Consider the following 258182-nt stretch of genomic DNA (forward strand, 5'->3'; position numbering starts at 1 on the left):
ATGTGTTGGCTTTAATTCCAGCCTAGTAGCTATGAACACACCTGATTTAAATGAATCAGCATGCCCTTGATTAGTTGAATCAGGTGTGTTGGTAGGCCTAGGCCACTGGCCTGGAACAAAACCCTGCATGCCTTAGGGGTCCCAAAGATCAGGATGGTAGAAAACTTCTCTAGACAACATCCGTCTGAAATTATCTCACATTTCAGTAGCAAAATTAAAATGTGATCCCTTAGGGCCGGAGTAGTGTCAAACCTTTTCACCATCCCTAGCAAACACAGCTGATTTAAACTAATTGTAAACTGAAGATCATGATTAGTTGATTATTAGAGTCGGGAGAGTCAGCTGGGGCTGGGGCGAAAGTGTGATACCAATCAGGCCCCCGAGGACTGGAGTTGCCCGGCCCTGCCCTCTTATATTATTAAAGCATCATTACAGCACCACTACTATATTAGAACCACTTACTCCAACTGTAGTTTCTCATCTGTTTCATCCTAAAATCTCTTAGTCGGATGTGACATAGACATTATATCAGCAGTGCTGCTTGGAAAGCAGCTAAAGCAACTGACTGAGGGGGCTGTTTTCAATGCATTATTTGCACCTTTCTAAAGTGATTATTCCTAAAGCTACATTAATTTCACTCTAAATGCCTGACACGTGTTGCTCAGGTATCCATCAGAAGCAAGTTATCTGTGTGAAGGCTATAAGGCAGCGGTATTCAACTCTCACCCTACGAGGTCTGGAGCCTGGCTGGTTTTCTGTTCTACCGGATAATTAATTGCACCCACCTGGTGTCCCAGGTCTAAATCAGTCCCTGATTAGAGGGGAACAATGAAAAACACAGTGGAACTGGCTTCGGTGTCCAGAGTTGAGTTTGAGGCCTATAGGGTGTATATTTACGTAGCTCTAATATATTTGTTTTTCATACCCTTTATAAAATCAAATTAAAAATAAGATCTTGGCTTGCCAGATCAACAGCTGTGTTGTGAGGGGGAAATCATGGCTTTGGGTTGACAGTACAATGTAAACATGATATTGCTTTGAAAAATCCAGCTTCTCTCAACATACAGTATTCAGACCCCTTCCCTTTTTCCACATTTTGTTACGTTACAGCCTTATTCTAAAATGGATTTTAAAAAATGTTCCTCATCAATCTACACACAATACCACATAATGACAAAGCGTAGTATTCAGACTCTTTGCTATGAGACTCGAAATTGAGCTCAGGTACCTCCTGTTTCCATTGATCATCCTTGAGATGTTTCTACAACCTGATTGGAGTCCACCTATGGTAAATTCAATTGATTGGACATGATTTGGAAAGGCACACACCAGTCTATATAAGGTCCCACAGTTGACAGTACATGTCAGAGCAAAAACCAACCCATGAGGTCGAAGGAATTGTCCGTAAAGCTCTGAGACAGGATTGTGTCGAGGCCAGATCTGGGGAAGGGTACCAACACATTTCTGCAGCATTGAAGGTCCCCAAGAACACTGTGGCCTCCATAGTTCTTAAATGGAAGAGGTTTGGAACCACCAAGACTCTTCCTAGAGCTGGCCGCCCGGCCAAACTGAGCAATCGGGGGAGAAGGGTCTTGGTCAGGGAGGTGACCAGAACCCAATGGTCACTCTGACAGAGCTCCAGAGTTCCTCTTTGGAGATGAGAGAACCTTCCAGAAGGACAACCATCTCTGCAGCACTCCACCAATTAGGCCTTTATGGTAGAGTGGCCAGACAGAAGCCACTACTCAGTAAAAGGCACATGACAGCCCACTTGGAGTTTGCCAAAAGGCACCTAAAGGACTCTCAGACCATGAGAAACAAGATTCTCTGGTCTGATGAAACCAAGATTGAACTCTTTGGCCTGAATGCCAAGCGTCACGTCTGGAGGAAACCTGGCACCATCTCTACGGTGAAGCATGGTGGTGGCAGCATCATGCTGTGGGGATGTATTTCAGCGGCTGGGACTGGGAGACTAGTCAGGATCGAGGGAAAGATGAACAGAGCAAAGTACAGAGATCCTTGATGAAAACCTGCTCCAGACTTCAGACTGGGGCGACGGTTTATCTTCCAACAGGACAACGACCCTAAGCACACATTTACATTTACATTTACGTCATTTAGCAGACGCTCTTATCCAGAGCGACTTACAAATTGGTGCATTCACCCTATAGCCAGTGGGATAACCACTTTACAATATGTTTATTTTTTTTATTTTGTATTTTTAGGGGGGGGCGGGGGGGTAGAAGGATTACTTTATCCTATCCCAGGTATTCCTTAAAGAGGTGGGGTTTCAAATGTCTCCGGAAGGTGGTGAGTGACTCCGCTGTCCTGGCGTCGTAGGGAGCTTGTTCCACCATTGGGGTGCCAGAGCAGCGAACAGTTTTGACTGGGCTGAGCGGGAACTATGCTTCCGCAGAGGAAGGGGAGCCAGCAGGCCAGAGGTGGATGAACGCAATGCCCTCGTTTGGGTGTAGGGACTGATCAGAGCCTGAAGGTACAGAGGTGCCGATCCCCTCACAGCACCATAGGCAGGCACCATGGTCTTGTAACAGATGCGAGCTTCAACTGGAAGCCAGTGGAGTGTGCGGAGGAGCGGGGTGACGTGAGAGAACTTGGGAAGGTTGAACACCAGACGGGCTGCGGCATTCTGGATGAGTTGTAGGGGTTTAATAGCACAGGCAGGGAGCCCAGCCAACAGCGAGTTGCAGTAATCCAGACGGGAGATGACAAGTGCCTGGATTAGGACCTGTGCCGCTTCCTGTGTAAGGCAGGGTCGTACTCTCCGAATGTTGTAGAGCATGAACCTGCAGGATCGGGTCACCGCCTTGATGTTAGCGGAGAACGACAGGGTGTTGTCCAGGGTCACGCCAAGGCTCTTCGCACTCTGGGAGGAGGACACAACGGAGTTGTCAACCGTGATGGCGAGATCATGGAACGGGCAGTCCTTCCCCGGGAGGAAGAGCAGCTCCGTCTTGCCAAGGTTCAGCTTGAGGTGGTGATCCGTCATCCATACTGATATGTCTGCCAGACATGCAGAGATGCGATTCGCCACCTGGTTATCAGAAGGGGGAAAGGAGAAGATTAGTTGTGTATCGTCAGTGTAGCAATGATAGGAGAGGCCATAGGGAGAATAGGAGAGGGCCTAGAACTGAGCCCTGGGGGACACCAGTGGTGAGAGCACGTGGTGCGGAGACAGCTTCTCGCCACGCCACTTGGTAGGAGCGACCGGTCAGGTAGGACGCAATCCAGGAGTGAGCCGCGCCGGAGATGCCCAGCTCGGAGAGGGTGGAGAGGAGGATCTGATGGTTCACAGTATCAAAGGCAGCAGACAGGTCTAGAAGGACAAGAGCAGAGGAGAGAGAGTTAGCTTTAGCAGTGCGGAGAGCCTCCGTGACACAGAGAAGAGCAGTCTCAGTTGAATGACCAGTCCTGAAACCTGACTGGTTTGGATCAAGAAGGTCATTCTGAGAGAGATAGCAAGAGAGTTGGCTAAAGACGGCACGCTCAATAGTTTTGGAAAGAAAAGAAAGAAGGGATACTGGTCTGTAGTTGTTGACATCAGTGGGATCGAGTGTTGGTTTTTTGAGAAGGGGTGCAACTCTCGCTCTCTTGAAGACGGAAGGGACATAGCCAGCGGTCAAGGATGAGTTGATCAGCGAGGTGAGGTAGGGGAGAAGGTCACCGGAGATGGTCTGGAGAAGAGAGGAGGGGATGGGGTCAAGTGGGCAGGTTGTTGGGCGGCCTGCAGTCACAAGTCGCAGGATTTTATCTGGAGAGAGAGGGGAGAAAGAAGTCAAAGCATAGGGTAGGGCAGTGTGAGCAGGACCAGCAGTGTCATTAGACTTAACAAACGAGGATCGGATGTCGTCAACCTTCTTTTCAAAGTGGTTGACAAAGTCATCCACAGAGAGAGAGGAGGGGGGGGGGGGGATTCAGCAGGGAGGAGAATGTGGCAAAGAGCTTCCTAGGGTTAGAGGCAGATGCTTGGAATTTAGAGTGGTAGAAAGTGGCCTTAGCAGCAGAAACAGATGAAGAAAATGTAGAGAGGAGGGAGTGAAAAGATGCCAGGTCGGCAGGGAGTTTAGTTTTCTTCCATTTCCGCTCCGCTGCCCGGAGCTCTGTTCTGTGAGCTCGCAATGAGTCATCAAGCCACGGAGCTGGAGGGGAGGACCGAGCCGGCCGGGAGGATAGGGGACACAGAGAGTCAAAGGATGCAGAAAGGGAGGAGAGGAGGGTTGAGGAGGCAGAATCAGGAGATTGGAGGGAGAAGGATTGAGCAGAGGGAAGAGATGATAGGATGGAAGAGGAGAGAGTAGTGGGAGAGAGAGAGCGAAGGTTGCGGCGGCGCATTACCATCTGTGTAGGGGCAGAGTGAGTAGTGTTGGAGGAGAGCGAGAGAGAAAAGGATACAAAGTAGTGGTCGGAGACATGGAGGGGAGTTGCAGTGAGATTAGTAGAAGAGCAGCATCTAGTAAAGATGAGGTCAAGCGTATTGCCTGCCTTGTGAGTAGGGAGGGACGGTGAGAGGGTGAGGTCAAAAGAGGAGAGGAGTGGAAAGAAGGAGGCAGAGAGAAATGAGTCAAATGTAGACGTAGGGAGGTTGAAATCCCCCAAAACTGTGAGGGGTGAGCCATCCTCAGGAAAGGAACTTATCAAGGCGTCAAGCTCATTGATGAACTCTCCAAGGGAACCTGGAGGGCGATAGATGACAAGGATATTAAGCTTAAATGGGCTAGTGACTGTGACAGCATGGAATTCAAATGAGGAGATAGACAGATGGGTTAGGGGAAAAATTGAGAATGTCCACTTGGGAGAGATGAGGATTCCTGTGCCACCACCCCTCTGACCAGATGCTCTCGGGGTATGCGAGAACACATGGTCAGACGAGGAGAGAGCAGTAGGAGTAGCAGTGTTTTCAGTGGTAATCCATGTTTCCGTCAGCGCCAGGAAGTCGAGGGACTGGAGGGTAGCATAGGCTGGGATGAAGTCAGCCTTGTTGGCAGCAGAATGGCAGTTCCAGAGGCTGCCTGAGACCTGGAACTCCAGGTGTGGGGTGCGTGCAGGGACCACCAGGTTAGAGAGGCAGCAGCCATGCGGTGTGAGGCGTTTGTGTAGCCTGTGCGGAGAGGAGAGAACAGGGATAGGCAGAGGCATAGTTGACAGGCTGTAGCAAATGGCTACAATAATGCAGAGGAGATCGGAATGAAATGAACTAAATATCTGGGAAAGGAGAGAGTAGGGCCTCCCTCACCAAAACTCCCAAATATAACTCACCCAACTTCCACCTCAGAAACTATAATTGTTTCACTGAACCACCCGAATAAAAACTCTCCCAACTTCCACTTTAGAAATTAGAATTGTTGTGAACTACAGCGGTTCAATGTTTCAAGGAATAGACTCAACTTACTTTATTCAGCTAGCTAACTATGACGCCATAGCTAACTAGCATGCTAGCATCCAATAACACACAGTTTAGCACCAATACTTGGTTACAACAAACTACCAATAGTGTGTTAACACACTAAACAGATAATTCGTGTCCGTGTCTAGTTCCTTTCATAACGCAGCAATAATTAAACGTTGGCTAGCTAGCACAAATATATTGTATTTAGCTGCTACAGTACAGCTAGCTGGTCATGTTGGCTAGCTAGCAATGGCTGCTGTGTTGACTTTGTTTGAAAAACGGCGGCGCTGCGAACAAATGTAGCTGGCTAAAAGGATATTGTATCTAGTTGCTACCGTTGCTAATAGCTACTCGCCAGCTAGTCCAGGAGGTGAGTTAGCTAGCTAGCTAGCTAGCTTCGTGCTACACCCGGCACCGCCGAATACAATGCTAACCTACAATAACTACCCACAACAGCCCACGATGCCTACCTACAATACCTAACTACAATCTAAATACATAGTTTAAGCCTTACTCGACAAAGCCCAAGCTATGTATAAAGCCAAACTTACCCGACGCCAGCTGTCTGGGTGGTAGACAAGAAGACATTTGTCTTCTGCAATCAGTAGCTGTAATTAAGTACAGTAGCTACTAACTACCTAACGTTAATGCCTCAGATAATGAGGTTAGAAAAACAGCTGAATGGTAGGTAGCTAGCTGGCTTAATTACAGGTACTCTTAAGCGTGAAATAACATTGGAAACAACTATCCACAGTTGCTAAAAGTTACCAGTAGCTACCCGCTAGCTAGTTAGCTTTATTGGTCCAGGTAGTGGGTTAGCTAGCCTCGTGCTTCGCCGGGCTCCGCCGTATACAATACTTACCTACAATAATTACCTACAATCACCTACAATAACTACCTAAATAAACTACCTACAATACCTAACTACAACTACCTACCTACAATCGAAATACATGGTTTAAGCTTTACTCAACACCATATAAGAAGCCAAGCTTACCTCCTGCTAGAGAAAACACAACCTCTCCCGACCACTCCCGACGCAACCATGCCAAGACACACAACCAAGACAACGCAGAAGTGGCTTCGGGACAAGTCTCTGAATGTCCTTGAGTGACCCAGCCAGAGCCCGGACTTGAACCCGATCTAACGTCTCTGGAGAGACCTGAAAATAGCTGTGCAGCGATGCTCCCTATCAAACCTGACAGAGCTTGAGAGGATCTGCAGAGAAGAATGGGAGAAACTCCCCAAAATACAGGTGTGCCACGCTTGTAGCGTCATACCCAAGAAGACTCAAGGCTGTAATCGCTGCCAAAGGTGCTTCAACAAAGTACTGAATAAAGGGTCTGAATACTTATGTAAATGTGATTTTTCTGTTTTTTATTTGTTATACATTTGCACACATTTCTAAAGATCTGTTTTTGCTTTGTAATTATGGGGTATTGTGTGTAGATTGATGAGGGGGAAAAAACCATTTAATCAATTTTAGAATAAGGCTGTAACGTAACAAATGTGGAAAAAGTCAAGGGGTCTGAATACTTTCTGTGAATGCACTGTATATTTATAAAACATTGAGATGAAGGACTTCCAAAATCAGTTTCTCACATAATGAGCCCAGTTGTAATGATTTGTATTAGTGTTTTTTTTGCAGACAATTGCAATTTGAGTGCATTTTGGTAATTGGTCTTTCTTTGGTATATTGTCTGGAGGGGGTGTGTCCATTTTCATTCTGAATTCCTGTTATCTTCCTCACACTTATCAGTCCAATTCATATGTCTGTCAAGCATTCATTGTTTAGGTCACAGCAGCTCTCAAGTGGCACAGATGGACTGAATGACTATATACTGTTGATGTCCAATTCTTTTCTGTTCTGTTTCATTTCTGTTTTGACAGAATCTGTCAGCCAAATCAGTAGACCTTTTGTTATGAATAGCAACAGCTTTTGTTTTGTAAAAGAAAGGCGTTATTGTGTGAATGGCGCTGTGCTTCCTGGAATATCGAGACTACCTTGAGGTGCACTAACAAGTGGTGAAAGAAGCTCTTGGTGGGGTGTTAAAGGGGGCACAGCTGGTGTGAAAACTGGTGCTAGCCCTCAGCGAACAACCCAAGTCTCAGATATGCTACGAAAGCATAGCTGTCACATTGGATGAAGGAAAACAAAGCTACACTGAACAAAAATATAAATGCAACGTGAAATGTTGGTCCCATGTTGCATGAGAATAAACGATCCCAGAAATGAAATAAACGATCCCAGAAATGTTCCATACTTTAAAGAAAACGTATTTCTCTCAAATTGTGTGCACAAATTTGTTTACATCCTTGTTAGTGAGCATTTCTCCTTTTCCAAAATAATCCATCCACCTGACAGGTGTGGCATATCAAGAACCTGATTAAACAGCATGATCATTACACGGCTGCACCTTGTGCTGGGGACAATAAAAGGCCACTCTAAAATGTGCAGTTCTGTCACACAACACAATGCCACAGATGTCTCAAGTTTTGAGGGAGTGTGCAATTGTCATGCTGATCGCAGGAATGTCCACCAGAGCTGTTGCCAGATAATTTAATGTTAATTTCTCTACTCTAAGCCGCCTCCAATGTCGTTTTAGTGAATTTGGCAGTACGTCCAACCGGCCTCACAACCGCAGACCACGTGTATGGTGGCATGTGGGCGAGCGGTTTGCTGAGGTCAACGTTGTGAACAGAGTGCCCCATGGTGGCGGTGGAGTTATGGTATGGGCAGCCATAAGCTACGGACAATGAACACAATTGCATTTTATCAATGGCAATTTGAATGCACAGAAATACCGTATCTGTGACCAAAAGATGCATATCTGAATTTCCAGTCATGTGAAATTCATAGATTAGGGCCTAATGAATTTATTTAAATTGACTGAATTTATTTAAATTGACTGATATAAATAAGGATGTATTTTTGTTCAGTATACATGTACACTGTGAACCATTCCCAGGGAGGGAGTAACTGATGCCAGCTAATGTTATCACCTTTCCCCCAAATGCCCAAGGAAATGGTGAAAAACAAGAAAGCTTCTCTGCAGAAAATTATTTTATGCACTCACATTCAAGTGACTTTACCATGTGACTCCCAACCACGTACTGCTTTAATCGGAATGTGGATTGGAACAGACCATTATGATATCATAATCTGATTGCCTGTCAGTTGCCTAAGAGAAGTGGACAATGCCACCACTGTGTTGCACTCGCTTTACCCTTTTACTCATGTTTACTATTTGAATAACTGTAAACCATGTCTGGCTGCCTGACTTCATCTCCACTTCATGGGTTTGTGAAGATAAGAAAGCTCATGCCACACACTGGGAACAATTATCCCACATATATATTTTATTTTACTAAGGCTATACATTCCCTTCGTTAGACAACATCCCTCTGTTTTGTCAGAAGTGCTACTCAAATGACTTTTCCACTTGTGACTCAATAGAGATTTTACATGTACATTTTAGTCGTTTAGCAGACACTCTTATACAGAGCGACTTACAGTAGTGAGTGCGTACATTTTCATACTTTTCTCCAAACAGAGATATCTGTTTTCGGTTCCAAATACAGATACAATTTGTCAGCGAATGCCTGACATCTGAATAGTGTTAGAGAGTCGGTCCAGGGTCAAAAAGAAGAGGTTTAAATGTGAACAAGCACCACTCTCCTGCTTCACAGTTCTCATTCAAGAAATAAGAAGCCTCTACAGACAGTGGAATGCTCATTCATCTTAACTGTGGGATTTGACTAATGGCAGATGAGATCAGAATATCGTACCTGCAGTTTCTGCCCAGATGTGTCCTTTTTTAGATGGTTTATTGTCTTTGGTGCCTGTGAGCGTTAGATCACGGAACAGAAGGGGGGTTGGGAAACATTCTGTGACATATCCTCCACCCAGCCTGAACCAGATCCACAGGAAACAGAATCTTAATCCCCATGGTGCGAAAACACCAATGGATGAGAGACAGTGAAAAGGCGCCTTTTGACACCGCCTATTCTGGAATGCCACTAAAGCAATGTGTGCCGCCGACCCAGCTCAGCCCGTAGGCTGTGCCCATCCAGGAATGTGACAAGAGGGGAGTGTTTCCATGATGGCTGCTGGTGGAGCCTGAAGACTCCCAGCTCTGCCAGGGGTTCCTCCTCTCAACCTGAACAGCCACAGGGCACTAAAAGCCCCCAGCCAAGCTCGTCTCTCAGTGTGTTCTCCATGCCTGCCTTCCACACAATGCTAACAGCCCACCCCTACGGTCTGGCACAGAGACAGTGTGTCTGTTACTCCCCACCACTAATGATCTCCTAATCGCACTCGGGTCAGGGTCGTCAGCTTACTGAAGCATAACTGTGCTTGTCAGGAATGCAGGGGGCTTAGCGCCATTAAACTACTCATGTAGGCACCCCTCTCTCCCTTTCGACTGTCCTCACTGTACACATATACACATACCCTCAGTGCCTCCCATACAGCCCTCCACAGTGCACTGAATAAACATATGGCTTGTATCAATCAAAGCGCTAAAGGGATTTCCAGGATATGTGGAATTTGAAGTAATTCATGCGTGCTTGGTTTTGTGTTATTAGCAAAGACTGCATGCAATTTTCTAAATTAATGTATGCATCTGATGCGTTGCACCACATTCAGTGCAAGCTTAATATTTAGTGTAAGCTTATTTATCTACAGTCCCTTGTTACAAAATACAAGGTGGTAACCCCTAGCCGTGTGTTTGTTTGTGTGGATGGTGTTGGCAGATGTGAAGATTTGATGGAGCGTTTGTGTAACATGATGTTGGCTCATAGACATGGCATTGAGTCTGTTTATAATGCATGATGTGGGACAGTGACTAGAGATTTGTGCTGATATGGCAGAACTGTTGCATGAAGGATAATGCCAGTCAGTGACCTACTAGGTCTTGACAAAAAATATATATTTTAACCTCTTCCTTTGTACATGCTAATAGCATGTAATAAAGCATTAAAGCATTAGGTCCTATATCTGCAGGCTTTAAGTCGAGTATTACCGAAATGTCCACAAATATAGATTTTCACACTGACAAAAAATGTCTTGATATACAAAAAAGCTACACACAGTAACTTGCCATTTCTGGTTGTATTTCAAAGTATAGCTGGCTTGCTTGCCGCTAGGGTACCAGTCCAGAACAGAATGCGAAAACATTGATATAGGTTGATATGACTATATGCTCTGAGGAGGCGGCAGCATGGTGTAAGGGAGAGTCCCATTTAAATGTCTTCCCTCCAAGTTGTAAATGTTACGTAACAAGGATTAACCCACTTAGAGGCTATAAATATAAGTGTACACTGTGTACACTACAGACAGATATGTTAAGATCAGTGCATCTGTGACGGCTGAGAGATTACATCCATACAGTCCTAAAGCTTTATGGGATTCAAATTAAAATATGAATCGCTTCAGCTCTGGTTAGAATCAACAGTTTATGGATCAGAGTCTGGTCCAGTAGGTAACACCTCTTTCTAAAGATATAATTTAACTGTACTGTATATAAGAATATGTACAGCATACACTACCGGTCAAAAGTTTTATAACACCTACTCATTCAAGGGTTTTTCTTTATTTTTACTATTTTCTACCATGTAGAATCATAGTGAAGACATCAATACTATGATATAACACATATGAAATCATGTAGTAACCCAGAAAATGTTAAACAAATCAAAATATATTTTATATTTGAGATTCTTCAAATAGCCACCCGACAGTCCATCATTACTTTAAGACATGAAGGTCAGTCAATACGGAAAATGTCAAGAACTTGTCGCAGTTGCAAAAACCATCAAGCGCTATGATGAAACTGGCTCTCATGAGGACCGCCACAGGAATGGAAGACCCAGAGTTACCTCTGCTGCAGAGGATAAGTTCATTAGAGTTAGCAGCCTCAGAAATTGCAGCCCAAATAAATGCTTCACAGAGTTCAAGTAACAGACACATCTCAACATCAACTGTTCAGAGGAGACTGTGTGAATCAGGCCTTTATAGTCGAATTGCTGCAAAGAAATCACTACTAAAGGACACAAATAAGAAGAAGAGACTTGCTTGGGCCAAGAAACACGAGCAATGGGCATTAGACCGGTGGAAATGTGTCCTTTGGTCTGGAGTCCAAATTTGAGATTTTGGGGTCTTTGTGAGATGCGGTGTGGGTGAACGGATGATCTCTGCATGTGTATTTCCCACCGTAAAGCATGGAGGAGGAGGTGTTATGGTGTGGGGGTGCTTTGCTGGTGACACTGTCTGTGATTTATTTAGAATTCAAGGCACACTTAACCAGCATGGCTACAACAGCATTCTGCAGCGATACGCCATCCCATCTGGTTTGGGCTTAGTGGGACTATCATTTGTTTTTCAACAGGACAATGACCCAACACACCTCCAGGCTGTGTAAGGGCTATTTTACCAAGAAGGAGAGTGATGGCGTGCTGAATCAGATGACCTGGCCTCCACAAACCCTCAACGTCAATTGAGATGGTTTGGGATGAGTCGGACCGCAGAGTGAAGGAAAAGCAGCCAACAAGTGCTCAGCATATGTGGGAACTCCTTCAAGACCGTTGGAAAAGCATTCCAGGTGAAGCTGGTTGAGAGAATGCCAAGAGTGTGCAAAGCAGTCATCAAGGCAAAGGGTGGCTATTTGAAGAATCTCAAATATAAAATATATTTTGATTTGTTTAACCCTTTTTTTTTACTACATGATTCCATATATGTTATTTCATGGTTTTGATGTCTTCACTATTTTCTACAATGTAGAAAATAGTAAAAATAGAGAAAAACCCTTGAATGAGTAGGTGTTCGAAAACTTTTGACCGGTAGTGTATATGATAGTGTGTAAATAGTTTTTTTTTTGTCTCTTGGTTTCTTTCCTATACAGTATATCAATTTTTTTCTCTTTAAAAAAAAAGAAGTAATTTCTTATGTTGTTCTTGTCTATTACTGCTCTGTACTTTGTCATGTATTTGTATGTTTTATGTGGACTCCAGGAAGAGTAGCTCCTGGGGATCCTAATAAACTAAACTAAACCTTTGGAACACCAGAACAATATACTCCCCCCTGCTGCGGGGATCCCGGTTCGATCCCCGCATGAGGCCTAGTCGTTTCTTCTCCTTTTACGACTCTGTCTCCCTGCTCCCATCCTGTCATTAGAATAATACCAATACATAGGGAGTTAGGAATTGTGTTTTCCTAAAAAAAAAAAAAGAGGGGAAAAAGAATCAAGAGTTTGATCCAGACAGGACTTGACATGCTACTGTTAAGGTCACCGAGGGTCAAATGCTGAGTGGCTTTCTCATTAAGAATACATTGCGTATTGACAGATAAACGCCTCAATGGGGCATTTACTATCTCCTCATTGCAGTTTCCTCACATTGGGATGCTTTTATAATCCATGATTTAATAGGAAGAAATTATCCGTAAATTATGATATTCTTTGGATTTGAACCATTTCATCTTGAGTCACTACAGTAGGGCTCATTCCAAAACTTGACATACTAACCACAGGGGACTCTTTCTTGAATTATGAAAAGGGGGGATGTGAGGTTGTCGTCCTCTCCTTTGGAACTCCAGTGCCTCTCCTCTCTGTCTGGATGACTGGGCGGGTGAGTCTCATGCTCTGTGTCAGAATGGAGCCACCAGGTCGCCCAGTGGGACGCTACAGGACCCAGGTCAACCCTGTCTGACTGACTGACTGACTGACAGTGTAGTGGGCTGCTCTGTTGGGCTGTGCCTCTTTCCCCTAAACCAGCTGAGACCACACCACCAGACAGTAGATAACTCATCAGCTAGACTCTCCCCACTTTTGTGCCTATGGCAGTTGCTGGGATGAGAGGTGCTCTTGGTGCCGTCCATTACCAACAGAGAAGGAATTATGTGACATCATATTGGATTGGCTGACGTGTGAAATCCAGGGCCTCATCGCTATTCTGAGGCAGCGTCATGACGACACAGGCTTTAGTGTGACGAGCCTGAACCTTGTGAGTACAGTTCACATACTTTCCCATAGGTTGGTTCCTCTTGTTTCACTTCGGATGTTGGCTTATATCAGTCACCTGTTTAAATCCTTGGTATGGACATGAACAAGTTAATGTACACATTTGATAATGTACTTTCTTGCTGCCAGACACATAATTATTCTTCTCTCCTCACTGTTTGCAATGAATCTGTGTGTGGAAGCTGTAAGTTGGTTATGTTAGAGAGGATCATCTGTTGAAACAATCATTAAAATGCCCTGTAGAACTTAATAGGATTCCCCTGTAATTGTAAGTAGCCCGCTGATTACATGTTTGCTGGGAACATTAGTGTCTGGTTTGGAGAGTTATCCAACATGCTACTGTTGTATGAGTATTGTCTGTGGGGTGTGATTAGTACGATGCAATTTAGGGATTGCCCTCCTAAGCATGGAGGACCTAAACGTGTGAAGGTGTGGGGTGTCCTTTCAACCGAGCATTTGGCAAATCTCCCCTTAATCTTCAAAACCTCTCAGTAGCCTACTATATAGCTATTTTCTAAATGATTAGTAGAACAGACCGACCCATTGTTCACCACAAGTAGACAGAATGATACACACAAACACAGGCTGAGATGACAGAGAATGATCAAAGAAACGTTTTAAATCAAATGTTTTGAAACACACCTGAGCAGATTGTAGTGGTGTGGGGTCAGTAGAGGACACCATTAGAAGACCTAATGGCCCAGTACATTTACAGCCACAACACTGTGTTTAACTATGTTGAGTGTCAATGAGTTTCCAGGCCTGATATAGATGTTGTATATTAATGGTTTGGGTGGGGAAAATCTCTAAATATATAGCCTGCAGTGGTCTGGTGAGCCTATCCAATAGACTGACATTACTGAACCTCAGGAGTAATCAATAGGCCAGTCCTCTGAGGATGTTATCATTTATGGATGAACTGACTCCCACCACCTACTGTAAAGTGCTCAACAAGATTCATAGATTGAGGCTGCTGCTGACATTGCAGTACCTTTTGCCTCCACTGTTGGCACAATACTCAACTTCTTTATCCTGTAGAATGACTGGGCGAGCTTCAACAATCATAGAGGTTAGGGAATAGGGAATAGGGGATAGTGAATAGGGGATGGGGATAGGGGATAGGGAATAGGGGATAGGGAATAGGGGATAGTGAATAGTGAATAGGGGATGGGGATAGGGAATAGGGGATAGGGCAGGGTTCTTCAATTCCGGTCCTGGAGGGCCGAAACACCTCTGTTTTTCATCCTCTCCTTCTAATCAGGGGCTAATTCAGACCTGGGACACCAGGTGAGTGCAATTAACTACCAGGTAGAAATAAAAAACAGAAGTGTTTTGGCCCTCCAGGACCGGAATTGAAGAACCCTGGGATAGGGAATAGGGAATAGGGGATAGGGGATGGGGATAGGGAATAGGGGATAGTGAATAGGGGATGGGGATAGGGAATAGTGGATAGGGAATAGGGGATAGGGAATAGGGAATAGGGAATAGGGAATAAGGGATAGAGGATAGGGAATAGGGGATAGTGATAAGGGGATAGTGAATATGGGATGGGAATAGGGGACAGGGAATAGTGGATAGGGAATAGTGGATAGGGAATATGGGGATAGGGAATAGGGGATGTGGATAGGGAATAGTGGATAGGGAATAGTGGATAGGGAATAGGGGATAGGGAATATGGGGATAGTGGATAGGGAATAGTGGATAGGGAATAGGGGATAGGGAATATGGGGATAGCAGTGATGGGGCTGTAGAGATTCTAAAGCATGAGTCAAACTCATTCCTCAGAGGGCTGAGTGTCTGCTGGTTTTCGCTCCTCCCTTGTACTTGATTGATTAATTAAGGTCACTAATTAGTAAATAACTCCCCTTACCTGGTTGTCAAGGTCTTAATTGAAAGGAAAAACCAAAAACCCCGCAGACACTAGGCCATCCATGGACTGAGTTTGACACCCCTGGTCTAAAGGGTACATTCAGATACTTGCACACACCTGAAGAACACGGTTTGTCTTTTCACACTATTTGACCACATTCATCAGTGTTCTATTGTTGTCCTGAACATCTTTTCTGGCCGATTCCGTATGCGTTTGTTACATGGAAAACATGCATTCAGATTATCCTGTAATCTCTGTTTGTGTCTGTGAGCTGATTGAGACTGTTCTTTCCAGCCCATTTCATTGTATTGTATTGTTACCGTAACATGGGATAACAAAACCATGTCTGTTCTGATTACAAAATTGTCCTGTGCTGGGGACATAAAAGGCCACTCTAAAATGTGCAGCTTTGTCACACAACACAATGCCACAGATGTCTCAAGTTTTGAGGGAGTGTGCAATTGACATGCTGACTGCAGGAATGCCCAACAGAGCTGTTACCAGAGAATTGAATGTCGTTATAGAGAATTTGGCAGTACGTCCAACCGGCCTTACAACCACAGACCAGGACCACCACATCCGGCTTCCTCACCTGCAGGATCGTATTTCTGTCTGTAATGAAGCCCTTTTGTGCAGAAAAGCTCATTTTGATTGGCTGTGCCTGGCTCCCAAGTGGGTTGGCCTATGCGCTCCCAGGCCCACCCATGGCTGCGCCCCTGCCCAGTCATGTGAAATCCATAGATTAGGGCCTAATGAATTTATTTCAATAGACTGATTTCCTTATATGAACTGTAACTCAGCAAAATTGTTAAAATTGTTCCATGTTGCGTTTATATTTTTGTTCAGTATACATCACTCAACCTGCTTTTGTTTCAAATCAACAGGCCAGTACAAAACCTGCTCTTCTTATTTGTCGGCAGGATGTAAGTCTAAGTGTATAAGGAGTGTGTGTGTGTGTGTTTGTGTGTGTGTGCTCTGCCGAGTCCGACAAAATATAATTTGTCCATGAAACCACTACTTACTGTATAAAAACATTCCTGTCCTTCCATTGGTGAATGCAGAGTTGTGTCTCTGTGGTGGAGGTCACGACCCGTCGGCACGTCATGCTACTGTGCAACACGCTGTCATGCTCAGTGTTAGATCTCTCAACAAGCAAGGCGACGCTCATTAGACAGCTCAGATATCGAGAGTTCTGTGTTTTTCCTGTTATGAGTTAATGTGTGTTCATCCTGTATGGTGGAAGGCACAGCTGTGTGTGTAAGTGTGTGTATGTGTGCGCTTATGTGGGCAGTACTGTTTACTTCTGTAGTGTGTGTGTGTGTTTGTGTTTACAGTTTGTTTCTGTGAAACGGCATAATGTTGAGGTTCAGTGGTGTGTGTGTGCGTGTGTATGCGAGGAAACATGTTTGCATGTGTTCAGTCAGTGTGTACTGGGCAACTCCAAGGTAACAGGGTGACGCTGAGACTCAGATGTTCAATTTAAAATGTATGTCAAACAAAAATCAATGATTGAAAAGTCAAACAAACCATACAACTCCATGCACAAGGATTACTTTTTTTTATTACTTAAAAAAACAAATTGCTAAGTTTATTAACAGAATGACGGTTTGTGCTGTTTGTGACGTCATTCTGTTACCGAACTTTGCATCAGCACTGTTCTTCAAGTAAATGTGTTTTTGTACAATTGTAAGAGGAAATTGTTAAAAGTCGTCCTTGTGCATTGAGTTGTATGGTTTGAACACTTTGAAATCAATGGGTTTTTGTTTGCCATACATTTTAAAGTGAAAAATATGAGTCTCAGCATCATTCTGTTAGTCTGGAATTGCCCTACTCTGACATGTGTTCACCTCTGTTCTGCAGTCTGTTAGACAGGGCTGTTTGCTGTTCCCTAAGCAGAGAGACTTCCATTAGCTCTGATGATCACATGTATGATCACTGATTGAGGTATTTCCTTCCTTTGATTGTCATGGGTTGCAGATGTCCCAGAAAACGGACTTATGGTGATTTGATGGTGATTGTAAATAATAGTAGTCCACTTGATCTTCAGTGTACTTTTCTGTCATACTGTTTAGGGAAAATGTAAGGGCAGTGTACTGTCTCCCGCCTTCTACTGGGTTGTAGTCTGAGAGGCTCACAAGAAATAAGACTACAACTTCTACATTATAACCACTGTCAAATGTCAAACTTGACCCGTTTGACCTAGAGTCAAGATGTTCAGTGACAAGTAATCTAGGCCTAAAGGGACACTGTATATCAGGAACAGTGATGTAGTGGAGGGTAAACGCATGTCAATGCCGTTTACACCTTTTACATTTTATTTATGTGTTTACCCACCTTTTGCGGAAAAATGCATTGAAAGAATGGGGAGCGTTACTTTTTTCACCGCGATCGGCGATCAGAGTTTACCCACCTACTTTATTTTACCATTACATCACTGATCAGTAACCCCTTGCCAAACTACTGGTATGAAGATATTTTACATTTGTTATCAAAAACAAATGGTAAAATCTTATTGTAATTCGGGTGTCTTTTACACTGCTGTTTAACAGTATAGTGCTGGTTTGCAGCAGTATATTTTTCCTGATTGGAATCAAGTTAACAAAATTGGATAAAGGATACTGCAATTGTGGAAGTCAATAGTAATCACAGTACTTTCAAGGTTTGCATAGGGTATTTCCATTCATGCATAAGCCAGAGGGATTTCCTGTGGGATTGAACTCTGGGGCAGCAGTTCATGTATGTGCTGGAGGGAACATGTTCTATAATGACCAGAGTGCCGGTACAAGCTGCTAAAGGATTTTTAAGAAATGTTTATTTGGATTCCAGAAAAACAGAAAACAGAATAACCCCAGTATTTATTATATTTTTCACCACTGTTTTTAAAGACGGGGTTTAGCCAAAGAAGAGCTTGATTTGAATTGCTTCTTTAGTAGTTGTTTTTCTTTTTCTATTTTGAAGTGACGTAGGCCTACCTGGCTTTTTCTTGATGGAACAAAAACAAAAACAGCTTAATGTTTTCATATTTAACTAAATAATTTCAAATCCCAATGTCACAATTTTGTTATTTAGTGTTTGCCCATATGAGTACAACAGACATAAACAACAATATTTTCTGTAATGCATTTTGTTGCAACATGTTTAAATCCTAATGTAGTAGACTGCAGACTCTTCCAATAGGGGTTGAACTATGGAGAGACACTAGGAGTGCCTTCACTGTCTCAGAGGCAGATGGAATAGGTTACAGATATGATAATACACTGATCACAGGATCCTGAATGGTCCCCGCACAAGGTTTGAAAACATTGAGAGAATGAAAGATTATATTTTACAAACAGACCATCAACGAACAGTAAAAGGTGAAGACACTTTCATGGAAATGGGTATGAATGAATGTATGTCGTTAGACGGGGGATAATGTTGCTGTTGAATGCAAAAGGAGCAAAAAGGCTAAACTAGTTTCAGGCCTTGATGTACTGTATCTGTATCATTATGTGATGGTCTGTAGCTAGTCATGCTAAATGGGAAGTTTCAATTTAAAATATAAGGCAGTTATTCAGGAGAAATGGCTTGAGAGTGTTGCATTGGTGACTAATAATAATAATAATAATTTGGTGGGTGAGCCCTATTTCACACATGTACAAGTGTATATTAATACCCATGTGTGAATTAGTAATGTGTTTTTTTTGCATATCCCAACTCTCCCTGAGACACCCCCGGAGAGTGGGGTTACGGCCAGGGTCTGCCATTGTCAACTGCGACCCTGGAGCAATTAAGGTTGTGTCTTGCTCAAGGGCACATGTTGGCTCGAGGATTCAAACTAGCAACCTTTCAGTAACTGGCCCAACGCTCTAAACGCTAGCAGTTGTGTGGGGGTGGAATCTAATCTGATCCAGTAAGATTGCAAAACTGTTTAGTCTTGAATTTCATCTTGACTTTAAGGTGGCTTTAAACTATGTCAAAACAATTTTTGAGTGTTTTTTTACAACAAACAAAAAACATGTCTTTGTGACCTTGTCCTTAGGGACAGATCGACATTTTTGTTTTCGCTTTGGGGAGGGTTGTGTAGGTTTTTGGGGGCACAGGGGAGGATAGTGCATTTTTTACCTGGTTTACATTTGCTCTTCTGCTCGTATTTTCCCTATAAACAATGGCTTGACTTACTTTTGATTTTACCCTAATAAAGTTTAGAAACGTTTGTGAAGGTTTGGTATGGTGTGGCTATTATTAAGCTTTAGCTAATGCAGGCCTGTGATATGAAGGCAGTGCGACCCGACACTCCAACTCCAACAGTTGAACTAGAGGTGAGGAAGACCAGTTACTCCTATAATCTAACAATATAATGCTTATCTTTACACAAAATATTCTGATTGAAAATTAACGAATTAGCCTCCTTCTGTACGTCTATATCTGTATAGCAGACGCAATAGCCATCTGACATAAAGAAATGCATGTCGGTGTCGTAGCATGCCACCGGCATATCTCTATCTCTCTCTATCTCTCTGGGGTTAGGCATAAGCGTATCTTCCTTTTATATAGCCTATATACAGTTGAAGTCGGAAGTTTGCATACACCTTAGCCAAATACATTTAAACTCAGTTTTTCACAATCCCTGACATTTAATCCTAATAAAAATTCCCTGTCTTAGGTCAGTTAGGATCACCACTTTATTTTAAGAATGTGAAATGTCAGAATAATAGTAGAGAGAATGATTTATTTCAGCTTTTATTTCTTTCATCACATTCCCAGTGGGTCAGAAGTTTACATACACTCAATTAGTATTTGGTAGCATTGCCTTTAAATTGTTTAACTTGGGTCAAACGTTTCGGCTAGCCTTCCACAAGCTTCCCACAATAAATTGGGTGAATTTTGGCCCATTCCTCCTGACAGAGCTGGTGTAACTGAGTCAGGTTTGTAGGCCTCCTTGCTCGCACACGCTTTTTCAGTTCTGCCCACACATTTTCTGTAGGATTGAGGTCAGGGCTTTGTGATGGCCACTCCAATACCTTGACTTTGTTGTCCTTAAGCCATTTTGCCACAACTTTGGAAGTATGCTTGGGGTCATTGTCCATTTGGAAGACCCATTTGCGACCAAGCTTTAACTTCCTGACTGATGTCTTGAGATGTTGCTTCAATATATCCACATAATTTTCCTTCCACATGATGCCATCTATTTTGTGAAGTGCACCAGTCCCTCCTGCAGCAAAGCACCCCCACAGCATGATGCTGCCACCTCTGTGCTTCACGGTTGGGATGGTGTTCTTCGGCTTGCAAGCAACCCCCTTTTTCCTCCAAACATAACGATGGTCATTATGGCCAAACAGTTCTATTTTTGTTTCATCAGACCAGAGGACATTTCTCCAAACAGTACGATCTTTGTCCCCATGTGCAGTTGCAAACCGTAGTGTGGCTTTTTTATGGCGGTTTTGGAGCAGTGGCTTCTTCCTTGCTGAGCGGCCTTTCAGGTTATGTCGATATAGGACTCGTTTTTACTGTGGATATAGACACTTTTGTACCCGTTTCCTCCAGCATCTTCACAAGGTCCTTTGCTGTTGTTCTGGGATTGATTTGCACTTTTCGCACCAATGTACATTAATCTCTAGGAGACAGAACGCGTCTCCTTCCTGAGCGGTATGACAGCTGTGTGGTCCCATGGTGTTCATACTTGCATACTATTGTTTGTACAGATGAGCGTGGTACCTTCAGGCATTTGGAAATTGCTCCCAAGGATGAACCAGACTTGTGGAGGTATACAATTATTTTTCTGAGGTCTTGGCTGATTGCTTTTGATTTTCCCATGATGTCAAGCAACGAGGCATTGAGTTTGAAGGTAGGCCTTGAAATACATCCACAGGTACACCTACAATTGACTCAAATGATATCAATTAGCCTATCAGAAGCTTCTAAAGCCATGACATCATTTTCTGGAATTTTCCAAGCTGTTTAAAGGCACAGTCAACTTAGTGTATGTAAACTTCTGACCCACTGGAATTGTGATACAAATTGGATGTAGTCTATCACAGTGCCATCTGTTTTGTCAACAAAGCCCCATATACTACCCACCATTGTGACCTGTACGCTCTTGTTGGCTGGCCCTCACTACATATTCGTCGCCAAACCCACTGGCTCCAGGTCATCTATAAATCACTGTTAGGCAAATCCCCGTCTTATCTTAGCTCACTGTTCACCATAGCAACACCCACCCGTAGTCTGCGATCCAGCAGGTATTTCTCACTGGTCATCCCCAAAGCCAACACCTCCTTTGGCCGCCATTCCTTCCAGTTATCTGCTGCCAATGACTGGAACGAACTGCAAAAATCTCTGAAGCTGGAGACTCTTATCTCCCTCACTAACTTTAAGCGTCAGTTGTCAGAGCAGCTTACCGATCACTGCACCTGTACACAGCCATTCTGAAATTAGTTTTTTGTTTACCCCATATGTAACTCTGTGTTGTTGTTTTTATCGCACTGCTTTGCTTTATCTTGGCCAGGTCGCAGTTGTAAATGAGAACTTGTTCTCAACTGGCTTACCTGGTTAAATAAAGGTTAAATAAAAATTTTTTAATACAGTGAATTATAAGTGAAATAATCTGTCTGTAAACAATTGTTGGAAAAATTACTTGTGTCATGCACAAAGTAGATGTTCTAACCGACTTGCCAAAACTATAGTTTGTTAACAAGAAATTTGTGGAGTGGTTGAAAAACTAGTTTTAATGACTCCAACCTAAGTGTATGTAAACTTCCAACTTCAACTGTATATATTTATTAAAATGTTAATATCATACAGTTGACACCTAAGGTCTATGCATATAGTGCCCTGATACATGTAGTACTGAAATCTCTGACAGCTGAACCGTGAGGTGGACAATTATTGTTTTAGGAAAGTAGCCTAAAAAATATATAAAAAATTGGCTATAAAGTTTAGCATATGCTACACATCGAAGTACAAGGAATAGTGTTTTTGTAATTTGTTATAGGCTGTTTTAAAGGACCTGTCGGATCTGAATGCATATGGATGTCCGGTAAATTTATCAAATGTCCGGTAAATTATAATCTTCCCTGTCATGTTGTCTGGTGAAAAAAAAATAAAAAAAAGCCTACAAGGTAGGGAGGGATGTATTTTCTGTTTGTTGAGATTGACATAGTCAATTTATTGTGGTGTTGAAAACGCAAACCATGATATTGAAGTGCCCGAAGTATGTATGCTTTGTTTATTGGTTGTGTGGTGCATTGGCACAGAAACCTGTTGGTGGAAAATCCATTGCATATATTTTATACAATTATAAATATGGCATCAAAATGTTGAAAATCTGATTTCCACCTAGCTGATCATTGTCTGCAGCCGGCTCTGATCGTAGGGTAATGAAACAGGCAGGGAGAGTGAGCTTGTCTGTGGTGGTCAGCGAACCCCCAACCTTCTGGCCCATAGGTGGTCATGCTGAGGTGGTCAAGTCGATATCCTCTTTTATAAAAACGGGGTAAATTTCGATCTGTCCCTTACCTCTGTTGCAACAGTGCGTTTCTTAGTTCTGAGTGTGAGGAGTAAACAAAAGAGGTTATCCTGAAGAGATCACACATAACCTTAATCAGACTTGGTTGTGTTTACAAAATCCTTAAACTACGGATCGATGGAGTATTATAAAAAGTTGTTTTTTTAAAGTGTGTTTTTCATTGTAATATATTTGCCCTAGACTTTATGTCTTACAAATCCCACATAGGCAATGTTCCCTCTAAACTGCGCACGTTCACGGGCACGCAGCTCCCCGGGACTGCTGTGCAGAATAAATATTAGCCCACAGAGAGAAGCACGAGTTTGAACTTCACTCAACTTTCTAGAGCAGTGGTCACCAACGGGTCGATCGCGAGGCATTCCTAGTCGATTGACAAACATTTCTTTAAAAAACCCAACGTGTTCTTTAAAAAAAGCCTTGTGTTTCTATTGTTTTCATTCATCTCGGGGTGTTGGCGATTTAGCTGCCCTGCGCGCCGGGTAGATAACTGTTGCCATTTTGAACCATTTTATGTGTCTGAAGGTACAAACTCTGCCTTCCAGGCGGGCCTGGAAAAGTGAACTAGAGGTCTACGGCTGGCCAATCGAATGGCTCAGACTACCGTGTCTGCAGTTACGTAGCACGCATAAAAGAAAGCTACAGCAAAATTGATACTGTGAGATTTCAAAACGTTTAAAACCATGACTAGGGAGGACTGTCAACGAAAACAGCAAAGAGCTGCTGTTTTTATGAGTGAGTTCATGTTTAAGTTATTGAGTAGGACAGTGTATCGAAAGGCTTGCGTTGTTGTTATTATTAGCAGCTTGGGTCTTTTTTAATATCGAGGAATATTTGACTTTCTCTGGGCATAGGAGTAACAACATGAATTTGTGCATGAGGCGGAAATAATGCGGTGCGACTCGAGTTTCGACATCAACTGGAAGATCCTTTTTGGTCAGTGTCAGTGGAGGAAAGGGAGAGCAGAGGGATGTTGAGAGGCGGTTCCTCAGTCTGCTGCGCTCTCCCTCCGCTGAGACTGACCATCAGATGCAGGCACCATCAGCCCAGTAAAATAAAAAATAATTTAAATGTATGCTCACACAGCTGTGCCTCACAAGTAATACAACAAATGATCTATTACTGGTGTGATCATATAGCCTACCCCACATTTTTAAATATCCAAACCACAATGCATTGGCAATTCAAGCAAAGTAAAAATGCAGTGATAATGTATTGGGACTATATCTTACTGCACAAACCTCATTGCTACAGTACTGTTTTTAATTGGTTAATGTTGCATAGGTTTACATTTTTTAAGTCATGCATTTTGACTCAGAAAGTGATCTTGACTCAGAAAAGGTTGGTGACCACTGTTCTAGAGTTTTCCTAGTTAACACTATCAATGTTTCTCTTTACTGTGGCAATTGTGATCTAATCAACGCAATATTAGCCACTTTCAATGCAACATACCGAAACAAAAACTATGCAAGAGATTTTGTTGTAGGCAGAACGCATTGGAGTAGGATTCTATGCATTGACACACACGACTCAGCCCGTACTTTACTCAGACCGGTGAGGCATAAACAATCAGAGCTGCAGTAGGCCTATATGCAAATAGACCATTGCCATATATGGATCTGTGCCATTTACTTTGAACTGGACTGTGTTTACAGCATGAGCGGTCGTGAGTAGATGTGCTTGTTTTGAGATTAAAGCGAGAGCTACGTGTAGCCACCTGTGCACATTTTGTTCATATCCTTTGCTAGTTAGTGAGTTATTAGCCCAGTTATAGATCATTTGTAGTCAGCAATAGGGGAGTGATTGCTTCCTACAACAGCACAAAATGTGTACATTTCTAGACATCTTTGAAAATCGAGTTTTTTTGTCTTAAATGGGCATTGTTGTATTTTGAGACAGGCTTAAATAAGCTAAGTACCCAATAGGCAGAGGGTAGCATAATTTGTCTGATTCTCTGTAATAATGGTATGGGATGAATAATTGTATTTTGTAAAGTGGTTTCTTGCATCAAATAACACAACAACATTTTCAGTCACCTCCTTGTCTGAAGGACAAGTGGATAAACAGGTTAATGTCCATTCCTGCATGTTTTTTTCAAAAGTCTCATGGAATGTAGGCCTACATTGAACACCACACATTGGCTGCTACTGTAGGCTGAATAATAGAACAGCTATGTCCATGTTAAAATGTTATGGGATGCATTTTCTTCATTGTTTTTTATGGTAGGCCACTCTGGTAGGCCTACATTATTATCAAATAGCCACAGTAGCCTACTTGGCCACTGTTAAAACTGTAACTTAAAGCGGGTACAGCCTCAGTGTTCACAGTAAACGCGCGCTGGAAGTTGCACACAATTTTCACAACGTTCAAGTTTGCGCTCAGCAGACCTGAAATTTGTTTAGTGCCTAAAATGTTTTTGAGGGAACATTGCATATAGGGTGTCTGAATATTACATGGTTGAAACATTATTTTATAAGGGCTTGACATTAGTTATTTTAAACCGGTGTGCCCTACTTAGATTTCTATTGTCACAGTTCTTAAACGATGAACATCAGATTCTCTTTGTCAAAGACCAGACCTATAGTAATCAGACTGACACGCCTGATCGAACATCTATGGATCTCTTCCTCAGGAGCCATTGGGGGTTGGGATGGCATTTCCCTGTAATTATATCCCATTTATGGCCACTTTTGTGTCTCTGAAAAGCACCAGGGAGTCTTAATCCAGGAAGACCAGGCTTTTCCTCTCTTTACAAATGGAGGATATCAGAACAGACACCAATTAGGAATGAGAGAGGGAGCTAACTCCTGTGCAAAACAGAATGCAACACTTAAAAAATGTCTCTCAAGGAATAGGGTAACTGGATAATACATTGTGCTCATGTTGAGAAGTTTGTTGGGACGTTTGTGTTCAAATTTAGTTACAGATTTATAGGCCTGTGGTATATAATCTAATGGACATACGATTTACCTATATTTTGTTTCAGTGTGTGATGGCATTAAACTGTCACATAGCCAACCATGCAGCACAGGCATGGCTAGACAAACTCTCAGTATCCTTAGAAAAACAATTATTCTTTGATCAGTGTAAGTTGACTTATTTAATGGTGATTAAGTGCTGATGAATAGCATTATGGTTGCACCCTGACACCCTATTTGGCTGACAGGACAGGCGGATTGTCACAGCCCAGGGCTGTTTGCTTAACCTGCCCACCCACACCCAGCTGAGGTCAAAGTGCCCAGCCATGCCCCGTCGTTACCACGATTAGATCACAAGTCATCAAGCACACCAGGGGAGCTCTCCATGATGGAGAGGTTGTGTCACTCTGAACCGGGGAAATTATTATTTCTACCTGTGATCAAGGAGCTATGTGAAGCCCGGGCCCATTTGGTAAAGGCTATGTCTGCTCTTGCAAAGTATTCATTTTTAACAATTACGGCCTTCAGCAGAGCTAATGAAGCTGTAAGTAAGCATTTCGTTGGATGTGTATGCCATGTGTATCCCGTACATATATGGCTAATAAAACTTGAAACTTGATTAAGGCCGTGAGGCCAAAACGGTAGCGATTAATGAAAGTGTTAGTGAGTGGGAGCTTCTTTTCTTTAAATATAATTTCATCATGTCCGAGGCACCTGCTGAATCATCTCTCAGATGTGCTAGTGTATTTTAATTGCAAAGGGTTATGTCACCATGCATGGTCTTCCCAGATTTTTTTGTTGTCTGTGCTAGTTTAGGAGTGCTAGTCTCACGATACCAGACCTCAACATTGTATTGTCATTTGAGAATTGAGGAAACCTAGAACAGCTGGAGTCGAGGAGGCGAACATGGCTCTCTGAAAACCTGGCAATAATGTGATCTAGCTCAGTAAGATTGGACCATCTCTTCTTGTCTCTTCTCTTCTTGTTGTTTTCAATAATTGGGTCAAGTATTTGACATCTGCATGAGGTGGCACCCCCAAAATCCAATATTAGTGGCTTTGGCTGCTAAAGTAATCCTCAGTATTTGTCCTAGCGTTGGCCAAACTATTAACCCTAGGTTTAGGCATCAAAGTAAGAATCCTGTTTTAGCACACTAAATATAGCTATGAAATTTAAGAGCTTCACATTTGCCCTTTTTTTCAGCAAATAAATATCTGAACCCCATATTAGCCACTAGATGCAACTCCAAATGTATCCATTGGCCATATGAAATGTTGATACTTACCCATCAGTCAGCGTCTAACATCACATCCCAGGTTTAGTCAAAAGGTTGGGAGTCTAGTGTTGCCTCTGTTATTGTCCACTGGGATATTTGGCCAACTGTAATCCTTAGTTTTGGCACACATGATAATCCACATAATTAAAGCCTCCTGTTATCTCCAAGCATTATCTCTTCACGTGTGCCTAACATTAGTGACCTATGTAAGCCCCTATAGTGGCACAAAGTATTACTTCAAGTGAATGAGTTGTGTTTAAGTAAGCAGAATGTAGCTATGACGAGAAGCTGCTGTGTGGGTATCTTATGTGCCATGGCAAAAGTAGACCCTTAGCTGAAGTATTAACTGTAAACAGTTACTTTATCCTTTACAATCTGAACACCTGTCTTTTTTTGTTAGCTTTGAGGTATCTGATTCCAGAAGCAAGTATCCATTTTTGTTTTTTAGGTTAAAATAGACGATTTCATTGTTTTTTAAGGTGATGATAATCAAAGTCCCCTACAACCTCAGAGTGTAGAGATTTATCCCAGACACAATTTGACTTGTTTTCTTATAGACATAAATAAATAAATAAATAAATAGCATTGGGTTCAATTCACTCCCATTGTTTTTCAACCTGGACTAGACCGTAACATAGTAAATGTAAACTTGTCTCCATCCATTTAGTGTGATATGTTACGTTTCATATGGTATGTATTAATTTGTGGATGTCCATCATCCATTTAATATGATAAGTTGCAAATTACAATACGTATGATATGTTACGAATTGCAATTCGTACAATATGTTACGAATTTGCGATACCAATGATATGTTACGAATTCCAATTTGTTGTGGCTAACGTTAGCTAGGTGGCTAACATTAGCAAGGCTAGTGGTTATGGTAAGGGTTAGGAGTTAGGTTAAAGGGTTAAGGTTAGGGTTAAGTAGTTGTCAGTGATGAGATTGAACACGCTACCTTTGGGTTGCTAGACATTAACGTTATACGCCCACCCATCCACTCCGACCAACCACCTTCCTTTCAATTTTGCCTTAAATAACCTTCTGTCTTAGGATTTACATTTACTATGTTATATCTATGAGACCAGGCTGTGTTCTTTGGGGGAAAAAATGTTGATGGCAGTTGATAGCATTGGCAAGTATACAAATGGACGTACTACCAAATTCTCTAAAACAACGTTGGAGGTGGCTTATGGTAGAGTAATTAACATTCAATTATCTGGAAATAGCTCTGGTGGACATTCCTGCAGTCAGCATCCCAATTGCACGCTCCCAGTTGTGTGCCAAAACTGCACATTTTAGAGTGGCCTTTTATTGTTCCCAGCACAAGGTGCTCATGTGTAATGATCATGCTGTTTAATCAGCTTCTTCATATGCCACACCTGTCAAGTGGATGGATCATCTTGGCAAAAGAGAAATGCTCACTAACAGGAATATAAACAAATTTGTGCACAAAATTTGAGAGAAATAAGCTTTGTGCGTATGGAACATTTCTGGGATCTTTTATTTCACATCATGAAATATGGGACCAACACTTTACATTGTTCAGTGTGTGTGTGTGTGTGTGTGTATATATATATATATATATATATATATATATATATATATATATATACAGTGGGGAAAACAAGTATTTGATACACTGCCGATTTTGCAGGTTTACCTACTTACAAAGCATGTAGAGGTCTGTAATTTTTATCATATCATCATTTTTCAGGTCTGCTGAGCGCAAACTTAAACGTTGTGAAAATTGTGTGCAACTTCCGTTTACTGTGAACAATGAGGCTGTACCCGCTTTAAGTTACAGTTTTAACAGTGGCCAAGTAGGCTACTGTGGCTATTTGATAATAATGTAGGCCTACCAGAGTGGGCTACCATAACAAAAATCCAGAAAATCACATTGTATGATTTTTAAGTAATTCATTAGCATTTTATTGCATGACATAAGTATTTGAAACATCAGAAAAGCAGAACTTAATATTTGGTACAGAAACCTTTGTTTGGAATTACAGAGATCATACGTTTCCTGTAGGTCTTGACCAGGTTTGCACACACTGCAGCAGGGATTTTGGCCCACTCCTCCATACAGACCTTCTCCAGATCCTTCAGGTTTCGGGGCTGTTGCTGGGCAATACGGACTTTCAGCTCCCTCCAAAGATTTTCTATTGGGTTCAGGTCTGGAGACTGGCTAGGTCACTCCAGGACCTTGAGATGCTTCTTACGGAGCCACTCCTTAGTTGCCCTGGCTGTGTGTTTCGGGTCGTTGTCATGCTGGAAGACCCAGCCACGACCCATCTTCAATGCTCTTACTGAGGGAAGGAGGTTGTTGGCCAAGATCTCACGATACATGGTCCCATCCATCCTCCCCTCAATACGGTGCAGTCGTCCTGTCCCCTTTGCAGAAATGCATTCCCAAAGAATGATGTTTCCACCTCCATGCTTCACGGTTGGAATGGTGTTCTTGGGGTTGTACTCATCCTTCTTCTTCCTCCAAACACGGCAAGTGGAGTTTAGACCAAAAAGCTCTATTTTTGTCTCATCAAACCACATGACCTTCTCCCATTCCTCCTCTGGATCATCCAGATGGTAATTGGCAAACTTCAGACGGGCCTGGACATGCGCTGGCTTGAGCAGGGGGACCTTGCATGCGCTGCAGGATTTTAATCCATGACGGCGTAGTGTGTTACTAATGGTTTTCTTTGAGACTGTGGTCCCAGATCTCTTCAGGTCATTGACCAGGTCCTGCCGTGTAGTTCTGGGCTGATCCCTCACCTTCCTCATGATCATTGATGCCCCACGAGGTGAGATCTTGCATGGAGCCCCAGACCGAGGGTGATAGACCGTCATCTTGAACTTCTTACATTTTCTAATAATTGCGCCAACAGTTGTTGCCTTCTCACCAAGCTGCTTGCCTATTGTCCTGTAGCCCATCCCAGCCTTGTGTAGGTCTACAATTTTATCCCTGATGTCCTTACACATCTCTCTGGTCTTGGCCATTGTGGAGAGGTTGGAGTCTGTTTGATTGAGTGTGTGGACAGGTGTCTTTTATACAGGTAACGAGTTCAAACAGGTGCAGTTAATACAGGTAATGAGTGGAGAACAGGAGGGCTTCTTAAAGAAAAACTAACAGGTCTGTGAGAGCCGGAATTCTTACTGGTTGGTAGGTGATCAAATACTTATGTCATGCAATAAAATGCAAATTATTTACTTAAAATTCATACAATGTGATTTTCTGGATTTTTGTTTTAGATTCCGTCTCTCACAGTTGAAGTGTACCTATGATAAAAATTACAGACCTCTACATGCTTTGTAAGTAGGAAAACCTGCAAAATCAGCAGTGTATCAAATACTTGTTCTCCCCACTGTATATATATATATATATATATATATATATATATATATACAGTTCCAGTCAAAAGTTTGGACACACCTACTCATTCAAAGTTTTTTCTTTATTTTTACTATTTCCTACATTGTAGAATAAAAGTGAAGACATCAAACCTATGAAATAACACATTTGGAATCATGTAGTAAACAAAAAAGTGTTAAACAAATCAAAATATATGTTATATTTGAGATTCTTCAAAGTAGCCACCCTTTGCCTTGATGACAGCTTTGCACACTCTTGGCATTCTCTGAACCAGCTTCATGAGGTAGTCACCTGGAATGCATTGTTAAAAGTTAATTTGTGGAATTTCTTTCCTTCTTAATGCGTTTGAGCCAATCAGTTGTGTTGTGACAAGGTAGGGGTTGTATACAGAAGATAGCCCTATTTGGTAACAGACCAAGTCCATATTATGGCAAGAACAGCTCAAATAAGCAAAGAGAAATTACATGAAGGTCAGTCACTCCAGAAATGTTCAAGAACTTACCTCTGCTGCAGAGGATAAGTTCATTAGAGTTAACTGCACCTCAGAAATTGCAGCCCAAATAAATGCTTCACAGAGTTCAAGTAATAGACACATCTCAACATCAACTGTTCAGAGGAGACTGCATGAATCAGGCCTTCATGGTCGAATTGCTGCAAAGAAACCACTACTAAAGGACACCAATAAGATGATCTCCGCATGTGTGGTTCCCACCGTGAAGCATGGAGGAGGTGGTGTGATGGTGTGGGGGTGCTTTGCTGGTGACACTGTCAGTGATTTATTTAGAATTGAAGGCACACTTAACCAGCATTTTTACCACAGTATTCTGCAGCGATACGCCATCCCATCTGGTTTGCGCTTACTGGGACTATCATTCATCAGTTTTTCAACAGGACAACGACTCAAAACACACCTCCAGGCTGTGTAAGGGCTATTTGACCAAGAAGGAGAGTGATGGAGTGCTGCATCAGATGACCTGGCCTCCACAATCACCCGACCTCAACCCAATTGAGATGGTTTGGGATGAGTTGGACCGCAGAGTGAAGGAAAAGCAGCCAACAAGTTTCCAAGACTGTTGGAAAAGCATTCCAGGTGAAGCTGGTTGAGAGAATGCCAAGAGTGTGCAAAGATGTCATCAAGGCAAAGGGTGGCTACTTTGAAGAATCTGAAATGTAACATATATTTGGATTTGTTTAACATTTTTTGGTTACTTCATGATTCCATATGTGTTATTTCATAGTTTTGATGTCTTCACTATTATTCTACAATGTAGAAAATAGTTTTTTTTTAAATAAATAAATGGAATGAGTAGATGTGTCCAAACTTTTGACTGGTACTGTATATATACATACAGTGCATTCGGAAAGTATTCAGACTCCTTCACTTTTCCCACATTTTGTTATTCTAAAATTGATTAAATAAAAAAATGTCCTCATCAATCTACACACAAAACCCCATAATGACAAAGCGAAAACAGGTTTTTAGAATTTTTTTGCAAATGTATTAAACATAAAAAACAGATACCTTATGTACATAAGTATTCAGACCCTTTGCTATGAGACTCGAAATTGAGCTCAGGTGCATCCTGTTTCCATTGATCATCCTTGAGATGTTTCTACAACTTGATTGTAATCCACCTGTGTTGAATTCAATTGATTGGACATGATTTGGAAAGGCACACACCTGTCTATATAAGTTCCCACAGTTGACAGTGCATGTCAGAGCAAAAACTAAGCCATGAGGTCAAAGGAATTGTCTGTAGAGCTCCGAGACAGGATTGTGTCGAAGCACAGATCTGGGGAAGGGTACCAAAAAATGTCTGCAGCACTGAAGGTCCCCAAGAGTGGCCTCCATCATTCTTAAATGGAAGAAGTTTGGAACCACCAAGACTCTTCCTAGACCTGGCCACCCGGCCAAACTGAGCAATCGGGGGAGAAGGGCCTTGGTCAGGGAGGTGACCAAGAACCCGATGGTCACTCTGACAGAGCTCCAGAGTTCCTCTGTGGAGATGGGAGAACCGTCCAGAATGACAACCATCTCTGCAGCACTCCACCAATCAGGCCGTTATGGTAGAGTGGCCAGACAGAAGTTTTTTATTTTTAATAAATTTGCTAACATTTCTAAACACCTGTTTTCGCTTTGTCATTATTTGGTATTGTGTGTAGATTGATGAGGATTTATTTATTTTTAATCCATTTTTAGAATAAGGCTGTAACATAACAAAATGTGGAAAAAGGGAAGGGGTCTGAATTATTTCCGAATGCACTGTATATGTATATATATGTTTTTATTTATTTATTATTTGAGATCTGGCCGCTTACCCCCTGCAGTACCTCTGTGGACCCCACTTTGAGAATCCCTGGTCTAGGCTTCACCTGAATGAATAAGATTCCGATGATGGCACTTGATTTGCCTGCTGGGGGCAAGGAGCTGTGTCCCCTAAAACCGTTGACAACTGCATGTTGTTTGCAAGGGATTGTTAAACAAATGTTAACTATTTTGGTTGTAATATCATCACCTCTTGGAGAGCATAGTCAGACCTACACATTTCCGATTATTCCATGCAAAACAATTGCGCACATTTAGCTCTATCATCAGAGTTAAACAGCAAGTAACTGCATGCTTTTCATAAATTGATCATGTAATTTCAGATATGTTGTATAATTTCCCATCTTTGTGGGCTCTGCCTGTCAAACAGCAGAAGGGTGCATTTGCAGTGGTACTGTTAGCTGATAATGTTTACTTTGCAAGCTACTGGTAGAAACGTTGTACAGTTGCAGGGACGGTGTGTTCAATAGGGCGATATGGGCGACGCACTGCCAAACGGGAAAAGGAAGGGATTTTTTTTCTAATCAATTATATCACGGCAACAGTAGTTATCAGTGTTGTAATCTAGACGCCTGATCTGCCACAGTGCCACTAAATGTCCACTCAGGGTGTAACACTCTGGCTCTATGGACGTTTATATTGAGCCAGGGTTGTTCATTTTCTTGTGTTTGGGTGTATTTCATTTGGTGGTGTTGGGGATGGGTGAGTTTCATTTTGTTTGTGTCATGTGGTGATTGGTCGATGACTCCCAATCAGAGGTAACGAGTGTCAGCTGTCGGCTCGTTATCTCTGATTGGGAGCCATATATATTCTGTGTGTTTTCTCCTTTGTGTGGTGGGTTATTGTTTCTTTGTTGCTGTTAGTCGTATTTCAGTATAGAACTTCACGTATCGTATTTTGTTGTTTTTCGTGGTTTCTTTGATTAATAAAGTCATCATGTTCACTCGCAACGCTGCGCATTGGTCCAATCCTTCAGACGATCGTGACAGAATAACCCACCACAAAAGGACCAAGCAGCGTAACAAGCGGCAACAGGACCTACCTACACAGGAGCCGAGGGTCTGGACATGGGAAGAGCTTTTGGACGGAAAAGGGTCCTGGACGTGGGAAGAAATCCTGGACGGCATGGATCGCCGTCCATGGAGCGAGACAGAGGAGAGGCGACGGAAAGAGGAAGCGCGGAGTCGAGGCTGGAAGCCCGTGGTTACTCCCCAAAAAATTTTTGGGGGGGGGCACATGGCTTGGGCGCCTGGGCAGCAGGAGGCTGCCACAGGGAGAGCTGGAGAGAAGGCTATCGGATTACGGGAGCCATTGGCGAGTAGAGGGAGGGAAGTTGTTGTGGCACGGCATGAGAGACTGAAGTGTGTTCCCAGTCTGGTCCGGTCCGTTCTTGATCCCCAGTTAAGGCCAGTGGTGGGTGTTCCCGGTACGGACCGGTCTGTTCCTACTCCACGCACCAGGTCCACGATGTGCGTCGCCAGCCGGCCAGAGTCTGCCGTCTGCCCTAGGGCGTCTGAACTGCCCGTCTGCCAAGCGCTGCATAAGCCGCCCGTCTGTACTGAGCCTGCAAAGCCGTCCGTCTGCCATGAGACTTCAGAGCCGTCCGCCAGATCGGAGCCGCTAGTGCCTTCCGCCAGACAGGAGCCGCTAGAGCCTTCCGCCAGACAGAATCATACACCTGCTATGGAATCAGCAGGAGCCGACGCAGCCCATACTAGACTGGAAGCTCAGGTTCGGAACCAGAAAGAGCAGATCCTGCAGATGGGAGCCGCCCTGCTGGAGGTGATGACTGCAATCCGAGGCTGGGGTCCGCCTCCACCGCCAGCCTCCCAGCCAGCACCATCAGCCAGCCATGAGCAGCCAGATCTGTCAACCAGCCATGAGCAGCCAGACCCGTCAGCCAGCCATGAGCAGCCAGATCCGTCAGCCAGCCATGAGCAGCCAGACCCGTCAGCCAGCCATGAGCAGCCAGGTCCGTCAGCCAGCCATGAGCAGCCAGATCCGTCAGCCAGCCATGAGCAGCCAGATCCGTCAGCCAGCCATGAGCAGCCAGACCCGTCAGCCAGCCATGAGCAGCCAGATCCGTCAGCCAGCCATGAGCAGCCAGACCCGTCAGCCAGCCATGAGCAGCCAGATCCGTCAGCCAGCCATGAGCAGCCAGATCCGTCAGCCAGCCATGAGCAGCCAGATCCGTCAGCCAGCCATGAGCAGCCAGATCCGTCAGCCAGCCATGAGCAGCCAGACCCGTCAGCCAGCCATGAGCAGCCAGACCCGTCAGCCAGCCATGAGCAGCCAGATCCGTCAGCCAGCCATGAGCAGCCAGATCCGTCAGCCAGCCATGAGCAGCCAGATCCGTCAGCCAGCCATGAGCAGCCAGATCCGTCAGCCAGCCATGAGCAGCCAGATCCGTCAGCCAGCCATGAGCAGCCAGATCCGTCAGCCAGCCATGAGCAGCCAGATCCGTCAGCCAGCCATGAGCAGCCAGAGCCGTCCAGCCAGGATCCGCCAGAGCCGTCCAGCCAGGATCCGCCAGAGCTGTCCAGCCAGGATCCGCCAGAACCGTCTAGCCAGGATCCGCCAGAGCCGTCCAGCCAGGATCCGCCAGAGCCGTCCAGCCAGGATCCGCCAGAGCCGTCCAGCCAGGATCCGCCAGAGCCGTCTAGCCAGGATCCGCCAGAGCCGTCCAGCAAGGATCCGCCAGAGCCGTCCAGCCAGGATCCGCCAGAGCCGTCCAGCCGGGATCCGCCAGAGCCGTCCAGCCGGGATCCGCCAGAGCCGTCCAGCCAGGATCCGCCAGAGCCGTCCAGCCAGGATCCGCCAGAGCCGTCCAGCCTGGATCCGCCAGAGCCGTCCCGCCGGGATCCGCCAGAGCCGTCCAGCCGGGATCCGCCAGAGCCGTCCAACCGGGATCCGCCAGAGCCGTCCAGCCGGGATCCGCCAGAGCCGTCCAGCCGGGATCCGCCAGAGCCGTCCAGCCGGGATCCGCCAGAGCCGTCCAGCCGGGATCCGCCAGAGCCGTCCAGCCGGGATCCGCCAGAGCCGTCCAGCCGGGATCCGCCAGAGCCGTCCAGCCGGGATCCGCCAGAGCCGTCCAGCCGGGATCCGCCAGAGCCGACCAGCCGGGATCCGCCATTCAGTCAGGTACTGTCCCTTAGCCCGGTGCTGCCCCGTGTCCCGGTGCTGCCCCTTAGTCCGGTGCTGCCCTTTAGCCCGGTGCTGCCCCTTAGTCCGGTGCTGCCCCTGAGTCCGGTGCCGCCCCTTAGCCCGGTGCTGCCCCTGAGTCCGGTGCCGCCCCTTAGCCCGGTGCTGCCCCGTAGTCTGGTACTGCCCCTTAGCCCGGTGCTGCCCCTTAGTCCTGTACTGCCCTTTAGTCCGGTACTGCCCCGTAGTCCGGTGCTGCCCCTTGTCCCGGTGCTGCCCCTTGTCCCGGTGCTGCCCCTTATCCCGGTGCTGCCCCTTAGGCCGATGCTGCCCCTTAGTCCGGGGTTGCCCCTTTGTCCAGGTGGGGTTAGGTGGAGGGTGGTCATTGGGAGGAGGCTACCGAAGCAGGTTGTGACTGTGGTGGGGTGGGGATCACGACCGGGGCCAGAGCCGCCACCATGGACAGACGCCCACCCAGACCCTCCCCTAGTCCTGATGTTGGTGCGCCCGGAGTTCGCACCTTTAGGGGGGGGTACTGTAACACTCTGGCTCTATGGACGTTTATATTGAGCCAGGGTTGTTCATTTTCTTGTGTTTGGGTGTATTTCATTTGGTGGTGTTGGGGATGGGTGAGTTTCATTTTGTTTGTGTCATGTGGTGATTGGTCGATGACTCCCAATCAGAGGTAACGAGTGTCAGCTGTCGGCTCGTTATCTCTGATTGGGAGCCATATATATTCTGTGTGTTTTCTCCTTTGTGTGGTGGGTTATTGTTTCTTTGTTGCTGTTAGTCGTATTTCAGTATAGAACTTCACGTATCGTATTTTGTTGTTTTTCGTGGTTTCTTTGATTAATAAAGTCATCATGTTCACTCGCAACGCTGCGCATTGGTCCAATCCTTCAGACGATCGTGACACAGGGACAGGGTAAAGTCATGCTTCAAATGGCCCTCCCCCCTTTTGGGGCGATTTCAGTCAGGTTGAAAATCGCCCAGAAGTCTGTCATAGACTCCCATGTAAAATCTATTTTTTTCAAATATCCGAGCTTTCAATACAATCTCTATGGGTGTCTGAGGGCTTGCACTTACGCGCTTTCGTCATACGTGACGTAACCATGAACGTAACTAAGAAAATAGCGGGTAGCAGACATACCCGCTACGAACGGACTAAATAATGAAAACGCTGCTGGCAGCGGAATCCAATACAGCAGGGAGTTTTTTACTACAATGCAACTCAAATACGAACGCGATGGATATCCCAATGGCCCATCTAATACCTGATTGTCTGCGAGTGGATTACAAACCCAAATGCAAACGTGGAAAACGCGGGGGAATCAGACAACGACTTTTAAAAAATTAAGAACAAACTTCCCTTACCCACCACCACCTTGCTGATTAATGCCCAGTCACAGAGGGGGAAAGCGGATGAGTTGTCAGCGAATCTGCGCTTCCAACACGAATATCGGGAGGCCTGTTTGCTGGCATTTACTGAGACTTGGCTGGATGACAGAGTCCCGGACAGAGAAGTGGAGCCGGCCGGCTTCACCCTGGTCAGAGCGGACCGCGATCTGACAGTCACAGGGAAAATCGATCCTGGTAAGAGAGCGACTCTGTACCCCCGACATTGAACTGCTTTCTGTGTCACTGCGACCTTACTATCTGCCCCGTGAGTTCCCCCAATTGTTTGTTACCGTTGTGTACTGTTGATAATCACAAGTTTACTGGAGAACTGAGACCAAGTAGAGACTTTGGACAGGGTGGATATGGTATAATAAAGGCAGTTTATTCAGAGGTAAAGATATCTGGAATCGCGTGCACGGACTCGTTCGTCAAACTCTTAGGGAGCTATCTGAAGAGAGCCCCGAAAACATTGTGTGCAGACATTTTATACAATAAATGATGTAGGTTGAATCTAGTAGTTCTGATCTTCTGATTGGTCCTGATGAGTTGGGCGAGGTCCCCTCCACTGTTGCATTGGCTCTGAGTCGGGTTCTCTGTCTTCAAATGTTCAGCCTAAAGAGAGGGGATTTTTGTGTGTGTGTGTGTGTGTGTGTGTTTAACAGTGATGATGTGTGTGTGTGTGTGTGTGTTATCAGTGATGATGTGTGTGTGTGTGTGTGTGTGTGTGTCCTCAGAGCAAGAACTCGTGAGTTGGAAGAACTGAGAGACCTATGGCGTGGGTGTTGTCCTTGGCCACCTGCTGACAAGGCTGACAAGATAGGACTATTTTGTCCATTGTTATAGGATAGGAACAGCATTGATTGAAAACAAACGCCCAACACAAAATGGGTCATGCACAAGATTTTAGTCAGACCAAGCAATAACATTACATATTTACTAAGACAGTACATTCAACCAAAAGCTAATATAACAAAGGCATCAGAGATTATTTATAATCTGTCACAGAAACTGGAATCCATCTCCCCAGATCAGTCAATAAATGCTTCTGGTATTGACTTATATGCTGCCCCTGTCTTCATGTTGTTGCTGGACATATCTTTTTTAAAATGTGTGTAGGTCACCTAAATCATCAGAAAAATTGCCCCCCCTGAGAATTTTTTCAGGAGCCGCCACTGTACAGTTGGCTAAACATATCTAGTGGTAAGTAGACCTACTGTACTTTTTCCCCAACCAAAGTAGGCCTACCTAGCAAAGTTAGCAAACATTGTTTTTAAGAGTATTTAAATATGATTGCTGCTGACGGTCGATCAACTAGGACTGCTCAAGGCATTCCTAGTTGATCACCAAACATTTCTGTAGAAAAGCCAACGATAAAGTCTTGCGCCCCCTTTTTCCCCGTGTTGCGCTGTTGACGGTAGGTGCGCTTGATTTAGAAGTCCTGCGCACCTGGTAGGCAAAATGTTCTCATTTTGAACCATTTATTTTGTCTGAATAGACAAACTCTGCTTACCAGTGCAGACCGGGAGATCGAGTGGGCCTACTGAGCCTGCCAATCAGATAGCTGAAATCACCGTACTACCTACAGCTTCCAGGACGCTGGCCACAGCTAAGTTTGATAATAGCCTACGTGAGATTTCATAACTTTTAAAACCATTACCAGAGAGAGACTGTCAATGAATACAGCAAAGAGCTGCTGTTTTTATGAGTGAGTTCATGTCTAAGTTTTATTCAGCACTGTCAACACTGTTTTTATTCAACACTATTACAAAACATAAAACGCACTTCTCTCTACTTCCACTCGCGCTGCAGCTGAATGAATGAGTAGCCAAGTGTATTGATAGCCCTGCGTTTGTATTATTATTAGCAGCTCGACGTGTCTATTTTAATATCGAGGAGTATTTCACTTTCTCTGGTCATAGGAACAACATGCATTTGTGCCTGAGGCAGATGCGGTGCGACTCGAGTTTCGCCATCAGGTGGAAGAATGTGTCCCTTGTCTCTGGTCAGTCTCACCGGAGGAAAGGAAGGAGAGGGCGTTTCCATGCTTTATTGGCATGGAAACGTGTTAACATTGCCAAAGCAAGTGAAGTAGATAGTAAACAAAAGTGAAATAAACAATAAATATTAACAGTAAACATTACACTCAGAAGTTTCAAAATAATAAAGACATTTCAAATGTCATATTATGTATATATACAGTGTTGTAACAATGTGCAAATAGTTAAAGTACAAATGGGAAAATAAATAAACATGAATATGGGTTGTATTTACAATGGTGTTTGTTCTTCACTGGTTGCCCTTTTCTTGTGGCAACAGGTCACAAATCTTGCAGCTGTGATGGCACACTGTGGTTTTTCACCCAATAGATAAGGGAGTTTATCAAAGTTAGGTTTGTTTTCGAATTCTTTGTGGGTCGCTGTAATCTGAGGGAAATATGTGTCTCTAATATGGTCATACATTTGGCAGGAGGTTGGGAAGTGCAGATCAGTTTCCACCTCATTTTGTGGGCAGTGTGCACATAGCCTGTCTTCTCTTGAGAGCCAGGTCTGCCTACGGCGGCCTTTCTCAATAGCAAGGCTATGCTCAGTGAGTTTGTACATAGTCAAAGCTTTCCTTAAGTTTGGGTCAGTCACAGTGGTCAGGTATTCTGCCACTGTGTACTCTCTGTTTAGGGCCAAATAGCATTCTAGTTTGCTCTGTTTTTTTGTTTGTTCTTTCCAATGTATCAAGTAATTCTCTTTTTGTTTTCTCATGATTTGGTTGGGTCTAATTGTGTTGTTGTTGTTGTTGTTGTTGTTGTTGTCCTGGGATTGTGTGGGTCTGTTTGTGTTTGTGAACAGAGCCCCAGGACAAGCTTACTTAGGGGACTCTTCTCCAAGTTCATCTCTCTGTAGGTGATGAATGGGAATCGCTTCCTTTTAAGTGGTTATAGAATTTAACGTCTCTTTTCTGGATTTTGATAATTAGCGGGTATTGGCCTAATTCTGCTCTGCATGCATTATTTGGTGTTTTACGTTGTACACAGGGGATGTTTTTGCAGAATTCTGCATGCAGAGTCTCAATTTAGTGTTTGTCCCATTTTGTGAATTATTGGTTGGTGAGCGGACCCCAGACCTCAGAACCATAAAGGGCAATGGGTTCTATAACTGATTCAAGTATTTTTAGCCAGATCCTAATTGGTATGTCAAATTTTATGTTCCTTTTGATGGCATAGAAGGCCCTTCTTGCCTTGTCTCTCAGATCGTTCACAGCTTTGTGGAAGTTACCTGTGGCGCTGATGTTTAGGCCGAGGTATGTATAGTTTTTTGTGTGCTCTAGGGCAACGGTGTCTAGATGGAATTTGTATTTGTGGTGCTGGCAACTGGACCTTTTTTGGAACACCATTATTTTTGTCTTACTGAGATTTACTGTCAGGGCCCAATCTCTCTCTCCCTCCCTCCCTCTGCTGAGACTAATGCCGTGTACAACACAACTGGGAACTCGGAAATCTCCAACTTCCGTCCTCAGTGTGTTCAAGACAACTGGGAACTCGAAAAAACACGAGATCCGACTGTGGAAAATCTTTTGAACCGTCATCCAACTCGGAAATTCGGGCATCTTTCTAGAGCTCCGATTTTCCGACCTGAAGTTCACTGACGTCATGATTTGACCTCGTTTATTCCGAGTTCCCAGTTGTCTTGAAAGCACCATGACCATCAGATGCAGGTACGGTCAGTCCAGTAAAATAAAAAAGCAAATTATTTCAATTTATGGTCAGCTGTGCCTCGCAAGTGCTACACCAATTGATCTATTTTGTTATCAAAGCTCGAGTTTGGAAATATAATATGGTCTGAGAGAATAACATTATTGTCAGGCCAGGCATATAACCAATATGCTGTAATACTGTATTAGACTACTGCACAAACCTCATTCCTACAGAACTGTTTTTATTAGGTTACTGTTAAACATGTTTAAAAACAATTCTGAGCGGTAGATCTCGGCTTGCTTTTTGACTGCGAAAGTAATCTTGACTCAGAAAAGGTTGGTGACCACTGGACTACATTGATTGATGAACCACTTCAAATTGGCTAGCTAGCTAATAACAGATCACGTCGATATGACTAGTTAACAAGTGAACTTTCAGGGGATAAACTATCTAGATTACTATATCCAAATATTGCTTGATTTGCTTTCCATCTATAATGGTGATGACAGCAGTCCGACTGACAAGTTTTTTCAAAAACCAAATCTCTGATGAAGCAAGCTAAATGATATTTGCTTAGCTAGCTACATTCCAAATGGATAGGTACCTTCACGTATCTGAAATGACATGATCATTGATGTTTACTGATCATGAATAGCATGCAGTTACTTGCTGTATAACATTGATAGAGCTAAATGTGCGCAATTGCATGCAATAATCTGAAATGTGTAGTTCTGACTATGCTCAATAGGTGATGATATTAAAACCAAATAGTAATAACATTTATTTAACAATCCCTTAAACTGCAAGTAGTTGTCAATGGTTTTAGCGGAGCCGGGTTCTCCTTGCCCCCCAGAAGCCAAATCGAATGTATTGTGACGTTTTATTGAAAACTACCTATATTGGACACAGCCCTGGGGTCCACAAAATGTAGTCAAGGGAGGCTGCTCAACAGTGTGTTCTACATGATAGGCCTATACTTGTTTGGTTACAGGACTCAGATAGACTATGAAACCTGCACTCGTGGAGATATACTAACTCTGTCTCCTAAAACCAATTCGATTTTTGAAAACTATTTCCATTTTGTTCCATCGTTCATAGGTCCATGCCAATGACATCGCAGCTGCTATTACTTTTTCCAAATTATTCCAGCAATTCGAAATTATTGCCTGCTGCATGCATCTTTCCCACTGGGCACACACAGGTTGAATCAATGTTGTTTTCACTTCATTTCAATGAAATTACATTGAACCAATGTCGAATAGACGTTGAATTGACGTCTTTGCCCAGTGGGCTATTTCTCCTCTAAAATTAATGGGATATCCCACCGTTAGATAGTGTCAGACCTACAGTAGGTCATGGTATGTTGTCATTTTCTAAAGGTTTTAACATCTTTTCGATATCAGCAAATTAAAATTCCAATAGCCAAATTCCAGGAGGAAGACAAAGTTGTTCCGTATTGGCAGTATGAAAAAAATATATGCACTCGCTCTGGATAAGAGCGTCTACTAAAATTACTAAAATGTAAAATGTGTAATAAAAAACGCTCTTAATGGGCCGTTTAACGGGCCACCATCATTATCATTAGAAACGAAAATATACAGTTAGAATGCCAATAGAACAAATAATCAACGTTTGAGTAGCAAAAGTATTTTTGGAAAACATGTTATATTTAATATATTATTCACTTAAGTCCTATTCCGTTTTCATTTCCAAAACGTTGTTCAAAGAAGCCTTAAATATGTTTTTAAATAGTCAAGACAGTGTTACATAATAATTTAGAATATTTGGAAATACTACTAAAGAAAAAAGTTTAGATACCAGTTATTTTTACACACTTACTTCCCATTTTTTAAATTATTTAGGGAAAGTATTTATTGACTATGTAGAAGGCTACTCTGTAGGAAGTTTTTGAAAAGTTAGTTTTTGTAACAGAGAAATCAATAATGAATTTAAAGCGATGGTGGTGGCCCTGAGACAAAATTATTATTTTTAATGAAATTAATTATAATCAAACCATTTTAGACGTCAACTTAATACATGTTTTATATAAAGTAAAATGTCTTGCCAATGGCTTAACGCAGACAGAAAATCACTATCTGTGTTTCTGTATTTTAGTTAGTATTTTTCTCAATGTATATATTTTTATTAACATAGAACACTATTTCCTTTATTTGGGAAGATGAAATTCCTACTTCAAGAATAGGCTATAAATGCAGTTAGAGTTATGATTTTGATTCCCACACGATATATGCAATATAATATTGAATGTGTATACGCTGAAAGTAACTTTGGATAAAAGTTTCTGCTAAACAATCCCACTGGGCACACCACGTGATTTCAACGTGGATATTTGGGTAATATTTGGTTGAGAAGTTGATCAATTAGATTTCAACCTTTATTCACCGACTCAAAGAGAGCCAGAAGTTTGTTGAATTGTCTATGTGTTATCATTATGTTCAGCCAAATTCCAATGGAAAAACATTATCTGATTATCGGTTTAGTTGTGTTCAGTGTTGAAGAGAAGTGAACTACATGTAGTTCAACTAGTAGTAGTAATTTAACTACATTTGGCAGTAGCTTGGTGGTAGTTGAACCAAATTCAAATCTTTGCCATTGTAGTGGTGTAGCGAACTACTGGAACTACACAACTTTTTTAGGCAAGAATTTACTTTCTTTTTCGGCATCAGACCTGCCTAATTCTCACTTAAAACATCGTTTTTGTGCTTACTGCGTTAAATTACACATTCTGTTAAAATTTGAGTCCAGAGTGGTCTGTTCTTGCAATTTGTAGTCCGTGACATTTCAGATTTAAGTCTAATAATTTTTCACAAGGTAGATGTTGACGTGAGGAGATATGAATCCAACATATACATTATTAATTTGTAGACAAACTGGAATTAAAGCCAGACTAAGTCAGTGGCACAGATGGAACTATCCAAGCAGAATATACATCTCCTTCAACCAACCACAATTCAATATCCAGTTTGTCTACAAATTAATAATTGATATGTTGGATTCACATCTTCATCTCAACCAAACATCTAAGTTAAAGAATATGACTAAATTAAATAAAGTTTGATTTGATTTGATCCTATTCTTTAACTTTGACATTTGGTTGAGATGGAGATGTGAATCCAATATATTAATTATTAACTTGTAGATACAATTTGAAATCAACCAACATTTGAAACCATAGGCCTATATGTATTCTATATTTTTATTTTAACCCTGGGTTGAATTGAAACAATAGCTGTTGATGACTTCGCAAATGCTAAATAGGCCTACTATCATTGCTGATACAGTATATGACTTATAAAGTATGCTTACATTTAATTTGCTCTGTTAAACCTACTCTTTGGAATGACTTCGATAATAACAGTGAATCTATTTAGTTATTAAGTGGCGATCTCTCAACAATCATTCTCATGATAGCACACTGGTAGTAGTCAGTGACAAATATCAAAGCTAAGCACAGGTTGTTTAAATTAAAGGTCCAATGCAGCCGTTTTTATCTCAATATCAAATCATTTCTGGGTAACAATTAAGTACCTTACTGTGATTGTTTTCAATTAAAATTGTCAAAAAGAAACAAAAATAGCTTCTTAGCAAATAGCAATTTCTCAAGCAAGAATTTTGCTAGGACTGTCTGGGAGGGGTCTGAGTGGGGAGGGGAAAACTAGCTGTAATTGCTCTCTTTCTTATTGGTCTATTACCTAAGTTACCACCTGGTGATGTCACCAGGAAGGCCAAAACTTAATCCCACCAAAACAGGCAGACATTTCAGGCTTTTCAAACAGCTCGTACACTAAAAGGCATTATCATCATTTTCACAATTTCACAGTATATTCCAACCTCATAGTGTGGAAATATATATACAGCACAGGAAAATCACGTTTTTGACTGAACTGGACCTTTAAAACCCTGAATGGGAGACCAAAGGGATAGTCTTATAGACTCAACTCTCCAGTCGGTGGTGCTGCCCAGCCTATTGTTTTTTTCTGATAATGGATATAATGTTGAAAATCTGATGTTGTTTCAAAGGTACAAATTCAACATATTGTATACAAGGTTTGTCTATGATGAAAATTGGTTACCATGACAATATAATTCTGTGGTTGAAATTTCACCCTCAAAACAACAGTGACTTTTTTCTAATCCAATGTGTTTTCCACGTAGATTCCACGTCACAATACGTTGAAACAACGTTGATTAAACCAGTTTGTGCCCAGTGGGATGTTATTATTATCATTATTACTACCATTAAAGCCATATTTGTAATATTTCCAGCAATGATGTAAATTCCCTATATATTTGTACTTACTTATATGTAGATTGTCTGCATGAATAGCAAACGGCGTATACAGTAGCTATGTAAATTGAGAAAGATGTAGTAAATGAAATGTGGTCCTCCGTAGCTCAGTTGGTAGAGCATGGCGCTTCCTACGCAGGATAGTGGGTTTCATTCCTGAGACCACCCGTACTTAAAATGCATGACTGTAAGTCACTTTTTTTATCAGTATATACACACTTTAACAGTTCAGCAACCCACTTAAAAACGACATTGCAGTGCTTAGTTACTCAACTATCAACTAAAGGATTTAGATGCTAAAACAGTACGTAAGGTTATCAATAAACTAATCAATATTAAATATACCTTAGGCCGGCGCTTCAAAGCTATTGGGAAAACTATATGGAAAAAATTCAGGAAATGTGATGGTACGATAAAATAGACATGTTTGTGGTATTTTGAAGTTATAACCAAATGAACATTTCATTGACAGTATCTTTCCCAACACTATGAAGTTAATATTAAAGATTAAGAACTAAAGGCACTGAAAATGGCGTCCGCCAAAGAGTAGAAATTGTAATTTGCGTACTTTAAAGCAGATGGCATTTGTGAAAAGAGAAGGAAATGAAAGCATGCATACATAATAAACTGCAACGATGGGAAAAAGTGGAGTGTATCAGCCGCCCTTTGTTTTTGTAAACGCAGAACCCTAAACGAAGAAAGCTCAAATGGAGGAACAGGGAGGGTTGAGTCAGGAGATTGTAGGCATCTCTGAAAACCAAGATTGAAGCTCTGAAAATAAAGCCAGTGGAAGATTGAAATAATTCTAATTAGAAGTGACTGCGTGCCAGTGATCCATGCAGACTATTAGTGTTGTCACGGAACCCTGCGGATGCTACTGCGCATGCACACTGGCGCCCTCGCATCACTGCCAGTTTGGGGAAGGTCATCTTGCCTGGGTGTGCATGCTACCAGAGCCAACCGTAGGTCTGTGATTATGCACGCAATCTTTACCAGGGGCGGGGGCGAAATGTGGCCATGGAGGTTTAAGCACATCGATCTGCTTGTTTGTTTCAAAATAATGCAGAAATGCCCCAGAAAATCCAAGCAAATGTTGCAGGGTCACTGATGTTGTTAGTGATTTAGATTGCGGGTTCAAGATGTCGACCTCAGCCAAAGCGCATTGAGTTTGTGCTAAAATGGCCGACAACTACTAGTGATCTGAGATTTTGACTTTGCTTTATGTGTTATTTGGTATCCCTCAAAGCTCATCTTTTATAGAAAATGGACAGTGAAATAGATTAGAAAGATTATGGTGCTACTATTCTCGCTACCAAATTTTTTAGTCTTTCAAATGCAAGAATGTATATGATTTATGTAAATGTTAAAGTAATTTAAACAATTATATAACAGTTGTACCACACTGGTTCTCAATTAAAGAGGCAATCTGCAGTTGCGGCATCCATTTTTTGACTTATAAATGATTGATATATATACCCATTGATTCTTGAAGAATATATCTTAAATCCCTCATCAGCTTAGTTTAACTGCCGTACCCCATCAGAACCCAAAATATAAACTTGTTTTACTCCAATATTTGTAAACAAAGTAAATGTAAACAAACTGTATAGCCTCAAAACATGGTTAAAACTATCATTTTAATATCATGGATGGTCAGTCCTTGCATCCATAGCTCTATCTATGAATTTTAGTGGTTACATTTCTCCAGCCGCATCCCTCAGCTTTTTACAGAAACAGTGGCGGGGAAACACTTTGTTATTGTTTCAACTACTGATTGCCGCTTTAAGCTAAATGTTTTGACACAGTTTAAGGAACCCTAGTAAAAGAATCCTATAGTATTAGTCATTTTTCCAATAGCATCCTATAGGATTCTTGCAGTCCTATAGGAGTTTGTGTCACCTGTATCAGAATCCTATTCGAATTCTATTGGACTACTTTTTTCCCGATTGGAAATCAAAAGTAATCCTACTGGATCCTATATGATTCTCGCAATCCTATAGGATTTTGTATCACCTCTATTAGAATCCTATTGGACAACTTTTTTTCCTATTGGAAATCACAAGTAAAACTGCACCATTTTGTTTCTCTCTGTCGCCAACGCACTTTCACCATTTAGATAAAGCGTTTGTCCATTGTGTTAACGATGGAGGATTGGTTGACTTCCAATTTTTAAGAATGTTTTCTCAAGATGATTGACGAGAAAAGTATTGTCCAATCCATTGGGTATCTCACTGCATCCTAATATGCCATGTCTTGAAATATGCAGAATTAAAATAAAATGTATCCTATAGTTTTTTGACAAGTCTTGTAGGATTTTTTCACCCCAATCAGAATCCTATTAGGGCGGCAGGTAGCTTAGTGGTTAGTGCCAGTAACCGAAAGGTCGCTGGTTCTAATCCCTGAGCCGACTAGGTGAAAAATCTGTTGATGTGCCCTTGAGCAAGGCACTTAACCCTAATTGCTCCTGTAAGTCGCTCTGGATAAGAGCGTCTGCTAAAAATGTAAATTATAACTTTTTTCTTCTTAATTTAACCCATTCAATTATGGTTTGTTGTCATTAGTTCTAGTACAATAAAACATTAATTTCAACATTTTTGTTGATCGGAAATAACAGTTCTATATTCATTTTTGTTTTATTCACCTGTAAGAAAGCCTGTCCCTTTAAGAGTGACTGATGAAGTCACAGCTAGCATGAGCTTGCAGTGTTAATTAGCCTAAATCCCAAATTCAGCTCGCCACCTGTGGCTGTGCAGAGAATCTCCGGGTTTCTAACATTATTATTCTAACTGTTTTATCCTTCACTGTTTGTGAATTCAAGAACTGTGAGTGCAGTATTTGTTTCTTTATGTTTCCTGACGAAGTTGCCATATTTTCGTCATTGTACAGCATTTTATGCACTCATTTTTATGCTAGCTAAGAAACTATTGTTAGCCACATTTTGCCTGTCAGCTGACTAGCTAGCTAGCTAGCTAGCTGTCTAAGTTGTAGCCATTTGTATGTCGTTTTTTGAGTCATTGTATTGTTATAGAAGATTATAAATATTTTTTCTTGTTTGTTATTGTTAAATATATGTGCCTTATAATAGGCAAGTCAACCCCATTTCTTTATGATTTCTGGTAGATCCCTAGTAGAAAAATCCTATCAGATCAGAACCAGTCTTATTGGAGTCCTATGGGATTCTATCCTATAGCATCCTATAGGATTCCGATACAAGAATCCAATAGAAAAATCCTGTCAGATTTTGGAACCAGTCCTATTGGACTCCTATAGGATAGGTTCCAAAATCAGATTTTTTTATTGGAATCCTATAGGATTTTTTGACTAGGGAATGTGGATCTTTTAAGACTATCAAACATCACCCCCGTCCAATACATTTTAATAAAGTTGAAGTTCATTTACTGCATTTCTATACAATTTAAAAACTTTAAAATGCTATTTGGAGAACAGCAAAAACAAGCAAAAATGATCTCAGCCTCTATCACATTGGTTGCTCTAGCGTCATTCACCTCAGTCGACCTACAAACATGTCACCTATTAGCTATACAATTAGCAGCTACAAATTAACTCACATTAACTCAGCACCAGGATTAAAAACTATATTTTAATACGTACAGAGGGATCTGTTAGCAAAAAAGTATTTTATTAACAAAAGGTAAACAAAATATGTTTGCTTTACAGAACTTTTTGTTGTTGTTATTTTTACAGCTAATTTCCTGCAATTCTACACATTTTGCCATGGGGTAGGGTGAAATGATTGCAGTTTTAAAAGCTTATGCCATGTTAATATGATATCTGAGTGAGAGTGACTAACCAAATCAATGGGGGCCCCCTGGAGGTAAGGGCCACTGGCCATGTGCCCTGCGTGCCCTATCAGTAATTCGGCAATGATACCTACAAGTTGAGATAGCTGGCTAGAGTAACTTGACTAATTTACCAATCTAAAAAATGACATGGGCTAATTGATTGACTGTCCGTTAGTGAAATACTGTATAACGAGGAAAACTACTGATGTACAACCACATTTCCAAATGTCACCCTGTGTATTCTACTATTCTAACTCTCAACAGTACATTGAGACCCAGACTGAGTTCCTACATTTTTTTATTTTTCTGAGTTTCAGTTTCAAGAGTTTCAAGTTTTAATGTCACATGCACAAGTACAGTGAAATGCCTTTTTTGCAAGCTCTAAACCCAACAGTGCTGTAATAAATAACAATGTAATACTAAAAATAACACAAGGTAGTACAAAAACACACGAGAAATAGAAATAAGAAGAACACGATAAATAAGTAAGCATACTATATACAGGGTCAGTCAGTTCCACTACCATATTTACAATGTGCAGGGATACTGGAGTGATAGAGGTAGATATAGGGTTAAGGTGGCTAGGCATCAGGATATATGATAAATAGAGTAGCAGCAGCGTATATGATGATTGTATGTGAGTGGGTGTGCGTGTGTATAGAGTCAGTATAAATGTATGTGTGTGTGAGAAAATGATGGAGTGAGTGTTTGAGTGTGTGTTGGTGGCAGTGTGCATGAGTGTGTAGGGCCCTGTGAGTTTGCTTAGAGAAAAAAATAAACAATAAAATACAAGGGTCAACTTAGATAGTCCTTGTAGCCATTTAGTTAGCTATTTAGCAGTCTTATGGCTTGGGGATAGATGCTGCTTTCCGTAATGTGATATAGCTCTGGATAATATTGACCGAAATATGCTGGATAACATATTGCACAGGATAAACAGGATTTAAAAAAAGAATAGTTTACAGTATGGCTATGAATATCACAGATAGTCAATATTGATCTTGTAGAAATGTTATTACTGACTAAATTAAGTTACTATTTTCTGACTCATCTTCTTGAAATCAATTTGATCAATAATGTTATGATGTTTTGTGTGTCTATATGTAGTGAGCTATTTTATGTGTCTATTTTTCATTTATAAAATGTACAAATAATGAAAATAATTGTTCACCTAGATAGCTACTGTATATTTCTTCTTCAAAACATACCCTATTCTGATAATTTTTCTCTGTAATTTCTGCAGATGTTTTAGAAGAAATGTGAAGTATGTATTGTTATGGGAGTTAGCTTCCTACAAAAAGTATTTTCCTTTTCCTTATTCATTGATTGATTCTCATTCTACTATGGGAAGTAGATTTGTTTTTACAATTCAACTAACTAATGTTGGTGGGTGTTTTTGGGTGATGAAGAAAGTGGTATTAAGCAATTTCAGGTATCTCTAACTTGTATATAGCCACAAGTATATACCCAAATGCATTACACCAAATGAGTGGGGATTGACTATTGTGTAACCACACATAATGCATATAAACTAATGCTGTTGAAATGTTGCATGATTAAAATAATATCCAATGTTTTGAAAGTATAGGCTATATTTATGGTATTAACATTAATCCCATATCTTTCCTCATGTTTGTCTTTTAAATTACTTCAGTAACGCACCCTAACTTCCATGTGTCTTAACAAGCACGCTCAAATGAAATGGACATGAATTGGACATGGACTTCACATGAGTTCATGAAGAACTCAGAGTCAGCAAGTTCATGTATCAACACATTTATTTTGAGTTTTTGTTTTAATTCAGGTATGCCCGTCCATCCTAAAAATGCTAGATGTAGTCAATGTGTATTTATTTTGGAATGTATTGATGGATATCTGATGTGTCGGTTGCCTACAATTTCAGAGCAATACAAATAGACTCACAGATTTGTCCTGTAAATCTGTATGTCTGTCAAGAGAAGACAAAAGATGATCTGTCTAAAGAATGAAATGGAAGAATAGCAACTTTATATTTGTTGGTGAACTTTACAAGTGTATTTAAGTGTTTGTGTACTACCAGAAGGGGGGCCCGGGGTGGCACCAGCCCCCCCTGAAATATGATTGGCCACACTTGTTGCCCCCCCATTCTCATTGGGTTAGAGCGCTGTCAATCTGGCTCAGATTGGCGAGGGAAAACATTTTTTCCGCAAAAGAGACAAACATGAAAGGTAACTATTTTTCTTCCTATAAATTTCGCTGTCACGTTTGAACGGTTGGAGCTATTCGCTATTATGACCACATTCCTGAAAGGTAAGACTCAGGAACACGTATGTGTTCAAAACCGTGTAATAACACACACTCTTAACGGGCCATTTAACAGGCCACCATCATTATACATTAGATATTATTGTCTTGATTAGATATCTTGAACCTGGTGCCGATGAAGATGGTGGCCTCCCGACTAGCTCTTAGGAAACTTTGCGGTATTTTTTTTTTTAATGTATTTTTTTAAAAACATTATTAGCTCAGAAAGTGTTTTGTATCATTACATACAGCCCAGAAAAACTATTGGATATCAGAGCGGTGGTAACTCACCAGAACTACTAGCATTAAGACCAGGAATATGACTTTCCTGAAGCAGATCCTTTGTTTGCTCTCCCCAGGGCAATTGAACTGATTCCAGCGGCTGACCCAAAACATCGCCGGCGGAGGAGAGGCACTTGGAGCGGCCTGCTAGAATCGCACACCACCCACCGCTTCAAGTATATTACTCGCTAATGTTCAGTCTTTGGATAACAAAGTCGACGAGCTCAGGGCAAGGATTTCTTTCCAGAGAGACATCAGGGCCTGTAACATACTTTGTTTCATGGAAACATGGCTCTCTCGGGATATTCTGTCGAAATCGCTCCAGCCAGATGGGTTCTCAGTTCATCGCGCAGACAGAAATAAATATCTCTCCGGGAAGCAGAAGGGCAGAGGTGTGTGTTTCATGATTAACAACTCATGTTGTAATTGTAGTAACATACAGGAACTCAAGTCCTTTTGTTCACCCGACCTAGAATACCTCACAATCAAATGCCGACCATATTATCTCCCAAGAGAGTTTTCTTCGGTTATAGTCACGGCCGTGTATATCCCCCCTCAAGCCGAAACCATGACGGCCCTCAAATAACTTCACTGGACTTTATGCAAACTGGAAACCACATATCCTTTGGCTGTATTTATTGTAGCTGGGGATTTTAACAAAGCAAATTTGAGGACTAGGCTGCCGAAGTTCTATCAACATATCGACTGTTGTATTCGGGCTGCTAAAATTCTCGACCATTGCTATTCGATCTTCCGGGATGTTTATAAGGCCCTCCCCCGCCCTCCTTTCGGCAAATCTGACCACGACTCCATTTTGCTCCTCTCTTCCTATAGGCAGAAACTCAAACAGGAAGTACCCATGCTAAGGACTATTCAACGCTGGTCTGACCAATCGGAATCCACGCTTCAAGATTGTTTTGATCACGAGGACTGGAATATGTTCCGGGTAGCCTACGAAAATAATTTAGACGAATACACTGAAACAGTGACTGAGTTTATCAGGAAGTGTATAGGAGATGTTGTGCCCACTATGACTATTAAAACCTACCCTAACCAGAAACCGTGGATAGATGGCAGCATTCACGGAAAACTGAAAGCGCGAACCACCGCATTTAACCATGGCAAGGTGACTGGGAATATGGCAGAATACAAACAGTGTAGCTACTCACTCCGCAAGGCAATTAAATAGGCAAAACATCAGTATAGAGAAAAAGTGGAGTTGCAATTCAACGGCTCAGACACGAGACATATGTGGCAGGGTCTACAGACAATTGTAACACCCTGGCTCTGGGACTCTATATGTTGAGCCAGGGTGTGTTCTTTCTATGTGGTGTATTTCTATGTTGGGAGTTCTAGGTTGTTTATTTCTATGTTGGCCTGAGTGACTCCCAATCAGAGGTAACGAGTGTCAGCTTTTGGCTGGTTGTCTCTGATTGGGAGCCATATTTAAACTGTCTGTTTTTCCCTTTGTGTTTGTGGGTTCTTGTTCCGTGTTGGTCTATGTTACCTAGGACGTTACGAGTCGTTTGTTGTTTTGTTCATTGTCAGTATTTATCACTAAAGGTAAATAAACATGTTCGTTCATCACGCTGCGCCTTGGTCCTCCTCTCTTAACGACGGTCGTGACAGAAGAACCCACCATACAAGGACCAAGCAGCGTGTCCAGGAGCAGGCAGACTGGACATGGGAGGAAGCGCCGGGAAAGGAGATGGAGAGGTTGGCGATGGCCCAGGTGGGCAAATCGTGGTCCTGGGAGGACATGCTCGGGGGCAAAGGGCCATGGGCTAGGATTAAGGCCCTGGCGAGAGAGGAGCAGCGGCGTCAGCAGTGTCATCGTCGGACGGACGAGAGGCAACCCCAAAAAAAATTTAGGGGGGGCACACGGCATGGGCGGCTGGGCAGCAGGAGGCTGCCACAGGGCGATTTGGAGAGGAGGCCACCGGGTTTGGGGGGCCAGAAGGCAGGTTGGCGGAGCCTGGATGGAGAGCGGAACCAACTTCCCGTACTCAGGCATGGCAGCATGGGACTGGGCAGGTTCCGCGGTATGCGGAGCGGCGTTCTGTGCCACGAGTGGTCCGGCATAGTCCTGTACGTCCTGTGCGAGCACCCCGCACGTGTTGTGCGAAGGTGGGCATGCAGCCAGGACGGAGTGTGCCGGCTCAGCGCTCGTGGCCTCCAGTGCCTCTCCTCGGTCCCGGATATCCTGCGCCAGTGTCACGTGCTGTTATGCCAGTACGGGTACACAGCCCTGTACGTCCTGTGCTGATGCCTCACACAGAGTGTGTGAGGGTAGGCATTCAGCCAGGACGGGTTGTGGCAGCTCTTCACTCCAGGTCTCCTATCCGTCTCCACAGCCTGGTCCGGCCTGTCCCTGCTCCACGCACCAAGCCTACGGTGTGCGTCGCCAGCCCGGTCCGGCCTGTCCCTGCTCCTCGCACCAAGCCTACGGTGTGCGTCGCCAGCCCGGTCCGGCCTGTCCCTGCTCCTCGCACCAAGCCTACGGTGTGCGTCGCCAGCCCGGTCCGGCCTGTCCCTGCTCCACACACCAAGCCTACGGTGTGCGTCGCCAGCCCGGTCCGGCCTGTCCCTGCTCCACGCACCAAGCCTACGGTGTGCGTCGCCAGCCCGGTCTGTCCCTGCTCCTCGCACCAAGCCTATGGTGTGCGTCGCCAGCCCGGTCCGGCCTGTTCCTACTCCACGCACCAAGCCAGGGGTGCGCATCGTCAGCCCGGTCCGGCCCGTTCCTACTCCACGCACCAAGCCAGGGGTGCGCATCGTCAGCCCGGTCCGGCCCGTTCCTACTCCACGCACCAAGCCAGGGGTGCGAGTCGTCAGCCCGGTTCGGCCCGTTCCTACTCCACGCACCAAGCCAGGGGTGCGAGTCGTCAGCCCGGTCCGGCCCGTTCCGGCTCCACGCACCAAGCCAGGGGTGCGCGTCGTCAGTCCAGCACAACCCGTGCCTGGGTCACCGGTGCCTGGTAAGGTACCGGTCAACTGCTCCACTACGGAGCTGAAGCTAACCGCTCCTGCTACGTCCAGTTCAGCTCCAGCCAGCGGGGCCAGACCGGACCAGGGGCGCTATGGGGGGTTTATTGGAGGGTGGTGGGCAAGGCCGGAGCCAGAACCGCCGCCGAGGAGGAATGCCCACCCAGCCCTCCCCTGTTTTGCTCTAGTTGAGGCGCGGTCGCAGTCCGCGCCTTTAGGGGGGGGTACTGTAACACCCTGGCTCTGGGACTCTATATGTTGAGCCAGGGTGTGTTCTTTCTATGTGGTGTATTTCTATGTTGGGAGTTCTAGGTTGTTTATTTCTATGTTGGCCTGAGTGACTCCCAATCAGAGGCAACGAGTGTCAGCTTTTGGCTGGTTGTCTCTGATTGGGAGCCATATTTAAACTGTCTGTTTTTCCCTTTGTGTTTGTGGGTTCTTGTTCCGTGTTGGTCTATGTTACCTAGGACGTTACGAGTCGTTTGTTGTTTTGTTCATTGTCAGTATTTATCACTAAAGGTAAATAAACATGTTCGTTCATCACGCTGCGCCTTGGTCCTCCTCTCTTAACGACGGTCGTGACAACAATCACGGACTGCAAAAGGAAAACAAGCCACGTCGCCAACACCGATGTCTTGCTTCCGGACAAGCTAAACCCCTTCTTCGCCCGCTTTGAGGATAACAGTGCCACCGACGCAGCCCACTACCAAGGACTGTGGGCTCTCCTTCTCCGTGGCCGACGTGAGTAAGACATTTAAGCATGTTGCAACACCCGCAAGGCTGCCGGCCCAAACGGCATCCCTAGCCACGTCCTCAGAGCATGCGCAGACCAGCTGGCTGGTGTGTTTACGGACATATTCAATCTCTCCCTATCCCAGTCTGCTGTCCCCACATGCTTCAAGATGGCCACCATTGTTCCTGTACCCAAGGAAGCAAAGGTAACTGAACTAAATGACTATCGCCCCGTAGCACTCACCTCTGTCATCATGAAGTACTTTGAGAGACTAGTCAAGGATCATATCACCTCTACCTTACCTGTCACCCTAGACCCACTTCAATTTGCTTACCACCCCTAATAGATCCACAGACGATGCAATCGCCATCACACTGCACATTGCCCTATCCCATCTGGACAAGAGGAATACCTATGTAAGAATGCTGTTCATTGACTATAGCTCAGCATTCAACACCAAGCACGCCTCCAACTCAATCATCAAGTTTGCAGACGACACAACAGTAGTAGGCTTGATTACCAACAATGACGAGACAGCCTACAGGGAGGAGGTGAGGGCTCTGGGAGTGTGTTACCAGGAAAATAACCTCTCACTCAACGTCAACAAAACAAAGGAGATGATCGTGGACTTCAGGAAACAGCTGAGGGTGCATCCCCCTATCCACATCGACGGGACCGCAGTGGAGAAGGTGGAAAGCTTCAAGTTCCTTGGCGTACACATCACTGACAAACTGAAATGGTCCACCCATGCAGACAGTGTGGTGAAGAAGGCGCAACAGAGCCTCTTCAACCTCAGGAGGCTGAAGAAATTTAGCTTGGCACCTAAAACCCTCACAAACTTTTACAGATGCACAATTGAGAGCATCCTGTCGGGCTGTATCACCGCCATGTATCTACGGCAACTGCACCGCTCGCAACCGCAGGGCTCTCCAGAGGGTGGTGCGGTCTGCCGAATGCACTACCGGGGGCAAACTACCCGCCCTCCAGGACACTTACAGCACCCGATGTCACAGGAAGGCCAAAAAGATCATCAAGGACATCAACCACCTGAGCCACTGCCTGTTCACCCCGCTATCATCCAGAAGGCGAGGTCAGTACAGCGGGGGCGATGACATCACGATTCCCCATCAGACCCACTGGTGTGTGTGGTCAAAGAGCTCTATTTTCATGTCATCTGACCAAAGTACCGGTTCCAATCCATGTGCCAATGCCGTTTAGCAAACTCCAGGCGTTTACATTTGTTGGATGACATGAAAATAGAGCTCTTTGGCCACACACACCAGTGGTGGGTTTGGCGTTGAAATGAGAATGCAGAAGCAGAAAATAACCCCATACCAACTGTATAATATGGTGGTGGATCTTTTGATGTTATTGGGCTATTTTGCTTCCACTGGTCCTGGGGCCTTTCTTAAGGTCAATGGCATGAACTTTACCCAGTACCAGGACATTTAAGCCAACAACCTGGTTGCCTCTGCCAGGAGGCTGAAACTTGGCCGGAAGTTGATCTTCCAGCAAGACAATAACCCCAAGCACACATCATAATTAGCATTTTGCAATGGCCATCTCAGTCTCCAGACTTGAAACCCATTGAAAACCTGTGGTTTGAATTGAAGAGGGCAGTCCATAAGCTAAGACGAAGGATATTAAGGATCTGGAAGGATTCTGTATGGAGGAATGGTCTAATATCCCTCCCATTGTGTCTCAGTGCCGTCATCCTTGCAAGGTGAGGTATTGAAAACAGGGGTGTCAATCATTTTGACCCCTACCTTTTTGAGAGAAAAAAAGTATTACTTGTAAAGAAAATATCGTTCTCTGAGCAATTTTATTTGAATTATTTATTTTATTCAGTCATTTTTGCCCATCTTTATAAGGGGGGGCAATAATTTCGGACAACACTGTATATGCCAGGTCACAATCGAAACAATGAAGTCATTACTGAAACGCCTGTTATTTTGCCAGAATAATTTAAACATCTAACAACATGAGTAATTAGATGCATAAGTAATTCCGTCAATAAAGAAGTTTCAGATTCATACAATCAACATTAAACATTTTACAGAGATCAATAGAGATTTTATTTCTCTAAATTCAATTTAAAAGTTTTGAAAATCAGGTTAAAAATCATGTTTGTACTATTTTGTAAATGTTTTATTCAAATACATTTAATAAAATGTATCTGTAATAGAAATTCAATACTGTGCATGGTCTCCCTTTATTGCAACTTTTTCACTATGTTTCAGTAGTGACAAATTTAGTGCCTGGTAAGGAATTCAGGAAAATATGTAAAATATGCAACACAAACAATGTGTGTGAGTAGTATATACTGTGCCTATAGAACGTCTACCCCTTTAGCTTTTTTTTTCACATTTTGCCTTAAAATGTAATCTAAAAAGGGATTACAATTGATTTTGATTTATTTTTTTACAGATCTACACAACCTACTCCACATTTTCAAAGTGAAAGAAAGTTATAGAACATTGTCCAAATTAAGAAAAAAATCTGAATTGAATAAGTCTCCACCCCACTGAGTTAATACTTGGTGGAAGCACCTTTGGCAGCCATTACAGCTGTGAATAATTTTCATTAAGATTCTACCAACTTTGCACAACTCTTAGAGCAACATATATCCATTGTTTTTGTCAAGATTGCTCAGGCTCAGTAAATTTCGTTGGGGATCATTGATGGACAACGATATTTAAACCTTGTCTCTGATTTTCAAGAAATGTCAAGACTAAAGTCAGGACTAAGACTAGACAACTCAGGAACACTCAACACCTCTTGGAAAGCCATTCTGGTGTTTCTTTGGCATTCAAATGTGTGTAATTGTCTCGCTGAAAAATACAACTCTATCCCAGGGTTAGGTTTTCAGATGACTGGGGTGGGTTTTCCTCTAACTTTTTACCTGGGCTTTGCTCCTTTCATATTTCTCTTGATCCTGACAAGCTCCACAGTCCCTGCCGATGACAAGCATACCCATAACATGATGCTGCCACCACAATATTTGAAAATACAGAGGGTTTCACTCTTTGTTCTGTTGTATTGTATTTGACCCAAACCTGTAGTTTTTAATTTAGGCCAAAAAGTTAATTTGTTTACTGTGTTGTCTTGCAATATTACTTAACAGCCTTGTTGCAAACAGAATGGATGATTTGGAGTGGATCTTTTAACACAGGCTTCTTTCTTTTCACTTTGTCATATGCAGGGAATGCAATGTTGTTGATCCCTTTGTATTTTAGAGTATTGTGGTGGCAGCATCATGTTATGGGTGTGCCTTCTGCTCTTAGAGGTAATGGATAGCCATGGTTGGGACCTAGTAGCATATACGCGATTTGACTTATTTTTTATATTGTGGCTATAGGCCTACTTCTGATGTCATTATTAGATAAAACATGCATCTTGTTATGAAACGATCTACTTCCTATTAACAACCTCACGATATCACTGTAGCCATTGTTTATTTGTTCTTATAATATTCAATTAAATGAATGTACACTTAACATGATCCATACCTGCTTGTTGGGTTTAGGCTATTTGTTTTCTTCTTTAACGCTACTGTAGCAACCAAGTTTAAGCTATGTCAAATTAATATCGGATGAATGATTTCAACTTATCCATAATAACAATGTATCTAAAGTGTTTTATGTGAAAATGTTTGACCGTTCTCGAGATTATAGATTCTTGAAAGAGTTCAATTTTGATATCGTTAGCCTATGCTCTAGTTGAAATGCAATAATGCATCTAAATTGTGGAGGATCATGACCAAAGTAACCTTATACAACAACAATACTAGATGTCCAATGTGCTAGCCTATATGACCAACAAACATAAGGATGATCACCCCAAGATAGATAGGTATATTCCCGCTCACTCGGAGTAATCTTGCACGCGTTGTAAAATTTAAACAATACTATCCATATCTTGTGGAAACATATTTGTATTGCTAAGGTTTACGTGAATAAATCCTCAAAAGAAGTAGCATAGTATTATTTCTACTTTTTATATTCACCAGTTCACACATGTTCGTATAGCCATGTTCAGACAGCTCACACCGCCAGCAGCATTGTTTGACGCCAGAACAATTCATGCCTCTCTTGGTCCAACTTGTTTATGTTTTGAAAAGTGCCAACGCCATGGCTATAAAATAATCCTGAACAAAGGGAGAATATTATTGTTGCTACCCCTTTTCTATAGCATATAAGACATGGGGCATATAGGCTACCCTTTGTGAGATGTCTTGCGGTTCTCTTCACATCAAAGTTCATTCTGATGTTTTATTTCATTTTTATTTCCTAATATGGTTTCACTTTCTCTACGTTTTTGTCTTCTTCTAAACATTAGAGTGAGATGAGCGCCCCCAAAAACTCGGCCAACTAGCAATCTTTTGTCTCAACCTGAGAGGCCTCCTCTGCCACATAGCTTCTGGCTACTCTTGAAGTAGCATTTACCATTAGGCCTATTATTTTGTATTTAAATATTTGGGACGTATCAATGAAATTAATGATTCAACGGGAATGTTAGTTTTGAATGGTGTATGAAAGGTAGGCCTATATGCGGCCCCTATCACTCAAATAATTTTGATCTACACATATTAACCCAAAACTTTCTGACTACTTTTGAGTCCATTAGTACACTTTTATTTAGTACCCTATATGTTAATTGTTACTGTGTGAGGCTTGGGTTAGTTACAGACCTATTCGGTCCTTAAACATGACATTAATCGTAACTCTTACCCCAAACCCTGCAGAAAGGGTGGAATCATTGTAATATAGCCCGAATTGAATTATGAAATCATGAATAAGTCGCTTCTGTCCAAATGGTTGTATAACAAAGTAGGCCTATAGTTCTACACTGTAGACATATTGTGAGCGCTTCAATTCATTTGGTCAATTTTTATAAATTTGGCATGAGTGGCATGCCTTTGTATTTTAAGTGGAATTGGGCTTAACCATTTTGTAGCCTACCATTTTGTACTGACAAAAGACAATCAATGTATGTTTATGTGAATATTTTAAAATGACAAATTAATAGGAATATATATATATATATATATATAATACATTGTAGACTATTGCTTTGAAATAAAGAATGACAGTATACGCCGCCTCTCATGAAAACTGTAGGCCATGTCACCCCACGGCATTGTTGTTTATGAACAGGAAAAGCGGACATCGATTGTTTCACTGCAGTTGTATCAAATGCCATGCCTATCGAACATTCCCCACACATTACACATTTCAATTGGATTTACAAATGTTTTGACTATTTGATTAAACTATTTTTATTAATTTCTTATCCACAGACATATATATATTATGACAAAGTAGCCTAATTGCACCCAGAACAAATTACCCTATCCTGCCTATTTCAATAATTATAAATTAATGAATTACTTGGGCTGATGGTCTTCACAGAAAAAAACATTGTACTGTGGTTCGCATTGAAAGGGGAGTTTTTGTTTTACAAAATATAACCTATCATCTATATTTAGATTGTCCCTTCACCTTGTGGGATTCAGCAGCAGACTAGTATGGGATGAGATGCTTTTAGGGTGAAGACTTTAAGCCCAATTTTATGTGAATTTGCTATTATTTTCCAGCCATAACAAATGTGCGTATTTGTTTCTGTTGATGAAACAAAAATGTTGGTATGCTAGCTACATAGGCTGCATATTTTTCCTCTGACTATATAGCGTGTCTGAATGTATAACCCGTACATTAGGTTTGTGTTGTTCTTCTTTCATTCATGCTACACATCGCAAACCTATAGCAAAAGTGTCATGTCTTATACTTTAATCAAGTTTATTTTTTTCAAAACATACAGCAACAAAACAGACAATTCTCATACATTAGGCCTATTCTAACAACAAAAAGTGCAAAACTTTGAAAGAACATTTACAAAAGAATCGTCAACATCCAAAATACAATGTTGTGAAATAAATAAACCTATATATAGTCTTCCCAATAAAGGAAAGACATCTGTCAAATGTTAGGCCAAAATGTGTGTGAATCAGCGCATTACTCTCCTGTATATGCTACTATTTTGCTAGTAAATAGGCCTATTGGATAATGAAATCTTAATTAACTGGTTATTACAATAACAATGCAGACTGTTATTTATTTGGATCAGCGTTCGCCAAACTGTGGTACTGTAGGCCTAACCCCATTGTTACGCAAGCCAGATTCAGGAAGTATCAGTGATGAATGTTGTATTTATTTGAATAGGCCTAGGCTATATCAAACCATTATTCTCAGAATGTGAGGTTGGATATAGCCTAGTACTGAAAGCATAAGGCAATTTACAGCTGAGAGTATAGTCCTAATTTACAGGATAAATTAGCATATGGGCAATATGACATTTACTTGTTTTTAAAAAACATTTTAGTCATTTAGCAGACGCTCTTATCCAGAGCGACTTACAGGAGCAATTAGGGTTAAGTTTCTTGCTCAGGGGAACATCGACAGATTTTTCACCTAGTCGGCTCGGGGATTCGAACCAGCGTCCTTTCGTTTACTGGCCCAACGCTCTTAACCTCTAGCCTACCTGCCGCCCCACACGTGAGCATATTACATTTTTGTCATTTTGTCAGGGTTATATCTATATAGGAAGTTGTTAGGAGTTATCGTATTGTGTTTAATTATAAAGGGTAGATGTGACTAAGAAAAAAATTGGAACCACTGATTTAGATGATAAATGCTATATTGGTGTGGATATTATATGCCGGTTTGCCAAATTTGTGTTTGATGTAATAGGACTAAATGATCAGACACTTAACTTGAAGACCTGAATAGGTAGTAGCCTATAACACCTTTATCAAACATGGGTCAAGACAACCGGAACTGGTTTTAACGAGAAACTGAAACCTCAAGTGCTTTATATGAAAGATGGAAACGAGGAGGCCTGCACTGTCATGCACTGTTGTGTCTTTTAATCTACATGTGCTCATTACGGCCTCATAAACAAAACAGAGGACAAAACAGGCTATAATTAATTTAAGAGTACACAAAAAAACTCTACTTCTCTCAAAAATGTGTTGCATACATTACAGATAGGACTACAGCAGTAGCCTACATTGGAGTCTCTGGACGGAGAACCTGAGAAGATATGACTTTTGTAGGCTTTTATTTTCTCCCGCGTGTCTTAACCCTGATCTGTATGACGTTTTCCCCCAAAACGATTTCTAAATTAATTCTCATATAAATAATGAATAAAGCTGTATGTTTTTTTCTTCAATATGCCTATTGATGAATATACTGACAATAAAATGTAAATACATTGTACAATAAATACAAAACATAAATAAATGATTCAAATAATGAACATCTGTACGATATAAATAGCCCGAAATAAAGTTACCTTTGGCAAGTCTATAGTATACATTTTACAACCCACAGGTAACAAAGTTTGTCCCTTAAACGCAAAATAATACATCGTTGCACTTCAGGATACATAGGCCTATGGCCATATTTGTTTTGAGGAATTCTCGTTTCTGACCTAATTTGTGATCACTGTTTGTTTACCCTATAATTGCCATTTCTATGGTGCTTTTATATGTCCTCCCCATGTTGTAGTTGTGCAATCAGTTTAAGAAAGCATTTGGAGTGACCCTCTTTTGATGGGACAACACTCCTGGAAACCCGCTAGAAACGCCTGGTGAAAAAGACGGTAGGGACGTTCTTAGAGAGTTCGAGATCAGTGTTTGTGGCGAGCTCGTGGGCACACCGTAGCCCTGCGCGCTCTGCTGGAGATGCTGCGGCGGGTGCTGGCTCCCTGAGACAAAGTAGCCACTCTGTCCGGATAGTAATCCAGACGTGCTTACACCGTAACTGTTTGACAAACACAGAGCACCGACTGATCCACCTAGATGGCGCGTAAGGTCCCCGTTACTCAGCTGGTCCACCCCGGGGAGTAGAGACCCATACGCGTGCCCTTGGTTCAGAAATCCTGCAGATGATCCATTGTAATGGGGATGGTGCAATGATAAAAACGGCGAGATTTGCCAATACAGAGGGTTGTTCGCCCTGTCGTTTATTCCCAAACTGAGAGGCGCGAAGCGTAGTCCCCGTTTCATCGCCAGCTTGCCCCTGGAGGTAGCAGAGCGTCTCCGAAGTTTTCCCGTAGTTCCACCAATAAACACATCATCGCTCGAAGGGTCCAACATCCAGTAGTTCCCTTTGCCCGGGTCGTCGTAATGCCTTGGCACTTTCACAAAACACTTATTGAGGCTCAGGTTGTGGCGGATAGAGTTTTGCCAGCCTTGCTTATGCTCCCGGTAATATGGAAAGTTCTTCATGATAAACTCATAGATACCGTTCAGAGTCAGTCTCTTCTCAGGACTCTGTCTGATAGCCATCATAATCAAGGCGTTGTAGCTGAATGGCGGTTTATCATATTTCCCATTTTTGCTAGGCTCAGTCTCCCGCTCGGTACCCTCGTCCTCCTCCTTTGGTTTCTCTGGGTCCAAAGGTGCAGATTCCATATCAGGATCCAGGGATTTTTCCGAATCAGAACCCGAAGAACCAGTGTTTTTTTCTGGGATCACCGAGTCCTGTTTGTTACATTTTGAGGGAAGCAGCAGACTCTTGATACTAAATGAAGTAGATCGGTGCACCATCGGCGGCTCTTTCTGATCTCCCATGCCGGACACTGACAAAAATCTCGGGTTTTGTGTTTAAAAACGAAAAGGTCAGACTCGATCGGATCAGGACATTGCATGCATGAAGGAACTTGTAGGATAGAGAGAAGCAGGGGCTGGGATGGAGAAATTAGTCATTAAGAAGGTTGCGTCTTATCACTAGGCTACATCACCAAAGGGGAGGAGCCTGTGGATTGCAGATTTTTTTAAACTGTCAACAAATCCCTATTCCCCATTCGATATTGTTGAAACAAAATAGACTTTCAGTGTACTATATTGATTTGTCTGGACCGCTCAGTTTCCGTATCTGTTTACCATCACTTCATATGTGTGTTTGTGTGTGCACCCGTGCTATCGGTGCGTGCGTACGTGACTGTTTCTGTCAATGTGTGGTTTGCGCGTAAAAGTGTTCGTCGTCTGTCATAGAGAGTCCCCCCCTCTCTGTTTAATGAGGACAATGGTGGTTTGAAAATGCTACATGTTTAGGCAAACAATGTATTTAATGGGGGATTTGAGCATTGTGGGTGCGCTCCAATCATACTATTGTGCTGGAGTACTGGACACGTCAGAGGCACATCAGAGAGCCTATTCAGGCTGAACGCTGCTACTTGAGCGCCTCTAGTGTAGCGTACTGTGATATGCCTGCGTTGAGAGCGCACTATTTGGGGAGTATGCATGGTGTGTTCTGTGACTAAAAATAATTGACTACAAACAACATTTGGTGCTACTAACGAGCTGTGTATAGCCCTACGAGTAACAACTTTGTGTAAAGCTATTATTATTAGCAACAGCCTATTTATTTTTCGAGCTCAGAAACATTGTTTAGGACTGTGCGTAACGAAGCCGATAGCGCCTACAACCAGGGTTTAAATGATACTTTTAGGGTTTTGTTAATGTTTACTTAGGTTACATTTTTGCTGTTATCTAACAGAAATGCTGAAGGTAATAATAGGTAAGCCTTCACTCCAGGTTGGTCATTGAGTTACTGTGCTATTGCAACCCTGCATACAAGAATACTGTTTTATACGTAAGCTACGTATAATTCCGAGTTAAGCACATTGATCTTTTATTCTGGTGTTTTACGTTTCCCTTTTTCTACAGAAGCAAAAAGCTCAACCATGTTTCCAGGTTAAATTGAATAGGGATGAAAGTCCCCTTATTCCTCTCTAGTATTGTGCTGCTTATTCACTCTGTTAAATCGAGCAGTTCATTGGAGCTGGTAGATAGGCGATGTGGTCCTGCCAAGTCTTTAATGGTCTACATATGCAAACTAGTGTGTAATGGCACGTTTCCACTCTAAGGCCTGGGGGGCAAATTGAAGCTATCCGCCTGGGCCTGGCACTGGTGAATTTCCCCTGTATAGTGACACTGTAGAGTTGCTGCTTTCAAAACATGCAGATGTATAGTACATTATCTCCATTTAGCTATAATCACACTGGTATTAAATAGAGGTAGGGCTATTGTAGAAATGGTTTATTGTATGACATCAACCTCTCAGTCAAGTCACAACATTGCCATTGTTCCGTAGGGAAACAATATAGAGAACAGTATAGGGAAACACTATACACCGTACATCAGTGTGTTACCACAGACAGTCAGTTGATTTACCATGGTCACTGACTCTCTGATCCCATGGCACTTATTGTAAGAGTAGGGGTGTTAACACCCGGTGTCCTGGCTACATTGCCAATCTTACCTGGTAAAATAAGGGTTAAATAAAATAAAGGTGTGTATTTGCTCTAAAATTAGATAATAGTATCTTTCCATTTCCCCCAGCAATCCATTCTTCCACAGCTGCACAGATTAAAGCAGTGTTGCCACAATATTAACTATGAACTATTTAAGAGCGAGTTTCAAGTGCAAGATTATGATTTTCTGGTGTCACTAAACATGAACTTGGCTGACACCCCTCTCATCCACTTGAAATCATGGAGCGTGAGGACTTTGGAATGAAGTCATAAGAGAGTCCTTTTAGAGAGGTTCTCTTTTCTTCAAGCTTATTGTCTATAATCAATTAGATGTTAGTTTTGGGTGCTATTTCATTTATTGCTTCCAATTTCCCCTTTTCAAACCCTGGGATTTCTGCCCTTTTTGTGTGGAAAAATGGGTAGTAACAGGGTTTTACAGGTCTTTAGATTTGATTGTTTTGAGTGAATAAAAACCACCATTGCATGCTCTACCTTTTGAAGTGGCTTCACAAATCAGTCACACACAACCTTTTAAAGGGAATATGACAATGTCCTATCATAATGTCACATTCAATACCTAGAAACAGATTCTGGCATTGTCTGTCGTTAAAATTCAAAGTTCAAACGCAGCTTTACTAGAGTACAAAGATAGTCTTGATCGACAATAAAGAAATATACCTCTGTCAAAACATTAGTCAGGCGCCTAAAACAGTACATCTGAGTGCCAGAGCGCCCCCTAGGGATTCTTCCAGGATCTCACATACACATACTGTTAAATACTCTTAAAGCCAAACCTTACACACAAACCCCAAACTAAATCAGTCAGATTCGGCAGCAGCTTCGGGGTCATCCCAAGTTTACTGCTATTTATAGAGCGGCAGTCAGGAGCTCCCTCCAGGGCTACGATGGCAACTCCCCCCACACAGCGTCCTGGGACGCAGGGTGATTACTTCAGCTCCGTCAAGGGGTGGAAGAGACACTGCAATGAACCAGGATGTTCCCACAGGTAAATTATAGCTACCCTACACAGACAGAACATCCTATTGTGGGCTTTCTGCTGCTCTAAATCTGGTCTGTGTGGTCACACATGCTCACATGAATGGGTTTTGTGTGTGTGCGCCCTCGGAATTCTCAGTCACAAACACACACACACACACACACACACACACACACACACACACAGACAGACAGAAGAAGATGTGCAAGTTTATATTGGTAATCAGATCATGTTGAATTGTGTCTCAGCAGTAATAAGGCTTAGTTCTTAGGTTAATTGTCTGGAACGCCTTCAATAGAACATGAGGCTCATGAGGCTAAATCTGTCATGTTAGGTCGGAAGCTAATGTTTAATCATTGCTGATGGAGGTTGGTTTTAGGGCTGCCACAGTGCTGCTCTTCTTTAAAGTGGAACGGACAGCGTTTTAACTACTTTGCACATATGAAACAAACAGACAATCATAATATCAGTCAAAAATATCAAATTCCAAGTTTATGCTTCAAAACCAACTTTATAAGAGGTTTTATAAATATGTTATATTTGGCTCGAAATGCCATGACGTACAGTAAGGCATTGTTGGCAGAATAGATGGACACAGTTCAATGCATGATTAATATAATTCACCAATTCATTTCTTGGTAGTCCAAAAATTATTGCGATCAGGTTGTAAATCACAGCTGCCTTGGTACATTGTTTGCTGCTTCCACCCATTCGGGATGCACTGTTTCAGTTTCAATTACTCAGTATTTTGAACAAAAACGGACGACTGTAACTAAGGCTGGAAATGTCAATACAATCAAACTAGCAAGGGCAATGATCACAAGTCAGTCATAACATGGCTAATAGGCTAGCGCACGTGTCAAACACAAGGCCCGCGGGCCGATTAGGATACACAAGCCAGTATAAATGAGTCAACAGTTGAATCATCTACTTTATGAAATTGCAGCCTGATGCGCTCGCATCAGTGAATTCAACTTCAATTGTGCTACTTTTGCGTGTCCCGTTTACAGCGCGCAGTGGAAGAGAAGTGTACAGACACATGCCACAGTCCTAGCTAGGCTACTAAAATGTTGCAGTCTGGCTTCGGTTTTTAAAGCTTGACAATGAATAACCAAAAAACTAAACCTGCAACAAAACACCATGCAAAGGAGAAAAATTTAGGCGGCAGGTGGCTTAGTGGTTAAGAGCCTTGTGCCAGTAACCGAAAGGTCGCTGGTTCTAATCCCGAGCCGACTATGTGAAAAATCTGTAGATGTGCCCTTGAGCAAGGCACTTAACCCTAATTGCTCCTGTAAGTAGCACTGGATAAGAGCATCTGCTAAATGACAAATAAATAAAATAAATAAATATTACAGCAACATTTGAGTAGTCTTTGCATAAGCATTCAGCTCCCTGAGTCAATACATGTTAGAAAAACCTTTGGCATCGATTACAGCTGTTAGTCTTCTTGGGTAAGTCTATAAGAGCTTTGCACACCTTGATTGTGCAATATTTGCCCATTATTCTTTTCAAAATTCTTCAAGCTCTGTCAAGATGTTGGGGATCATGGCTAGACAGCAGTTTTCATGTCTTGGCATAGATTGCCAAGCAGATTTACATCAAAACTGTAACTTGGCCTCAGAAACGTTCACTGTCTTCTTGGTACGTTGTGTTGTAGGTTATTAATATAATATTATTGTCCTGCTGAAAGGTGAATTCCTCACCCAGTCTCTGGTGGAAAGCAGACTGAAGCAGGTTTTCCTCTAGGATTTTGCTTGTGCTTAGCTCCATCCTGTTTATTTTTTATCAACAACCAAAAATCCCAAGTCCTTGCCAATGTCATGATGCAGCCACCACCATGCTTGAAAATAAGGAGGCAGTTAGTGATGTGCTGTGTTGGATTGGCCCCAAACGTCATTTCAAAATGTTTTTGTTGCTCCTGCTGCTCTGTATCGTTCCCTTTCTCCAAACGTCAAATTTAGAAGTTTAGGCACAAAGATGGTTAAGGTTAGAGATAAGGTTAGGGATAGGGTTAAAACATTACGTTTAGGCACACCGAATGGTTAAGGTAAGGGTTAAGGTTAGGGATAGGGTTAAAACATTACGTTTAGGCACACCGAATGGTTAAGGTAAGGGTTAAGGTTAGGGATAGGGTTAAAACATTATGTTTAGGCACACCGAATGGTTAAGGTAAGGGTTAAGGTTAGGGATAGGGTTAAAACATTACGTTTAGGCACACCGAATGGTTAAGGTAAGGGTTAAGGTTAGGGATAGGGTTAAAACATTACGTTTAGGCACACCAAATGGTTAAGGTAAGGGTTAAGGTTAGGGATAGGGTTAAAACATTATGTTTAGGCACTCATTCCAAATGTTTATAGCAAGGGTTAAGGTTTGGGATAGGCAGTGGTGGAAAAAGTACCCAATTGTCATACCTGAGTAAAAGTAAAGATACCTTAATAGAAAATTACTCAAGTAAAAGTGAAAGTCACCCAGTAAAATATTACTAGAGTAAAAGTCAAAAAGTATTTGGTTTTAAATATACTTAAGTATCAAAAGTACATGTAAGTGCTAAAATATACTTAAGTATCAAAAGTAAAATAATACATCATTTCAAATTCCTTATATTAAGTAAACCACACGGCACAATTATTATTATTATTTTTAATTTACGGATAGCCAGGGGCACACTCCAACACTAAGACATAATTTTCAAACAAAGCATTTGTGTTCAGTGATTCCGCCAGATCAGAGGCAGTAGAGATGACCAGGGATGTTCTCCTGATAAGTGGGTGAATTGGACCATTTTCCTGTCCTGCTAAGCATTCAAAGTGTAACGAGTACTTTTAGGTGTCAGGGAAAATGTATGGAGTAAAAAGTATATTATTTTCTTTAGGAATGTAGTGAAGTAAAAGTAAAAGTTGTCAAAAATATAAATAAAAAAGGCAAGTTTTAAAGATTTTTCTGACATCCTCAAGACATGGATGGACATCCAATTTTGATATCAATCTTGAATGACCTGGCTGGTAGTAAACTACCCAATATCTTTTTAACTGTTTTTCACACTGTGTATTCATATACTGTATTATTCAGATAGCTCATTCTAATATATCTATTACTACTGTACATTGTATTTTGTTACACTGTTTATATATACACTGAATTCTCGACATAACTCACTGTAATATACATGCATTTGCTGCACTGTAATGAGCTAGTACCACAAGCATTTCGCTGCACCCGCTATAACATCTGCTAAACTGTGTACGCGACCAATCAACTTTGATTTGATTTGAATATAAGTAATTTAACATAGGGTCGTATAAGTTCCTCCCTTTAATAGGCTACATCAACACATTTCAACCAAAATATAACTGAGAGGTGTCATAAAGGCATAAACATAACAACTTTCAATCAATCAATAAAATGTTAATGTCACATGCTTCGTAAACAACAGGTGTAGACTAACAGTGAAATGCGTACTTACCGGCCCTTCCCAACAATGCAGAATACAATAAAAAATTATAAACAATAATAGAAAAAGAAATAGTAACAAAAGGAATAAATACACAATGAGCAATGATAGCTTGGTTATAAACACGGGGTACCAGTACCAAGTCCATGTGCAGAGGTATGATCAAATTGAGGTAGATATGTACATATAGAGTGCATTTGGAAAGTAATCAGACATCTTGAATTTTTCCACATTTTGTTAAATTACAGCCTTATTCTAAAATGGATTAAATAAAAAAAAATCCTCAACAATCTACACACAATACCCCATAATGACAAAGCGAAAAAGTATTTAAATTTATTTATTTATACAAAATTAAAAACAGAAATACCTTATGTACATAAGTATTCAGACCCTTTGCTATGAGACTCGAAATTGAGCTCAGGTGCATCCTGTTTCCATTGATCATCCTTGCGATGTTTCTGCAACTTGATTGGAGTCCACCTGTGGTAAATTAAATTGATTGGACATGATTTGGAAAGGTACACACCTGTCTATAGAAGGTCCCACAGTTGACAGTGCATGTCAGAGCAAAAACCAAGCCATGAGGTCAAAGGAATTGTCCGTAGAGCTCCAAGACAGGATTGTGTCGAGGCACAGATCTGGGGAAGGGTACCAAAACATTTCTGCAGCATTGAAGGTCCCGAAGAACACAGTGGCCTCCATCATTCTTAAATGGAAGAAGTTTGGAACCACCAAGACTCTTCCTAGACCTGGCCGCCCGGCCAAACTGAGCAATTGGGGGAGAAAGGCCTTGGTCAGGGATGTGACCAAGAACCCGATGGTCACTCTGACAGAGCTCCAGAGTTCCACTGTGGAGATGGGAGAACCTTCCAGAAGGACAACCATCTCTGCAGCACTCCACCAATCAGGTCTTTATGGTAGAGTGGCCAGACGGAAGCCACTCCTCAGTAAAAGGCACATGACAGCCCGCTTGAAGTTTGCCAAAATGCACCTAAAGAACTCTCAGATCATGACAAACAAGATCTGGTCTGATGAAACCAAGATTGAACTCTTTGGCCTGAATGCCAAGCGTCACGTCTGGAGGCAACCTGGCACCATCCCTACGGTGAAGCATGGTGGTGGCAGCATCATGCTGTGGGGGTGTTTTTCAGTGTCTGGGACTGGGAGACTAGTCAGGATCGAGGGAAAGATGAACGGAGCAAAGTACAGAGAGATCTTTGATGAAAAGCTGCTCCAGAGTGCTCAGGACCTCAGACTGAGGTGAAGGTTCACCTTCCAACAGGACAACCCCCTAAGCACACAGCCAAGACAACGCAGGAGTGGCTTCGGGACAAGTCTCTGAATGTCCTTGAGCGGCCCAGCCAGAGCCCGGACTTGAACCCGATCTAACATCTCTGGAGAGACCTGAAAATAACTGTGCAGCGACGCTCCCCATCCAACCTGACAGAGCTTGAGAGGATCTGTAGAGAAAAATGGGAGAAACTCCCCAAATACAGGTGTGCCAAGCTTGTAGCGTCATACCCAAGACTCAAGGCTGTAATCGCTGCCAAAGGTGCTTCAACAAAGTACTGAGTAAAGGCTCTGAATACTTATGTAAATGTGATATTTCAGTTGTTTATTTTTCATAAATTTGCAAAAAGTTCTAAAAACCTGTTTTTGCTTTGTGATTATGGGGTATTGTGTGTAGATGGATGAGGGGGAAAAACAATTGAATCCATTTTAGAATAAGGCTGTAACATAACAAAATCTGGAAAAAGTGAAGGGGTCTGAATACTTTCCGAATGCACTGTAGGTAGGGATAAAGTCACTAGGCAACAGGATAGATAAGACAGTAGCAGCAGCGTAGGTGAATAGTGTGGAAGTGTGTGTGTGGAGAATATGTGCCTGTGTGTACGTGTCATGTGTGAGTGAGTGTGTGTGTGTTGGAGTGTCAGTGTACATACATGTGAGTAAGTGTGTGTGTAGAGTCCAGTGTGTGTGCATCAAGTCAAAAAGAGTTAGTGCAAAAAGGATTGATGCAGATAGTCCGGGTAGCTATTTGGTTAACTATTTAGCAGTCTTAAGGCTTGGTGGTGAAAGCTGTTCAGGAGCCTTTTGGTCCCCAGACTTAGCATTCCGGTACCGCTTGCCGTGCGGTAGCAGAGAGAACAGTCTATGACTTGGATGGCTGGAGTCTTTGACAATTTTTAGGGCCTTCCTATGACACCGCCTGGTTTAGAGGTCCTGGATGGCAGGGAGTTCGGCCCCAGTGATGTACTGGGTCGTACACACTACCCTCTGTAGCACCTTGCGGTCAGATGCCTAGCAGTTGCCATACCAAGCAAGTCAAGTCAAGATGCTCTCAATGGTGCAGCTGTAGATCTTCTTGAGGATCTGAGGGCCCATGTCAAACCTTTTCAGCCACCTGAGGGGGAAGAGGGGTTGTCGTGCCCTCTTCACGACTGTGTTGGTGTGTTTGGACCATGGTAGGTCCTTAGCGATGAGGACACAGAGGAACTTGAAGCTCTCGACCCGCTCCACTATAGCCCCGTCGATGTGAATGGGGGCGTATTCGGCCCTCCGTTTCCTGTAGTCCACAATAAGCTCCTTTGTCTTGCCGACATTGAGGGAGGTTGTTTCCTGGCACCACACCGCCAGGTCTTTGACCTCCTCCCTATAGGCTGTCTCATCGTCGTTGGTGATCAGGCCCACCACCGTCGTGTCATTGACAAACTTGATGATGGTGTTGCAATCGTGCGTGGCCACGCAGTCGAGGGTGAACAGGGAGTACAGGAGGGGACTAAGCACGCACCCCTGAGGGGCCCCCGTGTTGAGGGTCTCTGTGGCGGATGTGTTGTTGCCTACCCTCTCCACCTTGAGGCGGCCTGTCAGGATGTCCAGGATCCAGTTATAGAGGGAGGTGTTCAGTCCCAGGGACCTTAGATTAGTGATGAGCTTGGAGAGCACTATGGTGTTGAACGCTGAGTTGTAGTCTATGAACAACATTCTCACGTAGGTGTTCCTTTTGTCCAGGTGGGAAGGGCAGTGTGGAGTGCATAGATTGTGTCATCTGTGGATCTGTTTGGGTGGTATGTGAATTGAAGTGGGTCCAGGGTTTCTGGGATGATGGTGTTGATGTGAGCCATGACCACCCTTTCAAAGCATTTTACCTTGGCGTTCTTGGGCACAGGGACTATGGTGGTCTGTTTGAAACATGTAAGTATTACAGACTGGGTCAGGGAGAGGTTGAAAATGTCGGTGAAGACATTTGCCAGCTGGTCAGCGCATGCTCTGAGTGCACATCCAGGTAATCCATCTGGCCCTGTGGCCTTGTGAATGTTAACCTGTTTAAAAGGTCTTACTCACATTGGCTACGCAGAGCGTGATCACACACTCGTCTGGAAAAGCTGGTGCTCTCACGCATAGTTCAGTGTTGCTTGCCTCGAAGCGAGCATAGAAGGCATTTAGCTCATCTGGTAGGCTCACATCACTGGGCAGCTCTCGGCTGGGTTTCCCTTTGTAATCCGTGATAGTTTTCAAGCCTTGCCACATCCGACAAGCGTCAGAGCCGGTGTAGTAGGATTCGATCTTAGACCTGTATTGACGCTTTGCCTGTTTGATCATTCGTCGGAGGGTGTAGTGGGATTTCTTATAAGCGTCCGGATTAGTATCCCTCTCCTTGAAAGCGGAAGCTGTAGCCTTTAACTCAGTGCGGATGTTGTCTGTAATCCATGGCTGCTGGTTGGGATATGTACGTACTGTTACTGTGGGGATGACGTCGTCAATGCACTTATTAATGAAGCCGGTGACTGATGTGGTAAACTCCTCAATGCCAACGGATGAATCCCACAACATATTCCAGTCTGCGCTAGAGAAACAGTCATGTAGCTTAGCATCCGCTTCATCGGACCATTTCCGTATTGAGCGTGTCACTGGTACTTCCTGTTTGAGTTTTTGCTTATAAGCAGGAACAGGAGGATATAATTATGGTCAGGCTTGCCAAATGGAGGGCGAGGGAGCGCTTTGTATGCATCTCTGTGTGTGGAGTAAAGGTGATCTAGAGTTTTTCCCCCTCTGGTTGCACAGGTGACATGCTGGTAGAAATAAGTTCAAACGGATTTCAGTTTTCCTGCATTAAAATCACCGGCCACTAGGAGCGCTGCCTCTGGATGAGCATTTACTTGTTTTCTTATGGCCCTATACAGCTCGTTGAGGGCGGTATTAGTGTCAGCATCGGTTTATGGTTGTAAATAGACAGCTACGAAAAATATAGATGGAAACTCTCTTGGTAAATAGTATGGTCTACAGTTTATCATGAGGTATTCTAACTCAGGCGAGCAGAACCTTGAGACTTCCTTAATATTAGAGATCACGCACCAGTCTTTATTGACAAAGAGACACACCCCAACCCCCACTGATCTTAACGGACGCTGCTGTTCTGTCCTGCTGATACATGGAAAACCTAGCTAACTGTATATTATCCATGTCCTTGTTCACCCATGACTCCGAAAAGCATAGTATATTACAGTTCTTAATGTCCTGTTGATAGGATAGTCTCGAACGGAGCTTGTCCAGGTTGTTCTCCAGCGATTGCTCATTCGCCAATAGAATAGAGGGTAAGGGCAGTTTATTCACTGGTCGCCGTAGTCTCATCAATGTGCCCTCATGGCGACCTCTATAGAAACATATTTTCCTCTTCGTAGTGTCAGGGATTAGGGCCTGGTCCAAGGTGAGCATATGTCCTGTGCCGAAGACTCATTGAATTAGAAGTCTTCCTCCAGATTGAGGTGAGTGATTGCTGTTCTCCAAAAGCTTTTTTCGGTCATAGGAAATGATGGCGGAAAATATATGTACAAAAAAAGTTACCATCAGTGCAAAAGAACACACACAAAATAGCAGAATTGGTCAGGAGCCTGTAAAACGGATGATATGCATCCCAGCGCCATATTTCAGTTCATTATAAATGCTTTAGAAATTATTACATGTAATAAATGCTTATCAATTGTAATGCTTATAGCTGTTTTTAAATGTTACAAATTATGAAATACTTAATGTATTAATTGTTTATAAATCATATCTGCTTATTTATTAAAGTTATTATAAAGTAGTACGTAACAATTCATTCACAAATTACCTATTTTAACCCAATTGCAGCATGTTTACATTGAAGTCCAGCTGATCCAATTGTGCCTGTTCTGTTTGTTGATGGAAAGTTATCTTAGATTCCTCTTGATTATGCAGACACGTAGCTGGGACTGGTGTGGATGGGGAAGCGCCTCTGAAGCCAGCGGGCAGTTAGTCAATGCCAATGGCTACATACAAGTCTTCATTAAAGACCATATGCAGTGTATTACCAAAATGAATCATGCAACTATGCCAACTATTAGGCCTATAGCTAATTTACATAATTACTGTAATGGATTTAATTGAATTAATGTATTGTTTATTTAACTAGGATAGTCCACTCAACAACAATCACAAGTGTATTTTTAATGGAGTCCTTGGATCCAGTTGACCTGTATCTCTCTCTACATTAGTCAAGGCAAACAAGACTGAGGATAAGATATGCGTACTCCAATGCTGGACCATTCACATTAGTTATTCACTGAGTGCTTTAAAACAGAATCCCATATGATCCAGACTAATCCAAATAGAACTCAATATACTTTAAAATGACTAAAACCATTCTCTGGTCTGATGAAACCAAGATTGAACTCTTTGTCCTGAATGCCAAGCGTCACGTCTGGAGGAACTTGGCACCATCCCTATGGTGAAGCATGGTGGTGGCAGCATCATGCTGTGGGGATGTTTTTTAAGTGCAGGGACTGGGAGACTAGTCAGGATCGAGGGAAAGCTGAACGGAGCAAAGTACAGAGAGATCCTTGATGAAAACCTGCTCCAGAGCGCTCAGGACCTCAGACTGGGTTGAAGGTTCACCTTCCAACAGGACAACAACCCTAAACACACAGCCAAGACAACGCAGGAGTGGCTTTGGGACAAGTCTCTGAATGTCCTTGAGCGGCCCAGCCAGAGCCCGGACTTGAACCCGATCTAACATCTCTGGAGAGACCTGAAAATAGCTGTAGAACGACGCTCCCCATCCAACCTGACAGAACTTGAGAGGATCTGTAGAGAAGAATGGGAAAAACTCCCCAAATACAGGTGTGCCAAGCTTGTAGCGTTATACCCAAGAAGACTCGAGGCAGTAATCGCTGGCAAAGGTGCTTCAACAAAGTACTGAGTAAAGGGTCTGAATACTTATGTAAATGTAATATTTCAGGAGTTTTTTTTTATACATTTGCAAACATTTCTAAAAAACTATTTTTGTTTTGTCATTATGGGGTATTGAGTGCAGATTGATGAGGGGGGGAAAAAACAATTTAAATCAATTTTAGAATAAGGCTGTAACGTAACAGAATGTGGAAAAAGTCAAGGGGTCTGAATACTTTCCGAATGCTAGGAGCATGTTAAAATATCGGATTTAGCGACCAAATTGAGGAATCTAATTGAAGGGAGGAAATCCAAAAGAAAACATCTGAAACTGATCAAATGGCTGCATAAGAAAAAAATTACTCAAAATAGTAATTTAATGCAACTCATGTCACTGCAAAGAAAGTGATTGCATGGACGACTATAAATGGTAGGTATTTTCCGTGCTAGTCTATGCTAGGCCTCTCACTAAAACTAGGATGCATGTTAATGGCTGCAGTTATGAAGCTTATGAAATATGTAACTTAAATCTCTGAACTCTCGCGCTCTCTCTTGCTCTCTCACGCTCTCTCTCTCTCTCTGGTCTCCCTAATTTTCTCTCTGTGAGTCACTGGGAAGATCGCAATTGTATACTCCTAGTCTCCTTCTCAAAACCCATTGGAGGAGGTCAGAGGAGAAGACACTGGCTTTCTCGTCCAATGGGTTTTGAAAAGGAGAGAGGAGAGAGAATGCAAGGAGTATGCAATTCAGATCTTCACACTGTCCTTAAAGCCAGACTCTAGAATATTCAAAGTGGTTGGAAGATCAATGGATGTTCAAAGCATCCACCTTAGGGTGACCCTTTTGAACAAACAGATAGTGTGGGTCAGACCTGGGTTAAGAAATGTGTGTGTTAGTTGACTTTATGTGCATATTTTTAGCTGGGATTATGGAGATGCTCTGTTTTTCATTCAAACATGTTATTATACTTCCTTGTCAGGTGTACTCCTTTTACCATTGCATGTTTTAGGATATTTTTAGCCATTTGTGGAGCATCAGGTACTGTCTACTAATGTGGCCAGCTTTTGGGGAGTAACAAGTCATTTATTAATGTTTATAAAGTATATTTAGTCCACACTTTAGATTAGGGGCTGCAAAATAGTTTATTAATAATTAGTTAATGGGTTATAAGGATCTACACATCATCAACTGAGGTATTAGTAAGTGCATGTACTCACATTTATAAATGCACTCATAAACAATTAATAAATATACAATTTCATGACCTATATAAATACATTTATAAATATGGATATAAATGGTGAGTCAAACCATTAATTAACCATTAATAAATACCTTATAAATGAGCTTACGAGTTGACAATAACTTATAACTGGTTTATAAGTACGTTTGTAGTACATTAGTAATAATTTACAAATTGTGAACATACTATGATCAAACACATGAATGACCTTGTAAATCATAAAAAAATCATTTTTATTTATAAATGTGTAATTGACTATTTATAGACTGCTTATTGATATTTACAAATGTCGGAATAATGATGAATAAATGTTAAATAAACTCTTTACACACTCTTTATAAATGGTTTATTAAGAGACCTTAAAATAAAGTGTTAAGTGTTTTTTTTAATGGAGTCCTTGGATCCAGTTGACCTGTATCTCTCTCTACATTAGTCAAGGCAAACAAGACTGAGGATAAGACATGCGTACTCCAATGCTGGACCATTCACATGAGTTATTCACTGAGTGCTTTAAAACAGAATCCCATATGATCCAGACTAATCCACATAGACAGAGCCAAAGTTCAGAAGCATGATTCTCAGAGCACTTCGGCAGCTATTGTGCATAGTAAATCCTGCTTTACTGTATGTCAGGGGTGTCAAACATACGGCCCACGAGGGGGTCTAATCCGGGCAGCGGGTGGTTTGAGTAAGGGGGGGAATGAACTCAATATACTTAAAAAATGAAAAGGAAATATAACCAACTTTCAGTGCGGCCCTCCGGACCTAATTGAAGACCGAATGCGGCCCCCGGGGCAAAATGAGTTTGACACTCCTGTATGGGTTCAGAGTGTCTGACAGTGAGGAAACACAAAGAATCCTCAAAACAGCCGCGTAGGCACAGGTCGGCCACACAATCAGAAAGAGGAAATAGTTTTTTGTTTTATGCTCTCTTCTTGTCAGTGTTCCTAACGGGATATTATTTGTCTTTTTACCTAAACATGCAAACACCATCAGATAAAATTAATAGCAAGCAGTGCACTGGAATGACATTCAGATTAACTGGAATGACATTCACTCTCATGGGATGGGTGGCCAAAAATAACGAACTGAAAGCCACACCCCCAATAAGCCACGAATATGACCGTACTGAGACATATGCACCATGCCACTGCCTATTTCATTTGTTCATTTAGCAAACAAGACATCTCATAATCCAGTGCCTCTATCACAGTCAACACACCTTTATTTTAGCTTTAATTAGCTTTAAAAATGCTATATTTTCTCTCAGCCTCATGGCAAAATGTGTAGAAAAGCATGAGATTAGCTATAAAACTGAACATTTTCCTCTGCCCCATGGCAAAATGTGTAGAATTGCAGGAAGTTACACTACATTACACCAGTTTAGCTTCATATCATTGCAGAGGACCTAAGATGGATGAGAACATGGATAAGAATACTTTCCCATGTATGAGTGTGTTTGAAACATTGTTGCATTTTACTGGTGCTCCAAACAAACAGTGTATGACATATTATTGCACAATTTATATTTCATCATGTGGAAACATAAATGTTCTCGGTTTGTGTCCAGTTGAGTTTATTCAAGCGGACAACGCAGTACAATGCAATCAGTATGATTTCAATCATCAAAGGGTTCATAGAAACACTTGGGAGTATTGAGAGTTGTTAAATATAGATTATGGTTCTGAATAATATATGATCTATACATTTGGTGTCCAGCTGGAAGTGGTTTTATTTTTTTGCCTACACAATCCACCCACAATTCCCTCCAGCCCAAACCCAGCGACAGCAATATTTCATTGTGACCAACGTAGCATAATGTCCTAGTCTGAACAGTCAGTACCATGTAAAGACTGAACTGCTGCAGCCAGGTGTCTTTTGACAACTCCGTTGCTGTTCATGGATGTGTCTAATTCTCTTCTCCCCCTTGGGTTTGTGTACACTAGCGCCTAGTGTTCCCATGTTCTTTACAAAGGTCAATTTTGCTCCTTTGGTTGGCCACACACCACCTCCCTAACCAACCTCAACCCCAGCCTGAGCCCCACACTTATCATCACACACGGCAGGGAACAGGCGCCATGCAGGCCAGGGCCAACAGCCTATAATGTATTTAATGTAGCGCATTTGCTGCCCTTTTGTTACGTAAAATCATTGATGTGTGTGTGTGAGTGTCGATGCGTCAGTGTGCATGTTTTGTTTCTTTGTGTGTGTATGTATGAGAAGGTTTGTGTGTGTGCACAGGGAGGGGGACGGACTCTGGCCACGGGTGCATTCTGTTGGATGATATTGCTAAAAGGAGCCGACATGTTACACAGCAGACATGGCGTAGCTTTGCCTTTCAGCTCAGCTCTCTGCCCCCGCGCCTGACAAGGCCTCAGGGATCACCCCAGTCCACAGCGCGGCGCAGAATAGCACTCGACATCTTTCACAGACACTGCAAAGAACACTGCGACCTAAAAACCCAGCTCACAGAAAACCCTGCATTCCAAACAGAAGAGTCATCCATGTGTGAACACAGTGAACACACAGGGAAATTAGATTATATCACCACTCTCCAATAATTTAGCAAGTTTGTATAATTGTTCCCTGTCACCCTCCCAATGAGATGAAGAGGGGGGGGTGGGGGGGTTCTTATGGAACAATAGAGTAAATATTTCCATAGGAGCGATCATCGTTGTTTCAAGTGAGGATCCTCAGCTGTCAGCTCTGCTGCTCTTCTCTGTCTCTCTGTCTGTGAGTGTTTGTGATGTCTGTGTCTATATGCCTGTGCATTGGCGTGTGCGCCACTGTGTGTGTGTGTGTGTGTTTGTGTGTGTTTGTGCGCTGTCCGAAATCACACAGAGGCGCAGCGTCAAAATTTGCGCGCGAGGGTAGAGGGCGTCAATTCACATTGATAGGGGAAAATAGGGGTAGGGTTGTAGAGAATCGAAGGACCTTGAATGTAATAAGAAACCTTAGGTGCTGGCTTAAGGCCGGTAGCAATCACTACAGAATGTCCGGTCAGAACAAGGATGAGGCGGATGTCCAGGTTAAGGGGAGTTTAATGGAAGAAGATGTCCACATTTACATACACATCACACACACATCTGACCACTCATGGTTCAGATAACTGAGAATCATGTCCAGTGAGAACTGACATTAACTATGTGCTTCTGAAAGGAAAGAGGAGAAGAAAAACTTAGGTTATAGCACTGCTATAATATGAATGACATGGCTGTATAAGCTAGCACAGGTAAGTATATAACAGCAAGGGCTATACACTACAGCAGGCATAAGGCCTAGTCACAGGGCAATAGACTAAACAGCCTTTGGGACTTGTACACATGAAACTCAGGCAAATGTGCTCAAGTAAACATTACAGTAATGTTGAAATGTATATATAATTACAAGGAGCATGAGTGATATATTTTGAATAGAAAATAAATTAGCAATGCTAATAAACAGCTAATCGCTAACAGTCATGCTAAAATGCTTATGCAATTCAACGGCTCAGACACGAGACGTATGTGGCAGGGTCTATAGACAATCATGGGCTACAAAAGGAAAACAAGCCACGTCGCCGACACCGACGTCTCGCTTCCGGACAAGCTAAACACCTTCTTCGCCCGCTTTGAGGATAACACAGTGCCACTGACGCGGCCCACTACCAAGGACTGTGGGCTCTCCTTCTCCATGGCTGACGTGAGTAAGACATTTAAGCAGGTTAACCCCTGCAAGGCTGCCAGCCCAGACAGCATCCCTAGCCGCGTCCTCAGAGCATGCGCATACCAGCTGGCTGATGTGTTTACGGACATATTCAATCTCTCCCTATCCCAGTCTGCTGTCCCCACATGCTTCAAGATGGCCACCATTGTTCCTGTACCCAAGAAAGCAAAGGTAACTGAACTAAATGACTATCGCCCCGTAGCACTCACTTCTGTCATCATGAAGTGCTTTGAGAGACTAGTCAAGGATCATATCACCTCTACCTAATCTGCCATCCAAGACCCACTTAAATTTGCTTACCGCCCCAATAGATCTACAGACGATGCAATCGCCATCACTCTGCACACTGCCATATCCCATCTGGACAAGAGGAATACCTATGTAAGAATGCTGTTCATTGACTATAGCTCAGCATTCAACACCATAGTACCCTCCAAGCTCATCATTAAGCTCGAGGCCCTGGGTCTGAACCCCGCCCTGTGCAACTGGGTCCTGGACTTCAACTTCGCTGATCCTCAACACTGGGGCCCCACAAGGGTGCATGCTCAGCCCACTCCTGTACTCCCTGTTCACCCATGACTGCGTGGCTAAGCACGCCTCCAACTCAATCATCAAGTTTGCAGACGACACAACAGTAAAAAGCTTGATTACCAACAATGACGAGACAGCCTACAGGGAGGAGGTGAGGGCTCTGGGAGTGTGGTGCTAGGAAAATAACCTCTCACTCAACGTCAACAAAACAAAGGAGATGATCGTGGACTTCAGGAAACAGCAGAGGGTGCACCCCCCTATCCACATCGACGGCACCGCAGTGGAGAAGGTAAAAGCTTCAAGTTCCTTGGCGTAGACATCACTGACAAACTGAAATGGTCCATCTATCTCAAAGCCATCAGACTGTTAAATAGCCATCACTAGCACATTAGAGGCTGCTGCTGCCTATTGAAATCACTGGCCACTTTAAGAAATGGAACACTAGTCACTTTAATAATGTTTACATATCTTACATTACTCATCTCATATGTATATACTGTATTCTATAATATCTCTGTCATTGCTTGTCCATATACAGTTGAAGTCGGAAGTTTACACTTAGGTTGGAGTCATTAAAACTCGTTTTTCAACCACTCCACAAATTTCTTGTTAACAAACTATAGTTTTGGCAAGTCGGTTAGGACATCTACTTTGTGCATGACACAAGTAATTTTTCCAACAATTGCTTACAGACAGATTATTTCACTTATAATTCACTGTATCACAATTCCAGTGGGTCAGAAGTTAACATACACTAAGTTGACTGTGCCTTAAAACAGCTTGTAAAATTCCAGAAAATAATGTCATGGCTTTAGAAGCTTCTGGTAGGCTAATTGACATAATTTGAGTCAATTGGAAGTGTACCTGTTGATGTATTTCAAGGCCTACCTTCAAACTCAGTGCCTCTTTGCTTGACATCATGGGAAAATCAAAAGAAATCAACCAAGACCTCCGGAAAAAAAATGTAGACCTCCGCAAGTCTGGTTCATCCTTGGGAGCAATTTCCAAATGCCTGAAGGTACCACGTTCATCTGTACAAACAATAGCACGGAAGTATAAACACCATGGGACCACGCAGCCGTCACACCACTCAGGAAGGAGACGCGTTCTGTCTGCCTAGAGATGAACGTACTTTGGTGCGAAAAGTGCAAATGAATCGCAGAAGAACAGCAAAGGACCTTGTGAAGATGCTGGAGGAAACAGGTACAAAAGTATCTATATCCACAGTAAAACGAGTCCTATATCGACATAACCTGAAAGGCCGCTCAGCAAGGAAGAAGCCACTGCTCCAAAATCGCCATAAAAAAGTGGCCAGACTACGGTTTGCAACTGCACATGGGGACAAAGATCATACTTTTTGGAGAAATGTCCTCTGGTCTGATTAAACAAAAATAGAACTGTTTGGTCATAATGACTATTGTTATGTTTGGAGGAAAAAGGGGGGACGCTTGCAAGCCGAAGAACACCATCCCAACTATGAAGCACAGGGGTGGCAGCATCATGCTGTGGGGGTGCTTTGCTGCAGGAGGGACTGGTGCACTTCACAAAATAGATGGCATCATGAGGAAGGAAAATTATGTGGATATATTGAAGCAACATCTCAAGACATCAGTCAGGAAGTTAAAGCTTGGTCACAAATGGGTCTTCCAAATGGACAATGACCCCAAGCATACTTCCAAAGTTGTGGCAAAATGGCTTAAGGACAACAAAGTCAAGGTATTGGAGTGGCCATCACAAAGCCCTGACCTCAATCCTATAGAAAATGTGTGGGCAGAACTGAAAAAGTGTGTGCGAGCAAGGAGGCCTACAAACCTGACTCAGTTACACCAGCTCTGTCAGGAGGAATGGGACAAAATTTACCCAACTTATTGTGGGAAGCTTGTGGAAGGCTACCTGAAACGTTTGACCCAAGTTAAACAATTTAAAGGAAATGCTACCAAATACTAATTGAGTGTATGTAAACTTCTGACCCACTGGGAATGTGATGAAAGAAATAAAAGCTGAAATAAATCATTCTCTCTACTATTATTCTGACATTTCACATTCTTAAAATAAAGTGGTGATCCTAACTGACCTAAAACAGGTAATTTTTACTAAGATTAAATGTCAGGAATTGTGAAAAATTGAGTTTAAATGTATTTGGCTAAGGTGTATGTAAACTTCCGACTTCAACTGTATGTATATATTCTTAATTCCATTCCTTACTTAGATATGTGTGTACTGGATATATGTTGTGAAATTGTTAGATATTACTTGTTAGATATTACTGCACTGTCGGAGCTAGAAGCACAAGCATTTTGCTACACCTGCAATAACATCTGCTAAACACGTGTATGTGACAAATAACATTTGATTTGATTTGATGCATTCCAATGCAAAATGCTAACGGTAGTGCTAGCGGGAGCACGAGCTAGCTAACAAGCTCAGCACACGGTAATTGTACACAATAAACCACAAAACTTAGCTCCACTTAATATGACACAGATCTCAAGGCACTTACATTTAGATGCACGCACAATTAAACATCAGACTTACAGGGATTCAGTCTACAGGAGGGAAACTGTGGAAGTGCTCATCAGGATGGGGAAAGCACGTTTCTGACCACACAGTGTGCTGGAGTCATAGACTAACTGAAACTGAAGTCCCAGGAATCAAGGCCACTGATAGGCTGAAGGAGATGTGGTGATAAGTATTTGGCATGACCATGACCAATAAGACACTAACAATGGTGTGGGTCCTCTGAATGGGAGACTAAGCTGCCAGACTAAAACTAACCAGAAGGGATGGCTAGAATCAGCTGACTGAAGCTGGCTGTTTAACACACATACAATGTGTAGTATATGCTAACTTAATTGCCATAAGAATCCATAATAAACATTTGTATTTGTTATGTTCGCTATGTAGCCATTGTGAATTATTGTTGGGTGTTCCTTTTGACTCACCTTATATGTCCTACGGGAGCCACCATACCTGCCTGCGCTAGTTGGTTTATGAAGGTGAGGAGAGTTGTAGTTAGTACACCCGAGCAGTTTATAAAGAATTTAGCTAGTCTTGTTCGTATACATAACAGTATTCTCGAGTTCCTCGAGTTTCCCAGTCTAGCCTGCCTAGGCTATAGATATCAACACCGGTAGGCGGAAGAATCCCTACAGTTGACCAATCACCAATGAAGGGGTGTAGACTTCGGCTACCGACTTCGGCTTGCCTCAAGAAAAAATGTCAAATGTCATGTGCCCAACAAAACCCTTACCGAAATCCAAAACGAACAAAAACTTCACAAAATGTCATCATAATATATGCACGAACTCTTCCGAACTGTTTCGGTTGGGAAGCATGTAGACACCTTAATAGCAGTGAGTCCAGGCTCCTTCACGCACGTAAAAAAAATCACTTTTCGTTTGATTTGGGCTTTAAAGTGTGTGCCTGTGTGCAGTTCTGTTAATGACGGTGAGGGCAAGCGTTAGAGAAGGACACTGGGTGCTAGTTAGCTAGGACTCCGGTACACAGCAGGCGGTATAGGTAGTGAGCTAACGATAGCTAGGACACTGGTAGACAGTGTATTTCTTGAGAAGGGTGCAATTGCAGCCACAATTCGGCGCGTTCCTGCAGGAACCCCTCTTTATACTTCTATTGGTACATTTTTAAGCTAGGACTCCGGGTCCACAGGCGGGAGCACTCCAGTACAGTAGGTTGCGGTAATGCACCATAACATTGGATGCCAACTGCTGATAAACCCCAAAGAAGAAGATGCGGGGGTGACAACAATAGCTAGCTAGCTAGGACAACACCAACGGTAGACAGTGTCCTTCGCCCCCGCCTGTCGGGCATTGTTTTCCCACAGTTCTGTTAACGACTGCAAGGGCAGGTTTTCGACAAAAGGGAGCAAAGGACACTGTGTGCTAGCCAGGTAGGACTCCGGTACACAGCAGGTGGGATAGGTAGCTAGCTAGTACACCGGTAGACAGTGTACTTCGCCCCCACCTGTTGGACACTGTTTTCATGCAGTTCTGTTAATGACGGTGAGGGCAAGCGTTAGAGAAGGACACTGGGTGCTAGTTAGCTAGGACTCCGGTACACAGCAGGCGGTATAGGTAGTGAGCTAACGATAGCTAGGACACTGGTAGACAGTGTATTTCGCCCCCGCCTGTCGGGCACTACTTTCCCACAGTTCTGTTAATGGCGAGGGCAAGTGTTCGGCAGGCGGGGCCGCGGGAGTGAAAGACTTGTTAGCTAGCTAGGACTCTGGTACACAGCAGGCAGGGGTGAAATAATTGTTTCCCCTTTGACCCACATTTTAAATCGCATAGACAATAAGGGGAAAAGATGGCGTGCTTGAGGGGGGGCGTTCATGCAGGAAACAATGGGATGCTCTTGAAGATGCAGGAATGCCCACATGCAGGAACGCCCTGAATTGCGGGCTGCAATCACACACTATTGTGCGCGCCTGTATGTGAAAATAGCTTGTTTGTAGAGGCTAATTAGATGAATGTCACATTACAATCTGGGTAGCTAACCACCACAACCCTGCAGCTGTTTTCTATCTTTAAGCTTCATATAGACCTGCAGCTAACTTCATACAGACTACCTGACATTCCAGCTAACATGAGGCTACCTATCTGAGCTACCGGTAACTACAATACAGTGTTAACCTGGAGCTAAATGTTACTACAGATGTAGGATCTTAATTTCAGCCAGTTTGCTACAGCAGGAAAATGATCTTGCAGCAACAGGAAATGTGAATTAATATTTTGTGGATTATAATTAATGGACATTTTTGTAGGGGTTGATATACATTTTTAATAAGGGATAATCAAGTCTGAAATGTCAAAGTGTAAATTACAAACTTCAGCCTTTTTAAACCTCAAATACACTACAGGTTTAAAATATCCTGCATTGCAGGAAAGTTCTCCTGCAACAGGGTGATCAAATTAAGATCCTACATCTGTAGAGCTCTCTGCCAACCTGAGGTCCCTTAGCTATGACCTGCAGCTACCTGCTGACTCAGAAACATGAGCTGAACTGGACTCCTGACGGAACTTTGCCTGCAGCATCAACACCACAATGACTTTGAGGGCAAAAGTATAAATAGCACAAATGTGCCATTCCTAACCCTTTGAAATAATTTCCACTCCAGATCCTAGAAAAGAAATACTCCCACCCACATTGACTCACATTTCCAAACCCAGGCAATACTTTCAAATTCAAATGCAGCTTATCTAACATTTACATAAATATTACCTCATTTCTAAACTACAACTGATATTTTCCGGTTTAGAAAAGTGAACCTTCATGCTCAAACCCACAACATCCATTTGCTTCCCCCTATAGCAAATACCATCATTAGGTTCACAGTCCACAATGTTCTATTTTATTCAGTACTGCATTGCCAACGGCTACAGTAGTGTCACGCCCTGACCTGGAGAGACTGTTATTCTCTAGGTAGTTTGGTCAGGGTGTGAGAGTCTAGGTTTTGTATTTCTATGTTTGGCCGGGTGTGGTTCCCAATCAGAGGCAGCTGTCGCTCGTTGTCTCTGATTGGGGATCATACTTATTAGGCAGCCAGTTTTCCTGCCTGGGTTGTGGGATCTTGTTTGTGTTCCGTGTCTAGGCTTGGATGTGTATAGCCTGAGGACTTCATGTTATGTTGTTTCTTGTTTTGTTTTGTTTAGTTTATGTTTATTGAGTTGAATAAATATGTACGCTTTTCACGCTGCACCTTGGTCTGACCCATCTCTCAACGATCGTGACAGAAGATCCCACCAAAAACGGACCAAGCAGCGTGCCCAGGAGCAGCAGACACCCTGGACACAGGTGGGGAAGAGTTTTTGGACATGGGAGGAGATTTTGGAAGGTAAAGGACCCTGGGCGAAGGAGGAAGCCCAGGCAGGAGAGGAACACAGAAGGCGCCGGCCGAGGAGGAAGCCCGAGAGACAGCCCCAATAATTTTTTGGGGCGGGGCTAAAAGGGTGTTCGGGGATCGATAGAGAAGAGCCCCAACCACTGCACTCGTGGGGGCTCAAGGAGGAGTCCTCACTGGAGGAGGACTGGGCATGGAGAGTAAAAGACTGGTACAGTTGGAGATCTCTAACGACAGTTCCCAGTCCAGTACGGCCCGTCCCTGCTCCTCGCACCAAACCAGTGGTGCGTGTCGCCAGCCCGGTACGCCTCGTACCTGCTCCCAGCACCAAGCCAGTGGTGCGTATCTCCAGTCCGGCCCGGCCCGTTCCTGCTCCTCGCACCAGACCTGTGGTGCGTGTCTCCAGTCCGGCCCGGCCCGTTCCTGCTCCTCGCACCAGACCAGTGGTGCGTGTTCCCAGTCCGGCCCGGCCCGTGCCTGCTCCTTGCACCAAGCCAGTGGTGCGTGTTCCCAGTCCGGCACGGCCCGTTCCACCAGTGCCTGGTTCAGCTCCGGTCAGCGGATCCACTCCGGAGCCAGAGCAGTCCGCTCCACCGGTGCCCAGCCTAGCTCCGGTCAGCGGATCCACTCCGGAGCCAGAGCAGTCCGCTCCACTGGTGCCCAGTCCAGCTCCGGTTAGCGGTTCTACTCCGGAGCCAGAGCTGTCCGCTCCACCGGGGTCCAGTTCTGCTCCGGTCAGCGGCTCCACTCCGGAGCCAGAGCAGTCTGCTCCACCGGTGCCTAGTCCAGCTCCGGTCAGTGGCTCCACTCCGGAGCAAGAGCAGTCCTCTCCACTGGGGTCCAGTTCAGCTCCGGTCAGCGGCTCCACTCTGGAGCCAGCACAGTCCGCTCCACCGGTGCCCAGTCCAGCTCCGGTCAGCGGCTCCACTCCAGGCCCAGACGTCAGCCCTTCTCCAGGTTCGGGGTCTCCCACACTAGGGTCCAGACAGGGCTTGGTGCATCGTGGGAGGAAGGAGAGGGGAAGCATCGCGCCGAGGTCCAGACCAGACCAGGGGCGCAACGGGGAGGCAGAGAGGGAGAGGTCGTCACGCCCGGAGCCGGATCCGCCTCCGAGGCGGAATGCCCACCCGGACCCTACCCTAATGAGTCAGGTTGGTGCGGCCGGAGTACGCACCTTTGGGGGGGGGGGGGGGGGGGGTACTGTCACGCCCTGACCTGGAGAGACTGTTATTCTCTAGGTAGTTTGGTCAGGGTGTGAGAGTCTAGGTTTTGGATTTCAATGTTTGGCCGGGTGTGGTTCCCAATCAGAGGCAGCTGTCGCTCGTTGTCTCTGATTGGGGATCATACTTAGGCAGCCAGTTTTCCTGCCTGGGTTGTGGGATCTTGTTTGTGTTCCGTGTCTAGGCTTGGATGTGTTTAGCCTGAGGACTTCACGTTACGTTGTTTTGTTTATTGAGTTGAATAAATATGTATGCTTTTCACGCTGCACCTTGGTCTGACCCGTCTCTCAACGATTGTGACAAGTAGCCTACTTAGGTCATTTGCTCTTACTCTGTGTTAATGTGTTTACATTTCTCCTGTCACTTTGTATCAGATGGGCATTGTGCCAAAAATGTGCTGGATAAAATAACAAAAAAACTGGGACACTTTATCTGAGGATTTGGTAAAGCCCTCTATCTAAATCACGTTATGTTTCCACCCTCATACAAACAGATCACAATTTTGGGTAAAAAATCGTTATTACATCAGTGGGATACTACATTACTGACTGATCCAGGACCTGTCTGGCTAATTGCCACCACACTGGGCTTATTGTGTGTGTGTCTCACAGGAGGTTGGTGGCACCTTAATTGGAGAGGACGGGCTCGTGGTAATGGCTGGAGCGGAATACGTGGAACGGTATCAAACACATGGTTTCTATGTGTTTGATGCAATTCCATTCGCTCCGATCCAGCCATTATTATGAGCCTCCACTGGTGTGTGTGTGTGTGTGTGGGGGGGGGAGTCTGGTGACCTGCCAGCTGTGTGTATATGTGTGTGTGTGTGTGTTGATAGCATGAGCTCTCTGTGGATTACTGTGTGTTCTGGACTGGCATTTGAAGCTTAGGGGACATCATCTACTGATCGCCTGGTATTTTCCTAGATTGTCTGTACACATTGGCTCACTGAAACGCATCTTGGACCCTGTCACTCTGAATTCACTAAAGTCTGCCCTGTTGAAATCCCCACAGCTTAACATTTTCAGTGGGCCAAATGACGCAAAAGCAGACAAGCTCACCCAGATGTAGATGTAGAGTGGCTGGTCGACAGAGGGAGCAGAGACGACAATGCTCCAAAGCCCTTCACTGCCTGGCTTTAAAGGAAAACTCCAACTAAAAACTATATTTTGGTATTTGTTTCATTAGTCCAATGTTGATATAGTCCCTAAATGTTTTGCATGTCAGCAATCAAGTTTTCAAGATATATAACTTTCAAAATACAGAAATACAGCCGGTAGGATGCATTTTGCATCATACGATGCAAAACGCAGTATCATATGATGCAAAATGCATCATACCGGCTGTATTTCTGTACATCATATGATGTCAAATGCATCACACTGGCTGTATTTCAGTATTTTTAAAGTTATATATCTTAAACTTGATTGCTGACATGCAAAACATTTTGGGACTATATCAACAGTGTACTAATGAAACAAATACCAAAATATAGTTTTTGGGTGGAGTTTTCCTTTAACTGATCCCACATTATTGATGAGTGTGTGTGGCTGGGGGTGAGTCTGGTGACCTGCCAGCTGTGTGTATATGTGTGTGTGCACGTGTGTGTTTGTGTGTACATGTGTGTGTGACATTGACTCACTTTTCCAAACCCAGGCAATGGTCATGTTACATATCAGTATGAAAAATGTATGCACTCACTAACTGTAAGTCGCTCTGGATAAGAGCATCTGCTAAATTACAAAAAAAAATAAAAAATAGCCACACTTTGCTTTGATGACAGCTTTGCACACTCTTGGCATTCTCTCAACCAGCTTCATGAGGTAGTCACCTGGAATATATTTCAATTAACAGGTGTGCCTTCTTAAAAGTTAATTTGTGGAATTTATTTCCTTCTTAATGCGTTTAAGCCAATCAGTTGTGTTGTGACAAGGTGGGGGGGGGGGGGGGGGGGGTATACAGAAGATAGCCCTATTTGGTAAAAGACCAAGTCCATATCATGTCAAGAACAGCTCAAATAAGCAAAGAGAAACGACAGTCCATCATTACTTTAAGACATGAAGGTCAGTCAATTCGGAAAATGTCAAGAACTTTGAAAGTTTCTTCAAGTGCAGTCGCAAAAACCATCAAGTGCTATGATGAAACTGGCTCTCATGAGGACCACCACAGGAATGGAAGACCCAGAGTTACCTCTGCTGCAGAAGATACGTTCATTAGAGTTAGCAGCCTCAGAAATTGTAGCCCAAATAAATGCTTCACAGAGTTCAAGTAACAGACACATCTCAACATCAACTGTTCAGAGAAGACTGTGTGAATCAAGCCTTCATGGTCGAATTGCTGCAAAGAAACCACTACTAAAGGACACCAATGAAAAGAAGAGACTTGCTTGGGCCAAGAAACACGAGCAATGGACATTGGACCAGTGGAAATGTGTCCTTTGGTCTGGAGTCCGAATTTGAGATTTTTGGTTCCAACCGCCGAGTCTTTGTGAGACGCGGTGTGGGTGAACGGATGATCTCCGCATGTGTATTTCCCACCATAAAGCATGGAGGAGGAGGTGTGATGGTGTGGGGGTGCTTTGCTGGTGACACTGTCTGTGATTTATTTAGAATTCAAGGCACATTTAACCAGCATGGCTACCACAGCATTCTGCAGCGATATGCCATCCCATCTGTTTTGGGCTTAGTGGGACTATCATTTGTTTTTCAACAGGACAACGACCCAAAACACACCTCCAGGCTGTGTAGGGGCTATTTTACCAAGAAGGTGAGTGATGGAGTGCTGCATCAGATGACCTGGCCTCCACAATCCCCCGACCTCATCCAAATTGAGATGGTTTGGGATGAGTCGGACCACAGAGTGAAGGAAAAGCAGCCAACAAGTGCTCAGCATATGTGGGAACTCCTTCAAGACTGTTGGAAAAGCATTCCAGGTGAAGCTGGTTGAGAGAATGCCAAGAGTGTTCAAAGCTGTCATCAAGGCAAAGGGTGACTATTTGAAGAATCTCAAATATAAAATATATTTTTATTTGGTTACTACATGATTCCATATGTGTTATTTCATTGTTTTGTTGTCTTCACTATTATTCTACAATGTTGAAAATAGTACAAATAAAGAAAAACCCTTGAATGTGTAGGTGTTCTAAAACTTTTGACTGGTAGTGTATTTACATTCAAATATATTAATGTTTACTACCACTTCAAATTCAAATACAGCATCTCCAGTAGAAAAAATGCATTTGCATAAATATTACCTCATTATATTCTAAATTAGAACTGATACTTTCCGGTTTAGAAAAGTGAACGTTCATGCTCCAACCCAGAACATCCATTTGCTTCCCCCTAAGGCAAATCCCATCCTTAGGTTCACAGTCCACAATGATCTATTTTATTCAGTACTGCATTGCCAACGGCTACAGTAGCCTACTTAGGTCATTTGCTCTCACTCTGTGTTAATGTGTTTACATTTCTCCTGTCACTTTGTATCAGATGGGCGTTGTGCCAAAAAATGCTGGATAAAATAACAAAAAAACTGGGACACTTTATCTGAGGATTTGATAAAGCCCTCTATCTAAATCACGTTATATTTCCACCCTCATAAAAACAGACCACAATTCTGGGTTAAAAAAAACAACATCAATCTTTATTGCATCACTGGAATATGGGACTGTATTAATGACTGATCCAGGACCTGTACTGGGCATATACGGTGTGGTGTGTTGATGATTATGTTTTCTACACAAAAATGTATGCACGCATGACTGTAAGTCGCTTTGGATAAAAGCGTCTGCTAAATGGCATATTATTTATATTTATTATTATTTTCTGAAAATAATATTACTCCTAAGAGTTTTACTGCTGTGCTGTTTGATGTGCATCAGTATCTCTCTCTCTGTGTGTGTGCATGCGTTCGTGCGTGACGTGTGTGCATCTGATTTACACGTGTGTGTAATTGTCTGTGTGTGTTGGGTATATATCCACTCTGCACTGTATTTTACAGGTTAAGTAGGTTATGTTTGTTTGTATGTCATCCCTGGGGGGGATCTAGCAAATCAACTGTTGTTTCTATCTGATAGAGCCAGTCATTTACTGAACCTTCACCTAAATGCTATTTTCCAGCACTAATGCACTCACTACCATAGACTTTGACAATTGACTGTCCGCGTTTTGCTTGTGCACTTTTTTCAACAGCTGGCATTTACTATAGCTATCCATTATATTGTTTGAGGACATGCATGTAAAACAGCAGAGCTGTGGGCCAAATTAGACAGCATGGTTTGTCTGACATCTAGTGGACAAAGTGGCACATTGCCGAAGCTTTCTGTTGCAAGTTACTCCTGACATTATTCTGGACAACTGTTGAGTTCACCATGTCCAATGGCGCAGCTGGTGCCAAATTGTGTTCCGCAGATTTTGAGATATTTGGACATGTCCAAAGTTGCTGTCTTCAAGTTCCTTGTAGTTCTAAATTGCACACTATTTCCGCCGTGAGTGAGCATACTGTAAAATGACCTGCGTTTCTTAATTTAGGTTCTTGCAAGTGTCCATTGCTATGTGTTTTTTTTAAGCGTAGTGCACTTCACTAAATAAGCAAAGTACCACTTTCTTGCTAAAAGTCTCAGATTTATACTTGCCTTCAATGACACAGCCTACAGGTTCTAACAACATAAGAGCTTGCAGCTGCATAATTACACCCACTTTATGCCCCACAGGTGGGGTCTTCTTTACAACACTGCACTTAGTTCTTTGTTTACACCCAAAGAACTCTTAGTACAGTCAATGGAACCTATAATCATCATCATAAGTGAATACCCAGTCAACTGTATGAGCTAAAGGGGAATACGTGATATACAGTGCATTCAGAAAGTATTCAGACCCCTGTACTTTTTCCACATTTTGTTACATTACAGCCTTATTCTAAAATGGATTAGATACATATTTTTCCTCCTCAATCTACACACAATACCCCATAATGACAAAGTGAAAAACAATAAAGAAATACCTTATTTACATAAATATTCAGACCCTTTGCTATGAGACTCGAAATTGAGCTCAGGTACATCCATGAGATGATTCTACAACTTGATTGAAGTCCACCTGTGGTAAATTCAATTGATTGGACATGATTTGGAAAGGCACACACCTGTTTATATAAGGTCCCACAGTTGACAGTGCATGTCAGAGCAAAAACCAACCCATGAGGTTGAAGGAATTGTCCATAGAGCTCTGAGACAGGATTGTGTCGAGGCAAAGATCTGGGGAAGGACACCAAAAAAATATCTGCAGCATTGAAGGTCCCCAATAACACAGTGGCCTCTATCATTTTTAAATCGAAGAAGTTTGGAACCACCAAGACTCTTCCTAGAGCTGGCCTCCCGGTCAAACTGAGCAATCGGGGGAGAAAGGCCTTGGTCAGGGAGGTGACCAAGAACCCGATGGTCACTCTGAAGGAGCTCCAGAGTTCCTCTGTGGAGATGGGAGAATCTTCCAGAAGGACAACCATCTCTGCAGCACTCCACCAATCAGGCCTATATGGTAGAGTGGCCAGACGGAAGCCACTCCTCAGTAAAAGGCACATGACAGCCCTCTTGGAGTTTGCCAAAAGGCACCTAAAGACTATCAGACCATGAGAAACAAGATTCTCTGGTCTGATGAAACCAAGATTGAACTCTTTGGCCTGAATGCCAAGCGTTACGTCTGGAGGAAACCCGGCACCATCCCTACGGTGAAGCATGGTGGTGGCAGCATCATGCTGTGGGGGTGTTTTTCAGATGTAGGGACTGGGAGACTAGTCAGGATCGAGGGAAAGATGAACAGAGCAAAGTACAGAGAGATCCTGCTCCAGAGCGCTCAGGACCTCAGACTGGCGTGAAGATTCACCTTCCAACAGGACAACGACCCTAAGCACACAGCCAAGACAACGCAGGAGTGGCTTCAGGACAAGTCTCTGAATGTCCTTGAGTGGCCCAGCCAGAGCCCGGACTTGAACCCGATCTAACATCTCTGGAGAGACCTGAAAATAGCTGTGACGCGATGCTCCCCATCCAACCTGACAGAGCTTGAGAGGATCTGCAGAGAAGAATGGGAGAAACAGGTGTGCCAAGCTTGTAGCGTCATACCCAAGAAGACTTGAGGCTGTAATCGCTGCTAAAGGTGCTTCAACAAAGGACTGATTAAAGGGTCTGAATACTTATATAAATGTGATATCAGTTTTTTTATTTTTTATAACTTTGCAAACATTTCTAAAAACCTGTTTTTGTTTTGTCATTATGGGGTATTGTGTGTTGATTAACGAGGAACATAAGCAATTTAATCAATTTTAGAATAAGGCTGTAATGTAACAAAATGTGGAAAAAGTCAAAGGGTCTGAATACTTTCCGAATGCACTGTAGGCTAGAAATGTTTTAACAATTAACATTTAAAAAAAAGATTGCATTCAATTTCCCCTCCCTGTTGCACACAACAAGCTTACATTCCCCCTGTCATAAGGAGATTTATAGCTGATTTAAGATGAAAACCCAGTTCCTTTAATGGCATTTTTTTAATTTAACCCCTTTATTTTTGTATTAAGTTGAACATGTGCTCTTTATGACAGAATGTTAAAATGAGGTGAAATTATTATTATTATTTACTAAATTACACTACCCAAAATGTACTCTATTCGTGGAAATACCCTTCTATGAATGATACAGAATAGTGTACCACAGTATGAGTCATAATACCCATAAAACCTAGCGATCAAACAGGGAAATGGTTCCAATAGTTTTTCCACCACTCATTTTTCCCATTGGGGATTTTAGAAACACTTAAAATAAGGGCTGTGTTTCGTGTAGGCTTACCCTGGCGTGATGTTTTGATAACAGTGTAAATCTCTCTAGGACACAAGGTGACTTTTATCAATATATTCGCCTGTATGTACCCCCCAAAAAATTTAATGCTAATTCTCTGCTAATGTGGCTATCATAAAGAACTACAAATGCCATGATGATCTGGACGAGACTGCTGAATCGAGGCAAAGATTAGCTAAATGTAGTAATTAATAAATTGGCTACATTTATTTAAATTGACAATTCTGTGAACTGTCTTGTGCAAGTTTTAAATTGACACAATACCTGTTAGCAAAGGTGGCAGCTAGAGATGACGTGTAGGATCTTGCAGGAATTTGTAGTCTTGCATGATGTCTACTTTGATGCTAATTAGTATTTTCGAATCTGAGAGTAAATAGAGCCGATTATCTTGATAAAAGTCACCTTGCCATAGAGAGAGTGATGCAGTGGTCTAAGGCACTGCATCTCAGTGCTTGAGGTGTCACTACAGACCCCCTGGTTCGATTCCAGGCTGTATCACAACCGGCCGTGATTGGGAGTCCCATAGGGCGGCGCACAATTGGCCCAGCGGCGTCCGGGTTTGGCCGGTGTAGGCCGTCATTGTAAATAAGAATTTGTTCTTAACTGACTTGCCTAGTTAAATAAAGGTAAAATAAAAATTTAAAAATAATTTAAAAAATTACACGGTTATCAAAACGTCACGCTAGGGTAAGCCTACATGAAACACAGCCCTTATTTTAAGTGTTTCTAAAATCCCCTATAGGAAAAATGAATGGTGGAAAAACTATTGGAACCATTTCCCTGTTTGACCGCTGTGGGGCTCTATCCTCCCCTCCCCTCCCATCTCTGATCTGTCTTAATGCTTTTATTTTATTACACCAGCAGGTGGCTCTCTTTACCTATATTGACCAGTTCCAGCATTCCATAGTCCCTTACTGTTTCATTGGTCAGATTTAGGGTTATAGAACTGAACTTAGAATTTAAACTGGACTTTGGAGTCAAAGTTGACTCTGTGGTCATTGTTTTTATAATCCTCACAATCCTCGAGTCTGTCTAGCCCCATAGATCTGATTGGCTTTATTTTCCTCTCTTCTGATTTGGGCAGGGCAATCACAGACCACTGCCTGCACATTCTATAGTCATTCTATAGTGATGAAATAGTGTTTTGAGGTAGTTGTCCGCTAGAACGCCTGAATACAATCAGTTTCTCTGGCAGGGAAATATGGCAAGATTCATACTGCATTTTCCTTCCAAGTTAAATGCTATTACCTAGCACTATAATTTTTTACTGATATTTGTTAGTTATTGTGATATTAACCGTTTTTTGTATTACTGTTGTTGGTGTTGGCTTTAACACAAGTTAGCTGATTACTATAGCTAATGTGTTTCTTATTATCAGAGAGTTTGTCAGAAATTCTCCATTTGAGAATCCGTTTGGGGAGGTGATGGAAACCTGCACAGTCTGTAGGGGACTGTCTGCTCTCTTTTTCCCCCTCTTTCCTTCCTTCGTTCTCTCGCTCTCATTTGTTCCTCTCCCTCCCTGTTGAATGTCCAGGGAGTGAGTGTCTTGGTAAAGATGATCTCACCAGCAGGTCCAGGGGTAGGTCTCTCATCCAGATGTGAATCTGATGTCATCAGGGTGGAGGCAGGTCACAGAGATGACATCATAATCTCAAGAGTGTTCCACAGAGATCTGTGAGAGGCTGCTTCACACACCCACTCTAATGCTTACTGTACCTCATCACTACACACAGAAATTCTTGTAACTAAGCACACACACATACACACACATTGTTGATACGCTGTAGGAGACAGCGTTTTCACAGATCAGTTTATTTAATTTTGCCCTGTGTGCAGCTTGGACTGAATGAACAGTCTCCCAAGTCTACCTGCCAAATAGTTAACTTCAGTCTTTCAAGATTTCTCTCAATGCGTGCCAAGTACTGAGCTTTAAATATTTTCTCACTCTAAAGGGTTCTTTGATGTAGAGCCCGCTCTTTGGAAATGCCAAGCCTTCACAGATCACGTCTCCCCTTTCATGAGGGATACACTTTGTTATGTGTGTGCTTGTGTGGTTTTCTTTTACGACACATGTACAATAGTGTAAGGGCTGATCCTGTTTCTCCACAGACAGTTGAAGCAGAAAAACAGAAAAGTGACTTTGGGACTCAGCAGGGGACTCTTCCCGAGCTCAGCTCTGTTGAGTGTTCTGGAGACCTCATTCTGCAGACATGGGATCATTGACAGTGCAAACTAAACCCTGGTGCCTAGTCACAAAGCACAGCTGTGTAGGCTGCTATGGTAACATTGCCATTCCTGGGCCATAAAACCTCTATTTAAAGAGCCCTAATGGAATTATCCCCAATTTGTGCCAATGTCTGGTGAGGAGAGAGAGAGTGGTTTGGTCAGTGTCAGTCAGCTTTTGTGTTTCCTGATATGACATGATTTCCTTCCTAATTGTTATTTCAGGCCACAGTCATTCTGGGTGGATGGATGAACTCGTCCTAAACCATTAGACCCATACAGTAAATCTCCATGGCTGCTGCATCCATATACCTCTTGAGATAATTCAATTAGCCATACGGCTACAATTGATTCTACTCAGATCATTAACAAGATTATTGCTTTAACAAATAAGTTGACAAATACTGTAATAATGTCTAAAGCTATTGGACAGTATGCAGCTGAGCTGCTGCCTTGTAGCAGAGGGTTTTTGTCTGGTTTCATATTCTACTACCCTTTCCCTATCCTACTCTGTTCTGTGTTGGGATCATATTGCGTATTGGTATGTCAAAATAACTTATATGTATGGAACAGCAAAGCCAACACTACAATCAAGCTAAATGTCCCCATCTGTTCAATCAGTTGCCAGCAAGATTTAGGCTAGCAGGCTGCATCAGACAGGGAGTGGCAGATAGTTTTTATGTGTGGGTTCTCTCATCCCTAAAATCAGTGAAAGTAATCACAGAAAGCACACGTGTTCCTTGGTGTATTTTGTAGACTGGTAGAAAGTGGATGGTGTTTTAGCTCTCTGTATCTGTAGTACCATGTATGCAGCACTGTGGGACTGACCTGCTGCCTGCTATAACTAATATAGCTCTCTTCTCCCCTGAGTCCTGTGGCCCAAATCAGAACAACTTCTATGTAGGAAGAGATCTACAATCCACCACTAGGCGAGGGAGGGAGGGATGGAAAGAGGGAGTGAGAGAGGGAGAGAGGTTGGAAATGATAAGAAGAGAGGGAGAAGCAGAAGGTGATCCGCGAGTGAGTGATGAGGGAGGAAGATAAAGTAGTAAGGTGGAGGAACAGGGCGGTGGAGGGGAATGGAGGAGCTTGGTGGCTAAGACCGCTGGTCAGCGAGTGGCGCGGCAGGGACACAGATGGTCTGGAGTCTGGCCCATGTAATCCCTCTTAGCCCTGTTCTGATGAAGCCCAAACTAAAGTCAGTCATCTCTAAAGCGCTCTCTATGTGAATCCTCTATTCACTGCGGCTCTGTCTAATGCACTGCATGCAGCTGTTTGGCTGGGCTGATGATGATGTTTGGGGAAGGGGGTTTTCAGCCTATTAGAGAGCTCAGATTCGCCCAGAGATTTCATTTTGACCCCCTCCCTCCACTGGTAAGATTTCCTCTGGAAAGTTTTTGGATAACGCTGCTTGTTAGGATGCTTTATCTCTTAGTGGACAAACAACAGCCATCAGTAAGGAATCCATGTTGGTATCATCCTGGAACTGGCACTGCTCATCTCATATGCCCTCCACATTTCATATAGCTCACAGAACACTCACCTTCCTTAGAAAACACACATACACACACACACACACACACACATACACATACACATACACATACACATACACATACACACACACACACACACACACACACACACACACACACACACACACACACACACACACACACACACACACACACACACACACACACACACACACACACACACACACACACACACACACACACACACACACACACACACCCTCCCATACCTAAGCTCTCACACATAAGGAATTCCCTTGTGTATGAATTCAGAAATGACAGAGGGGTGATATTGTGTGAGTTTGTATAGTACATATGAAGTCACAATATCCCCCTCCTGCCACAGCCCCCTCCCCCTGTGCTCTCCTCCCAAAAGATCAGGGACTTTCAAGCGTTCATGCTGGGAGCATGTTGTGTTGACATCATGGATGTGGCTGTGTTGAAAGTATCAGCCACTCCCACAGATGGTTAACTCTCTCACTTACATAGATCAAAGGCACATTCCATAAGATTTCCTGCTGCAGAATTTTACCAATTGGAAGGCTACATTTGAAAGCTACAGTTAGAATAAGACATCACGTATTATAATCCATACATATACAGTGCCTTCGGAAAGTATTCAGACCCTTTGACTTTTTCCACATTTTGTTATGTTACAGCCTTATTCTTAAAATGATTAAATGTTTTTTTTCCCTCATCAATCTACACACAATACCCCATAATGACAAAGCAAAAACAGGTTTTTAGACATTTTTGCTAATAATAATAATACAAAAAAAAAGGAAATATAACATTTACATAAGTATTCAAACCCTTTACTCAGTACTTTGTTGAAGCACCTTTGGCAGCGATTACAGCATTGAGTCTTCTTGGGTATGACGCTACAAGCTTGGCACACTTGTATTTGGGGAGTTTCTCCCATTCTTCTCTGCAAATCCTCTCAAGCTCTGTCAGGTTGGATGGGGAGCGTTGCTGCACAGCTATTTTCAGGTCTCTCCAGAGATGTTAGATTGGGTTCAAGTCCGGGCTCTGGCTGGGCCACTCAAGGACATTCAGAGACTTGTCCCGAAGCCACTCCTGCGTTGTCTTGGCTGTGTGCTTAGGGTCGTTGTCCTGTTGGAAGGTGAACCTTCGCCCCCAGTCTGAGGTACTGAGTGCTCTGGAGCAGGTTTTCATCAAGGATCTCTCTGTACTTTGTTCTGTTCATCTTTTCCTCGATCCTGACTAGTCTCCCAGTCCCTGCCGCTGAATAATATCTCCACAGCATGATGCTGCCACCACCATGCTTCACCGTAGGGATGGTGCCAGGTTTCCTCCAGACGTGATGCTTGGCACTCAGGCCAAAGAGTTCCATCTTGGTTTCATCAGACCAGAGAATCTTGTTTCTCATGGTCTGAGAGTCCTTTAGGTGCCTTTTGGCATGTGCCTTTTACAGAGGAGTGGCTTCTGTCTGGCCACTCTACCATAAAGGCCTGATTGGTGGAGTGCTGCAGAGATGGCTGTCCTTCTGGAAGGTTCTCCCATCTCCACAGAGGAACTCTAGAGCTCTGTCAGAGTGGCCATTGGGTTCTTGGTCACCTCCCTGACCAAGGCCCTTCTCCCCGATTGCTCAGTTTGGCCGGGTGGCCAGCTCTAGGAAGAGTCTTGGTGGTTCCAAAGTTCTTCCATTTAAGAATGATGGAGGCCACTGTGTTCTTGGGGACTTTCAATGCTGCAGAAATGTTTTGGTACCCTTCCCTAGATCTGTGCCTCGACACAATCCTGTCTCAGAGCTCTACAAACAATTCCTTCGACCTCATGGCTTGGTTTTTTCTCTGACATGCACTGTCAACTGTGGGACCTTATATAGACAGGTGTGTGCCTTTACAAATCATGTCCAATCAATTGAATTTACCACAGTTGGACTCCAATCCAGTTGTAGAAACATCTCAAGGATGAGCAATGGAAACAGGATGCACCTGAGCTCAATTTCGAGTCTCATAGCAAAGGGTCTGAATACGTATGTAGATGAGGTATTTGTGTTTTACATTTTCATTGCAAACATTTCTAAAAACCTGTTTTCACTTTGTCATTATAGGCTATTGTGTGTAGATTGCTGAGGATTTTATTTTATTTTAATCAATTTTAGAATAAGGCTGTGACGTAACAAAATGTGGAAAGAGTCAAGGGGTCTGAATTCTTTCCAACGGCACTGTACATGTAAATGTAACATTGTTTCCCTGCTGGAAAAAACAGCATAGACCAGCCTAAATTTCAAGCTGGTCCAGCATGGTCTAGCTGGTTAGGCTGGCCAACTAGCTGTTGATGCTGATATGCTGGTGACCAGTTTATGCTGGTATGCTGGTGATGCTGGTGACCAAGCTGGTCCATGCTGGTCTGTCTAGCTGGCAAATCCATCCCCATCATTATCATATTCCCCAGCATGCTCTATTGTGATTTTTAGAATTGTTTATTTCAATATCTGTGTTTTTTTGCATGTACATTGATTAATTAATCAATGAGTGTATCTTATGCTACACAAAGATAAATAACATACATTTTTCTAAACGAATTAAATCTGTTAGTTGGACTTATTGTACCCGTTACTGAAATGGTTGTTCCAGTTTAGATGCTTAAGGTAGTCTCATTTATTCATCTTTCTAACCCTGGAAGTCATTCTGAATGCAGGTTGCGGGAGAATAAACGTTCAATTTGTTGGATATCCCCACTCTGGCTGGATTCCAATGGGAATTAAACATCACTTTGCAATCCAGCATAATGTGACTTGCAGGCCTGATGTGGCCACTGTATTAGGTAAAAACTAGTCTCCTTATGGTATATGTAATGTATTGTCTTAAATAATTAAGCACTTTGATGCTGGCTGGTGTCCAAAACACAGCGAAGGTTGGTCACCAGCAAAAACACAGCGAAGGTTGGTCATCAGCAAAAACACAGCGAAGGTTGCTGACCAGCAAAAACACAGCGAAGGCTGGTCACCAGTGTCTAAAACACAGCCTATGCTGGTCTATGCTGTTTTTTTTTCAGCAGGGTTATGTTTTATTTTACCGTCAACCTGGTTCTTTTAAGCAGGAAATGTTGTAGCTGACCTGGCGCCCATTAACCTTGGCAGAGTATTAATATGAGTATTGGAAGGCTCATTTGATTATACACCATACAGAGCCATTAGCTAGCCATGCCCTGTTTAGATTGCTCTCCAGGAACAATGCAATATCTTCCGCTAGCTGGACTCATTAGTTAGAGCCATAGTTATTTCTGCAGCAGAACATTTCTGAAAACACATTGAATTCCTTCCCATACGCTGGTTTATGTTATCTCATTTCCTCAAGTGTGTGGGAAAAGAGGCCTGGCCAGTCAGTAAGTCAGTCAGTCAGCAGGCAGGCATGAAGGCAGAGAGTGGTGGACACATTGGGTGGCGCTCGGAGACCAGGCCAGTGTTATCAACCCACCATCACGTCACACTGTGTACTCAGCTGCCTCTGACGTTGTTGGTCCATTACTTAATGAATCTGTCTATCCATACAGTGCTGCTTGACATTAGCTATTGTAAATACAGTCATCGCTCTCTCTCAGTATCATTGCGCTCTCTCTCTTTCTCTCTCTCTCTCTGTGACACACACCACATGTTTTTTTTCTTCTCATGTGCTTATTAGATCAGTTCACGCAGTCTTCTAAATGGAGGTAATTCAATTAGTAGGGGGTGGACTAGCTTTGCTCGAGATGTTCAACCTAAGAGTCAAAAATATCAATGCCGCTCTATTACTACGACAAATAGAGCACATGCTTCAACAAGGAAAATAGCCACAGACACATCATATATGACAGTATGCATATATATATATACAGACACATCATATATGACAGTATGCATATATATATACAGACACATCATATATGACAGTATGCATATATATATACAGACACATCATATATGACAGTATACATATATATATACAGACACATCATATATGACAGTATGCATATATATATACAGACACATCATATATGACAGTATACATATATATATACAGACACATCATATATGACAGTATGCATATATATATACAGACACATCATATATGACAGTATGCATACATATACACAGACACATCATATATGACAGTATACATATATACAGACACATCATATATGACAGTATACATATATATATACAGACACATCATATATGACAGTATGCATATATATACACAGACACATCATATATGACAGTATACATATATACAGACACATCATATATGACAGTATACATATATATATATACAGACACATCATATATGACAGTATGCATATATATACACAGACACATCATATATGACAGTATACATATATACAGACACATCATATATGACAGTATACATATATACAGTGGGGAAAAAAAGTATTTAGTCAGCCACCAATTGTGCAAGTTCTCCCACTTAAAAAGATGAGAGAGGCCTGTAATTTTCATCATAGGTACACGACAACTATGACAGACAAAATGAGAAAACAAAATCCAGAACATCACATTGTAGGATTTGTAATGAATTTATTTGCAAATTATGGTGGAAAATAAGTATTTGGTCAATAACAAAAGTTTCTCAATACTTTGTTATATACCCTTTGTTGGCAATGACACAGGTCAAACGTTTTCTGTAAGTCTTCACAAGGTTTTCACACACTGTTGCTGGTATTTTGGCCCATTCCTCCATGCAGATCTCCTCTAGAGCAGTGATGTTTTGGGGCTGTCGCTGGGCAACACAGACTTTCACCTCCCTCCAAAGATTTTCTATGGGGTTGAGATCTGGAGACTGGCTAGGCCACTCCAGGACCTTGAAATGCTTCTTACGAAGCCACTCCTTCGTTGCCCGGGCGGTGTGTTTTGGATCATTGTCATGATGAAAGACCCAGCCACGTTTCATCTTCAATGCCCTTGCTGATGGAAGGAGGTTTTCACTCAAAATCTCACAATACATGGCCCCATTCATTCTTTCCTTTACACGGATCAGTCGTCCTGGTCCCTTTGCAGAAAAACAGCCCCAAAGCATGATGTTTCCACCCCCATGCTTCACAGTAGGTATGGTGTTCTTTGGATGCAACTCAGCATTCTTTGTCCTCCAAACACGACGAGTTGAGTTTTTACCAAAAAGTTATATTTTGGTTTCATCTGACCATATGACATTCTCCCAATCCTCTTCTGGATCATCCAAATGAACTCTAGCAAACTTCAGACGGGCCTGGACATGTACTGGCTTAAGCAGGGGGACACGTCTGGCACTGCAGGATTTGAGTCCCTGGCGGTGTAGTGTGTTACTGATGGTAGGCTTTGTTACTTTGGTCCCAGCTCTCTGCAGGTCATTTGGAGTGTGACTGTTTGAGGTTGTGGACAGGTGTCTTTTATACTGATAACAAGTTCAAACAGGTGCCATTAATACAGGTAACGAGTGGAGGACAGAGGAGCCTCTTAAAGAAGAAGTTACAGGTCTGTGAGAGCCAGAAATCTTGCTTGTTTGTAGGTGACCAAATACTTATTTTCCACCATAATTTGCAAATAAATTCATTAAAAATCCTACAATGTGATTTTCTAGATTTTTTTTCCTCATTTTGTCTGTCATAGTTGATGTGTACCTATGATGAAAAGTACAGACCTCTCTCATCTTTTTAAGAGGGAGAACTTGCACAATTGGTGGCTGACTAAATACTTTTTTCCCCCACTGTATATATATATATATATATATATATACAGACACATCATATATGACAGTATACATATATATACAGACACATCATATATGACAGTTCTTATGCTCACACTGTTTTGGGTTCAATCCTCCATTTTATTTTGCAGAGGGAAGTCAGTGGAGATTAGCACTTCCCTGATGCAGTGGGAGTCTTAGAGCTAACGTCTGTGGGCTGGCTGTGTGCGACACTAGAGCAGAGCAGAGCAGGCAGTAGATGGAGATGTTGCCTCATCCCTCTCTCTCTCTCTTTCTCTCCATCTGTCTCTCTCTGTCATCCAAGCATCTGTCAGTCAGCTCTCTGGCACGCTATGGGTAGCCCCTATGGCATTATGTCTCTGTGGTCTGATCTCCCATCGCACCAGAACGTGCTTTAGAACGTGACCACATGTGGAGCATTGATCCTCTACAATCTCTCCACTAATCTACACAGCCTAGAAAATAATGTAGCCCATAATAAACGGCCATGCAGCAACATGAGTGACAGGTTCTCAGTCACCAGGGCTTGATCTATTTGCTGTGAATAAGCATGTTCCTGTTGCTCATCACTGAGGCAGGCCCCATGGCAAACTGAGGTTTACATTTAAGACTGAGCTGAGTCATTCAATTCAGTTCAATTCACTTGATTATGTTTGTGTTGTGCTTTTCTCAAAGTCATTTGTCATAGAGAACACTAGAGATGGTGCCAAGGAAAACTGCCTGCCATGCACTGTACCCAGGCTGGCTGGGGCTGGGACTCAGGCTACAGCTGAATCATTTGTCCTTGCTGACAGAGGTTAGGATCATGTTGCTGAAACATTTTTACCAGTCAGCTGAAACAGAGGTTGAAGTTTTAATGTATGCCCACAGCTGTTTGACATGACAAAAATTGCATGTGATTGAGGGACTATACTATAGGGGACACCGTCAATCTAGTGTCGGCCCCATGGATTGGCCATCTGCCTTAGAAAGCCTGCCTTCCCTGTGTCCATCTGAAACGTCTGAAGCCTTATTTGGCCTAGGCACTGTTTGCTGAACAGAGGGGTCTCTAGGGAACCTCAGATTTCCGGCTGTCTAGAGCATGCTCAAACTCTCAAAGTTAATTTTAGCAATGGAATGTATGTTCCCAAGCTCCAGATTCACTGGTTATATTGGAGAATATAGAAAACATGGTTAGCTGTTGAGATAAACAGGATTTAAACCGATCATGTTGTAGCTTAGAGAAAACAGCCAACAGGAGAACAGAGCGGAGTGATATTTCTTTGTGGGAATCACAAGCAGTGTGTTGCCTAAAAAAATGACCTTCATTGACACAAGAGAGTGGTGGCTAACAGAGTACCCCCCCCCCTCCCTCTCTCCCCTTCTCTCTTCACAGGAAGGTGTGGCTGAGTAAGGAGGGGAGTCCCAGCTGTCGCATCACCCGACCCTCGTTCTCCAATGAGATATCCATCGGCAAGGTGGAGCTCTCTGGCTTCAAGAAGCGCTTCCATTTCACTAATGCTCTCTAACCACATCCTCTCCAGTGCTTCTACCACATCACTGTTACCTACTGTCTCTGTGGGTATTATCCCCCCGCTACCATCTGTAACATTGTGTTTCTGAATTGATTCTTTCCTTCCCAACCTTTCTGAAAAATACATTTAAAAAATACAATGCTGTAAAGTCCTTAGTTGCTACATCCAATATATACCCAATGATTCTTGAAGAATATAACTTATACACTAGTGTACAAAACATTAAGAACACCGTCCTTTGATTGAGTTGGTGGTGGACCATTCCTGATACACACAGGAAACTGTTGAGTGTGAAAAACCTAGCAGCGTTGCAGTTCTGGACACAAACTGGTGCGCCTGACACCTACTACCATACCCCGTTCAAACGCACTTAAATATTTTGCCCATTTACCCTCTGAATGGCACACATACACAATCCATGTCTCAATTGTCTCAAGGCTTAAAAATCCATCAGAACACAAAATATAAGCTTGTTTTACTCCAATGGTTGTAAACAATGTAAATATAAACAAACAGTATATAGCCTCAAAACATGGTTAAAACTATACTTTTGATGTCATGGATGGTCAGTCCTTGCACCTATTGCTCTGTCCGTGCATTTTTAGAGTGGTTACATTTCTCCAGGCCCATCCCTCAGCTTTTTATCAAAGCAGAGGCGAGGTGACCGTTTTGTTATTGTTTTAATTAAGGATTCTAGCTTTAAGAGATATCTCAATCTATTATGTAGACAGTTTGAAATTGCATGACATTTTTTTATGTAAAAGCTCATCCAAATAGTACTTTATTTTTCTCATAAATGCATTCCGCATCTGAACATTTTGAATGTTACTTTCAGGCTGGCAGAGCAGCATCTATTCTTAGGCAACTTTGTGCTTAGCAGATTCTCAAAGCTTTTCTTCTCAAAATTCAATGCAATGAATAAAACCATTAAATCCCTATGATATTAGAATTCAATTCAAATTCACTATTCAGGATAGCGCCTCTTAATGCGTCTCTTTCCTCTCTGTCTCCTCTGGTTCTCTGGTCCTGGATAATGTTGTGTAAGGTCATGTGATCTGGCTAATGTTGTGTAAGGTCACATGATCTGGATAATGTTGTGTAAGGTCACATGATTGTTTACCTCATTTTCCCTGATCCAATTAAACACAGAGAAATGCAGCCAGAGTCAAACTGCACCATCACACTGAGTCGCCAAGACACAACTGGCCAAGGAGTATTGAATAACCCATTAGCGAGTGTGTGTGTGTTCAGTTCATTAGACCCAGCCTACAGTGTATGTGTGTTCAGTTCATTAGACCCAGCCTACAGTATGTGTGTGTTCAGTTCATTAGACCCAGCCTACAGTATGTGTGTGTTTATCTCCTTATCTCCATCCATGGCTCTCTCTTAAAAAGCCTTTATTGTTTACAGATTATGCATGTTGCTGCTATAACAGCCTTCCAGCCGCAATGCGTCAGTGCGTTTTTTTATTATTGCTATGCATAAGCCATAAACAATAAATGCTTTTACTACATGAGTGACTTGATTACTTTCTCTAAATTATTATCATGCTTTCTCTTTTTATCCAGCACCTCTCTCTCTCTCTCTCTCTCTCTCTCTCTCTCTCTCTCTCTCTCTCTCTCTCTCTCTCTCTCTCTCTCTCTCTCTCTCTCTCTCTCTCTCTCTCTCTCTCTCTCTCTCTCTCTCTCTCTCTCTCTCTCTCTCTCTCTCTCTCTCTCTCTCTCTCTCTCTCTCTCTCTCTCTCTCTCTCTCTCTCTCTCTCTCTCTCTCTCTCTCTCTCTCTCTCTCTCACCTCATTATCTCTCCTGTATCCTCTCCCTCTGTGGCATTCTGCTCAGGCCATATTCTAACTCTGACCTGTGACTCTGTCTTGACACTATGTTGTTGACTTCCAGCTTCCCCTGGCCTGACCCCTCTCTACCTTGCCTTGTGCCAACACCATCTCATCATCACCCAGTCAAGTCTACCTGAGTAACAACATTCACTCAGGCCTGCTTTTTACCCAGCACGCAGTGCAGTGGTAAATCCCAATTGTGAGCAGGAGCAGGGCAGAATCCTCTTAGCTGACAGAGAGACCTGATTAAACTCAAGGGCTTATGCTCCAGTAGTGCTATTTAATGTTTATGGTACATGATTTATTGTTGTATTTATTAGAGGACTCTATATTTCTATGATATAAACCGTTCCCAGGTTTGACAGACAGAGAGACAGACAGACAGACAGATGTAATAAGCGGGGAGTTCTTGCTCCATGACAAATAGTTTAAGTGCCCCTTGAAGCCTTGTGAATGTTTTTCCTGGTCTCAGATTATTGGATAAAAGCCTTTAGTCCCCCCCATCCCCCCACCACCAGTATCTTATAAAGATCAGTGGCACACTTAAAGTGATCAGGTAGTCTAAGTAATCCCATTTCCTCCCATCCATTACTGCACTTGGGGGGGTTGATCAACAGGATGGAATGGCGAGACCAACCAAGGTTAGTTCTTGATAAAGTAGTATGATAACCCCACCATGAATTTACACATTACACCCACACAAGTCTCACTTATGCAATTTTCAGTCACAAGATGCTCTCCTCCCACACATACTCCTTTTATAACTCATCAGTCTAAAGATTTGGTTGTCCGTTGTTTTCTATAGTACAGTGTTTGTCCCTGATATATTGCAGTGCTCAGTATATCATTCCTAACTGTGTCCAGTCCCAAACGCATCACCCTGATGAGTTCTCAGTGCCCTCTCTCTCCCAGCATGAGTAGGAGGGGTGCAATGCAGAGTGTGTTGCCATGCCACCAAGCCCGAGGGCCTTCCTCACTGGAGCCTCTCTGCAGGGACAAAGGAGGAGGCCCTCTGATTGGAGGTGGCCAAAAGCAGTGGATTTACAGTATGTCCCCATGTGAATAAGACATGCACCACTAGATACCCACTCATTTAGGCCCCAATCCGCTACAGTTACATAACCTGGGCAATCCCCCATTGATCACGGCCTTCAGCCTTTGTCTATGTGTTGTGCTATTTATCCCAGTCCTGGCGTTTCCATGACAACAAGTCAGTGGGATATCATTGATTCACAGGCTGTGTATTGTAACTGTATGTTATTGTGCTGTAATGGTCAATGCTGTGCTGTAATGGAATTATAGCCACCAGTGGTGCTCCCAGAGGCAACTCTCCTCTCTGGACAGAGCTATCCATCAGCAATGGGGAGAAAAGGGCACATTGCTGCTTGGTGTCATGGCTACAGTGTTGGAGTACACACTTCCCATCCACACACACAAATGCACACACACACACACATACACACACACACACACTTAAAGATCCACACTAAATAGGACTGTCAACATAACCACTCTCACATTCAGTACATGCAGAAAAAACAAGCCCACACATACTTCCACTCACATACAGTACTATAAAAAGCCCTATGTATCTGTGACAAAACACTTTTATATACAGTTGAAGTCGGAAGTTTACATACACTTAGGTTGGAGTCATTCAAACTCGTTTTTCAACCACTCTACAAATTTCTTGTTAACAAACTATAGTTTTGGCAAGTCGGTTAGGACATCGCAGATTATTTCACTTATAATTCACTGTATCACAATTCCAGTGGGTCAGAAGTTTACATACACTATGTTGACTGTGCCTTTAAACAGCTTGGAAAATTCCAGAAAATGATGTCATGGCTTTAGAAGCTTCTGATAGGCTAATTGATATCATTTGAGTCAATTGTAGGTGTACCTGTGGATGTATTTCAATGCCTACCTTCAAACTCAATGCCTCTTTGCTTGACATCATGGGAAAATCAAAAGCAATCAGCCAAGACCTCAGTAAAAAAAATGGTAGACCTCCACAAGTCTGGTTCATCCTTGGGAGCAATTTCCAAATGCCTGAAGGTACCACGTTAATCTGTACAAACAATAGTACGCAAGTATAAACACCATGGGACCACGCAGCCGTCATACCGCTCAGGAAGGAGACGCGTTCTGTCTCCTAGAGATGAACGTACTTTGGTGCGAAAAGTGCAAATCAATCCCAGAACAACAGCAAAGGACCTTGTGAAGATGCTGGAGGAAACGGGTACAAAAGTATCTATATCCACAGTAAAACGAGTCCTATATCGACATAACCTGAAAGGCTGCTCAGCAAGGAAGAAGCCACTGCTCCAAAACCGCCATAAAAAAGCTAGACTACGGTTTGCAACTGCATATGGGGACAAAGAACGTACTTTTTGGAGAAATGTCCTCTAGTCTGATTAAACAAAAATAGAACTGTTCGGCCATAATGACCATCGTTATGTTTGGAGGAAAATGGGGGTGGCTTGCAAGCCGAAGAACACCATCCCAACCGTGAAGCACGGGGGTGGCAGCATCATGCTGTGGGGGTGCTTTGCTGCAGGAGGGACTGGTGCACTTCACAAAATAGATGGCATCATGAGGAAGGAAAAGTATGTGGATATATTGAAGCAACATCTCAAGACATCAGTCAGGAAGTTAAAGCTTGGTCGCAAATGGGTCTTCCAAATGGACAATGACCCCAAGCATACTTCCAAAGCTGTGGCAAAATGGCTTAAGGACAACAAAGTCAAGGTATTGGAGTGGCCATCACAAAGCCCTGACCTCAATCCTATAGAAAATGTGTGGGCAGAACTGAAAAAGTGCGTGCGAGCAAGGAGGCCTACAAACCTGACTCAGTTACACCAGCTCTGTCAGGAGGAATGGGACAAAATTCACCCAACTTATTGTGGGAAGCTTGTGGAAGGCTACCCGAAACGTTTGACCCAAGTTAAACAATTTAAAGGCAATGCTACCAAATACTAATTGAGTGTATGTAAACTTCTGACCCACTGGGAATGTGATGAAATAAATAAAAGCTGAAATAAATCATTCTCTCAACTATTATTCTGACATTTCACATTTTTAAAATAAAGTGGTGATCCTAACTGACCTAAGACAGGGAATTTTTACTAGGATTAAATGTCAGGAATTGTGAAAAACTGAGTTTAAATGTATTTGGCTAAGGTGTATGTAAAGTTCCGACTTCAACTGTAAGTAAAGCTATACAAGTGACTAGTGGCCATTTTTCAGCCCATCAGGCAGGAGATCAACCTGTTGCAGATGTTAATAGTAACAGGCCTATATCCCCTCACCATGGAGAAACCCTCTGTAGTTCAGTAGTTTCTGACAGTGTGCATTGTTCAGTGTCCGGCATTCATGCTTATTCGTCTCCCACAGTCTATGCCATCACTGACACAAAGCCTTCCCACCAGGCACAGGCGTCAATTAAACTTCTATTCCACGTTGGTTCAATGTAATTTCATTGAAATGACATGGAAACAACGTTGATTCAACCAGTGTGAGCCCAGTTGGATGCCGCCTGAGGGCCAGCATTTCATTACCAGTCATTCTGTTAAAGGTCCTCACTGAAAGCCCCATCTGATTGCATCAACATAGAACCAGCTCCAATTGAGTGAGGAGGCAGAGGAGAGCAGGTTGATATTTATTGTCATGAGTCTTGTCCTGGAGGCAGAACTGAGCGAGTTCCGCTAGATGGGCCAGCTGCAAAGTCAAAATTGGCTATATCGTAAAAATTAATGAAAACAAGCTTTTAGGTCTTAATTCAAGGTTAGGCATTACAGTTAACAGTGTGGTTAGGGTAAGGTTTAAAATCACATTTTGTAGCTGTGCCAGCACTCTACAGAGCTGCCTCCAGGCCAGGGCAAGATTCATGACAACTTGCTAGAGAAGAGGCCCCTGACAACTTGCTAGAGAAGAGGCCCCTGACCATTCCTTGTAAGTGGAAGTATGTGTATGTGACCAATAAAATGTGATTTGATTTAAAGGAGAGGATAAAGTGTTGAACATAAGCAGCTCTTAGAGAGCTTACTGACTGGCCTACTGAGCATGCTCTTAGAGAGCTTACTGACTGGCCTACTGAGCGTGCTTAGCGACCGCAAACGCATAGCAATATATTCTCAGTCACCCTTGGGAGTGATATTATGTTATATTCAGTCAAATATTGTAGTTATATCGTAAGAACTGTAAATGTACTGACCATCTTATTTTAATTTTTAGTAATGCAGTGATATTCCGCTCAGATGCCCTCTGGTTTGATGCCAAGAGGAGGCGGGTGGAGGCAGAGAGAGAGAAAGACAGGAGAGGAGAGAAAGACAGGAGAGGAGAGAAAGACAGGAGCAGAGAGAAAGACAGGAGAGGAGAGAAAGACAGGAGCAGAGAGAAAGACAGGAGAGGAGAGAAAGACAGGAGAGGAGAGAAAGACAGGAGCAGAGAGAAAGACAGGAGAGGAGAGAAAGACAGGAAAGGAGAGAAAGACAGGAGAGGAGAGAAAGACAGGAGTGGAGAGAGGAAAAAGGAGAGGAGTGATCAGAGCAGAGTGGCACCATGCACCCAGCCCACCCACTCTTCACTCAGCGGTGCACAGCGTCTGAAATCAGGCGTAGAATCTCTGCCCCCTCAACCTCTTGTCTCTGCTCTTCTCTCCTCCACCTCTTTCTCCTCCTCCTCTTTCACACACAGGCCACTTCCACGGCAACCAACAGAGCCAACTCGCACCAGTGGCCATGGTAACCACACTATGTGGGAAGGGTTTCAGAGAAACTAGGCTGCGTTTACACAGGCAGCCCAACATTGTAGTCATTTAGCAGACGCTCTTATCCAGAACGACTTATAGTTAGTGCAATCATCTTACGATAGCTAGGTGGGACAACTACATATCACAGGCATAGAAAGTAAATGTTTCCTCAATAAAGTAGCTATCAGTAGAGTCAGCGCTAGAAGGAGGAGGAGGATTATTTAAGATACTGTTTGAAGAGGTAGGGTTTCAGATGTTTTTGGAAGATGGGCAATTATTATCCCATCTCTGTGTTCACCTTTCTCTCTACATTACCATACGGGGGGGACATCACCAACACGTCACTTCACCTGTTGTTGAGTATGTGCTGAGAGGAAACGGTTGCTAAGCAACCCGCACAAGTTTCTCGTAACAGTTCAAATTTACAGTGATTTCATAGTGGGGGCAGTGTTAATAAAGCTGAGAATATATATTGTGTCACCTTGCTCAAGCTATCATTTGAATATATTTTGCTTAATAAAGTCTACTGTGCGAAAAAAAGATTCCCACAAGTTTCCTGTGCTGGAAAATATGTGGAATATTGACAAGTCCTTTGTTCTTTCTCAAGTGTGACCTAATGCAAACAAATGTTCTAGTAATGCGGTTCAGACTACAGAAAGGCATAACCAACCCTATGTTAGGTTGATCGATTGCTTTGAGAGAGGTGATGATTAATTCCTATTCGCTGTTGAACATGGCTGTGCCTGTTCACTATGGTGTCTGGTGTCTGAATGGAAATACCCTATGTCATCATGAACACTGCTGCCTCCTTAAGCTGACCAGATCCAATTCTGCCAGAGAGAATTCTGGGACCCCCTCAAGGTCATCCAGAAAAGTTCCTTTGAGAAGTAGCTTAACATGGTTTTAACTAAGTAGAAACAGTGGTGGTCTTTTCAAATAAGATATCTATCTATACAAGAAGTGTTTTAGAGCACATCAACACACTTTTCATCTAGTCGGCTTGGGGATTCGAACCAGTGACCTGACAGTTACTGGCCCAACGCTCTTAACCGTTAGACTACCTGCTTCCCTTTCTGTCTTAACCAAGTGGTAAGGTATGGTAACAACATCAATGCAGTGGTCCTCAATTGGACTTAATCATGGACTTCATTGTTTTGTGATACAGCTGTGGGACCACTGTATCACTAGGATTGCATGGTCAGCCCCCTCCTGTATTCCCTGTTCACCCATGACTGCGTGGCCATGCACGCCTCTAACTCAATCATCAAGTTTGCAAACGTGGTAGGCCTGATTACCAACAATGACGACACAGCCTACAGGGAGGGGGTGAGGGCCCTGGCGGAGTGGTGCCAGGAAAATAACCTCTCAATCAACGTCAACAAAATGAAGGAGCTGATCATGGACTTCAGGAGAGGGAGCACGCCCCCATCCACATCGACATGGCCTCAGTGGAGAGGGTGAAAAGCTTCAAGTTCCCCGGCGTGAAGATCACTGACAATCTGAAATGGTCCATCCACAACAGCGCCTCTTCAACCTCAGGAGGCAGAAGAAATTCAGCTTGGCCCCTAAGATCCTCACAAACTTCTACAGATGCACCATTGAGAGCATCCTGTCGGGCTGTATCACCGCATCATACAGCAACTGTACCGTCCGCAACCGCAGGGCTCTCCAGAGGGAGGTGCGGTTAGCCCAACCCATCACCGGGGACACACTGCCTGCCGTCCAGGACATCTACAGCACCTGGTGTCACAGGAAGGCCAAGAAGATCATCAAGGACCTCAACCATCCGAGCCATGGCCTGTTCACCCCACTACCATCTAGAAGGCGGAGACAGTACAGGTGCATCAAAGCTGGGACCAAGAGACTGAAAACAGCTTCTATCTCCAGGCCTGTTAAACAGTCACCACTAGCCGGCCTCCGCCCAGTACCCTGCCCTGAACTTTAGTCACTGTTACTAGCCGGCTACCACCCGGTACTCAACCCTGCAGAGACTGTTGCCATATGTACATAGTCATTTGAATAATGTTTACATACTGTTTTACTGTCCATATGTATATACTGTACTCTAGTTAAGGCCTCTCCTATATAACTACTGCTGTACACACCTTTTCTATTCATATACTGTCCATAATGTCTATACACACCAACATATACATATATATTTATATTCTGGACTCTGACATTTCTCGTTGTAATATTTCTATATTTCTTAATTCCTTTCTTTATATTTTGGGGATTTGTATGTATTGTTTTGTATTGTTAAGTATTACTGCAATGTTAGAGCTAGGAACATTAGCATTTCGCTGCACCCGCAATAACATCTGCCACCAATTACATTTGATTTGATTTGAGAGCAACATCCACCATAGAGCGCAACAGTGGCTTGTCTGAGTCCTCCTGTCACTGACTCCACAGCAGGGAGGAAGATCTACTGCCTGCTGGACAGTTTCAGGACTACAGCCAAGATTGCTTTCCCTGTAAACACACTATCATGAGAACCGTACCTCGATCCAGCACAGATGTGAGTTACAAACGTTCCCTTTCCCTCCATATTTGTTAAAAGTATAGACGGCCTACTGTAAATTCTGTGAAAATACAAAAAATGATGAGCATGACAATGTCTGAATAAGTTACTAATGAGAAGGGAAGGCGCCTTCAGACTCCATATAATTCACTACATATGATGAGGTTGGCCCTGTCTATTCAGACCCTTCAGTGCGCACACGCACACATGCCCCATGGGAGGAAACGGGATGTCCTGACCCGAGCTTGTCTGACTCTCTCAACTCCAGATGTTGGAAGCAGAGCCTGCTTATCAGAACCAGAGAAAATGTGAAAATTGTGTTTTAAACCAAATTGCCATGGTTCTGATCCTCTGTCCAGAGCTATGCCCCATAGCACTGAGCATGAACAAATACCTGACTCTCCTGCACTAACAATGACTCCCACCAGGCACAGACGTCAATTCAACGTCTATTCCACGTTGGTTCAACGTAATTTAATTGAAATGACGTGGAAACAATGTTGATTCAACCAGTGCTGGGCTACAGACAGTGTACTCTTCTAGTGGACTCATTTGTTGAGTTGTTATACTACTGTATTTTTAACAGTTTTCTACTATATTTGTGCCATACAAAACAAGTATGGTGGGAAGCTTGAAAACTTATTGTGACCCTGTCAGGGAGTTGCTTTGTGTACATGGTGTTTTCTGTTATTAAACAGGCTCTAAGAGACAGTCCATTACTTTACAGTACTTGTGCCTCATAGGAAGTTGGTGGCACCTTAATTGGGGAGAACGGGCTCATCTTAATGGCTGGAACGGAATTAATGGAATAGTATCGAACTCATCAAACACATGGTGTTTCATGCCATTCTATTCATTCCATTCCAGCCATTATTATAAGCCGTCCTCCCCTCAGCAGCCTCCTGTGCTGTACCTCATTCACATGTTTAGGATTTCAGTGTTCTCTCTATGACTATTTACTTCACTAAAATGATGGGTATACATTCTCTAATATCTTCAATGTCTCTCTCTATTTTGATAGAGAATAGATAATAAACAAAAAGGCTAATTAAGACATATTTTAATTTTATTTTATGTTGTATTCTAGGCTGCCTGTATTGCCTTGTCGGTTGTTATATACAGTAACACAGTATTTTATTGGGGGAGGCAGGTAGCTTAGCTGTTAAGAGCTTTGGGCCAGTAACTGAAAGGTTGCTGGCCCCGTGTAGCTCAGTTGGTAGAGCATGGCGCTTGCAATGCCAGGGTTGTGGGTTTGATTCCCACGGGGGGCCAGGGGGGGCCAGTATGAAAATGTATGCACTCACTAACTGTAAGTCGCTCTGGATAAGAGCATCTGCTAAATGACTAAAATGTAAAATGGTTCGAATCCCCGACCTGACTAGGTAAAAAATCTATTGATGTGCCCTTGAGCAAGGCATGTAACCCTAATTGCTCCTGTAAGTCGAGTGTCTGCGAAAATGTAATGTAAATGAATAATTTCTCTATAAAACAATCTCTATTTGACTTTATGATGAAACAATCTAGTCTTCCAAGAATTTCCACAAAGCATTTCCAATGTGTCTACACCAATGTGTTTAGGACACACGATTTTCTTCGGCTTGAGCTTTCACCAGTCTTGATTTAATTTAATTTATTAATTCTCAGCTGGTTGATACAAGTGCAAATGTTTGTAAAATGCTACATTTAATTAAATAGCTATGCTGACACTGCATAGTATACAGTGGCAGCATAGAGATATAGACCGCAATAACGTCCCACTTCTAATTTCAAACGGCTCTGTGGAGATGTTGGACGCATTCCTCTGCTCAGACGTTGTTGACGTCTGCAAGATCTTACAACGCCTGGACAGGGATTTTAAGTATCAGTTAACAATATGTTATAGCAATCTGTCAGTCGATGACACAGTACATGACGTGGCACGCAACCATTGGTTGATGCAAGCAACGTCTGAGCAGGGGAACGCGACCACTGATGAGGTAGCCCTGCGCAGAACCCACTTCGTGCATGAGACCTTGCGGACGAAATCTCCGCCCATTATCGAGATTGTGCTGCAGTTGGCGGTGCTGTTGCAGCAAGGAAGGAGGAGAGGAGGACTCCATCAGGATTCTGCGTTTTTCTCGTCCAGTGACTGGCTACGTGCTGTTTGCAGGCTTCTCCGCAGTGAAGTTCATTGCGAAATTGTTGATTGGTAAGTTTGTGCAATTCTTTTATTGAGATAGGATATTGGCTTGGTGCTCTTCTCGGTGATCGAGACTACGCTCCGGAACGCTGTAGACAGATTACCCTGCGATAAGAATGGTTTAATTGTATCTAGTTAGAATCAATTACTGTTGCAAAAATTATGTGGAACCGGACGGATCTTTTTCTATCAACGTTGCTAGGGATGCAATCAGATTTTGAAGCTAGTTCATGTTTCTATTTGACCCTGTTGAAGTTGTTTTTGCTTGGAACACTATCAGATTTATATTGTATGTTTGAAGCATTGTGTTTTTCCAAAGGCCATTCATTCAGAGAGCTTCTAATCTGTAGGCTACTTAGTTCGCAGTTACACATTGCGCCATGTTAATATGGAGGTTTGAGAATGTATATAACGGTATACACACAGGAGCCTACTGCTCTTTGAAGAGATGCAGGCGAGGCCGCCCTTGTTTGTAGACACATTGCTATGATGATTTCAAACCAAACACTGATAACTTGCGACAGTCAAAGCAAAATTCTGGAATTTATTGTATTAAATGTGCGTAATGATATTGACTTACAATTACATCTAGGTGCCGTCTGTATAACTTGAAGCCATTATGTAATCAGATAGGAGATGCATGTATCCCTCGCTGTAGGCCAATGTCACGCGGAGTCTGTGCTCCCCGCTACATGTGGCTCGAGGCTACTCTTTAATGTTTACGGCGAGTTGAAAACATTCAGTGACGTCATGTCATTGGCACAATTTAAATCACACCCTAACTGCTGAAACGAGCGTTTGGTGGCTAAATCCCCATTTGCCTCACATCTTCACATGTTTATGCCAAACGGGGTTGTCACTATATTGAGCAAGGTGGGCTTTGAAGCCTTTTAATTAGTTACGAACGCCTTGTGATTGAGATATCCATGGCATGGGCTTTGCTGGCCCGAGTGGCACTAACAGTCGTGATGCAGGAGAGTTTGGTGATAAATCATTGCTCTGCTGCAGCGTCTACATTGAGTGTACAAAACATTAGGAACACCTGCTATTTCCATGACATAGACTGACCAGGTGAAAGCTATGATCCCTTATTGATGTTACTTCAATCCGTGTAGATGAAGGGGAGGAGACTGGTTAAAGAAGGATTTTTAAGCCTTGAGACATGGATTGTGTATGTGTGCCATTCAGAGGGTGAATGGGCAAGACAAAATATATACACAATGTGGCCAAAAGTATGTTGAACATCTCATAAAAAAAATCATGAGCATTAATATGGAGTTGTTACCCCTTTGCTGCTGGAACAGCCTCCACTCTTCTGGCTTTCCACTATATGTTGGAACATTAGTGAGGTCGGGCACTGATGTTGGGCGATTAAGCCTGGCTCGCAGTCGGCGTTCCAATTCATGTTAAGGTGTTTGATGGGGTTGAGGACAGGGCTCTGTGCAGGCCAGTCAAGTTCTTCCACACCGATCTCGACAAACCATTTTTGTATTGACCTCGCTTTGAGCATGGGGACATTGTCATGCTGAAACAGGAAAGGGCCTTCCCCAAACTGTTGCCACAAAGTTGGAAGCACAGAATCGTCTAGAATGTCATTGTATGCTGTACAGTTAAGATTTCACTTCACTGGAATTAAGGGGCCTAGCCCGAACCATGAAAAATGGCCCCAGACCATTATTCCTCCTCCACCAAACTTTACAGTTGGCACTATGCATTTGGGCAGGTAGCGTTCTCCTGGCATCCGCCAAACCCAGATTTGTCTGTTGGACTGCCAAATGGTGAAGCGTGATTCATCACTCCAGAGAACGCATTTCCACTGCTCCAGAGTCCAATGGTGGCGAGCTTTACACCACTCCAGCCGACACTTGGCATTGCACATGGTGACCTTAGGCTTGTGTGCGGCTGCTCGGCAATGGAAACCCATTTCATGAAGCTCCCGACAAACAGTTATTGTGCTGACGTTGCTTCCAGAGGCAGTTGAAAGTCACTGAGCTCTTCAGTACGGGCCATTCTACTGCCAATGTTTGTCTCTGGAGATTGCATGGCTGTGTGCTCGATTTTATACACGTCAGCAACGGGTATGGCTGAAATTGCGGAATCCACTAATTTGAAGGGATGTCCACATACTTTTGGGTTACTTTTGTGCCTTTGAACGGGGTATGGTATTAGGTACCAGGCGCACCGGTTTGTGTGAAGAACTGCAACGCTGCTGGGTTTTTCACTCTCAACAGTTTCCCGTGTGTATCAAGAATGGTCCACCACCCAAAGGCATCCAGCCAACTTGACAGAACTGTGGGAAACATTGGAGTCAACATGGGCCAGCATCCCTGTGGAATGCTTCCGACACTTTGTAGAGTCCATGCCCTGATGAATTGAGGCTGTTCAGAGGGCAAAAGGAGGTGCAACTTAATATTAGGAAGGTGTTCCTAATGTTTTGTACACTCAGTGTATATTTGCCTCTTGCTATTGAATATTAATGTCAATATTTACCACATCATTTCACAAACCCTCGTGCCCTTTTAGAGTTTTGGATACTGCTCTATTCAGCAATCCAAGAGGAAACGGTGACACACACATACTGTACAAGTCCATAGCCTAGTCACGTTCTTTGCTCAGTTTTTAGGACGACTGGCATCGCAGGCCATTAGGTTTGTGTGCTGGTTCGGATTGTGCTCTAGCATGAGTGTGACTGTGGTTAGAATGATCAAAGAGTCTCTCTCCATTTTCAATTAAAAGGGCTTTATTGGTATGGGAAACCTATGTTTACATTCCCAAAGGAAGTGAAATAGATCATGGACAAAAGTGAAATAAACAATAACAAATGAACAGTAAACATTACTCACAAAAGTTCCAAAGGAATAAAGACATTTCAAATGTCATATTATGGCTATATACAGTGTTGTAACAATGTGCAAATAGTTAAAGTAGAAAAGGGAAAATACATTTACAATGGTGTTTGTTCTTCACTGGTTGCCCTTCCTTCACTGGTTGCCCTGTGATGGTACACTGTGGCATTTCACCCAATATATATATGGGAGTTTATCAAATTTGGATTTGTTTTCGAATTCTTTGTAAGTCTGTGTAATCTGAGGGAAATATGTGTCTCTAATATGGTCATACATTTGGCAGGAGGTTAGGAAGTGCAGCTCAGTTTCCACCTCATTTTGTTGGCAGTGTGCACATAGCCTGTCTTCTCTTGAGAGCCAGGTCTGCCTACGGCGGCCTTTCTCAATAGCAAGGCTATGCTCAGTGAGTCTGTACATAGTCAAAGTTTTCCTTAATTTTGGGTCAGTCACAGTGGTCAGGTATTCTGCCACTGTGTACTCTCTGTTTAGGGCCAAATAGCATTCTAGTCTGCTTTGTTTTTTTATTAATTATTTCCAATGTGTCAAGTAATTATCTTTTGTTTTCTCATGATTTGGTTGGGTCTAATTGTGTTGCTGTCCTGGGGCTCTGTTTGTGTTTGTGAACAGAGCCCCAGGACCAGCTTGCTTAGGTGACTCTTCTCCAGGTTCATCTCTCAGTAGGTGATGGCTTTGTTATGGAAGGTTTGGGAATCGCTTCCTTTTAGGTGGTTGTAGAATTTAACATCTCTCTTCTGGATTTTGATAATTAGCAGGTATCGGTCTAATTATGCTGCATGCATTATTTGGTGTTTTACGTTATACACTGAGGATATTTTTGCAGCATGCAGTCTCAATTGGGTGTTTGTCCCATTTTGTGAATTCTTGGTTGGTGAGCGGACCCCAGACCTCACAACCATAAAGGGCAACGGGTTCTATAACTGATTCAAGTATTTGTAACCAGATCCTAATTGGTATGTCAAATTGTATGTTCCTTTTGATGGTGTAGAAGGCCCTTCTTGCCTTTTCTCTCAGATCGTTCACAGCTTTGTGGAAGTTACCTGTGGCGTTGATGTTTAGGCCAAGGGCTCACAACAGTGTCTAGATGGAATTTGTATTTGTGGTCCTGGCAACTGGACCTTTTTTGGAAAACCATTAGTTTTGTCTTACTGAGATATACTGTCAGGGCCCAGGTCTGACAGAATCTGTGCAGAAGATCTAGGTGCTGCTGTAGGCCCTCCTTGGTTGGTGACAGAAGCACCAGATCATCAGCAAACAGTAGACATTTGACTTCATGTTCTAGTAGTGTGAGGCCGGGTGCTGCAGACTGTTCTAGCGCCCTCGCCAATTTGTTGATATATATGTGTTGAAGAGGGTGGGGCTCAAGCTGCATCCCTGTCTCACCCCACGGCCCTGTGGAATGAAGTATTTTTTTTCTCTCTCTCTCTCTCTTTCTCTCTATTCTCTCTCTTTCTCTTTCTCTCTCTCTATCCTCTCTCTTGTTTTCTGCCTATGTACCAGGCCAGTATCTGTGGGAAAGTTCATTTTGCATGGCCCAGGGCCCCGGGTGGGTGGTGATTTCACTTAAGGACCAATGGAATGGTCTAAAATGTTCAAACTTCGCCCACCCGGGGCACCGGGCCATGCAAAACGAACTCGCCCTGTGTCGTCACAGTAATTAGTGCAGAGTAGTGTTCACACATTTTCCCCTGGGGGAATCCTGTTAACCTCTCACAGAGGCTTATTGTCTTGTGAAGTGATGGGTGTTTGTTTACTGAAGGAGGAACACTTATTTTCTAGCTCTCTGGGAGGACTGAGGAATGCTCATTGTACTGAAAGAGAACTTGAACTTCGTGGCAGACAAGCAGGCAGGTGATGTCTATTTTCAGGAATGAGGCCAGCCTGCCCTGCAGTGAGAACCTGTTCTCTGTCCTCTCCCTTCTCTCCCTCTCTGCAATCCAGGGAATGAGATTCTACTTTTGGTTGGGTCTGTTCTGGGTCTGTCCTTTTTAAAGGGGCAATCTGTAGTTACTACATCCATTTTTAGACTTATAAATTAATGATATGTACCCATTGATTCTTGAAGAATATAACTTATAAATGCCTCATAAGCTTAGGTCAACTGTCGTACACCATCAGAACTCAACATATACGCTTTTTTTACTCCAATGTTTGTAAACAAAGTAAATGTAAATTAACACTAATATAGCCTGAAAACAACATGATTAAAACTATAGTTTTGATATCATGGATGGTCAGTCCTTGCATCCATAGCTCTGTCTATGAATCTGAGTGGTTACATTGCTCCAGACCTTCCCTCAGCTTCTTACCCAAACGGGGGTAGGTAGAACCCTTTGTTTTAACTGCTGATTCCCCTTTAGATCTTTGCTCTTGTTAACTTTTGGTTCCTGTTTTTGTTTTATGACACAGATCAAAAGAAAAATATGTCACAGGATCTGAAATAGACTCTGTTTCATGGAATAGTTATTGTTGTCTTACACAGGTTTATATACATCTTCAATGTCACAGTGCTCCTTTCAAGTCAATTCAACACAGAATTTCCCTGTGAGAGGGTTAGGCCTGACCTGTATATCCCCACTGTAGCGCCTCCATCTCTGGGACCCCTGGTCTGCTGAGCTGATTGCTCTCCTATGGGTGAGAATGGCTGTGGAGGCTGGGGTCACCTTGCCTGGTGGAAACCTCTCTGGCTCTTCATCCACAAGGCTGTAAGTGGGTTGGAGTCCCATCAGGGAGGGGAAAGGAGGCAGGGGCAGAAAGCTGCCAGCAGGAAATGGAACGGTGCGACAGAGAACTGCTGCGTTTTCCCAGCACAGCCCTGGCTAAATATAGACCACTCTGTTTCATCCAGAAACATATTCTCTCTGTCTCTGTCTCTGTCTGTCTCTGTCTCTCTCTGTCTCTCTCTGTCTCTCTGTCTCTGTCTCTGTCTGTCTCTGTCTGTCTCTGTCTCTCTCTGTCTCTGTCGCTCTCTCGCTCTCTCAACTTGAGATATCTGTGGCATTGTTGTGTGACAAAACTGCACATTTTAGAGTGGCCTTTTATTGTCCCAGCACAAGGTGCACCTGTGTATTGATCATGCTGTTTAATCATCTTCTTGATATGCCACACCTGTCAGGTGGATGGCTTATCTTGGCAAAGGAAAAATGCTCACTAACAGGGATGTAAACACATTTTGCACAACATTTGAGAGAACATTTCTGGGATCTGGGAACTAAATGTATGACCTCCAAGGCATTGGTAATGTGTGTGTCTTTGAGAGAATGTAATGTACGTTTTTTGGGGCTTTTGAGTTCTGCCTTTTGCTAATGGGGAAACTCGAGAGGGGGAGAGAGAAGGGGGAGTCTGCGAAATGACCTTCTCTGGGATTACTTTAATTTGATTTGCATGTGGCCAAAGGCGTGTCTGTTACTCACACTGTTAGCTGTGACACTACACACAGGCTGTGAGCATGTGGTGTTTTATGCACAGAAAGTGGTGGATGCTCGCATTCCAAATAAATGAAAAGTTCTGTTAAAAACTCCCAGATGTCTCTGTCTCTCTCTGTCTCTCGCTCTCTCGCTCTTTCCCCCCCCCCCATTGGACGTTTTAGTTTAAGAGATGGATAGTTTCTCTCTCTCTACCTCGTCTCTGGTGGACATGTCTGTATAAATGGAGAGATCGGAGTTCATTGTTGAAAGTTGTACCTCTGTGTCTTCTCCTGTCCTTTACCTCAAGGTCTTTGGCATCCATTTATTTTATTGCCAAGAGCAGTTAAGCCTAGTAGACTCCCGAGTGGCGCAGTGGTCTAAGGCACTGCATCGCAGTGCTAGCTGTGTCACTAGAGATCCTGGTTCGAGTCCAGGCTCTGTCGCAGCCGGCCACGACCGGGAGACCCATGGGCGGCGCACAATTGGTCCAGCGTCGTCCAAGGTAGGGGAGGTTTTGGCCGGCAGGGATGTGGGTTCGTTTCCCACGGGGGGCCAGTATGAAAAAAAAAAAAAAAAACAGTTGTCTGGATAAAAACGTCTGCTAAATGACTAAAATGTAAAATGTAGTTTATTTCCCACCACCACCATTTTTATCATACCATTCTTCGCAGTACAGAGATGACGTTTTCCCCTTTCTGTTTACACTCTGCCGTACACAGAACCTGTGTGAGGCTTGTTAAAAATCTCCAGTGCTGATCCTGGTTTGCCTCACGTTGTGTGTACAGCCACGGTGATCTTTGTGAGGCCCAGGGATGACCTCAGCTGGGTTCAGTGTGACTACTACAGTTGTACCCATGGTGTCATCTATTCTAAACAACCGTTTAGGAGTGGGAGATTGTGCAGCACTGTTGAAGTGGTAGAGAGGTGTGTGTGTGTGAGAGATTCATGGGTTCTTTGGTATAAGGATGGAGTGGAATCATGCTTATGGTGTTGTGGGTAAGTAGAGTAAGCTGACTGGTGGTGTTTTAGTGGGCAGTGGGGGAGTGTGTAGAGTGAATGTGTGATGTTTGACTTGACAGGGGGAGTGTGTTTACCAGGTGCTGGACCTCAGGGGTTTGGCAACAAATCTGTCTCTACTGCTCAACTGATAACAGCTACAGTTCATCGATGGGTTTGAGTCTGAATGTAAAAAACCAGAGTCATGTGTATTCACTCATGGACCCAGGCAGTTTGTGAGTTCTGTATTGTGTGCACACCCAAGAGCCCATGTGTGCCTGGCCCCAGGCCTAGGAGCTATGGACGTATGAACAAAAATATAAATGCTACATGCAACCATTTCAGATTTGACTGAGTTACAGTTCAAAGAAGGAAATCAGCCAATTGAAATAAATAAATAATGCCCTATGGATTTCACATGACTGGGCAGGGGCGCAGCTGTGGGTGGGCCTGGGAGCCACCCATTTGGGAGCCAGGCCTAACAAAATGGCTTTACTACAGACAAATACTCCTTAGCACCCTCTCCATCCCCTCCTCAGACGATCCCGCAGGTGAAGATGCCGGATGTGGAGGTCCTGGGCTGGCATGGTTACACATGGTCTGAGGTTGTGAGGCCGGTTGGACGTACTGCCAAATTCTCTGACGTTGGAGGAGGCTTATGGTAGAGAAATTAACATTCAATTAAAGGGAAACATCTCTTTTGGACATTCCTGCAGTCAGCATGCCAATTGCACGCCCCCTCAACTTGAGATATCTGTGGCATTGTTGTGTGACAAAACTGCACATTTTAGAGTGGCCTTTTATTGTCCCAGCACAAGGTGCACCTGTGTAATGATCATGCTGTTTAATCATCTTCTTGATATGCCACACCTGTCAGGTGGATGGCTTATCTCGGCAAAGGAAAAATGCTCACTAACAGGGATGTAAACAAATTTTTGCACAACATTTGAGAGAACATTTCTGGGATCTTTTATTTCAGCTCATGAAACATGTGACCAACACTTTACATGTTGTGCTTATATTTTTGTTCTGTAAATGTATGAACTCCAAGGCATTGGTAATGTGTGTGTCTTTGAGAGAATGTAATGTACGTTTTTTGGGCTTTTGAGTTCTGCCTTTTGCTAATGGGAAAACTCGAGAGGTGGAGAGAGAAGGGGGAGTCTGCGAAATGACCTTCTCTGGGATTACTTTAATTTGATTTGCATGTGGCCAAAGGCGTGTCTGTTACTCACACTGTTAGCTGTGACACTACACACAGGCTGTGAGCATGTGGTGTTTTATGCACAGAAAGTGGTGGATGCTCGCATTCCAAATAAATGAAAAGTTCTGTTAAAAACTCCCAGATGTGGCAGCTCCGTGATAATGGTGGGTGTAAAACACTAGCCAAGGAGAGATACAATGTTTGTTAATCTGTTCTCTGAAGAATCATTCTGCAAACACCCCCACATAATGTCAACATAAGGAAATGAAAATTAAGCACTTTTGAATTTTTGAGCCCATGAGATATTTCGACACAGCTCTATTTAAACACAGTGCAGACCCCTCTGGTAGAAGTCAGAGGCTGTGAAAACGGGTGACATGAAGAGTTAATAATGATAGTCTGTGTGAAACCCAGTGTTTGCTCTGTGCTTCTAGACAGAGGAGGCTCAGGAGTTTGTTGTGGATATTGGCTATACAGGCGGAACCCCAGAATAAATCTGCCAGAATGAGCGATTAGACATCCCCCTGGGACATGGCAAGGGGCTTTAAATGCTCCTTTCCGCGCGTACGTCTACTTCGGTGGATCTGTTATCATTAAGATTCTGTGGGCTGTGATGTCTTGCCAGTCTCACCCTCAGGATCACAGGATCAGTACCTGTTGGGACTCACTGTCAGTAATATTATGGTTATAATGACAAAGCCTCAACACACGCTGTCTGGATCCTGTAATGTCTGTATCCTCTCCAGCCTTAGGGCCAGAGGTCCCTGGAATAACTGCATATGTTAACCAGCATAATGGCAGAAGCTTTTCCAAAATAATACTGTACTGTAATATCCTACTACAGTGCTGTGTCCAGATTCTCCTTCATTTGACGTTTGCTTGTTTTTCAATGTGCCTGTGTGTGTGTGGATGCTTGTGAGCCTTGTCAGTAAGTGTGTCTGTCTCTACAATACACTGCTGTGGGAGTTTCATTTTTACCAAGGCTGGGGGCTGTGTGGAAGGGGGGTTGGGGGGGTTGAGCTGTGCCGCAGGGGTATTAAGGAGATTTGCTCTGGAGTATTATTTTTCCTTAAATACACACTGTCCCGCACACGGCATGCTGGGAATAGAGTGGGGTCCACAGGCAAGGCCCTGGGAGAGTGTCCTTGAACACATCATTCAGCCCCATGGCTCCCAGTCGCCACCCAGAATTGATTCCCCAGTGGACAGGGGATCGTTTGCTCGTCTGACCTGCCGATAATGTCACCCAGCTGCAGGAGATTGGTGTCTGACATCAGAGCTGAGAGTAACAACAACTGGGGACGTCCAATGGCTGGCCTTTTCCTGGCCAGGTCACATGGTCAGGAACAACTCCTGTCCTTATTGATGCACAGTAACTACGTGATAGAGTCGATCCTCGTCTGCCCAAGGCGAGATTCGATCTCGCGTCAACAACAGCATCTTGTACTTCAGAAGCTTGCGTGCTGTGCTAACCATTACCCTGCCAAAATAAGTGACTGACCAATGGGTGACCCAGCTGAGCTCCCGTGCAGCTCTGCTCTAATACCAGGGCGATGTGAGCATGTCCAGAGACTCGCGTATATAATCTAAATAGATTAACATGACATCCCACAATGCTCTGGGGGAGGAGCAGCAGTATGGTCCGAGATGCCGTGGAAATCATCCAAGGTGAGATACGATGATTCACAGAGGCTCTCTAATCTGGCCGGGGCTTTGCGTGCCGCCAGTTGAACTGCATAGGGCTGCGCTGACGGAACGCACTGAGGATGTTGGAGTCTGTGCGTGCGTTTGCTCAGGGCTCAGCCCTAGCCCTCCTCCTAGAGGTATGGAGGAGTTACAGCACATACTGTAGGGAGGGTGAAGTGCAGGCGAGTGTTCTTCCTGTGCCTTTGTACGGGGTATGGTAGTAGGTGCCAGGTGTAGCGGTTTGTGTCAAGAACTGCAACACTGATGGATTTTTCATGTTCAACCGTTTCTCATGTGTATCTGTAATGGTCCACCACCCAGTGCTGTAAAGTACATAAGTAAAAATAGTTTAAAGTACTACTTAAGTAGTTTTTTGGGGGGTATATGTACTTTACTATTTACACTACCGGTCAAAAGGTTTAGAACACCTACTCATTCAAGGGTTTTATTTTATTTTGACTATTTTCTACGTTGTAGGGGGGGCGCGCAACTCAATATTAGGAAGGTGTTCTTAATGTTTTGTACAGTCGGTGTACAGTCGGAGTTTTAGAATGTGCTGGCTCCCACTGGTGCTGCCAAAACCTGTACTTGAATATAGTCCCAATATACTAAGCACATTCGATAATTGCTGTTTTTATATTACTGAGTTAAGCGGCTTTATTCAGCATTATTGATTACTGACAAAAGCCCATTTGTTTTTTTCTAGACCATTTTCCATCTGTTTTATACAATCATTGGAATGCATTACTGTATGAACAGTATTCCTATACCTCCTGAACAATAACAGCCTAGACTTTAACACAACATAAATATCTTACAAATGGATGGCTACAAAAAGCTTGTGTACAGCCTTCGGGATGCTAGAAATGGAAGCTCAAAGAGTGAACAGTTTCCGTGGGTTGGCAGTATAGATTTTAGTAAAGGACTAGTGATGAGAGTTCAGCATTGTGCTCTCTGCTGATACAGATGCTGAATGTTCTTAAAGCCACACTAAGCAGGTAATCAATAATGGGATGTTGGCCCTCCTCCCCTCTCCTTGCCTCCTCACCAATACTGTGCCACCCTGGGCCGAGATGGGAACAACCTGTGCTGTCTGCAGTGCAAATGTCTGAGATGAGACACGAAAATTGAATCAAATCTGCTTGATAGATGCAGCTGAGAGTGTTATTAAATCCTGAGGTCTAATCCAAAACATGGCCTCCCAGTGACCGGTCAAACTCGGGTGAAGTCCAGCACTACTAGGTAATATTTGTTTTCCCTAAAAGGAGGACTTGTAGTTAATGGGGACAGTGGGTGAGTGTTATTACTGCTCATAAGAAACCAAAAGATGAAAGAGAACTCTACCTGTGATTCCAAATGTGAATATTTGTCAGCCTTGACTTGCAAGCCTCCATGTAATTAACGGTTGTCCTGCTATATATTGGCTTATGTTTAGAATGTCTTGGCCAAAGTTTGAATTGATGCATGCGTATCAGCTTGCATTGGTTGAAGTTAGCCATTCCTCATTCGAGCAGGGAGGGAGAGATCTTGAGCTCTGAAGGGTCCTCTTGACCCTGTTTGTTTAAGTCCATCCTGCCCGTCTCAGATGAATGGCGATTTGCACCCTTCATTTGCTTACTAAAGTGATGAGAAATGTAAAAATCCCTTTTCCAAGCAAGACAGCGAGTGTTATTTCAGTGTCGTTATGGATAGAATTGCTGACAGTTTGTGATTTACAGAGGGTTTGGACAGACGTAGCTTCACCACAACGTTGTTTGTCTCCCCAGATATAGCTCCCAGGAGTCCTTTCCCTTGCTCCTGTCCCAACCGGTCTCTCAGCAGAGCTCTCGGTCAGCGGGGTGCCCTGTTTTGCCTCAGTTGAACCAGATGAAGCGGCATCCCAAACACAATTCAGATGATCATTAGGAGCTTCCTGTCAACGTTTTTTCACTTTCCACATTCAGCAGCTCCTTATGCAATGTGCTGAGAGCTCCCGTGGGCTATCAGAGCCCAGATTTAAGGTGTGAAGTATATTTTGCTGTTGAGGGTTCACTGTTTATTTACATTGTTGATGTCCTCTTGCTGTGTGCTTGTGGTTCATCTACAACGTTAAGCTGACGAAAAAAAGAGAATATTCAAAACAAGACCACCCCATACTAAGTCCTCCATTTAAACATCCCATCACTGGGCCTTACTCCCACTAACCACAAAATGTCCGCCCCACTTTAGGGTGGGCGTGGCTGGTCCTCAAGGACTCCCAAAGAGCAGATTGTGAGTTTCCATGGTGACATAGTGGCCATAAAATGCTGGGCAGTCTCCAGTCCTCTGGGTCTGTACTGGCTGAACTGTCTGGATGCCTTATTAATAAGAGATTAGTTGATGTATAGTTTTGATTTCTGCCTGTCCCTAGTACCCATCAACTGTTACAGTTTTGTCAGGCTGCTTGTTTGTTAGTAAGGCTTGATGATGATGATGATGATATCAGTGTAGTTTTAACGGTACAAACTGTCTTGTGTTTTTTACTACTTTTGTATGTCAGTGACATCATGCTATTGTTTGTTCGTAGTCGCCATTCTGACTGGACTGACGGGTCGCACCCACGGAGAGACGTTGGGCCTTATTTTCTCCCAAAGTATTGTTTCTTTCAGTCCAAGCCCATGAGCAGCAGATTAGCTTAATTCGGGCTATGCTACACAGCCTTGTGAAATTTGTTGTTCCCAGTTGAAGCGTCTGTGCTGTGAATTGGGCCATCTGTTTAGCGCAAAACTGTCAATGGGTCTATTCTCATGTGCTAGGAAATGGGAATTATTTTGAGGACCATTTCTCTATCAGATTTGTGCAAATTTGTATATCTGGAAAGCCTCAACTAGATTTGTCTGCATTAGCTGGCTGGAGGGTTATCAGGGTCATCTTGGTCATGTCAGATCTCATTCACTAGGGATTTTGTCCCGGCCTTAATGGCTTTTAGTTAAAAATATATATATTGGACCAGGGAACTGCTGTAGAATATTTCCTCTCTTTGTTTGATCAGATGAACAACTGATTGATTTTTGTGGTTGACGTAACCTAGTTCATCTTATAAAACGTATTTGGCATCAGCTTCTTTAAACAGGCTTTTTATTATTCAGGACAGGGAAGCGCTCCTCTGAAATGAAATATCCACAGTGCAGTTGGCAGAGTCTGTTACCCAGCTGTTCATCTTGCCTGATGTGGACCAGAAGCCAACTGGAAGACGTGTGGTCACTTAATGCCTGGTTTATTTACAGTACCACGAGGCTTGTCTGTTAAAGGGATTATCCTCTCATTTGTAAAACCTGGGTTAATGGCATACCAGGCGTGACGTGAAAGTGGCAGAGATCCAACAAAAATCCAACAAGTTGTTGAGTGATATGAGAGGTGATGGAGGGGTGGGCTGGAAGATTGGTCGAGCATCCCTGTCTCTCTCTCCCTCTCGTGCAATGAGAAACTTCTGCTTCACCTCCAAAACAGACTCCTGAAGGGTAGGTTTTAAGGCTAGTGCAATCCGGATCCTTGGGACATCCCTACCCCTAACCCCACCCTTACCTTAACCATTTTAATATTGATATCATATCTGTCTGTCTCTCTCTTTTGTTTGCTTGGCAATTCTCTGTTCTTCTACCCTTCCTCTATCCTCCTCTCAGCTGCCACTCTGCCCCCTGCGCCTGTGGACATGAATCGCTAATGACTTTGCCCTCTAAGCACAGATCATAACTGTCTGGTTCTATTACTTACGCTCTAGGTTTAAAGTCCCCCGATCCCTAAAGCCTGTGGCCCGCTGCTGGCCTCCCACCCCAACCTTCTCTCCCTTAGCCCCCATATCCAACCCCCCGTCCCTGTCCCCCACTCCCCCCCACCCATGCATGGAGAGTAGTGGCTGTTTTGGTGTCTGAGGGAGAATAGTTTTTTGGCAGCAGGGCTGGCGGAGTTGCGTAAGCGCAGGAAATCTGTGGGAGTGAACGTTTGAGTGTTTATACTCTCTGAGCAGAGTGGGAGGGAGAGTCATGTTATCCAGACCACAGTATGCCTGGAAAATGCACTGTTTCTGCCAGTGCCCTGGCTAGGGATATGCAGTTTTTGGCTTTCAATAGAGATGCATCAATATATTGGCAACGTTTCAGTTTAATGCCTCTTTTTAAATGTGGTGATAACTATTGTTGCCCTCATGCATAATCACATAAGGTACCAAAATGCCCCTCAGCTTGGATAATGGTACTGTAAATAGCTTCTATGGTTTGGAAAGTATTGTTTTGATACTGCTGTACTTAGAAAATCCACTGGCCTATGTGTTTCTGCCTATGTGAAGAGTCCTTTGTTGGCCTTCTATTCATGTTGAGCAGTATTAATGGAACTAATAGTGAGTATAAGGGGCCTGGTCACTTAAAATGCATGGCTGTCTCTCTAGCTGCCTGACACTAACATTGCAGCATAGCTCACTAACTCCTTTACTAAAGTCCTTTACAGTTATATAAATACAAGCACTTAGGACTTCTCACTTTCCCCAAATGTTTAGAGAACCAGATATTGAAGTGTTTTGCGAAGGAAGACATCAAATTTTGCGGTGAGCTGGCCAGATATATTTATAATGGTCTTGAACGCCAAGAGTGTGCAAAGCTGTCATCAAGGCAAAGGGTGGCTACTTTGAAGAATCTCAAATATAAAATATATTTTGATTTGTTTAACACTTTTTTGGTTACTACATGATTCCATATGTGTTATTTCATAGTTTTGATGTATTCACTATTATTAGACAATGTAGAAAATAGTAAAAATAAAGAAAACCCCTTGAATGAGTAGGTGTGTCCAAACTTTTGACTGGTACTGTATATTACCACAAGCCTCCATTAAGGCTAGCCTATATATCGTTGACTGCTTTTATAGTTTCTAGTGTTCCTGTAGATGTTGGTTTGTTGTGTAGACGTTCCATATAGATTGTAGTTTCTGAGTCTTTTGTTGCCGCTCAGTGCAGCCATTATAGCTTGTTTCCCTGCCCTGTTGGTGTTCTTGTCAATGTGTTTACTGTAGGTGCCATGGTTCCTGTCCTTTCATCAGGTCTGTCTGTGTGTAATGGGATGCAGTTCAGTGAGATGTCTGTTTTCTGGACTGTTGTTGCTGGCAGGGAGGGGAGTCTAAGGAGCTGCAGCAGTCAAGGGAAATGGAGGACTGTTACATAACAGCTTCTCAGCCACTCTCAGTGCATAGAACGCAGCACAACAATGCCTAGAACTCACCACTTGCTATATACCACCATTGGTAGGCAATTTGATTTTGAGTCCACCACGATAATGTTGGAATTGCGTATCATGAAGAAGGGGTGTCAGATGTCAATCAGAATTAAGCCATATACTCTCTCAACCTTACTTAACCCATTTGATTTAACTGGCTCGGTGACATCATTAAAGTGACTAGCATCTATGATCATTGGCTCTTGCACTATAAGCTAGCATAATAATGGTCCTTTTATTTTCTAGAAGTGAGAATAAGATAGGTTCCCAACCACATCACCTCCACAGTGAAGCCCTGCGAGCTGGGGCTGGAGGATGTGTCTGACGCAACAGTGACATCTCTATTCCTCTGAACAAAGCCTACTGCATTACTATGGGGGGAAGGGAGGTCAGAGATGGGCTTTCCTCAGTGCGCGCTTACTATTGATCATGAGAGACACAAAACCCCACCCACACAACACATTCAGGCCTTCATTCATAATTCATCCTCACAGCAGGAGTGTATTTACCAGGAGACTACTGTGATGTTGCTAGTGCTGTTGGCCACCATGCACAGTCGAACTCTATCTGAACTGAACCTGCATGAACGTGATGGAGACCGGCACAACTGAATACTCTCTGTGCGCTCTGATTCGCATGAACACACTAACGTCAGCGTATTTTATTAATGTTAACACACTTCGGGTTCATGTGATTGGCTGAGCCATCGCCAGGCAATAATCTCCCTTCCGCTTACGTCAGTAAGACCGCAGCCTTTGTTCGTTAAGAGGCTTCTCCAGGCTGAGTGTCACAGTTGGCATTATAATCATCTGGGCACCAGCCTTTGAAGTATGTACAGTGCCTTGCAAAAGTATTCATCCCCCTTGGCGTTTTTCCTATTTTGTTGCATTATTTGGATTTCATGTAATGGACATACACAAAATAGTCCAAGTTGGTGAAGTGAAATGGAAAAAATTCAAAAAAATAAATAACGGAAAAGTGGTGCGTGCATATGTATTCACCCCCTTTGCTATGAAGCCCCTAAATAAGATCTGGTGCAACCAATTACCTTCAGAAGTCACATAATTAGTTAGATTGCACACAGGCTGACTTTATTTAAGTGTCACATGATCTGTTACATGATCTCAATATATATGCACCTGTTCTGAGAGGCCCCAGAGTCTGCAACACCACTAAGCAAGGGGCACCACCAAGCAAGTGGCACCATGAAGACCAAGGAGCTCTCCAAACAGGTCAGGGACAAAGTTGTGGAGAAGTACAGATCAGGGTTGGGTTATAAAAAAAATATCAGAAACTTTGAACATCCCAAGGAGCACCATTTAAATCCATTATTAAAAAATGGAAAGAATATGGCACCACAACAAACCTGCCAAGAGAGGGCCGTCTATCAAAACTCACGGACCAGGCAAGAAGGGCATTAATCAGAGAGGCAACAAAGAGACCAAAGCTCCACAGCAGAGATTGGAGTATCTGTCCATAGGACCACTTTAAGCCGTACACTCCACAGAGCTGGGCTTTACGGAAGAGTGGCCAGAAAAAAGCCATTGCTTGAAGAAAAAAATAAGCAAACACGTTTGGTGTTCGCCAAAACGCATGTGGGAGACTCCCCAAACATATGGAAGAAGGTACTCTGGTCAGATGAGACTAAAATTGAGCTTCTTGGCCATCAAGGAAAACGCTATGTCTGGCGCAAACCCAACACCCCGAGAACACCATCCCCACAGTGAAACATGATGGTGGTAGCATCATGCTGTGGGGATGTTTTTAATCGGCAGGGACTGGGAAACTGGACAGAATTGAAGGAATGATGGATGGCGCTAAATACAGGAAAATTCTTGAGGGAAACTTGTTTCAGTCTTCCAGAGATTTGAGACTGGGACGGAGGTTCACCTTCCAGCAGGACAATGACCCTAAGCATACTGCTAAAGCAACACTTGAGTGGTTTAAGGAGAAACATTTAAATGTCTTGGAATGGCCTAGTCAAAGCCCAGACCTCAATCCAATTGGGAATCTGTGGTATGACTTAAAAATTGCTGTATACCAGTGGAACCCATCCAACTTGAAGGAGCTGGAGCAGTTTTGCCTTGAAGAATGGGCAAAAATCCTAGTGGCTAGATGTGCCAAGCTTATAGAGACATACCCCAAGAGACTTAGAGCTGTAATTGCTGCAAAAGGTGTCTCTACAAAGTATTGACTTTGGGGGGGGGGGTGAATAGTTATGCACACTCAAGTTTTTTTCTGTTTTTTTGTCTTATTTCTTGTTTGTTTCACAATAACAAATATTTTGCATCGTCAAAATGGTAGGCATGTTGTGTAAATCAAATGATACAAACCCCCAAAAAATCCATTTTAATTCCAGGTTGTAAGGCAACAAAATAGGAAAAATGTCAAGGGGGTAAATACTTACGCAAGCCACTGTACGTATGCACATACCCAGCCATTTTAAAATACAGACCCACTCGTCATATTTGGCATGCCAGAGAACTCCATTGAGTAGGTTTATCACGGCTCCAACACACATCTCATCCATCACTGGATCATTAGACACAGCCCCGTAGGCTCCTCAAGGCCCTCAGTCTAATGAGGTGGTGACTTGTGGCCCCCTCCATTCCACTGGTCCCACTCTGGCCATCGCTGCACTCTCTCTCTGTTGGAATCCTCATATGAAGAGTGGAGTGGAGGCAGTAGGGAGGGTGGAAAACAGTCTCCATATTTCAGTTTACTAGCAGAAGGAAAGACTGATTAAGGTATTTAATGAGGACGTTGTGCAATTTGATGTTAATTTTGTCCAGAAAGACTAGATTTTGTTTGAGTGTCACTGACGGCGAATACTGCAGCAGAGTTTGTCTGGTCAATGATGTCATCTTCAGACTGACAATACTTCACTTTACACTCCCAATGATTGGCCCCTGGAACTATTGAGAGGAGTGCACTTTCTCTTATTGGCTGTTGGATGTATTTAGGATTACCTCTTAGTTTCCAAAGGCATGGCCACACCCCTCCCCTCTCCCTCCTCCCCTCACGGACCGGGACAGTCACTGCGGTGTGTGTGTGTGTGTGTGTGTGACATTCTTTTACGGCACATGACATTGCAGTCCGGAAGCCAGTGAATGGCTGACTTGATTCCAGCCAGGCTGTGGTTTATCTCTGTGGGGCCACAAAGAGAGGTTGTTATCCGGCCCCTGATGCCAGCACCATGGGAGCTGTGGAGAGTGAATAATCACCATGGAGAGCCATGCTAGGTCACTGAAGGACTGGTCTGGGCGACTGGACAAGTGCCTGTTCAGAATTCCTAATCACTCTTAGTGGCTGTGACGATGCCTGTTGAGAATCATGAGGATGAGTGTCCTCTGGGTGTTCTTAGTTTGACACATTTATTGGCTCGTAAATAAAGTTTCAACATTGCTCTGCTTTCAGATTTTTCTTATGTAAACTGTATATGACACATTAACATGCTATGTGAATGTCATTTTCTTATCTCATCTCCATCTTGCTTATAGAAACAGTATATATAAGTGACTGTTATTCCTTGGTGAATTATGTTATTGTGCATACTGAAGCCTCAGCTCTCAGACAGAAACACTCATGTATTTCTTACTTTATCACAGAAAAAACATTACAACCGCTTAAGTCATTAGCTGTCAATTTCTTGGATAACCTAATAAACAGGCTGGAATGTTTTGAGACGGGGAAAAACACAGAAAGATGTTGTGACCGACGTTTTTGATCTTTTAGTGGTCTGTATGTGTTATTCTCATCAGGCGCTGGTGTATTTCTCCTTATCACTATAGTCCTATATCCCAGATGGTATTGTGGCCATGCAAACAATGTCTCTTCATAGTACAGATCCCTGTTTTCACAGGTTCAGGCTGTAATGAGGTCACCAGGTTGGACCTGTCCTTATATGTGGTGTAAATGTATTATCAAAGGATGCCTGTTATGGTCTGGATAGATTTTGAGTAATTCAACTAGAGGCATTCCGCAGTGGATCCTGGAACTTGACCAGAATAGGTCATGTCCTAAAGTTAGCCTCCCTTATCTGGGCACTGGTGTAGGCGTCACCTTAAAAGAGTACAGGAGTGGCTTATAGCTTGGATGGAGTAGTGGAGAGGATTTGGCCTGGACCAAAGCCTTTCTGGCCCCACAAGTCTGAATGATGTGTCCACATTAATGACTTGAGCAATTCCCTGTTTCTTATACCATGAAGTAAAAGGATAGAATGCTGTGCTAAGAATGTTGAAACTCTGTTCTAGAGACTTTGTCACTTCAAAGTGCTGTTTGTGTACCTTGGGGATGGTCTTTCTCCAAGCAACATCGACCGAAACTCAACGGCTGTTCAACATAGCCCAGATGCTGTAGATGCAGTATAACCCCTCACTGTATCGTTCTGAAAAGCTCTGTACAGAATGAATGGGGAAATCTCGATTGACCAGATTGTGCCAGAGCAGATTACGCATATGCCCCACATCCCACAAATACCCCTCATCGTCAGTATTTTACTGTACTAGCGATGTAGCGCCGGGGAGTGAGGCTAAATTGGTTGTATGATCTACAGCTTGAAGGAGTGGACAATTACTTTTTTATTTTGTGTAGGAGATATGTGCTTACGAATTTATTTGCATATGCTTCTTTCTAATTATGCATTTTCACACACATGTGGGTGTCTCCCCTAGGAATGGGAGTAAAAATTATTGAATAACCCAAAAGCTAAATCCTGTGTGCGTGAATATGAAAATTAGAAATGTATCCATGTAGAGCTGTGATAACCTATAGTACAATTCAGTGTACAGTGGAGATATGAGAGTTTGCGTAGTGAATGATCCATCCAGCTGTGTCCCTCAGGGTAGGGAATAATGTATGTCAAGGCAAACTGCAGGTTGTGTGGGTGCAGAATACTATCCTGTGCCTGGCTTTTATAAAGCATCAGGAATACTCAAATGTAAGTGAGGTTGACTCTGTGTGGATGACGCAAGGGAGGTTGCAGTGAGAGTTTCAGAGCCTGCTATTGGGTTCGACAGAAAAGCAATTTGAGAAATTCCGGAAACTGCAAACAATGTCTCTTCATAGTATAGAACCCTGTTTTCACAGGTTCAGGCTGTAATGATGAGATATTTACACATTTATAGCAAACTAAGTGAATGTAAGTGATCTAGTCTAGGGTGTAGTATAAAACTACAAAGCATCTGCTGTTTTTTACCATATTTGACAAAACCCTTTGACTGAAAATGTTTCTTCATTGTTTGCTTCAGTGGTTTTCAATTCCTATGTGAACTATCACGGTTGCTTTTCTTATCTCTTGATCAAGTGAATTGTAAAATATGAATGTTTTGGACTTGCCTTTGTGTTATGCTTGGCAGCCTTGTGGAGTAGGCTGAGAAGGAACACTGCCATTTCAGTTTGCAGCAAAGACTCTTGCTGTTTGGTATCCATGGAGATCTTTAGTACAATCTTGATAAAGGCCCTTTTCAATACAGTCGGAGAGGGAGAGGGAGAGGGAGAGGGAGAGGGAGAGGGAGAGGGAGAGGGAGGGAGGGAGAGAGAATAAAGTGCTGGATAAAAAGAGAAAGCATGATAATAATTTAGAGAAAGTAATCAAGTCTCTCATGTAGTGAAAACATTTAAAAGCATTTATTGTTTATGGCTTATGCATAGCAATAATAAAAAACGCACTGACGCATTGCGGCTGGAAGGCTGTTATAGCAGCAACACGTCGGTGAGTTAAAAAATAATCATCTTGCTATGCATAATCTGTAAACAATAAAGGCTTTTTAAGATGACAGATCGGTCTTTGACATGCAGCTTTAAGAAAATATTGAGAAAGCCGGCCCTTTTTTCCCCATTATTAAATAGCATTGGGGTCATTGTAAACAATACAAAATGCTAATCATATTCTGATGAGCCAATCATCTATTTACATTCCCCAGGATTTAAGAGCATCCCATGCCAGCGTTCTACGTTCTAGGCTTATATTGACACAATGTTGACCTCTGTGTTATAGATGTGCCGGCCTGCAAATCAGTGTGTTATTTCACCCCTGATGTCCTCATTTTGAGCTTAAAGAGGAAAATTATAAGATTACCTCCATCAAGAAGAAAGGCTTTTATTGTGAAAGTAGTCAGCAGTTGGTATGGCTTAGTCCAGATTTAAAGGATGTCATCTTGTGAATGTTAGTTTTCGTGTACGAGGTTGTCTCTGCCTGTCAGTGTCTGTGTGCACTGTACTGTCATGGATAGTGAATACATCCTCTGTAGACCTGTCAGATGGGTGATATGTGTAGTCTGTAATAGGGTGACCAGAGAGCTAGATGGACGGATGGATGGATACAAGCTGAGGTACAATGTGTTGAAGGTCATCCGTAGATGGGTATTGAGAGGACTCTAATTTATTGCATTCTCGTCTCTCCTCTATCCTCTCCTCCCGCTTTGTGAGGTTTTCACGCTCCTCCACCACACAGGCTAAAAATATCTCTTAGACCTGTTGTCCATCTACTTTCCTACGTGCGTACACACACACATCTAGATTAGATGATGATGGTGGTGGGAGGATGATGCATTGGTGGGACTGAGCCACTTGGATGAAGCAGGTTTAGGATTCTATGCTGGACAAAACTATAAACGCAACATGCAACAATTTCAAAGATTTTAAGAGTTACAGTACATATAAGGAACTCAGTCAATTGAAATAAATTCATTAGGCCCTAATCTATGGATTTCACATGACTGGGAATACAGATATGCATCAGTTGGTCACAGATATCTTAAAGAAAAGGTAGGCGTGTGGATCAGGAAACCAGTCAGTATCTGGTGTGACCACTATTTGCCTCATGCAGCGTGACATCTCCTTCGCATAGAGTTGATCAGGCTGTTGATTGTGGCCTGTGGAATGTTGTCCCACTCCTCTTCAATGGCTGTGCGAAGTTGCTGGATATTGGTGGGAACTGGAACACGCAGTCGTACACGTCGATCCAGATCATCCCAAACATGCTCAATGGATGACATGTCTGGTGAGTATGCAGGCATACGCGTTGTCTGCGGTTGTGAGGCCGGCTGGATGTACTGCCATATTCTCTAAAACGACGTTGGAGGTGGCTTATGGTAGAGAAATGAACATTCAATTCTCTGGCAACAGCTCTGGTGGACATTCCTGCAGTCATCATGCCAATTACACGCTCCCTCAAAACTTGAGACATCTGTGGCATTGTGTTGTGACAAAACTGCACATTTTACAGTGGCCTTTTATTGTCCCCAGCACAATTATGCACCTGTGTAATGATCATGCTGTTTAATCAGCTTCTTGATATGCATCACCTGTCAGGTGGATGGATTATCTTGGCAAAGGAGAAATGCTCACTAACAGGGATGTAAAGAACTTTGTGCCCAAAATTTGAGAGAAATAAGCTTTTTGTGTGTATGAAACATTTCTGGGATCTTTTATTTTAGCTCATGAAACATGGGACCAACACTTTACATGTTGCATTTTATATGTAGTATCCAGCCATACTACTCCTAAGCCAAACCCTTTACATACTGAAAACACCCATGCAATCTAGAGTATCTTTTTGAATTTTTTGGAATTTTTAGTCATTTAGCAGACGCTCTTATCCAGAGCGACTTACAGTTAGTGAGCGCATAATTTTTTTTTTCTTTTTTTCTTTTTCATACCGTGGGAATCGAACCCACAACCCTGGCATTGCAAACACCATGCTCTACCAACTGAGATACATCCCTGCCGGCCATTCCCTCCCCTACCCTGGACGACGCTGGGCCAATTGTGCGCCGCCCCATGGGTCTTCCGGTCGCGGCCGGCTACGACAGAGCCTGGATTCGAACCAGGATCTCTAGTGGCACAGCTAGCACTGCGATGCAGTGCCTTAGACCACTGCGTCACTCGTAGAGAACAATGTTAGCCTCACAAAGCGGGCTGATCTCACAAGCTTACATTAAACATTGCACCGTGCAGCGTTGAATGTAAGCTTGCGAGGTCAGACGGCTTTTCGAGGCTAGAACAACATTGTTCACAGTACGGAAGAATGGCTGGTAAAATCCGTAGCCCTTATTTCACACCAGTGATCCTGGTCATGGTTCGATAGTTATCAACCATCGATAGTGGTTGGTTCCTCTGGTCTGGTTAAGTACTGCGCTGTGAGACCGGTGCTGTTGGTGTTGAGCATCGTTTACGGTGCGCTGATGGTGTTCAGCATCGTTTGCAGTTCGTGTTCAGCATCGTTTACAATGCGCTGATGGTGTTCAGCATCGCTTACAGTGCGCTGTTGGTGTTCAGCATCGTTTACAGTGCGCTGTTGGTGTTCAGCATCGTTTACAGTGCGCTGATGGTGTTCAGCATCGTTTGCAGTGCACTGTTGGTGTTCAGCATCGCTTACATTGTGCTGATGGTGTTCAGCGTCGTTTAGTGTGCGCTGATAGTGTTCAGCATCGTTTTACAGTGTGCTGATGGTGTTCAGCATTGTTTAGTGTGCGCTGATTGTGTTCAGCATTGTTTAGTGTGAGCTGATGGTGTTCAGCATTGTTTAGTGTGCGCTGATGGTGTTCAGCATTGTTTAGTGTGCGCTGATGGTGTTCAGCATTGTTTAGTGTGCGCTGATGGTGTTCAGCATTGTTTAGTGTGCGCTGATGGTGTTCAGCATTGTTTAGTGTGCGCTGATGGTGTTCAGTATCGTTTAGTGTGCGCTGATGGTGTTCAGCATCGTTTAGTGTGCGCTGATGGTGTTCAGCATCGTTTAGTGTGCGCTGATGGTGTTCAGCATCGTTTAGTGTGCGCTGATGGTGTTCAGCATCGTTTAGTGTGCGCTGATGGTGTTCAGCATCGTTTAGTGTGCGCTGATGGTGTTCAGCATCATTTACAGTGCGCTGTTTTCATCACTAGATACCCTTCTGCTGTGTTGTCTTTGAGTCTTGGTGTTAATCTCTTCTACTGCCACTGCTGCTCCTCACCATGCAGACTCCTCCCCTCCTAACCTAGTCTATGTCCTGACACACTTTAAGACGTGTGTGCGCGCTGTATGTATATCTTCTGCATGGGTGCACAGGCTGTGTTAACCCACTCCAGCAGCACACTCTATCCCAGAGGCAGTGTATTTTTAGCCAATCAACATAAACTCTAGTTTTAGTGGTTGTTAAGCATGGAGGCGGGTGGTACAGCACACATCTCTCCATCTTGTCCTAACTTCTTATAGACCGTACGCTGTCCTCCCTTTCACACTGTCCTGTGGCACATCTGCGAAGGGACCGGGGTGAAAAACACTTACTGTTATGTCTCTGTGTGATAAGTGCTGATGTTTAACTTAAATTATAAAAAGGCAAAAACATGCATAATGCAAACGTTAATGTAAAGATGTACGTTTTTCGTGTGGGCAGCATGCATGTTTTAGCCATGTGTCGTGTGAATGTGTTAGCCGTGTGTGTCTCTCCTATGACTGCGACTCTGTTGGCCCTCAGAAAGGAGACACTAGTCAGAGCGCCATTGTCCAGTGCTTGCTGACTGTTCAGATGGAGTTCTCTTCTGGAGGGATTTGCTGAGCTCATCAGGCTAACACTGGCCTGTCCCATTTGAAACCAGCTGAGCTGATTCACTGAGTTTGGCCAATGACTGTCAGGCTGTAGCAGAACACAGGGCCTAGGTTTGGGAGTGGGGCCCACTGCTAAGGCTGTAATGAACTTATGGTGGTGTGTACAGGTTACTAGAGTGGAGAGGCTTTTAGATGTGGTGTGTATACTATTTGCAATAATTATGTTTTTGTGGTGATTTGTTTTTTGTCATACTCTGCTTTGATCTGTATGAAATGTAAAATGAAATGTTGCTGAGAAATAAACCAGCAAAGTTTAGAAAATGCTGTGTGTGATGTTATGGGTGGTCCTACAATACAATAAAACATATTTATTTATTTATTTAGTATTGTTGGCCAGATTGTGTAAGAAGATTTTGTCTAACTTTGTTTTATAGGTGCTCTGAAAGCCAGCTTATTGAGTTTAATGAGCCCTCTCAGTTTCTCCCATTTGCCAACAGATGTAGAATTAAGCTTTTTACAATACATTGGAGTAGCTACATTTAATCACCAGGAGGTGGTACTGTAAACAAGCTTTACAAATTCACACAACTTGTCTGAAACATTAGGGGGAGACAACTTACTTTCTGATTGGTCAGAATCTACATAACCAAAGCCATATCAGCATTGAAACGTACAATACCAGGCTTTGAGATTAAAGACTAATGTTAGGATGCAATGTAAATATGCTTGACTTAACACACCATTGGCTGATTATGTAAAACCATCAAACGCCTGATAATTTCCCTAAACACATCATCTCTTGTGTGTCCACAGGGCTTAATGTGAAGCGGCTGACGTGTGCCAGTTGAAGGGTCAGGATGACGTCTGTAGCCGCCGATTACGACCACATGGAGATCCAGCAGCAGCAGTACAGTAGCGACACGGTCAACAACCGCTGGGATGTGGACGAGTGGGACAACGAAAACAGCTCGGCCAGGCTGTTTGAACGCTCCCGCATCAAGGCCCTGGCAGGTAGGAACCACAACTACAACACTACTGGGTCCCAGGACCGTCTTACACATGGATATACTGTTTACATTGTCCTTTCCAGCACTGCTCCAGCAACTACTGTGAATACGAAACCAGACCAATTTAGTACAGCTTGGCTCGGCTCAGTTTGGCTCGGCTCAGTAGTGTGAAAATAAACTCTGTCCCCTGCTCCAATCCTACTGTCTGGACATAGACTAACTAAACACTAGGGGACAGCACTGGCCCCAACTGACACCCCACAAGCTTCTTCTATTACATACAATGGGTTACAAATGTCACAGATATATACTACTTTATCATGGGGTCAGGCTGGACTAAGGCTATCCTCTGGCTACTGTTGAACCAATTGAACTCTCTGGCTACTCTCTTGAACCAATCCGATTAAGTTGCTGTGCAACATAGGATTAAGCTGTATTCCTGCTTGTTAATTGGGATCGTTACTCTTTAATGTCATTGTGGTGAGTATGACCACTGACTTTGGACCACATAATGTGCTTCTTTGAGGATTGGTGGATAAAGAGTTACAGAATAGCCGCTAAGGAGGAATAATTAATTACGGAAAATTAGGATTAACTCTGGGTTCAGGTTCTCTATCTATCGTATCTGAGATGTGGAGAAAATGAATATAATAACGTACAGGAAGTGACCAAAGCCCTGTGTTATTGTTGGACATAAATTATACACACACAGGCTGCTACCGCCTCCTTTAAGATGAAGCGTTGTAGCTAAAATGGCCATTGTAAAGCCATATCTTCCTGTCCTAGGCACTGTTGTTGTTCCAGTATGCCGTTATCTCTTAATGCTAACCAGTATTTTGGCTGACCCAGACTATGAAGAGAGTCCACCTACTGTACCTCCCTACAGTATGTGTCCCTGCTGAGGTGTTCCCCTCTGACCCCCCAGTAGCTGTAGGCCTGTTTTTGGGCTCCATGACTCACTGGTTTCTAGGCTAATATGCTAGTGTTCCACTTAACTAAATAATTCACCTGCCTCTTAAATATGCAGTAGGTGGTGGGGACAGCAGCACCACAACATGGCTTCTCCGGCTCTTCGTCTGTTGCCATTGTTGTGGGACTTTGTCATTTGGTCTTTCGTTCATGATAATGGCTGTCTTATTGGGCCATATATCCTGCTTTTCTCTTCTCCCCATAGAGAAGCTTCTGTCACTGTCTGCGTTGTCTTTCCTAGACTATATAGAATAATGTATAGCATCATTTGTATTATCAGGTCTGAGGTGTATTGTTAATATCACTGGTTATCATGTTATGTGAGGTGTTTTGGTAGTATTACTGTCCCCTGTGTGTTTTGGTAGTATTACTGTCCCCTGTGTGCTGTGGTAGTATTACTGTCCCCTGTGTGTTGGGGTAGTATTACTGTCCCCTGTGTGTTGGGGTAGTATTACTGTCCCCTGTGTGTTGGGGTAGTATTACTGTCCCCTGTGTGCTGTGGTGTTATTACTGTCCCCTGTGTGGTTTGGTAGTATTACTGTCCCCTGTGTGCTGGGGTAGTATTACTGTCCCCTGTGTGCTGGGGTAGTATTACTGTCCCCTGTGTGCTGGGGTAGTATTACTGTCCCCTGTGCTGTGGTGGAATTACTGTCCCCTGTGTGCTGGGGTAGTATTACTGTCCCATGTGTGCTGGGGTAGTATTACTGTCCCCTGTGTGCTGGGGTAGTATTACTGTCCCCTGTGTGCTGGGGTAGTATTACTGTCCCCTGTGTGCTGGGGTAGTATTACTGTCCCCTGTGTGCTGGGGTAGTATTACTGTCCCCTGTGTGTTGGGGTAGTATTACTGTCCCCTGTGTGTTGGGGTAGTATTACTGTCCCCTGTGTGTTGGGGTAGTATTACTGTCCCCTGTGTGTTGGGGTAGTATTACTGTCCCCTGTGTGTTGGGGTAGTATTACTGTCCCCTGTGTGTTGGGGTAGTATTACTGTCCCCTGTGTGTTGGGGTAGTATTACTGTCCCCTGTGTGTTGGGGTAGTATTACTGTCCCCTGTGTGTTGGGGTAGTATTACTGTCCCCTGTGTGCTGGGGTAGTATTACTGTCCCCTGTGTGTTGGGGTAGTATTACTGTCCCCTGTGCTGTGGTGGAATTACTGTCCCCTGTGTGTTGGGGTAGTATTACTGTCCCCTGTGCTGTGGTGGAATTACTGTCCCCTGTGTGCTGGGGTAGTATTACTGTCCCATGTGTGCTGGGGTAGTATTACTGTCCCCTGTGTGCTGGGGTAGTATTACTGTCCCCTGTGTGCTGTGGTAGTATTACTGTCCCCTGTGTGCTGTGGTGTTATTACTGTCCCCTGTGTGGTTTGGTAGTATTACTGTCCCCTGTGTGCTGGGGTAGTATTACTGTCCCCTGTGTGCTGGGGTAGTATTACTGTCCCCTGTGTGCTGGGGTAGTATTACTGTCCCCTGTGCTGTGGTGGAATTACTGTCCCCTGTGTGCTGGGGTAGTATTACTGTCCCCTGTGTGCTGGGGTAGTATTACTGTCCCCTGTGTGTTGGGGTAGTATTACTGTCCCCTGTGTGTTGGGGTAGTATTACTGTCCCCTGTGCTGTGGTGGAATTACTGTCCCCTGTGTGCTGGGGTAGTATTACTGTCCCATGTGTGCTGGGGTAGTATTACTGTCCCCTGTGTGCTGGGGTAGTATTACTGTCCCCTGTGTGCTGGGGTAGTATTACTGTCCCCTGTGTGCTGGGGTAGTATTACTGTCCCCTGTGTGCTGGGGTAGTATTACTGTCCCCTGTGTGTTGGGGTAGTATTACTGTCCCCTGTGTGTTGGGGTAGTATTACTGTCCCCTGTGTGTTGGGGTAGTATTACTGTCCCCTGTGTGTTGGGGTAGTATTACTGTCCCCTGTGTGTTGGGGTAGTATTACTGTCCCCTGTGTGTTGGGGTAGTATTACTGTCCCCTGTGTGTTGGGGTAGTATTACTGTCCCCTGTGTGTTGGGGTAGTATTACTGTCCCCTGTGTGTTGGGGTAGTATTACTGTCCCCTGTGTGTTGGGGTAGTATTACTGTCCCCTGTGTGCTGGGGTAGTATTACTGTCCCCTGTGCTGGGGTAGTATTACTGTCCCCTGTGTGCTGTGGTGGAATTACTGTCCCCTGTGTGTTGGGGTAGTATTACTGTCCCCTGTGTGTTGGGGTAGTATTACTGTCCCCTGTGTGTTGGGGTAGTATTACTGTCCCCTGTGTGTTGGGGTAGTATTACTGTCCCCTGTGTGCTGGGGTAGTATTACTGTCCCCTGTGTGTTGGGGTAGTATTACTGTCCCCTGTGTGTTGGGGTAGTATTACTGTCCCCTGTGTGCTGGGGTAGTATTACTGTCCCCTGTGTGTTGGGGTAGTATTACTGTCCCCTGTGTGCTGTGGTGGAATTACTGTCCCCTGTGTGCTGTGGTAATCTCCTGTTTTCCAATTAAGCTGATCTGATATAATTGATTTACTGCACCATTCATGTAATCTATACTGGCCTGATGTAATCTATACTGGCCTGATGTAATCTATACTGGCCTGATGTAATCTATACTGGCCTGATGCTTAGTGCAGTAACACCCCTTTCTCTCGCTCCCAGTCCCTCGCTCCCACTCCCTCTGTGCATTCGTTGGTCAGATGTGTGTTTAGCTTTGCGGTAGCGATGGCATTCTGCTCCTTTGGTGTCACTTGAAGGAGGTGACTGTGCTTACATCACTCACACATGCCTGCCCCTTTTTTCATCAGTTAGGCAGCCAGGCAGTGTGGTTCTGCCTATGTCCGCAGTTCAAATGGAATTTTGACATTGAACCATGGCTGCCTAAATTGTTAGTTGTGGAGAGCTCACCAGTGTGGTGAAACACATCTATTTTATTGGCATTATGAAGGGACATTGTAACTTAAACAAAATGTTGCCAACAAGTTCCTGTCAAGGTTAGCTGTACAGTACATAGTGCACCCTGCCACCACACTAAACCATGTTGTTCAAGGATACAGAGTGACTTAGGTGCCAGGTCTGGTGCTTGAACAGACTAACATGTCTGTGTAAACCAACATAATCTATGGTGTAAACTGGTGCTCCTTCCTGAGGCCAGGCTAGTTTTTTCCTGGAGAGTTTGTATGGCCGGGTGTGGTTCACCTCCACACAGTGTGCATATGATAGGTAGGGAAATATAACACCACTCTGGGCCAACTCGACTGGTCCCTCTGGAAACAGATCTGTATCTCCTTACACTGAAGGAATGAGAGAGTGAGAGAGAGTGTGTATGTATGGTTAATAGTACATATTCAGTTAGGAGCTAATCCCAAGTTAGGGTACAGTGTGAGCTAGGGCTGTGATGGTAATTGAATAACCGTGTAACTGACGGTTATGGATGAAGACCATCATGAAAATAAAATAACTGTCAAAACCGTTTAAATAGGCCTACATTCATTTTACAATATTTAAAATGTTTTAACTTTATTTTCATATAGATAAACTTTACCTAATAGCGGGAGTGTTTTACTAATGATTATAAGTGATTTGTTTTGCTAACTTAGTCTATCAAACTGTCTACATCTCATCCTTTTTCCAACTGTGGTTTGATGATGGAACCGCTATGTGTGGGGTGTAGAGTGCTATAGGCTATGTGTGGGGTGTAGAGTGCTATAGGCTATGTGTGGGGTGTAGAGTGCTATAGGCTATGTGTGGGGTGTAGAGTGCTATAGGCTATGTGTGGGGTGTAGAGTGCTATAGGCTATGACACGTAAGGAAAAACCTTGTTTGTGTGGGCTTTCTTTTATACAATGCACGTTTTCATTGCTTACTAGTAAATAAATAAATTGGTCTTTTAAAAAAGGTTGGATGCGTCTCACTACTAATTTCTCAACAGCAGTCGACAATGTTGTTCTGGCTCTGGGGTTTATAATGCACTAATGTTGTGTCAAATGGACAATGCTCCAACCCTCTCCAACCTGGCATGGTATAATTTGATATGGAATCTTTTTTGAATTTATAGACTAATCAACGCTGATCAGGCCTGGTCCTGGCTGATTTGCCTCCATACGCTAGACCAACAAAATTGCCGCCTTCCTATCCCCGCAAAGTAGAATAGTAGCCTACGCTATACAGTGTCGGCCCGCAATGCACTTTTATGAATGCCCATGTGGTAGCCTACCATTCATAAGAGGCCATTTACCTTTCATCCCTGTCATTTGGTTACATACATTTCTGTTAATGCATGTATTAATTAGTAATTTACAGTTGTCATCCTCGGAGTGGGAACGTTGTTTGCAGAGTTCACAACCTGCTACACTTGTGAGAAACAAGTTTTGGTGTATTTCATACCATCATTTGCTCGTTCCATGTGAGCAATGAGCATGTTGTGTCTGGTTTCTCTGTCCTGGTAATGTTGATGGAGCGCGCACGCCTGAACACGTATAAAAGTACCTGGCCTGCTTCTCACAAATGTCAAATGTACTAAAGTGCACAGCTGGGCTTCTCAGTCATTACATTTTTTTTCACCTCATTACAGTAATTCAACGAAGTCAAATTATAATAGTTATTCTGAGTATAAAAAAAATCTTTACAACATCTCTCCCCCTCAATAATCAGCGTCGCTGATAAACAGTCTATGCCATGTTGCGTGTAGGCCATTTGTTTCTATTTTAATGATTGTCAGTTTCATGTTAATACTATAGCATAGCTCTCCCCCTCATACATTCCTTGTCAATTCATTATCTTATAGCCCACTTTCAGAAAGCCTAAGGTAGGCCTAGGTTTTTGAATCCGTTTTAAGGAAAGGATAAATATTTGCTTGTCTGACATGCGCTGGTGGCTTTGATTGACGGGTGCTTTTATGGGGTGTGAGTGTGAGTTTGCTGATTCACTCTATAGGCCTATATGTCCATTCAGAACGTTTCCTAAAGTAGCATGTCTGAATCTAATGTTCATGTCATTATTTAATCTGGTAAAAGGCCTGTTTTCAATAGCTTAGGCTACATTATTTCTCTCATTACGGCATCCTCTATTTGAAGAACATATGCCACTGCCATCGAATGACCGCAGCAGCAGGGTTTGTGATGCTATGCGAATATTTCGGGAAAAGTGGGCAAAAACCCATCGGACTTCATTTGAATGGTTTTGTGCGTCAATAGGATCTGTATAAACATTTAAAAAATGATATGCAGAAAAGCCAACAGACAAGGACAAGATAGGCATATCTCTTTATTTTGACTCCTTTAATGTTATGTCCGTACAGAAATGTGACAGATCCTCTCCAATCTGGCATTTGTTAATTTGTTAATTTAATATGTATAAGTAATAACCTGAATATTAATGAAATGCTATGATAATAACGAAGTGTAATGGCTTGTTTCAAATAGGTTTTATTAAGAAGCAGATCCATGTAAACAAGCGTACAAACAGAATTGTGACCTCCCCTTTTTTGGCCTACCCCACCCGACCAGTTATGTCGGTGACCGTATACATTGGCCTGGCCAATTACCGTAACCTCAAATTCCAAGACCGTCACAGCCCTAGTATGAGCATACACCCAACAGCCAAGAGGTTTGTGTGTATATGTGAATGTCTGTCTGCGAGGGTAAATAATATAATGAAGAATGTTTGCAGCCTGGGACACAACCCCTGCGTTTGCTGAGATGGTTTGCACTGCATGATGGCGGTTTCCAGTAAGAGTGTGTTTGTTTACACACTTCCCATTTGTGTCTATTGACCTGTTTGGAACCTTGGCAGTATCCCTGCTGTGTTTTTGGAAATTAGGTTCTGCTTTACCCTGAAGGGTCCAGGAATAAACAGCGCTGAGATCACAGGAGTGGCTGCGGAGAGGAGCTCTTAAAAGCGATCGTCACATTCTGCAAGGCCAGCCCTGCCGAGACATGTGAATAATTAAAACCAGCCATGGCAGCCTCTCCTCTCATCTGAAAGACTCTTTATTCTGTGGCGCATCCACCCCACGCCCCCTAACATTCTCTGCATTCCAGCATTTACACAGTAAAACAGGAAGCCACCAGGTCAGACAGTCTCCCCAGGTCTGAGGGGGGTATAATGTTCCAAATATAAGAGAATGTCTGTGGAGTGGACTCCAGACTCACTATATGTATACTGCAGAGAGACGAGAGGGCATGAGAAAACGTGTTTTGATCCGTCACGGAAATAAAAATAGCTGAAAACATGTTGGCTCACTATTTAACCGTAACCCAAACGGCTCGGACGCTACAGACGTTTTCGTGAGAAGACAGATTTTTGGTATGTCTCCTGGTCTGACAAACACCGCTGTAGCTCGGACACCTTCCACCGCAGATGCTGACGCGGATGTGGTGGATTGAGACGCAGCCCATGCAAAAAAACTGATGTCTCTAGCTTAAACATACAGATTTTGATGGGGATTTTATATTTATTTATTTATTATGCATCGAGCAGAGCATGGGGGGTGCCTCAAGCAATATAGATTTTTTTTATGCCCAGCTCATGAGGCCCCTTGATGATGTGAGGCCTGAGAAAATTGCCTCTTCTGCCTAATGGTAAGTCCACCAGTGGTAGTGATACATTGCTTTTGAATGCGTTAATTAGACAATATAGAAACTCTTTCAGATGAGGGTTATGGTATTTAAGTGAGGGAGTATTTAAGTTAAACAGTGGAGAGGGATGTTGTTTTAGTGAATGAATAGTGTGTTTGTGTGGAACAGAGGTACTCCAAAGGGGATTCACGAGGAGGCCTTGTGATTTGTGCTCCGACCACACAGGAAATTGGTGCAGCTCATATCGAGTTTTTCATTCAGTCCCATACAGTTTTTCCTTCACACATGCAGCTTTCTTTCACTTCACTATTGACTACTATAAACCACCACCTTTCACTGCTAATGTTTACCTTGCTCATTCAGCTATCACCATTAATTTACCCAGGGGCGTAACTTTGGTTTTAGAAGTGGGGGGGACATAATTCTAATTATTTTATTGTCCCCCTGTCCCCAGTGAAAGTTGTGCCCCTGCATTTACCTCACACACTCATTCCTCACAGCACAGAGATACCCCACTCACCCAACTTTCAATACACATATAATAATATGTCATTTAGTTGCCTGGTTACCCAACGTTGAATTGCGTTGAATTCTACGTCGGGCAGAAATTAGCGTTTTGAATCAGGAAAGTTTCCTCTCGCGACCTCTACAAGCCATAATGTTAATATTTGAACGCACTTTACCGGTTGTCTGTGCGGTTGGTCCTTTTGGCGGTAGGAATGTGAGACACTATATCCACAGGAACGTATAATTATATCAACTTTTCAAATCACTGGTAATGCGTTCAGATTTCTATCACCTGAAGCATGAGCACAATCATGTAAGCACGAGCTCAGCAGGTATGCATGCGTCTTGTGCATGTATTTTTATCTTGTGCTCATGCTTCAAGTGATAGAAATCTGAATGAACAACCAGTGGTTTGAAAAGTTGATGTACTTTCCTGTGGATATATTGTCTCACATTCCTACCGCCAAAGGGACCAACCGCACAGACAACTGGTAAAGTACGTTCATATATAATTATATTCAACATTCTGGCTTGTAGAGGTTGTGAGAGGAAACATTTCTGATGATCCAGATGCTAATTTCTGCCCGACGGTGAATTCAATGCAATTCAAGGTTGGGTAACCAGGCAAGCATTTAGCAGATGCTTTTATCTTAAGCGACTTAGTAATGCATGCATACTGTACATTTTCACGTACGGGTGGTCCCGGGATTCAAAACCCACTATCCAGGCGATGCAAGTGCCATGCTCTACCAGCTACAGATTTCTCATGTATTCCCTGTTGTCCCAAAGAACAACAGGTAGGCCTACATGATAAAACAGACCTGTAAAGAGGTGATTTATATAGAGGGAAGTGATATGACAGCAGATCAGTCACTATGGCAAAGCCATGCAATGCCAGACTGACTGGGCCCTAACCTGGAACTGTTTTCAGTGTATGTAATCACGTTAGGCTGTGAAAACAAGCAGCAGTGTTTAGATATATTACATTCTTTACATTTTAGTCATTTAGCAGACGCTCTTATCCAGAGCGACTTCCAATTAGTGAGTGCATACATTTTTCATACTGGCCCCCCGTGGGAAACGAACCCACAACCCTTGCGTTGCAAGCGCCATGCTCTACCAACTGAGCTACAGGAGGGCCATTATTCACATGAGCTTTGGGGAGTAGAAACCTTTTATCGCCCCCCAAAGCCATGCCTTCCATTTAAAGCTGATGATGAAATCTCATACCATAAAATGCCTGGAATTTGAGAAAGACAAACTTTGAAAAATGTTTAAGGGGGGCTTTCCGTGAAGGGGTTTCAGATGGGTGGGAGTATTGTGCTGTTGGACTAGTCTAACAACTGTAGATGTGCATTCTTGTCAGAGGAAGAGCCAAGCAAATGGAGATGTATTGTTTTTCTGATCAATAAAAGTATTATTTTGTGCTCTGTGATTATACAATAACCCCTCACTTCAAGCGGTGGGTCATATGGACTACATGGCTAAATAATGGAGAGGAGAGGACTGGAGAGACCTGTTCACTGTCTAGGATATTATTACACAGAGCTAATTCTTCCGGCGTTGTATGGCCTTTCAAAAGTTTTAGTGAGGCCCACACACTCGTGAGGAGGAGGGGGTGGCGGGCGGGGGCGATTTAGCAGTGAACTCTAACAGGACGTGCTGGCAGGACACAGTCAGGAAGTATTTTTTTTTGCATGAGTATCTATGCTTCAATTAAATATATGTTCTGTCTCTTGATATAACAAATGTGCTTAGAAATGGGGAAGGTCTCGGCCAAGTCTCCCCCTCCCCCTTTCCATTTGGTACAGCCCTCTGCTCCTCTTTCCCTCCCACTCCCACTTATGGTAATGAAGCTGTGACATCACCACTAAACACAAGGGCTGTGAGTGGCTGCTAAAGGAATTCCAGGCTGCTGGCTCCACCCCCCCACCCGCCCCCCCCCCCCCCTTAAGGGTTGAAAGGTGTGCAGTGTTTGAGCAACCCTCCGCTCATTGCAGGAGTACAAGAGTTCAGCTTGCTTTCTCTGCCTCAGTGTCTCTCTCTCTCTCTTCCCCTCTCTCTGTGACTTTTACCACATTGGAGCGCAGCACTATCTTTCTCATTGTGCATGTTGGAGTGTCGGCAGCCTGCTTGTGCTGTGTGAGGATGGGGGGATGCTGGAGGAGGGGAGGAAAGAAGTCTGAGGCAAGCGTGATGCTGCGGTGCTGTTGAGCCAGCATTTCACCCCGGGGCTGACTGCTGCAGGATCACCCAGAGAGGGACTTTTCCAGCTAACCTCTTACATCTCAGCCACCACTGGAAATTATATTTTAGAAGGGGGGGGGGACCAGCGAACCCCTCTTCACTCCACTTTCCCCAACCCTTTTATTTTCTACTGGACTGATGGAGCTACAGAGGGCGATCAGTATGCCTGGCACCTTGTCCCCAGGGCCTCTCTCTCCAGGGTCCCACTCCACAGGGGCCCTGTCCCCTTCTTCTGGGGCCAGCCCCTCTCTGGCCTCCAGCCCTGGCCCTGATCCGGGCTACTCCGCCAAACAGGCTGCTTTCAACTACAACCAGCTGGAGGGCCGCTTTAAGCAGCTGCAAGGTAAGACCAGCAGGGAGGAAGGCAGAGCAGAGCCCAGGGCTGTGTTTACCAGCGTTGCTATGCACGCTAACGCTAGCGGATGAACAAGTGCAGGATCTGGAGTATCAGGCTCACAAAGACATGTGACTTCATGGTGGCAGGTGAAGCAGTTGTAAATCTTAGGATGATGGGGACTTGGGGTCTTTCCCGTCTTTTATGTTGTCTGTCCTGATAGGAGAGGGTCCCAGCATCCTCCTTAATTCACTGAGGTGGAGCGGGAGAGGAAGAGTGCTCCGGGATCATGAGGCAATGACGGACGTGCTCCAGCACCTAATTAAATATTGATGAGGTAGTGCGGGAGGGAAGAGAGGAGGACTGGGTGACAGCTACACGTGTAAAGAGACACCTTTTAGGGAGACCATGGGTTAAAAAAGCAGGAAGGAAGGAGCCATTTTAAAATGTGCCTTTCAGACCAGACCAGATGAGACCAAACCCACCCCCTTCTCAACACTAATCCTTAACCCTCCACCGTAGCGCTCCTCAGAACACCAAACAGCATGGCTGTAGCTATTAGCTGTTCCAAGACAACAGTGGCAGGAGAGGAGAGCTAAGGAGAGAGGAGTGGGAGGGGCTTTGTAAGCAGCATGGTGTTAGAAGAGGTAGAGGAGCAGAGCCATAGAATCGTGCCATGTTAGACAGTGTTTTGGAACTATTTGACAGAGTAGGAGAGCCCTAGCATTGCTCTGTGTTAGATGGTACGTTTTGGAGCTGTTAACCAGACAGGGAGTCTCATGTTGCTTTGTTTTGCGTCAAATCAGAGGATGAAAGAGGGCTTTGATGAGCACACTCCACTGAGCATGCTCCCAACAGAGGGAAGAGCATCTGAGCCCCTCTCTGTCCCGTGCAGTCTGCCTGCATGCCACAGCCCTGCCTGCTCATTGAAGTGTGTGTGTGTGTGTGTGTGTGTGTGTTTGCCAGTGCTGCTCTCGTTCCCTTTCTCATGTGCAAAACCTAAAGAACAAAGTGGACTCTATCTATGCAGAGTCACTTTACCCCTACCTACATGTACAAATTACCTTGACTAACCTGTACCCCCGCACATTGACTTGGTACCGGTACCCCCTGTATATAGCCTCGTTATTGTTATTTTATTGTGTTACTTTTTTTTATTTTTTACTCCTATTTAGTAAATATTTTCTTAACTGTATTTTTCTTAACTGCATTGTCGGTTAAGGGCTTGTAAGTAAACATTTCACGGTAAGGTCTACACCTGTTGTATTCGGCGCATGTGACAAAATTACGTTTGATTTGATTTGACTCCCATCACCCATGGTTGCTGAGATAGAAGTCGTGTCTCAGTAAATAATACAAACACTGTTTGTTGACTGGGGTTCTGTGGGCTTGGTTGGTTTATTCTTTATTTAACCAGGTGAGTTGACTGAGAGTACCTTCTCATTTGCAGCAACAACCTGGGGAAAGTTAGTTAGTTGTTGTCTTGTGTGCAGAGCTATGACATACCATGAGGTTACAACAGGAACTAACATGAGGCCTGGGGTGAAGCAGGGGGGCAGATGTTCAGTGCAGAGCGCGACACACACACACACACACACAGAACACACACTTCCCAGCACAGCCAGAAGAGGACTGGCCACTCCTCAGAGCCTGGTTCCTCTCTAGGTTTCTTCCTAGGTTCCTGCCTTTCTAGGGAGTTTTTCCTAGCCACCATGCTTCTTCATCTGCATTGCTTGCTGTTTGGGGTTTTAGGCTGGGTTTCTGTATAGGCCTTTGTGACATCTGCTGATGTAAAAAGGGCTTTATAAATACTTTTGATTGATTGACAGTCTCATGCAAACACCATGTACAGTACACACAGACACATAGATCATCGCAGGCGCCAGGGAATGAATGAGGAAATGATTTATAAGATATTTTCAAATCAAATCAAATTTTATTGGCCACATGCGCCGAATACAACAGGTGCAGACATTACAGTGAAATGCTTACTTACAGCCCTTAACCAACAGTGCATTTATTTTTTAATAAAAAAGTAAGATAAAACAACAACAAAAAAGTGTTGAGAAAAAAATATATATATAACAGTAGGGAGGCTATATATACAGAGGGGTAGAGGGAGGTGTTTAGTCCCAGGATCCTTAGCTTAGTGATGAGCTTTGAGGGCACTATGTTGTTGAATGCTGAGCTGTAGTCAATGAATAGCATTCTCACATAGGTGTTCCTATGCAAGCTAATACTTTATGTTTGAGATGAGGTGTTAGTGAATGATACATGTTGCTGTCAGTCACATCTCGCTGTGGTGTCATTAGCATGCTAGTGACAGATGGGGACCTGAGGCCTCTGGACCTCCTCAGACACCCTATGAAACCCATGACTTTTACGAGCCGTTGTCACCGTGAGACTGAGTGTCCCCTGATTAATATGAATCACAGCAGCTCTGATGGCACAGCACTTTCCCTCCACACAGAGACATGGGACAGGGAGGTATACCGCCCAAGTATTGTGGCATGGCTGAGATAGTGTTGAAACGTGGCAGATTGGTCTGTCGGTTATTGGTCTTATGCATTAGCTTTCTCTGTAGTTCACGGAAGGGTGCCAGAGAAAGGTGCTAACCCTATTTAACAATGGTCCCATTCGGCTACATATTTTTGTCTGCGTTCAACATGGAGAACACTTGATACACATGATAAGCTCTCTGTGTGTACCCACTTCGCTGGACCTGAAGGCACCGATTTTAAATTCTAATTAATTTGGGTTTGGTGTCTGGGGCCAGTCCATTTGCAGGGGGCTATGGATCAGCTCTAGTGCCTGACTGAAAGGATTGCTTGGCGCTAGACGTGTCAGTTCAGTAAAAAACACTCCTGATAGAGTTTATGAGCCTGGTAAGACCCCAGACAGACTACCCCACCCCTATGTGCTGTCAGGGTCATGAGGAATGAATAAACTATTGAAATGGAGGACAGGGTGAAAGAGGAAGGAAGTTGGCACATTTTATTAAAGTGCCAATCATTGCTGCATTCCCAGCGCAAGGCAAACAATGACACAGTGGAGAACCATGCCTGTTGTGCTCCCGAGTGGCGCAGTGGTCTAAGGCACTGCATTGCGGTGCTAGCTGTGCCATTAGAGATCCTGGTTCGAGTCCAGGCTCTGTCGCAGCCGGCCGCGACCGGGAGACCCATGGGCGGCGCACAATTGGTCCAGCGTCGTCCAAGGTAGGGGAGGGTTTGACCGGCAGGGATGTGGGTTCGTTTCCCACGGGGGGCCAGTATGAAGAAACAAAAACAAAAAAAACATGTATGCATTCACTAACTGTAAGTCGCTCTGGATAAGAGCGTCTGCTAAATGATTAAAATGTAAATGTCAAAATGTGCTGCTTTGATTGTACTGTATATTGAAGTTATGAGAAGGCTGTTAGTTCCCATTCTGGTTGTGTATTATTTGTGCCGCAATGCTATAATGAAAAACAGTATCTGTCAGGTTGTTTTTTTTACTAGTGGTAGTACATACAGTATTTCAGGTGGTAGTACATATTTCAGGTGGTAGTACATATTTCAGGTGATAGTACATATTCCAGGTGGTAGTACATATTTCAGGCTTCACACTACACCAGAAGTCTCTTATGTCCATCTGGGTGGATGTGTAGGGATGGAAGGACTGGGAGGCCATAGTGCCACAGTTCTGCTCCCTGGAGGATGGAGTAACATGAGCTTGGTGGAAACGAAGAATTTCTACTTTCCTGGAGCTGTGCTGAAGGTTAGGGAGGGCCAGAGAAAAAGTGAGAGGTGCAGACTAATGGCAACCTGATGAAATGTCAGGCCTCCCAACGGTCTTAGAATGATTGATTTGTCTCAGAACAGGAAGTCTCTGGTCTTTGGCACTCTTATAACTTCATTTGGCTCCCGAGTGGCGCAGCGGTCTAAGGCACTGCATCTCAGTGCTAGAGGCGTCACTATAGACCCTGGTTCGATTCCAGGCTGTATCACAATCCGGCCGTGATTGGGTGTCCCATAGGGCGGCGCACAATTGGCCCAGCGTCGTCCGGGTTTGGCCGGGGTAGGCCATCATTGTAAATAAGAATTTGTTCTTAACTGACTTGCCTAGTTAAATAAAGGTTAAATAAAAAAATTAAAAAGACAAATGGCCACCAGCAGGTCCATAAATAACAGACAATTACAGAAATGACGGAGTATTTTCTACCTCATGTTTGCTGTATTTAGCAAACATGAGGTAGAAAAACCCTTTGCTGCTGATGCTTGCATTGAATTCTTACCTCATCTCTCTAGACATCATATGACCTCATATGTCTGTCTGGCAGTGAAAGTACTGGCACTAGGGGAAATGACAGACATTTGGCAACATACAAAGTGAGTGTGGATAGTCATACGTCTTCTGGGAGGAAAGAAAAACCTCAAATGCTCTAAAGGGCTGTAGACTGTACGAAGGTTCAGGTTGGTATAGTTACACTGTACAGGCCTAAAGGTTCAGGTTGGTGTAGTTACACTGTACAGGCCTACAGGTTCAGGTTGGTATAGTTACACTGTGCAGGCCTACAGGTTCAGGTTGGCGTAGTTACACTGTGCAGGCCTACAGGTTCAGGTTGGTATAGTTACACTGTGCAGGCCTACAGGTTCAGGTTGGCGTAGTTACACTGTGCAGGCGTTCAGGTTGGCGTAGTTACACTGTGCAGGCCTACAGGTTCAGGTTGGTGTAGTTACACTGTGCAGGCCTACAGGTTCAGGTTGCCGTAGTTACACTGTGCAGGCCTACAGGTTCAGGTTGGCGTAGTTACACTGTGCAGGCCTACAGGTTCAGGTTGGCGTAGTTACACTGTGCAGGCCTACAGGTTCAGGTTGGTATAGTTACACTGTGCAGGCCTACAGGTTCAGGTTGGTATAGTTACACTGTGCAGGCCTACAGGTTCAGGTTGGTATAGTTACACTGTGCAGGCCTACAGGTTCAGGTTGGTATAGTTACACTGTGCAGGCCTACAGGTTCAGGTTGGTATAGTTACACTGTGCAGGCCTACAGGTTCAGGTTGGCGTAGTTACACTGTGCAGGCCTACAGGTTCAGGTTGGCGTAGTTACACTGTGCAGGCCTACAGGTTCAGGTTGGTATAGTTACACTGTGCAGGCCTACAGGTTCAGGTTGGTATAGTTACACTGTGCAGGCCTACAGGTTCAGGTTGGCATAGTTACACTGTGCAGGCCTACAGGTTCAGGTTGGTATAGTTACACTGTGCAGGCCTACAGGTTCAGGTTGGCGTAGTTACACTGTGCAGGCCTACAGGTTCAGGTTGGCGTAGTTACACTGTGCAGGCCTACAGGTTCAGGTTGGTATAGTTACACTGTACAGGCCTACAGGTTCAGGTTGGCATAGTTACACTGTGCAGGCCTACAGGTTCAGGTTGGCATAGTTACACTGTACAGGCCTACAGGTTCAGGTTGGTATAGTTACACTATACAAATAAGTGTAGCCTACCTGTGTGCTTTTGGTGCTGTGCCATTGGAGGAATGTAGCCAGGTGCCTGGGTATGTCACACATGGCAGGTGTATCAGGAATGAGACTATGTGATGTTGGTATATCAGAGGAATGTAGTTGATGACAGGTATGGTAGGTACAGTCTTAGATAAGCTTGGCTAAACCATTAATCAAGATATTTGTGTGATCATAGATAGAGCAGATGTTTCCTTGAACTGGATAGGCGTCAACTCTTCCCAGATAACCTTCTATTGATCTATGTGGATGTGATAACCCCAAGGCCCTATTATCACACTGTAGCCTGGATGATTTGGTACATAATAATATTATGTCCCCAGTCCCTAACGCAGGGGTGTCAAACTCATTTTAGCTCAGGGGCCACATGGAGGAAAATCTATTCCCAAGTGGGCCGGACCGGAAAAATCATGGTGTATATTTAACTTAAAAACAACAACTTCAGATTGTTTTCTTTGTTTTAATACGATCAACATACAACATAAAGCTGGAGCCTGAGGACAGTGTGTCCAAAATAGTACAAGCACAACATCACTATTAATCATAAAACACGTCAAGTTTATTTGAAAATTCTAAAGAAAAAGAACACACAAACACACAATGCCTCAGTGATTAACAGAACTGTTTCACAGATCACAGAACTATATCAGGGTGTCATTTCTCAGGCGGAAATGTAGATACAAATAATGAAATCCTGTTCCCCAAACAAGTGCAAGAACCACAGAGTCAAGAATAGGTTAAATATACAAATAAAATCAATTAAAAACAATAGCACATCAACATAAAAACATATAAACATACATCTGAAAGCGCTGCTCAAACTCCCGTAACAGTCCCGTTATTTTATCTTTGAACCGCTTCATGTCTGCCACATGTTGGGTCGCGCACACATTTTTCAGACAGGGGAAGTGAGCTGCATCACCACCGGAAAGTTGCGTCTCCCACAATGACAGCTTCAACTTGGAAGAACGTATGCTGTCATAATACTGCGTGACAACTTTGTTGCGCCCTTGCAGCTGTTTGTTCAAGTTATTCAGGTGCTCTGTAACATCCACCATAAATGCAAGGTCCTGCATCCATTCTGCGGAATGAAATTCTAACACTGGTTTGCCCTTTTCTTCCATGAACTGTTCAATTTCTTCTCGTAAATCAAAGAAACGCCTCAGCACAGCACCTCGGCTTAACCATCTTACCTCAGTGTGGTATGGCAGGCCATGGATGTGGTCTTTCTCTCTGAGAAGGCTGTCAAACTGACGGTGATTCAGGCTTCTGGTTCGGATGAAATTAACAGTTTGGATGACCACCTTCATGACGTTATCCATCTTTAATGACTTGCAACACAAAGCCTCCTGGTGCAAAATACAGTGAAAAGTCAAAAAATCACGTCCTCCATTTGCAGATTGCACTTTCTCTCTGAACTTTGTCACAACGCCTGCTTTTTTCCCGATCATTGAGGGCGCACCATCTGTAGCCAGGCTGACAGCGCGGGACCAGTCCACTCCGACCCTGTCCAGCGCGCCGACGAGTGCGGTAAAAATATCAGCTGCTGTCGTTGTATCTGTCATCGGCACCAACTCCACGAACTCCTCGGTGACGGTCAATGTGTCATCAACTCCGCGGATGAAAATGGCCAGTTGTGCAACATCTGTAATGTCCGTGCTTTCATCAATTGGAACCGAAAACGCAATAAATGACTTTACTTTTTGCTTCAACTGGCTGTCCAAATCCACTGAAAGATCGGAAATCCTGTCTGCAACTGTGTTTCTTGTCAGGCTGATATTTGCAAAAGCCTGCCGCTTTTCAGGGCACACAATCTCCGCTGCCTTCATCATGCATGTTTTTACAAATTCACCCTCACTAAATGGTTTTGAAGCCACTGCGATTTCATTAGCAATGAGGTAGCTAGCTTTCACTGCAGCATCACTGATGTCTCGGCTGTGAGTAAACACAGACTGCTGTTTCTTCAGACCCGCCAACAGTTCATTCACCTTCTCTCATCTCCGCTGTCCTTGAAAGTTGTCATATTTGTCGGCATGAAGACTCACATAGTGGCGACGAAGGTTATATTCTTTCAGCACTGCAACATGCTGTGAACACACCAAACATACAGCTTTCCCATTCAATTCCGTGAATAAATAGGATGACCATTTTTCTTGGAACACTCTGCACTCTGCGTCCACTTTTCTCTTTTTTGACAGAGACATATTGGGGCAATGAGGGTGCCAAAGCACATAATGTTAAAAGTAGAAGCTGTAACAAATATCGCGGGCAAAACAAAGTAGCTCATTGGCTGCACGTGCTTGACCTACTTGCTCTGCCCCGGTATAAACAGTTTGCTTGCTTAACACAATTGCTATTGCGCCATCCAGTGGACGCAATTGGAACAGCAGTTTATTTTATTGAAAAATTGCAGCGCATTTTTATACGTTACAAAATTATTATTATTATTTTATTTTATTTTTTTTCTTCAAAATCAGCGGGCCGGATTAAACCCGTTTGCGGGCCGGACGTTTGACACCCCTGCCCTAACGGCTTCCCTGAGAACAGCATTGCCAAATACTTGAATGGCAATTGACAGTGCATTTGGAAAGTATTCTGACCCCTTGACTTTTTCCACATTTTGTTACGTTACAGCCTTATTCTAACATGGATTAAATTGTTTTTTTCCTCATCAATCTACTCACAATACCCTATAATGGCAAAATAGCAATAGACATCAAAACTATGAAATAACACATGGAATCATGTAGTTTCCAAAAAAGTGTTAAACAAATCAAAATATATTTTATATTTGAGATTCTTCAAATAGCCACCCTTTGCCTTGATGACAGTATGAAAAATGTTAGCACTCACTTAACTGTAAGTCGCTCTGGATAAGAGTGTCTGCTAAATGACTAAAATGCAAAATGACAGCTTTGCACACTCTTGGCATTCTCTCAACCAGCTTCACCTGGAATGCTTTTCCAACAGTCTTGAAGGAGTTCCCACATATGCTGAGCACTTGTTGGCTGCTTTTCCTTCACTCTGTGGTCCGACTCATCCCAAACCATCTCAATTGGGTTGAGGTCGGGGGATTGTGGAGGCCAGGTCATCTGATGCAGCACTCCATCACTCTCCTTCTTGGTAAAATAGCCCTTACACAGCCTGGAGGTGTGTTGGGTCATTGTCCTGTTAAGAATAAAATGTATAGTCCCACTAAGCCCAAATCAGATGGGATGGCGTATCGCTTCAGAATGCTGTGGTAACCATGGTGGTTAAGTGTGCCTTGAATTCTAAATAAATCACAGACAGTGTCACCAGCAAAGCACCCCCACACCATAACACCACCACCTCCATGCTTTACGGTGGGAAATACACATGCGGAGATCATCCGTTCACCCACACCGTGTCTCACAAAGACACAGTGGTTGGAACCAAAAATCTCCAACTTGGACACATTTCCACTGGTCTAATGTCCATTGCTCGTGTTTCTTGGCCCAAGCAAGTCTCTTGTTTTTATTGGTGTCCTTTAGTAGTGGTTTCTTTGCAGGAATTCGACCATGAAGGCCTGACTCACACAGTCCCCTCTGAACCGTTGATATTGAGATGTGTCTGTGACTTGAACTCTGTGAAGCATTTATTTGGGCTGCTATTTCTGAGGCTGGTAACTGTAATGAACTTATCCTCTGCAGCAGAGGTAACTCTGGGTCTTCCATTCCTGTGGCGGTCCTCATGAGAGCCAGTTTCATCATAGCGCTTGATGGTTTTTGCGACTGCACTTGAAGAAACGTTAAAAGTTCTTGAAATGTTCCATATTGACTGACCTTCATGTCTTAAAGTAATGATGGACTGTCATTTCTCTTTGCTTATTTGAGCTGTTCTTGCCATAATATGGACTTCGTATTTTACCAAAAGGGCTATCTTCTGTATACCACCCCTACCTTGTCACAACACAACTGATTGGCTCAAACGCATTAAGAAGGAAAGACATTCCACAAATTAACTTTTAAGAAGGCACACCTGTTAATTGAAATGCATTCCAGGTGACTACCTCATGCAGCTGGTTGAGAGAATGCCAAGAGTGTGCATAGCTGTCATCAAGGCAAATATATTTTGATTTGTTTAACACTTTTTTGGTTACTACATGATTCCTTATGTGTTATTTCATAGTTTTGATGTCTTCACTATTATTCTCAAATGTAACAAATAGTAAAAATAAAGAAAAACCCTTGAATGAGTAGGTATGTCCAAACTTTTGACTGGAAGTGGTCCTCTGTAGCTCAATTGGTAGAGCATGGCGCTTGTAACGCCAGGGTAGTGGGTTCGATCCCCGGGACCACCCATACGTAAAAATTTATGCACACATGACTGTAAGTCGCTTTGGATAAAAGCGTCTGCTAAATGGCATATTATATTATATTATATTATTCAGACCCTTTGCTATGAGACTCGAAATTGAGCTCGGGTGCATCTTGTTTCCGTTGATCATCCTTGAGATGTTTCTACAACTTGATTGGAGTCCACCTGTGGTCAATTCAATTGATTGGACATGATTTGGAAAGGTACACACCTGTCTATATAAGGTCCCACAGTTGACAGTGCATGTCAGAGCAAAAACCAAGCCATGAGGTCGAGGGAATTGTCCATAGAGCTCAGAGTGGAAGCCACTCCTCAGTAAAAGGCACATGACAGCCCGCTTGGAGTTTGCCAAAAGGCACCTAAGGACTCTCAGACCATGAGAAACAAGATGATCTGGTCTGATGAAACCAAGATTGAACTCTTTTGCCTGAATGCCAAGCGTCATGTCTGGAGGAAACCTGGCACTGTCCCTACGGTGAAGCATGGTGGTGGTAGCATCATGCTGTGGGAATGTTTTTCAGCGGCAGGGACTGGGAGACTAGTCAGGATCGAGGAAAAGATGAACAGAGCACAGAGAGATCCTTGATGAAAACCTGCTCAGGACCTCAGCCTGGGGCGAAGGTTCACCTTCCAACAGGACAACGACCCTAAGCACACAGCTAAGACAACGCAGAAGTGGCTTCAAATCAAATCAAACCAAATTGTATTTGTCACATACACGTGTTTAGCAGATGTTATTGCGGGTGTAGCGAAATGCTTGTGCTTCTAGCTCTGACAGTGCAGTAATATCTAACAATTTCACAACATATACCCAATACACATAAATCTAGTAAGGAATGGAATTTAAGAATATCTCGGGAGACCTGAAAATAGCTGTGCAGCGACGCTCCCCATCCAACCTGACAGAGCTTGAGAGGATCTGCAGAGAAGAATGGGAGAAACTCCCCAAATACAGGTGTGCCTAGCTTGTAGCGTCATACCCAAGAAGACTCAAGGCTGTAATCACTGCCAAAGGTGCTTCAACAAAGTACTGAGTAAAGGGTCTGAAATACTTCTGTGAATGGGATATTTCTGTTATTTTTTTAAATATACATTTGCTAAAAAATTAGAAAAACCTGTTTTTGCATTGTCATTATGGGGTATTGTGTGTAGATTGATGGGAGAAAAATACCATTTAATAAATTTTAGAATAAGGCTGTAATGTAACAAAATGTGGGGAAAAATGGCGTCTGAAAACTTTCCGAATGTACTGTACACAAGGACAAAGTCCAAATTCACCAGTACTCTGTTTAAGAGCTTCAAGTGGCAACTGGATGCTAGTCAGAATCAGCAGGCCATTCGAGGCCAGGCTACACTTCCCTGTCTCATGGGACTGTCTCAACAGACCCATCAGGCCTAGCAGAAAGCTTTCCAGGCCCAGGCCTTGGTAGCCAGCCTCAGGAGGGATCTGATCTAAAAAGCTGCTTTTGTCCAGCAGTAGAGCAAAGCAGAGCCCAGCCTGAGCCAACAGTCAACCCACAGCCTCAATGACCTTCTGTTCCACTCTTGGCTCCAACTCACAACTCTCTCTGATTTAAGTCCACAGGGTGAGACGCTGGTTGAATAGAGTGAGGGCCATGTCAGAGGCCATATCTGCCTTATAGGAGACTGACTTACTCCCCTTGAGCCACGCTGCATGGAACCCCTAAACGCCATCAGGGGCCTCCGGATCCCCCTGACAAAGGAGATCGTATCGGCCCATCAACTCCAGACTGTGGCTCAGACTGGTATCAATGGGAGTGGAGTGACACTGACTGGGAATGCTGAGATGACAGGCAGACTCATTCAGCTATCAAGAGTGGAAACGACCCAGGCAACAGAAAAGGAGCCAAGCTCATTGGATGGCCCGGATTGAGATAGTATCAGTATTGTCAGATGTAATTGGTTGTCAAAGGCCTGCTTGGCCCTGAGTGTGTTTTGGAGCGGTATGGACAGTGGGGTGTCCCTGCTTCCAGTTGAAATGTGCCGGTTTTCAGATTTTGCCTGTGCACATACGCACGTACACACCCTCTGAGTTTTTAGATTGGCTCTAGGTCTTTGCATAACTTTGTTTATTTCATTATTTACACCAATACTAGATTACATTTGGCATTGTGAAATCGAAATTAACTTGCAACCGTGTAATGTGTGTCATTTTAACAAGACGATTTTACAGTAAAACAGTGCAATTTAATGCAGCGTTTTAAGATAAAGCACTGCCAGGACGATAGTACATCCCTGCCCCCACCCATCCAGGACATCTACTCGAAACAGTGCCAGAGGAAGGCCCCCAGCATCATCAAGGACCCCACACACCCCAGCCACGAGCTGTTCTCTCCCTTACCGTCGGGCAGACTGTATCGGACCATGAGGTCTGATACCAACAGGCTCAGAGACAGTTTCTATCTACAAGTCATCAGACTGCGGAACACTTGAACTGGAGTGACCACCTGCTCTGATTCTCCACACCTTAGCACACATGCACTCACTCATGCACACAGACATACACACACATAACAACTGCTGATACCAGACTCTTATTATACTGCTCAGTTTAAACACTGTGCCCAAAAAACATGTAAATATTGGACTATAAATTGTATTATATATTATACTGATGAAAAAAATAATGATTCTACTGCCATTTACTTTATGTTCGTATTCCTATCTTTTATTATTTCTTATTGTTGCATTGTCCAGAAGGAACCTGCAAGTTAGCATTTCGTTGGATGATGTATACCATGCGTATCCCGTAAGTAATATAAAATAATATGCCATTTAGCAGACGCTTTTATCCAAAGCGACTTACAGTCATGCATGCATAAATTTTTTGTGTATGGGTGGTCCCGGGAATCCTGGGGATCGAACCCACTACCTTGGCGTTACAAGCGCCGTGCTCTACCAGCTGAGCTACAGAGGACCACAAACACCGTACAAACGACGTAGGTACACCCTGGTCTTGCCTGTTCTCTTACAGGGTGGTCAGAGAATAAACATGCTGTTTTAATTTTCCTCCTCCAAAACAAAGGTCAGCTTCATCAATCAACTGAAGTGTTGCTACATGGGAACCTCTTTCAGGTCACAACAGTTGGTCAGTCGAGGCTAAACATCTACTCTTAATAGAGCAGAGCGAGGCAGGCTGATCCGCTGAGTAACCTTGGTAGGCAGAAGCAGCTTTGTTACACTCAGAGAAGAGGTTTGTCTCAACATGACCTTCTGTATCAAGAGCCTTGGCGTTTAGCATTGTGAAGAAAATAAACAGAGCGGTGTTGAGAAAATGTGTAGGTGGGGCGTCCACACTGTCAGTACAGCGAACATCATGGTAAGTACCAGGGCTCGAGCCCACATTCCAGCCTGGTAAAAGGCATGGGAGCAGGGATTTGGGTCCCGATGCGTTGGGAACGTGAGTTTGGATATGTTATACGATCCAGATAAAATGGCCAAAAGCCCTGTTTGTGTTAGTCTTCATAACAGTCATGAGCGAGTGAACCGAGTTAGACTAAAGCAGACCAAGCTGGTGTGTCTCCACAGTACGCTAAAGGGTGTGACTGGAAGAGAGAGTAAGTGTCTGTTGTGTCTCACATGAGAGGATCTCAGAAAGGCCATAGTTTCAGAAGCACATCACCACCCCTCCCCCTCTAACTACCTCACCCTTTCTCTCTCTCTTCCCTCCCCCTCTAACTACCTCACCCTTTCTCTCTCTCTTCCCTCCCCCTCTAACTACCTCACCCTTTCTCTCTCTCTTCCCTCCCCTTCTTTTATTAAAGACAGATGTTTGATATAATGAGCTTTTCTATCTCCAGGCTTGTGGGCTTTACCTCCTACTAAAATAGCACCTACACACAGCCTTGGCTTCTGTATAGGGGAACATGGTTTCTTGTAAGACATTTCATTTTATACCTGGGTTCTCTGCAATACTGACAGGAAAAGGAGTGGACGTTTTAGTGGAAGTCCATAGGTTGTCAGTCAGAATGAGCTCCAGTTTCATTATGGAAAACCCATTGTCCTAATGTAATATACAAAGTAGCATACTGTACAGTACATGCTGTTTTTGTTTCACTGTAAAATGTGATATACACTGAGTGTACAAAACATTATGAACAACTGCTCTTTCCTTGACAGACTGACCAAGTGAATCCAGGTGAAAGCTATGATCTCTTATTGATGTCACTTGTTAAATCCACTTCAATCAGTGTAGATGAAGGGGAGGAGACAGGTTAAAGAAGGATTTTTAAGCTTTGAGACATGGATTGTGTATGAGTGCCATTCAGAGAGTGAATGGGCAAGACAAAAGTTAAGTGCCTTTGAATGGGGTATGGTAGTAGGTCCTGGGTTTTTCACGCTCAACAGTTTCCCGTGTGTATCAAGAATGGTCCACCACCCAAAAGACATCCAGCTAACTTGACACAACTGTGGGAAGCATTGGAGTCAACGTGGGCCAGCATCCCTGTGGAACACTTTCGACACCTTGTAGAGTTAATGCCCCGACGAATTGAGGCTGTTCTGAGGGCAAAAGAGGGTGGGGGGGTGCAATATTAGAAAGGTGTTCTTAATGTTTTGTACACTCACTGTAGATAGTCTAAAAAGCCTCTTGATCCTTCCTAAATGGGGACTAAAACTAAAAGCTGCTTCTTTCTAAAGCTTGGTGAATGTGTTTGCTTTGGATTTCTTCTCTATCCCTAAAGCAACAGGGAATGACTAGGCGCTGAGCCTCTCATGCACCTCTCCTCTCCCTCCTGCTCTTCATATGACTCCGCTGTGGTCGACTATGCCTGCCATTCCCTCACTACACCAAGGAAGACTCATTAACCAGATTAACAGCACTAATATCTCCTGAACAGCCCTTGTTCCACATGATTGCAGGATTTCAGAGCTTCTTAAAACACGAGTGGAAAACATTGACATATCTGAGCGATTATGTAGCTAAGATATTTTGGTTCTGTTCAGAACGTTAGCTAGGTGGCAGTTGCGCTTGAAATTATGACTAATTCATTGCTCGTAGTATTTATTTTCACACTGAGAATTGTGCCGCATTCCCTATGAACAGCGTCATGTATTCTTTAACTAGATCAGAAGGCTTGTCTTACTCTTTCAGCTAGTACGGTCTTCTGTCTTTGATCAAACACACAGCTTTAGATGCAAAATTGGACAGTGATTTATGCTCTTAAGCAAACCGTACACTCTTTGTGCTCCTCAGATAGTCATATATGTAGCTGCAGGCTCTTCTCTGAGTGAGTGAATAGTCATCTCTAGAAACAAGCTGCAAAAATGATGAACAAAGTTCACACTCACAGATGTGGTTATGGAATAGTATACAGGAAACACTTCATATATTCTTTCATTTTTGAACTGGGATCCCGAGTGTATGAATTGAGTAATAAACTAACATGAATTATATTTCCCTTGTGAGGCCATACAGCTCTCTCTGTAAATCTCCTCTTAGCTCTGTACTAATACAGTGAAGGGAGACGTACTGCTCGACCAGCCGTGACCCATAAACCTGACAGGAAAATGCTGTCTTTTGTTTTATTTTCTGATTGCTGGCTGTTTTTATGGTTAATGCTATCTGGGATCCTTGGGACATCCCTACCATAAACCCTTACCCTAACCTTAATTCCTACCTTAACCATAACCCTAACCTAACCCTTACCTTAACCATTTTAAAATGTCAACTACAAATGACAGATTTATAAGGGAATAAAACATTTGGGAAGATTCCCACAGGGGTGCGTGGTTGAATACTTGGTTTAGATGCAGGGGCGCACAGCTGTGTCCTGACTGGTGATGAAGGGCTGTGTAAACCTGCCCTCCCTAGCTGGACAATCAGGGCTGTGGAAACCTGCCCTCCCTAGCTGGACAATCAGGGCTGTGGAAACCTGCCCTCCCTAGCTGGACAATCAGGGCTGTGGAAACCTGCCCTCCCTAGCTGGACAATCAGGGCTGTGGAAACCTGCCCTCCCTAGCTGGACAATCAGGGCTGTGGAAACCTGCCCTCCCTAGCTGGACAATCAGGGCTGTGGAAACCTGCCCTCCCTAGCTGGACAATCAGGGCTGTGGAAACCTGCCCTCCCTAGCTGGACAATCAGGGCTGTGGAAACCTACAGTCAATCAGTCAATAAAGTCTTTGTTGTCATTCAACGAGATACGACTAGTTTCCATGCACATTATTTCAATGAAAAATACGGCACCAAACATATTAGTTAATGTAAAATTGCGGGTCTAAGATCTCTTCGGCAAAAACGTCAAAACAAATGACAGATTTCTTGAGTTATCTTAGATTAATTCTGACTATTTTGAGGAAGTGTATACTGGCTATGAACATTTCAAAATTGACAAACCGTACTATTGCCACTTTTTTTTCTCGTTTTTCAAATGAAGCTCAAAGGGAGTATGCGAGCACACTCGTTCGGTTGTAAAGTTCATGTCTTATGTAGACTTTTGGTAGCTGAGCAAGTTGTATGACCTGCAGTCAACATCTCTTCCAATTACCGTCCCAGTCAACACATGGTGAGGTAACTGTGACATCATCCACCGAGGGCCCCAGCCAGAATTCCATTTTGTTGAATGTCTCAGCGTAACGCAATGTTTATTTTGGTGTACCGTCTTTGTGTATTTTGATGAATTGTCTCCAGGACAAAGTCACACTTCCTCCCAACCAGATGTAGATATAATTAAACTGCAGTTTGCTAACAACAATCTGGGACGTGGCGTTGGGGTGCTGCGCCACAAACAGGGTGAGGTTGTTAGGCTGCTGCTAGCCTCATTTACTGCCACCCCTCTTTATTCCTTTGTTCATCCTTTTATCCTTCCCTCTCTCCATCATCCCCCTCTCACGCTAGATCAGGGGTGTCAAACTCATTTTGCCCTGTGGGCTGCATTCGGTCTTCAACGAGGTCCGGAGGGCTGCACTCAAAATGTGCAAAAAATAGTCCTCTATCCATCTTTATATTATTATACTATTTCCGATGTTCCCGGACTGTCTAGCTTTCATGTCCGTGATTATTAGCGAGCTGGACAGAGTCCATAAACTGTATGAATGTAGGTCCATTATAATTTCTACACATATAACAATTATTTATTTTATTACTCAAACCACCTGCGGGACAGATTGGACGCCCTCGCGGCCGTATGTTTGACACCACTGCTCTAGATCCTAGATGGAAGGGACACTAATAGGCTATGGTACTCTTTGCCGCAGGATTAAGGTGGTAGCATGTCTAGAGAAAGAGTTCATTCTAGGATACAGATGCTGATTTCGCCAGCTCATTTAATATGTATTGGCATCATTATTCAGGAAAGGTCATAAAGGCACATTACATTTGGCTGCAGTAGCCTACAGACTGCTGTTAAATGAAACAATGAAGTGTTGATTAGCTCTGTATTCTGGTGAGTGAGACACAATGTGACATTGTTTTCCTGTGACTGGGTTAGCTGGCGGCCACCGATGGCCTGGCTGTCCCCTAAGAAACCGCGGCAGAGAGCTGCCCCAGGCGTCAGTATCATTGGACAGACAGGTAGAAGGTCGTCCCACCAGAGAGCGAGGGAGACGTATGTTTCTGGAAAAAGGGAGGCAGACCGGCATCCTGAAATGTAATCACTCTGAACTCTGTTTTGAAGGCCTTTGCAATATTTCATTTGTTCAGTTGTTTTTTTGTCTGAGGGTGATAGTGGCACATGGTCTGTACCATACATTCCCTTCTCTCATTGTGTCAGATTTCTCAGCACCAGAGATGCTGTGTGGGCAGAACATTCAGAGAGGGAAGGGGGTAGCTACTATCTAGATATCCTGGCCCAGTCTCAGCAATGTGGCCCCACCCCACCCCAGCCTGAGGCAGCCTTTGTTTATTATTTTTATTATTATTAGCTTTACACACACACACACAGGCAGTGTGTTAAAGCCATTGTGGAAATAGCCCCGCTGTTGGTTCAGCATTATTGATAAGCAACAGGGAGTCAGTTAAGACTCCTCTCCTGACATTGAGACTTGGGAATTTTGACTACCTAGCAGAATGAATTCCTTTGTAGCCGATCAGCACTGTGGGCTAGCCTTTTCTGTTACTGCCTCTACAAACAGGCTTATACAATAAGTATTTTATGATTTAATTTTATAGGGTAGGCCAGCAATTGCATTAGTCTAAAATAGAATTGTTCCATCTCATTCCCGGAGGCCTGGTCTGTGTTCTTTCGATTTTCAGTTACAGCCTTTTAGCCTTTTGGCGACCAACAACCTTTTCCATTTTCTCCCACTGCAGTTTCTTTGTCTCTTCTTAGCTCACCGACTTTATTTTAAATCCTTTCACACTCCTCTGCTTCACTAATGTAACAGCTCATCTTGGCTGTGTAACCTCCTCCCTCTGAAAATCTCGTTAGTTGTGCTCCACTGAGCTCTGAGAGCAGGAAGTAAGTCCTGTCCTCATATGACCAGGTGCCCTCTGCTAAATGTCACTGTGGTGAAATATTTGGCTCAGATTACTGGTTTTTCGAGTCATCACTCACCAAACGTATCCAAACTCATCCAGTGTCCCAGAAAGACGTGTCAGTAAACAGAGGCTGAGATATCCTGTTCTGTCTGCATTGTCTCTCTTCGTTTGACACCTGTTTGGAATTGGGGACCTTGGACTTGGACATCCTTTTCCTTGTCCAACTCACAATTCCATAGGTAATTACCTCAGTCCGTTTGTGAGCCGTTTCACAGCGATTGACATTATTCACTCACCTGAGGCCCTGCAGAGGCCTCCTTTACATTCTGTGTCTGTGTGACTGCACAGACATATTCCACAACCATCTACTGAGGAACCAGAGAGAGGATGTGACAATATCCATATGTCATTTTGTCTACTGCCTGTCAACAGTCACACATAATAAAACAGCTGGTCTTGGCATACTAATAGGATGACTTAGCATTTAACCTTTAGGTATTTTTAAGTAGATTTGATGGATGTAAGTTGACATTGCACACAGTTCAGTGATCAGGATGCCATACAGAGTGGTTGTCCACAGATTGTGTTCTGGTCAGCAGTCCTGATAGTTTGGTAGACCTGTGGTTTGTGGGTCTGTGATTGTGGTCTGTCACTGCTTGTCGTGATTGTGGTCCGAGGGGGTTACGGTTTGTACTCTGCAGGGCCAAAGCTCAGAGCTGCAAGTTGAGATAAGGAGTTCTTGTGCGTGTGTGCACACTTGAGCGTGTGTATGCGAGTGTATGTACATCTGTTGAGCGAGGGTTTCCCCTTCCTGTGTTCTGTTCTGGGCCAGATGCTCTCCCCTGCAGGAAACCCTGTTTACAGACACTCAGGACACATCTAGCTCCACCCATATCCTCCATCTGTCTCTTTCGCAGCTTTATTAAGAACACACATTTATTTTAGACGTGACGCCCTTTTGTACTGCAGCTGATTGTGTAAAAATGCGTAGTTGCAACCTTGAATGGCATAGAGGGTCGTGTCACACAGCGTAATGTGAATGAACTATTTTACTTTGTTTTGTTATTGAAGCTAACTTTGATTCTGGTCCTTGATACTTTTATTTGGAATATTATGTGATGCTAAGCATATCTAGCCCCTTCCTGATTTCCAAAGCCTTTTTCCTGATTTCCAAAGCCTTTTTCCTGATTTCCAAAGCCTTTTTCCTGATTCCCAAAGGCTCAAAGTCATGACTAGCCAAACCTAACATAGCAGTCGTAAAAGAAAAAGGCTGAGCAGAGTTCCCACATCCGGTTTTCAGCAGAAAAGGAAGCTGTTGAATTAGCTGTATCCCTGAAACCGGATGCATCCGGTTGTTGCCAACTCCACTAAGCCTATGACTAGCCTAATCTCTCGTGAACAGACTACGTGAACATAAATTGTACTGTAGATCTGTCATGGTACAAATGGAATCCAGCAGTGTTAGTTCTGGTGCTTGGGCTTTTTCGTCACTGGTTATTTGGACACATCACGATTTCGCAGGTGTGTAGCACCTTTCGAATTTCAGAAGGGGAGGTGATCTTTGGTCGATTTTAAGGCAGCCCCCCGCATATTCTGATTGACTAGATTTTCCCTTTCCCAAAGGAGGGGGTGGAGCTCCTTGTTCCTGTTCCGCTCCTCGTTAAATCTCTTCTCTTAACATGTATGGACCCAGAACTTTCAAGGAGCGGGACACTAATCCGGACGCTTATAAGAAATCCCGCTATTCCCTCAGACGAACCATCAAACAGGCAAAGCATCAATACGGGACTAAGATTGAATCCTACTACAACGGCTCTGACGCTTATCGGATGTGGCAGGGCTTGCAAACTATTATCGACTACAAAGGGAAACCCAGCCGCGAGCTGCCCAGTGACGCGAGCCTACCAGATGAGCTAAATGCTTTTTATGCTCGCTTCGAGGCAAGCAACACTGAAGCATGCATGAGAGCACCAGCTGTTCCGGACGACTTTGTGATCACGCTCTCCGTAGCCAATGTGAGCAAGACCTTTAAACAGGTCAACATTCACGAGGCCGTGGGCCAGATGGATTACCAGGACGTGTACTCAGAGCATGCGCAGACCAACTGGCAAGTGTCTTCACTGACATTTTCAACCTCTCCCTGACTGAGTCTGTAATGCCTACATGTTTCAAGCAGACCACCATAGTCCCTGTGCCCAAGAAAGCGAAGGTAACCTGCCTAAATGACTACCGCCCGTAGCACTCACGTCGGTAGCCATGAAGTGCTTTGAAATGCTGGTCATGGCTCACATCAACACTATCATCCCGGAAACCCTAGACCCACTCCAATTCGCATACTGCCCCAACAGATCCACAGATGACGCAATCTCAATCGCACTCCACACTGCCCTTTCCCACATAGACAAAAGGAACACCTATGTGAGAATGCTGTTCATTGACTACAACTCAGTGTTCAACACCATAGTGCCCACAAAGCTTATCGCTAAGGACCCTGGGACTAAACACCTCCCTCTGCAACTGGATCCTGGACTTCCTGACTGGCCGCCCCCAGGTGGTAAGGGTAGGCAACAACACATCTGCCACGCTGATCCTCACCACGGGGGCCCCTCAGGGGTGCGTGCTTAGTCCTCTCCTGTACTCCCTGTTCACCCACGATTGTGTGGCCAAGCACGACTCCAACATTATCATTAAGTTTGCTTATGACACAACAGTGGTAGGCCTGAGCACCGACAACGATGAGGCAGCCTATAGGGAGGAGGTCAGAGACCTGGCAGTGTGGTGCCAGGACAACAACCTCTCCCTCAACGTGAGCAAGACAAAGGAGCTGATCGAGAAGGAGGGCCAAACACACGCCCATTCACATCGACGGGGCTGTAGTGGAGCGGATCGAGAGTTTCAAGTTCCTTGGTGTCCACATCACCAACAAACTATCATGGTCCAAACACACCAAGACAGTTGTGAAGAGGGCATGACAACACCTTTTCCCCCTCAGGAGACTGAAAAGATTGGCATGGGTCCCCAGATCCTCAAAAAGTTATACAGCTGCAGTTGCATCACCGCCTGGTATGGCAACTGCTCGGCATCTGACCGTAAGGCGCTACAGAGGGTAGTGCATACGGCCCAGTACATCACTGGGGCCAAGCTTTCTGCCATCCAGGACCTATATACTAGGCGGTGTCAGAGGAAGGCCCAAAAAATTGTCAAAGACTCCAGCCACCCTAGTCATAGACTGTTCTCTCTGCTACTGCACGGCAAGCGGTACCGGAGCGCCAAGTCTAGGTCCAAAAGGCCCCTTAACAGCTTCGACCCCCAAGCCATAAGACTGTTGAACAATCAAATGGCCACCCGGACGATTTACACTGCTTCTACTCGCTGTTTATTATCTATACGTAGTCACTTTACCCCTACCTACAGTGGGGAGAACAAGTATTTGATACACTGCCGATTTTGCAGGTTTTCCTACTTACAAAGCACGTAGAGGTCTGTAATTTTTATCATAGGTACACTTCAACTGTGAGACGGAATCTAAAATCCAGAAAATCACATTGTATGATTTTTAAGTAATTAATTTGCATTTTATTGCATGACGTAAGTATTTGATACATCAGAAAAGCAGAACTTAATATTTGGTACAGAAACCTTTGTTTGCAATTACAGAGATCATACGTTTCCTGTAGGTCTTGACCAGGTTTGCACACACTGCAGCAGGGATTTTGGCCCACTCCTCCATACAGACCTTCTCCAGATCCTTCAGGTTTCGGGGCTGTCGCTGGGCAATACGGACTTTCAGCTCCCTCCAAAGATTTTCTATTTGGTTCAGGTCTGGAGACTGTCTAGGCCACTCCAGGACCTTGAGATACTTCTTACGGAGCCACTCCTTAGTTGCCCTGGCTGTGTGTTTCGGGTCGTTGTCATGCTGGAAGACCCAGCCACGACCCATCTTCAATGCTCTTACTGAGGGAAGGAGGTTGTTGGCCAAGATCTCGCGATACATGGCCCCATCCATCCTCCCCTCTATACGGTGCAGTCGTCCTGTCCCCTTTGCAGAAAAGCATCCCCAAAGAATGATGTTTCCACCTCCATGCTTCACGGTTGGGATGGTGTTCTTGGGGTTGTACTCATCCTTCTTCTTCCTCCAAACATGGCGAGTGGAGTTTAGACCAAAAAGCTCTATTTTTGTCTCATCAGACCACATGACCTTCTCCCATTCCTCCTCTGGATCATCCAGATGGTCATTGGCAAACTTCAGACGGGCCTGGACATGCGCTGGCTTGAGCAGGGGGACCTTGCGTGCGCTGCAGGATTTTAATCCATGACGGCGTAGTGTGTTACTAATGGTTTTCTTTGAGACTGTGGTCCCAGCTCTCTTCAGGTCATTGACCAGGTCCTGCCGTGTAGTTCTGGGCTGATCCCTCACCTTCCTCATGATCATTAATGCCCCACGAGGTGAGATCTTGCATGGAGCTCCAGACCAAGGGTGATTGACCGTCATCTTGAACTTCTTCCATTTTCTAATAATTGCGCCAACAGTTGTTGCCTTCTCACCAAGCTGCTTGCCTATTGTCCTATAGCCCATCCCAGCCTTGTGCAGGTCTACAATTTTATCCCTGATGTCCTTACACAGCTCTCTGGTCTTGGCCATTGTGGAGAGGTTGGAGTCTGTTTGAGTGTGTGGACAGGTGTCTTTTATACAGGTAACGAGTTCAAACAGGTGCAGTTAATACAGGTAATGAGTGGAGAACAGGAGGGCTTCTTAAAGAACAACTAACAGGTCTGTGAGAGCCGGAATTCTTACTGGTTGGTAGGTGATCAAATACTTATGTCATGCAATAAAATGCAAATGAATGACTTAAAAATCATACAATGTGATTTTCTGGATTTTTGTTTTAGATTCCGTCTCTCACAGTTGAAGTGTACCTATGATAAAAATTACAAACCTATACATGCTTTGTAAGTAGGAAAACCTGCAAAATCTGCAGTGTATCAAATACTTGTTCTCCCCACTGTACATGTACAAATTACCTCGACTAACCTGTAACCCGCACATTGACTCGGTACCGGTACCCTGTGTATATAGCCTTGTTATTGTTATTTTATTTACTTTAGTTTATTTAGTAAATATTTTCTTAACTCTATTTCTTGAACTGCATTGTTGGTTAAGGGCTTGTAAGTAAGCATTTCACGGTAAGGTCTACGCCTGTTGTATTCGGTGCATGTGACAAAAAACATTTGATTTGATTTGAACTTAACTGAGCATCTGACCAATTATGCAAGCCTTTAGTTCTGGTTTAACCAAGATTATGACTAGCCTAACCACACACAGCCATGATCTTACCATGCAGCACAGTGTCCCAGTGAAGGAGCTCAGTGTTAATTAGTTAGCCCAGTCAGTTATAAGGCCTGATGCAGTCAGATGCTGCTTTGCATGTTATGGTGGAGAACACTGGCTCCATTGTCTCTGTGCTGCTCTGACTGGGACCCCACACAGCTCCCTCTGTCTCCCTGCCTCCATCTACCTCTGACTGGGACCCCACACAGCTCCCTCTGTCTCCCTGCCTCATCTACCTCTGACTGGGACCCCACACAGCTCTCTCTGTCTCCCTGCCTCCATCTACCTCTGACTGGGACCCCACACAGCTCCCTCTGTCTCCCTGCCTCATCTACCTCTGACTGGGACCCCACACAGCTCCCTCTGTCTCCCTGCCTCCATCTACCTCTGATTGGGACCCCACACAGCTCCCTCTGTCTCCCTGCCTCCATCTACCTCTGACTGGGACCCCACACAGCTCCCTCTGTCTCCCTGCCTCCATCTACATCTGACTGGGACCCCACACAGCTCCCTCTGTCTCCCTGCCTCCATCTACCTCTGACTGGGACCCCACACAGCTCCCTCTGTCTCCCTGCCTCCATCTACCTCTGACTGGGACCCCACACAGCTCCCTCTGTCTCCCTGCCTCCATCTACCTCTGACTGGGATCCCACACAGCTCTCTCTGTCTCCCTGCCTCCATCTACCTCTGACTGGGCCTCCATAGTGGGGCACACAGCTCCCTCTGTCTCCCTGCCTCTGCCCTGCTCGCTGGGCACTGCGACTCAGTGCCCCAGGACCTCTGTGGCTTTCATATCTACTATCTCTGGGACCAGGCTGTCAGGCCGTTGGACAGTCCTGTGAAGACATAGCCTAGATGGAGCGAGCTGTTTGGTACCAGGGTTTAACCTACATGATATCACAGTCTGCTGCTGCTTTATTAGCAGTCTGGTCACGCTGTAATGTCACAACGTCCTCTGAGCTAACGGCTGGAGGGGAGAGTGCATCAGTGCACATTGTTAACAGGTGTTGTTTCTCACAGTCTGCGAGACAGAGACCCACCCTGATGGAGGGAGGTTGTGAAACCTCCTCTCAAAGCGAGATTTCCATGGCAATAGGCTTTGAGTTCATATGAGGAGTAGCTCGCAAAGCAGAGGCTGTGTGTGTGTGTCATGATGGGCTGACCGGTGCGGCTGGTTCTCTTGGCCCTGGCCAGTGACTGATGTTTATGGGATCTGCAGTAGTGTGAGAAGCCTGGGCCAGACCACCCGTCCTGCATGGGAACACTAAATTAGAACAACCCTGTGAGAACATGACCAGCTAACACCGCTAACAGCAAATGGCACGGACAGTAGGCCTACCGTATGAGGCACAGCTAGCTCACATGAGACCAGCACAAATGTCACTTATTCTTCTGCACATTCCGTAGGCTATCTGGCAGCAGGACCATTTACGCTGAACAAAAATATAAACGCAACATGTAAAGTGTTGGTCCAATGTTTCATGAGCTGAAATAAAAGATCCCAGAAATGTGATATACGCACAAACAGTTAAATTTGTTTACATCCGTTAGTGAGCATTTCTCCGTTGCCAAGATAATCTATCCACCTGACAGGTGTGGCATATCAAGAAGCTGATTAAACAGCATGATCATTACACAGGTGCTGAGGGACAATGAAAGGCCATTCTAAAATGTGCAGTTTTGTCATACAACACAATGCCACAGATGTTTAAATTTTGTGGGAGTGGGGCCTCCCCAGTGGCGTCACTACAGACCCGGGTTCGATCCCGGGCTGTGTTGCAGTCGGCCGCGACCGGAAGACCCATGAGGGGGCGCACAATTTGGCCCAGCGTCGTCCGGGTTAGGGGAGGGTTTGGCTGGCTGGCTTGTCCTATTCCCATCGCGCTCTAGTGACTCCTTGTGGCGGGCCGGTGCATGCACGCTGACTTCCAGATGTACGACACATTGGTGCGGCTGGCTTCCGGGTTAAGCAAGCAGTGTGTCAAGAAGCAGTGCGGCTTGGCAGGGTTGTGTTTCGGAGGACGCATAGCTCTCGATGGGACAAGACCGTAACTACCAATTGGATATCACGAAATTGGGGAACAAAAGTTGTGGGAGTGTGCAATTGGCATGCTGACTGCAGGAATGTCCACCATAGCTGTTGCCAGAGAATTGAATGTTAATTTCTCTACCATAATCTGCCTCAAACGTCATTTTAGAAAATTTGGCAGTACGTCCAACCGGCCTCACAACCGCAGACCACGTGTATGGCGTCGTGTGGGCGAGCGGTTTGCTGAAGTTAACATTATGAACAGAGTGCCCCATGGTGGCGGTGGGATTATGGTATGGGCAGGCATAAGCTATGGACAATGAACACAATTGCATTTTGTCGATGGCAATTTGAATGCACAGAGATACCGTGACGAGATCCTGAGGCCCATTGTTGTGCCGCCATCACCTCATCCGCCGCCATCGCCTCGTGTTTCAGTATGATAATGCACGGCCCCATCTGTACACAATTCCTGGAAGATGAAAATGTCCCAGTTCTTCCATGGCCTGCATACTCACCAGACATGTCACCCATTGAGCATGTTTGGGATGCTCTGGATCAACGTGTACGACCGCGTGTTCCAGTTCCCGCCAATATCCAACAACTTCGCACAGCTATTGAAGAGGAGTGGGACAACATTCCACAGGCCACAATCAACAGCCTGATCAACTCTTTGCGGATGAGGCAAATGGGGGTCACACCAGATACTGACTGGTTTCCTGATCCACACCCCTACCTTTTTTTTAAAGGTATCTGTGACCAACAGATGCATATCTGTATTCCCAGTCATGTGAAATCCATAGATTAGGGCCAAATGAATTTATTTCAATTGACTGATTTCCTTTATATGTAAAATCGTTGAAATTGTTGCATGTTGCGTTTATATTTTTGTTCAGTATACGTTAGGATATTGTCATCCTGTGAGAATAGCACCAGCTATGCTAACAACATTTAGCTTCCACAAACAAGACTGGCTATTTAAAGATGGCCTATATGAATAAGACTGGCTCAGCCAAAAATTATAATAAACATATTTGGTATTCAAGTACGTTTAACAAAAAATTTACCTGGCCTGTGAAATGTTGATATTTACAGTACTTGTCTGTGTTGCTGTGAAAGCTAGCTACGTTGTACTTCTTAGACAGAGGAAGCTACACCCTACACAGTTATTCCAAGAACAATGACGACCTTGGTGTAGGTTTTCAACGAAAGACCAACAGTAACAAAGGCCCACAGCCAGTCAAACAACCGGGGACGCAAGCATAAACAGGAAGGATGAGAGGAGCATGCTGTTTCTGACCAGAGGCCTGCAAACCCTCACGTTCTACTCTGTTAGCTGCGCACCTGGAGTGTTAGCTTTGTAATCTACATTGTGTTGCTGTTCTTTTTATTTTTATTTTTTTCTGAGTGAGTGAGTGTAGGTAGAGGGGGAGGTGTGTGTGTGTGTGTGTGTGTGTGTGTGTGTGGGTAGAGGGGGAGGTGTGTGTGTGGGTAGAGGGGGGAGGTGTGTGTGTGGGTAGAGGGGGGAGGTGTGTGTGTGGGTAGAGGGGGGAGGTGTGTGTGTGTGTGTGTGTGTGTGTGTGTGTGTGTGTGTGTGTGTGTGTGTGACAGAGAGACTAAAGAAGAGCACACGTCAGTTGAACTGTAAAATACCCCCAGGTGATAACCTGGTTAATATGTTCCCATGATAGAATGCAGAAGTGAAACTAACCCCCTGATCACTCTCTGCTCCTTCCTGTAGATGAGCGTGAGGCGGTGCAGAAGAAGACCTTCACCAAGTGGGTCAACTCCCACCTGGCCAGAGTGTCCTGCAGGATCACTGACCTCTATATGGACCTGAGGGATGGACGCATGCTCATCAAACTACTGGAGGTCCTCTCTGGGGAGAGACTGGTACGTTAGACAGTCAGCCTGGTTTATGTGGCACATGGGCTGTGTATGTTTTACTGGGATTTCCCGGTCACACACAGAGTAATAATTCACCTTAAAAAACAAATTCTCCATAATGTCAAAATGATTTCACTTTGGGATTGCTGTTCCAAACGATTCCCCCCTGATTCTACCCTATATGCACACATTAGGCCCATGCATAGCTAATATGCTTCACTGTTTTTTTTTCAGGGCACACATACAGTGCATTCGGAAAGTATTGAGACCCCTTTACTTTTTCCACATTTTGTTACGTTACAGCCTTATTCTAAAATTGATTAAATCAAATTTTTTCCCTCATCAATCTACACACAATACCCCATAATATAATTTTTGCAAATTTATAAAAAATACTTAAATATCACATTTACATAAGTATTCAGACCCTTTACTCAGTACTTTGTTGAAGCAGCGATTACAGCCTTGAGTCTTCTTGGGTATGACGCTGCAAGCTTGGCACACCTGTATTTGGGGACCTTCTCCCATTCTTCTCTGCAGATCCTCTCAAGCTCTGTCAGGTTGGATGGGGAGCGTCGCTGCACAGCTATTTTCTGGTCTCTCCAGAGACGTTAGATTGGGTTCAATTCCGGGCTCTGGCTGGGCCACTCAAGGACATTCAGAGACTTGTCCCGAAGCCACTCCTGCATTGTCCTGTTGGAAGTTGAACCTTCGCCCCAGTCTGAGGTCCTGAGTGCTCTGGAGCAGGTTTTCATCAAGGATCTCTGTACTTTGCTCCGTTCATCTTTCCCTCGATCCTGACTAGTCTCCCAGTCCCTGCCGCTGAAAAACATCCCCACAGCATGATACTACCAACACCATGCTTCACCGTAGGGATGGTGCCAGGTTTCCTCCAGACGTGACGCTTGGCATTCAGGACAAAGAGTTCAATGTTTGTTTCATCAGACCAGAGAATCTTGTTTCTCATGGTATGAGAGTCCTTTAGGTGCCTTTTGGCAAACTCCAAGCAGGCTGTCATATGCATTTTACTGAGGAGTGGCTTCTGTCTAGCCACTCTACCATAAAGGCCTGATTGGTGGAGTGCTGCAGAAGATGGCTGTCCTTCTGGAAGGTTCTCCCATCTCCACAGAGGAACTCTAGAGCTCTGTCAGAGTGACCATCGGGCTCTTGGTTACCTCTCTGACCAAGGCCCTTCTCCCCCGATTGCTCAGTTTGGCCGGGCGGCCAGCTCTAGGAAGAGTCTTGGTGGTTCCAAACTTCTTCCATTTAAAAATGATGAAGGCCACCTTGTTCTTGGGGACCTTCAATGCTGCAGAAATGTTTTGGTACTCTTCCCCAGATCGGTGCCTTGACACAATCCTCTCGGAGCTCGGACAATTCCTTTGACCTCATGGCTTGGTTTTTGCTCTGACATACTGTCAGCTGTGGGACCTTATATAGACAGGTGTGTGCCTTTCCAAATCATGTCCAATCAATTGAATTTACCACAGGTGGACTCCAATCAAGTTGTAGAAACATCTCAAGGATGATCAATGGAAACAGGATGTACCTGAGCTCAATTTCGAGTCTCATAGCAAAGGGTCTGAATACTTATGTAAAGTTATTTGTAATACATTTGCAAACATTTCTAAACCTGTTTTCACGTCATTATGGGGTATTGGCATGGCAGGCACGACTCCAACACCATCATTAAGTTTGCCGACGACACAACAGTGGTAGGCCTGATCACCGACAACGATGAGACAGCCTATAGGGAGGAGGTCAGAGACCTGGCCGTGTGGTGCCAGGATAACAACCTCTCCCTCAACGTGACCAAGACAAAGGAGATGATTGTGGACTACAGGGGAAAAAAAGAGGACTGAGCACGCCCCCATTCTCATCGACGGGGCTGTAGTGGAACAGGTTGAGAGCTTCAAGTTCCTTGGTGTCCACATCACCAACGAACTATCATGGTCCAAACACACCAAGACAGTCGTGAAGAGGGCACAACAAAGCCTATTCCCCCTCAGGAGACTGAAAAGATTTGGCATGGGTCCTCAGATCCTCAAAGAATTCTACAGCTGCACCATCGAGAGCATCCTGGATGTGGAAAAAGTGAAGGGGTCTGAATACTTCCCGACTGCACCATCTTTTTCAACTTGAAAGAGTATTTGTAGTCATAGTAGTTCCTCATATTGCTCTTATCTGGGTTCTATTAATGGTGCAGCAGTATCTCTCATAACATAGTATGTAGCTATGTTAAACTCGTCATATCTCACAGATTTAACATCTATAAAACCAGGCACATCTTAACTGCTCTCTCCACCTCTGGAAAATAATATATTTAAAGCAGCCCCTGTAAAGGCAAGGTCATGGTGTATATGTGGATACTATGGAGAGGTTATGAGTAAGGTTGCATGCCACTAGAGATCCTGGTTCGAGTCCAGGCTCTGTCTCAGCCGGCCGCGACCGGGAGACCCATGGGCGGCGCACAATTGGTCCAGCGTCGTCCAAGGTAGGGGAGGGTTTGGCCGGCAACGATGTGGGTTCGTTTCCCATGGGGGGCCAGTATGAAAAAAATAAACATGTATGCATTCACTAACTGTAAGTCGCTCTGGATAAGAGCGTCTGCTAAATGACTAAAATGTAAAAAAAATGTTAATGTTGCAATGCTACCGGTAATTTACCAAAGTTACAGGAATCTTCAGTAAATTTAGTAATTAACCGAAAATCTATAGCAATCTGTCGTGACTTTGGTAATTTAAACTTACCAATAACTTTTAAAACCTTCGAAATATTGAGTTGCAACTCCTTTTGACTTCAGATCAGCCTCAATTTGTCATTGCATGGATTCTACAAAGTGTTGAAAGCATTCATTTACATTTACGTCATTTAGCAGACACTGTTATCCAGAGCGACTTACAAATTGGTGCATTCAACTTATGATAGCCAGTGGGACAACCACTTTTTTTTTGGAGGGGGGGGGGGGGGGGGGTAGAAGGATTACTTTTATACTATTCCAGGTATTCCTTAAAGAGGTAGGGTTTCAAGTGTCTCCGGAAGCATTCCACACGGATGCTGGCCCCTGTTGACTTCAATGCTTCCCACAGTTGTGTCAAGTTGGCTGGATGTCCTTTGGGTGGTGGACCATTCTTGATACACACGAGAAACTGTTGAGCGTTAAAAACCCAGCAGCGTTGCAGTTCTTGACACACACAAACCGGTGTGCATGGCACCTACTACCATACCCTGTTCAAAGGCACTTAAATCTTTTGCCTCACCCTCTGAATGGCACACATACACAATCCATGTCTCAATTGTCTGTAACCTGTCTCCTCCCCTTCATCTACACTGATTTGAAGTGGATTTAACAAGTGACATCAATAAGGGATCATAGCTTTCACCTGGTCAGTCTATGTCGTGGAAGAGCAGTTGTTCCTAATGTTTTGTACACTCCGTGTGGTATTCATTTTTTTATATCTGTGTCCATATTGTCCATGAGTTGCTAGCAGATAGACCAAATAGTTCAAGAGAAAATAGCCTAATCAATGAAAAAAGCATCTAATTAACAATGGCATTATTTTCAAAGAACTCCAACTCTTCCAACTGACTCTTTTCACAACTGCCACCAGTTTGAGCCAAAACATTGACAACAAATACATATTAACATAGTAAATTAAATAAAAGTGTGTAAAGAAAATATAAAGGTTTATATTTAAGATCATGTTTTACAGCTTTGTCATTCTGTTTATTTAATTTAATTATTTTAGATGTGATCATTCCACACAGAGGGCCTGCGATAATTACACACGCCTGTAATAATCTGAAGTACCCAAAAGGGTCTTGTGATAAATTACATAAAGTCCTTGAAATATATTACAATTCTGGTAGTTTAGTGGTAAACTTTGAAAGTTTCCGGTAATATATGCTCCCTTTGCAACCTTAGTTGCGAGCAGTTCAGTTGAGGACAGAGCAGAGAAGTAGAGAGTTTACGCTCTGCTAGAGTTTCAGACTGGGTCACAGATTGGGTTTCAGGGATCATGTGGTCTCTCATGGAAACCTTTTGGAGGCGGACACTACCAGACACAAATGTACGCTGAGCGATCCACCTAGGCATCTGTTGCTTGAGCATTTCTATAGTACTAGTCAAGCTGAATTTATCAAATGAGGACAATTTTGTATAGATTTTTTCCTAGTTTGTTGTGGTATTTGTCTGTAATAAAGCGCTGCTCCAATTTCTTGACATTGTTATCAACAAAACAAGTCCTACAGGCCCTAGTGTTGTCGCACCTGGACTACTGCACAGTCATATGGTCAAGTGCCACAGAGGGACATAGGCAAATTACAGTTGGCCCATAACAGAGCAGCACGGCTGGCCCATAAATGTACACAGAGAGCTAACATCAATGACATGCATGTCAATCTCTCCTGTCTCAAAGTAGAGGAGAGATTGACTGCGTCACTACTTGTCTTTTGTGAGAGGTATTGACATGTTGAAGGCACCGAGCTGTCTGTTCAAACGACAAGCACACAGCTTGGACACCCAAGCATACCCCACAAGACATGTCACCAGAGGTCTCTTCACAGTCCCCAAGTCCAGAACAGACTATGGAAGGCGCACAGTACTACATAGATCCATGACTACATGGAACTCTATTCCACATGAAGTAACTGATGCAAGCTGCAAAATCTGATTTGAAAAAACAGATAAAACTACACCTTATGGAACAGCGCGGTTTGTGTGTGTCTGTATGCTGTTGTTTTGTATGTGTATGTTTTGTATTATAAAAAATAAAAAAACACAAGGAACAACGCAGACTGTGAAGAGACACGCAAACACACGTACATTTTAATATTGTTATATGGTGGTATTATAAACGTTGTGTTGTAGATATGTGACCGACCGGCTCGATTCGGTCTTATGTAGCAACATTTGAAAGTGTGTTTTTTACATTGGATAAAAGCTAGAAAATGGTATATAATACACTACAATTGAGGAACAATGGGAAAGTAATTCTGCTTTGAAAGTTGATAAACTTGTAACCTCACTTTTGAGAAAATGACCCTTGAATGTTTTGGTACACCAACTGGAGAGCTCTTCTTTGTCTACACCCATTCAGCATCGTTCACACCCTCTTAAGATTTAGCCCCACCCATCTCTTTAAGGATTCACATGTGAGGCTATGTACTAAACAACCAAAGATTTCAAGACTAAAGGCTGGTTTATACTATGGGTATGCTCGTACATTTTATCTGGAGTGCCAGAGTGTGCTCTGGGTGTTCGTAAATTCGGAGCGTTTCGCTCTCAGAGCGTTCAGAGCGCACACTGGATGCTCTGGCCGAGGAGTAGGGTTGATCCAAGTGTTCTGACCTAACAGCAGCAGTCAAACACCCAAGCTACAGCTCACTCTGACCATTTTACTCTCCCTAGCAGAGCTGGTTAGGCTGTTTTTATGTTATCCAGAGCGTTGGTGACTGCAACTGTGCTGCTGGCAACAATTTAATTTGGCTTTTGATAAAAATAAAAAAAGGTTTACGTTCAAATGGCGCTCCTGTGAAGTAGTGACGCGCGACATATGCCTAGTTTCCTGAAACGAGTCACATATGTAGTGCTGTAATGATGTTATATGATGCACTGTTTTTTGTTTTTTGCGTGTGATGTGCCTTAATTTGTTTGGACCCCAGGAAGAGTAGCTGCTTCCTTGGCAGCTAATAGGGATCCATAATAAATACAAAATGTGACAAACACAGAAATACACATTTATAACCTACATGTACCACAAACACACTGATGCAGACCCAATTATACATTCAACGCACCAAGCATGTACACTAGCATGCAGTTACACAAACACACACAGACTGCTTACAATTGAATGCTAGAGGCCAAGCTAGGTTAGGAGACCTTATGTCGTATGCCCAGACTGGAGTCAGATCAAGGCAAAACCAAAACATCATCACTGTTGTTGTTGTAGTAGTACGCATGTGACGTCAGAGGGCAAACTTCACTCTGAGCCAGTGAACTGTTCCTTCTTAGCAGCTGTGCTGAAGGAGGGGAGAGAAGCAATTATCACGGCAGGATCGCCACTAAAAAAAGTGGTTTTGCAAAGTTAGCGCTGATGGGTTCTATTAACTATGTCCCAATTTAGCTCACGCACCCGTCCCCTCCTCACCCCTCCCTGCACCACCAGTGGCTATTGAAAGGCAGCTCTCTGATGGAATCAAAACGCGATTAAGCCTGACTACTGCCCCTACCACGTCCAGTTGATCGTGCCAAGATCCTCCATTGAGGGCGCTTACGGGTCTTTGTTGTTAGAAAGATCTGACCACAGCTTCAACTCATTCACAGTGAATGCAAAAGAGAGCTTCAAGTTCCTTGGTGTCCACATCACCAACGAACTATCATGGTCCAAACACACCAAGACAGTCGTGAAGAGGGCACAACAAAGCCCATTCCCCCTCAGGAGACTGAAAAGATTTGGCATGGGTCCTCAGATCCTCAAAAAATTCTACAGCTGCACCATCGAGAGCATCCTGACTGGTTGCATCACCGCCTGGTATGGCAACTGCTCGGCCTCCGACCGCAAGGCACTACAGAGGGTAGTGCGTACGGCCCAGTACATCACTGGGGCCAAGCTTCCTGCCATCCAGGACCTCTATACCAGGCGGTGTCAGAGGAAGGCCCTCAAAATTGTCAAAGACTCCAGCCACCCTAGTCATAGACTGTTCTCTCTGCTACCGCACGGCAAGTGGTACCGGAGCGCCAAGTCTAGGTCAAAAAGGCTTCTTAACAGCTTCTACCCCCAAGCCATAAGACTCCTGAACAGCTAATCATGGCTACCCGGACTATTTGCACTGCCCCCCCCCAACCCAAAGGCAAAAAAACAACAAAACTGAAGAATTTCAAAAGCGAGCTTGCTATGATGGAGTGAAAGGAAAGGCAGAGGGAGAAATTATCGATGAGATCTTTGATATAGAAACAGTGGGGGTGTGGCCAACATGCTGTACAATGGAGTCCTGCAAAATGATCCCAACTCAAGCCAGACAACTGAAGTCAAGCCAGCCTCCATTTCTCAACTGTTTCAGGAAGCGTAGGAATGCCGTCTTAGAGTTCACTCCACAGAAAACTACATTAAAATGCCAGATGGTTATCTCTCATCTCTCTGATCTGGTGTTATTTGTTTTAGACGGAGGAGATACCCACTGGTGTTCTCCAGCTGTCCCAACAAGGCCATGCCCTGAGTACTTCCTGGGTCATGACCCCTGGAGAATGGGTTCTAACCCTGGGGAGCTCTAGATGACATGTCTCTCGACATATGGCGTAACAGGTCTGGAAGGACAGACATATCAGAGCTTATTTCCTCTGGGTCAATTTTAGGATTACTTAGTGTAACACACAAAAATACATGACCTATACAAACACACACTGAAGTCCCATAGATATGTCCTCATATATAATGTACATCATTTTATTATTGTTGTGTAATAGACCATCTTAAATCTGCCTACCTCAAGTATTAAAGAAGTCTGCTAAGTAGGTCATGAGTCCAGGGAGTCCTGCCTTAAGTCATAACACACAAAACCAAACCGTTTAGATTGTTGGCAGTAGAACGTCAGAGATATGAAGAGTATGAGTGAAACTAATGTAATTAGACTGTGCTAATACAACCTCTGTCCCGCTTTCTTTCCCCTCTGCAGCCCAAGCCCACTAAGGGGCGCATGCGTATCCACTGCCTGGAGAACGTGGACAAGGCCCTGCAGTTCCTCAAGGAGCAGAGGGTCCATCTGGAGAACATGGGCTCCCACGACATCGTCGACGGCAACCACCGCCTCACCCTCGGCCTCATCTGGACCATCATCCTCCGCTTCCAGGTCAGCTGACGACCCAGTACTCCTCTCTCTCTCCCTCTCTCAATGACGTATCACGCATATGCTGATTATAAAGTGAGAGAGCAAAGTTGGTAAAGGGATTACATTTTTATATATGGTGTAATTTTTTTTTTTTTTACAAATCCCACTGAAATCCACTGATTTTAAGTGAATGTCAGTCAAACTATGACAGGAAGTGGTAGTAGGTTGCTTTAGTTTATTTGTATATCGAGAAAGTGCTGAGAGGTGGTGTTTATGTACCTGTCACACAATGCAGGTGGGTGCATTCCAGTGTGTGTGTGTGTGCACATTTTTTCTATGTGTGCTTGAGGTGTGTGTGTGTCAGCTTATGTGCGTATAGTGGTTATATCAGTCTCGGTGTCCTGATGATGGCTGGCGTTGTGTGACCATTGTTATTCTTTGGCATGTGCTTGACAGATCCAGGACATCAGAGTGGAGACTGAGGACAACAAGGAGAAGAAGTCTGCTAAAGATGCCCTGCTGCTCTGGTGCCAGATGAAGACCGCAGGGTGAGTGACCACAGCACCAGCAGCCTTAGGCCTACTCTACTATAGCGCACAGTCAACAGAATAATCCATGTCAACACATTATGGTCAACAGATTGTGATCGAAAATACCAACAACATCAAGGGTATATGTGAAAACATATATAGAACATTCTGGCCTAGCCCAGTGTACAAAACATTAGGAACACCTTCCTAATATTGAGTTGTACGCCCTTTTGCCCTCAGGACAGCCTCAATTCGTCGGGGCATGGACTACAAGGTGTCGAAAGCGTTCCACAGGGATGCTGGCCCATGTTGACTCCAATGCTTCCCACAGTTGTGTCAAGTTGGCTGGATGTCTTTTGGTGGTGGACCATTCTTGATACAGACGGGCAACTGTTGAGTGTGGAAAACCCAGCAGCGTTGCAGTTTTTGACACACTCAAACCGGTGTGCCTGGCACCTACTACCATACCCCGTTCAAAGGCACTTAAATCTCACCCTTTGAATGGCACACATACACAATCCATGTCTCAAGGCTTAAAAATCCTTCTTTAACCTGTCTCCTCCCCTTCATCTGCACTGATTGAAGTGGATTTAACAGGTGACATCAATAAGGGATCATAATTTTCACCTGGATTCACCTGGTCAGTCTATGTCATGGAAAGAGCAATGTACAGTGCCTTCAGAAAGTATTCACACCCCTTGACCTTTTCAACGTTTTGTGTTACTGCCTGAATTTAAAATGGATTAAATCGAGATTTCTTGTCACTGGCCTACACACAATACCCCATAATGTCAAAGTGGAATTATGTTATTAGCAATGTTTACAAATTAATTATAAATGAAAAGCTGAAATGTCTTCAGTCAATAAGTATTCAACCCCTTTGTTATGCCAAGCCTAAATAATTTCAGGAGTAAACATTTGCTTAAGTCATATAATAAGTTGCATGGACTCACTGTGTGCAATAATAGTGTTTTAATATTATTTTTCAATGACTACCTCATCTCTATACCCCACACAATTATCTGTAAGGTCCCTCAGTCGAGAGGTGAATTTCAAACACTGATTCAACTACAAAGACCAGGGAGGTTTTCCAATGCCTCGCAAAGAAGGGCACCTATTGGTAGATGGGTAAAAATACAAAAAGCAGACATTGAATATCCCTTTGAGCATGTCGAAGTTATTAATTACACTTTGGATGGTGTATCAATACATCCAGTCACTACAAAGATATAGGTGTCCTTCCTAACTCAATTGCCGGAGAGGAAGGAAACCGCTCAGAGGTTTCAGCATGAGACCAATGGTGACTTTAAAACAGCTACAGAGTTTAATGGCTGTGATAGGAGAAAACAGAGGATGGATAAAAAACATTGCAGTTACTCCACAATACTAACCTAATTGACATAGTGAAAAGAAGGAATCCAGTACAGAATAAAAATATTCCAAAACATGCATCCTGTTTGCAACAAGGCACTAAAGTAATACTGCAAAAAAGTGTTATGTTTGGGGCTAATCCAATACAACACATTACTTTGTACCACTCTCCATATTTTCAAGCATAGTAGTGGCTGCATCATGTTATGGGTATGCTTGTAATCGTTAAGGACTTTGGAGTTTTTCAGGATAAGAAATAAACTGAATGGAGCTAAGCACCGGCAAAATCCTAGAGGAATACTTGGTTCCGGCTGCTTTCCACCAGACACTGGGAGATGAATTCACCTTTCACCAGGACAATAACCTAAAACACAAGGTCTACACTGGAGTTGCTTACCAAGAAGACAGTGAATGAGTGGCCGAGTTAGTTTTGACTTAAATCTGCTTGAAAATCTATTGCAAGACCTGAAAATGGTTGTCTAGCAATGATCAACAACCAATTTGACAGAGTTTTAAGAATTTTAAAAAGAAAAATGGGCAAATGTTGCACAATCCAGGTGTGGAAAGCTCTTAGAGACTTACCCAGGAAGACTTACAGCTTTAATCGCTGCCAAAGGTGATTCTAATATGTATTGACTTAGGTTTGTGAATATTTAAGTAAATGAGATTTCTGTATTTTATGTTCAATAAAACATAATTTTTTTCTAAAAGCATGTTTTCACTTTATCATTATGGGGTAATGTGTGTAGATGGATAAGAAAATAAATATATTTAATCAATTTTGATTTCAGGATGTAACACAACAAAATGTAGAATAAGTCAAGGGGTATGAATACTTTCTGAAGGCACTGTAAATGGGTAAGTCGCAGCAGTCTCAGGAATCACATGGCCTTGAATGAAACGCCTTGTATCAGTGATATTTCGCAATCAATGCTGTGTTTAACAAAATTGATTTGACTAAAAAGGATCTGAAGAGGAGCACAGGGAGGAGAACTGATGAGGGTGTCACATCTGCCATCACAGACTAAATGCCAGCTGCAGCATGAACAGCCCTGGGCTACATACTTTAATAAGTCAATTCACTCATCAACAAAGCCAACACTGCTAAACGCCCAGCTTCAAATAGAATAATCACTTTAGTAAAACAAATGTTTAATAAAGAAAGGCATTGTGTTTAGAGTCAAAAGCGGGACTTTTTTTTTTAGCCATCTGTTTCACTGAAGAGGGAATCAGAGGCTGGAGATTTTATGTAATTAATACATATTCTTCAAAAGCATTCCACAGGGATGCTGGCCCATGTTGACTCCAATGCTTTCCACAGTTGTGTCAAGTTGGCTGGATGTCCTTTGGGTGGTGGACCATTCTTGATACACACGGGAAACTGTTGAGCGTGAAAAACCCAGCAGCGTTGCAGTTCTTGACATAAACTGATATGCCTGGCACCTACTACCATACCCTGTTCAAAGGCACTTAAATATTTGGCCTTGCCCATTCACCCTCTGAATGGCACACTTACACAATCCATGTCTCAATTATTTAAAGGCTTAAATATCCTTATTTAACCTGTCTCCTCCCCTTCATCTACACTGATTTGAAGTGGATTTAACAAGTGACATCATAGCTTTCACCTGCTCTTTCCTCACAGTCTGTCATGGAAAGAGCAGGTGTTCTTAATGTTTTGTACACTCAGTTTATGTTTTTATATCTGTTTTCCAGATATCCCAACGTGAACATTCACAACTTCAGCACCAGCTGGAGAGATGGCATGGCCTTCAACGCCATTCTCCACAAACACAGACCTGACCTGATAGACTTTGACAAGCTAAAGAAGTCCAACGCCCACCACAACTTGCAGAATGCCTTCAACCTGGCAGAGCAACACCTGGGCATCCACAAGCTATTGGATGTAGAGGGTTAGTACAGAGAGCACACACACGCAAACACAGACACGCATACATGCACACACAAACACACACATACTTAACTTGCATTACACACTCAGAATATAGTCATCGGCGCATGACTCTGAACTGTTGTACATAATCATGGAATACCATAGTCTGGCGGGAAACAACATGCAGTTTACAGGAGGAGGAGGAGGATGCTTATGCTGCTGTGACATACTGTACTCTAGCCCTGCCTCTTTTGCACCTGTCAGTGTTTTAGACCATTATGACAGTACATTAATACCCAGGCATTTTCACCTGACCTAATTATGCTCTTACAGTATGCCTGTATGAATACATGAAAACCTGACAACTGTTACTACTGTATACCGCTTACAGAAACCACTTCATGGGTAGTTTGACAGGCCGTTACTTCTGGGTCTCACGTTAATGTCGTTACCGGGTAGCTGACAGCCCCATTATAGGAGGGACACAAGTACAAACAGAAAGGCACATTCACCGCTGGAGCGTGACAGAGTAATGGCTGTCTTAAATGCCCAGTGCATATGTTTTTATCTCAATATCAAATCATTTCTGGGTAAAAAATGTACTACCTTCCTGTGATTTGTTTTTTAATAAAACAATAAAATAAAATAAAAGCTTCTTAGCAAAGAACAATTTCTCAAGCAAAAATTGTTAGGACTGTCTGGGAGTGGTCTCAAGTGGGGAGGGAAAAACTGAAAACTAGCTGTTATTGGCGGAGAGGTTTGGAACTCTCTTTCTTATTGGTCTATTAATTAATTTACCACCTGGTGATGTCACCAGGAAGGCCAAAACTCCATCCCACCAAAACCGGCAGACATTTTCAGGCAGTCTTTTCAAACAGCTCTTACACTGAAAGGGCATTATCCTAATTTTCACAATTTCACAGTATTATTCCAACCTCATAGTGTGGAAATATATAATAGGAAATCCCGTTTTTGACTGCACAGGGCCATTAAATATTTAATAAGCGGTGGATTTTAGATCTCAGCATGTCTTCTCAGAGGCCTGCAGTGAGGGGAACAAAGCGACCGAGGCGTGAGAACGCTCCCGAGTATTGTTCTGATGGAAAATAGCCCCTCTACTCCAACCGCCTCCCTCCTAAAACAAATAAATGCAATTTTTTTCCGGCAAGCAGCGCGGAAGCCCAAGCCCTCTGTTGATGTCTGTAGATTAGGGAAACATGGAAGAGTCAAAGCTGTTTTTGTCTGACTCTTATTGTGTGTGTGTGTGTGTGTGTGTGTGTGTGTGTGTGTGTGTGTGTGTGTGTGTACAGATATCAGCGTGGACCACCCGGATGAGAAGTCCATCATCACCTATGTTGTGACCTACTACCACTACTTCTCCAAGATGAAGGCTCTGAAGGTGGAGGGCAAACGTATTGGGAAGGTGAGGGGTCAGAGTTCACATGTCCCCAACCTGGATCACAAGAGAGCAAAGTCTCATGTCCTGTACTTCTCCAAGCACACTCATTCCCTTAGATACGCTATGCATATTTCCCACTGACATAGCACAACCAGTATACAATGTATGTACTGTTATACTGATTCACCACCTTCATCTCCCAGGTGCTGGACAATGCCATTGAGACAGATAACATGGTTCAGAAATATGAGAGTCTGGCCTCTGACCTCTTGGAATGGATTGAACAGACCATCATCATCCTCAACAACCGCAAGTTTGCCAACTCCTTAGTGGGGGTGCAGCAACAGCTTCAGGCCTTCAACACCTACCGCACCGTGGAAAAACCCCCCAAGTGAGACACACTCTCACACACACACACACTTAAATGCACATGCACAAACATGTCAGATTTCAAATATTGTCTTACACCATGTCCTCTACCTACCTCCCAAATTTCCCACACGCCTCATACCAGCAGCTTGACTTGTCATTTACTGTAACATTACAGTCTGTTCCCAGAATTGACTCACCATGGACAAAACTGAAACGATCAGGGATTCTAGATGAGTGTAACCCTTATTAAATGTCTGCACTTGTATCAGATTCATAGCTGGAATTTCACAGTGTGAACTAACGCCTCTTGGTTCTGAGAGGTAACTTCAAAGAAAAGACAAACCCACACATTGCTATGCTAGTATCGCTTTTTTAAAATTCAAGCTTCATGTCGGCCTCTTGGCCTGCAGGTTGACGTTTATTGTCTTGAATCTTGTCTTGGAGGCAGCACTGAGCGATTTCCGCTAGATGAGCAAGCTGCAAAGTTAAAATTGGTTATATTGTAAAAATTCATGAAAACAAAAAGCTTTTCCGTCTTAATTTAAGGTTAGGATTAGGCATTAGGGTTGGCAGTGTGGTTAAGGTTAGGGTTAGGTTTAAAATCAGATTTTATGACTTTGTGGCTGTGCCAGCTAGTGACCACTGCAGAGCTGCCTCCAGAACAAGATTAATGACGAAAAACGCTAACCTGCTCTTGGCCTTGGCCTTCCTCAAAGCTTTTTTCAGAATTAAATTAGTTAATTCTGAGAAGTGGCTAAAAGCAATGCTTTCTCAGACAAATGTTTCAGCCTGTTGAAAATGACACTGGCACCATTTCTACAGAGGCAACAATGTCACCCTTACTGCTGACAAAATATATGTTATTCTCTGGCCTACTGGCAGGAAATGGAGCATCTTTTTTTGTTGATAGCTGGAGTTGCATGGGTCAAGGCAAAAGCCACCAGCCTTTAGAGTGGAATTAGGCTAATCTCAGCGTCTCCCCTCAGTAGGTTTACACTCAACATTACAATTATGTTATTCTCTTTGTGTTTCTGTCAGGTTCACAGAGAAGGGCAACCTGGAGGTTCTCCTCTTCACCATTCAAAGTAAGATGAGGGCCAACAATCAGAAGGTCTATATGCCACGGGACGGCAAACTCATCTCAGACATCAACAAGGTGAGACCTAGTGCTCCTTAATAAAGAACATGCTTATCTCAATGGCCTGGCCAAAACAAACACTCAGGAACCCTTGTGTCCTCGATTAGGTTAGAATGGATTAAGCTGATCGACAGAGGGTTAAAGTAGATTTAATGGATAGACATGGTGGTTTTGGTGAGTTTAGTATAGTTAATGAGAGGAAGATTTACTTTGCTTTGGGGGATTGTACAGTTGCTAGGTGGGTTTAGTTGCTAGGTGGGTTTAGTTGCTTGGTGGGTTTAGTTTTTTGACAGTGTGTTAAGACCATAAGTCAAGTTAAAACAGGTTTAGTACAGTAGATGGATTAGGTCCATAGAGTTCTGTACGGTGCACCTGTGTGACCGTTACTCGACCGTGTGTGTGTCAGGCCTGGGAGAGGCTGGAGAAGTCAGAGCATGAGAGGGAGCTGGCGCTGAGGACGGAGCTGATTCGTCAGGAGAAACTGGAGCAGCTGGCACGCCGCTTCGACCGCAAGGCCGCCATGAGAGAGACCTGGCTGAGTGAGAACCAACGGCTCGTCTCGCAGGTAACACACACACACTCACAAAAAACACACATTCATTGATACACACACACTGGTGGTAGACTCTAACAATGACACCACTCCTACTCTACATTGTCTACTTGAACTGTATTGGTTCATAGCCATCATCCGCTCTGGTCATGGTAATGGACAATGAAGTCATTTACTTCCCTGTCTCATCCTGATGATGTTCACCAATTTAATATCTCTCTGGTAGTTCTATACAGACCCATTTAATATCTCCCTGGTAGTTTTACAGTGAGGGGAAAAAAGTATTTGATCCCCTGCTGATTTTGTACGTTTGCCCACTGAAAAATACATGATCAGTGTATACTTTTAATGGTAGGTTTATTTGAACAGTGAGAGATAGAATAACAACAACAAAATCCAGAAAAAAGCATGTCAAAAATGTTAGAAATTGATTTTGCATTTTAATGAGGGAAATAAGTATTTGACCCCCTCTCAATCAGAAAGATGTCTGGCTCCCAGGTGTCTTTTTATACAGGTAACGAGCTGAGATTAGGAGCACACTCTTAAATGGAGTGTTACCTGTATAAAAGACACATGTCCACAGAAGCAATCAATCAATCAGATTCCAAACTCTCCACCATGGCCAAGACCAAAGAGCTCTCCAAGAATGTCAGGGACAAGATTGTAGACCTACACAAGGCTGGAATGGGCTACAAGACCATCGCCAAGCAGCTTGGTGAGAAGGTGACAACAGTTGGTGCGATTATTCGAAAATGGAAGAAACACAAAATAACTGTCAATCTCCCTCTGCCTGGGGCTCCATGCAAGATCTCACCTCGTGGAGTTGCAATGATCATGAGAACGGTGAGGAATCAGCCCAGAACTACATGGGAGGATCTTGTCAATGATCTCAAGGCAGCTGGGACCATAGTCACCAAGAAAATAATTGGTAACACACTACGCCGTGAAGGACTGAAATCCTGCAGCGCCCGCAAGGTCCCCCTGCTCAAGAAAGCACATATACAGGGCCGTCTGAAGTTTGCCAATGAACATCTGAATGATTCAGAGGAGAACTGGGTGAAAGTGTTGTGGTCAGATGAGACCAAAATCGAGCTCTTTGGCATCATCTCAACTCGCCGTGTTTGGAGGAGGTGGAATGCTGCCTATGACCCCAAGAACACCATCCCCACTGTCAAACATGGAGGTGGAAACATTATGCTTTGGGGGTGTTTTTCTGCTAAGGGGACAGGACAACTTCACCGCATCAAAGGGACGATGGACGGGGCCATGTACAGTCAGATCTCGGGTGAGAACCTCCTTCCCTCAGCCAGGGCATTGAAAATGGGTCGTGGATGGGTATTCCAGCATGACAATGACCCAAAACACATGGCCAAGGCAACAAAGGAGTGGCTCAAGAAGAAGCACATTAAGGTCCTGGAGTGGGCTAGCCAGTCTCCAGACCTTAATCCCATAGAAAATCTGTGGAGGGAGCTGAAGTTTCGAGTTCCCAAACGTCAGCCTCGAAACCTTAATGACTTGGAGAAGATCTGCAAAGAGGAGTGGGACAAAATTCCTCCTGAGATGTGTGCAAACCTGGTGGCCAACTACAAGAAATGTCTGACCTCTGATTGCCAACAAGGGTTTTGCCACCAAGTACTAAGTCATGTTTTGCAGAGGGGTCAAATACTTATTTCCCTCATTAAAATGCAAATAAATTTATAACATTTTTGACATGCGTTTTTCTGGATTTTTTAGTTGTTATTCTGTCTATCACTGTTCAAATAAACCTACCATTAAAATTATAGACTGATCATGTCTTTGTCAGTGGGCAAACATACAAAATCAGCAGGGGATCAAATACTTTTTTCCCTCACTGTATACAGACACATTTAATATCTCCCTGGTAGTTCTATACAGTTAGATACAAACCCATAACTCTCCTCACTCCTTTCTCTCCCCCTCTTCCTCCCTCCCTCCCTCCCTCCGTTAGGACAACTTTGGCTTCGACCTGCAGGCAGTGGAGGCCGCCACCAAGAAGCACGAGGCCATCGAGACGGACATCGGCGCCTACGAGGAGCGTGTGCAGGCTGTGCTCTCTGTGGCCAAGGAGCTGGAGGCGGAGAACTACCACGACATCAAGCGTGTGACGGCAAGGAAGGACAACGTGCTGCGTCTGTGGGAGTACCTGCTGGAGCTGCTGAAGGCCCGGCGCACCCGTCTGGAGATGAACCTGGGCCTGCAGAGGGTCTTCCAAGAGATGCTCCACATCATGGACTGGATGGACGAGATGAAGGTGAGGAAGATGGTGGTGGTGATGATGATGATGGTGGGGATTGAGGGACAGATTGGGGACACTGTGGTTGGATGGTGGAGTAAGAATTGTCTTGATACTCTGTCACAGTTTGTGATGTACGAGCAAGTATCTTTGGCTCAGTTACATTGCCCACTATTGACCCCAGTGACCTGTGACCTTCCTGACACGGTTGCTGTGCCCTGTATCTTCAGATGCTGCTGCTGTCCCAGGACTACGGGAAACACCTGCTGGGAGTGGAGGACCTGCTGCAGAAGCATGCTCTGGTGGAGGCTGATATCGCCATCCAAGCCGACCGTGTCAAAGCCGTCAACAACAACGCTCAGAAGTTCGCCATTGACGCAGAGGGTGAGTCACGTGCTGGGATTATTCCGTTTTGGGTGGTAGGTGATTCTTTTTACTCTCTCTGTGGGTGATGTTTGTAGGCTATATTTAGATGGAGCGTAAAAGCAGGAGAGATTAGAGATGAATTGTATCCTGAAGGGGATAGCTATACACTGAGTGTACAAAACTATATGAACAACTGCTCTTTCCATGACATAGACTGACCAGGTGAATCCAGGTGCAACCTATGATCCCTTATTGATGTCACTCGTTAAATCCACTTCAATCAGTGTAGATAAAGGGGAGGAGAACGGTTAAAGAAGGATGTTTAAGCCTTGAGACAATTGCGTATGTGTGCCATTCAGAGGGTGACTGTGCAAGACAAAATATTTAAGTGCCTTTGAACGGGGTATGGTAGTAGGTGCCAGACGCACCGTTTTGTGTCAAGAACTGCAACGGTGCTGGGTTTTTCACGCTCAACAGTTTCCCGTGTGTATCAAGAATGGTCCACCACCCAAAGGACATCCAGCCAACTGTGGGAAGCATTGGCTTCAACATGGGCCAGCATTCCTGTGGACTGCTTTCTACACCTTGTAGAGTCCATGCCCCAATGAATTTGGGCTGTTCTGAGGGCAAAAGGGGTGCAACTCAATATTATGAAGGTGTACTTAATGTTTTGTACACTGAGTATATTGTCCTATTGTAGAATCCAAGCCAATGCTGCCACCTGTCATAAAAATAAGTCCTTGATCTTTGTCAGGTATATACAGTGAGGGGAAAAAGTATTTGATCCCCTGCTGATTTTGTACGTTTGCCCACTGACAAAGAAATGATCAGTCTATAATTTTAATGGTAGGTTTATTTGAACAGTGAGAGACAGAATAACAACAAAAAAATCCAGAAAAACGCATGTAAAAAATGTTATAAATTGATTTGCGTTTTAATGAGGGAAATAAGTATTTGACCCCCTCTCAATCAGAAAGATTTCTGGCTCCCAGGTGTCTTTTATACAGGTAACGAGCTGAGATTAGGAGCACACTCTTAAAGGGAGTGCTCCTAATGTCAGCTTGTTACCTGTATAAAAGACACCTGTCCACAGAAGCAATCAATCAATCAGATTCCAAACTCTCCACCATGGCCAAGACCAAAGAGCTCTCCAAGGATGTCAGGGACAAGATTGTAGACCTACACAAGGCTGGAATGGGCAACAAGACCATTGCCAAGCAGCTTGGTGAAAAGGTGACAACAGTTGGTGCGATTATTCGCAAATGGAAGAAACACAAAAGCACTGTCAATCTCCCTCGGCCTGGGGCTCCATGCAAGATCTCACCTCGTGGAGTTGCAATGATCATGAGAACGGTGAGGAATCAGCCCAGAACTACACGGGAGGATCTTGTCAATGATCTCAAGGCAGCTGGGACCATAGTCACCAAGAAAACAATTGGTAACACACTACGCCGTGAAGGACTGAAATCCTGCAGCGCCCGCAAGGTCCCCCTGCTCAAGAAAGCACATATACAGGCCCGTCTGAAGTTTGCCAATGAACATCTGAATGATTCAGAGGAGAACTGGGTGAAAGTGTTGTGGTCAGAGGAGGAATGCTGCCTATGACCCCAAGAACACCATCCCCACTGTCAAACATGGAGGTGGAAACATTATGCTTTGGGGGTGTTTTTCTGCTAAGGGGACAGGACAACTTCACCGCATCAAAGGGACGATGGACGGGGCCATGTCCCGTCAAATCTTCCCTCAGCCAGGGCATTGAAAATGGGTCGTGGATGGGTATTCCAGCATGACAATGACCCAAAACACACGGCCAAGGCAACAAAGGAGTGGCTCAAGAAGAAGCACATTAAGGTCCTGGAGTGGCCTAGCCAGTCTCCAGACCTTAATCCCATAGAAAATCTGTGGAGGGAGCTGAAGGTTTGAGTTGCCAAACGTCAGCCTCAAAACCTTAATGACTTGGAGAAGATCTGCAAAGAGGAGTGGGACAAAATCCCTCCTGAGATGTGTGCAAACCTGGTGGCCAACTACAAGAAACGTCTGACCTCTGTGATTGCCAAGTCATGTTTTGCAGAGGGGTCAAATACTTATTTCCCTCATTAAAATGCAAAAACATTTATAACATTTTTGACATGCGTTTTTCTGGATTTTTTAGTTGTTATTCTGTCTCTCACTGTTCAAATAAACCTACCATTAAAATTATAGACTGATCATGTCTTTGTCAGTGGGCAAACGTACAAAATCAGCAGGCGATCAAATACTTTTTTCCCTCACTGTAAGCTTGTATTCTCAGTTTACATGATAGAGGTGTTCTGCGTGTGACATGTTCCTATCCCCCCGTTTAGGCTACAAGCCCTGTGACCCCCAGGTGATCCGGGACCGCGTGGCCCACATGGAGTTCTGCTACGCAGAGCTGAGCCAACTGGCCGCCGAGCGCTGTGCCCGCCTGGAGGAGTCCCGCCGCCTCTGGAAGTTCTTCTGGGAGATGGCCGAGGAGGAGGGCTGGATCCGGGAGAAGGAACAGATCTTGTCCTCGGAGGACTGTGGCAAGGACCTGACGGGCGCCGTGCGCCTGGTGAGCCAGCACCGCGCCTTCGAGGACGAGATGAGCGGCCGCGCCAGCCACTTGCAGCAGACCATCAGGCAGGGAGAGGAGCTGGTGGCCGCAGACCACTTCGGAGCTGACAAGATCCGCGAACGCATCCAAGACATCCAGGAGCAGTGGGCGGCCCTGGAGGGGCTGTCTGCAGTCAGGAAGGCCCAGCTGGAGGAGGCCTGCAACCTGCACCAGTTCCAGGCTGACGCCGATGACATCGACACCTGGATGCTGGATGTTCTCCGTATCGTGTCCAGTGCCGACGTGGGCCACGACGAGTTCTCCACCCAGGCCCTGGTCAAGAAGCACAAGGACGTGGCCGAGGAGATCACCAGCTACCGACCAGTCATCGACGCCCTGCACGAGCAGTCCAAAACCCTACCCAGGGAGCAGACTGGCTCAGAGGAGGTGCAGGGGCGCCTGGCAGGCATCGAGGAGCGCTACAAGGAGGTGGCTGAGCTGACCCGGCTGAGGAAGCAGGCCCTGCAGGATGCCCTGGCCCTCTACAAGATGTTCAGCGAGGCGGACGCCTGCGAGGTGTGGATCGATGAGAAGGAGCAGTGGCTCAACAGCATGGAGATACCAGAGAAACTGGAGGATCTGGAAGTGGTTCAGCACAGGTAAAGAAACCCAACCTAACCATGCTTATCCAGTTCAGATGCATTATGTCAGTTGATCAATTTGGAGATCTGTTGTTGTCATTTCAAGACAACCCTTTCTCTTGAGGCAGACTTGAGACATACACTACCACTCAAAGGTTTGGACACACCTACTCATTCAAGGGTTTTTCTTTATTTTTTACATTGTAGAATAATAGTGAAGACATCAAAAAGAGTGAAACGCTGTCATCAAGGCAAAGGGTGGCTATTTGAAGAATCTCAAATATGTAAAATATATTTTGATTTGTTTAACACCTTTATAGTTACTACACAATTCCATATGTGTTATTTCATAGTTTTGATGTCTTCACCATTATTCTACAATGTAGAAAATAGTAAAAATAAAGAAGAACCCTTGAGTAGGTGTGTCCAAGCTTTTGACTTGTACTGTAGAACTTCCACAGTGAAACCACTGTGCCAAGGAAATGAGTTGTCAGACTCAGAATATCTCCCATCGTGTTTTCAATAACTTTGAATGTCTGTCACAGCTAGAATTAAATGAATGTTCTCCCGTCGGTTTGACTGGCCATTGGAATGTAGCACAATGGAAGGGATGTGTGAAACAAACACTTTTTTTGCAAGCTAGGGTGGGCCGCTAGTGCAAGGTGTGGGAACTAGAATCCTATAATTCACTTTCCACTTAGCAACAGAGCCCACAATGTTTTAAAGCCAAATCATTGTAAAGTCCCACACTGAGAAGAAACAGGCCGTGTCCTCAGTTAGCTTAGTGTTTTGGACAGCAGTTCAATGGATTGTTTACTCTAACGTGTCTCTGGTCTGAAATGATCTCTCCCCCTCCACACTGTTTACTCAATGTCCACCGCATGGAACCATTCCAGACTCCTGTTTCATTGGCTTTGCTTCTATGTGATACACTGACAGCTGAAACATGGCATTACAGTTTAACTGGAAACAAAGCATGTTAACAGGGTTAACATTAAGATCACATTGTTTCCATATGCTTATGTACAGTACAGTACACTCATTCCTCCTCCCCCTATTCTACCCCCGTCTCTACCTCCTCCTCCCCCTCTCTACCCCTCTCTCTATTTCCATCTCCCCCTCTCTACCCCCTCTCTCTATTTCCATCTCCCCCTCTCTACCTCACCCTCTCTCTACCTCCTCCTCCTCCCCCTCCACCCCTCTCTCTCTACCTCCTCCTCCCCCTCTCTACCCCCCTCTCTCTACCTCCACCTCCCCTTCTATTTGTACCCCCTCTTCCCCTGCAGGTTTGAGAGTCTGGAGCCAGAGATGAACAACCAAGCATCCCGCGTTGCCGTGGTGAACCAGATTGCTAGGCAACTAATCCACAGTGGTCACCCCAGTGAGAAGGAGATCAAAGCCCAACAGGACAAACTCAACACCAGGTAGCGTAACATCCTACATCAATCTCAACACCAACTACAGTTAACCTCCGTTAATAACCTCTAGTGGAAATGCACTGTCCCCTGACTGTGTGTTTCTCTACGTCTCTCTAGATGGAGTCAGTTCCGTGACCTAGTTGACCTGAAGAAAGACTCCCTCAACTCAGCTCTGGGCGTGCAGAACTATCACCTGGAGTGCAATGAGACCAAGTCATGGATTCGCGAGAAGGCCAAGGTGATCGAGTCCACCCAGGAGCTGGGCAACGACCTTGCCGGGGTCATGGCCCTACAGCGCAAACTCACCGGCATGGAGCGTGACCTGGCCGCCATCGAGGACAAGCTGGGAGAACTGGGGAAGGAGGGGGAGTGCCTCGCAACCGAGCACCCTGACCAGGCCCAGGGCATCATGGGTCGTCTGGGGGAGATCACAGGGGTGTGGGATGAGATGAAGGGCACCCTGAAGAACCGCGAGGAGTCCCTGGGCGAGGCCAGCAAGCTGCAGCAGTTCCTCCGGGAGCTGGATGACTTCCAGTCATGGCTGTCCAAGACCCAGACGGCCATCGCCTCAGAGGACATGCCCAACACGCTTGCCGAGGCCGAGAAGCTGCTGGCGCAGCACGAGGGCATCAAGAACGAGATCCGCAACTACGAGGAGGACTACCAGAAGATGAGGGACATGGGCGAGATGGTGACCCAGGGCCAGACGGACGCCCAGTACATGTTCCTGAGGCAGAGGCTGCAGGCCCTGGACACGGGCTGGAACGAGCTGCAGAAGATGTGGGAGAACCGTCAGAACCTGCTGTCCCAGTCCCATGCCCACCAGCTGTTCCTCAGGGACACCAAGCAGGCTGAGGCCTTCCTCAACAACCAGGTAACATCACATTACACACTTCTATAGGGCTGACCCTATTTAGTCGACTGGTCGATTGTTTGGTCGATAGGTTGTTGGTCGACCGAGATTTCTTTAGTCAAGCAGTAGCAAAAAAAATAAATAATTCATGGTGTACAAGACAACAGTCTGATTCACGCCTGTCTGAGTGGACTAATCCATTGAGGGGCCGTGGGGATGGCACAGTCCTTCATTCTAAGATGTGCTACTGAAATTGTATATGGTTATATTACATAAGAACAATGGTGCAACACTAATAAAAATAATATAATTTTATAACAAATGCGCTTTCTCCCGCAGTCGCTGTCCGCGGTTCTAAAACATTAGTGCGATGTTGAATTGGTGCCTTTTCCTAGACCATGTTGCTATTTGCATAATAGCAAAGTTACCCAGCATATTGGTGTTGAGAACAATGCGGCAGAGGCAGAAGTGGATTTAGGAGATGAGAAAACAGCCCTTGCCTTAATTGTCTAAGAAAAGTTAGGAGTGAGGAAACCCCAACATAATTAGGTCTATAATCAACTGTTTAATGTGCCTGGCTTTATAAATGATCCATATATATATATATATATATATATATATATATATATATATATATATATATATATATATACACAATTGAAGTCGGAAGTTTACATACACCTTAGCCAAATACATTTAAACTCAGTTTTTTACAATTACTGACATTTAATCCTAGTAAATATTCTCTGTTTTAGGTCAGTTAGGATCACCACTTTATTTTAAGAATGTGAAATGTCAGAATAAACGTTTCGGCTAGCCTTCCACAAGCTTCCCACAATAAGTTGGGTGAATTTTGGCCCATTCCTCCTGACAGAGCTGGTGTAGCTGAGTCAGGTTTGTAGGCCTCCTTGCTTGCACACACTTTTTCAGTTTTGCCCACACATTTTCTATGGGATTGAGGTCAGGGCTTTGTGATGGCCACTCCAATACCTTGACTTTGTTGTCCTTAAGCCATTTTGCGACAACTTTGGAAGTATGCTTGGGGTCATTGTCCATTTGGAAGACCCATTTGCGACCAAGCTTTAACTTCCTGACTGATGTCTTGAGATGTTGCTTCAATATATCCACATAATTTTCCTTCCTCATGATGCCATCTATTTTGTGAAGTGCACCAGTCCCTCCTGCAGCAAAGCACCCCCACAGCATGATGCTGCCACCCCCGTGCTTCACGGTTGGGATGGTGTTCTTCGGCTTGCAAGTACCCCCTTCCTCCAAACATAACGATGGTCATTATGGCCAAACAGTTATATTTTTGTTTCATCAGACCAGAGGTCATTTCTCCAAAAAGTACTATCTTTGTCCCCATGTGCAGTTGCAAACCGTAGTCTGGCTTTTTTATTGCTGTTTTGGAGCAGTGGCTTCTTCCTTGCTGAGCGGCCTTTCAGGTTATGTCGATATAGGACTCGTTTTACTGTGGATATAGATACTTTTGTACCTGTTTCCTCCAGCATCTTTACAAGGTCCTTTGCTGCTGTTCTGGGATTGATTTGCACTTTTCACACCAAAGTACGTTCATCTCTAGGAGACAGAACGCATCTCCTTCCTGAGGGGTATGACGGCTGCGTGGCTGTAGGCCTAAGAGTGCATCCTGTTCAGTCTTATTACCGTAACTTACTTAGGCCTATATTTCAATACTTTGATTGATATATACAGTGGGGGAAAAAAGTATTTAGTCAGCCACCAATTGTGCAAGTTCTCCCACTTAAAAAGATGAGAGAGGCCTGTAATTTTCATCATAGGTACACGTCAACTATGACAGACAAAATGAGAAAAAAAAATCCAGAAAATCACATTGTAGGATTTTTAATGATTTTATTTGCAAATTATGGTGGAAAATAAGTATTTGGTCAATAACAAAAGTTTCTCAATACTTTGTTATATATCCTTTGTTGGCAATGACACAGGTCAAACGTTTTCTGTAAGCCTTCACAAGGTTTTCACACACTGTTGCTGGTATTTTGGCCCATTCCTCCATGCAGATCTCCTCTAGAGCAGTGATGTTTTGGGGCTGTCGCTGGGGAACACGGACTTTCAACTCCCTCCAAAGATTTTCTATGGGGTTGAGATCTGGAGACTGGCTAGGCCACTCCAGGACCTTGAAATGCTTCTTACGAAGCCACTCCTTCGTTGCCCGGGCGGTGTGTTTGGGATCATTGTCATGCTGAAAGACCCAGCCACGTTTCATCTTCAATGCCCTTGCTGATGGAAGGAGGTTTTCACTCAAAATCTCACGATACATGGCCCCATTCATTCTTTCCTTTACACGGATCAGTCGTCCTGGTCCCTTTGCAGAAAAACAGCCCCAAAGCATGATGTTTCCACCCCCATGCTTCACAGTAGGTATGGTGTTCTTTGGATGCAACTCAGCATTCTTTGTCCTCCAAACACGACGAGTTGAGTTTTTACCAAAAAGTTCTATTTTGGTTTAATCTGACCATATGACATTCTCCCAATCCTCTTCTGGATCATCCAAATGCACTCTAGCAAACTTCAGACGGGCCTGGACGTGTACTGGCTTAAGCAGGGGGACACGTCTGGCACTGCAGGACTTGAGTCCCTGGCGGCGTAGTGTGTTACTGATGGTAGGCTTTGTTACTTTGGTCCCAGCTCTCTGCAGGTCATTCACTAGGTCCCCCCGTGTGGTTCTGGGATTTTTGCGCACCGTTCTTGTGATCATTTTGACCCCACGGGGTGAGATCTTGCGTGGAGCCCCAGATCGAGGGAGATTATCAGTGGTCTTGTATGTCTTCCATTTCCTAATAATTGCTCCCACAGTTGATTTCTTCAAACCAAGCTGCTTACCTATTGCAGATTCAGTCTTCCCAGCCTGGTGCAGGTCTACAATTTTGTTTCTGGTGTCCTTTGACAGCTCTTTGGTCTTGGCCATAGTGGAGTTTGGAGTGTGACTGTTTGAGGTTGTGGACAGGTGTCTTTTATACTGATAACAAGTTCAAACAGGTGCCATTAATACAGGTAACGAGTGGAGGACAGAGGAGCCTCTTAAAGAATAAGTTACAGGTCTGTGAGAGCCAGAAATCTTGCTTGTTTGTAGGTGACCAAATACTTATTTTCCACCATAATTTGCAAATAAATTCATTAAAAATCCTACAATGTGATTTTGTGGATTTTTTTTTCTAATTTTATCTATCATAGTTGACGTGTACCTATGATGAAAATTACAGGCCTCTCTCATCTTTTTAAGTGGGAGAACTTGCACAATTGGTGGCTGACTAAATACTTTTTTCCCCCACTGTATATATCAATCAATCAATCATTCATTCATTCGTTCATGTCATCACACGGCATACGATTTCAAATAAAATGCATTTTAGTTTTAAAATAAAATAACAAAGCGACCCTTCAATAAAGAAATGTTACAACAGACTCTCTGGTACGCTTATCATTTATTTAGTGTTGTTTACATTGTTTCAATCAGTCAGAAAAATAATATTGTAATCTAACAGCACCTGTTTGGCACACAGAATATGCACGCAGCACATGCTCCTTACCTTTGTTTAGTTAAAGTTTTTTTTGTTCTTTTTCTCCCCAATTTCAATCTTGTCTCATTGCTGCAACTCCCAAACGGGCTCGGGTGGCAAAGGTCGAGACATGCGTCCTCCGAAACATGATCCGCCAAACCACGCTTCTTAACACCCGCCTGCTTAACCCGGAAGCCAGCCACACCAATGTGTCGGAGGAAACATCGTTCACCTGACAACAGAGGTCAGCCTGCAGGTGCCCGGCCCGCCACAAGGAGTCGCTAGAGCGCGTTGAGCCAAGTAAAGCCCCCCCGGCCAAAAACTCCCCTAATCCGGACGATGCTGGGCCAATTGTGCACCGCCCTGATCACGGCCGGTTGTGATACAGCCCGGGATCGAACCCGGGTCTGTAGTGATGTCGGGAAGCCCCCTTACCTTGTTTGTTATTGATCTCCAGTCTTTTCCACAACTAGTCAAATTTATTCCACACATCTGACTTCCCCTTTACCTCCTGAGCAACCATGCGATGCATACATGTGTCACGTAAAGAGAGCAATGGTTGAGGGAATAGAGAATGTTTTTCATAAACAAATGAGGGATTTCAGTAACAGAACTTTTCAGTCAGAAATGGCTGTAATTATGTTGCAGCTTCAGCAACACAGACAGCGCGATAAACACTGTTGATGTTCTGTGGTGGTCGCTGCAGCAGGGAGGAGAGAGAGACAACGGGTGCTAGTCACACAGTCACTCGCTAGTCACACAGTCACTCGCTTTAACACAGCAAGTCTGAGCCCGGCACAATCAAATCAATTGCGGTCGGACTCCCTCTAGTCATTTGTGTCTTAATTATTTCATCAAACAGTTCGCTTAAATCAACCGACAAGCTCAGTACATATAGTTGATTTGATTAAAACACATAGGATGGAAAAATACACGTCGAAACAACAGAAGACTTTCGGTCGATCAAGTTAATTTTTTTGTCGGGGACAGCCCTACACGTCTACCCATCCTATTTGGCACAGACAAATGGCGGTGAGCAGTGAGCAAAATAACATAACATTTTGAATAAATGGGATGGCACAGTGTACAAGGCGAGTTGTTGGTACTGCAACTCTCAATTGCATGGACTGCATCATGCATCACACAGTTAGTGTTTACTTTGGATAAATAATGGCCTCCATGCAAATTGTTAAAGAAAGTATCAGTGTCTGTGTGCATTCCTGTGTGGTTGAACCCCTCTCTCGTTATTAGTGTGATGCTAAGAGAGGCATGCTGCTCTGTTAGTTAGAACACTCTCTGGGGCTTTAGCTGGACCACACTGACTGGACTTTCACTGCACTGTTCAGCACCACCGCTCACATCCCAACCAATCAGACACATGCACACACACCTCTGTTGGCTCAGTCCTCTGGAAGGATTTCTGAGATAAACACCATCTCCGCTGTTACTATGCTACAGTAGGCTACAGTACATGGGAGTCACCTGCTTGTTCTTGATCAAGAGTCGAATGGCACACTGACGCCTTTACTGGCCACCTCCTTCCTTATTCCCTCTCCTTCCCTCTCTCCTTCCTTCCCTCTCCTTCCCTCCTTCCCTCCTTCCCTCTCCTTCCCTCCTTCCCTCTCCTTTCCTCCCTCCTCTCGCTCTCTCTCAGGAGTATGTGTTGGCCCATACTGAGATGCCCACGACTCTGGAGGGGGCGGAGGGAGCCATAAAGAAGCAGGAGGACTTCATGACCACCATGGACGCCAACGAGGAGAAGATCAAAGCCGTGGTGGACACCGGACGCAGGCTGGTCAGTGATGGAAATGTCAATGCTGACCGCATCCAGGAGAAAGTGGACTCTATTGATGAGAGGTATTGAATGCTTTGTTAAAAGCGCTATACAATTTGATTGATTTATTGTGTATGTGGAGAACTAAATGTTGTTTATTCCAGTGACGATTATGTCAGCAACGTTACATGTATAGAACAAATTGAATTACACACATAGAATAAATTGTATTTATGGCACTTGTCATGTTTGCTTAACGTCATCTAGGTGTTAAAATAACCTATACATTGGCCTCCCGAGTGGCTCAGCGGTCTAAGGCACTGCATCCCAGTGCTAGAGGAGTTAATACAAACCCGGGTTCATTCCCGGGCTGTGCCACAACCGGCCGTGACCAGGAGTCCCATAGGACGGCGCACAAGTGACTCCTTGCACTCTAGTGACTCGTTGTGGCGGGCCGGGTGCCTGCGGGCTGATCCCAGTCGCCAGTTGAACGGTGTTTCCTCCGACACATTGTTTCGGAGGACACATGACTCCACCTTCGCCTCTCCCGGGCCCATTGGGGAGTTGCAGCGATGAAACAAGATCGAAAATGACCTATAATATTTTTTAAACAGCTGTTTCTGAGCTGTTACATCTCTCATGAGCTGTTAAATCTATCATGTTTTAACCCCTGTCCTTCTGTCTGTGTGTGTGTGTGTGTTTGTAGACATAAGAAGAACCGCTTGGCCGCCAGTGAGCTTCTCTGTAAGCTGAAGGATAACAGAGACCTGCAGAAGTTCCTCCAAGACTGCCAAGAGGTGACACACCCCTCACCTACTTCCCCCCACCCCCACTGCACCTCACCCATATATGCCAGCTAGGACTACCCCAACACCCCCCAACACGCCCTGCTGCCTCCTACTGCCTGTATACAGGAGATGGAATTAATAAGTCATTGCGGATGGTGCCAAGCGTTGGTTGTGTGGGTCCGTCTGTGTGTGTGTGTCTGTCTGTCTGACTAACTGGCTCTCTGGTGTGTGCAGCTGTCCATGTGGATCAATGAGAAGATGCTCACGGCTCAGGACATGTCGTACGACGAAGCCAGAAACCTCCACAGCAAATGGCTCAAACACCAGGCGTTCATGGCTGAGCTGCAGTCCAACAAGGAGTGGCTGGACAAGATCGAGAAAGTCAGTAACTTAATGACGAATGTCTTCTCTTTTGATCTCTTTGACAATTTCGTTGCACATGTCCCCTCTCTGGAGTTTTGTGTGATTGTTTGTTTTGTGAGTGTGTGTGTCCCTAAAACTCTGTGTGTGTTTTCCCCCCATGTAAAGTAGTTATTTTTTTAGCTTGTTGCTGATGCTTACACTCCCCACTTCCCTCCAGTCTGATAAGAACAGCCCTCTCCTTTGGATAATTTAGTCCTAAATGCAGAGCAATCAAGTCATAACAACCACGTGGGCTATTTAAGCAATAAGGCCTGAGGGGGTGTGGTATATGGCCAATATACCATGGCTAAGGGCTATTCTTAAGCACAACGCAACGCGGAGTGCCTGGATACAGCCCTTAGCTGTGGTGTATTGGCCATATACCACAAACCCCTGAGGTGCTTTATTGCTATTATAAACTGGTTACAAACATAATTAGTTTTTAGTCCCATCCTTCAGCTACCCTCAACCCCTCTCATCTACAGTGAGGGAAAAAAGTATTTGATCCCCTGCTGATTTTGTATGTTTGCCCACTGACAAAGACATGATCAGTCTATAATTTTAATGGTAGGTTTATTTGAACAGTGAGAGACAGAATAACAACAACAAAATCCAGAAAACGCATGTCAAAAATTTTATAAATTGATTTGCATTTTAATGAGGGAAATAAGTATTTGACCCCTCTGCAAAACATGACTTAGTACTTGGTGGCAAAACCCTTGTTGGCAATCATAGAGGTCAGACGTTTCTTGTAGTTGGCCACCAGGTTTGCACACATCTCAGGAGGGATTTTGTTCCACTCCTCTTTGCAGATCTTCTCCAAGTCATTAAGGTTTCGAGGCTGACGTTTGGCAACTCGAACCTTCAGCTCCCTCCACAGATTTTCTATAGGATTAAGGTCTGGAGACTGGCTAGGCCACACCAGGACCTTAATGTGCTTCTTCTTGAGCCACTCCTTTGTTGCCTTGGCCGTGTGTTTTGGGTCATTGTCATGCTGGAATAAATAAATAAAAATAAATAAATATGCCATTTAGCAGACGCTTTTATCCAAAGCGACTTACAGTCATGCGTGCATACATTTTTGTGTATGGGTGGTCCCGGGGATCGAACCCACTACCTTGGCGTTACAAGCGCCGTGCTCTACCAGCTGAGCTACAGAGGACCACAATGCCCTGGCTGAGGGAAGGAGGTTCTCACCCGAGATCTGACGGTACATGGCCCCGTCCATCGTCCCTTTAATGCGGTGAAGTTGTCCTGTCCCCTTAGCAGATAAAACACCCCCAAAGCATAATGTTTCCACCTCCATGTTTGACGGTGGGGATGGTGTTCTTGGGGTCATATGCAGCATTCCTCCTCTTCCAAACACGGCGAGTTGAGTTGATGCCAAAGAGCTCGATTTTGGTCTCATCAGACCACAACACTTTCACCCAGTTCTCCTCTGAATCATTCAGATGTTCATTTGCAAATTTCAGACGAGCCTGTATATGTGCTTTCTTGAGCAGGGGGACCTTGCGGGTGCTTCAGGATTTCAGTCCTTCACGGCGTAGTGTGTTACCAATTGTTTTCTTGGTGACTATGGTCCCAGCTGCCTTGAGATCATTGACAAGATCCTCCCGTGTAGTTCTGGGCTGATTCCTCACCGTTCTCATGATCATTGCAACTCCACGAGGTGAGATCTTGCATGGAGCCCCAGGCCGAGGGAGATTGACAGTGCTTTTGTGTTTCTTCCATTTTCGAATAATCGCACCAACTGTTGTCACCTTCTCACCAAGCTGCTTGGCGATGGTCTTGTAGCCCATTCCAGCCTTGTGTAGGTCTACAATCTTGTCCCTGACATCCTTGGAGAGCTCTTTGGTCTTGGCCATGGTGGAGAGTTTGGAATCTGATTGATTGATTGCTTCTGTGGACAGGTGTCTTTTATACAGGTAACAAGCTGACATTAGGAGCACTCCCTTTAAGAGTGTGCTCCTAATCTCAGCTCGTTACCTGTATAAAAGACACCTGGGAGCCAGAAATCTTTCTGATTGAGAGGGGTCAAATACTTATTTCCCTCATTAAAATGCAAATCAATTTATAACATTTTTTACGTGTTTTTCTGGATTTTGTTGTTGTTATTCTGTCTCTCACTGTTCAAGTATACTTACCATTACAATTATAGACTGATCATTTCTTTGTCAGTGGGCAAACGTACAAAATCAGCAGGGGATCAAATACTTTTTTCCCTCACTGTATCTCCGAAGACTATCCAGTTTTGATTATTTGTTGTAATATATTTTCTTTATTTTCTGGTGGATTAAACTGAAATTGCAACTCACTTTGTATGGCTTTTTTTTTAAATAGTGATATTTTGGAGATTTCATTTTAAATAACCAAACATGAGTTTGTAAACTGAATAAAGGGAAAAAGGCCATTCTTGAACATGAGGTGAGACATTCTTACTAATCTGCTAGAGAACCAGTTCGGATTTAAGTATAACTTTTGGATGACTGAAGCCTTTAGTGAGAGGCCTAATGCTTTAATATTTAATTATTTCTGCCCTCTGAATTCATATTCATTATATAAATAGGCCCATTTAATTTAGTCTGGCTTGCTGTTCCAAATAAAATGGAATCTTTTTTTCCTCATATAATAAAAAAAACAAGTCGCTAGGTGTAGGCAAGGCCATAAGCAAATAGCTAAACTGAGATATGACTAATCAGGGTGATTTTTCCACAAATAAACAGGTTCTTTCCTTTCCATGGTAGCAAGATCTTATCTATTTTTGCTAACTTTCTATTAAAATGTATTGTAGTGAGATCATTTCTTTCTTTCGGGATATGAATACAGAGTATATCCACTTCACCGTCAGACCATTATATTAGTAAACTACACTGTAATAGTTGTATTTTTTAGTGATCCAATGCGTAATATAGTACACTTATCATAATTTGGTTGTAATCCAGAGCGGTTAGAAAAATTATCTAGATCCTCTGAGGCTGTAGAGGGATCAACATTTTGGATTTAAAATAACATGAATCATCAGCGTACAATGACAACTTTGTTTTTAAGCCCTGGATTTCTAGCCCCTTGATATTATTGTTGGATCTGATTTTAATGGCTAACATTTCGATGGCCATAATAAATAGATATGCCGATAGTGGACAACCTTGTTTTACTCTTGACAGTTTAATATTTTCTGAGAAGTAGCCATTATTTACTATTTTACACCTAGGGTTACTAATACATAACTTTAACTCATTGTATAAGAGATTCTCCAAAATTGAAATATTCCATGCAATTATATTTAAATTCCAGTCTTACTTTATCAAAAGCCTTTTCAAAGTCTGCTATGCATACCAGGCCTGGCTTCCCGATGTTTCAGTGTTCAATTGTTTCCAGTACTTGTCTTATATTATCTCCAATGTATCGTCCATGTAGAAAACCTGTCTGATTTTAGGATTAATAATATCCGACAATACCCTTTTAATTCTATGCGCTATGCATTTAGCTAGAATTTAAGCCCTGGAGTTTTCCCGGATTTACAGGTTAAGTGATTAACCATTAAGCGTAGTTGGATTAAGTGATGTTCAAATCTATTCAAACAAATGAGAAGAGAATCCTATGAAAAGTATTGTGAGCATTGCATTGTGAAAGGCAATTACTTTATGTGAAAGGTATTTCTAGAGGAATCACTGATTAGGTTTGGTGAAAAGGTTACTGTGTGATTTTGTGTGGTACTTAGTCAATTGAAAATGTGCTTAAAGTTTTGAAAAACAGCCTTTTTGATGATATGTTTTGAGTTTTGTACTAAGAGTTATGACATTTTACCATGTGAAAATGGTACCAAAGCGATAAAAAAAAAAGCGGTAGTATATTTGCTTTAAGTGGAATTAATTTCAAAACAAGCTTTCAGCAGAAACAGCGCAGTAGCTCTGCAGACTAGAACGAGTAGTTTGATAGTTCAGTATTGACGGCTTGTTGCCGAGAGTGATCGTGAGCAGTGTCACATTGCTCAGGTCCGATTGAAAGATTTGACTGAATCATTGTCTTCCTTCCTGAATGGCATTAGTGTAGCTCTATTTATCTCCATAATGTCCTAACGTGATTCTCTCCCACCGAATCCCAGGATGGAATGCAGCTGATAGCTGAGAAGCCGGAGACTGAGGCCATGGTGAAGGAGAAGCTGGCAGCGCTCCATAAGATGTGGGATGACCTGGAGTCCACCACCCAGACCAAGGCCAAGTGTCTGTTTGATGCCAACAAGGCCGAGCTGTTCACCCAGAGCTGTGCCGACCTGGACAAGTGGCTGGTGGGAGTGGATGGACAGATCCAATCAGACGACTACGGCAAAGATCTGACCAGTGTCAACATCCTGCTCAAGAAACAACAGGTGCTGACTACTGGAGCTTGAATTGTTGTATGTCTCAGTTATGTTGTGCCACCATACTACTTATTTTCCTGACTCCTTTGTCACACGCATGGACAGGTAAAATACAAATTTCTGTATAATTTTAAATCATGGTTTCATATTAGGTAAAAGCCACTGTCAGGAATTGACCTCAGGATGAATTCACTTGCATAGCCAAACGATATAGCCAAACGATGAGCTAAATGTTAAGCCTGATATTGTTTTCACTTTTACTTTAATTATGTAATTATGTGAAGCGCAGAGTAAAAGAGTCCATCACAACATATGAAGTGTTGGCTCATAGTTCATTCATACTAGCGAGTGGAGTAGAAATGAGCAGACTAACCACGTTATGTAACAGCCCATGCTACGCACACACCAACACTACCCCCACCCGTCCCATTACGTAATCTCTTCCTAGCCTTGATGTGTGAATAAGCCAGCTCGGTGTCTGTGAGATGAGCCCCCACTATGTGTGTGTGAGAGAGACTGGGAGAGAGACTGGGAGAGAGACTGGGAGGGAGTAAAGCAGAGAGAGCGATGGAGCGAAACAGTGTGCCTATAATATGAGGTAGAACTACAGTGGAGCATGTTGATTGTATATGCGCGACAGTGAAATGAAAGGTTGTGCACCCATGGTATCCTTTGTGTAACCCAGACCCAAAATGTGTGCATGTGAGAGAGGGAGAGCATTTCCACTGTTTGTTTGATCTGGAAGAGGGAGAGCGAGCGAAAGAGAGGGCACAAACAAAACGGAGAGCTCTGGAACGCATGCTCTCAGTTGACCAGAGAGGGAGCTAGAGAGAGCTTGCTGTAATCCTGTCTCTTTCATTTCCTCTCCTCCTGGTGTGGTGTCCCTAGATGCTGGAGAGCCAGGTGGAGGTGCGTCAGAAGGAGGTGGAGGAGCTGCAGAGCCAGGCCCAGGTTCTCAGCCTGGAGGGGAAGGACACGGACGAGGTGGACGGCCAGCGCCGCATCGTGGAGAAGAAGTTCCAGCAGCTGCTGGACCCTCTGAGGAAGAGGAAGGGAAACCTCATGGCCTCCCGCGAGATCCACCAGTTCAACAGAGACGTGGAGGACGAGATCGTAAGTACATGAATCTATCGTAGTCGTGTGTGTGTCTGTCAGTGTCGGTGTGCGCATGTGTGTTTCAGAGAAAGAGTGAGAGATTATGTATGCCTGCTTGTGCAAGTGTTAAATGTATTTTTATGCAAATGTTTATAAGCTACAGTATACTGTGTGTGCTTGTGTGAAATGGCTGCCCTATGGCAGTGTGGAACAGCAGCAGAAGCTGAACAGCAGAGCAGCACCTTGTCTGAAGGGATTTAAGAACTAAACGTTTTTTCTTTTGGGGGGGGGGCACCCGCTGAGAGTAGCAGCAGGTGCATGCTTTCATAGCTGTGATGGTCTCTTTGTTAATGTAATGACTGTAGTAACTCCATTCAGGCAGACAAGCAGGAGCAGGCCACGTGTTTTGACATGACTGGGTTGGGTCTCTGAACTGAAGTGTCTGCATCTGTGTATGCCATCAACTGGATTTAAAATGCTTACTTCAGTCAGTCAGAAGAAAAACCGCTTTGCCCAAGTACTTCCCTTATTTCAAGTGGTTAGTTGTGGTTAAGTTTAGATGCTGTCATTGCTTTTGCTACATCAATGTGTCAATCTTCCAAAATTATTCATACCTATATCTGTGTTTTCCTCTTAGCTCTGGGTTGAAGAGCGAATGCCACTTGCAATATCTACAGACCACGGAAACAACCTGCAAACAGTCCAGTTACTCATCAAGAAAAACCAGGTAAGAAACAACCTGCAAACAGTCCAGTTACTCATCAAGAAAAACCAGGTAAGAAACAGCCTGCAAACAGTCCAGTTACTCATCAAGAAAAACCAGGTAAGAAACAACCTCTGTCAGTTTGAACCTTGAACAGTATTTCTATCTATAGAATATAGCTCTTAGCGTTTACAGTACTTCAATTAGAATCAGGGTGACCGATCTGTTTCTGTACCAGGTGACCTCATGTATTCTACTTTCAAAGCAGCTGACATCATTCTGACCTTCTGCCCTTTAACCTCTCCCCCACCAGACCCTGCAGAAGGAGATCCAGGGCCACCAGCCGCGCTGTGACGACATCTTTGAGCGGAGCCAGCAGGTCCTCAAGAATGACGACAACAGCCTCAGTGGCGAGGGGATCCGCCAGCGGCTGGCCGACCTGCGGCGCCTGTGGGCCCAGATCCTGGAGGAGACAGGCAAACGCCATGGACGACTGGAGGAGGCCCACAAGGCCCAACAGTACTACTTTGATGCTGCTGAAGCCGAGGCCTGGATGAGCGAGCAGGAGCTCTACATGATGTCAGAGGAGAAAGCCAAGGTGAGGGGCGCAGTGGGGCAGAGAGCAATTTTTTTTATATATGAGCAATCAGAATGAAGTTTGAATGTGAGGTAGGATGATGGTGATTGGGCCTGATAGGATGTATGATAATGGTGATTGAGCCTGATGGGATGTAAGATGATGGAGATTGGGCCTGATGGGAGGTAGGATGATGGGAATTGGGCCTGATGGGAGGTAGGATGATGGGGATCGGGCCCGATGGGAGGTAGGATGATGGTGATTGGGCCTGATGGGATGTAGGATGATGTGGATTGGGCGTGATGGAAGGTAGGATGATTGGGATTGGGCGTGATGGGAAGTAGGATAATGGGATTGGGCCTGATGGGAGGTAGGATGATGAAGATTGGGCATTCTGGGATGAGCAGCTGTCTTTGGTAGAGGTACAATGTGTGTTTAGGTTAGGACTGGTGGGTTGCTCTTCAGTAGTTTGTTGGGGTGGATCTTTAGGAGGGGCAGAGTTCAATAGGAACTGGGGTGTGGTTACAAGGCAAGCTGCTGGATAGGAAAAGGGCTGGTTGGTACTGGACAAGGGGTATTTCTGCACTTGGTAGGACAGTAAGTTGTTGGTATGTCAGGCAGAAGTGGGTCCTTGTCACAGAGAGAAACGAGGTGAAGGGTAAAAGACGTGTGCAGTGACCTGGGCAAACAGGGCCTTCTGACATGGTTGTGTGGCATGCTGGGATATTGGGTGTGAAAGGTGAGTAGGCAGAGAGTAGTCCTCCCGTTCATGTTTTCATGTCCTTTAGTAGGCTGGCTGTGTCCTTGACTCCTTAATATTCTCCTACCACAGGACTGGATCGCTGTGGGACTAGTCTATCTCTAATCAATAATGTGCCCTGTACACTGATTAGTATTTTTGATTGATTTAACCTTTATTTATCCAGGTTAGTCATATTGAGATGATAAATTAAATTTTCAAGAGATGCCTGGTCCAACCAAGACAGCAGCAGGGGGGGGAACAATGTTTGCGACAAATATCAGACATACTGTAACAACTTACAGACATAGACACACCATTCAAAAAATAAAATAATCACGTAGACAAACATACATTTAAATTACAGAAACATACAAGTGTCATAGATAAAAAATATATCATATGTACCACTGCATCAAGTCCTAATGTCAATCACATTCCTCAGTAGCATGTGAGTCAACCAAACTTGTAAACTCCTCCAGCTGGTCTGGAGAGAATTCCAAGAACACAGAGATGAGTAGCTAAAACAATTTTTGCCATGATCCGTTCTGATTTTAGGAACCGTTAAAAGTAAGTAGGAGTAAGACCGCGACTGTTATTTATTTTCTGACCTTATCAAAGAAGAACAGAGATAACGTGGCGGTTTTCCCAAAATTATAGATCATAGTATACCAAACTGTGCCTATGTACTGTCTGTGCAGTCACCGTCTGCTTCTGTACCTTGTCTGTCTCTGTCTGTCTGTCTCTCTCTCTCTCTCTCTCTCTCTCTCTGTCTCTCTCTCTCTGTGTGTAGGATGAGCAGAGCTCTGTGGCCATGCTGAAGAAGCACCAGATACTGGAGCAGGCTGTGGAAGACTACGCTGAGACTGTCCACCAGCTCTCCCAGACAAGTAGAGGCCTGACGGCCGCCGCACACCCTGAAAGGTGAGGGGTCTCGGGCTCATCCTCAGGGTTAAAGACCCCCTCCAGTGAAATGTGGAAGTTTAAACCATAATCATATCCACCCATTTCAGACTAAAGAATGTTAAGGGTTTAAACCCAGCCCAGAGTAGTCAGAGACCAGACGCCTAACTTAAGATCACTGTAAGGTTCATCTCCACTCCTGCTGAGTTGAAGTAGGATTTAACCACCCAGAGATTTAAGGCTTGACAGTTTAGCATCACAGAAGAGAGTGAGGATAGGATCATGTGGCTCATGTATATCCTAACCCCCTCCCTGCTTCCTCCTCCTGCTGTGTAGTGAGCGGATCGGCATGCGTCAGTCCCAGGTGGATAAGCTGTACGCCGGGCTCAAGGACCTGTCAGAGGAGAGGAGGGGGAAGCTGGACGAGAGGTTCCGTCTGTTCCAGCTCAACAGGGAGGTGGATGACCTGGAACAGTGGATCGCTGAAAGGGAAGTGGTGGCTGGGTCACATGAGCTGGGACAGGACTACGAACATGTCACGGTATGTAGTGCAGCCATGCCCCTTATGTTCCCCTGTTGCCAGAGTATCTAGCGGAATATGTCCGTTCTCACTTTGCTGTGATAATATCCCTCTACAGATGCTGCAGGAGCGTTTCCGTGAGTTTGCTCGCGACACAGGCAACATCGGTCAGGAGCGCGTGGACACCGTCAACCAGTTGGCGGACGAGCTCATCAACTCGGGCCACACCGACGCAGCAACCATCGCGGAGTGGAAGGACGGGCTGAATGAAGCATGGGCCGACCTGCTGGAGCTAATCGACACACGCACGCAGATCCTGGCGGCGTCCTTCGAGCTGCACAAGTTCTACCACGACGCCAAGGAGATCCTCAACCGCATCCTGGACAAACACAAGAAGCTGCCTGAGGAGCTGGGCCGAGACCAGAACACAGTGGAGACCCTGCAGAGGATGCACACCGCCTTTGAACATGACATCCAGGCCCTGGGGACACAGGTATGACAATAACGCCAGCAGCCAGAAAGACCAAAAGACCTACTATGGCAGTTAACCAGCAGCATACCACCCTGCATCCCACTGCTGGCTTGCCTCTGAAGCTAAGCAGGGTCGGTCCTAGTCGGTCCCTGGATTGGAGACCACATGCTGCTGGAAGTGGTGTGGGAGGGCCAATAGGAGGTACTCACCCCCCCCCCCCCCCCCAAAAAAAAAAAAAGTTTCCAATGCCTCAGGGCATTGGTGTGTGCCATCTTTTGGATGGGACGTTAAATGGGTGTCCTGACTCTGTGGTCACTAAAGATCCAATTTGTACTTATCGTAAGAGTAGGGGTGTCTTGGCTAAATTTCCAATCTGGCTCTCATACCATCATAGCCACGTAATCATCAGCCTCCAATTGGCTCATTCATACCCCCTCATTTCCCCTGTAACTATTCCCAGGACGTTGCTGTAAATTAGATTTGTGTTCTTGGTCAAACTACCTGGTAAAGTAAGGGGGGGGATAAAGCAGTTCTAATACAGCCTAAACAAATTATGCAGCTATAAGGTGAATCTCTCACAGATTTGTAATGTAAATCATAGACAAGACTTGTAAACATTTAGTATCTGTCTACCCATATTTGTCTCTTTCCCTCCCCAGGTGAGGACGTTGCAGGAGGATGCTGTGCGTCTGCAGTCTGCCTATGCCGGAGACAAGGCTGATGACATCCAAAAGAGAGAGGGTGAGGTGCTGGAGGCCTGGAGGACCCTGCTGGAGGCCTGCGACGGCCGCAGGGTCAGACTGCTCGACACCGGCGACAAGTTCCGCTTCTTCAGCATGGTGCGAGACCTCATGCTCTGGATGGAGGACGTCATCCGCCTCATCGAGGCTCAGGAGAAGCCAAGGTACTGTGAACCTGACGGGAAACAGTTTTGCCTCAGACTGATATTTTTTTTATAGCTTGCCATTATTTCAGTGCATGTCTTTTCTCCTACCGACTCTCCAACAAAAGCCAGAAAACAAGGTGCGAATAATCTCTGTAGTTTTCTGTAAGCAGCTTGTGGTCGACAGCTCGCGTCCGGATTTATGTATCTAATCCTCAGTGTTCTGTGCTGATTGTTGTGATTTACAAAGTTATCCTCACTAGCTCACCCTAAAAAACCCTCTGTATTAAAACCCCCTAAGGTTGATGTCGGCGCCCCCGTGCAAATCGAATTAGCATAATACAAAAATCCCCATAGAAATCTGTCAGTTTAAGCTATAGATTTGCATTGAATGCGTCTCAATCCACAGCATCCGCCTATGTTGCACTTCCGCAAATGCGGTGAAAGGTGACAGAGCTAGAGCGATGTTTGTCAGACCATGAGACATCCCGAAAATAATCTTCTCACAAAATTGTTTTTAGCGTCTGAACGGTTTGGCCTACAAACTATTATGAAGAAGATGGAACGATGAGACTCTCACGAACACAGTGGTGTTCTCTGTTTTGCTCTACGGCCCCCACACGTGTCTTGGGACCCGTCTGAAGTCGGTACAGCCGATCTGCCAACTTCTGTCTGTAGCATCCGAACAGTTTGGGCTACACACTAATATGACCCCTCTGTGGATAGGTGAGACTCTCACAAACGCCCACAGACCTCACAAGACTCGTCTGAATGTCCCCCAGTACCAGTTGAAAAAAATGAATGGAATTACTGTACATTTATATGGAGACTGTTTATTTGGAGACTGTTTAGTGCCAAAAATAAGAGGTTAAATACATGTACAAAAAATATAAAATGTTTCCTGATCTCATATCTCTCAGATCTAGCACAGACACTTCAGAGCAAACTTCCTTTTTGATTATTTTTTGGGACTAGTTGTTGTTCCATGTAGTGAATCTGTTATTCAATGCGTTTGTATGGGCTAATGGCAGTAAGGCAAAAATAATATTTCATCAAATATACACTACCGGTCAAAAGTTTTAGAACACCTACTCATTCAAGGGTTTTTATTTATTTTTACTATTTTCTACATTGTAGAATAATAGTGAAGCTATCAAAACTATGAAATAACACATATGGAATCATGTAGTAACTAAAAAAGTATTAAACAAATCCATTCAAAATACATTTTATATTTGAGATTCTTCAATGTAGCCACCCTTTGCCTTGATGACAGCTTTGCACACTCTTGGCATTCTCTCAACCAGCTTCATGAGGTAGTCACCTGGAATGCGTTCCAATTAACAAGAATGCCTTGTTAAAAGTTCATTTGTGGAATTTCTTTCCTTCTTAATGTGTTTAAGCCAATCAGTTGTGTTGTGACAAGGTATACAGAAGATAGCCTATTTGGTAAAATACCAAGTCCATATTATGGCAAGAACATCTCAAATAAGCAAAGAGAAACGACAGTCCATCATTACTTTAAGATATGAAGGTCAGTCAATATGAAGAACTTTGAAAGTTTCTTCAAGTGCAGTCGCAAAAACCATCAAGCGCTATGATGAAACTGGCTCTCAGGAGGACCGCCACAGGAATGGAAGACCCAGAGTTACCTCTGCTGCAGAGGATAAGTTCATTACAGTTACCAGCCTCAGAAATTGCAGCCCAAATAAATGCTTCACGGAGTTCAAGTAACAGACACATCTCAACATCAACTGTTCAGAGGAGACTTTGTGAATCAGGCCTTCATGGTCGAATTGCTGCAAAGAAACCACTACTAAAGGACACCAATAAGAAGAAGAGACTTGCTTGGGCCAAGAAACACGAGCAATGGACATTAGACCGGTGGAAATGTGTCGTTTGGTCTGGTCCAAATTTGAGATTTTTGGTTCCAAACGCTGTGTCTTTGTGAGACGTGGTGTGGGTGAACGGATAATCTCTGCATGTGTATTTCCCACCGTAAAGCATGGAGGAGGAGGTGTTATGGTGTGGGGGTGCTTTGCTGGTGACACTGTCTGTGATTTATTTAGAATTTAAGGCACACTTAACCAGCATGGCTAGTTTTGACCGGTACTGTATATTGTATATACTGTATATATTTATTTACTTTGATACTTCAAGGGGTCTTCAAAATCAAATAAAAGAATGAACCTTGGTATGTCCTTCTTTTAACAATTCCATATAGCTTAGTAGTACCCCCCCCCCCAGCTTAGACAGGGCTTAGACTCTTATGGGTTAATGCTGTAGCTGTGGCACTGTACCAAAGCAAGGTTTTCTGCGGCTCAGGTTTTCGGCAGATGGCTCAGCTGAATGTATCCCACCCACAGTTGGTCCTTTTTATAGCAACTGGAAATGCAGCTGCAGAAAATGGTGTATACTCAATGCCTCCCTGAATGTCCTCTCCTCTCAGGGAGACAGCAGCACACCAAGCCCTTATCTGGCTCTGGTTTCAGCTGTAATTGTGATCGTCACCAGGGTCGACAAGGCCTCCATTATCTGTGCCTCTCAGCTGAATCTCAGCTAGCAGCTTACCATGGAGACCGAGAAGGAAAGAGAGAACAGGAGGAGACAGAAGAAAAGAAAGACAGGAGGAGACAGAAAGGGAAAGAGAGAGACAGGAGACAGAGAAGGAACGAGAGAGACAGGAGGAGACAGAAAGGGAAAGAGGGAGACAGGAGGAGACAGAAAGGGAAAGAGGGAGACAGGAGGAGACAGAAAGGGAAAGAGGGAGACAGGAGGAGACAGAAAGGGAAAGAGGGAGACAGGAGGAGACAGAAAGGGAAAGGGAGAGACAGGAGGAGACAGAAAGGGAAAGAGAGACAGGAGGAGACAGAGAAGGAAAGAGAGAGACAGGAGGAGACAGAGAAGGAAGGAGGGAGACAAAGAAGGAAAGAGAGGAGACAGAGAAGGAAAAGACAAGCGGGAGAAAGAGACCGACAGACAGACGCAGGGTGCTAATGATGATGTCAGGTAAAGGGCAAGAGAGAAACAGGAGGAAAAGAAAGGAGAGAGAAAGATGCATTGGCTAATGAGGTGAATGGTGAAAAAAGCAGGTGGGAGAGAGAAATTGAGAGATTTGGTTTATGTCAGTAATTGCATTGCTCTGTTTCCACTGTCTGAAGGAGTGACACCCTATCCTGCCTGGTGTTTAGTCTGACATTGGCATGGTCCCAGGGGGTCAGGGTAATCGGACAGATCCCTGAGGGGGGAACATCATTATGTGAGCAGCTGTAGTCCACTGAAATGCACTGGGTGTCAGGTCATCCTGTCTTGACTGTATGTACCTGTGGTTTTAGAAAACGTACACTAGCATGGCAACTAGCAATGTAAGTAGCATTTCATGGGTCATTTAAACCCCTGGTAACCTAACCAAAGGACATTGGGACCTTGGTATGTTCAGTGTGTGTGTGACACACCTCTAATTGTGTTGTTGTGTCACTCCTCTAATTGTGTTGTTGTCAGTCCTCTAATTGTGTTGTTGTCACTCCTCTAATTGTGTTGTTGTGTCACTCCTCTAATTGTTGTGTCACTCCTCTAATTGTTGTGTCACTCCTCCAATTGTCTTGTGTCACTCCTCTAATTGTGTTGTTGTGTCACTTCTCTAATTGTGTTGTTGTGTCCTCAGGGACGTGTCATCCGTGGAGCTCCTGATGAACAACCACCAGGGCATCAAGGCTGAGATCGACGCCCGCAACGACAGCTTCACCAACTGCATCGAGCTGGGCAAGTCCCTGTTGGCACGGAAACACTACGCATTAGAGGAGGTGAGGGACCAACAATGTCATAACACCCTCACAGAGACCGTTACTTCCCCCTCCTCCGCTCTCTGTTTCGGTCTTTTGCCCCAGTCTCCGGATGGCTCCCTCTGGTGTTGTGGTGCGTCATTAAATGTATGGTGTTGGTAGCCTCAGTTAAAACTCAATTTCCCTTCCATTTTCAGATCAAAGAGAAGTTACTACAGTTGACGGACAAGAGGAAAGACATGATTGACAAGTGGGAGGACAGATGGGAGTGGCTAAGATTGGGTAATTCTATCAAATAGTGTTCAGTCTGTTGCACCGTATTGGCTACTGTGTCACCGTTACTTTCTACTGCCGTGTTGTCTGACTAGCTGTGTCTGTGCCCAGTTCTGGAGGTGCACCAGTTTGGCAGGGACGCGGGTGTGGCCGAGTCGTGGCTGCTGGGCCAGGAGCCGTACCTGTCCAGCAGGGAGATGGGTCAGAGTGTGGACGAGGTGGAGAAACTCATCAAGAGACACGAGGCCTTTGAGAAGTCAGCTGCCACCTGGGAGGAGCGCTTCTCAGCGCTGGAACGGCTGACTACGGTGAGAGGACAGGGGGTGCTCACAACTCACAGGGCTGTCAGTCATACAATAACTCAATTTAGTTTTTAATTAGATTAGGCATCCATCCCCAATTCTCTCATCTCATTTGTCTGTCAGTCAAATTGACTTAATGAAATTACTTGAATTGATCAATTTCAATCTGACTAATTCGGTTGGTCATTAATGATTTGTGTGTCGGTTTGTGATGTAGATGGAATTACTGGAAGTGAGAAGACAGCAAGAGGAGGAGGAGGGGAGGAGAAATCCCCCACCTGCAGAGACCCAGATGGACGAAGCATTGCCACAGCAGAGGTGAGAGAAAAGCCTGGAGCGCCATACTAAAATGTTGTTTGGTCTGTTTGTCATGACTTATTTAGTGTGTCTGTTCTGTGTCTGTGTTTAGACTGAGCAGCCATGCTGTATTCTGGTGTTATGATTGTCCCAGTGTGTTTATAAATACTATAAAGAATTTCGCACAGTATTATATAGAGCCATAATCGCATTGGAACTGCCATCTCCAATTACTCAAGTAAACCGCAACATTACCTTGAAAAACATTATAGCTTAATAGGGACTGTGAAATGACACACACAGACACACTCTAACACACACAATCTACACACACACATTATTCTTTAGTTGTTTTGTTGGTATATGGTTGTATTTTTTTTTTTTTGTGACTGTCCTTGTCTATCAGTGTATCAGTGTTTTGTTACTTGTCATGTTTTTTGAGAACCCCGGGAAGAGTAGCTGCTGCTTACTTTGTGCACTTACATCATATTGCTGAGTCTACCTTTAAATATGGTGTTTGAGACTGACTGTTGTCTGTGTGTGTTGTCCCTACAGGGAGGGTGAGCAGGTGTCTCAGAACGGACTGCCATCGGACCAGGACTCCCCTCGGGTTAGTTACCGCTCCCCAGCCTATCAAAAGTACACCAGCTTTCAGACCCGCTGGACTGGGACTGGGGGCAAGAACGGCGGGCGGGCCGGACCGTGACCCCCAACACCCCCCCCCCCCCAAGGGGAGAGGACTGTTCCACACTTATTCCACATTTACCGTTTAGCCTTATCCTAAATCAGTTACAAAACACTATACTTATCCTAAATCAGTTACAAAACACTATACTTATCCTATATCTGTTACAAAACACTATACTTATCCTATATCTGTTACAAAACACTATACTTATCCTACCTTGAGTATTTCTTTTTCTTTATTTGCATAATGCGATTTAATGCAAATTAGCTTTGCTGATTGCAGTTTCCTGTATTGCCGTTTTCTATTCACCTAATCTTATTTTATCACAGCGGATGTTGCAGGACTGAACATGGCTAAATGCAGTAGCAAGGGTACTAGATTATCAGAGTTGTTTTGGTCAATAGGATAGTTATTAATGCTTTAATCTTTTATACTTTCATATTGCTTCAAACTGACTGGTGCCTTTATTGATAAACACTACTGAGGACTACTGAGGACTGCTGAGCACTGGACCTGCTCTGCAGTAACTACATGGTAGCTGCAGCTACATACTGGATGATTAACTGATCAGATATAAGCAGAGCAAAGATTAAATGGGAAGGTGAAAATAAGATATTAAACCATTTTGGATGGTAGGGGACCAGATATAAAGTTGAAAGTTGAGTTAAGCAACCCTATTTCAAAAGCAGTACAACATTTCCAAAATCTCAATTTTGAGATTGAGCGAAGGATTTAAAAAAATAAGTGAATACATTATTACATTTGATTCCTAGTAGATTGAAATGATCTATTGGCTGATGGAAAGAGAAGCATAATGGGACACTACAGCACTAAGTATTCTAGAATGAGAATGATCACTGCATGAGTGTGTATGTACGCATGTGTGTGTGGGAATGAAAAAGGACCCCCCCCCCTCCCTTGTGTAGACTTCTATTTGTATATTTTCTTTATTTCCTGTCAGGTTTTAGTATTTTATTCCCTCTTTTTCCTTCCCTCTCTCCCTTTTCTCTTCTATCCCTGTTTTACTTTCTCTCTTCCCCCTCTCAGCTCGACACTCCTCTCCTCCTATCTCCGTCCCTGATGATAATACTGTTTATGTACGTTATTATTTACAAACTTACCATGTGGAACCTGAATAACTGACAGACAGACACATTTTGCCGTGACTTAAATCGGTTACTTAGTAATGCAATTAAATCATATTCTTTAGTCCTCTCAGGTTACAAGTTGCCCCAGATCAAATCAACCAGGTCTCTTGCAAAATAGATTTTTTATCTCAATGACTTACCTGAATAAATACAAGTTAAATAAAATTCAAGAGAATATGAAATCAAAAGTAGTGAGTAGCTACTGTATCTTCCTCAGATGTCCATAATCTTCACCCCCGTCCAGACAGCACATACAGTATGTCATACCGCTATCATACAGTGCCATCTCAAATACCATTTCACTATGTATGATTCATTTCACTATGTGGAAGGGATATTCATATCACTTCACCGTCTTAATTCTGTTTTTAGGATTGTTCCAGTCGTGGCAAGTGTGTGTGTAGAGGGGTGTAAGCACATTCCTATCAGTCATTCATTGGTCCTCAATAGATCTATGGTACCTGCCTTAACGTTCTCATATCATTTTTCATGTCACTGTAGCTCTGTGTATCGGATCTTCATTTCCTCCCTGGTTATGTTACGTGTTGGTCCACCCTTGAATCATTTCACCCTTGAACCCACCCCACTAACACACTTTCCCCAATAAAACCTTGTTAGTCAGTCACTTCCCATGGATGTCCTGTTTGTGTTGTCCTTGTGCTGTCTGCAAAATAACCCTGTTTCTGTCCTCATGTCTTATGTTGGTATGTTGTTTTACATGTCATCATTGTTGTTAATCACCTTCCACTTTCAGTGACAACTGTTATTGTTGTTTTCTCCTTGTGTATTTTCTATGGTTTCATCCCAGGGTTGTTTTATACACATTCATGTGCAACACATTTGCATTTCATTTTTAATGTAATTTTATTGTAGATATAATTTATCCAGTGGACGTCTGACATTAAATCTACAGTATTTTATTTTGGTGTAAAAAGGCACCCATCCTAACTGAGAGAGGTCAATGTTCTAAGATTAGTGTGTGTAGTTCTGCATAAGGCTAATTTACATTTTACATTTTAGTCATTTTAGTCATTTAATTTCTAAGGTAACTACAGTTACTACTATCAAAATGATCCTCCAAGTCAATCAAAGTTGATCTGAGAGTATTTACCTAGAGGCGATCAGTCTAGCTATATTAATATTATCAGTTTGGAGAGCATATTTGAGAGAGAATTTGGGTGCAGATGTGAATATTAATAATAGAATTCCCTATATGAGTGTCAGCCCAAGCGAAAACTATTTGAGCATTTACCCTGAACATTTAACAAAGCGGTGATGACAGATATCACTCCCACGTTGCACCAATCGAAGGCTGCAAAACCTGGCAGCGATGCAGTCCTTCGTGTCCAGTATTGGTCCAGCCAATGGCAGGATCTCTGTATAAGCATCCAGGATTTGTCCATCGCCTGGCAAGCTCTCAGTAAAAGTGTCCACGATTGGTCCAGCCTTGAAGAGCTCAGTAATGGGTAATACGTTGGAGTGGGTGTGTTGTGAAATAATAATATTTTAACTGGCCAATTTTGCATTCCCCTTCACTTTACAATAATGAAACAAATGTCAATAATGAGTTCAAACAATTTGTGTTAATTGTTTGGGATTTTGGTTTGGCCTTTCGCTCCCTTTCTATCTCTCTATTCAACAGTATTTTGTGTGGCAATGTGGTGTGCATGTCCTAACCTCTGATCTGTGCATGTCTTTGAAATGCTCTCTCTCGCTGTCTCAGCTGAACCCCGGCCCACTTTAATCAATCCCATAATCCAAAGCTCTTCTAGATAAAGGTTGACTGAGGTGGCTTACAGATTTTTACTGCATTTGCAAACGTCTCCCTCCTCTAACCAAGCTTAGATTATCGGAATCAGAGTTAGTCAAACAGTGAGTCATTGCAGGTGAGATTGAATCGAAGTGTGTTAGTGTAACCTCATATCAGATGGCTGTTAGTCTAGAGTCAGAGAGGTTCATGGTGAATCAGTCAGATTGAATCGTTGGAGAGTCAAGTTAGAGTAAAAGTCACAAAAAATAAGTCTCATAGAGGGCACTTGATGTCAGAGAGAAAGTTGGAGTGATCCAGTGGGAGGGTTAGAGAGAACAGTCAGAAAGAGACTGAGATGCAGTTAAACAATTGATTAGTTTCACCTCAGGCACTGAACTCTAAGAGCTGAGGACCTATATGGAGCTGAGGACCTATAAGGAGCACAGAAACACATAGGGGCATTATAGCCAGAGGATGGGGAACAAAATGCACTGTACCTATCCAAAGGCTCTTTTATGAAGTCACTTTTCCTCATCAAATGGAATTGAGGTGACATATTGTGTTGAAATATTTATTTCTCATTTACAGTACAATAGTTGTAGAGAATACCACTTTCAACTTACCGTGCGTTTGGAAAGTATTCAGACCCATTGACTTTATCCACATTTTGTTATGTTACAACCTTATTCTAAAATTGATAATTGTTTATTTTCCTCATCAATCTGTAACAAATACCCCATAATGACACAGCAAAAACAGGTTTTTAAACATTTTTTTGCAAATGTATTAAACTGAAATATCACATTTACATAAGTATTAAGACCCTTTACTCAGTACTTTGTTGAAGCACCTTTGGCAGCTTTTACAGCCTCGAGTCTTCTTGGGTATGACGCTACAAGCTTGGCACACCTGTATTTGGGGAGTTTCTCCCATTCTTCTCTGCAGATCCTCTCAAGCTCTGTCAGGTTGAATGGGGAGCGTCACTGCGTTTTCAGCTCTCTCCAGCGTTTTCAGCTCTCTCCAGAGATGTTCGATCGGGTTCAAGTCCGGGCTCTGGCTGCGCCAGTCAAGGACCGAAGCCACTCCTGCGTTGCCTTGGCTGTGTGCTTACGGTCGTTGTCCTGTTGGAAGATGAACCTTTACCCCAGTCTGAGGTCCTGAGCGCTCTGGAGCAGGTTTTCATCAAGGAGCTCTCTGTACTTTGCTCCGTTCATCTTTCCCTCGATCCTGACTAGTCTCCCAGTCCCTGCCGCTGAAAAACATCCCCACAGCATGATGCTGCCACCACCATGCTTCACTGTAGGGATGGTGCCAGGTTTCCTCCAGACGTGACGCTTGGCATTCAGGCTAAAGAGTTCAATCTTGGTTTCATCAGACCAGAGAATCTTGTTTCTCATGGTATGAGAGTCCTTTAGGTGTCTTTTGGCAAACTCCAAGCGGGCTTTCATGTGCCTGTTACTGAGGAGTGGCTTCCGTCTGGCCACTCTACCATAAAGGCCTGATTGGTGGAGTGCTGCAGAGATGGTTGTCCTTCTGGAAGGTTCTCCCATCTCCACAGAGGTACTCCGGAGCTCTGTCAGAGTGACCATCGGGTTCATGGTCACCTCCCTGACCAAGGCCCTTCTCCCACGATTGCTCAGTTTGGCCGAGCGGCCAGCTCTAGGAAGAGTCTTGGTGGTTCCAAACTTCTTCCATTTAAGAATGATGGAAGCCACCTTGTTCTTGGGGACCTTGAATGCTGCAGAAATGTTTTGGTACCCTTCCCCAGATCTGTGCCTCGACACAATCCTGTATCGGAGCTCTACGGACAATTCCTTCGACCTCATGGTTTGGTTTTTGCTCTGACATGCACTGTCAACTGTGGGACCTTATATAGACAGGTGTGTGCCTTTCCAAATAATGTCCAATCAATTGAATTTACCACAGGTGGACTCCAATCAAGTTGTACAAACATCTCAAGGATTATCAATGGAAACAGGATGCACCTGAGCTCAATTTTGATTCTCATAGCAAAGGGTCTGAATACTTATGTAAATAATTGGTATTTCTGTTTTTTATTTTTAATACGTTTGCAAAAATGGATGAACCTGTTTTTGCTTTGTTATTATGGGGTATTGTGTGTAGATTGATGAGTAAAACAAGCAATTTAATCCATTTTAGAATAAGGCTGTAACGTAACAAAATGTGGAAAAAGTCAAGGGGTCTGAATAATTTCTGAATGCACAGTAACTATACTTGTCTTAAAGCCATGTTGTCATATAGCAGTCAAAGGGAATGCACTAAATGTTTCTACACAGCGTCTCATCCTGCATGAAGCTTTATCCAACTCTCTGACTTCCAGCTCCACTGTGTGTGTTGCCCCAGCCTTCTCTAATACTTGTTTCTAACAGGACAACGGGGAGGAAAGTGACATTGTTAATGGGGTGGAGGAGCACAGCCCGGGCGGGTCGCCCAGTGAAGCATGCAAGGTCAAGCCCAGCCAGGCAGCCACACTCCCGGCCAAGTCCCAGGACTCAGCCCCAGCCAACCAGATGGAAGGCTACCTACACCGCAAACATGAGTGGGAGGGTCACAACAAGAAGGCATCCAGCAGGTACACACAGATACATACATACATATTTCGCATACACACGCACATTGGAACATACAGGCAAATACACTACATGACCAAAAGTATGTGGACACCTGCTCGTCCAACATCTCATTCCAAAATCATGGGCATTAATATGGAGTTGGTTCTCCCCTTTGCTGCTGTAACAGGCTCCACTCTTCTGGGAAGGCTTTCCACTAGATGTTGGAACATTGCTGCGGGGACTTGCTTCCATTCAGCCACATGAGCATTAGTGAGGTTGGGCGATTTAGGCGTGGCTCGCAGTCGGCATTCCAATTCATCCCAAAGGTTTTCGATGGGGTTGAGGTCAGGGCTCTGTGCAGGCCAGTCAAGTTCTTCCACACCGATCTCGACAATCCATTTCTGTATGGAATTCGCTTTGTGCACAAGGGCATTGTTATGCTGAAACAGGAAAGGGCCTTGCCCAAACTGTTGCCACAAAGTTGGAAGCACAGAATCGTCTAGAATGTCATTGTATGCTGTAGTGTTAAGATTTCCCTTCACTGGAACTAAGGGGCCTAGCCCGAACCATGAAAAACAGCCCCAGATCATTGTTCCGCCTCCTCCACCAAACTTTACAGTTGGCAAATGCATTGGGGTTGGTAGCGTTCTCCTGGTATCCTCCAAACCCTGATTAGTCCGTCAGACTTCCAGATGGTGATGCGTGATTCATCACTCCAGAGAACGCATTTCCACTGCTCCAGAGTCCAATGGCGGCGAGCTTTACACCAATCCAGCTGATGCTTGGCATTGCGCATGGTGATCTTAAGCTTGTGTGCGGCTGCTCAGCCATGGAAACCCATTTCATGAAGCTCCCGACGAACAGTTCTTGTGCTGAAGTTGCTTCCAAAGGCAGTCGTTAGTGAGTGTTGCAACTGAGGACAGACAATTTTTATGCCCTACGCGCTTCAGCACTCGGCAGTCCCGTTCTGTGAGCTTGTGTGGCCTACCACTTCGCAGCTGAGCTGTTGTTGCTCCTAGATGTTTCCGCTTCACTATAACAACATTTAGTTGACTGGGGCAGCTCTAGCAGGGCAGAAATTTGACTAACTGACTTTTTGGAAAGGTGGCATCCTGTGATGGTGCCACGTTGAAAGCCACTGAGCTCTTCAGTAAGGCCATTCTACTGCCAATGTTTGTCTATGGAGATCGCATGGCTGTGTGCTCGATTCTTTGGTTGAAATAGCCAAATCCACTAATTTGAAGGGATGTCCACATACCTTTGTATATAAAGTGTATATTCCTGACAAATTATTTTGCTGGCACTGCACTGACAACTTTTTGTGTATGGCGTTTCAGATCCTGGCACAATGTGTATTGCGTGATCAACAACTGGGAGATGGGCTTCTACAAAGACCATAAGAGTGCCAGCCAGGGGATCCCTTACCACAACCAGATACCCATCAGCCTGAATGACGCTGCGTGTGAGGTCGCCCTCGACTACAAGAAGAAGAAACATGTGTTCAAACTGAAGTGAGCACTGAATAGCTCCCTCTGTGTCTTGCATTATCAGAAGATGAGGTATTGCATACTGTAGCCAGTAGTACGCTTGACTTAGTACTCAACTGTTTTTATTTTCCTTTTACAGAGCTACAGATGGGAATGAGTATCTCTTCCAAGCCAACGATGATGTAAGTTTGTTTAGCTATACATTTGTACAGTGTATGTGAGTGACGTTCTTCCTGTGAATATTGTTTACTTTACTATCTTTAGTCCTTATCTCTATGTGGATGTCTGAATGTCGATGTATTGGTATGATCTGTGATGTGTGTCTGTCCTGATAAATCCTCGTCTGGGCCGCAGGAGGAGATGAACTTGTGGATGCAGGCCATCTCCAACGCTGCGTCCTCTGATAAGACAGAGATGACCCCCAGCAGCCATAGCACCCCCACCTCCAGCCGAGCCCAGACCCTGCCCGCCTCCGTCGCCCTGGCAACCGAGTCCAGCCCTGGCAAGCGTGAGAAGGACAAAGAAAAGCGCTTCAGCCTTTTCAGCAAAAAGAAATAGATCTTCCTCCCCCTCAGCCCCCCCAATGCCATTCCTCTTCTTTCCCCTACTCCTCTTCCTCTTAAAGCCAGACTCCAGCATGCAAGCTCAGAGCCAAAACTCCACACTCTGTGCCTAACAATCCTACAGCCGGGCTCAGAGGTCAAATACAATATGCCGTTTTTCTTTTTTGAAGATAAGGAACAAAGAAAAATTATGTTAAGGTAGATATGATGCTTTGGGCAGCTGCCATTGTAAACCATCCAGAAGTCACCGCTGAAAAACAGGATAGTGTTTCCAGTTAAGATTTCTTTGTATATTCTCTCGGTTTTCCTGCTTTCTCATTTCTCTGCTTTTCACTTGTTGCTTTGGTTGTTTTTCCCCAGTTCTTTTTGTAATAGTATGTAGTTTCTAGGGTCTGTCCTCAGTTTTGTGAGGCTATCTTTGAAAGATGACATTCTTGCGGTTGAAAAGCAAAGTCAGCGGTGCTTTGAACTGTGTGTATAACTTGTCTATAACAAACAATTAAAAACCTGTTTAATTTCACTTACTAATAATAAGCTCTACAACCATTATAAGCTTCAATATAGTCTCATTTTATCCCCTAAAACTTAGTATGACACATTAATTGGGATGAAAAAAACGGGATAATATTCTGTCACTGTGACAAATTTTAGTCATATGGGTTCCAGATATTGGACTTTCAAGAAGCAAATGGTGCGTTCACTTGCCACATCATCATGTTGATGTAAAACGCATCATCATGATGATGTGACACTTTGCTTCTTGAAGGCCAATATCTTGAAAACTTGACTGCTGACATGCAAAACATTTTGGGACTGTATCAACATTGGACTAATTAAAAAAAAATTGGGGTGGAGTTTTCCTTTAAGTTTCAGTCATGTTTTTTTGTGTTTTTTTGTACAATGTTATCATATACTACTCCGGCTCAATAAATTACTAAGACCAGTCAGAATGTTGGATATCCATGAAGGACTAGAACACAGATTAAGGTTTATTTCTGTAATTTTTCAAAACATTATTCTGTCCTTTTGATTTGTTTTCCTACGTATTTGAGTTGCATTATAATGTATGTTTAAAAATGTATTGAGTTCAAAGTATAAAAATGTGATGTACAATACAATAAACACTTTAAGCATTGCTGTTAAGTGGAAAAGTGGATTCTAAAGCATTTACTGGAATAGGTAATGTTATGGAAAAATGGTTGCTTGCTTTTGTTGGCTATAGCACTGCATATTATACTTTTTGCTACATTCTCTGGCTATTTGATAAATAGTGTGCTTTTCTCTGTCACTAACTATTGTAATGAAATATGTCTTCATATTGCACAATCAACAATGCCATGATGGGAGAAAGCTTGTTTTCCATAGCAGGTTCTCTAGGTATGTAGTTTAATATGGACCAAGGTCACAGGTAGATGGAACTGTACCTGTAGACTTTTACCCTCTCTGTTAAATATGTGCAAAGCCATTAAATTGCTTTTAAGATTACATCTGTCTCTGTGTTTTCAGTACTACAGCTTCACCCAAATAAGCAACAATTCCTCATGTCATTACAGCTTCTATATGATGTAATACATTTTAATGTGACATGCCTCATTCAGTGCAAACACTATTATTCCATTACAAACGCATTACTAAGCAATTAGAGATATTACTATGTAACAACATGTTAATATGATGAGTAATTACATTTCTGTTTTTCAACACATCAGATAAGCAATTAAAGTTATGGAATAATAAATCCTATGCGTCCTCTATTCACGTTCACCTCATTTACGCAATATAGATTTTTCAGACCTTCCCTAACTCTCGATATTGTTGGGTCCCTCAATTATTGTATCCCTTTCACAATTGCCTGTTCACCATCTAGTGGCCGAATGGAGGTATTGCTGCCAGTGTTAAACGTTTCTTCAGAAAATTAATCTCTTTCCCAGACACTTGGCGCCTGGGAAAGAGGATAGCAGAAAGCTAAACAATATATTAATGGAAGAATAGAAAGATTTAATTTGAATACTATGGGCACCAGTTTGGTCAAATGGTTTAGATGGTAAGAAGGCATGAATTATAGGGATTACAGATGGCCTGCTGTTAATTTAATGTACCACTTCTTGCCCCTACAGAAACATCAGCTCTGCCGACCAATTAGGTTTCCCAATTTATTTGGGTAAGGTGAAGCCTGTCCTCCAAACGAATGTGAGAATACCGTGTTTGACCTTGCAAGACTAGGTAGGGTGGGGCTATAGGTAGGAGAATCCCATATGATGAAAATTGAGCGGTAAAATAATCCGACCATGGGATAACCATGTTGCTTTTAATTAAGACGTCCTTTCATACCAATGGCCATGAAGGAAAGGAGACCACAAAGAAGACTGGAAGTGTTTACAGGTTGTAATGTGGCTATCAAAGTAACCCCCTTTGCAGAGTACTCTATCAACTCTTGAGTCATCTAAAAGCCAACCTGAGGGGACAGGAGTGTGGGATATTTATTTATTTGAGATTATGAGGCAGACGATGCTCCTGGTCTCTCATATTGGGAGAGAGCAGTGATGTTTCTTCAGCATTTCTATCACAAGAGGGCGCAAGAGTACCAGTAAACTGACAACTCAGAATCTGACCTTTACACAAGGACATTATACACTGAACAAAAATATAAACGCAACAATTTCAAAGATTTTACTGAGTTACAGTTCATATAAGGAAATCAGTCAATTGAAATAAATTAATTAGGCCCTAGTCTATGGATTTCACATGACTGGGAATATAGATATGCATCTGTTAGTCACAGATACCTTTTTTTTTTTTTAAAGGTAGGGGCGTGGATCAGAAAACCAGTCTGTATCTGGTATGACCACTATTTGCCTCATGCAGCGTGACACATCTCTTTCGCATAGAGTTGATCAGGCTGTTGATTGTGGCCTGTGGAATGTTGTCCCACTCCTCTTCAATGGCTGTGCGAAGTTGATGGATATTGGTGGGAACTGGAACATGCTGTCGTACACGCCAATCCAGAGCATCCCAAACATGCTTAATAGGTGACATGTCTGGTGAGTATGCAGGCCATGAACATTTTCAGCTTCCAGGAATTGTGTACAGATCCTTGTGACATGGAGCTGTGTATTATCATGCTGAAACATGAGGTGATGGCGGCGGATGAATGGCACGACAATGGGCCTCAGGATCTCGTCACGGTATCTCTGTGCATTCAAATTGCCCTTGATAAAACGCAATTGTGTTCGTTGTCCGTAGCTTATGCCTGCCCATACCATAACCCCACCGCCACCATTATGGCACTCTGTTCACAAAGTTGACATCAGCAAACTGCTCACCCACACGACGCCACACATGCTGTCTGCCATCTGCCGGGTACAGTTGAAACCGGGATTCATCCGTGAAGAGCACACTACTCCAGCGTGACAGTGGCCATCGAAGGTGAGCATTCACCTGCTGGAGTCGGTTACGACGCCGAACTGCAGTCAGGTCAAGACCCTGGTGAGGACAACGAGCACGCAGATGAGCTTCCCTGAGACTGTTTCTGATAGTTTGTGCAGAAATTCTTCAGTTGTGTAAACCCATAGTTTCATCAGCTGTCCGGGTGGCTGGTCCCAGACGATCCACCAGGTGAAGAAGCTGGATGTGGAGTCCTGCGCTGGCGTGGTTACACGTGGTCTGCAGTTGTGAGGCCGGTTGGACGTACTGCTAAATTCTCTAAAACAACGTTGGAGTTGGCTTATAGTAGAAAAATGAACATTACATTCTCTGGCAACAGCTCTGGTGGACATTCCTGCAGTTAGCATGCCAATTGCACGCTCCCTTAAAACTTGAGACATCTGTGGAATTATGTTGTGTGACAAAACTGCACAGTTTAGAGTGGCCTTTTATTGTCCCCAGCACAAGGTGCATCTGTGTAATGATCATGCTGTTTAATCAACTTCTTGATATGCCACACCTGTCAGGTGGATGATTATCTTGGCAAAGGAGAAATGCTCACTAACAGGGAGGTAAAAAAATTTGTGCACAACATGTGAGAGGTGGGTCACGAGTTATGAGAATACATCTATAATCAAACACTATTTCATCTTAATTTGGGTCACGGAAGGACGGCAATTTCTCATGAAAAAGTTTGAGAGCCCCTGCTCTATTCTATCAACCCTGACAACCAGGTTTCTGGGGTCAATCAAAAACATCCTTCTTCTTGCACTGTGAGAATACACATTTGGATTCACGTGCTCAACAAATCAATACAGTTTGAAACACATTCTCCACTGCATTAATTCAAGCAGTGACTCACAATTACTTTGTGCATCGGTAGTATTTGTTATTTTACTAGTCGCAAGGAGTATGAGGCAGAACCCCAGGAAGAGTAGCTGCTGCTTCTGCTAAAAGCTAATGGGGATCCAAATAAACCAATAAACAAGACCGTTGTCTTGTCTAGTACTTAAAACTAGATACTTGATTGCACACAAACAATACTGTATTCTATACAGTACACAGTGCATGAAATAAACCACAGAACATCTCTTATTATTATTACAGACTTTCACCCAGCAGCATGCCCTGGTTAGAGTACTGTGGGAGGGGATGATGTATTATAACAAAGTAACATTTGGCCATCAACCAAATGATAAGCCATAAGGAAGTATAACAAGTGATTTGTCTCACTCCCAGCACAATGACAACATGAACAGTTGTATTAGTTAGATTAGGCTTGGCACTGATATAGAAGCTTATTCTGTTGCTATGGTTAGGCTAGGTGGGGCATAGCATAGTCTGAGTATAGCCAGTTCTGTTTTTGCTATAGCCAACTCCTCTATCATTCATTCTCCTCTATCACTCATCCATGATATATGGCGTGCATGGCAACCAGACCTGGGTTCAAATACATGTGTATTTGAGTATTTGTTATTTTAATACTTGTTTTCTGTGTATTTCAGTATTTTTGAATTGAAAGTATTTGAAAGTATTTTCAAATAATTTATTATAAATAGCCTACTACTTGAAAGTATTTTCAAATACTTATTTAAAATACTTTTTTTTCAAATACCTGGGTTAAACGTATGGGAATATATTTGAGTCAGTGTATTTTAGTATTTCCAAATACATTCCAATATTCAAATTCTTGTCTTTTCAAATAAAAAATATCGAAATACTTCCTTCCAAATGTCTTTGAAAGTAATTGAAATACCCTAAATATTATTTGAACCTAGGTCTGATGGCAACAAATGTCAGAGGAGTTGGCTATCTGGCAACAGGCTGGGCTGGGTGGGGCAGAGATACAAACCCCAAGCAGTTGCTATGGTGAGGAATAGATAGGCTGCTAGAGTCCCATGGGAGTTGTCATTCAAGAGGAGAATCTCAATTGCATACTCCTCGCATCCTCTCTCCTCGCCTCCTTCTAAAAACCCATTGGATGAGAGAGCCAGAGGTCCCTCCGCTCTGACCTTCTCCTCCAAAGGGTTTTGAGAAGGAGGCGAGGAGAGAGGACTATGCAATTGAGATTCTCCCAAGGTCTTTGTGAACACAACTAGAAGAATATTAACTCAGCCAGCCAACTCCTCTCACATGCAACATAATCACAGAGAGCCCTACAGGAGGCCCTGTTGAATGGCATGGTAGATTGCACTGGCTCTCCAGTGAAGTCTGTCACCCTGCAGTGCTGTTCAAGGGGCTGGCAATGGCATGCTCTACTTAGCATTTAGCCTTTGAGATCAGTTCAGTTTCCATCTAGAATACTTATTGTTCTATATGCACACACACACACTAGCACTGACTTTGCTGATAGCTACTTTATTGAAGAAAAATGTACTTACTATGACTGAGATATGTGGTTGTCCCACCTAGCTATCTTAAGATGAATGCACTAACTGTAAGTCGATCTGGATAAGAGCTTCTGCTAAATGACTAAAATGTAAATGTAAAAGCATGCAAGGATATTACAGTAGAGGATCAGTCAAAGGGGGACTTAATAATCAGTAAGGGATTATGGTTGCTAGACCCTTTACAGAAAATGTACTGGTGTTAAGATTTGAGATCGATGGATACAAGAGATATTCAGTTCTAGAATGCGTCTGTGAATGACCTGTTTCACATGTGAGTTGAAGACTCTCCCTTTGGTTCAACTGTCTCAAATTTGACAAATCATAATATGATTTTTATTCTGGCAAAAGTATTACATCCCATTTAGTTTCCTATTTGGGATTCAACTCCATCCAATTTCATCTACCATCCAACTTGTTACAGAAAAACATTTATCAGTTGCTATTTGATTCAGTCAGTTCCTATTTGGTCTAATCTCTTTATTTTAATTAGGGCCTACAATTTTCATGATTAAATCAAAGTAAATTTCACGCATATGAATTGACTCAATTATTGCTGATCGTAGAAGCTGCCATTCTGTTTTCATACCTAACCGATGTCTTTTCTCATCTGTAGGTCTTCAGGACCTTGGACAGCGCTTTAGCATTGCTGACTGGTAGTTGTAGTTTTAAATGTTTTGGACCAACGAGAAAGGGTGAGAGTGGGAATGCCACAGCCATAAACACATCAATACCCATAAACCTGTGCAGCTGGCCGCTCAACGTCCGCGGCAGTGCAGGGGTGGCTCGCAGGGTGTTGTGGTTACTAGCTCTTCGAAACCAGAGAGAGGCTATTCAAAAACATATTACGTTTAAGTACTGGATGGGGAAAGTCTCCATTACGTTACTACATTAATATTAATATGCAATGAATAACACAGTGCTAGACCTCTGCTCAGCTTTCCACTACGGTTTATCAAAGGCATCGCCTGCCATTCGCCCATATGAGTAGGCTTCTTTCGCTCGCTGCCCGGAATCCCTACTTTCATCCATCCATATGAGATGCGGGAGGTGCCGTGGAGTCGCGCGGTGAGCGACTGTGTTTGGAAGCCCATAGATTGTTTGCCTCTGCACGGAAGTTAGCAGAGAATTGTCATTTTGGCTGCGTCTTCACACTGACAGCGGCGAACCAGCTGTGGCTGTCAAGACAGGTCGTACTCTGTCGGAGTGATTTGCCGTGAAAATCCGTAATTCTCACGATTGTTCGACTCTCGGATTTACTCCATCCAGATTTGTGAATGGAAAACAGACAGATTGCATGTTCGGCCTATTTTCTACGTGTTTGTTTGATTTGAAATGTACATTTGTTAGTTATTGTCTTGGGAAGTATATAAAACCGTAGTAACTATGGCTGATGTTACGGTTAAGGATTAGTGTGCGGATTATATTTCAGCAGCAGCCGAATCCTCTACCAGTTGTGTTCATTTGCTGTTTGTTTATTTGGCCAGTTCCTCTGGTTTCGTTGTCATTTGAAAAGGAACCCATTTTAAATGGATAGAAAAGCAATGTAATGTTATTTAGTGGAGAAAATGAACTTTTGTAAAACATCATGGTTTGAGGGGAAAATATATTTTTATGAGGAAAATAATGATTTAATCCACAATCTAAATTAGAGTAGGCTAACATAGTAACAATTCAGGCAACACAGTTTCTAAAGGCAAAAACTATGAATGGATCTGAGGTGTATCGTGTCCTTGCTGGTGTTTCCTCAAAACGCAATGTGCACATCTGCTGTAGGATGCAGGAATTAAGCTTTTTATGATAGGCTAGATATAGGAAAATGTAATCTGTTAGGATTTTTCTAATTTAATCAGTGAGGCGCTCATAAGGTTTGCACGTGCATGTCAGTGATTCACGGTTGTCGTGCAGCCTACTTTAAGGTGGAATAATTCACTAAACAAACAAGTTGTCAGATATCATGGCGAATCGGACTGCTCCGCATTGCCAACTGAGATTAGAATGGATCTACGGGTACAGGGGGCATCAATGCCGAAACAACCTGTACTACACCGCTGGCAAAGAAGTGGTCTATTTCGTGGCTGGCGTCGGCGTGGTTTACAATACCAGAGAACACACTCAGAAGTTTTACCTGGGCCACAACGATGACATTATAAGGTGAGTGTTACTTGCAATATACATACAGTAGCCTACAAAACAACACCAAGAATTATGTGCGTAAAGTGCGCACAAAAGGCGCACAATTTTAAAATGTATATAATTTCGTAGCCTATCCTTTTAAAATATAACATTGTCCTCTCATTGGCCACTCGTCAAAATCACACCAAATTTTATTTAATCTAAAATAATCTCAATGAATCCCTTAATTAAAGCAGTAAATTGACGCATGGCATCACTCCAGTGTTGCTCTGTTCCGTGTGAGCCGTCACTGTGCAGATGTAATGTGTAGCCTAGCCTGTCCAGAGAGGCTATGTGCACTGCGCGAGGGAGTCATTGTAAGAATTCTATTCACAGAGCTCATAGGCCTACTATTTGTACTATGACTTTCCTTATATCTCTCACCACTGTCTACTTATGTCAAAACAGCTATTTCAGCACCAGTGTTTATTGGCCAGCTCCTTTCTTTTTGAGTTACCGTGCTGATTTGAAAGCATGGAGCTGGCCCACAACTCCTTACTCCAAGGTATTCAAGAGCCAAAAAGGCCCTTAAAAGCAATTGTATCCCGTGCATACCTGCAAGTATGGCAGCAGTGCCCCCTGTAAAGCACACACTGGAGAGGGGTTGGCTGGGGGATGTGTGAAGTGTATAGTTCTTAGTTCTGTATGCAACTAGATTATTTTTAAGAGAGCATGAGCTGACAGCGCAGCTGGGGAGCTGGTTGCTATTGAGCACAGTGCTGTTTGGATTGAGCCCAGTGCTGTTTGGATTGAGCCCAGTGCTGTTTGGATTGAGCCCAGTGCTGTTTGGATTGAGCCCAGTGCTGTTTGGATTGAGCCCAGTGCTGTTTGGATTGAGCCCAGTGCTGTTTGGATTGAGCCCAGTGCTGTTTGAGAATGCTTTGTGACTTACTTCCTGATCTTTGTTGTGGTTCAGCGATAGCAAGCCAAGCTGGTGCCAGCAAACCATGGTAACAACCCAAACACAAACAGACTCATGATAAGCCGTGATCTGTAGTTTGTCCTCAGAATTGATAGAAACTAGAAGGCTCTCTGCAAAGCCATTGTTTATTGCTAGTCAATGCAAAGTGCTCCTCAGGTCACACAGAACACAATCAAACTGGGTGAGGCCTACAGTGCTGGTCAGATTGTGTCATCAATCCATTCCCATCTACTTTTGTTGAAAGGCTTTTGAATAGTGCACTGTTATTTCTCTCCACTTTGTCAGGGAATCATTCTTCTGCAGACACCTTTATCACAATGGTCGTATTGATGGATTAGGTCTGTAATTGCGGCAGTCATATTGATGGATTAAATCCATGTTGGGCCTATCATTTTTGGAAAAGGCCTTTTCAGTGGACACTCGCTGCTGTTGAACGAATATTAGATGTCTCCATGCCCAGAACACAAAAAAAAGACTGCCATTAAACATGTGATTTGTAACACAATTAGACCTACCCCCTTTCAGAAAGCATATACATGTAGATCTAGACATAGTGGATTTGTTTAGAGTGATGCACTATTATTGAATAGTTATTTGTCACACATTCTCTTGGCCTACATGTCAGTCAATATTGAAGGATTCGCCTTGTAAATGCCTGCAGAAGCCTTGTGTAGTTGGAGCACTGGACCCAGACACTCTGGGAAACCATGGCAACAGGTAGAACCTGAACTTGGAGAAACCCCATAGCTAACACCCAGTATAACGTCCAGTATAACACCCAGTATAACACCCAGTATAACACCCAGTATAACACCCAGTATAACACCCAGTATAACGTCCAGTATAACACCCAGTATAACACCCAGTATAACACCCAGTATAACACCCAGTATAACACCCAGTATAACACCCAGTATAACACCCAGTATAACACCCAGTATAACACCCAGTATAACGTCCAGTATAACACCCAGTATAACATCCAGTATAACACCCAGTATAACACCCAGTATAACACCCAGTATAACACCCAGTATAACACCCAGTATAACGTCCAGTATAACACCCAGTATAACACCCAGTATAACACCCAGTATAACACCCAGTATAACGTCCAGTATAACACCCATTATAATGCCCAGTATAACACCCAGTATAACACCCAGTATAACACCCAGTATAACGCCCAGTATAACACCCAGTATAACGCCCAGTATAACAACCAGTATAACACCCAGTATAACACCCAGTATAACGACCAGTATAACGTCCAGTATAACACCCAGTATAACACCCATTATAATGCCCAGTATAACGCCCAGTATAACACCCAGTATAACACCCAGTATAACACCCAGTATAACACCCAGTATAACACCCATTATAATGCCCAGTATAACGCCCAGTATAACACCCAGTATAACACCCAGTATAACACCCAGTATAACACCCAGTATAACACCCAGTATAACGACCAGTATAACACCCAGTATAACACCCAGTATAACACCCAGTATAACACCCAGTATAACACCCAGTATAACGCCCATTATAATGCCCAGTATAACGCCCAGTATAACACCCAGTATAACACCCAGTATAACACCCAGTATAACACCCAGTATAACACCCATTATAATGCCCAGTATAACGCCCAGTATAACACCCAGTATAACACCCAGTATAACGCCCAGTATAACACCCAGTATAACACCCAGTATAACGACCAGTATAACACCCAGTATAACACCCAGTATAACACCCAGTATAACACCCAGTATAACACCCAGTATAACACCCAGTATAACGACCAGTATAACACCCAGTATAACACCCAGTATAACACCCAGTATAACACCCAGTATAACACCCAGTATAACGCCCATTATAATGCCCAGTATAACGCCCAGTATAACACCCAGTATAACACCCAGTATAACACCCAGTATAACACCCAGTATAACACCCATTATAATGCCCAGTATAACGCCCAGTATAACACCCAGTATAACACCCAGTATAACGCCCAGTATAACACCCAGTATAACACCCAGTATAACACCCAGTATAACGACCAGTATAACACCCAGTATAACACCCAGTATAACACCCAGTATAACACCCAGTATAACACCCAGTATAACGTCCAGTATAACGCCCAGTATAACACCCAGTATAACGACCAGTATAACACCCAGTATAACGTCCAGTATAACGCCCAGTATAACACCCAGTATACAGATTGGCTATGACCCATCTAGACAGAAAAAGGGTACATTTCCCATGTTTCGGAAATAGCTGGAAAGCCTATTTCCATGTACCATGTTAAATGTACTACTTCATGTTATTTCTATGTACAATATGTTTTATCTCAAAATCTGTGAGTGATATACCAGTATTACAGATTTGTCCAAACAACAAAATTAGCAAGTAGCATCAAGAAGTCTACCTTCAAGTTGGACTCAATGTCACCGTACATCAATACATTGCAATGTGATTACAGCATGTAGCCTTATAGCATATTGCACCATCTACTCTGGACTGGCTTGGCTTTGTCACAAGGGCCTATCAGAACTTGCCCTGTGGTGTGTCAATGGCCTATTTCTGGTCTTTTACTACATGGATTTTCTGCTCTCTGGATCTTGGCACCAAACTACCATACTGTGCCACAGTTAGGTAAAGAACCATTTTTAGGTTGTCCTTGGCGTTACTTTTCACAGACATCCTCAAGATCAACATCCTCTTAAGAATCATGGAATGGGGATCCAGAGTGAATTAAATGAACATTTCCTAATGTTCAACTTCATATTCATAATCTCCAGCAGCATCCCAACATCAACATATGTAAAAATGGCGCGTTTCCATGTTTTATAGTAAAAAAAAGATAGAGGAAGATAAGTGTTTCCAATGACATCATCAACCACTTAGTAGACAATTAGTAGACAATTAGTAGGCAATGCCTCCTCATAATTGGTTAAAATCATGATGCACATCGATGATGTCATTGGAAACACTTATCTTCCTCTATCTTTTTTACTACAAAACATAGAAACTCATCATTTTCACATATGTACTGAATATGAAGTAGAATTTTTTTAGAATGTCCCTTTAAATCAGACCTACTTTGTGCCACAGCTCCATGAAGGCTGAAGGGGTTTACACAGTCACACATTTCGGGAGTTTGACTCTCTGTCTTTTTTAAGACAGGCTTTCTTAAACTCACATGGTGCAGTTATTTTAAGAGGACCCTCTGGCATCATCTCAACAGAGGCAGAAGACTGTCTCCCCTCTGATTCTGATTGCTTTCAACTAAATGAAGAGGACGAGATAGCATTACAATGATATGATTGACATGTAAATTAGGGTCATTATTGCATTGTTACCTGTGACTCCTGTGGGACCAGTTGGCGATGAGTACCTCTGAAATGTATCAGTCTGTTGAAAAGATGGTTTGCGGGTGGGGGGTGATGGGGGTTGGTGGGGGGTGGTGGGGGGTGATGGGGGGTGGTGGGGGGTGATGGGGGGTGGTGGGGGGTGATGGGGTTCATCTATGTGTGTCTCCGTGCCATTGTCTATGTGTGTGCGTGTGCATGCAGATGGTGTCTATATGCCTCTCTGTGTCCTTCACATCTGTGCGTGTGTGTGTCCATGCATGCAGATCAGTGTGTGCAGAGGGATGGTTAGGGAGTCATTATAGGAATGCCAACCATGTAGCCACCGCTGCATGAATGAACATGTACAAGCACTCAATATCACAGGCACGTATACACACCCACACAGTCAGGCTCTTAAGGTCATTTCCTTTTTCCAATTTGGGCTCAACGTAATTATCTCTTGACGTAGGGCTGTCTGTAATTTAAGTTGAATTGAAGTCTGGTTCTTACACTGTGATTGGCTACGTGGTCTCAAGTCAACCCCTACCTCAGGACTCTTATTTTCAAGAGGACACATTCCAGTGTCCTCTATGATAGGCTTTAGAATCCAGTCTCCTCTATGAGAGGCTTTAGAATCCAGTCTTCTCTATGAGAGGCTTTAGAATCCAGTCTCCTATATGAGAGACTTTAGAATCCAGTCTTCTCTATGAGAGGCTTTAGAATCCAGTCTCCTATATGAGAGACTTTAGAATCCAGTCTTCTCTATGAGAGGCTTTAGAATTACCCAGCCACCCATCTCTCATTTCCCCATGTACCTGTGCAACAAAAAAGTAACCATTGTAGTTGTCTTTACCTAGGGTTGCAAAACGTTCATTTGACAGAATACCTGGTTGGAGTATTCCGGGTTTCCTGCTTGTTCCCTCCTGATTCCAGGAATCCTCCAACCGGGATTTCTGGAAAACCAGGGACTTATTGAAAGTTCCCAGAATTTTGCAACCCTACCTTTACTGTAATCTCTTGTGGACAGACTACATAAACATACCTGACCAAATTACGCAATATTTTAGTTCTGGCTTAGCAAAGATTACCTTTACCCTAATGCTGTGGCATTGCATACACAGAGACACCCAGTGTTGGATACAGGGATGAGCCTAGTTTACAAAAATGTATAATTACATTAGTGGTTTTAAAGTCAATGGGTTCTTGAATGCTCTCCATCTGAACAGCTGTGTCCTTGAGGTACTACCAAGGTGTGGAGATGTATGCCTTTGGCAGATAGGAATGGACAGTCAGAAAAGGGAAGCCTCTGCATTCAGAAGAAAGCTCTTGCTAAACTCATAGGTTCAGTTGTGTGTTCTTGTCATGTGTCTGTGTGTCTGGAAGTGACTGGTGCTTGTGGCTCTGGCTGGTGTGTTTCACAGTGCTGTACCCTTGGCTGGCATCCCCGGCCTGGCTCCAGTCGGGCTGTGCTTACTCTCATGCTCTGGTTCTCTGAACTCCCTCTGCTGTCCCATTTCCGTCAGTGCTGCTCCAGTCAGCCTCTCTCTCCCTCATCCCCTCTGTCTCCTCATGACCTTTGCATACATTACTGGGGCTGACTGGGACACCACAATACCAGCATTATTAGGGCCAGTATGCAGAGACCAGGAGATGGGCACGGATTGCTGATGGTGTGTGTGTGTGTGTGTGTGTGTGTGTGTGATTGCATGCATGCATCTGTGTCTGTGAGTGTGTGTGTGGGTATGTGTGTGTGTGTGTGTGCACGTGCGTTTGTGTGTCACTGAATGTGTCTGTGTGTTGGTGTCTTCACATCTGTGTGTGTGTTGGTGTCTGTGCATCTGTGTGTGTGTTGGTGTCTGTGTGTGTGTGTGTGTTGGTGTCTGTGCGTCTGCGAGCGTGTGACAGATCTGAGATGTGACAGTGTTTACTGGCTGGTCTCATTAACCAGGGGTAATGACTGAATCAGAGGCGGACAGAGCGTTACTCCCATGATGCTCCATTAACACCAGGCTTGACTCTAAGTGCTCCTGATTTCACAGAGCTGAAGACTTCAAATGAGCCGTTGACCTTTACTGGTTCCTCTCTCTGCCTCTCTACAACATGGAGTCCTTTGAAAAATAGATGGGTGCATAGGGAAAGAAAATCTTTAGTCAATGCTCAAAAATAATTTTCTCTCAGTGGTTTTCAACATATTTATTGGACTTGATAATGATTGGTGATGTTACAGTATATTATTTGAAAAAAATATGAAAAGGGATGGGATATTCCATTGGTTGTCTGTTTAGCTGGGCCAAGGTGTCTCACAAACACCTATTGTAACTGTATGGGTGCTTATGACAATGTATTGATTACCTTGACAACGCATCGATTATGTACTGTGTTGACACCAGTGTAGGCTGGTGGGAGGTGCTATAGGAGGACGGGCTCATTGTAATGGCTGGAATGGATATTTATTCCATTCTGTCAGTGGGCATAGTTCCATCCTACTAGTGACATGGCCTTGCTGGCAGCTCTCCTCCAAGCTGTGTGTGTGAGGCCTATAACCCTGAGGCGGAACACCATGGCCTGTACACTTCAGTTGTCTTACACCATGAGAAAGGGCCATACTGAGCTGATGAAGTATATGGAAACTCTGGCTTATCTAAAGGCATTCACGGGTGAAAGATGGCACTTCATTCGATGCATGGTCACGGTTGAGAGAAGGAACCGTGGAAACTGGTTAAAAGCTGTAGGCTGTTGAGGAAGCTGAACTTTTGATCAACTTAAGTGCCTCTTAGGTCAAACCATGGAGATAGCAAAAGTCTTATTTTTGTAATAGTGTTGAAGTATGTAGGATTTCATTAGGTTCTGTAACAGGATGTGTCAAAAGACCTATTCGAGCATGTAGTTTGAACAGCCTTGTGATTACCTGTCACAGGATAATGGCAACAGATATCAATAGTTGATGCATGTCTCCTTTCCTGTAATTGCCTCTCACCCTCAGTACACTTAATTAAAATTGACACGGAAATTAGCTTCGCAGTTTGCCACCATTTCTTTGCCCCTTGAGCAATGAATGTTCCCACTTTCTGTTCTTACACCTACCACGCCTGCTGTCTCACTTCCCTGTGTCTCCATGAGATCTCAGTAGCTGAATTTATCTCAGTGTGTGAGTGTCTGAGGAGTAGCTTGGGTTCCAGTTGGTTTCTACTTTAACAAGTCGTGTCGTTGACACTTCTAGGCAACTACGGTACAGACCATCTAAGCACATCTTTCATCATGAAAATCTGTAATATGTCTGCTCTTTCCTGAGCACTGTGACAGAGATGCTTATCTTGCTGTACTGGACTGAAATTGTACAAAATAATAGGCTATACAGGACTGTATTTCCATCAGGCATTTTCCAGTACTACTAAAATATTCACTGGATACCTTTGGTATGGCATCTACAGATGTAGAATCTTAATTTGATCACCCTGTTGCAGGATAACTTTCCTGGAATGCAGGACATTTAACACTTGTAGTGTATTTGAGGTTTAAAAAGGCTTCTGAAGTTTGTAATTTCCACTTTGACATTTCAGGCTTGATTTTCCCTTACGCAAAATGTATAATCCTTACAAACATTTCCACATTTTCTGTTTCTGCAGGATTATTTTCCTGCTGTAGCAAACTGGCTCAAATTAAGATCTTACATCTGTAATAGGGAATCCTATCCACGTTCGTTCATGAACGGGTCAGACCAAGGCGCAGCGTGATATGCATACATGTTTATTTGAAACGAATAAACAACGACAAAACAACAAACTAAACGAAACGTGAAGTCCAAGGTACACAAACAACATACCTCACACGGAACAAGATCCCACAACCCACTAGTGCCAATAGGCTGCCTAAGTATGGTCCCCAATCAGAGACAACGAGCGACAGCTGCCTCTGATTGGGAACCACACCGGCCAACATAGATCTACACATACTAGATCCTACAACATAAACCAAACACAACAAGGAATATACACACCCTGACTCAACATATAAGCGTCCCCTGAGTCAGGGCGTGACACCCAGTCATAACAGCTCATGCTTTTCTCCAGACAAAACCACTCACAGTAAACTGTCTGTTCCATTATTGAGAATAAGGTTTTCTGAGAGGTCTGTTAGAATGACTGATTCGTTGAATGAATTCTAACTAGATTCGTTGCATTTTACACCCCTTACGCCAGGGTTTGTAATTTGCCTGTCTAACATCAGCTTGCTTGCGCTGAGGTGGGAGGGGTGGAAATATTTGAGGTGTGTCCTTAAAAACGTGTGTCAATATGCAATTTCACATGCTGTTTAGACCGGGCATGCGCGTGCGTGTTGATTTTGTACATCCACACCAGACGCGATCCAGACACGCAGGTTGAAATATCAAAACGAACTCTGAACCAACTATATTCATTTGTGGACAGGTCGAAACACATGAAACATTCATGGACATTTAGCTAGCTAGCTTGCTGTTGCTAGATAATTTGTTCTGGGATTTAACATTGGGTTGTTATTTTACCTGAAATGCACAAGTTTATTTTTTCTGGATCTTTGTAGAATTTTGACCTATTTTGAGTCACACAAAATCGTGTGTTCTCTACTCCGACATTTAATCCACAGATAAAAGGGGAAACCTAGTTAGTTTCTAGTAATCTCTCCTCCTTCAGTAGTAGTGACTCTTCTTCTTCTTCTTCTTCTTCTTCTTCTTCTTCTTCTTCTTCTTCTTCTTCTTCTTCTTCTTCTTCTTCTTCTTCTTCTTCTTCTTCTTCTTCTTCTTCTTCTTCTTCTTCTTCTTCTGTGGACATTATATGTCTGTTGGCAACCAACTTTAAGCTGCATTACCACCACCAACTGGACTGGAGTGTGGACATCAGTTCATGTTTCAATCACCCACGTGGGTATTTGCTCCTAAAAACCAATGAGGAGATGGGAGAGGCGGGACTTGCTGCGCAACCAAGTTCTATTTTAGCGCCTGGCTATGCAGACACTCGTTGACGTGCGTGAGCAGTTTAGATGAAATGATTGAATAACATGTATGTGTACATTTATTTTTGCAACGCTTGCGCACGAAACGCGAGCGTTGTGGTCAGCATGGCAGTCAGCGCAACTAGAGATATTTAAGACCGACCAAAAGCTGGTCTTAGCGGTAACGACATTGGTTAGGACATTGATATTGCCAGTGGAGGCACACACTAGTAAAGGTTCCTGGAGGATCCTTTAGGGGTTCTTCAAATTGAAACTGTGGGGGAACCCCTATAAGTTCTTTGAAGAACTCTTTAAAAGGGTTCTTCAAAGAACCCCTTTTAATGGATCCTCTAATAACCTTTTGAAGAACCTTTTGGGGTAAATTTTTTAACTTAAAGTCTGTGAATCCAAAAAATAGTAGTTATACAGACGATTAACAAAACATGAACACGACAGTATTCATACCTTGTTTCTTGTGGTAAATGTGAATGAAAAAAACTGTTTTAATAATGGTTTTCATACACATACCTTGTCCATAATATAGAGGCCTATGGGATATTCAATGAAGAGGTAAGGGAGGAGGATGGTAAATCTGATCTGCATAACATACCAATACCAATTGACATACCTGTGTATGCCTCCTCGTCTGTATACCTGCAGACACAGACACAAAAGTGAGCAGTTCAGTCATCTGCACCCAATACAGCTAGCCTTCAACAAATTCTTATAGCCTACAGTACATGTTCTTACCTCTTTGGTGATTGATATCCATTGAATTGTGTCCATTTTCTGTTTTGGAAAGATTTGCACGAATATGAAAAGATGGATAGTGTCATCAGAAAACAATATTAATTTAAATCATACAAGGGACAAACCTTACCTTAAATTGAGGAGATCTTTACATTTTTCAGTTAAGTGCCTGCACCTGCTGTCCTTTAAAATTCAAATCCAAATGTTTCAGTTGGGCAGTTAGGTTCCTGCAAGAACCCCCACAAACTAAGGAGGTTCCTCAATTAACCCCAACTCCTATGGGGTTCTTGGAAGAACCTTTTGGGTGCAATTTTCAGTGCCAAGAACCCTAAGGTTCTTCGAAGAACTTTGAAGATCTTAGAAGAACACTTGTTGAACCCCTACTTTTTAGAGTGCAGGGTAGCCCTATCGGTGCATCACCAATGTTTTATGAAAATATCACAAGCAGCAAAACAGTCAACGAAATCGCCCTTTTTTATTCATGTTGGACATAATTTTTGTCCAGGTTCTGTGAAAAGTTTGGGCTCATTATGTACGATTCCCATTACATGAAAGATGTTAGTGACTGTAGGAAGCCTGTTAAGGAACATCTAGTTATTTAAAAATACTGCTTATTGTTTTTTGTTTATTATTTTGTCAAAACATGCATCTTCCACTTTCCACTGTTGGACCTAACTGTCAAATCGTGGGAATTCTGACCGCAGTCTGTAGTGCTGAATCTGATTGTAAGCTATTTGCCTGTTTGTTTGTTTGCAAAGTCCCTACTGGCCATATCAACAGCAATGGTAAACTAAGTGGAAAAGCGAATGCATTGTCTACAGCCTAATATTTCCATGTTGAAGCCAATTACTTTTTTAATGTAGAACACTAGATAGGCTACATGTTTGTTATAATTAGGACTATTGTAGGGTTAGGCTACTGTATAGGCCTAGGCTACTATTTAATAACTAGCTTCGATTAATTGGACAAACATCATAGGCTACTCCTGCCTAAGAGCCCTTGGCCTTAGGCCTACGTGTGCCTGCTCATGGAACGAGAGATGACATTTATGATATCTTGATTCCACATCCTATTTAGGAATATTGTTGTTGTTTAAAAATAGATTGGTTTTCATTCAATTTGATTAAAAACCAAGCTTATTAGAATGATCATCTGTCCATGGCTTTGTGGTGAGAACGCATGGCTCGCAGTAATGCAATTTAGAAGCCGTCTGCTATGTTTGGATAAGTGCGAATATGATCTGTAAAAAGGTTCCATGATGTTTATAAAACATTTGGGAGCAGTATAACGGTAAGTGGACATTCCCCCTTTGTCTTTATATTGGATATTGAACAGTTTGGATGTGCGTAAAACCCTCCATAGTCTACTTTGTCTTAATATTATATGCCAACAGGGAGCAGTTATGGTGCCTGTACCTGTATTTAGACATACCCTATTCAAAACAAGTTGTTGTTTCATTTTATTAGATTCGATTAGAATTATTCACTGTCTTTTTAGGTCTTATCAATAGTGAATTGAACCTTGTTTGTTGACAACTTATGGCATAGCTCAGACATAATGTAATTTACAGTAGGCCTATATCAGTGCTAATGCTATGTTTAAAAATATATATTTTCATATTGAAGCCATGCAATTAGCATACTTCGAACAATGTGGACAACAAACATGTTCAGCATATTTAGCAAATATGGGATATGCCTACATTTTGTTATTTTGTTTCTGTTGGGTATTTATAATGCACTAACATTCAAATTGGAGTTGATAACAAAATACCCTAAATACATGGAGCCTGTTTTTTTTATTTTTTTTTATTTGTTTTAGTCATTTAGCAGACGCTCTTATCCAGAGCGACTTACAGGAGCAATTAGGGTTAAGTGCCTTGCTCAAGGGCACATCTTCTGATTGGCCAGTGAAGGGGCAAGCCTAGACACACCTACAACTAGTTTATTCATCAAAACCCAGCCCTTTTAAACCACCACCAGCTATTGCACCCATAATTCCTGCTGTGAAAATGGCAGAAATATTTCTGACTCACACACCTGGACCTATAGCGCCACCGCCAGAACTAAGATTTACCGTTGCGTAAGGTTAGTTAAAATAGAGCCCTTACTGTTCTTATTCATTAAGTGATTTAAAAGACTATTCATATTTTAGATTATTCCCCTTATTGCAGAATTTCCATTGCTAATCGGTTATATTTCCTGCTCCTCATACAAAATATGTTGTAGCCATTAGCACAGTAGCTTAATGAATGAAGCTCAATGAGTACCTTTTCACTATGAGTTCTAGCTATGTTTCTTGAGTGTTTTTGTCTCTTGGCTGAGCTATCGTTGTAAGGTGAACATCTTCCTCAGGAGCAGAGGGATGTATTGAATCTTCTGAGGCAACACAAACAAAGCACCATTTCATTTTCTTCTGTTCATCTCCCCTCTCTGCCCTCCAACCCTGTTGAATTATTTATAAACAGGGTTATTGCTTTTTACAGTGAAAACCAGCCTCTCTTGACAGAGTCCCTATCTGCTGTTTTTAGCCTGAGCTGATTTTGTGGCTGCTAAGAATTGCTATCGTTTTAGTGGAGCAGATGGTGGTTGTCCCAAGGACACCAGCTTCCAGGAGAGGAACTCACACTAATTATGAGAGGGCAAGATTACAGGAGAGGAAAACACTAATTATGAGAGGGCAAGATTACAGGAGAGGAAAACACTAATTATAAGAGGGCAAGATTACAGGAGAGGAAAACACTAATTATGAGAGGGCAAGATTACAGGAGAGGAAAACACTAATTATGAGAGGGCAAGATTACAGGAGAGGGACATACTAATTATGAGAGGGCAAGATTACAGGAGAGGATCTCACACTAATTATGAGAGGGCAAGATTACAGGAGAGGAAAAACACTAATTATGAGAGGGCAAGATAACAGGAGAGGGACACACTAATTATGAGAGGGCAAGATTACAGGAGAGGAACACACTAATTATGAGAGGGCAAGATTACAGGAGAGGGACATACTAATTATGAGAGGGCAAGATTACAGGAGAGGAGCACACTAATTATGAGAGGGCAAGATTACAGGAGAGGAACACACTAATTATGAGAGGGCAAGATTACAGGAGAAGAACACACTAATTATGAGAGGGCAAGATTACAGGAGAGGAAAACACTAATTATGAGAGGGCAAGATTACAGGAGAGGAACACACTAATTATAAGAGGGCAAGATTAAAGGAGAGGAACACTAATTATGAGAGGGCAAGATTACAGGAGAGGACAACACTAATTATAAGAGGGCAAGATTAAAGTAGAGGAACACTAATTATGAGAGGGCAAGATTACAGGAGAGGAACACACTAATTATGAGAGGGCAAGATTACAGGAGAGGAAAACACTAATTATGAGAGGGCAAGATTACAGGAGAGGAACACACTAATTATGAGAGGGCAAGATTACAGGAGAGGAACACACTAATTATGAGAGGGCAAGATTACAGGAGAGTAATACTAATTATGAGTGGGCAAGATTACAGGAAGTCAGACTGCCATCACGAGCAGCAGGGGTCAAGGAAGGGTTAGAGGAACGAGGGAGTGGTACAGTTGTAGAGTGGATGGGTGAGGGGTTATCAGTGTAGGTTGGATGAGTGACAATGTTAAGTTGAATGCTAAGTAGACCTAGGTGCCTGTTAGAGTGAACTTTAGGGTTATTGTTTAGGTCATGAAGAGATTGTAGGCTATCACATTAGTGAAAATGTTTTTAGTTATGCTTCTCTGTTAGAACTGATTGGATCTGTTGTGGTGTCTCAAGGATTTCTGCCTCAATCTCAACATTCCATTACTCTAAATCACGTGTCAAACTCATTCCACGGAGGGCCGAGCGTCTGCGGGTTTTCGCTGCTTTCTTGTACTTGATTGATGAATGAAGGTCAGTGATTAGTTAGAAACTCTCCTCACCTGGTTGTCTAGGTCTTAATTGGACACAAATTGAAAGGAGAAACCAAAAAAACTGCAGAACCTCGACCCTCCATGGAATGAGTTTGACACCCATGGTCTAAATCATAAGGATCTGTGAAGTAGATAACTCAGTCTTATCAAAAAGCCCTGGTCCTATGTGGCAACGTAGTGAGTAATGAATTGGCCCAATTGAGCTCTATACATCATACACCTTCAGTGTAGCTGCAATTCCAAGATCTAATGAAAATAGAGTTTTTAGTGAGAGAGTGGAATGTATGTATTTTTCTCATAGAAGGGGGAAAAGGACATACCCATCCTTCTCACTGTCTTCTATTTCATGGTTATTGATGCCTTTTAAAGGGGCAATTTAGGCTACATACAGCCTAGTCCTGCTCGCAAGCCTCAAGGCACTCTGCAGGAGAGAAAGGACTACATATTGCCATTTTCTAGGGTGTATACCTTTCTTCAATTTATCTCAATATTGTGTTCTTAATAAAAAAAGCAGTATCCTACATAAGGAGATATTTTGTGGAACATTTTGTTGGTTGAGGATGGTTTGCGCTTGTGTACGTGAAGTTTGTTGTCCACGTCTGCTGATACTTCACCTCTAGTTAAACTTTAATTCTTCATCTTGATTCCTGTGTCCTTGGCTGTCTGGTTGTCAAGGCAACCATGCTGTCAGCAGGTTGGTTTCTAGTGCACTGTGTGTTAGATCATTCCCTGGAGACATATTGGTTCACATTAGCTTATACTGTTCACATACGGTGCCGGCAGGCAGTGGACTACAGAAAATGTATCTTGTGAATCATATGAGTACAGTATGTTTTCAGTTAATATGAGTAACATTATCACCAACCTTGCATGTACTGAAGGACCTGGAACACTTATGTGCATAGCTGATATTAAGTAAATCGTTTTCATTGAGATAGTGGTTGATGGACAGTGTCCTTCGTCCTACAGTACCGATGCTATATAGACAGCATCAGTCTGTTGAGGTAGGTGGGGCATCAGAACAGGCATCAGGAGACTCGCCCATGTGGCAGCAGTGTTTTGCTTTTTGTTTTTTGGGGGGGTAAGTGGCAGCAGTGTTGCCTGGCTCTGATTTCCTTCCCCGGGGGATTTCCCTGTGCCAGTCTGCAGAGGAGAGGAGTATCACATTACTGTTTGTTTGTGTGACGGGAGTCTGATACTGCAGTCCGGTCCTACTGGCACTGACTCTGTGTTCTTCACTATTTACCATTTTGACTATGAATAATAGATTAGTACAATAAATAATCTCATCAATTATCAAATTTGTATGTACAGTATATTATTTTACATCTGTTATTTTATGGAGTGAAAACAAAATATGGTGGTTTCTCTTTAAATTACATATTTTCCTTCTGGCTCATGTTTAAAAATTATATAATGTAGCCACTGGTAACTTACATACCTATCACACAATATATAAAAAAAACACACAGTACTGTATAACATTAAATAAC

The 258182-nt window shown here is 43.6% G+C and overlaps 1 protein-coding gene and 1 pseudogene across 3 annotated transcripts; one reads left to right on the forward strand and one right to left on the reverse strand.

The window, feature by feature from the left end:
• Window positions 1-62881: 62881 nt before the first annotated feature.
• LOC311110762 (forkhead box protein G1-like) lies at window positions 62882-64017 on the reverse strand (annotated as a pseudogene). The gene has a single exon. The product of its transcript is annotated as a forkhead box protein G1-like (transcript).
• Window positions 64018-117796: 53779 nt separating this feature from the next.
• LOC311111002 (spectrin beta chain, non-erythrocytic 1-like) lies at window positions 117797-236239 on the forward strand. Of its 2 annotated transcripts, XM_084153684.1 has the most exons (35): window positions 117797-117947; window positions 143654-143851; window positions 181818-181969; window positions 189641-189814; window positions 190250-190341; window positions 193411-193607; window positions 194899-195011; window positions 195191-195378; window positions 196398-196515; window positions 196904-197062; window positions 199020-199322; window positions 199535-199688; window positions 202013-202883; window positions 204152-204289; window positions 204401-205157; window positions 210330-210532; window positions 211156-211246; window positions 211472-211618; window positions 215745-216008; window positions 216888-217112; window positions 217732-217821; window positions 218111-218395; window positions 219907-220037; window positions 220353-220557; window positions 220655-221029; window positions 221668-221912; window positions 225556-225694; window positions 225871-225955; window positions 226058-226254; window positions 226466-226566; window positions 227101-227155; window positions 232522-232724; window positions 234042-234215; window positions 234331-234373; window positions 234546-236239. In XM_084153684.1, the coding sequence occupies exons 2-35, from the start codon at window positions 143698-143700 to the stop codon at window positions 234747-234749; spliced, it is 7032 nt and encodes a 2343-aa protein (XP_084009810.1). In that variant the 5' UTR covers window positions 117797-117947; window positions 143654-143697; the 3' UTR covers window positions 234750-236239. The 2 variants fall into 2 exon arrangements, with proteins under 2 accessions (XP_084009810.1, XP_084009809.1); XM_084153683.1 differs by lacking the exons at window positions 117797-117947; window positions 143654-143851 and adding an exon at window positions 153886-154454.
• The last annotated feature ends 21943 nt before the right edge of the window (window positions 236240-258182 follow it).

The sequence above is a fragment of the Coregonus lavaretus genome, assembly GCF_964263955.1.
Source record: "Coregonus lavaretus genome assembly, chromosome: 36".
Taxonomy (NCBI): Eukaryota; Metazoa; Chordata; class Actinopteri; order Salmoniformes; family Salmonidae; genus Coregonus; species Coregonus lavaretus.

Excerpts from the sequence above, each read along its gene's own strand:
- LOC311111002 (XM_084153683.1), top strand. The coding sequence starts at position 154,250 with ATGGAGCTACAGAGGGCGATCAGTATGCCTGGCACCTTGTCCCCAGGG. Across the intron at positions 197,063-199,019 it reads ACCAACGGCTCGTCTCGCAG|GACAACTTTGGCTTCGACCT; the intron begins GTAACACACACA and ends TCCCTCCGTTAG. Across the intron at positions 211,619-215,744 it reads GGCTGGACAAGATCGAGAAA|GATGGAATGCAGCTGATAGC; the intron begins GTCAGTAACTTA and ends ACCGAATCCCAG.